This window comes from Haemaphysalis longicornis, unplaced genomic scaffold (assembly GCF_048455015.1).
Source record: "Haemaphysalis longicornis isolate Haplotype H1 unplaced genomic scaffold, Haemaphysalis longicornis Haplotype H1 scaffold_10, whole genome shotgun sequence".
NCBI lineage: Eukaryota > Metazoa > Arthropoda > Arachnida > Ixodida > Ixodidae > Haemaphysalis > Haemaphysalis longicornis.
In genome coordinates, this window is record NW_027526204.1 from 105751287 (window position 1) to 106039644 (window position 288358).

Consider the following 288358-nt stretch of genomic DNA (forward strand, 5'->3'; position numbering starts at 1 on the left):
AACCCTCCCTTTAAGGAAATCAGTTTTTTCGAAGCGATTCGTGTTGTTGAATTAAGGTGTACACAACACGTAGCGGCTCCGTTTAGTCAGGAATGTTCGTTGCGATGAATCGGTCATTTGCCTAGTTGCAAATTGCGCAGGGTCTAGAGTGCCGCCGACGACACGCGAATACGTAGGACTAGGGTAGCCCCACCCTAAGGGCCCGTCGTTGTGCTGTAAACGTTCCATCATAGCTACTGTTTCCCAAGGATGGTTGTTCGAGACCGGCTGTTGCCTAATTTTTTCACCTTTAAACTAACTCATAATATTCATAGTATAGGTTAATTTCTGGCGTTTTAAATGATTGCTTTATGATCGTTAGGTCATATTATGTGATGTTAAGCTGGTTTAGGTGGCGTTACTTTACTTTACGTTAGGTAGAATGATGTAGTTCCACACAAGACAATTTTTTACAAAATGCTGGTGGACCTCGATAGAGTAGAGTGCTTATAGAACCGTCGGACGGCATTCTAAACAGTCTTTCATCAAGGGTTCTTTTCCGGCACCACTGGCAGTGGTTTACCTAAATGAGCTTTCCCTGCGCCACCTGGTGGGCATGGAAATTCTAGGAGAAAAAGGAGCCTTCACCAACGCTGGGCGAGTGAATACAATGTTTATATATACAGATCCTTAGCAGATATTGTTGACTGCAAGCCCAGACGTTAACCGTCTCCTCTAAGGCTGCACGCGATTGCCCCAGAAGGGTCTTCGATTTGTTGGATTTAACGCGCAGACGCTCCGTAGGCGATGAGGCGCACCCTAGTGGGAGGCTCCAAATTAATTTTGACCACCTGTGGATCTTTAACGTGTGCCGAAATCTCGTAAACACGGGTATTTTCGCTTTTCGCCTCCATCTTGCCCCAGAACGGGCACTCATTACTGAGGTTGTTCGACGCAAGCCACCCGACAAGCGAACACACTAGCGGTCGAATCACCATAAACGCGAATAATCAGTTTGGTGAAAAACCCAACACGCCTTGTCTCAAGAGGCACTTGGGGAAACGCGTTCACCAATCTAATCAAACGGTCCCTTATCTTGACCAGATGGAGAAAGAACTGCATGGCGAAAGCAAAAAAAAAATAAAAAATTGGCTCCAGTCCTCGCTTTGAGGGTGGTTGGAAAGCAAAGCTTTCAACGACGCCCGCAACAATTGCCCATGGGACGTCACTTGAATTCACACACGTGGCTCTACAAAAAATGAAACCAGAAATTATGGCAGCCTTTATTTGGAATTCGCGGGGGCAGCGTCCCGAACGCAGCAGCAACGGGGCTCTTCGATTTACACTCTCGGACTCACCGCGGATAGTCCGCGGGTAGTCCGAGGATTCCCCGAAGCCATAGGGATACATGGAAAAATCAAATGCCGGACTGCTTCTCGGGGAGTCCGCGGTGAGTCCGAGACTGTAAATCGAAGAGCCCCAACGTCGGCCACGGCCGGGCTAGAGCGGCGGACGCCGCCGCTTTTGTCCGGCCTTGAGTCGGGAGAAAGAAAACGGACAGGAGCGTCTTTCGAAGGGTGAGACAGCGGAACCTAGCCATCCTGATGTGCTAGCTTGGGGCTACACCACCGCGCAACGCAAGTGCAGACACCGAAACAATTCGGCATGTGTACTTATTGATACCCATTTATACTGATTTAAACTATTTAGTTCAGTAAGTTGTAGAATTGCGAGAAAGTCGAGGGAACTTTTATAATCGCCATTTATCAGAACTAGTTCCTACTTTCACCTTTTGTAATACCCCTTCAAACACAACTGAGTTGGTATTTACCAATTTAGAAACGGAGTCCCATTCCTGGCAACCAATGCTCAGAAGGTAGAGTTTCTCCGCGGCTCGCGATATAATACACCGAGCCATTGCCGACGTTGGCCAATGTTTACCCCCTCACGATCAACTCCACCCACTCAGTGGCTACACGGAGATTCTCGCGCATTACCGGCAAACTCGCCGTCATCTCCCACCACCACACTGGCGCCTCTCCAGAGAGGACGCTACAACTTGGCGGCGGCTCCAAACGAATACGTATCCACATCCCACCCGCCTCCACCTCATCTTCCCCACCCAACAACCTTCCCTCTGCGCTTAGTGTCCCCAGCCTGGCACCCTCTACCACATCATATGGGAGTGCCAACGAACTCCAGACTTGCCCCCCCTTTCCAACCCAACCTTCGAGCAGTGGAGGGCTTCCCTGGCCAGCCCGGACCCGGATATCCAGCTTAAGTTGGTGACCCGAGCACGGACGGCCAGCCGAAGTCAAGGCATCCCGGACTAGGGACGCCTTCCACGGGGCGACGCCCACACATCAGCCTCTGCTGGAGAAATAAAATTTTTTTCTCTCTCTCTCTCTCTCTAGCGGACAGATTTCTGTATATGGTCTCTACGTTTTGTTTCGCCGCCCTGCGAACCAATCCTTAACGTATGTTCGCCGTACGACCACTTAATTCCGTCGGGTGCTGGTTACCCTGGAGGTGCTGTGGAACAAGTCCATCAAGCCGTGCGAAGGCAGCGCGCAATGGACGCGAGGCTGCACCAAAACAGGCCCAAAACAACCATCGCTAAAGCAGACGACAAAGCCGTACCGCCGCCGCCGTCGCCGTCGCCGCCGCCAAAGACCACGCACTTCCACGCGGGGAACGCTGGGTTAAGGCCCATAAAATAGCTAAGGTAGCGCCATCTTATGGTCTCGCCGCCTTTCACCCTCAACCGAGCTCCTTCCCTCCTTCGTATCTTTCCATTTTATTTTTCGCCGGCGAACCTAGCGCGCAATTGGCCAGCGGTCAAATCGCCCCGCCTCCGCCGCCTGCTCCCGCGTTTTTTTTTTTTCTTTTCGCATCTTTCACGACCGGGTACATAGTTATTTCGCCATTTCTGACCGGGCTGATGAGGCTGCCTCGGAACACTTATTATCGGAGTCGCAAGCGTATAACAACCGAAAAGTTAGCTGCTCGTTTCGAAGGCTTCGCGATGCCGATGTGTTGTGCCTTCGACTGCCCGAATGCGGCCAGGGATGGCAAAGGACTTCGCTCGTGTTTGCGTCCACGAAACGCCACACGGAAAGTAGAGAAGTTTGGCTGCTTAGATTTGGACGGGTGACTTCAACCCGACGCTGTTATCACGCCTTTGCGGGGTAAGTTCTCTCTGTGTTAAATTCTGCACGCGTTATAGCGTTCGCGTACGAAGAAATGCGTATACGCTGCTAAACGGTCACTCATCCTTTGTTCTGAGTAGGCATTACGCGCAGCGGAGAGTGCGTCACGTCGTGAGCTTTGCTTTGGACCGGAGGCCGTGTATTCGTTGTGTGCGCGCTTACTTCCCAGCGTAATTATCAGCGGCGTAACATGTCCAGTCGGTTGTAAGGTTGCCGTGCCTCAAGCACCTGAACTCACGCTTGTTTTGGTCGGCGGAAGCTTGCGTGTGACCGTGTAGCGGGTCGAGGGCGTGTAAGCTCTTTGTTGGGCGAAGTCATGTTTTGCGTCTACGCCAAGCCACCCGGGTAGTAATACAAGCCCGTTGTTATGTCAGTGGAACGATTTTCAGCGTAATATGAGCTCGATCGGCCCGGCGCACATTGCGGCTATAGAGAGAATGCAAAATTTGCCGCAGGTAAAAATTTGAGGGCGAGCTAATTTAGTTTCCTCGCCGTTGACGTATGTACATTTGATTCGCAGTTTATGTTGTCGCATTTTTGAATTCGCGCACGTTTGAGTGGGCACTTGAAATGCATGGTCGCCCCTCAATGGCTCAACGCCCTTTCTTCCGTGTATCCGTTTTACACGAGAAACCGTTTATTTGCAGTGTGCACGCTTACTTCAGCCTAATTGCACCGGCGTAGCCTATCGGGTCATTGCGACGTGAACCAGAACAGACTGGACGAATACATTTCAGCAGAGCTATTTTTGTCCGGCAAAGCGCTTTTTAAACACATTTATTGTAAGTTACTGTCCGGCAAAGCGCTTTTTAAACACATTTATCGGAAGTTAGTTAAGCGTGGATTCGGCACTGAGCCGATATGCGCGAACACAAATTTGACCAGGCTGCGGTTGAACGGTCGCTAACTCTCCTGTGAAATGCATTATTGTTATACTTGCGGAGTGTTTGTGGCGCAACTCAGACTCGGTGGTCACAGTTTTTTTTCTCTTCACAATAGGATCATTTCATGAAGGACCAATTTGAGCAACGGTTATTGGAGAAGGTTGGCGTATTAATACTTAGCCTAAATGCCACCAAAAGCGTTTTTTTTTTCTCACAGAGAGCCACTTCAGCAGCACAAGCCACCTGCATCACGTCATTACGGCCCTTTTTTCCAATAAAATCTTTATTTGGTGGCATCAGTCCATTTTTGTGACGACGTGTCCGGTTTCGCGACCGCTTCAGTTGTCTGGCAACAACTGTAGATCTCAGACATACATGTTTGTAGGGTTTGTAGCCAGTTTCCTTGTTGCAGTTCATGTTGCTCTGCCTAACTCTCTTCGGAATCTTACCTTTTTTGTACCAAATGGCACAAAACCGCTCAAGCAAAAAAAAAAAAAGAAAAGAACTTGCTGCCGCCGGGGCAGCCCAACATTTTTGTCAGCCTGCATTGAAGTTAGACACTTTACTCACTACACAATCGACGTGAGAAGCGCAGGCGCTGCAGAAAACTACGGCATAAAAGCCAATTCGCATTTGCAGCCCGGCATTCTGGTGTGTTTTAAAAAATTCCAATCAACCCAGAGCTTTAACCGCCAACTTACTGTTCAACGCTTCTGCAGTAAGCAAAAGGGGCCCGGAAACAACTTTAACAGCAGTTTTTTGGAGGAAACAGGAACGCAATCGAATTGCCTGATGGTGGGAATCGGCGACTAGGCGCTGGATCACTGCTTCTCGCTAGTTATTTTGGAGCTTGATGAGTAATACCCCTGTCAAACGTGCCTATTTAAGTGCACTTACACGGAGTGCACTTGGCTAAAATGTCATTCGGGAGCAGCTAAACGGCAAACGCGAATGACACTTTACAAGGAACGCACTTTAAGCTGAGTGTGCTCCCCAAACACACTTTACCGGGGCCAGCTCGCCAAGTGAGTAATCTCGTGAACAGAAGTCCGAAAATCGGAAAAATTAACATAAAACCGCGAGCGTTTAGATGATAATCAGTAACGTTAAAAGTTATTTATAGATATATTGCTTATTTACTTTTACAAAAATTGAAGCAGCGACGAAAAATAAAAAAATAATCTCTCTCTCAACAACGTGCCAGCGCCGCCTGGTGGGTGTTTTGCTCCATGGCAGCCGTTCTCTACGGCGTTCTCGTACTTTTCGTAGGTTGTTTCTTGTGGCCCTGTGATTGTGTTCCTACTTCAGCCTATTTCTGTTGTTTTCAACACTTTCAGATAGTTTTCTCCCAACAATAATGCTGATGTCATTCACTGCGCAGTGAATAAAAGTGAAGATATCAGCGCCGGTGTTCAGTCGCCGTCCCGACTCTGTTTTTTGTGGTCTTGTGCGAGGCACCGATTGCGATTTTAAAAACAATGAAAACACAACGAAATGTTTGCTTCATTCCTCACGTGATAAAGAGGGGGAATTTCAAGTAATTTTGCACGCCGGCTATCGTCACTGACATCACGGCCAAGGGCACTTTATTTCGTCGTTTAGCAGCGCGCAGCCTAAATGTCACTTGGGAATCCCGAGTGCACTCGGCGGAAGTGCACTTAAATAGGCACGTTTGACAGGGGTATAACTGACAGGTTGGCTTTAGGTTCCAACAACTCAAAGTTCCTTCGATAAACGTGTTTATGTAGAAAAATTCTCATTTTAGGCTTTCGGTCATTTACCATGTCAGGTCAGAAGTTTCATGTTCGCACAACTCGCATTACAGGCTACATGAGACAAGCGTCGGCAAGCTTGTGCAAGAATACCGCCTAGCAGAACAACAGTTTATTGATTGATTGTAGGGTTTAACGCGCCGACGCACCGCAGGCGATGAGGCGCGCCGTAGTGGAGGGCTCCGGATTAATTTTGACCACCTGGGGATCTTTAACGTGCGCCGAAATCTCGTACTCACGGGCGTTTTTGCTTTTCGCCTCCATCAGAAAAGCGGCCGCCGCAGCCGGTAATCGAACCCGCGACCTCGTGCTCAGCAGCGCAACGCCTTAGCCACTGAGCCACCGCGGTGAGTAGAACAACAGTTTAGACTCGTGCGAAACGGCGTAAACAGTCTACAAATAAATACCCAGTTTACTTTAAACGTGGTTACTTCTGCCTGCGCCCCTCGCCCACGTTGTTGAGAAACTTCGACCACGTTGATCAGTCGTATCAGAGATGAGACGTCCACCGTTCAGTTGCAGGGCGAGTTTCATAAAGGCGCCGTTGTTGTAGCCTTATCTGACCCTTTGTGAACCTGCTCTATGCCGACATATTGTGCAGAGGAGGGGGCTTAATTCTTACCAAGAAGTTCCTTCACAAGTTGAGGAGGAAAGCCCCAGTGAAGCCGTAACAGCATTTGGTATCCCATTCGCTGATATCGGGCAACGAAGTGGGTATGCATTGTTTGTTTATCAAGGTTCCACAGTTAGAAGTACCAACACAAGACAACGTTTTTAAGACCTCTTCACGACCCCTTTAATGAGGCTAAGCTGAAGGTGTCTGCTCTAGTAACCAATGCCAGTAATCTCGTCGGACCGCTCCATTTCACAGACAGAGTTCGGCAGTTTTTATAAAAGTTACATGGACAATAAGCCATCTGACACAGTCCCCAAAGAACGCGAAAGCAATGGGCTTGAATCAGACGCTCCAATCTGCAATAGTTTTGCGTGCGACAAAAAGAACAGCACTGACACACGCACATTTGAAAACCACATACGCGTCGCTTTTAATTGCACCCGGAGAAGTACAAATAGAGAGATAGAGCGATGAGAGACAAGGAAAGAACATTTTTTCCATCGGCTTATGTCACAGTCCAATCAAGTTTCACAAACGGAAGATACGTCCATGCGCCATTCAAAAACTGCTGCCAGGATGCAAAATTGTACAATATCAATACAATGGAAACGAACAAGAAAAAGATTCCGTGATTTAGTCATATTGAGGGAACATGCACAAAGTGTGTAAACAGACTTGCCTTTTGTACAAAAACAGCCTAGTCCCCTTGTATGTACAGCAATTCCGCGGTGTGTTCGTTTTCCACGTCGGGATCTAAACACGGAAGTGGAAACCCAGAGGGGCCAAAGAGGCGAAGCTGAGCCGCCTTTCGTCTGCTTCTAGTTGCAGTCTTAATCTCATTCGCTACGGTAAAAAATGAAATGCGTATTACGAGTGTCGACAATTCAATGTTCGAGGTTCAATGTAGAGCTGGATACTTTTGTGAACAGGTGAGGCAAAAAAGGTAGGAGTCATCAAAGATTTCTCGTGGTCACCGTCTCATCAGGTAATTGTTTGCGTATTCCGTCTGGTATTTTTCTATGAGTACCTTATCGGAAGAAATTCGTGCAACCGTTTAATTAAACCATGCATCCTGCAATGGCTGAAAATGCAGAGGGCTTAATCTAGGGGAGTGCCTATACAGCGGGCTTAGATTAACAAAACACTGCTTACTTGTTTCTTTTTTCAATTGGCGGTGCAACCCTCCTTGGCCACAAAACATTAGAATTATTTGCTACTTCATAGCCAAATAAAATTGTGAAGTTGCAATCACTAAGCCAAAGCCAACTACTAATAGTTGCTGCTACCCCTGTGTTTGCTTAGTTCTCTTAAATTCAACGCATTTACCAAGCAACTTTCAGAAATTAGAATTTGGGTATACATGAATAGAGCTAGGATGTACTCTAAATTAGCGTTTGCTTTCAAAGCTACACGAGTAGAGTTCACCATTTCCTTTGTCGCGGACTTCAAGAATACCGTCCCCGCAATTTCTTTTTTTCATCACACAACGTTGCCATACGTTACCACCTCAGAGATGTCATGGAGAAATCCCATGGTGTCCCCCACTGTACCATGCTCAAGGCATGGGTATCCCAATGACACCAATTGCAACCATGAAGATGTCATGAGATAATTAAATGCCGTTCTGCTCCCACCTAGCCTACACTACGGCATTACAAACAGCCCCGCATTCTTTACTGGTGGTGTTTTCAAATGAAGCTTTGGTGCATTTACACCCTGCAAGTCAGCGGGAATTGTGGGTGTTCTGACTGCCTCGCCTGCCGTCACCACATCGACATGGCCATCATTAGCCATGTCTTTGCCGCAACATGCGATTGTAACGCTACATGATACGGGTGTTTTTCCTCTCCCAATCATGCGCTTCCCACCCAAACTCATTTTGCTGAGTGCGTGCTTACATATCGTCTTTCCGGTTTCTGTTTTCTACATTTTTTTGTAGAAACTGGGCACATACCCAATTGCTGAGTGGAGCGTTTGGATCCATAAAAACGTGCCTCTCTTTGTGCGAGTCAAATATCGAAAACAGAATGACACGTGAGCGTGTTGAGAAGACATCAGTGCAAAGGGCACTATCAAGGGCTCTGGCGAAGGACACGTGAACGCCACAGGAGTCCATCAGGATGATAAGGGAGGGAACAAACAACCAGAACAAATTTCATGAAATCAAAACACAACATATCATCAAGTTCAACTATGTGAGCAGCTTGCAGCAACTGTTCAAAAACTTTGTGGATGCCAGACAGCGAAAACCATCTTGCTTTGGCAAATTGCATGGTGCAGAAACAGCTGTGATTTTCGAGGATACGACAGCAAATGAAAAATTTGACCAAGAACGTATGGCCAAAGCCTCCCCAGCATGGCTTAGAACCATTGTGTTTAGTTCCTCTAGCAAACAACATACTGGCAATTAGAAACGTCCCTTCTTGGCCGTGGCACGTGTCATCCGTTTAAACATAGTGTGCCCAAAATTTTAAACTGCAGTATTCGAGCATAATACAGTCTATGTGCAAAGACTGAAATGTTAGCTTCCAATCAAGACATGGCTTTTAAAGAGTTGCACCATCTACCCGCAAGTCATGATATAACCTTTAGTGACTTGTTTTGGTTGCAAATTATAAGTAATGGGTCAACAAACAAGGTTTGATGATCTGAACGCACTGCAAACTTTTACCGAGCAGTCGCTTCCTGCAGGACATTTTTTTAGGGGATCAGGTGCCAATGCGTTCCAATTGAATGACAAGTGTACATTACAGCAAAGGAAGATTACATAAAGAAATCATTTTTATGCCCCAGAAGTATTCTTTATACGCAAGCCAAAGAATTTTGTGACCGCCACTCATGTGAACTTAACAGACATGCTCACTACACGGCGTACACAAGAGCTTACACCGGTGACGTCACAGTTATGCGCTGCCGAATTTTAGACACCAGCCATCCACCACTTTTTCCCCATTTATAGCCACCGACTCTTGCCGCGAGCTAACCTATACGTCAGCTCGCATTACTAGGTAGAACAAACTACTGCAAAGATGACATTAGAGTGCCTAAGAGCATACCAGCAGTCATGAAATTAGCAATGACACGGCTATGCACCAACATAGTGCTTTCTTTTCATTAACAGATCTCCATACAGCCGTGAGGAATACACAAGGCATACCAAATGAAAAGGAAAGCAACAGCCCACGGCAAGGAAACAGCTACATCAAAGCACCACAGAATTGATTTGGCATTTTCTTGCCCCTTTTTTTCCTAAATGGTTAGCTTTGAAGGAGAAACTGCGAACCAACGTCGTTACTCCATTCGATTCACCATTATTTATAGTTAGCGAGAGCCCAGAAGTACGTCGCTATACAAACAACTTTACAAACACCGAAAATGGTAAAGTGCAAGAAAAGGTTAAGCGCTAACGAAAAACGTTCGGTCTGTACAGAAGCAACCATTTCAGTGACCACGTGACGTCTCTGCCCAGGTTTCTTGGACCAGTCCCCGGTCTTCCCTCTTCAATGTTTATCTAACTGGGACGAGGATGGGGTGTAAAGTGGCTAGCCAACAGCGCAAAAGAGAGAAGTTCACAATGCTGTACAGCTCAATGTCAGTACCACGCAGCCGCGACCGCACACATACATACTGCATAAAAACAAAGCGAAAACAAGTATGCTATCACGACGTGCGCACGCATTTGAGCAACAACTGTTCCAACCGCCCCTGACACGGCGCTAAGAGCTAGAAGGTTAGGAGGGTTGGGGTGACGGGCAGATGTGGAGCGGTTTGAAGACGGTGGACACAGCAAAGCATACCTCGATCCCTGAATTCTCAACAATCAACTAGTACAGCTTAAAGGTTGTTACGGAAAATTGGGGGGGACGTATCGGCAGAAGTGGTTCACTGGTGGCTTTAAAAGAAACAATGTCCTGTGCCGATGCCCAAAGTTGCAAAAACGTTTCTTTTTTTACCACATCTCTGGTTGCTTTCCTGACGCAATTTTTACAAAGGTGTTTCATTGAGTGTGCTCATTTCATTTCATAGCAGGAGACAGTGAAATATAGTTGTTTTAAGTTGTAGCAGTTAAGAATTTTTGTCGGGTTTATCGTGTTTACCTTGAAGGCTGGTGTTTACGCCGAGATAAGGAGGTCCTGCTTTACACCAACACTTGCCGAAAATTCCATTATCTGCTGATAGCACCCCCCCTTCCCCCCTCCCCAAACAAGACGTGGTTTCAATCTGTAATTAACTGGTTCAACTACTGCGACTAAAAGGTTCCCAACGGCAATAAATTCACTCTCCAGTAATCCGTGGGTGATAGTTTCGGCCGAGGCTAAATTGACTAAAGATTGCCGTCCACGGACGGCAACCCTTAAGATTAAAAAAATCAAGTTGCCATGGACTCACTGGAAGTTTGACGTGTAGCGAATTGATGTTCTACATTGCGATTGAAAATGTGAGATAAAACGAGGAGTTTATTAAATTTCTACACAAAGGGTAACAATGTCCACTCCGATAAATACTTTTAAGTGCCAGCTTTTACTGATAAGTTTCACAGGGGAATTACCAAACACAATAACGGCGTGCGCTTCCGTAATTTTGTAGAAAATGCCCAAAGCGTCGATTACTTGTTTCAAGTGTGAACGGAAAATGTTTTGCTGAGAATTATAACGTGGGAAATACAATTCGTCTCCTAATTTTATGCCCCTGATTCATTGGGCATCCTTTTATCTGTCCTGGCGACACTAACAACTGGCCGTCACCTTGTCCAACGTATGGAAGTCAGGCTCAAGTTATCACCGTGCTTAGAACAGCAGGGTGCATGCGTCACTAACGCATAAACACGGTCACGGAACCTTGCAATACCAATACAGCAGCAAGCAGCAGCAGCAACGTGATGACGATCATCAGGCCAGCCGAGAAAACTTAATGACGCCATCACGTTGCTGCTGCCGTCTCAGGGACACGAGCGATCGCCACTTTGAGTAATTCTATGAGCAACGTGATGATGGCATTTCTGATAACGTCATCATATTGAAAAATCTGTGTTGTATGTGGGATGATGTCCTCAAAATAGCAGCATCAGACCGACGACGTGACCTGACCAGTGTTTTGATGACAGCTTTGGCTTGTGGTTGACGCACAGTTGAGTGTCATGCAATGTAATTGCTGCAATTTCACCAAATTATTCTTTAATGATCATTTTTTCGCGCTTACTGAAGCCTCAGTCAAAGTGTAGATTACGAGTATTGAGACAAAGATCCTGTTTTACTGACGTATGGGTCCAAGCATTGGACGCGAATTATAATTCAACACTTAACTTAGAGAACAATACCCCAGTCAGTTCAGACCTACGTCAATGCCTGACTGGCGTTCTTGACACTCCCTACCCTTCTGAACTACGCGTATCCCTCTTTTCCACAGTTGGCAATGCCGCTCTTGAAAGAAGTTGGAGAAGAAATACAGAAAATAACTATGAAATAAACGCCCCAAGTCACATCACGGTAACACGAGGTTGGAGGACCTGGTGACTAATTCGTTCACGTCCTCTTCATGAGCCGTCAACAGGATCAGAAGCACTACACATACGCACATACACAGTCATAATGAAAGAGTCAACCTAGGCACAGTCACATCCATACACACGGGAATCCACATTGCGGTTGTTGAGAGGTTGGGCGCACAGGACATCGTAGATGGCATTGACACTCGTTTTGCACAGTACTGGGCATCTCAGGGATGAAGGGATTCCCAGAAGTCCACAGAGTAAAGAACAAACTCGTTGACTGTAGCACGTCCTCTGAACCCATGCCGATTTTGAACGGTCGCACTCGGCAATACCATGGCAAGGCAGTTTTGATTTTCTAGAAACGAACAGGGAGTTTTCGGGACGACGCTTTCCCGTTCAAGCTGAAAAGCTGCTGCTGATATGCTACGTAGAGTTGCAGACGATCGTTCGCGTGTGTCTTTGAAGTCTGTGTGTGGTTGCGTCATCGTCGCTCCTTTGTTTACGCGGAAATGACTCAAGTAAAGGCGGCATAGGACAACTCCCTCCGGTATTCATTCGCAACGTTACATGTCTCTTCGCACAACAGCGATCCGGGACCAGCAAACATTCATTGCGTACGCTTTGTCTCGCTTTCTCGGCCGGCTCGATTCAAACTCAATCGGCTTTAGGTTGCAGCAGGAGCGGTCACACTAAAATGACTGGTTGGCGCTGTTTTCATTTCTGTCAGTGTCCCTGATATATACGAAAGGAAGGAGGAAGAAAGTATCATGGTTACACTGCAAGCAAGCTGTGCAGGAAAATGCTTTGCTGTAGCATTTTCTGCCCTACTTGTGACTTGAATGACGTGCCGAACGCATGTTCGAACCCGTTTCAGTGTGTTTCACGATGCGAATGGGGGTTGCTCTAACAAGAGGCACGTGACGCAAGAGTTACAAAACGCCGATGTGGTGGCACACAATCTGAGTATTGGGTGCACAGGAGTGGTTTATCCCACTGTTCGACAACACGCGCACACACCGACAACGTCACGAACCCCATGTTCGCTGCTGAACCGTGCAACGTAGTGGGAGGCCTTAGTTCGCCGGTGACTCAGCTTGCACGGGAGCGTAGCATGCTTGCCCTGCCCAGAAATGGAGGCATGTTTGTCGTTGTTGGCTCCATCACACCCAGAAGCAGGCCGAGGCTTTCGCGAGGAGTGAGACGGCAAGCAGAAGAGCAAGTGAACCGGAGTGCAACGCACTGGCACGGCCGCAGTGCTTTTTCAGTTCCGCCTCCTGCAGCAGAGAAATAAATGAAACGTGTGAAAGAAGGGGACAGCATCCTGTAAATGAAAAGAATTGGGAGGACACCTAAGCACTCCTTTATCTTTGCGTCTCTTCGTTATCTCCATTGCTTTGACTCAACACATACCACCATTCGCACCGCAAGCAAGGAAGCCGTCTATCAGGTTCATTCGAACTCACTACCCACCTAATTGCTGCTTCTGTAATTAGCATGCTCAGCTTACTCAAGTAGGCCAAATTACACATCCAGAAGACACGGTTTTAAGTCAATGGCCACAACGCGTTCACTAGGTGACGACCTTCAGCCAGCTAATCGCCAAAATGTGGTGGGACTGATGATTCATGCCTGCTTGCCTCGCCTTCTTGAGACACATTGCTTGAATCACATTTAAACCCAAATTTAATGAATTTGTTTTTCTTCTTATTACATTGCATTGTTTAAAGAAGCCCCCATTAAAAATTTTGTGTCGACCCGAGCATTTTATTCATGCATTTCTTATGTTTTGAGCCATCCGGCACTTCGCGTGCGACCCTTCACCTACGTAATTTGTGTATGCTTATGTGGCAGGGACATCATATTTTCAACCAACTAATGCTTTCACAAACACATGCCCTTTACTTCGCTTTCCCGCCATCCTATGTGTGTGCTGAAAAAACTCTTGTGGAGGCCTATAGAGAGCTTTGGTGTAAGGAGTAGTTTTACGCCCAACTGGCTCCCATGGGTTGTGGCATCAATTTGATCCATTGCTGACTAGCCTTCTTTGATGTTGACTTTTCCTTCAGTTGTTCTAAGTTTAGGGCATCCCTAATCTGACAGTCTATTCCCTTGGCAGACAAATTGTAAAGACATAGTTGACTGATGGGTGTATAATCCTTAACTAGGCTTTTTGGTATCACCTTTTTTGTGATTTATATCCCAGTTTTTCAGTACAGTGGTAGCTTTAATGTCCTGAGATTTTCTGAGAATAGTTTTCTTGTCACAATTTAACTAAATCAATGCCGAAAGGGGGCCTAGCTTTTACCCATTGGAAAGTGAAAAGTGCACCTGGACAGGGGACGAAAGGTAAAAACACAAACAAGTGTTTTTGTGTTCCTTCATTTTTTGTGTTCCTTCATTTCAGCCTCTATTACTGTGCGTTTCTCACTTTCCAGTGCGATTTTACTGCCATCATTTTGTAGACGTGTGTTTATTGCATCATCACGTGTGGTTCTACCTAGCGTCACAAATGAAGCTTTTATTTAGTGATGCTAGTTTTACTTCCTCATACTTTTGACCACATTTTCCACCTCATCTTTAGCTAGTGCTGCCGATAGGCGAAAGTAGCAGTAGGGGAAGGCTGATAACTCGTTGGAAGTATGCGAGAAACCCAGTTGGCGGCAAATAATGAATTTGGGCAGTGCAGGAGAAGAGAAGCCGGAAATGCGCGGGAGAGATCTTGGTCCTGCCCTGCATGTATTGTCTTCTTCACTTTCCTGTTTAGTGCAGTTCTGGGTTCCTGGGCAGTCCAACATGGCTCCCGCATATACATATCTACGCGCAAATAAAATATGCAGCTGCTCCGGGGCAACTGTGAGCCATCTGAAATGACGACTAAATTGATTGATTTTGGGGTTTAACACGCCGAAGCTACACCACGGCTTCAAAGATGCACCGCATTGGAGGGCCCCGAGTTATAATTTCGACCAACTGGGAATCTCCAACGTGCGGCCGAAATATCAACACATGGGCATTTTGCTGTTCAATTTTGTGAAGAAAGGGGCCACTGTGGCCAGGACTAAGCCTGCGTCCTTTCGTTCAGCAGCACAACGCCTCATCCACTCCAACGGGTCCAAGTGACAAATAGGCATAAAGGAGACGATTATGGTATAGTATAACCTAATTAAGAGATAGCGATAAAAGAGAGAGACGTGCCCCAGAGTGGTAGTTGACGCAGTCAAAATGACAAAAGGGCATAAATAGAACGATGATGACATATACCCTAATTAAAAGAGTGACAAAAGAAAGAGATGGGCCTCAGCGTGGTAGTTGATGCGGTCAAAATGACAAATAGGCATAAAGAGAACGATCATGACACATACCCTAATTAAGAGAGAGCGACAAAAGACTGAGACGTGCCTCAGCGTGGTATCTTTGATGCAGCCAAAATGACAAATAGGCGTCACGCAGACGATCATGACATATACCCTAATCAAAAGAGAGCGACAAAACAGAGGGAGACGTGCCTCAGCGTGGTAGTTGATGCAGATGTCTGGCCTCTGGCGGGGCAGGCTGCTCTGGTTGCAGAAGACGGCCTCGTCGGGCACCACCTCCCGTGGCGCCAGCGGTGCGGGCGTGCTGGTGCAGTTGCAGTCGGTGAACACGGCCAGCATGACGAGGTTGCTGGAGGGCACGGCCTGGACGATGAACTGCTTGTCGCAGCTGCGGTCGCTGCACTTGGACAGCTTGCCCTTGATGGGCTCCGGCTCCATGGGCTGCATCTCGTACAGGTCGATCTCCATGTCGCACGGACGTGCCCTCGTCTTGCTGGGGATCGGCATGGCGTCGTCGGCCGCGTAGTCACCGTAGTCATAGTCGCCTGCACAATTAAGGAGGGGATACAAGTAACCAGCTGCTTTTGGGGACATAAGTAGTCGGGCGGAGTATAGGTGCCTTAAAATGGAACTAAGGCACGAGATCATGAAGTGAGTTGCTCTGGAAAGTCTCAGGCCCTGAAGGTGTTTGGAACCTCAAGCCCCTCCTTTGTCTGTAATTCCTGACAGGCGACATTTCGTTACAAAATAATTGTACGCGAGGCAATTTCTATTACACCTAGCGCCGTGTATACTGGTTAGTATGAACTGTGTCGCATTTTTTTATCAACTGCTAAAACGAGTGTGCTGTTCGGCCTCTGTGGGTAGGCAAGCAGCTTCTAAAGCTTGCCTCTGGGTTCGAACCCCAAGAATTGCACCTTTTTTCTTTTATTTCCAGTTGAAGCCCCAACAATTCCGCTTTTTCTTTTATTTCAAGGATTTCTTTATGGTAAAAATGCCCCCTTGAATGTTTTCTACACATTCTTCTTGTAAATAAGCGTTGCTTAATATCTTTCACTTTGCTTTAGTCACTGCGAAGAGCCTATTTGCATGTTTAATTCCTATCACCACGTTTAATTCAAGGCCTGCATTGCAGGGGAACTGCCCATGCTCTACTGACAAAGGAACAGAATGTCATGCCTGCCAGCCCACCACTCAATAGAAGAATAGTATTCAATTGGTGAAATAATGTCATTATTACTTTTGATCACACTTTTGTTCAATTAACTGGTAAGATTGAGGTTAACCACAGTAACTGCGAGTCTAAAAGCAGAAGTCGTCTCAGATGATGCACGTTTGCACTCTCTCTTCTGGAGCAAATCAACAGTGTAGTTGCTGAAAGTTCTAATATTTCGAAAGATTTTTAAATTTAGGAGATTTTATTTTCTGAATTGATACGCCTGGGCTTTGAGGCATGCCGTAGTGGACGCCTCGATGTTAATTTTGGCAACCTGGGGATTTTATACGTGTGCCAAAATTTTGACAAACAAGCGTCCTCGCTTTCGGCCTCCACCTGAAAAGTGGCCACCGTGGCCAGGATTGAATCCACGTCCTTGGGCTTAGCATTCAATTATTTTAAAGCATGGGTTTGCTATAGTTCGCAGCTCTACGATTCACATTTAAATTTTCTGGGCTTTTTCAGATACTTGAATGCTTTACTGCTTCTTCCCATTTAGTCCAGGGTTCAAGAGAAGTCTGCCTGGTCAGGTTGTAAGTTCATAACAAAGTTTCGGTCACTGACCAAGTCAAGTGAACAATTTTGACGTTTCGGATCCCATACAGGATACTTGATCACCATCTCCCGTATGGGATGGAAAGGATCCCGTATGGGATCCGAAAATACGGGATCCAGAATGTCAAAATTGTTCATTTGACTTGGTGAGTGACCATAACTTTGTTTTGAGCTCTTTCCCATTTGCCCGCACGAAAGCTACAATCCTATCTAACTCTAATTTCTGCCTTTTATGCCAGCTGCAAGCAAAATTACGAAGCACTGATAAGGTCATTGTTTGCTTACATCATACCAGTATATATATTCAATGCCTAAAATAAATAATTACGCCAACTGAATAAGCAGTTTGACTACAAAGCTGCTAACCTACCCTAGGCAAGGTGGCCAAGACTACTTACTATACTATGTTAGTGTGTCTACCTCCCACATGTGCTGATTTTTCAGCACATTCCGACATGCCCATTAGGCAGTGTCATACCACACTTGGTCGCAGCAGGCAACACTACAGAGCACGTGGTTATCGGTGGCACCGACACACACTAGAGTGCTGCTGCAAAAAGTACTCCCTCACAATCAATGGCTGTCTCCGCAGAAATTTTGAAGGTCTTAAAACATGTAAAACGTGGGACCTGGATCGAAACAAAGTGCGCGCAAAACATGCATGTCAAGCACATAATAACTTAATCGGTGATACAAAATTAACCACAAAACTATAAAGCCATTCGGCATCGAAAAGAAAGGGTGTAATGCATGAGTCACACGTAGGGTTCCTTCCTGCCTTACTTGATGTGACGATCCATTCCAAATTGAACACGTTGTAGACCTCGAAATGCATAATTATCCTGCAGAAAGGAGACATTAAAGGATCAGTCATTGCTGGTTGTGGGCCCATTTACTAAGTTCAAAACGAAAATGCATCAAGGCTACGTACACAACGAGTTTCTTCCACACCCAGCCTAGTACGTTCCACAACGCATGAAACGGCTAGAATAGAAAGAAAAGAAAGCATTGCAACACGGAGTCATGATTAGTTTATAGACTAGAAAAGTGTCTGTTACGGATATATGATTTTTTTTCCAAAATGTGGAATTTACGACCACTTGTAACATTTGTTGTGTTTTACTTTGTTTTGCTGAAGTGGAATTCGGACAATAAATGCACACATTCTGCAAAAGCACTTACACTTGTTCGGAAGTTTGCAGGTCCAGACGGGACTACCTTGTCCTTGCATATTGCCTGGTAGTCATATATTCTTACCCTAGAAGAATGAATGGACACACGTGAGTCGACAACGCATGAGCCTTCTAATGCCTGCCTTTGTGGGTTGATTAACGCAATGGTTGCAGACGAATAAGAATGCTCACTAGGTATTCACCTTTTATAAACGTTGTACTTGACCATTGAAATAAATAGTGTGTCGTCAATCTCCCCGAAAAACTTGCCTACCTGTTGAACAAGACAACAAGGAAAGAAAATGAGACTGACAACTTTCAAAATCAAGTGACCCCAAAAGGAATAAAACTGCGACTAAAACTTTCCTGAAAGCTTCGGAAGTTTTAGACCGCAGCTGGTGCTATCAGTGAACTATATGCAGGCACAAAAATAATGCGAAAAATAATTGTGACAGTAACGAAACTTCATTTCACTTTTTTAAAGATGCCACCAAGGCTAATTTTGGTTTGTGGAGCAGCCCGGCTTCATGTAGCTCCCCTGTTACTTTCAACCTTCACTGCAGCAAAACCGTATTTGTGGTAGAGCAACCTTTAAAGGCAAAATGAGTGTTCTGTTACAAGCTCTAACTGACCTGTCACTACAAAGGTTTTATAACTGCTTTAAGTGGCAACATGAATTGATCTGTGTTCCCACTTCCGCACACTAGGCAATTAATTCGAGCTTTCCACAAAATTAACAATTTCAGGTTTGGGACATTGTTTCGCTTTGTAAATTTTAGGCTTAAAATTTCTTGGAAACAAAGTCAATCAGGCTAGTTGAGAAAGGTATCCCAATACATTTTTTAGAATTTTGCACCAGACTTCATGAAATGCCTTTGCGCTCGCGCGTGGAAACGGAAAGTTGAAAACGTTCTCACTCACTTGTGTGCGATTGCTGGATACTATAACAAAGCCGTTGTTGTCCAAAAGAAAGCAGTCCAACGCCTGTCAACAGAAAGCTTGAAATTAACGCAAATGCAATGATAGAGAAGGTGCGCACACAAGTGAACTTGGCGCTAGAAGTACAGACTAGTAAACTGTCGGTACATGCATTCCACATTTGCCAGGAGCAGATCGCACTTGTATACGTACCTCATTTCCACAGGTGTACAAACATGGTTTTTGGTTCTCGCACTGCGAAAGGTTTTAGGGCAGGGGAGAAAAAATAAAGTGTTCAGTTCACTTCTTGTTTTAACAAAGCTGAAACTGAATGACAATGAATGAACCGTGTAATGAATTCATAACTAGCCCCAGGCAATTTCATTTCCCATATTAGCAGTAAGCCAGAAGGTTTTTTTGTGTCTTCGAATACACAAAATAGCATTTGCTTGGACGGGTGTTAGGGCGATCGCCTATACTTTGTGAACACTTCCATAACCCATAAATTTAAAACAGCTACGTCCAGGATACCCTGGTACATTTGCAACTTTGTGCTAATAAGGCCTTCTCTCCAATTTAAAGGTGAGAAGAGCCTGTGTTCCATTATTTCTTAACAAAGCCTTAAAAAATGCTTAAAAAAAGAAGCCAAAGTTGTGTGATTATGCTCGAATTCGTCCTATGACGCCAACAATGCAGTAGGTTCAAATACACACAAACATTCTTCTGTATCCTCTAAAAGGCAGTTTGCTGCTGTCGCAGCCATATGGAGCCAGATGCAGTTTTAGGAACTACACCAAGCCCTCGTCAAGAACTTTGGTCAGGAGTAGGTAAAGTGGACTCATTTGTTTGTGTAGGATTTTTATGGCACTCTCTGATATATTAGTAGTTATCATCGATTGTTTTAGCAATGATTAGAGTATTATCTTTTCACGAGTGTCTATGTCCGGTGACGTAACGGGGTATTTTTAGTCTATCTTTCAAACTAGCTCTTGCATGGGTTCTGTCTGCACAAAATTAAAAAAATCATTTGGCATTTTCACCGTGGTCGTCAGATAGAACAAGGTTCGCATTGTAGCAACCCCCATTCCAGTGAGCTTAATTTTTACCTATAACCACTGACTGAGAACCCTCTAAAGGGCTCAGACTTTAAGCGTGTGACAAGGCAGTGACAGCAGATTTCAGAAATGCGGCTAACAGCTTCTGAGTTCTACTGAATAAAATGACGAGCCATTCCCTTCACACCAAAAAATAGCAGCGCAGTTTTTGGTGCTGTTCACATTTCTGTATTAAGGTATTTGCTGAGGGACTACGACTAGGATTTCTTTTTTCCAGTGATCAATTTTTAAGTGGATGAACTTGTTTATTTAAAGTTGACCGCAAGCTTGTCAACAGCGTTTACTCGATGAAACTGGCGTTATAAAAATTACTCCAAAAGAATATACAATGCACCTCGTCTTGAGGGCTTACGACAGCAGTTGCAAATTACTAATGCAAGAAAAGCCACACTGAATATTGAGAAGAATTGAAGCCGTAAAATATTAAATCATGCGACATTCGTCATACATCAGCGGAAGTCTCTTGAACTATTCATAGTTAACACATAGACACACATGCACCACTAGTGTAGCAACTATAAAATTTGTGGGAAAACAATGTCCCAAAGTCGTCCTTAGTTTTTTGCTTTTTGTTTGGAGAGTAAGGCAAACTAACATTCTATCCTGGTTTTAGAGATGCCATATCAACAACAAATGTTGGTGAAGAGTTCCAGTGCCGTGGGGGCTTAAAACTGAAGCAAATCATTAGGGAAATAAGTGTTTGTTTGCTGCCGCTAGTGTCAAAGCTAAGAGCCACAGCGGCGCTAAAATTATTTTTCAAACGACCAAAAGGTGGGGCTATTCCTGATCCTATAAATACGCTCAACTGATGGTGGAGTGGCTGTATTATGGACAAGAAATCTAAGAATTGACCCAGGTTTGACAGCATGTGATCGTAACAATGCATGCGGTGTCTGCACTGTTCACTTCAATTAGTTTCAGCAGTCTCTGTTGCTCGCACATCACATGAGTCGTATCAAAAGCTATTTCTTCTTTCTGTTTTAAAAGAAGTTGCGGCCGAAGGCCTCAAGCTCAAGGCACTGAGCTTCAGTTTCTATCCTGATGGCACATCCTACTGGTTTTTAATTGGTCGTGTCCAACAGTGTTGCCCTACGGTGTGCGTTAGAATATTTGACTACGCGTGTTGTCTTCATTCCAAACTAGGCTTTAAAATACCAGAACCATAGTTGGGAGTTGATCCGGCAATGTCAGTCACAGCAGCAAAATGTCATTGCTCCTTTCGACACACTGAGCCGTCACTTAGTAAAATATTTTTATAAACAGAAAAGTATAGCAAGGCACACCTTGGACGAGATGTTGAGAAACTTCTCCTCAAAGACAGAATGCTTAATCTGGAGCCCCACAACGGCCGCTGGGGCTTTCTTCTCCGTGCCAAGGAATACTGCGCGGCTCCCGGTCACATAGATGGGACTGTTGTCGTTGGAAGCGTACCGGGCGCCTGCAGTGTGAACCGAAGTTATTGAATGACCTTATTTCTGCCCAAGTTAGAAAATACAGCACATTCTTGTCTTCTCCTGCGAGCGGTGCGCTCCTCTAGAGTGACTTATTGACATGTACATGAGAAATCACTTGTAGACAAAGAAATGCAACAAGGTGTTGAATTCCTCTTCGATATGTCACCGCGATGCACACCATTTCTCTGCTCATTTATTGGGAGAACATATTTCGGGAAGTAATGCTAGCAATTACTCGCTATCTATGAAATCCTAATCATTCTCGTTTGTTGGATTAGGAACTTTTGGGGGGAATTTCAAAACCACATATGCCTTGCGTGTTTACTATTGTGCAACATCTGAGCACTGTCTTTTTATGCTATGCAACAGTTATCAGTGTTTCTTCAAGTACCCCAGTAAAATACAGTAGCCGGCCGTTTTTTCGGACTTGCTGGGTATTGCGGACTTTTCTGAGGAACCACCATTTGTCTCATAGGAGTAATGACTCACAGATTTTTCGGACTCCTCTTTTATTCAGACTATTTTTCATTCCCCTCCAGGTCCGAAAAATCGGTCGGCTACTGTAGTTTACTCGCATGTATTTATTTAGACATAACAATACGTTGTATCGTAGTAACACGCTCGACCACTGCCGTTTAGTTGTCTACGGTAATCGTTGCCAACTAACATCTAAAGGAAGAACTGTAAAGTAGGTCGGGTTATTTAAAAACGAGTGACCCCAGCAGCAATACTTTTTGCACTTTTTTAGTGGCGTACTCACCGGCATCGAAGGGAACTGAATATATAAAGGAAGTGTTGCTGATTTGGTGAAAGTCGACTGCACGCCGATAGAACAGCTCGTCAATAGCCCGGGTGTGAAGTTCGTAGAAAGGCCTGTAGAAAAATGGATGGTGAATGCGAAGTGCCTAAGGTGCAGCAGTTCCCAATACCAGGTATTTCAAATATTTCCCTTAAATTGAGACCCATTCAATTTATCATTGAATGACACAAGTGTTACGCAACAGTGAATCGATATTGAGAACTCTCGAGGAATAAATTTGAACTTGCTGTTTGAGTGGTGCTGTCAAAATTATGCTAGCCACTTTACAGCAATGTGGCACACCCTAAAACAATGCTTTCGATTACAGGTGAAATAAGCTTGCAGGGTAGAGTTGTGTTAGCCCTTTTTTCCAACCTGTATCATTTTTTCTTAGTTTGGGCATGCCTTTGAAGCTTCCCCAATCCACGTAATCCACCCTTGTTACTGGCAATCGTAGAATCAAAGCAAGCCAGAACGCCACATATTGCTAGCTTCCAGCATGGCCACAACATCCCTAGAATCCGCAAAATATGCATACAACTAGTAAATGTAATGGGTCAGCCAAAGCAATAGTCGATCAAATTGCGAAGCATTCCTTTTTATAGCGGCATCACTCTCTGACTGGGGCACCTTGGTGCATATTCCGTGTCTAATTAAATGGCTGATTCAAAACACTCGGCAAAAACACTAATGGTGACCAACGAACCTGTTAGCACCGAGATAGGCAGTGATGGCTTGACTCACTATCGCAGTTTCACTCACTCACCCATTCACTAAACCACAAGCTTACACAACTCACTGAAACCCTCTTACTGAAAGGTTCCTTTGCTTCCTTATCTAAAACACTTTCTGTTTCAAACAAATTACTTCCAAACTTACTTAACCACTCTGCCACTCCATAACTCAATCACTAACTCACCAAACCAAACTCCTATACGCCTACTCAATCCTTCACTTCCTCAACCATTCCCTCACTTATACAACCACTCATACTTGTTCCCTTGCTATCACTTGAACCCTTTACTTGCCCAACTGTTCACCCATTCACTTAGTTGGTGAATGAGTGCACCCGAAACGGTGGACTCACCTTTCAGAGTTGCTGTTTTTCTCGTCTTCACTACGATGATCCGTGAACCGCAGCAAACCGCTCCTCGTAGCCACAAAAGTCATCACGATCCCGTTGCTCTTAAAAGTCGTGTCTCTGCGAAGGGGTCGCGCGACCCGCGGGGCAGCATGCTTTCACAGCAGTTTGGTACAGCACTCCGATTTGCCCCACTGATTAGCTGTGGGCCAACGCGTCACATTCCATGCATACTGCTATCGATGAGCATGTTGCTATCGCGCTTGTAGTGTAGCTAACAGATAAAAAGATAGAGCACACCGCACTTGACTAATGTAAAATGATCAATCGGCTAAGAAAGTCGTCATGAAATCATTTCACGCTAGCACAACTGGTTTTGTTTGACTCGCACCAATATGAAAGACATTGAATTTAGTGATGGAACCATACTATTTTGCAATAATGAACTGTGGTCCTGGTAGCTATGAGTGACTAGTCGCACTGAAAATTACTCTAATTGTGATCTATGGTGGAAAGAAGTGGTACCACTCGTATTGTTGATTGAAGACCCTGGGGTCAAGTGTGCAGGCTCCATAAGTTTTTCTGCAGTATTTGCATTCCCAACGCAAGAAATAGGCAAACAAAAACACTCTTGTTGCCTGGTATAATTGAAGTTGTGCTCTAGATACATGACAATTTCACATTCACAAGTCTAGATAAATAGAAAGGAAAAGCAGCAGATGTAGCGTAATCAAAACACAGTCATCTAAAAACTTCAGGCAGAGCAAGGCACACACAGTCTGGGACAAAGAGGAAGACATGGTAGAAAGAGCCACGTTACCTGGGCAACAAGGCCAGAAGCCTATGAAGGGGGCTAACACACCAAACACACAACGACAGGTTAGAAACGCCAGTGTTCAGCAAGAAAGTGGGTTTTGCCTTGGACCTCGGAGATGGAGACTACGACTTGAGTTGCGAGTGTAAGCGAGTATTAGGGCTGTGCGAAGGTGTGATATTTTCGATTCATGGATCAAACATTACGTTCAAAAAATAGTGAAATGTAATATTCATTACTCCGATGCAGAACAGCGGTGGCAAGATTTCTATAACCTGCCCTGCACACAAATCAAAAAGTCGTTTCCTCTTGATGGCAATTAAAAGTTATATTTGCAGTTAACTGTACCCAAGAAACAGCTGGTCTGATGTTCAAATATCCATTTCCTCGAAGCAAGCTGGATTTTGCAATCGAAGCTTTTATTTCTTCAAATAATGGAGTGATATATGACATTATGAGCTCTAAACACTACGCAAAATGGTAGAAATGTGGGCAAGATTCTTCCTGATTAAGATGAGTGTAATAAGCTTTCATTTTCTTCATTCACGTGATTTTCTTTACCATAAAAAGAACAATAGGTATTCAAACGCTTTAGGACACACTTCATTTTTCAAAAAACCGGTCCACATTCGCACAGCCCATGCCCAGATTTTTGAGCAGGTTCACTGACAGCCACAAAATATTGTGGCAGCGCAGTTTAAGTCTAAATACTGAGACACGGCCCAGTCGGTTGCGGACCGCACGGAGTGGGGGACAAAACACTGGTTAGCTCAGTGGCTCACCTGTGACTCCTGAGTGCATGGTATACTTACCCACCAGCCGCTTAGAAAGTTCAATTATTCAGGGAAGGGGAAGAAAAAGAGAGGCGCCAAGACACATTCCGACACACCCCCTTACAGTAGCACGAGACGACAAGACAAAAAGACGTTTGACGTTATTCTTTCCCAACGATGGTGCGAGATCAGCATTTCCTATTACTCTTGTATTCATCACATCACGTCCCAGCTAGGGAAAAAACAGAATATAGCAGGCTTTTGGATCTCTAATTGTGGAAGCTATTTCTCAAATCTGGACAATGTCACTTACATGACAATATCACTTACATGCTAGTGACTACCAAGCAACAGGACAATAGGAACGGAAACCGGTGATGTGATTTATGTGAAAGTTATCCAGAAGTTTTTTTCACATCTATACACTGGCACTTTGTCAAATCTTGTTGAACTGCATCGACTGAGTGGTGCCTTTTTCCTTCTATTGTTTTGACAAGTTAGCCACATATTCTGCAGTCTGACATGTTCTGCGGACTGCAGTCTAAATGGATTAAAAAACATAAATATCTCCCTCCCCATTTTATTTTCATTTATTTTTTTGTGTGTACATGTAAAACTGATGACAAAGAAAAGTTCCCCGAAAGGCTACCCACAAGTTTGGGTCCCGTCATAATATTTTTTTTTATTTGTTGCCTACGTTTTGTGCAATGAATTCAATGGCAACCGGATTGTGCCCTAATTTTTTTACTAGAAGTCATACATCCCTTGCCATAGAATAACAAATATAGGCCACATAGGAGACCTATAAAGATAGCAGCGCACAGAAATTAATGAAAAATACAAATGAAAAACACGCGGTAATAATGCGTATTTTTATAAGTGACGGTAGCACGTAATGACAATTGTACCTGTGGGCATACACATTGACACCTGTGTGAGTTATCAGACTTTTCAGATGTGGAAGAAAGCTAAAGTCAGCAACCCAAGCATTTGTTCAAGATAGACATTACAGGGATATTTTATAAGTTGGCATTTTAATGAAGGTATTTCTGAGCTATGACTTGGACAACTCTGTTGTTGTACTGTGTAAGTGAACTTTTAAAGCTAAAGGCGATGCATGAGTCCCTACTCTCATAAAAAAAATAAACCTATAGCCATAGCATAGAACAATGCGTAGTGCTTGCTACACTACTTCAGTGCATGCGATATTTATGCATCGGTCCACTGCAAACACTAAAGTGATGCTTTCCCCCATCATCTGACGTCTCTATATATGTATTTGTAAATTTTACTCAGAGAGAGGAGGGCACATAAAAAATGTGAGGAGCCCAGAGGACCCAGCCAAGCTTCAATGGGAGCACTTGAGAATACAATGGAGCACAATTTGGAACACAAAAAAGTTGCCACCTTCACATGTTACGTTTTGCTTTACTGATTACTACATCCAGGATAGAAATCACCGCTGCAACAGATGACCATAAAAATGGTAAATTCCAGACCTGCTGCCCAATGTCTACAAGCACTCAGCCACACACCGCAAAGATAATTAAAAAGAATAGAACTGGTCTGGTGCTGCATCATTATACTTGACAAACTAAAGATTTTGCTTAAAGTGATGCGGCTTACAAGCAGAATGCTGTTTAGAATTTTTCGCACAGAGATAATATTTTATCGTATGCTTTTGATTTGGACACTGTTGCGGCAGCAGTTTATTCTTCTTAACACGGAAAATCGATTTCACAGTGGCCATATACACTGCGGTGGGGCAGTTATTACAAGCACGCATAATCCACAGCTGGAATCTGGATTTAGCATTTTTTGTGCAATTTTTACGCATTAACTTCCAACGTGACACTACAAAAGCCGCCACTCAATATTTCAGTTCTTTTTGTGTACAGCAGGCAGTCAACTGCAGTGCTTTCAAAGCACACACTACTTTTTGCCAACAAGCAAAATCAACACAAAAAGTATTCACGTTTCTGTAATTGTTGTCAGGGTTGCGGGGCCACTACATCTAATCATGCAAGATAAAAAAATTTAGGTATGGGCCGTGTCTCAGTATGTCCAAGGCAAGTCCCTGATTTAAACAAAACACATTTGTTAACCTTTCTAATTTTTCGAGATGTGTAGATAAAATGGTTGTAGTTCACTGTATGCGAATTGCTAGAAGCATGATTCATCAACAAGAGAGAACACGGGATGTACCGTGTGTTCAATCACCTCTGATGGCTTGAATGAACACTTGAGTTTGAAAAATGACAATTACACTTGAAAAAGGTTTTACAATAGTATAACCATATGTATGGTATGCCAAATGTCATTATTATTTGTTTTACGAGATCTGAGAAGGTAGTTTTAGTCCACGCCATGTTTAAAACAGAACTTTGAAAGCAAGTGTTTCGAGAGAACAACGTACATTTACACACAATTGCCAGAGCACGGTACTAATTGAATGGAGAGTCAGAATAGCTTATCCCCGAATCAGTACTTTGGCTATACAGAGCTGTGTTAATTTTGCAGACTACGGGATATCTTATTCATTTTGACTGAAGAAAAACAACAGCACTTCATGACTCTCTCAAAGCAGTTGCATTCAAAGTTTTCTTCATCAAAAGATGGCTTAGAGAAGGTGGAGCACACATAAGCTTAATTTTTCTCATGACACAGTGGTATGCTCGAAATTATTAATAGCAAACCTTAGCTCTTATAATGAGAAAAAGAAAAATGACCCGGCTACCGTCAAGTTGATTTGAAGCAGTGCATTCCGTGCATGCCAGAAGCACAGCACAAATCAGCCCTCTAGTCCAGAACTTTGTTCCCATCTGTTAATAGTTAATGGTCAACAGCTGTTGGGACAACAAACGAACCGAAGTTCGCTTTCATCAAAAGAAACACGTGCTTTTAATTTGAGGACGATGCCGGTTACCAGTTAAATTTCCACTCGCTGAGGAATTTCGCTACCACACATACCTTAGCCATGCCTCTTCTTATAGTTCAGTGTTTTGGTACAGTGTCAGGGCTGTGATTTGTGTACACTGCTCTTCTCTAAGCCATCTTTCATGCCCTGGAGTGAAACTGATGGAGAAATATAGGGCTGCTCACTTTGAAACATGGGAGTAGAGCTGCTTGGAAGGTTGGCGGGCCATGATCTTCTCCGGACTAGTGACCTTGGCGTCGAACACCAGGCTCTGCACAAGCTCCTTGTCGCCTGCACATTCCCCCGTGTGACCGAGAAGAAAAGGAAAAGGAGCATAAACACAAGAGTCTTGTTTCGAAGTGAACGCTTTCTGAGTGGCACCGATGGCGTTCTGTTAGAAAGCTAATGCATTGCCCATAAACTGGTTGGCCAACTGAAAAGTTCTGGACATGCAGTACGTGCCGAGAGGTCTCTGGACACGTGGTGCGTGGGTGAAGCCGGGCTTCCATTGTGCCAAAATGGTTAGTCGAAAATCATAAAAAAGGAATGGTTTTAAATAAGATAACAATACACGCATCGATCATGAAAAAGTGCAAAAGTATACTTTATCTTATAAATCACATACAGGTATTTATGACACCGTTCATAAATGCATTTACAACTTACTGCGGGAAAATTGCACATGGGACCATTCTTCATTTGTGATTTGGGTCTTTGAAAGCTTGGCGATCGGTTCGATGCGCTTTCAGCGAAGGTTGGAAGCACTTTTAGCTTTAGCTTTTGTGCTTCTCTCAACTTTCTTTCGAAAAGGATGGTAAATTTTTACTACAAATTCACAGGTGCTACAGGGTTGCCCCTACTCCAGCTGCTTTGTGACCCCACTACAAATACCAAATGTTCTTTCTATGTGACAATTATTTTAATTTCAATTTTGACAATGTTACCACGATTTCCACAGTTGAAGGAGAATGTAAAGTATGAAGTTCCCCAGATTTGTTTTAGACGGTGAACCCAGTGTTAGTAGATGTGCACAGCGCAGTTGTGTACAAAGAAGATTTCAATGTTGTTCAGCCTTAAAAGAATGACTGCAGTGTCCTGGCCATGAAATCAACAACCCTTATTGAGAGAAACGCGCCGGCTAAGGTCATGGCATAGAGTGAACCAGAGAACGGTAGACCATTTGGCCTCAGGCGCGCATAGAAAAACAACTAACGAAGCAGTGCAGGGAGATATGAGCTGGGCGTCGTCTGAAGTTCGAGAAGCGAGAGGAGGTTGAGAGCAATGAATCAATGAAGGTGGGCAGCTAAGGTTTTTAGGTACCTGTACTTGAAAAGCGTGGACCCGCAGTGGTTAAGGAAGACTAAAAGGCTAACGATGAAATACGGAAAGAACAGTGAAGAATCCAGCCAAGATGACCAAAAAAGAGGCAAGGCAGATAGAAACGAATAAATGGAAAGACAAAATGGAAGCTGAAACCTCGTTAGAGATGCACAGGGCTGAGAAATGAGAAATTGGACATCACAAAGGAAAATTTCTACAATAATTCTTAGGGCAGTGCGTTGTTTTTTGAGGCAAGAGCAGGTTGCTTGCGAACTAAGAGCTTTGTGGGAAGTACTCACAAAATGATGGGGTATGCGTGGTCTGCACAAAAGAAACAAACTATGCGGCACACAGCGTTAGAATGCGAGGGTATCCATCCAAATCTACATGAGGGCTTGCAGAAGCCCTAGGATTTAAGGATAGCACAGAGGAAGTTAACTTCAAGGCTGTCCAGGCGACGAAAAGAACATTAGAATGCTGCGGGACGAAAAGCAGAGAGGGGAATATTGCCTTGGACAGTTACTACCTGTAACACGAAAAAAAGTATTTTGTGCCTAATAAGTTTTTGTGCCTGCCCTAAGCTGCGCTGGTATCACACCAAGAGTATAAAACATAGGTATATTAGTCCTTTTTGGTAAGATGACAAGTCATCACTATGCTACAAAGGGGAAACCAATAGCAATCATCATTATCATCATCATGAAAAATGTCGGAGTGTCATGAGAAATTTACAACTTCATGCATGCAAGCACAATGTGCGCCCAAAGAAATAAGACCCGCCCCTGGAAACAGAAATTTCGTAGCTGAACACCTTAACTGATACGTTGCAGCGACGGGATTTTCCAGACACATTATTAGCCCAAGTGTCCAAGAGCTTCTCTTGTCAAAGCGTCACAAATTGTAAAATGCTTGCTGTTCAATAAGGAGAGAAAGACAAGATGTTTTGTACTCACAGACCATGGTGTTGTAGAATTGCCGTTTCGAATCCGGCTTCCACTTGTAGAAATCAGAAGTTTTGGAGGGTTCTTTCATAACGCGTTCGAGGAAATCTTTAATGATCGTCTCTGGGGTGTCATACGTGCTGTGGATGTCCACGCAGTATTCCCTGAAATCAGACAAACAGCTTAGTGAAGCGAAAATGGATTGTGAATACTAGAAATCTAGTGGTCTTAAATATTGGACACAGTTTTGTAAAACTTGTTACCATGAATCAAAATCAGCACCTTCTTATTTACAATTAAAGGAATGGTTAGAAAAAGGTACCAGTCAGGGTGAACCCTCCAGTTCTCGCCTTCGAAGTACTTCCTCCCTGAAAAAGAAACACAACACAATGTTGCCTTCTGGTGTTCCTAAAATGCTGGTTTTTCAATATTCTGGCCACGAGTTTCATTACTTGAATTTCGGCTTATTGCTCTGGTAAGTGATCGAATGGTGAAGCTGTGGCCCACTGTATGCTCTATTTAACTTGTTAATTTTACTGCCACCATTATGTAATGCCTTCAGGCTTTTACGGTGAAAATAAATGAAATGAAATGAAATGAATAATGATCCAGTACTTACAGTCCTCTTCCCTTGATTGAACCTCCACTGCACCCAGAATTTCAGTAGAACCGTATGGCTGTGGAACAGCTATTCCGAACCTGCAATCCCCAAACATTTTGGTATAGTGTAAAAATGGCTGCCACACCAGCCACCAGCTGCCATACCTTGGGGCAAGCTGAGCACGTTTAAGCTCACAACAAAGGGTTTAGGTAGATGCAACAGACTTGCGGTATGAATGTACAGCATGTTTTAAACAGGGATGAGAGGTGGAGCAAATACTGCATACGCAGAGGCATTAGCGTCATTTATATATTGCACCAGATACGCATGCGCACAAATAAAAAGCCCTAGCAGGTTTCTAGCCATTTTTAATGAACACAAGATATCATAAAGGTACTCGAGCGTCTGCTGCAACTGTGTGCCACAAGCACTACACATTTGCCGTCTTGCATCACGTCTTTTCTCTGGCTAGTTGTGGCTCTCTGAGACAGCAACGCACTGTGTCCAGGCATTTGAGTGCTGGCCCGCATACCGAGGATAATCAATTTATTTTTCTTAATCTCTTTTAGAGCCTCAGCCGCGAAATAAGTAGCACAAATGGATTAGTGTGCACTGGGGCTCAGTATAATTTTACAGGAACTTTCAAAGCCATATCAAACATTTAACATATTACGAATGTAGACTTCACCAGGCATCTGCTCCTTCTTTTTGGCTACACCATTGCCATTGCTTGGAACACCTGCCACAAATCTACATGGCTCCACAATTGGGCGTTCGGCGTGCGAAGCCAGGGGACTTCATTTTTACTGCTGCTTCAGTAATAAAGTATACGCAGCCCAGGACCTTTGGCTGTGTATGGGCTGCTTTAATTACAAAGAAACGCTTCACAGTTTCGCCAAAATTAACATCACTCTTGTCTTGCTGTAACGTTTTATGCACCCGCATTTTTCGTGTCAAGCCAAACATTTCTTGTCAGGCTGTCATAATCTGAATCTTTATGTCACGCTCCCCTTTGTGGGCTATATACCACTTTCGCAGAATGATACATTTCTTCCTCAAACTTACGAGAATGAGCTGTTCGGCACGGCTCCATATTGGTAGTTGTGGCGTCTTGTCACAACTCGCCTCTGTAAATGACAAAAGCGTCCTGTAAAAAAAACTGCACCAGCGATTTCTGTACAGGGTTGCGAAATGGAACATGTTTTCTAGCGCTGGATGGAACAAATTTCCGTATTCTTCTCTACTATGTTCCCGTCTTTTTTGCTATCGAAATCATGTTCCAGTTATCCCAGTACCAATTTGCACAATCTTCCGCACTAATTAGGGTTGCTAAATTAAGATTAAAAGCTCTATCATGCTGTCATCACTATATCCGCTGTGAACGGCACTCACTGCTCATGCATGCTACAAGTCTTTTGACGGTTTTATTTTTTGTGTACGGAAAAAACTACGCATCGCCAGTATAATGAGCTAAATATTTGACCAATAGAAATAGGTGACCATACATAAATGCTGCTGAATAAACTTTCTATGACACTTTGAAAGAACTTGGCAGGACTTTGCCAGGGTTTCTTGCCACTTTCCATCGAGTCCTCCTAGGTGATAGAATGAGATCTTGAAAATTTTTAAGAACTTAAGCTTAGCAAATTATTGATTTTGGTACATCACAGCACTTCAATGGCCCTGACAAACGCCAGCATTTGTGTTACCTTGATATACTATTACGTGGCGCAAGCATGCCACTCACCATTTCATCTAGGTGCACACGCATGGGCAGAAACTCCATCCACCCTCTTCGGCCATCAATCATGTTTTTACGAATCTGCGCAAAGAAACGGTGAAACAATTCAACCAGATTGCATAGAGGATACGCCGAAAATAATGCATGGTTTCTGCACTGAATTGAACAGTAAGGTTTACAGTGCATACTACACTAAATTCTACAGTACGTTATACAATATACTGTACCATAAGTTCTACAGTACGGTTTACGGTAAGTTCTACAGAAAAGTTCAGTGACTTCTAGAGTAAATTCTATACTAAGGTCTGTGAAAGGAAAGAAACCTTCTTACCTCTGCGAATACGTGATTGAAGAGCTGTCAAAGTGAGAAAAAGAGGGAAGAAAAGTATCATCAGTCTAGGCTAAATTTATTCTCAAAACATTGCTCATTCCCAGAAAAAAGCACGTTTAGAACTAAAATAGTTTGTATTGTTGTTGCAGTCTTTCGTCCAATCTCGAGTTTTTATTTCTTTAATTGGCAACGCTTTAGGTTGCTTTGACAATGTAGACAATCCTGTGTTCTTTAAAATGGCTGAAATACTTGTCACATCCTTCGATCAAGTTCCTATGTTTTCGATATTTGTGGCAGGAAACGATCAAGTCTTTTGCCCATTTTGGATTTTCCTGATTGTGCTTGGTAGACAAACATGCTTCACCTATGGTTAGAACTACAACAGTTATCCTGCTGCCACAACTGCAGTATTGTCTGGTTAACATTCATCACCTCAATAAGGTCAGAGCATTTGTGAGCAATTTTTGTCATTATCTTTATGAGCAAATATAGACGTCACGTTTGCTCGAACAAAAAAAATTGTTGAGTATTTTCAAATAGAAACAGCTAGCTGTCACGAGTAATCTTATGGGGTTCTTGCACTCCCTGTGTACTCTACATATTGTGACCAGAAAGTGTGGAATAAACGATATCAACCATACTTACACGGTCCGCTGTCTCATTGTCTAGGAGTTCCACCTCCAGGAGGTCCACATTGCTGTAGTAAGGCTTCAGCATGTCCTTGTACTATGGAGAGGATGATGTAAACAAAAAAGCAGGCAGAAAATGAGGAGGTATTCCAGAATGTCTCAACTCAATCTGTAAGCATCCAGCCCGCCATGCTCAATTCAGTTGTTTATTCTAGAACTCGACATAGTCTATAGCCGGTCGTGGTGGTGCAGGAAGAATCTCTTTCTTTTGGATGAGGGGGGGGAGCGGAAGGAAACTGGAACAACAAAATGCGAAATGGTCAAGCTGATAATAAGAGAAAAGAATGTTGAAATATTGGCTTACGATTACGATACTTTCTAATGCAAAATTTAGGCGCAGCGCAAACTGCAGTATTTATGGTGACGGAACATAGTTGCCCCATCTCAGGAAGTACTTGCGCCATCAGCGAGTGCACAACAGCGTGCACTACTGTGGCATTATCTCACAGTGCATCGCCACTACCGCACGTCTTGTGCAGCCTTGGCATACCACCCTACCCTTCAAACTTTCACCATACTTTCGTACTTTGCTTTCCTGCTCTCTCTATCTTCAGTGTCTTCTTCATTCGCTCGCCAACAGCGACGCGAAACCACAGAAGCGGGCGCTTAAGAGCTGCGCTCTAAAAATAACACTAAAGAAAAACCTGAGTACGCAACTTTCAAAAAGTTTTCTCAATTATATATTTTTTTTCTGCAGGGGCACAGGAAGAGAGTTGATTGTCTCTTTTCACCCCTCCCAACCTGCCATCCTGCACTTCTCCTGCCCTTCCTTCTCCTGCAATGCTCCTCTACCTTGCCCTACACCTCTTCGCTCTCCCTTCTGAAGTACCTACCCTGTTTCCTCTTTTCTCTCCAACCCACTCACAGTGCTACCTTTAAGTTCCTCTCCTATCCCCTCTCCTCTACATTTTCTCCCCTCACGTCCTCCACCTCTTTTCCCTTTCTCCTCTGCTGCCCCTTTTCCATCTTCTCGTATTCCTTTTCACGTCAATCTCATTGGCGCCTCTGTTAATCATGCCTCCCTTTGCACAACCATTTTTTCCGTCCTCCTGCTCTCTACACCTCTGCCCATTTTCCTCGGTCTCCCTCCTTCTCTCCTCCTCCCCCTCATTATTTTACACCACACCTATATATACATCATCCATTACCCTCCAACTTCTTTCAGATTCCTTCCGCAACACTTTCTTCACTATCCCCTCCCTCATCACTTATCCCTCTATACCCTTCTTTCCTCTCCCGCTTTCCCATTCCTACACCCATCTTGGCCGCTTCCTCTCCTCATTCCGTTAACTATTGCCAGTTCTTCTTCCTCCTCCCTTTCCATCATCCTCCTCATACTCCCCCCCTTCAGTCTAATTCCCCCAAACCACACCTTCAAAGTCATATCCCATCCCCTTCCCACTACACTTTTCCCATCCCCTTCTCTCTCTCCTCTATTTCCCTCACTCTCTGTATCCTCTTTCGTCCTCCTCATTATTCACTACACTGCTCATTACCCAGGTAGTCATTGCGGCGTGCGTTTTGAAAGGACATTGCGCTTAATACATGGCATCGCCTGCTTTTTCTCACCTAATTTGTTTGTTTTTAGCTGCAGTAATTTGTCATCGCTGCCCTTTCACACGGCAAATATAAAACCAATTAAAGTGAATGACACTAGCTGTTAATGACATTCTGTTCAGCCATCTGGATCTACGCAGGAAAACAACTGTCATTTGATAGTCATAGAGTTGACAATTAGCAAGCTCGCAAAAATGCAGAATTATAGCTCACGTGTGTCTAGACCTTTTCATACATAATAGTTCTTTCAAAACAAAACAAACAATTCCTTTTTCAAAGTGAAGAAAAATCACCACTTTAGGTAACAAAAGTACACATCACAAGTCGAGATAAGTCCACAAGAAACCCGTATAAGGGGAGCGCACTCATTGGGAATGAGCATTATTTCCTAAATACTTGTTTGCCTTTTTTATTTTATAAACAATAGCAAGGAGAAAAGGTAAGTTTACTGACAGTTTTTAAAAACAGCTATTCTTTGGTTTATTACTGGACTTTGCTTAGCAACGCGATACTGCTGTCGAGGTTACTAATTTGGCCACTGAATGAAGCTCCCCAACATTATTCAGCCCCTTAATTCCATTCGCCTTGAATGTCATTCGGTATTATGGTGTAGCGCTGAACTAAAGACATATAGACCAAATGACATTTGCTCTAAATTACATTAGAGCTGCCGGGTTCTGCAAAATCACCGAGACGACTCATGTCACGTTCAAAATGCTTGCAGTAATGCGCGCTTCGTGCTGCGTGGACAAACAGTCGGCTGCAGTGATGATTGATTGATTGTAGGGTTTAACGCGCCGATGCAACGTAGGCGATGGGGCACGCGGCTGCAGTGATGAAACACAGTGGCAACTTTTATTGCCGTTACCTGTGCCATACATACAGAAAAAATGACATTAAGTGGTTAATGCCTTACGCTTTAATGCCATCAATTTGCTGCTACACACAAACGTCTAATGCCATTCACTCCATGTCATTTTTGGCTTAAGGAGCTTCGCACAACTCATTTGCCTTTGCGAATGCCTTAAATCTGCCTACTCTTGAACACGATAAGCACCAATGAAACCAACGAAACTCTCAGCACCAGAGTGTTGACGCTAAACGAAGTTGAACTTCAAAATAAGACAATTTTTTGCGCAATTTTGGTGACGAAGTTCATAAGAACACAAAGTTCACTGAAACAGCGGCAAAAGGCAAAACATCGTGTAACTAGTCATTTGTAATTTTTCGGATTTGGCTACCACTGTAGGCAACGGAAGCTGCTGAAGCCACTTTTAGAAACGCCTCACACCATTTTTAGAAAACACTATTATAACGTTTTCTTTCACAAAGAACATTTTTAACCTTTGTACGCCGCTTTTTACTACGTTAAAAACTTCCAAAACTTCAAAAATATGACTGCACTTCTCTTTTTGGCCATTATCACCATCATGCCTAACATATTCAATGCATCCGCGTTTTCATGTGTAGCAGGGCCCACCCAAATAATGTCATTTGGTATCTTAAGGCATTAAACACTTGATTTCATTTTTCGTGTACGTGTGCCACGGGTATTAAGTTGTACCCAACTAATGGCTGACCGACCAACCAACCGATGGTTGAATAGAAAGCAGGAGTGTGTACATGGAGCGCAAACTTACCAGCGGCCGATGGTCAGGATGGAAGAGGATGTGGCCATTCTTGTTTATCATAAATGAGTAGGCGTTCACACCAAGCTGAAAGGCAGGAGAGGCAGTGAAGTACCATGCCTTAAAGATATTAAAATGTGATGAGGCACTGAGCGCTCGGCACTTAACTGTTATTATGTGAAATCAATTTCAAAAGCTGTAAGTAGCCATGTTTTCTGCAGGATTGGCCAAACGCAGCGTACGTTTTCACACAGGCCCTCATTTCAGTCCTCGAAGTTGATCAAATAGCGAGCAGTACAAGTCACTATAAAGGGTCGCTACCAATCGGAAGCGAGCAGACGGAATTTGAGGCGTAGACTTGCCATGGTATCTCCTAACCGCTGGTTGACCTTGTGAGCCCAGGAAATAACACTTTGACTTATCATGGTTTCAATTTCGAAAGGACCACGAATAGGACCTGTATTATGATATATTTGAAATAGGTAACGTTTGATACACCGCTATAGCTTGTTCCAGTCCTGAAAGACAATGTTCTTACAGGGAAAAAAATTAGTAACATTAAAAAAACTTTCAAACTTCCCTCTTTGAATTGTAAACAATTTGTATTATTTCCACTAAAACAATCTTGTACTTTGTTTTTGTAGTCCTTTTAGGTGCCACCAGAAAACCTGACTACGTAGTTATTTTTCAAACGACTGCCAAAAGGCAACCCTGCGCAGATTTTTACCAAACATGGTTACGTCGCTCGGCATCGATTGTGCTGAAGCCCAATTTGAAGTTTAGCCCGTGCATAGAGTCCCAAAAACGCCTTCCATAACAGCACGCACCAAGACTGTTTCGACTCAGACTCTTTCGACTCAGACTTAGATCTTATTCATGGCCACCTTCCTTATTACTGGATTTCACCACGAAAAAAAGTAGGGTTCAGTTGTGAATCTATATTAGCCAGTTTTATAAATCTGCTAGCGTGCTTCACTCATCCATACGTTCAAAATTTGTTCTTTCAGTTGGTTCATTTCGGGGTGAATTGGAGTGGGGCTAGGGATGAAGACTTGATTTCCTGATAAGGGTTCCTCAAACATCATACGACGAATCTTGTTAGTGCAAAAATGGCAAATAAACAGCCGACTAATGTAGTGCTCTGGTACACATGTTCACATAGGCAGCGTTAAATTTATTGTTGTCTGCTGGGAAAAGGTATATAAACAACTCTCGTGCTTCCAACATTTCCCCTCGCAACCGAGAAGATAAATATTCTCAGCACATACGCACCTTGAAGGGGTGGGCGACTTTCTGGAATTCTCGAAGTGGGACGTCTATACCGACCACACCAAGAAGGTTGGCTGTGCCAGCCTGCAAGAAAGCAATCATTTATGTGAAAACTCCAAAGAACACCTATCGGGTCCCGAGAAGGCACCAGGTTAACACCAGGGTCCTCAGGTTACACATGTGAGTGGTAAGAATTTAATAACATTGTGAAATACCAGTGCCTGTTGAGCCGAGATGGGTCGCGTTCATTCAAACCCTTAGTGGGGATAAGAACTTGAGGACCGACAATTTGACTACGTAAGGTCAGGTACTTTGAATTTAAAATAGGCCACAAGAAAAACCTGGCAGTTAATGCGACCTATACCGTATTGGAACAGCTGGCATCCACTTTGCAGGCATCACTTTTTTTCCAGAATTCATTTCTATAGAACTGAATGCATAGCTTGAAATTCTATATAAATTTTATTAAGGTTAAAGCTCTTCTCAAACTTTGGTTTAAAATTCTTGCACCGCAATTAATTTTTCCCGTGGCTTCCACAAGAGTAGACACGAGTTTCAGCTGCTGTTACAAACTTAATATTATAAATAAATAGAAATTAATAACAGTACGAATAAACATAAGTAACCAATAAAGATGCGGTCTCAATACTTACGGTATCGTTGCTGGTGTTGTACACAGGCGCCGCCACAGTGGTGTACAGTTGTAGCACCTGCAGAATAGTTGTAGGCGAGGCAGGAAACGAACTATGCATCAGAATTTACACATCGAAAAAAATTGCCATTGTTATCATCATCAGAGGTCATACCCAAAAGAGTGTGGGTACACTGTGGGGACGTTTCCTAACAAGGGCATTGATTTAACAGTGTTAGGCCATCGCCAGCTCTTTCTACACTGAGAAAAAATGGCAGAGCTTTCAACGCTCCATTGAAGAATGATGAAACGGCGTTTTTTCAACTTGCTCTTGCCAACATGAACTATGTTTCTCTGCCTTAGCAAACATCACAGGTGAGCCTCCATGGTTACTGCCCCCACCCATCTCGTTTAACCTTCAATTTTACAAAATGAAAACAATTTTGTCAACATTCTTTCTGCTTTGCGAAGGCACATTGCTTGTGTGGTTCCCTGCATCATCTGTGCAATTTTGTTCACGACTATTGTCTTTGTTTTGTCGTGCATGGAACCAAGCAACGATTACGATGCAGGTCACCAAGCGCTTTACATGCCACAGGGACAATTCATGTCTGTAAGAGTACATGCTTCACTCAGGCAATATTCAAATGGGGATACCACAATGCTTTCTGCTACTATCAAAGGTTAGTACCTACAAGGTCAAGTTACTCTACTACCGCAGCTATTACCTGCTCTCTTGGTGTTTGTGGTCCACCAGCTCAAGGGCACGGTTCTTTCCATATAGCTCCGCGATTAGAGTGACGATAAGATTCCGTCAGTTGGGTTAAGGCCCAACGCTAGCAGCGAGCTTAGACGCAAAGTGCAGCAACGTCGCAGTGGTGGCAATGCAAGCTCCAAAAAAAGTGAAGTGAAGATAACGCGACTTGGCTGGCCTTTACTTTCTTCCGTGTCCTTTCAGCTTGGAGAGGCATCAACCCTATCTGTACTCTTCAGGGAACGTTCTCATATGCATTGGGATGTGGAGAAAGTGCAAAAGGAGGCAAAAGAGAGAGACATTAGCCAGTTCGATAGGCTGTGAAGTTCGGTGTTTTGGCACGCGAAGTAGGCGTGGTGTCAATAAATGTGGGATGCCCGCAAAAGTCAGTGTTCTTTTTCTGAGCTCACGCATGCGAATCTTCAGCGCTTGTCCAGCTAATGTGCGTCTTGTCAAGACATCGTGGCAGTTACAACTCAGTGGCGGGGTTCCTATGGCTGTCTCATTTATACCTAACCCGCCAAAATATTATTACGACTTTTTCTATGCGCAAGCACTTCTTGCCGAGATACACAGAGCCCCACCCGCGTAACACCCTTATCTCCGTGAAAATGCATAACTCATTTCGTCGTTACATTAGTGCAGATAGTGAAAATTACAGAAAACAACAGTAATAAAAATAAATAGATTATAAAAATGAAGCAACAATGATAAAACATTCATCTGAACACCGTCTTCCCACAAGCCTAACAAAAATAAAGAATACAAAAACTGAGAAAAAAACAAACCTAAAAAAGCCAGAAGGTTGCCTAATTTGGCTACTCATAGGGAATTCTGGATATACAAACCCAAAATGAAGAAAATCAGCATGGGAATGCCTATGCATTGAAACAAGTCTCAGAATTTCTTATTATATCTGGCAGAGGGGGAGTGTCTGTTTGCTGTGCTGTGATCAACATGTGTAATAATGTTTGACTTGCTTGTAGTTTGGCATGGTTGAGCCAAGTCAGTAAGCACTCACTTTCGTGAATGTCCTCGACCAGGTCCTGCATTATACACATCCTCCTTATCTCTAGACAACTACCAAGATGTAGGCCTCAATTGACAGCATTTTGTTTTTTTTTTTCGACTAGCCGTACCCTCCACAATGTCCTATACACCTGGCTGTACAAGAAAAAATGGCGGACAAGAGTACCAGGTTGGGCCCCCAACCCCAACACTCAGAAAAACGAGTGACAAGTTGCAAAACCTTCTTTTCACCCCAACGTTACACCAACAAAGTGATGAAGCAATTAGAAAAATAAAACAAGAAAAGAGCAACGCCAAGATATCTAGCAGGTAGCCCCAATTTAAAAATTTGTACTTATCTACTAAAGCATGTGGCTGTTGAGCTACGAGCCCACGTTTTTCGACAGCACTTATCTACTAAAACACGTGGCTGTTGAGCTACGATCCCGCGTTTTTCAAGAGCACTTATTTACTAAAACACGTGGCTGATAAGCCACGAGCCGGCGTTTTTCGACAACACTTATCTACTAAAAAACGTGGCTGGTAAGCTGCAAGCTCGCGTTTTTCGACAACATTTATCTACTAAAACACGTGGCTGTTAAGGTACGAGCCCGCGTTTTTCGACAGCATTTATCTACTAAAACACATGGCTGTTAAGCTACGAGCCCGCATTTTTAGACAGCACTTATCTACTAAAACTCCTGGCTGTTGAGCTACGAGCCCGCTTTTCTGACAGCCCTTATCTACTAAAACGCGTGGCTGCATGTTGAGCTACAAGCACCCGTTTTTCCATAGTACCTGTTCCTGGTTTCGTTAAAGCTATATTTCGTTACATTTTATCAGTTGCTGTCAATACACTGCAGTGCTGACAAGGAAACAATACTTCTAATAAAGCGAGACTTCGGGAAAAGAAAAGCCACTTGGTTATAACGCAGGTCTACTGTATACTAGAACACATGGCTGTTCAGCCCCCAACACGCACTTATCGGCGACCTGGCTTCGTTATGAGCGATATTTTGTTAAAAGCGATCATTCGCTCTTAGCACACTGCAGGGGTGACCAGGAAACAATACTGTGAGATTTCTGGGAAGAAAAGCGACTTCGTTATAACGGTGGTTTACTGTGTAGTAGAACACGAGGCTGTTGAGCCACGGGCAGGCACTTGGCCTGGCTCCTTAATAAGTGATACTTCGTTAAAAACGATAATTTGCTCTCAACACACTGGAATAGTAACCAGGAAAGAACACTTTGAATTAAGCGATATTTCGCTGAAAAAGCGACTTTCTTACCACGAGGGCCTACAGTACACTAGATCACGTGGCTGCGTAACCACAAACACGCATTTAAAGGCGACCAGGCTTCGTTATAAGCGAGATTTCGTTAAAAGCGATCATTCGCTCTCAACACACAGCAATGGTGACCAGGAAACAATTCTCCGAATACGGCGAGATTTTAGAAAAAAGAGACTTCGTTATAACGAGAGTACTAGAAGAACACGTGGCTGTCGAGCGTCCACGAGCACGCACTTTTTTCTTGGGCGGCCTGCGCAGCGCCTCGGCCTGGGCCGTGGACGAGCGCGCGGGTCGCCGCAAGGGGGCGTCGGGTTGGTCGGCAGCTGCGGCCATGTATTCGGCCGAGGAGTCGCCGGCGAGTGGCTCGCTGTCGCCGTAGTAGGCAGGCTCAGGCTCCTTCTTGGGCATTCGCCGCTGCTGAAGGATCAGGTTGCGGATCGTCATCTGCTCGCGCTCTTCCCACAGCCAGTCGGTCAGCTTGGGCTCCTGTTCGCCATCGAGAACGTCGAGAGACATTGTATCCGACTTTTGCTTACAAGACGCGCCATCCGTGCCTATTAGCATTACGTCGCTATAGCAGCGCTAAGGAGCGCACGACCCGTAGTGCATTGCGTAATGGCGTTTGTCATTACGAATTCTATGCGCACAACGAAATGTGCTTTTAACTGAAACGGCTAAATGCACGACGAAGTTGCGCAGCCTTCGGTTACACATATAGAATCGGTAGTATGAACTGCGCTCACAGCATCCTTAGTGTTTATCAGCTTTACGTTGCGTTACGCCCCGAAGTACATGATGGCGTATATGCTCACTACGAGGGCTATGCACGCAGCGGAGCGTGTCTTAGACGAAAACGGCTAAATGCACGAAACGCTGTGCAAGCGCAACAACACCACCACTGTTACAATAGAAGCCCGTGTTTGACGTGACATAGCCTACACAACCTACCGTGTAGTCGATACTTATTTAACAAAGGAGGCCTTCCCTGTGAGCATTTGATAGCTTAGCAGCCCTGCGTTGGGTATTTAGTGGGCTTCCTCAATTATCAGTCCCGGATCGTCCGCGGACTGCCCGAGATGCGATCTGGTGCTCGATTATCCCATGTATTCTATGGGACTTCCGGTCCGAATTTAGTCCTCGGACTGCCCGCCGATCGTCCAGGACTTTAAATCGAGGAGGCCCAGTAATTCTTGATCGAAGTACAGTGCTATCGAAGCGCACCACAGAGTGCACGTAGTAACACTACGTGCACTCTGGAGTGCGCTTCGATAGCACTGTCAAACCGCAGTCATATTTGCGATTTCATCGGCGCTGGACGTCAAATACGCATTTTAAATACCGTCAGTAGTATTACCTCTATACGGAAATAACACGCTATATGAAAATAGAATAAAATCTGGAGACTTCAGCATACTCAACGATTAAACATACAATCCCCAAGGCCAATTTGGGAGGTTGCCATCCTGTTCGACAAACAATTACAAAAAAACTGCGTCTGAAGTGATCGCAGTGTTTCAAAGGATCATTTACGCGACATTTTGGGAGGTCGTTATATGGCTGTTTGACATAAATAACAACTGCAGAAGTTTGAGTTTCAAGTGAACTCAGCGTTTTAAAGGAACATTTACCTGACTCTTCTTTCGTTTCCAATGAACAGAATGCACGTCGTGATCTCCAGAAGTTAGGAGTGCCCCATGCTACATCGGAGGACATTATTTTTCCTAGGGACCACTGGATTGTGCGAAGAGATGTGTCTCATCTCCTACTCGGATTCTTGCAGTCCACAGGACTAAGTGAGGTGTGGTGACATAGCGGGTCCCGGGCAGCACAGGACTGTTCGGCCTAAAACAGGCCGGTGTACTTTGGCCGGTGATTTTCGGTCCGGCCGTTTTCCGGCAGCCATGTTCGGCCCATGTCCAAATGTGGGCCTTTTGGCCGTATACGGCCGTACTCCCATGGCTGTCCAACGGCCAGTCTCCGTCGGCCAGTCGACCGGCTTACGGTCATACGGCCAGATTCCAGCCGTAGGGCTCCGGCCATTCCAAAGCCACCCGTGTACGGCCGAAGTACGTCCGCCGGAGGACAGCCGAGATGCGGTCGTCGGACTCCAGCCGGACTACAGCTACCGGAAATACGGCCGTGCTACGGGCATTGGAGTTCAGCCACAGTACGTTAGCTGTACTGAGGCCGGTCACTGCATGTCGCGCAAGCAGATGACTCATTCGCGCAGTGCAGAAGCAGCACAAACCCAGAATTTTGGGTCCAATGCAGCCACATCAAAGTGAGCTCGCGCGCAACCACCAGCCGTCAAGCTTTCAGCGCAGCCTTGCTTAATTACCAGCCTCAGTAGACAGCAAAATTCGTTTATTAAACAGTGCTCCCAAATTGTCGTTCCTTTAATTGCTGTGCCTCATTTACTGCCGAACACAGAAAATATTCAGTTAGCTTGAATAGATGTATTGTCCAGGTCCTGATATCTTCTGTGGGGCGGCTTACCTGTAATAAACGGGGAAAGAGGAGGGGGGGGGGGCGGAAGGCGCATACTTTAGTGGGTTGAATTTCAGAGAGATAAATTGCGCCGCTTTTAGCCAATTTCTTTTAGGGCAATATTCCGGAACACTTTCATGCTATGACTACATAAACTATTTTTATAACAGTTGCTTGACCAATTTTGATGTATATAAAACCGGCGTGAATGCCTTTACGAAGCGTTTTGGTTCTCAACAAAACACTCAGGAGCATTTAATATAACTCCTTCACAAAAAAGTATGTCCAGTTTTTGCCCATTTTTCTTGCAAAGACATTTTCGACTCGATCAACTTTTCTGATGATCTTGCGCAGGGCTGATCCTAAGAAGGAGCGAACAGGTACTTTCATTTTCAATCTATTTTAATGTTGTTTTCATGAGTATACGTCCACACCCCTTAATAGTCCAAAAGAGCTTAATTTTCTTCTAATGTCATACTACGTTCAAAAAATTCTAGACGCGTCGCGAATGACGCCCTGCTTCAGGTGGCTGCAGTTGTATCCCTTTGTGTTCACGCAAGGAAAGGCGTAAAATTAGAGTTACATAATTTGTTTCAAACCAATAACATAGCAATGGTAGCATGTATACAGGAAACCTTGCATACTGCAACGAATAGGGCAATAAATATTTTATTGGTCAAGGTTGAATGCGTAGGGTTCTCAACCCGTCGGAGGCAAACTTGCCCCTTTAGAATTTTATTTATTTATTTATTTATTTATTTATTTATTTTTATTGATTTATTTATTTATTGTTTTATTTATTTATTTATTTGTTTGTTTATTTATTTATTTTTATTCATTTATTTATTCATTGTTTTATTTATTTATTTATTTATTTATTTATTTATTTATTTATTTATTTATTTATTTATTTATTTGATGCCTGCTTGCCTTTGCATGCATTACAGAAGGGAGATACATAACACTAAGCATTAAATATGAGACAAAATAACAAAATAATTCTACAAAGCGCGCTGAAAATCGTCAATATAAACAGTTAATACAATCATACGTCGAAGATAATTACACTGCAGTATTGATGTAAAATAAAATGAATCGCGCAAGGCGTCACATTTAAAGGAAAGTTAATAATTTGCTTTAAGCTAGCGGTCCCACTTTGCGATATGTAGAATGGCGCTTGGACATACTTCTCCCCTTCTACAACAGTTTTCGAATGATAGATATTATGAAAAAGTTAAACCTGTGGTTTCGTCTGTGATCTTTCACGTCCTGCCATTTCAGTTTATTTTTACTTTCTCTCATGCTAAGTTGAGCGTGCCAATTACCTAATACGAATCGCACTGACATATTCTGTATTTTTTCGAGCGTATCAACGAGCTCTTTGGTGTAGGGATCCACGAAAACACATGCGTACTCCAAGATTGAGCGCACATGAGTTAAATACGGTTGTTCTTTTCAGTTAGATGGAGGTTCACTGAAATTTCGTCTCAGAAAGCCAAAAACATATGCAGCTGTAACTTTTACGGTGTACACCTGCCTATTTAACCTCTAACCACTCCCTAAATAAACTCTTAGGTATTTATATTCCTCGGCCGTTGTCACAGCAGCATAATTTACGGTATACGTATCCAATTGGAATGAAGGTTTTCTTGTAAAGGTGCCGTTAACGCACTGTTTAACATCCAAAAACTTTTCTGAATCAGCACACCAGGATGTTATAAATGCGAATAAAGCTGCAGGTATACGGAATCACGTTCATTCGCTATAGTCCGGTTAACTACACAGTACTTTTGAACAAAGCTATAGGACCAATAGTAATAACAATGCAAAAACCGATTCATTCAGTTCATAGGATGAAATGTACTACGCAGAGGGTGATATGCAACACCATCATTCGCTTTTCTGCAGTCCAAGAATATACAGTCAACCACTTTAAGCTAATCTATTTCAAGAGCCAAATCGTGCGTGAACTCAACAATCTGCGTTGAGCAAGAAAATCCTGACAAAATCCGTGTTTGCTAGGATGCTGGCGATTATGTTTACCCAAATGAGTCATATCCCAAGAGTAGCTAAGCTCACCTTCAAACATCGGAACTAAATTAACAGCTAGGCTTCGTCAGTGACAACGCTCTGTTGTTATCGCAAATTTAAAATAATTTTTTTTCTTAATAGGCAGTCATAAAATTCCCGGAAGTAACATAGTGCAGGGCATGAAGTTGATCCTACCAATGCACGAGCGAGTCTCTTCTACGTTTTTCACCAACAACATAGTGCAACATTGCTTGTCGCAGTTTAATTGTAAGCAGAATAACTTGCGCTTTTGCTCCCACTTGCCTTTCTTTGGTGGGGAGTCCTTGACATGGTGGCGGTTTAGCTCCTGCGTGGTTGCCGCTTGCTCGACGCCCTTGAAGGCCAGTTATTTTGGTGAACCATCTCCATCTCGGATCGGACATCTCTGGCGGATCGATGTCTCCAATGCTCTCCATTTCTTGAGCGGGCGAATAGCCTCGAGATGATGCGTCGACGAAGCCGGCGGCAGAAGCGTGGTAGCGGCGATGACTGGCGAGGCTTAGCTCACCCGTCGGTGTGGCACAGTCTTCTTGTGGCAATAAATGACATTTCGATGGCCTAAAAGGTTCCCTGCTAATGTCCAGTGAGTCCATGCACCTTGCCCGTTCACCGAGAACACTCATTACTGTTTGACAAACGATGTTCGTTCATTTAAAACGTAGAAACACGGAGCGGATGAAAAACGCGTCCCCGTCGTTCGGCTCCTTAACGACTTTTTGTCCCCCCAGGAAAAAAACCGGTCGGTCTCCTTCCAAACACGTCTGTGCATGAATTCTCGGCGCCCAGGCGCGAGCCGTTGTTCGGCTGTATGCCGTTTGCCGAAAAAAGGACGTATAACCAGATACCTTACGTAGGCCGGTCTCCTCTTGAACACCGGTTGCCAAATATTCTGTTGCCATTCGCTTGCCGTAATTCGGCCGAGGACAGCTAACCGAATGCAAAACGTATATTCTGGGGCCGTACGTCCGCCGGACGCGCGGTTCACCGTTGAAACAACGAATGCACGGCAGCCGCGCTCCGGCCGGTCTCCTTTCGAACACCAACTGCCGCAAGAATACGCATATTCTGTGGCCGGTCGCCTGCCGTGCTTCGGCCGATTACCGCTTCCCGAAGAAAAAACGGATGCCCTAAGGCCGTACTTCGGCCGTTCTCTTTCTCAACATCGGCAGCCGTAAGAGAACTGAATATCTGGCAGCCGGTTAGCTGCCGTTGTGCGTCCGGACACGGGCGGACGGAAAAATGCCGAAGCGCTGGTTGCCGAATGTTGGCCGTTCAATGCATGATCAGTGGCTGCCAGAACCTGGATGCTGGCCGGACATGCCAGAAAGCGGCCATAGACGGGCCGGTCTTGGGGCACACTTTCTGTGCCGCTAGGACTTAGTGATTTGTTATAACTTTGAGAGATTTGATATGGTATTGGGGACGATTAGGCGGAGCAATTGCCGGCAGCTATGCAAGGCTAAGTCCGCCTTATTCAACAATACTTACTACTACTACTACTACTACTACTACTCGTAGCAAAGGTTCACACGGGTAAAAGGTCGCACATCGGTATCTATTTCATCGGCGCCCAACAGATAATGGAAGAGAAATAAACCTTATTAGGACGACCCTTCGGTTCTCATGTCGGGGCACTCGCCTGGAGTGCGGTCTCCTTTAGTCCGGGATACCCTGTCCTGCGCTAGCCACCCGGGCCCTCTCTACCAGGTTACGCTGGGAGGAGAGGGCAGAGCTGGTCAGCTGTACACCCACTGCTCGTACGTAGGTTGGGGATTAGGAGTAAGGGAGGGGGTTTGTTAACACCCCCATACCAGATGGTACAGCTAGGGTGCCAGAGTGGGGGCAGTATTTCCAAGACGCGGGGTAGAGGGAGGGGTACAGTGCATGGAGAAGAATATAACAAAAAAAAATCAAACCCGTTCCCCTCAACGTGAAAACTGTCGGAAGTGCAGAGCAGTGATTGGGCATAATGGGCTGTGGCGCCGTTATCCACTCACTGCTACCACCCATCACGGTATTCCCCGCCCTGGCTCCATCCTCTCTTCATGAATGGAACAGAGCTTTGTCTAATGCAATTCAAATTTGCCGCCTTCGCGGTGCTCGCGCGCCCCCTGCCTATAACATCGCGCGCGGGAGTTCTGTCCTTTTTGTGCTTGCTCTCAACCCGCTCCTTACTGCGCAGCTTGGGGCGCACCGTCTTGGACAGCCACTTTTTTCGCTTATATATCCTAAAAACTAACCCAACGGGCGTTCTTAACTAAATAGACGCGGTGGCTGCCGGTTATACACACATCGCCTCAAATGTACCTGCAGTTTTCTTTGCGCTAAACGACTGGGAGATGTATGACAAGCGCCGGCGGTTCAGCAGTTTCTAACGGTCATAACTTTATACACTGCTTGGCTTTCGAAGCCTGTGTGGACGCCGTTACGGTACGCCGTAGGGCTCTACTTGGTTCCGTTATCTCATTGAGCCGCCTGATTCCGACAGTCGTTTGACATCGAAGTGTTACAGCGAGCCAGCTAAGACGACAAGGCGCGCCCCTAAAGTGCTCCGCACTTTAAAACATTTTTTGCAATAACAGTCTTAACTAACGTAAGTTTCTTGTCGCGTGGTTGACGCTTAGGCGGCTTTAAATGTACGGCAAAAATTTCCGAGCACACAAGCGTCACCCCACAAGCAGAGCTCCGAGTGGACCTCCAATAAAAGAGTAGCCGGAAAATGGTTACATTTGTTTGTTACTTCATTTTCAATGGCACCCAGCCACCTTCATAACGGCGCACGACATACAATGAAGCGTAGAAAACGGTAAGACACAAAGAAAATTCTAATCGAACTATTTTGCGGCCATTGGAACGCCAAGCTCTTTCACCGAAAGAATTGGAGGCGGGAAGTGCGCGCGAGAATCGGCCTGCCGCAAACGCCCAGAAAGAAAAATGATGTAAAGATCGCAACAGAAAAAACAAATAATAAAGCCATTCTTTTAGGGGAAAAATATAAGGCTATTTCTCGGCGCCTAATTTTTTTTTTCTTTTTATCTAAGAACACTTACAAAATAAAGAAACCCGAACACGCAAAAACGTCCTGCGCCGTGTCTTATTTTCTTAGTTTATTTCCGGCTTTTTGTGTGCCGTGCTGCGTGCCGAACGGACAATGAAAGCTGTACTACAAAGGCGGGAGCAGCAATGGCAGCGCCCGTTACGACGAGGTTACGACTCGGAACAGAGCAGGAACGAGAAAACAGAAATACAACCAACACGGCGAAAGAATGAAACCCAACAAGAAAAAAATTATTTAAAGGAATCATGTCTATAGCGCTGCGCTACCGACGAGAACGCGTGCGGTACTGCCCTTCTAGCCACCATAAAAATTAAAAAAAAAAAGGCTCGAACGCCTTCCGCATACACTGAACGCTAGTTTCGTAAACGCTGAACGTCAGTTTCGTAAACGCCGTACGGGAGCGTGCTGCGGAAGAGCAAAAGCAAAATGCCCGCTTCGACTCGCGTGTTTTCCCGAAACAGTCGATATACTGCCGAATCAAAAAATAAAAGAGCCAGAAAACGCCGGGCAAGAAGCGTAGAGTGAGTCGAAAGGAGCCTATAGACGCCAAATCTTACATTGAAATCCATTTTCTTCGGCGTTCCGCTTTTGAAGAGTCGCTGCAGCACCGCGGCGGCGCTCGAAGAATTCGAGAGACTGGCAACGCTCGCAGAATGCCGTATAGGCTGCTCCCGGGCGAAAGGAAATAATGTGTAGAAGCGCACCAGAGGCGACGTTTTCGTGCTTAAAGATGCCAAAGTAGACCTCCCGCAGTATACGAAAAAAACAAGACGAAGCGAACGCAGCGAACTGAATAATAACAAAAAAGTGTGGCTACACCTCCGTATTGGGTAACTGCCATGCAGTGCGTAGCATTCTTTGTAGGTTTCTGCAGCACTTTCTTTATAGCTTTCACTCGCCAGCCAATGTGATCGTCTGCGTTCTGAAGCCTCGTTTTCCGTAATGGCGCGACACATGGTGAGCTTCCATACTACACCCACACGAACGATTCGTGGAGAAACCGATGGAGTTATTAGCTCGAACCTTTACGGCATCCTTTTCTTTATTCTATTGCAACAACTAATTCAGTGCGTATTTCTAATTAAACGAACACTGACAGGCTTATGCGCTTGCATTTTGCATTAAATCTGCCCAAAGGTAGCTGTGCGCCAACCAATGTTGGCGTGTGTGAACCTTGTCACCAAAATTTAATAGGTTTGAAAGGCTTTTGCTTCCATACACGTTGTGTTCACGCGCTGTTGCCGAAGGCACACAATTGGCGACGGTGGGTTTTCGCACCACCAAACGATTTGTCAGGATTAACGCTAGCAAACCTAGTTATCAAGAGCGAGATGCGAGTCGCGCGCACTGACGGATCAGCCAGCGGGTCATTCATGGCGAGGCTGAGCGACCAAGCACCGGCGAAGCAGCCGCTAAACCCAAGTCTCCAAGCGAGCTCCAAACAAGCGCAGCTCCGTCGTCTCACCGCAGCGGATCACGCGGCGTGACGTCACACCTGCCACACTTGCGCCTCGGCGGTTCAACGTGATTGCGACGCGATGAACGACTTCGCGAGACATGGCGTGGTAGAGCTGTCGCTCTAAAACCTGGGGCCAAAATATTGGTTTATCCCAAGAAAACTGCCCCTTACTATCCAAAGAATACCACGCATTTAAAAATATAAGAGAAGGACATGTCGCGCCGCGTCGCCAGATGCGAACTAAGGGTGCACTGGTGTTCGCACCACGCAGCGGAATCGCGTCTTTCGAAGGCTCTTACTGGTTACACATGCAAAGGTTTCGGAGCTTTTAATTAGTCGAAGCTAGAAGGCACATCCCAAAGTAGTCAGGCAACGGCGTGGTAACGCTTCTTGAGGCGTCAGAGGAAATAAATTATCGCCAATATCACCGGTACCAGCGGACTGGTTACCGACCGAAGAGTAGACACATGGATCAATTTTGGCAGTGACCTGGTAGACCGGGCGACAGTGACTAGCGTCAATACCGGGCGACAGTGACTAGCGTCAATACCGGTACTTTGACCGGTACCAGCGGACTGGTTACCGACCGAAGAGTAGCCACATGAATCAATTTTGGCGAGCGACGCGACGCGGATGACTCTATGGAAACAGTGACCTAGTAGGCCGAGCGACAGCGACAAGCGTCAATGTCGGCACTTTGCCGCTGTCGCTTGCTTCTGGCCGGTCAGAAGCGAGCGACGCAACGAACCAATATTCAGAAGAAATACACACAGTGCACTTTTCACCCATGACCTCTCTTGTAACAAACAACTTCCTTCTATGAAAACCTCCGCTTAACGAAACAGGCGACACTCCCATAACGAAAGTCTTTGGTTAGTAAGGAAACTACATCTTTTTTTCTACCTACAAGAACATTCAAATGTACTCGTGTTAAAGATCGTGGGACGCTACGCGAGTACGCCAGATACTTCATTCGAGCATGCAGCATGCGTCGCCACACAGCAGCCCTACCGTCATGTCTCCATAGACGGGAGTCCAGATGATGGGATGCCTCCGGGATAGGACCATGGGTCGGCCCATTACGGGAACGTACTTCTGCCAGGGGCAGCCGCATCGAGAGAGTCGGAGGAGGAGAAGCCGGTTTACGACGACAAACCACGACGAGGGGCGTCACTGATATATCTTCTCACCACTTAAAAAAACTCGCGTCTTACCTGTACTTGCTCTCGAACTTCTGCTAAAGTCGTTACGTGAGTGTAGTAACCTGGAACAGGAAAAGAAAGGTCGTTTAAAACCGCCTTCTTCGGTAGTTGTGCTTGTCTTCGCTCGCGGTAAAGAGAAATAACATCTGCGCGTAAGGTCACCAAAGCGCTTTGACTGGTTAGAGCGTCGAGGCACATAGACCTCTTTATCCCTCAATCTTTGATAGGGATCTGTTGATCATGATAGGGATATAGATAGGGATATATTTGATAGGAAGTACTCTGATGTTGTTTGGATGTTTTGTCATCCAAATGTATACAAATGTATCTTTGTATTAACCACTCTGCTACAACCCCTTTCATTGGGGTTAGCAGTATTACTAAATAAATAAATAAATAAATAAATAAATAAATAAATAAATAGGGATATAGATAAGGATATATTGTGGGCTGTGTTGGGCACTGGCAGTTCGATCATCTCGTCAACTGTGCCAATTACACTGCCACTAGAACAGCCCACTGATTAAACAGCCGATTAATCCAGGAGGAAGACGCTAAAAAGGTGTATAGGGGGATTTAGAAGGGTGAGGGGATGAAAAAAGTTAAACCAGTTCCACTCAACGTGAAAGCTGGTACTTGCTGAGCAGCGATTCGCCAGAGGGGCTTTGGTGCTGTTCTCCTCTCTTGGCTACCACCCCTTACGCTCTTTCTCTCCTTGTGTCATTTTTCTCTTAATGAACTACAACACAGGTGTGTTCAATGCAATTCAATTTCCCCACCCCCGAAGTGTTCACGCGCCTTCTCTAGGGGCAGCTCGCACCAGGAACAGCACGAGCGGGAGTTCTGTTATTTTTAGGCTTGCTTTAATCTCGCACGTGCTGGAGTCTTTCTGCGCCATTTTGAACGCGCCGTTCTTTTTTCCCACGGTCACTTTTTTTCGCTTACTTCGTAAAAACCAACCCAACGAGCATTCCGAACTAAATGAACGCGGGGACTGCCCTTTAAGTACTTATATTTAGCCTCAAATGTATCTGCAGTTTTCATTGCGCCAAATAATTGGGACATGCACGACCGGAGCCAGCGGTTCCAGGAGTTTCAAACGGTTCTGCCTATATAAACCGCTTGTTCAAGTATCCTCTTAACTTTCGGCAGGAAGGCTGAATCGAGGGACAAGCGGGTATCATTCCCAAGCCTTTGTTTGTGTGCGTGACACCGCGTGATACCGTGACCGCGGACGAGCTACGACGACAAGCCGGGCACCTAAACTGCTCCGCACTTAAAAGAATGTTCAGTGAACCATCACCGCCGACCAGCTACGACGACAAGCCGGGCCCCTAAAGTGCTCCGCACTTAAAAGAATGTTCAGTGAACCATCGCCGACAAGCTACGACGACAAGCCGGGCCCCTAAAGTGCTCCGCACTTAAAAGAACATTCAGTGAACCGTCACCGCGGACGAGCTACAACGACAAGCCGGGCCCCTAAAGTGTTCCGCACTTAAAATAATGTTCAGTGAACCGTCGCCGCCGACGAGCTACGACAAGCAGGACCCCTAAAGTGCTCCGCACTTAAAAAAACGTTCAGTGAACCATTACCGCGGACGAGCTACGACGACAAGCCGGACCCCTAAAGTGCTCCGCACTTAAAAGAATGTTCAGTGAACCATCGCCGACAAGCTACGACGACAAGCCGGGCCCCTAAAGTGCTCCGCACTTAAAAGAACATTCAGTGAACCGTCACCGCGGACGAGCTACAACGACAAGCCGGGCCCCTAAAGTGTTCCGCACTTAAAATAATGTTCAGTGAACCGTCGCCGCCGACGACGAGCTACGACAAGCAGGACCCCTAAAGTGCTCCGCACTTAAAAAAACGTTCAGTGAACCATTACCGCGGACGAGCTACGACGACAAGCCGGGCCCCTAAAGTGCTCCGCACTTAAAAGAATGTTCAGTGAACCATCGCCGACAAGCTACGACGACAAGCCGGGCCCCTAAAGTGCTCCGCACTTAAAAGAACATTCAGTGAACCGTCACCGCGGACGAGCTACAACGACAAGCCGGGCCCCTAAAGTGTTCCGCACTTAAAATAATGTTCAGTGAACCGTCGCCGCCGACGAGCTACGACAAGCAGGACCCCTAAAGTGCTCCGCACTTAAAAAAACGTTCAGTGAACCATTACCGCGGACGAGCTACGACGACAAGCCGGACCCCTAAAGTGCTCCGCACTTAAAAGAATGTTCAGTGAACCATCACCGCCGACGAGCTACGACGACAAGCCGGACCCCTAAAGTGCTCCGCACTTAAGAGAACGTTCAGTGATGGTTTTTTACACAGCATCAAACTTAAAATGTCGAAAGATAGTGGACGGCTGCCCATAAACAAGGACCTCCTGGGGATATTTCTCGCCACGCAGGTGTTTTGGCTTTCTACTTCCGTTAAAAAAGCAGCCACCGCTCCAGCAGCCGCACGCGCGTACTCGTATCCCAAAGAGACCACATACCTCTATTGGCACATGCCATCCAGTTCACCTCCCTGGTGTCGGTGACCTCCCGACCAATCAGGTAAGTGAACACACGAACCTGCGAGAGCACAACATTTTTGTCAATAAAATTCCGCTGCTGTGGGGAAAAAAATCACTTCAGACGCGGGAGGGGAACAAGTGAGTAATTACGGTATCGAAATTTGGCTCAGGCAACATGGACCCAGTACAGTGAGCAAACACCAACACTCTCCCGTTGGCAGGCGTGATTTCAAACATTGCCGAGCCAATTCAATATTCATGTTCTCGGAAGCGGTTTGGCCCGAAAAAAAACCCTGCTGGTAGGGTGTTTAACTGACAGGAAACTGGTTCATTTCCGTCAGATTATAATTACGAGCTGCAATCGGAACAACTTCGTTGTCGCGAACTAATAACGGAGCTCGTTCTTGGGGCCCCATGGCAAAGCTTAAGCGGGGTTCAATGGGGCCCAGCCCCATTGAGAATGTGCTCAATGGGGCTCGTTACAATTTCCTGTGCCATACGTCCGGGTATTTGAAGCACAGTAATTTCCTCACAAGACGGATGCTCTACGATGAAAACTCTTTCAACAACCACCACACTATTGGCGATTGTGGGCGTCGCTAAGGGATCACATGCTTTGTTGCCTGATAAGGCGTCAACCCCTCCGCCCTCCAAAACAGCAATAATCGACACGTCGAGGCTATGGTGGCAGCTCGTTTTATTAGCGAGTTTTAGCTGACCGTTTTTGACGATCCGCTCCGCTCCGGCAGCCAGCTGGAGCGCCATTGCGCATCCGTGGCGCGCTTGGCGGTGAACGGCATTGGCTCCGGTTGCACTGAGCAAGCCGCCGGTACCGGAGCGGACCATCGAAAACGGCAGGCTAAAACTCTCTATTAAGCTGAGAATATTGTAACGCGGTGTCTATAATTACAGTGGCGGCGCGGTCAATCCCACTAGCGTTAGCGCGAGAGTGGACTGGACGAAGAGAGGAACGAAGCCCTCTTGTCGGTGCTTTTGCTGCAGCTGTGTCGCCATTTTAACTGTCCGTGTGCTCAGTAATTAAAGCTGCCCCCTAGTTTTATCCCCACGCTACAATATGTAATGTTATGTTCAGACTGCCAACGCAAAAGCCATATCGTGATCTATGGACGTAAAAAAACGGCGTGTCACGCTGTTCGGTTGGCTGAGACGTGAAATGACGTCATTCTTTAAAGTTACTACGGCAGTTGCGGCAATAGTCTGAACCCAACCTTAGCCTTGCGGCACCGCCGCACAGAGAGCACCGCACCAACCATGGGGAAAATGCATGTACACTGTAGCCCAGAATGCGGCGCATGCGCGGTAGCCACTTGTATAACCTCGTACGCAACAACAGCAACACAGCCTCGCACCGTTTTCACTTTTAACGTGCGCCATTTTGCAAAGCCCTGCAGTGATCGAGGATGTGCGGATGCCAGTGTAACGGAGCATGCGCAGTTGCTCCACGGCCGGTCGCGTTGCAGGCAAGGAGTACAGCGGTGCTGGAAAGAGAGAAGTCGCTCGCGGCAGGAACCGAGTCCTTGCACGCTGATTGGTGGGAACTCACTGGGATGTTTGGCCAATTATAGCGTCTGAAGATTTCCTCGTAGGTGTAGGGCGCCCCGTCGGTCACAAGCATGATCGCCTGGTTGCACTGGCTCCCGAGACGAGACTTGTTGTACTGCGCAGAGCAAGGGCAAGGACGGTGACATAAAACGTTCACTCTACTCTACAGCATATAAGGTGTTACCTGAATTGCAAAAACGTCTGCTCGAGCTACGTGGGAAAAATCGGACATACTATGTTTCAAACCAACAAAGGTATAAAAACTCCACTCACAATTATCACGCAGTATAGGAAACTCGGCCCGTTATATCCCCGGATAGTTATACTGTAAACCCCTTAGGAAAAAAAATGTTATCGCTACAAAGCAAAGCTAGCCTCGACTGGAACTGGCCTTAATCTCTTCCGTCAGGACATCGCCCCATAGGAAGTGGCAACTCACGTATTGCAGCATCTCGAACGCTTGCGTTAGCGCTGCGGTAAAGTTGGCGATGTTCTGAGTGTCTAGGTTGCTGAGGTTCTCCTTGAACTCCTGTGACGAGGCAGGCAGACGAGAGAGAAAGAGAGCGGAGAAAGAGAGAGGAAAGGGCGTGAGAGCTCAGTCGCTCAGGTGATAAGGAGACTCATTTAACTCGACAACATCTCCATGTTTATCACGCCAACCAAAAACCAAAACGCATATTTCCTATTCATTGCTCGAAAAGCCGTACCCCAGCGCACTCCAAGGGTATCCGTGCAACGTTTGAATTAAATACTGATTATTTCATAACCTGTCAACGCCTCACGGTCATTGTTTTCATACGTGCCAATTCAATTTCGCGCCTCCATTAGCTGCTGTTTTAACCCCGCACATAATGGTTATATAGAACATAGGACAGCCTTTTGACCTGTAGCAGGCAAGAACAAGCTGATGATGATGATTATGGATGCTTACGTCAACCTGTTCACTTCAGCTACTTTAATTCCCCGCGCACTGCAAACTGCAAACAGCCCTAAAATTTGACCCCGAAACTAACGTTTATTTCCTTCGGCGTTTAATCTCCCATTTTCATCGGAGCAGTTAATTATTTTCTCCAATTACCGCGTCTCCCTCCGCTTGTTCACCGCAGGCGATCGTAATCGCTAGCAGAAAAGCAAGCCCGAAAGAGAAAATTTAAGAAAACAGAAGTTTTCTGAAGATCGTAATGTTCCCAAGCCCTTACAGGGTATACATAGCGGCCGACGCAGGCCGACAAATGCCGTGCAGACACGCGACCTCGAAAGGGGACAAGGTTCACGTACCCTGATGTTCCTGGCGTTGGCTTGCACCAAGTTGTAATGGAAACAGGTCACCACGGGTTCGATAATGTTGGAGAACTGTGTTCCGTCGGTGAGAAAACACGAGATATTAGAGGAAAAAAAGAGAGAGGGGAAGGAAACAAGGAAGGCAGTGAAAAAAAATGAAGGCAATGAAACGATCGCGGTCGTTAGCGGTGGGCAGACATGAGGTAGAGGTTATTATTGGCTCTAGTCACGTAACATGGTGTAGCTGTGCGGCCCAAGGGGAGGGGCGGGGAACTGTAGACTGAGACGTTTTCGGAAGGACACTGTACGGGCCCACTGGGAGAAACCATAACGGTTTTCTAAATGTCGACCCCTCGTTCCTTATTGCCCTTCTGCACCTGTAATGGATATGGCGAGAGGATACGTTTTAGGAGCAGTAGCGCCGCTTCGGCACGATACGTAGCCTGCTTTAGACCTGCAAATGATATTTTCCAGGCACTGAGGGTAGGGCCAATTTCGTCGGTCCGCAGGGTGGGTCTTTGCTTTTGAGCACATTTGATCTCTCGGCAGCGTCGCGTGACGGGTTATGAGATACTGGGTGTACTCAATTTGTGATCTGCGTTTGTCACGCAATTGGCCAGACGACATTCGCCCATTTTTGTCTGCATACCGAGCGCGCTCCCGTACGATCCTGCTCTAAAACTCGCTCCTTATCTACGCGGGAAACGCATTCACCATATCTCAGAACTCGCAAGTTTGATGAAATCGGCGGATACTACTGTAATGAGCGAATTTCAGAGACTTTCACCGAACATTACCCACAAAAAAAGGTTTTAATGGCGTACTGATACGAAACTTCAAAGCTGAGATGACTAGGTATCTAAAAAGCTTCCTATGTATATGGAGAACACTCCTGCGAAGTTTCGGCCGCTGCCGTTCAGTAGAGCGTATCTTAAATGAATCTTAAACTTTGCACGCCATGGAAAAATCAGAACGGATACCCTTCCGTCATCGGTATCAGCATGACACCATCTCTGACGCCCTCTGCCCCTCGCCCAAAATTGCCGACGTCAGGGCTTTTGTGATGTAGCCAAAGCACTGGGCGCCGTTGGGGCTCGCTGCTTCGCCTTGTGCATCACGTCACAGCGTCAGGACTGAGGTCATGCTGACCGGGCACCTACGACCACGGCCAGTCTGAACGCGCATGCGCGTCCAGACCGATTGTGGTGTGACGAGAACAGCGGCGTCAAGTGCGCCCTCCTGTCATGGCGGCCGCCTGTGTGTTTGTTTATTAATCCAAACCGAAACTGACACGAATAAGCGAGGCTGTAAACAATTATTTACGCTGCGATCGAGCATCTAATGTGCCATTCTATGATTAGTGGGCTGGTAGGCACCCATATCACCGAAAAAAAAACATAACACGAAAATTTCGTGTCAGTACTCCTTTAAGGTCCGCACGGCGGCGAAATCGTTCGAAAGAACGCTAACCGCAAATAATGTTCTGTCCCCTACTTTTGAACAAAGAAAATCTGCATTCAGGTATGGTGAAGACTCATCAACTGTCTTCTAGCTTTCGCGTGTCCGTCAGTGGAGATTCCCGTAGAACACGGCGGCATATTATATCGCCTCTATATCGTGTTTACATAAGGGGCACTAAATTTAGTGAAGCATGACTTTCAGTCCGTCACTCAAAACATCTTCGATGCTAACATAACGACAAATCGTATTTGTCGATCTCACATTTTTTGCTGCTTTGCGCACTTTAAGCGGTTTAATCACCGGACGTTTATAGCTCAAGTTTATATGTAATGTAGGGACGAATATTAAACGCCATGCGCCCCGAGCGGCTGCCTCGCGAACTTCCGCAGTGACGTCATAACGATCTACAATGCCTTGGGGCGATATCGCAGCCTTAAGAAAGAAGCCTTCTTCAGGGTAGCAATCGATATTCCGCTAGTTCACGCACTCGCTATACAGGTTAAAATGCTCCAGAAATAGGTTACATTTCATACTGCAGACTTGTGATGTGACGTCATAGCTTATGACAGCTCATTGGGGGGGGGGGGGGGGACTGCAAAGGTTAACAGCTCTTTTGTACACAATTTACCCAAGCCAAAATGCGCTTAAATCGATCTCGAGGCTTAAAACATCGCTTCATTACATTGCAGACAGTGATCTGGCAAAGCCGCTTAGGCGGCAGTGTTTTGTTTACGTCATCAGGAAGTGTTTACGTTGTGACGTCACGTATAAGGCGTGCACCGGCATGTCGCAGAATGCAAGCGAATAAAGTGGCGGGCGACGTACCCTGAGAATGCTGACGTAGTCGTTTTCTGTGAGCGTGTCGAGAATGTTGACGATGACGTTCCGCGCGATTTCTTTTCGCAGGCCCATCATGGAGCCGCTGCCATCGAGAAGAATGACCACGTCTTTGGCGGAGGCAGCCGCCTGGACGTACCTGCAAGAAGGCGTGGAGAAGCGCGTGCTACGTACACGTGCGTGCACACCTCGCCATTCCTTTCATTAAGTGCATTCCCGATGCGTAGAGCTAGCGCTTCGTTGTGGAGCAAAGAAGCAATCGACAGATTGGATTGCATTGGGTTGGATAGGATTGGATTGGATTGGATTGGGTTGGGTTGGGCTGGCCTAGAAAACGTTTCTTTTAGGTGCGACGCTCAGAGCATCTCTTGCCGGCGGCCCTGTCCTTCCTGCGTGCGTCCGTTGTTGTCCGCAGCCACTCTCCCCCTCTCCTCTCCGATAGCGAATACTCTCTCGCGAGGGGCATTGGATTCGATTGGCTTGGCTTGGGTTGGATTGGGTTGGATTGGATTGGATTAAAGTGGATTGTGTTGGAATGTGTTGCGTCATAGCCGCGGCACTCTCTCTCTCCGCGGTCTCCTCTCCTTCGGGCGCGCTGCGCGTATAACCGGTATGCCGCTCTCCGGCGGCCTTTCGGTCGACTATTGCTCTACGCTTGCGCTTGAACCCCCTCAGCGTCGCATCACACCAGGGTTCCCGCGAGGGGAGGTGGGCGTAATTTTTTTATTATTGCATTGAGTGCGACCGTAGGTCGTGGGGTGAATGAATTGAATGGGATAGTCAGCTGACGTTAAGGCGTAGAACTAAGGAGCCCGTGTGGCCGAAAAGCTGTCGTCGTCGGCGCCGTTGACCGTGAGCCAAGAATCGGCGTGACCGAGAAATCCCGTTGCGCTGCCACCCTGAGGTGCCCACGAGAACCTCTGGGATCGTAAGGCACTGCCCCAACAGATGTCGTGAGAACAGAAGCAGAAAGTTTTCATGCGATGTGAACGGGGCCCCATACGGCTATCGCGACTCACGCTTAAAGGCGAAGCTGAAGCTTGCTACACATTTTTAACCGACACTGGACAACGTGCAGTGACGCCCACACGTGATAAAGGATAGAACGTGGCAGGAAGCACGACAGATAATAGTTTTCATTACTCTGATATCACTCACGTCCCTGCCTCGCTCCCTGCTGTCTTAGTTTGGAACACGTTCGAGCAGCACTATCAGCTAGTCAGTGTTTGCATTTCTCTTTTATTACTGGGAATGCAAAAGGTGTATCGTAACTTGCGCGTATTGTCTAGTTCCTCGGCATTTTTATCGCAGTCGTAGAACACACCTATTCTCCACTCATTAAGAAGTGCGCAGCGATGAAGTGAACTTACCACGGTCTCGTACGGCACTCGTACATATCCGGGTTATCCTCCGGCCACTTCCGGGCTGAAAAAGAAAGTGTTTTGTGGCTAATTTGGGCAGTTATTGCTCAGTCCGTTTGTGAATTCAATTAGGTGGTACTTTTATTGCTGTGACTTTGTTTAAAAGTGGGGCTCGGCCCTCAGACTGACCAACAAAACTGCGTTCGAAGCCAACGTACCAGGATACAGTCTGATGAATCCCGTGCTGCTGCAGAAGAACTGCCAGGAAATGAAAGGATCGACGACGCGGTTGTTTTTGAATCGGGAGTTCATCCCTTCGGACCACTTGATTGCGTTCAGCACCGGCGCCGCTGCGAGAAAGAAGGACGACGAAAAGGGAGGAAGGGAGTAGCGGTTGAAACTTGGGCTATCAGCAACGCGTTCTGCAGAAACAGGGTAGAAAATAACCGAGTTGAGGCGTTTATCACATCGAGTTTCATACTAATATACACTAGAGGGAAATCTGGCGCCACTGTCTAGGGGAGCCGCGCGTCGGCGAGCGTTCCGGGCAGATACGTTCCACTTGTCCTTGGCATGGCTCATGAACAGGCTGAAAAGTTGGCTCTGGCCGCAAAAAAGCAACAACATTACTGTAGAAAGTTTATCAAATTTGTTTTGTTATTAAAATTGAACCTCCAAAAAGATTAATTTGTCAGCTGATTACAGAGAAGCTTCATGCACGACGAACAAGAAAAACATGCTACCCTTTCTTGTTGATTTTGCCTTCGAGACAAAAAAGAAGCCATATAGCTAGCTAAACCAAGTAGGCGAGGAACGTCGCTAGCGGCAAAGGCGCCACCCACGGCGGCCCGCGACTGCAGCGACAGATTTCCCTCTAGTATATATTAGTACGAAACTCAATGGTTTATCAGACACAGCAAGACTTTTCAGGCTGTAATTATTCCGCGCCGAATCGACAGCTCCGAACGTAGAAACGATGCGTAAATTCTGAGGTTGCGCGCAAGGCTACTTCCGGGTAGAAAGTGCGTCAAACCTTCGCAGAAGGTGCGTCCAATCGATCCTCAAGCCTTCAAAGACCCAAATCGCGAACAAAGAACGAACCAAAGCGACGATTTTTCGCGCACTAAGTAAACGCATTTACGAACGACCTAAATGTATATCGATACCTGGTTTATGAGGTAAGTGTTGTACTCCGTCTTCGTGATCGTTGCACGATATCTCTTATCTAGAGCCGTTCATTTTTAGCGATTTTCAGGTAACCGCTTTGACGCAATGGAAGAACTCCGGTTTCACGCACGCGCCGCGTGTCTGGAGATGTTATCAGAGCTTTTCGGTCGACCAACCGGTCTACGTGGAAATGCATTAGTTCATTGACAGAACACCATCGGTCCCACAAAAAAAAGCTTTCGCTTTATAAATACGCAATTAGGCAAACTTGTGAAATGATTCGAAACTAGTGGTAAAGACCCCGAATTGACTGTGGTGTTGGATCTCGTTAGCCACGCGCGTAGTGACGGTGTCTCATCTGACTTCCTGACACCGAACTGCCAACGTTCCTGTTCGTTTCTTTTTTGTTTGTTTGTTTGTTTGTTTGTTTGTTCGTTCGTTTCTTTGTTTCTTTGTTTGTTTGTTTGTTTGTTTGTTTGTTTGTTTGTTTGTTTGTTTGTTTACCGGACTGCCGTCATTCTGTTTCTGAGAAGCGAGCTAACCTAAATCTTGATGAACCTGTGGTTTCCATTCACTTTGTCTATCTAGTCAAAGTGGAAAAGTACGGCTACAACGACTTTCTTACGACGGGACGCTTCCGTACCTTCAAACGTATGAGTGTTCGCTTTCATGAGCAGCGTTGCGCCCCACAGATAAACTGTTTTCAACAAAGATAATACAAGCTCCGCTGTCGGTAGGCGTCTTTTTTGTATGCTGCAGGAAAATTTGATTGATTGATTGATTGATTGATTGATTGATTGATTGATTGATTGATTGAAGGATTGATTGATTGAAGGATTGATTGATTGATTGATTGATTGATTGATTGATTGATTGATTGATTGATTGATTGATTGATTGATTGATTGATTGATTGATTGATTGATTGATTGATTGATTGATTGATTGATTGATTGATTGATTGATTGATTGATTGATTGTAAGGCTTAACGCGCCGACGCAACACAGGCGATGAGGCGCGCCGTAGTGGAGGGCTCCGGATTAATTTTGGCCACCTGGGGACCTTTAACGTGCGCCGAAATGTCGTACACACGGGCGTTTTTGCTTTTCGCCTCCGCCGCGGCCGGAATCGAACGCTGTAGGAAAATCTGCGCGTGAGCTCGTATTGAGAGTATTTACGTTATTGTAGAATAGTAAATGATTATTCACATAGTCACCATGTTGTTGTCTAACGATGAGGTATAATTCCCCGCCCTGCCTTTGTCTAAGTAGGTGGTAATTAACAGAAATCGCCTAGTTCCAGCGTTTCCAAAGTTCAGTAAGTCGGCTTCTTCAAAATACACCCCACACTTACAGGAAAACATGCTTTACAAACAAGAAGCAGCGTTCCTTGAATTTAGTAAGTAGGCTCTGTAAACACTCCCCACGTGCTCACAGGGAACCCCGCTTTACAAGCACCATGTACCAAAATGTGTATTTATTATTCTTTAGAAAGACAGGAAGGTCCACCAGCAGGCGTAAATTGTCTCGCCTAGGGGCGGACACGGGAACGCCTATATAACAAATTGTTTAGTGGGCAATCACGACTGATGACGACTACGATAGATACCATTATCAGTTTCACCTAAACGATTCCCCTTGAACCGAAAAGCGAATTCAGGTCTCCCAAGCGTAAAAACAATCGTTTCTGTAAGCTCGTGCTCTCAAGATCCGTCTCTGTTACCAATACTCCGATAGAAGCGGCCCCTGTTTAAAAAAAAAACATCGTCTAAAAAAATACGACGCAGAAAAGCGTCCCCTCGTGAGTTACGATTGGTTATATCGAGCAGATAATCGGTGAGGGGAATTCGAAGTTCCACTTTAGAAGCGTTAAACCTGTACTCTGAAAGTTTTCCACGGCCTCATTTCGTCTACACGTCTCGCACTTTTTATGTGCTTAGCCGTAAACTTTCCCGCTTGATAAAAAATCAGGGGAATTATTGCAGCAGATGTCCGCTGGACGCATGCTGCTTTTTGGTAAGAATTAAAATACAGTTGCCTCAGTATAACGAAATTTGTTTTGGCTTTTCGATATTTTGGACCAGTTTGTCCAAGGCTGACGGCACAATTAATAAATGTGTTCGATACGTTTCCCCCTTCTCATTAATGAAACGAGATTACAGCGAGTTGCATTAACCTCAGAAGCAACAACAGACGACGAACAGGTAACATAAATTCGCCTGCTTAATAGTAATTAACGTGCCGAAGGGACACCTTGTCTACGAAGCACGACGGAGCACAGAGTCACGGATTAATTTGTACTACCTCCAATTCTCCCCCGTCAGTCAAAGTACGGTACACCCGGATGTGTGCTTTTATTACTTCGCTTCCATCAAAACTCGGCGTCTATTGCAGGGAATCTAACCCGTTACGTCGTCCTCCATGACACCCTAGGTCAGTCACTTGATTCCTAGAGACTGGTTCTAGGGGTGGGATTGGGTTGTGGCCAAACGTTTTCACTGCTGCGCTAACACATTTTCGTGTTACATAACATTTAACATTGAAGAAATTTGATATTCTGTGATAAATCTTAAGGAAACGACAGCAGGGCAGGAACAATAACGGCGTGCGGTGCTCACCTTTGCCGTAAATGTTGGTGGCAACGTGCAAGGCGCTGTAGGTGAAGTTGACCTCGGCGTCGTCGAAGCGCCGGTCCTGATGCGTCTCCATGGGCATCCAGTCATCTGGTTCGTCATCTTCTGGTGGCTTGAAATCCGTGTTAGGCGGGTACAGCTTCTTGGCGTTGAAGTAGCGAAACTGTGACCCCGACAAGGAGTGGAGCAACGATTTCCTCTCTATTCCCTTTTCATGGCTACCCCTAGCTGACAACTTCTAGCCAATTTAGCTGCTTCTGTGCTGCTTGTGAAATCCACCTGCCTCATGACGGTACAGCGCATGCGCTGCGCCTATCGCAACAGGAAATGGAGAGGGTAGCCAGGTCTCACTAAACTAAAGGGTAACTGGCTTCTTCAATCGTTCGATTTCGTATTCAAGCAAGAGCGTCGAATGGTTTTTTTTTAAACTCTCGGAACCACACAACACCCAAATGATACCTTAGAGCACACTCAACTAAGTTTAATGCAAACCACCAAGCCGCAGAGAAAATTTTCAATAAAAGACAAAAATACAATGATAGCTTGGTACAGTAAAAACAGCGGACACAGAAAAAAGCCGCTGTTTTCATTAGGTGACAGTCCACAGAGCAAGGAATTGACCCTTTTCAGAAGCTATAGACTGAGTGCTGGTTTGGACGCGGTATCAATGAAGTAAAAGAACGAAGGAGCCACATGAGATAGAAAGGCGGCTACATAGTGCAAAAATTGACGGCTTTGTTATTAAACAAAACATCATCAGAGTTGACGGCATATTTAATAGTGAGGTCTCGGGACACCTGCGTTGACACCTCTAAACATTTCCCAGTGTTCGTTCAAATTGTATTCCCGCGAGTTGTCTGTCGGCTTTGCTATCGGCTTTTACATTTTTGCGAACGGTGTCGCGTTTTAGCACCTCAAACAAAATGGAATATGCAGGTATTTTTGCGACAGTTTGCAAAGTTGATGACATTGCAGCCCTTCGCTTAATTTCTAACCAAGTAAACTGCTGCGAACATTGGTCAAGGTTTGCAAACCAAAACAAAGCCCAGTGTCTGGTAACAAATTCTCTTTTTTTACTTATAGCTCGCCAAACTCGAGCAGCGACAGCTATTAGAGAAAGCATACTTACGTCAATATCTGTGCTATATTTGTGGTCTTTGGCGTTTTTCTCCGCTTCTTGTATCAAAACCTGAAGAAGGCGACGAAAGAACGAAAAAAAAGAAAGAGAAAAGGATAAAGTTGGCGAACTGGGTAAGCATTTCCTATCCTAATAGGTGCTCATAAGTTTAGAGTGCAGCATTCTAGTCCCATGGCGAAAACTAAAAAATTAAAGCCGTTCTACTCAACGCGAAAGCTACCGGAAGTGCAGAGCAGTGATTTGCCATAATGGGCTGCAGCGCCGTTATCCACTCACTCCTACCACCCCATGCAATTCAAATTTCCCGCCTTCGCAGTGCTCGTACGCCCCCTGCCTGAAACAGCGCCAACTGGAGTTCTGTTCTTTTTGTGCTTTCTTTTCCTCTCGCACGTTCCAGCGTTGCACCGCCACTTTTTTTTTCGCTTACTGTCGTAAAAACCAACCCAACGAGCATTCCTAACTAAATGAACGCGGGCACTGCCGGTTAATTACGTATACTTTGCCTAAAATGTACCTACCGTTTCTTTGCGCTCAACAACGGGGAGATGTTTGACAAGCGCCAGCGGTTCACGAGTTTCAAACGTTTATGAGTATATAAACCTCTTGGCTTTCGAAGCCTCTGGGTTACACGTCGTGACGACAGCCGCTACGACGAAACGTCGTGTGGCTGCCCTTGGGTCCAGCGAGCGATCTACGACGACAAGGCGAGCCCCAAAAGTGTTCTGCCCTTAAAAAGCCGACAAAAGGAGTCCCCGTGACAGAACCACAAGCGTCAAAGGCATCTAGAGTCGCCATGCTTTGTTCCGTTTGCCGTTTCCTACCGTAGCCGTTTCCTACCGTAGCATTGGGACGTATGGCGGTAATTGGGACGTATGACGGCGAGAGGAGAAAACGGCGACAGGCTACGTCATAACCCACTTCGTACAGAGGAACCATACTTTTAGGGCCAGCGCTCCAGGGCTATACGTTTCCCTATGGAGGGCTAACGAGACCCAGTCTGGAGCATTAAAAGCAAAGTATAGTCACCTATTTCCAAGTAATGAACAGGGGCATGACAGGTTATGCAAAAAGGTTTCTTTGAAAACTGTGCAGAATGCTAGATTCTAGACTCTAGACTTCTAAAACAATTCTATAATCCTTGCTTTTTCTGAGTGACGGTTCAAATCACTTCGTTGGAAATAATCACCGCTGCCCGACTTGTGCCCAAGTTCAAAAAGTTTCCTCAGTTTCGAACTGTTTGCATCACTACTTTCCCTTATTGTTTTCCGATGCAATGTTACGTGCAACGTTTTTAGCCTGTCCAGCACTCACGCTTGGCGCCAGACTCGTGAGTGGCCCAAAAACGAAGCTACTTGTTATGTCACCGGCATGTTCACAAGCCCTATCCCGTAGGAGACCGGGCCTGTTTGAGGCACGTTTGACAGCCGAAACCTACCTAAAGAAGGTCAAAAGCATCCTAAATGAAATAATAACACTCAGTACCGACTCAAAACAGAGAAAACAATAAGATTTTAAAAAAAGCAATCATTCACATACGCTTACCGCGACAAGTCTTCGCTCAGCTAGCTACGGGACAGTTGAAACCGATGTAAAGCTGAACCACCCAAGTTAAAAAATATTCTCAACCAAAACTGACCTAAACACGGATAAAAATCACGCTTAAAGGACGCTTAAAGCACGCTAATGTACACAAATATTAAACAGCAGCAGCAGCAGCAGCAGCAGCAGAAAAAGAAGAAAAAGAAAAAGAGAAAGAAAAAGAAGAAGAAGAAGAAGAAGAAGAAGAAGAAGAAGAAGAAGAAGAAGAAGAAGAAGAAGAAACCGACATAAAGGAGATCAAACCACTGAAACCACAAAACAAAGTACAAAACAAGAGTCTGAACTGGCCTAAATGGAACAAAATTACACAAAATTTTGTATATAATGGAGAAATCCGCCATAAATAGATACCACGCGCGATAAGATAAATGTGTTTCGAGTAAAACAAACAAATAAAAAGAAAAAAATGGGTCTCGTGGAACGCGAACCTGATCCATTCGATTGATAGTAGAAACGTAACATCTATGCAATGAGTCCAGGCAGCCCGGGTTCGTTTAAACAGAGTACAAGAAGCACGCGGTTGTGTGCTCTAGCGAGCCCATAGATGGCGCCAGGCATCATGGCCCCCCTTCGAGATACGGTTTGTGAATGCGCCGCCCGGACAGGCCACGCTGCACGATATCACACCTAACAAAGCGGGGCAAGGGTTGGAGTACCGCTGTTTCTTGCTATCCAAACTAAGCATTCATGTTTGATAAGGTAACTGAGTGACACTTCTAGTAAAGCTCTACACATTTCGCATACATTACGCGCCAGCGAGAAGGCAGTTATTAAACTTCGCGCGCTCTGCCACACGATGAGAGCCAGTTGAAATCGTACGGTGAACATTAGGGCGTAATTGCGAAACGAAACAGCGCGTGTCATTAACGAGCGATCGGGCCGACCTTTGCAATCCCTAAGGCGATATAACGGTTGCCCTTTCACACATATTCCATGAACGAAGCTGCTACCGCGATCTCACTCCGCTCTTTCTTTCCTCGCATTATAATATCATTAGAGTGTTTCTCCTCCAAATTTACTGAGAGCGAGATAAAACAAGGTACGTTATTTTGTGACTTTCATTTTCATGTACCTCGGCTAAGCCTCTAGACTGCGCCGCATTCTGAAAAAAAATAATAATAAAGCTTCCAAGACGATACCAAAGGCTAGCTTAACATGAGCAAAATATTTTAAGAAATGTTTTAGAATACACACGCGTGTCAGCTAATTAACCACAACGAATACGCAGTACAGGAGAGAGAGAGAGAGAGAGAGAGAGAGAGAGAGAGAATAAACGTTCATTTGAGCCCAAAGGGTAAGTTAACGGTTGTATGCTCGACCATTGCGGCGGCCACACTCGGCGGCCATTGCCGTCGAGTGTGTGATCAGCTTCCTAAGCTCAGGAGACCACAAGTCCGCGCAGATGTCCGTGCCCGTTACACAATCCACCATTATCTTCCTTCGTTGTTCGAACGCACGCCTCCTCTGGTTTTTCCCCCTTACTATCATTTCCAATGTGTACGGCAGCCAATCTGACTCTTCTCTGGTTAACCTCCCTGCCATTCCTGTACTGCTTTCCGCCCTTCCTCCCTACCAACAAACAATAAACCATCTCAAAGCCCTCATCATACCGTCGTTCGCCCTACAAACGCGAGACCCTGGGCGAACGCATATCGAGAGACCGTCATTGCCCATATATAGCACGTCGTTCCAAGCAGCGCACAGCAGACCAGCGCGTCCTGCCCCCTGTCCCGGCCGTAATATGCTCGGGCTGGCACGCACCGGCCGGACGGCGATATCGCGCCCGGCCCGGCTCAGCGCAGCAGCCGTGTTTGCCCGGCAGTGATCGGAGAGCTCGCTCGTGCGCACCGCTGCGCAGGGCGCGTGTCCGGAGTACTGCCCGCGCGCTGCGCGTGTTCCCGGAGCCGAACGATTCGACCGGAAGGCTCTTCGTAGTCACCCCCGTTCCCTCCCTTGGGAGCACCTGTATACAGATGAGCGCTGAGGACAACTCGGAAAGCTGACAGAACGGGCGTGTGGAAAAAAAAAAATAAAGGAAAAACCGGACACGTGTCGTATAGATTGCCCTCGTTATTGAAAGTCGCGCGGTTAATAGCAAATCAGAATGCTTTGCTCGGACCATGGGGCAGTGCAGGAAAGTTAACCAGGCATGAACTTTAAGGAGACTACGAAGACAAAACACAGGTTTATACAGGCTGCTTTATGTCGATAACAGTTATACCGATTTTATCGCAACGAATATTCGTGATGCTGAGGAAAACAGATAAAGCGTTGGTTTTCCCCCCGGACATTTTTCCGGCAATTTCTCTGTGACGTCACGGAAACTCGTCTATTCTATTGGCGGCCTCCAACCGAAGGTGCTGCCAAGAAACCTTACTGAGCGACCGTAGTGGGGTGTCTAGTTGCGTTTGATCGCATCGCTTGAATGCTAACGCGAAGTTAACACACTGACAACCATGTCTTTAGTTCTGGCCGATATCACGTCACTGTAGCGCGAATTTCGAAATTGTTTTTTTTTCTGTTATTAAAAACCGGTGTGTCCAGAGTGCCACGGCTAGAGTGCCGTCCGGAGACATTTGAATATTCACGACAGCGCTGGCAAGCCCAGAACGTCTGCCGTTGTGGTATAAAGGTTCCGCCTTAGCTTGTTGTTACTAAGGGCATTGGTTCGAGTCCCGGATCTTTCCTCCTTTATTCTCTTTTAGATTTCTGGTGTGATTTTGAGATTGTCGGCAACGAAAGCGCGGACGCTGCCGCCCGGTTGGTGCATCTTTCCTCTTTGTTCTTCATCTTTCCTCTTTTATTCTTTTTAGTTTTTTGTTTGATTTTTAGATTGTCGGCAACGAAGGTAGCCGACATCCTTTTACTTCCTTCCTTTGGTTTTAATTTTAATCTTCATGGCTTACGTTAGTTGTAGTTGTTTTAAATGATCGTTTTGTTCGTTAGTTTGGTTATGTTAAGTTAGTCTAGTTTACCTTACGTTACGCTACGTCGCGTTAATTTAGGGCGTCACAGTGCCAGACGCGGCATTTTTCATCGTAACGCCGGTGGACGTCGCTATAGTGGAGTACTTATCGTACCGTCAGACGACACTCTAGACACAGCCATTAAAAAAACGTCTTGCGTGGCTAAGATGAAGCTGAGTGATTTGTCAAATGGTAGTCGTTTCCATCTTCCCGTTTGCTATACGACACGTGGGGAAAAGGAAAAATGGGTGGGAGGAGCAAAACAGCAGAAGAAAGAAGGTAGAAACAAAGCTCCGAGACCCACGGTTACGCAAATTGACATTCGTGTTCAGTGACTGTTCAGGTAGACGAGGTAGAAATAAGTGGGTAGTGATGAACAGGAGGGGAGAAAGTGCTCTTACCTTAAGAGACTCCGTCTTGGAGCTGACCAGGTTCCCCAGATCCCTAAGCATCTTCTCGGTCAGATGAGCGATGTCCTTGTGATGCGGCTTCGCCTTAAACTCCTCAAAGTTCTACGGAGAGAAGAAAGGAGTGCAGAGTCTGGAGATCCGGTCGTAATAACGAAATCATGTGTAACTAAGGCTTTCGCGATGATGAGGAAGGTGTCTTCACCTCTTTAATCTCGGTGAAATTCGACGCAAATAGACTCTGGTTGGAGATTTCTGTGCCGAAGCGCCACGCCCAGTTCCGCACACTGCAAAAGAAGGAGAAGGAAAGAGAGGAGAGAACCATTGAGAGATTTTTCAAGTATCGCGACAGCACGATGAAAATGCGCAGTGAAGTCTGATTCATTACAAGCCAAGAAAATGCTTCTCACATCTTTGTCTTAAACAAACGAAACGCCGCGCGTTTCACCTGTTTTACTGAGACCCCCCCTTTTTTTTTGTCGACACCTTCAGGTGACGCTCTTATCACCGTGGCTTTCACGGAACGCCACTTCGTTTGCTACGAAGAGATGAAGCTGCACGGTCGTAACATGTTAAGCTCCAGCGACAAGGGAGGTAACTAATTTGAGAGAAAAGTCGACGTAATTCATATAATCATCCACCATGCCCTGTGCACCGAGGCTTGGTTTTGCCGATTTACGCCTACGCCCTCTAATATGAAACCTCGGGCACATACGAGGCATTCTGTCAGGTGTAGAATGAGTGAGCGCCAGTACGAAGACCCGTTGCTTGTCCCTGGCCCACTAAAATTAGTCATTCTCATACCTATCATCATCATCATTACGATGACAATCATAATCATCACGAAAACAGCGCCCCCTTCCTGGCCAATTTCCCTCAGTAGGTACGGACCATTTGACTGACACTATTAGTAAGATCAACGAAAATCTAATCACGGTTAATAATAGGCGGCTAGTATTCACCTCGATGACGTAAAACGGTTCGCTTTACTGGTTACTTCGGTTTATATAACACTGCTAGTTCATTTCAGGGAACACTGGAGGCGGATTCAGATACGGGTAAAGGCAACCCAGCGATAACAGTGGCACACATTCGGGCTCGACACGACCATAATGGAGAGTGGCGCGCACTGTAGAAGCTGCCATTCGCTTTATCCGATCTTAGGAGTACTTTCTCCCTCACCTCTTCCCTTCTCCTCCTCCTCCTTTCCCCTTCGTCCGTACTCTCTCGACGCGTCCCGTTGTCGCTCAAGGTTACGAATAATTTCCGCCAATGGCTGGCATTCGGCGGTCGCCTTCCCGTGATGCGTCGCGCGCCAGCGCCGCACACGTGCACGGCGTGGTATACTTCCGCGCGGAACAGGAAGTAGCGCAGTGGTGTGCTGCCAGGGAATAGCCCAGCATGGGAGGCGCCATCATTTCCAGCGACGGCCCGCCGTTCTCGCCATTCATCGGGATGCGCAACTGAGGGCACAACCGGAAGGGACGTGCACCGGTATTTGTGAAGCCGACCCGGTGGTGTTTATAGACGCGTACAACGCCGTGGGAGAAAAGCAGGTGGTGATATTAAAAACGATCGACAATTTTGGCGACAACGGAACGAAAAAAAGAAGGCTGACATTTCGTCTCTGCCGCTAATCCGTTTTTTTTTTCTGACGTCTTCTGCCCTCCATGTTTATGTCTTTGGGTTCCGTCTGCTGTAACGCGGGTCCTTTAGATCGGCTTGTTCACACGACGTGACATGGGTGACTGATTCAGGCCTATCCTTACCGAATTACAGCCAGTTTCAGAAGTTGATTTTCGTATATAATTCTCACAAACAGACTACGACCGTTTATCTCCGACGCATGAGTCCGAAACAGACGGAATCTAAACAAGAACACTCTATATCCAGAAGAAACGTAGATCAGACGAATTCGGTTGTTGTTACGTAGCAGATCTCGGCAGGATTAGCTTTGCTGACCTTCGCTCTGTGGAAAACGTAATCACCAGTTCCTGCCTTCTTGCGCACTTCACGGGTCACAGTAATTCGCTCACAAAAGTAGGTAAAGAAGAAAGCAAACACAAAAATAAAGCAGAGGCTTTGGCTATCGGTCTAAATACTTGTATTAATTCTCAAAAGCATTCAATAAAGCTCCCTTGTAATAAAAAGAAGAAAGCAGAGAACATGAGGAAGAAGGGAAGCAGAAACAAACCAGATGGGAAAAAGTGGACGATGAAAAAAAAAAAAAGAAAACAGAGGCCGAAGAAAAGGGAATCGAAGAAGAAGCTGAAGGCGAAGTAGAAAAGGGAAAGCAAAGCACAGCTTATGGAAGTCCTTATTTTGTCTCTGACAATTCTTCCGAGTTCTTTATTCCTCCCCATCTGTAATTTTACGTTCCAATTTTTTTTTCTATTCGCTCTAAGTTACCTTTAAAATTCCCCCGGTAGTGAGGTAAGATCTTTATTTTTCCAACAACTGATGATTCGCCGAACCTTTCAGTGGGTCTGTGCATTCTTGTAAGGATTATCATCATCATCACATGTTTTATACCAAACGACTGGTAGTGACCCCTGTATAGCGATTATAAAAAAGGTGAGCAAGAAACGCAGCGTCTAGAGTGACGTCCGACGGCGCTGTAGCTCGGCGCTGCAGGCGTGGCTGGAGTGCCGTCCGACGACATTCCAATATTTAAAACTAGGCTAGCACCACCCCAGGCGTCCGTCGTTGTGGTGTACAAACAAATGCATCAACCCAACACCACCAGACAGCAAAGGAAGAAACAAATTATCCCTACGCATTGGCCCCCATTCAGATCCCCACACGTGTTCTTTGTCACGTCCGAATTTTTGTAAAATCTCCATGCATTAAAGAAAAAGAAGTCGCTGTGGTGTAAGGGTTCCGCCACAGCTTCTTGGTGCCATGGACGGTGGTCCGAGACCACCTCTCGCCTCTTTTTCATCTTCAAATTGATTTATAGTTTTCATGGCTTAGATTTGTTTTTAACGTTTTAAATTATTGCTTCGTGTTCGTTAGGTCAAGTTATTGTTAGGTTAGGTTGATTTGGACTAGGGTACCTTACGTTAGGTAGAGCGATGTAGTTCCAGGAGCGGCATTTTTTCCGAAACGCCGGTGGACGTCGTTATAGTGGAGTGCTTATAATGCCATCGGGCGACACTCCAGACGCAGCCAACAAGAAAAACCGCAATATAAGAGCGAGAGAAAAAAGGGAATAACTATGACGAGAAAAATAAAAAAGCCAAGGGGCGTGACGAAACAGAGAGGGGAAGAAATTTAAAAACACTTCGAGAAGGGAATGCAGCTGTACCCGTGTCGACAAACTGAAATCGATACAATCAATCAGAAACTGGGGCGTAACCAGTGGTTTCCAATACCATAAGTGCGTTTTCAACTCCCACTGGGCACGTTGCGTACAAAGAGTATATTGCTTGTACAATTACAGCAATCCAAATTTTCCCAGGTGCACGGCAGGGAGTTAAATTACTTTCACTATTTTTTTTTTCTTGCTGGTTACTGAACCAATGTAGACGCACTTGAGCGGGAACACAAATAACGTTGCAGACGCTCTCAGCACTTCGACATCGACAGACGAAATGTTTGATCGCTTCAGTTGCGTCTGCCCGCAACCCGGTATTCGTTGAAAAGCTTGGCTGTCAATTTCTGCACTTGACAACACTGGAAACGGCCACAGACAAGGCCGATGCGCCACGGACATGGCGCGGCTTGGGCTACTGTGCCCGCACCCCGAAGACAAAAAAAAAAGACAAAAAAAAAACGCTCGCGTACGTCGTCTGCTCCGTTTCAACCAGATTCTCAACGGTCTTGTCAATAGATATGTTATAATTCGCCCTTAAATTGGACCCGTGGCATTACTTTGCCTTCGCTGAGGTACAGTTTGTAACGTGCAACACAGTCATGTGCACGGACAAGTACCGCCATCCCGCGGAGCTCGCCGTAACCAGTGACGGCGCACTCACACGGTTGCCTGAAGGCTCGCCTCGCCTGTGAATACAAGCTATACACTGATTACGCATGCTACAGGTTGTATTTCCTCTCTCCTTCCGCGAAGCAAAAAAAAAGGAAATCATAAGCCATTCCACTCTAAAGGAGGACGAACGCCGAAGCTTTTTGGAGGACGATATAAACGTCACCAAGAATTTAGGCGGATGGTATGAACAAATATTATCCCTCTTGACCATTGGCAGCTTTCAAGCCTAAAAAAGACATTTCGATTTCGAGTATAGTGAACTTGAAAATGGTGTTTATTGGTAACTGATCTGCCCATAAAGCAGGGCCCGGTGATGAGACTATAAGCTTGAGGTCTAAGTCAAGATTTGATCTTTAAAAAAAGTGCACATTAAGAGAGTTTAATAATCGCGCATCACAGCGCAGTGGCCAGTGAGCGCAGCGCTCCGTTAATAATGGGGCTATCTCCGATCGGCCATAAGTATTTCGGGCAATCAAAACACTACCAACCTAAAGTGAGGGGGGGGGGGGGCAAGCATTAGCAAGGAAAGTTGCCCGTTATCAACTATTCCGCTCAAAATGCATACCCGAACGATGAAACGTATAATTCCGAGGTCTAAATCTTGTGCTGAACAGCGTTACAGTATACTAGAAGAGAGAGGTGTGTCGTTCGGGGCCGATTAGGGGGGTCCCTATTGCGATGAAAATTTCTGCCGAGGAACTCCTGTTGTAAGGAGCGCCCCTGGCGGTCGCTGCGTACCAGTTCGTTTCAGAAGCTTTGTTTGCTAAATTAATCCTATTTTAATGCCCTTAATCATCTTATTTCTTTGTTTGATGATATAAAGTTTTATAAAAAACCCGTCAAATAACTGTTTAGTTTGATTTAAACACTATAGGTGGCGCTGGGTACAAGAGGAGTTCCCTGGGGAACGCGTGCCCTCCTAACAATTTTTTCAACGCAAAAGCGACCCCACGCTCTGCATTGGTTTTTCCCCCGCACGACACACCTTATCTTCTAGTACACTGCAACGGCGTGCTGTTTTGGTGGCGACTGCGTGCTAATAGCACACGCACACCGGGTCGTCCGTTTTCCAACACTACCTTTCAACAGAACGCTTCGCGCTTCAGAGACACGTGGAAACCCAGAAGACGTTTTTTTTTTTTACTTTGTACATGAAAAATAAATAATGCCCCAATTATACAAACTTCGCTTAAAAAACGATTCCCCCAAAAAATGGTTCCGTAAAAGGTCATACATAAGTCGGATTACTACTCTCTTCCGCATAACCGATTTTTAGGAGTCTGGAACTCCTTCTAATGTGCCTGTTTTCAACGCACCGGGAGACAAGAAACGACCCTTGTGAGGCTCGCAACTTCAGATGAATTGTCTCCTCCCGGTTAATGCGGGGCGCGAGCCCTCCACAAGTGAAAAGCAGAAGCCGGCCGCTCCGCTTCCGTGTGTAGCTCCTTGGCGCCGTCTCGTTACGAGAACGGGTCACCGGGGGAAGAACCTGCCAGGGACTCGTAAAAAGGACCGGCGACGAACCGTATGGCTTCCGTCGGCGGGATGAGAGGGGCACGACGGCGCCCCGCCGCAGACGACTGCACGAGTCCGTCGCGACAGCGCATTGCAAAACACATCGATTCGTTCCGATTTCGCTTCGTCTCTCTGGATTCCGCTAAACGGTTTGGCAAAGAGCCCAACCCCGTCTCGATGTTCGCAGCCAGCAAAATGAAGCGTTCCGGCTGGCCGCGTGCATACATTTCAGTCGAGCAGATTTTAATACGAGACGACGAATCGTTCTTAGAACGAGTGCTGACGGCCGTAGTCGACGACCAGGGTGCTATTACACAGCGATTAGTCACAGCTGACTCCATCATAATGTGAGTTATGGTAGCTAAAACACGAAATGATCGCTGAATGGAAGCGAAAACTGAAACTAGGAGTTACTTTGTTCTGAACATTTAAACTCTGAGTACGTTTATACGACGCGTTTGCAGCGGCGCTTCCACTGAAGGTCGGCTTCCTAGACACACAGGAGTCCTGAAAGTCACTCCCGCACAAAGCGCCATAAAGCCATTTAGGCGGAGGGAGCGGTGGATCGAAAAAGTCATTCAAAAGTCAGGGCCTCGTGCAAACTTTGAAATGACCTCCAAACGCCCTTGTGTAATGAGCCCGCAAAAGCAGCATGCATCCAGTGTTCGCCACGCGTTTACCTAGTTAACAGGCCGTAACACGCATTCCGGGAAACACGGCAGAATATTATAACAGCATGCCGACGGTGGAGCTCTTTCCGTGTCTCTAATTGATTGAGTGATTGATTGCTAGTGATGTGTCATCTTACCAAAACAAAAACTAATATATCTATGTTTTATCCTCTTCGTTTTATACTAGTGCTCCTCTGGGGCAAGCCCAAAATAATTTTTTTTTCGGTTGCAGGTGGTAGCTGTCCTACGCATTATTCCCCTCTCTGCTTTTCGTCCACCAGCATTCTAATGTTCTCTTAGTCGCCTCGACAACCTTGAAGTTAACTCCCTCCGTTCTACCCTTAAATCCCAGGGCTTCTGGAAGCCGGATATTTCCCTCTTGAAGATTTGGATGGATACACTCACATTCTAAAACTATGTGCCGCATGATTTCCGCTTCTTATCCGCAGACCACGCATACCCCATTATTTTGTGTATACTTCCCCGCGAAGCTCTTAGTTCTCAAGCAACCTGCTCTAGTATCAAAAAGAAAAGCACTGCCCTGGGACTTATTGTAGGTATTTTCTTTTCTAATGTCACTTTTCTATGTCATGTACACCACTAACGACGTTTTAGTTGCCATTCTTTCTGCCCATTTATTCGTTTCTATCTTCTGTGCTACTTTTCTGGTTACCTTGGCTGTCTTTGTTTCTCCACTGTTATTTCCGTATTTCATCGTTAGCCTTCTAGTTTTCCTTAACCACCGCGTGTCCATGCTTTTCATGGTACGTACCTAGAAACTTTATGCTTTACACCTACGTTGATCCACCTACGCTCTCAACGTCCTCTCAAAACATATTTTACGCTGAGACTCTCTCTCTCTCTCTCTCTCTCTCTCTCTCTCTCTCTCTCTCTCTCTCTCTCTCTCTCTCTCTCTCTCTCTCTCTCTCTCTCTCTCTCTCTCTCTCTCTCTCTCGGTGGCTGAGGATGAAGAACAAAGCAACAAAACGCCCTTCTGCTTTACCATCTTCCTTATCCGTAATCCTATACAGTCACCGGAAGTCCCGGATAGGGAGAGCTCCCAGACTGTGCGGAAAACAGCAGCGCGTCATTGACTTCGGAAAGCTTTAGCCAACAAAAAAAACCGCTAAGCATTTTTAATCGAATCGGGACATTCTCAACCGATTATAAAAAGGTCCAAATGGCTCGCTTATTGATTCAGCTCGCAGTCTCGCTAATGATTTTTCTCAGCATGTTACGGCATAAATTCGTAAATATGACAGCTAGGAGGAGCATCGTCTGATGGAGTTTTTAAGCGATCGTTTGTGCACTTGCTGCGCACGCACCCACGCACATACAGATAGAGGGAGTATCACAAATCTTCGTAGACAACATAATCATACGTGCGTTGCTACAACGCTGATTAAAAGCGTAATATCTACCCAACTCCTCCCTAAGTCAATACACTTGGCATACAGTAAATTACTTTGTCCTCCCGTCAGTGCATTGTTCTCAGTTTTATAAACCAAGGAACGGAGGGTCACCCAAGCCGAACTCCCACCCTTTAACGTTTACCTAAAAAGAAAGAAAGGAGCAAGAAAAGAAGGAAGCAAGAAAGGAAGCAAGGAAGGAAGCGAAAAGGACGCAAGAAAGGAAGCAAGCAAGGAAGCACAGAAGGAAGCGAGTAAGAAGGTAAGAAAGGATTTCAAAAGGATTTCAAAGGATTGCTGGATTTCAAAGAGGCTTTTGATTCCATAAAACACAACATACTTTTCGATAAGCTGGATCGGCATGGCATGCGCGGTATAGGGCTTGATATAATAAAAAGTTACCCGTATAATCGCATTCAGTTAGTCCGGTTCAATAATGCTGAATCGAGTTTAAAAAAAACAATAGGGTGTGCCACAAGGCCATACATTAGCCCCGCTACTGTTTCTCCTGCACATCGACGATATTGTACTAATACCGGGAACCCAAGACATAGTGCTCTACGCTGATGACACTAACGTATTCTTTCATGGTGCTGCTCTTTCTAAGGTAATGAACCGAGCAGATAAGTGGAGGAAGAGGCGTGCTCTGGTTGTCTATAAAAAAAGTAACCCTCAACATAGATAAAACAAGTTATATCGTATTTAGAGCAAAAACCAAAGTGAGCGATAGTAGGACTGCACTAACATTTGAAGGGAGAACAGTAATGCAAGTTACATTAAAGATATTTTTGGGTGTTTTATTTGCAGTAATACTTAAACTGGTTAGAACACGTTAATTACTTGAGTGTGGAAATTTCGAAAACCACCGGAATTGCTGAACAAATTTAGGTCAATCCTACCAACATGATTCAAACGACAGCTGTATTATGCAATGGTTTATTCTGACTTACTTTACTGTAATCTACTGTGGGGCACTATGGCAAAAGGTAATCGTGAATGGATTCTGCTTTCACAGAAGAGATGTCCCAGATTTGTCGAAAACCATTTCGCCTGGTTAACATACACTGCCATTAAAAAAAAAACACGAAATCCCAATGGCTGAACGCATCTATCTTCACCGTTTAGCTCTGCGAATTTACAATGACTTAAAATATGATAACACGCCATTCCTAACGAATTACAAACGGCCTGAATGCGGTTACAAATTCCGACAGGATCCATATATTAAAAAACAAGAGTGCGAACGTCCTATAAAACTGAATCACTAGAATTCGGTATACTTGATCTTCTAAATAAATGTCCCCCCCAATAGCATGAAATAGCACTTGAGTCAAAAATAACTGCTACGTTTAAAAAAAATGTAAAAGCCCTTTTGCTAAGCCTTTATCAATTTCCATGTATTTGTATATCCTGCTGTGTTTTCAGTTTCTTATTTTTCTTATTCTATTTGCTTTAATTTCTTTAGTGTTCAAAAGCGCATCCCCTTTTTGAAGTGTGCTCTCATGTGGCTGGGCACTTTTGATCGTGTATACTGCAACAATGTATTTTCTTTAGATGCTGCACAGGAATGCAAAACATTGTGGAAGCGAGGCCCGGACCGGCGTCAAGTTACCAGCTTACCTTGGCAGCACTGTGTATTTCGTTGTTGTATTTTGAATGTACTATGACTTCAAACATTGTGTTTCAGAAATAACTAAACAATGAAAATTGAAATTGAAAGGCAGCAAGGAAGAGAGTAAGAAAGCAATAAGGAAGCAAGGAACAAAGCAAGAAAGCAAAAAGGAAGCAAGGAACAAAGCAAGAAAGGAAGAAGGAACAAAGCAAAAAAGGTAGAAGGAACAAAGCAAGAAAGGAAAAAGGAATAAAGCAAGAAGGAACAAAGCAAGAAAGGAAGAAGGAACAAAGCAAGAAAGCAAGAAGGAACAAAGCAAGAAAGCAAGAAGGAACAAAGCAAGGAAGGAAGGAAGGAAAGAAGGAAGGAAGGAAGGAAGGAATGAAGGAAGGAAGGAAGGATGCCCATGTGCGTTATGTTAGGTTGGGCTTTGCAACCATTCGATAGGACTTTGCGAAAAGGTCATCACCCCGGAAAACAATGAGAAAAACCAAAACAAAAAGTCAGGGAACCACAGCATCAGTGCTGAAGAACCGATATACATTTAGCGCACTGCTTTGTTCGCGATTAGCTTCCAGCGCCTGAGGTTAATAACGCCAACGCGCTCCGGGACGGCCCCGAGTAATGGCAGGTGCGTGTAGGAACACAGTTTGGAAAATGAACTGCGCCCAGCCCTGCGCGGGTCGTAAAGAGCAAAATTACGAGGACGATGAAAGGAGCAAACAGCACGGCGGAAAGCGCAGCCTCCATTTCGATTGAACGATCGACGAGGCGAACATGCGAAAGTTTAATTAAGCGTCATCGGCAGAAAATAAAACGAGGTCCCACGCCCGTAAAGCATAGAAGGCCGAAGCAGGGGGTAAATGTTGAGAGAAAGAGAGGCGCGGATACAGCGAAGACCGCGGGATGAAATCGAACCGCGCGATCCTGCAAGCTTCATTAAGCACCGCTGCCGATCTGAATTGGACTTTGAATCGGAAAGGCCGGCGCTGGGCGGCGCTGGAGGGGCGAGCGGAAGATGAAATAGAGCGGACATGGCCTTTCAGAAAGAGCAAGAAATCAATCTTTCTGCCTTTCTGGGGGCAACGGCGACGGCGGGAGGGAAAAAGGGAGTCGAAGACCGAGTCGATAGGAAACACTTTTTCGTCGCCTCTTGTCGAGAGGCCTGGTGAGGTTGCGCGGTTTTGAAGTTTGCAAGGATGAAAGAAGAAGACCCGTTCGCTGATGGGGGCAAGTCGGCACTCCTTGGAGGCTAGGAAGGCGCGCGCAGTCTTGTTGTTTAACTGGACTATGTAATGGTCGCTGGCCAAAGTGAGATGCGCAACTCCATTACACGATTTTTATTCAGTGTATAAATTATAAGTCCGGCGAAGTGTCTTTTTGTGCGCTTTAATAAATTCTTGCGGAGATAGACGGAGCGGACTCAATCGTGAGCTGTTGGGTCTGCGCCAGCTCCCATAGGAGGCGACCTTATGTTGTAATTCTACTGAAGCCTCACACCGTGTGGGGAACCTCAAAGTCGGCCAAAATGGCCATAGAGTGCGGACTCGCTGTCTGTATCGTTAGATTAATGAGCACAGAAAAATCTACGTTTCACACATAGCGTTTAACGCAGGGGAATATACGCAAGTAGTCCACAGCAAAAAATAAACAAATTGCATCACTTCGCCTCCTGTCGTGGCTGAGGTTCGCGCGGCGGGGAATATATAGCACATGTCCGGAGGAGCAAGGCTCGAAACGCAGCCTGGGACATATTTTCAGAAAGATATTTTAACAGGAATGTGTTCGATGCCGGGATCCACCAAGATCTGACTGACGTCATATCCGTCACGGAATTGACATCACCAGAAAAACGCGGATGCATCAGGATTCGAGCCGGATGCTCCGTCGCTGCCACGGGAGGTGCCAGGGGCTTTACCGACGCCGCTACGAACTGAAGCGCAGACAGTCACCTGAACGCGCCATATATCTTTCCTATAAGCTCTTCTATTTTGATGGGGCTGCCGTCTAAGAGAAGTGAAGCGAAGTAGTGTATCACGGTGCTAATGAGCGCCGACAGTTGGCGCCAGCTGAGCTCGTCGCAACGCAACCGTCTGCCGTACCCTCCACGGAGCAGGGGCGCAGTGGTCGCACATTTGCGAGAGCGACGCGCCAGCAGGTCGTCGCTCGCCAAGCACACCCACAAGACATCCCCGCAAATCGTGCTCTTTCGCTACAGCGGACCGTGAGTTCACCAAACGATTCGCTGGCAGCCCGTTCGGTTTCGTTCGCATGGTTTGCGAGCGCGTGTGGTTTCATTCGGATTTACGCAGTGCTCCGGAACCTGCACTTCGGCGTCTAATGTTGATAACTCTGACGATGCCATACCTAGGAAATATAAATAGCGATGTGCAAGTTCTTATCGATGCAGAATAAACATTCCACTGGTCCCATGTAGGCACATCTCACTTTCGCGTTTTACCGATTCCTATGCAAGAGGGATCAACCACATTTTTTTCAAATTTAGTGGACGACACAATTGTAGAACGAATGCAACGTTGCACACGTTGTCCCGTACTCTCCTTCTTGTACCTTTTTTTTTCCTCTGATAAAATGTTTGTGACGCAAATAAATGCTCCCGAGCCAAAAATAAAAAATTGCATTACTTTGCCTATTCGCCCCTACCGGTGTGAGCAGATTTTGTTTTGTAAAAACTGCGTGGCTAGCTGAATTACATCCCCAATTCCTTTTTAAATTCCTTCCGGATTGCTGGAAACATTTTTTCCCAACCGGATACTGTAAGAAAAGCATCTCAAACAAAAAGCACAAAAACAGAAGCAAAACAGGAAGCGGAAATCTCTTCCGCGCGCTGTTTTAATTGCTTTACAAAAGGCTCTAATTTCAGCAGCGCAATGCGAAGACGAGAGTCGGTGCAGCTGAAGGCGTATTCGAAACGAAGAAGAATACCGGAGTATGAATAATTAACCGAGGCACTGAAGTTCAGCCGGGATTAAAATCTCGTACGGCCGTACCGCGGCCGTCCTAGCCTACAGGACGTAAAAAGAAGAAAAGGGACAACGAAAAGGCCGGAACGGGTGCGGGACGAGGAAACAGAAGCCGTCTTAATTATTTTTTAATATCGCGGCGTGCCTTGCCCAGAAGCTGGGCCCTGTTCATTAGGAATCGCCGCCGAGTCGTGTTCTCTCTCTCCACTGGCACTGCGGCGGAAGTAGCGCGGCGCCAGTTTCATCTCGTGTCCATTCGCAGAAGGAAAATGAAAGATAACCTCACTAAACAGGGCTCGCCCGAGAACAAAAAAAAAACAAAGGACGAAAGGAAGACTCGTGACGGAACGAATGTATCTGTTTCTAGCACCCTAATGAACTCGTAATTAATTCCGTTGGCTCATTTCCCCACTTTCAGTGCCAGGACCCACCGGCGTCGCTTTTTGGTTTTACGGTTGTAAGCCCGGACGTGATACGAACACAAAGCGTGCCTCGAAGCGGCGCTGTCTTTTTACGAGGTGTGAAAGCTAGCCGAGAAAAGGAGAGAGAAGAAGAGGAAAACGGGACGGGAATTGTCCCGAAAGCGCATGCGCCAAACGTCCCGAACAAAGCGCCAAAAGATCATCATCTTCAGCGTGATGGATTGCGGTTCCCGACCCACAGAGCACGGCACTACGATACGACCGGTTAAAGGGCAGCGCTGTTCGACGGGGCGATTCGTAACACAAGAGGGCAGCATAGAGGCGATGTGGTTCGACAAATACGAAAATTAGCATAATGAGGAATCCAAGCGGGGGAGAGTTTAAATTTGATTCCGCCTGTCCGACGAGTCGACGCATGCCCGGAGAAATCTTGCTCCCGCGCCTTCGTTTGCTCCCTTTTCTTTCTTGCGCCCGCGCGAAGCTTGCAATTCCGCCCCCACAGGCGGCTTTGCCTCATTAAGAGTTTGCCCGCAGTGAAGCCAGCTTTACAGGCGCGCCTTTCGTGAACGAAGGGTTAGTGGGGCCGAGAGGATTTGCTTGCTTCGAAAAGCCATGATATAACTGCTGCTAAATTATGCACAGAACGTTGCCGGAATTTGATTCCAGGTATCCCGTTTTAACGAAAATATTAAAGGTAGGTTCAATGTGCAAATTGCAAATTTTCTTGCGGTGAGATGACAGAAGAGCGCCATCATTGTTCGCTTTTGACTTCATTCAAGAAACCAGATTTTTTTTCATGTTCATCTGATCATCTTTCCTCATCATTATAATCTGTACGTCCCCATAGATGCATGCCTTTCACTAAAATAAATAATTTAAAAGTTTCGCCGGTACTCTAAGGTTAGGGGAACTTTTGAAAACTGAGGACTGCAATAACACTGCAGCCCTAAAAAGTAGTATCAAACATTCAGAACCAATAATATTTATTTCAGGAGTTGCAGTCAACTACAGCAGATGCTGCCGAATCAGATGTCCTTAAAAAATAAAGAGCAGCACAGACATTCCTGTTCATCTGCATGAGCCAGAATAGCAATTCCGTGCATGTATACGTGATATTATCTTATCTACTTATCTTATCTTTTATCATATTTTCTTCAATTTATCGCACCTTTCGCACACCTTGTACACGTGTGCACCAACGAAGCAAAAGTGCACTCAGGTATCAGAGGTATTTCCCACATACGGAGTTACATTTCAAAACGGAACCACATTCTCAAGAAACATCACGCTACGCTTTACGCCGATCTACAAATGGGATTTCCGAATATTCACTGATAATTTTTCCATTGCTTCTTTTCAGGTGAAGTGATCCCCAACTACACAGAAATATCAAGTGTGACGTACAGAAATGCCCTTAATGAAACAAAATAAACGCGCTGATAAGACCTGTTGCTGGGCGTCTTCGTACAGATAACTGCAGCGAAGCCCAACTTGCATGATGGGGCAGAACATGGCTATGGTAAACGCTGACAGGTAACACCGAAACGCGATGTTTTTTTAAGGGTAACCATGCACAGGTATGCGCCAAAACTTTACGCGAGCTTTTTTTACTTCTCAATTTTCCCTGATTGGGCGCGTTTGGCTAAGCCACCTGCCTCTTATTTATTGCTTTTCTTCGGCATAGCGGGGGGTGAGCTTTCTTCGGTACATTATTTCCTACTTCAGCATATTGATCATTCGCTTTTGCTTGTTTGAAGCAATAACGCTATTACGCCGGGGATTTGGCTAATCCCCCACCCCACCCGCTTCTGTTTTTTTTTTTCTTTTTGCTCCTGAGGAAAGCTATCTGGTGGCGTCAGTAGGTTCTTCCACGGCGAATAAAAAAAAAGAATCTGAAAGTGAGAACAGTTACACATCATACATAGTGGTTTGCATCCATAATCACTGCTTATGATGAACATAGAGGCGATCGCACGAGGCCCACCTTGAATAGCCATGCTGTGGACTTCGCTGAGCCCGTTCGGAAGGGGTACAGCAAAGTTGCCTCCGATCTCGTAAGTCACTTTGTGATGCAAGGCTGATGATAGGGATCTCCCAAGGACTTGAAATGTGCGGATACTGTTCGCCTGAAGTCGTTCCAGTGATAGGCGGAAACTTGAACAGTCGGTATGTGTCGAACGGACTGCAATGCTCTCAGCGGTTCGAAAGTTGGCCGCCCCACACAACACTCTGGACCACATTGTCTTCCCAAGGGGACATCTGATGTTGAGCAGAGACGTGTCGCGCCTTCTACTAAACTTCCTTAACCTTTTGATGCCCAAACATTATTTTTTGCTTAGGACTGTGAAAACATTTTTGGTCTAAAACAACTTCCGACATAACAAATATGAAGAACGAAAAAAAAATGGCTCATTAGTGCGGACACTGGGACCCACTAGGCACTGGGAAACCCTGGGCCACTAGGCACTGGGAAACCCTGGGCACTGGCTGCCCATATATCAGTTAAACACGAAAGCTACGTTGGTCAGCATGATTTATGGTTCAAGTGAAGACTATAACATAAAGTGTGTTCTGCTATCATTTGTAATAACAACAAAATCGCACGATTTGGCTTACCTGTGACTGGCCCATTGATCCCCCGGGCTGTATGCGGATTGACACGAATAAACAACTTTCTTTTAGCAAACAGAAGTACGTGCTGCCCTCTTTTATTGATTTTTGAAGGTCCGGGAACCTTTGTCTGTCAACAGATGGTGTTAAATATCAAGAAAATAAAAACACGAAGTGTCGAAGAAAAAATTATTCTTTGAGTTGTTGCTGCTGAGAAACATTGGGCATGAAAGGGCTAAGGAGACGGAACTGTCAGACTCGTGGTGAAAGGACTCTAAGATTGAATAATTAGGATGAGCTCGGACGGAGCAGTTGCCTGCACATCCAGCCAGGCTAACACAGCCTGATCCCACTTAACAACAACCACCATCACCAGGTACACATCCTAGCCATTTGCAGGAGCTTCATGCAAACGAACAGCAATGCTGTGCGTGCATGTATACCTCGTATTAGAGCTGGCAAGTTCACTCTCCCACTGCTCGTATGTAGGACTGCAGCTTTGGCTCGCTGAAAGGACGAAGACGCCAGGCCGCACCAACGGAGTCCTGGACTGAGGACCCCGCCCACTTACAAGTTCCATCGCAGTGTTCAATAAAGTTTCCTCCTCCTCCTCCTCCTCCTCCTCCTCCTCCTCCTCCTCTATCTCCTCTCGTATTAGAAACAAGAAAGGCAAGAATTGCGCCTAGCTACCCCGTCCACATTTTATTTTCCTTTTTGCAATCACAGGAAATTACCTACAGCAACAGTTTTTAGGCAGAAAAAGAAGATTGGGGGCTCAATTTGGGAGGACGGATAATAACGAAAGGCGGATGATGATAAACAGGGAAACGTTTTCACTTGAAGGTAGTTATTTAAAGGAACTGTGAAGAGGATTTTCCTTTTTAAAATTTCGACGTAGTACCGAGTGATCCAGTGTCGATCCGGATTTCACAGTACTCGTGCTGGACCGCAATAAGGTGAATAAATGGCTATTTTATGATGTATGCCTGGATTCATTTGATACGTGTCTATAAGGGAGTGAATTCCCCATCGCCAGATATCCCGCCTAAAAAGCCGCCTGCTCAGCAACCTAGTATAATAACAATAAAAACGTGACATTTCACACAGAGCAAGGATACAACTTGGATATAAACATTGTGCGAACTATTGCTAACTATAAAATTTTTGTGCTACCCATTGTCCAATGTTACTGCCCATACATTTCAATGAGATAGTTTTCATCGTCCTAGAACCTTGTCAAAAACGATGACGTTGTCTTGAAAGTATTCCCACAGAAAGCTATCGCGTCCAATATTAGCTACGCAAAAATTCAAAGTATAAGGCTGAATAATTAACTGCAGAGTAAACACTTCTGAAAGAACTGCAATGAGCCGCAAAGCTGCACCTGCACCTAAATTTTCCTTTGCTGCGTAACAGCGCTCCTTTTCCGCCCATGAAAGCGTCAAAAAGCTGCATTTATTCTTGCGGGTACGAATGTTTCTTTCCGAACACGTGCTGCGCGGATTGGGATTGTCACTTGTCGCGACGTAAACCTCTTGCGGGATCGCTTGCTTCCCGTTTTACATTTTTCCCGCCTCAGGTTGTCGGCGCACGTGGGCCGAGATTCGAGGCAGCAAGCCTTCCAAAGCAAAACGGATAAGGTGACAGCCCTCCCCGCAGAACAGACTACGAAGAACCGTACGCACACAGCAACCAGCCCACGATTACGACTGGCGAAGAACTTAAAGTGAAGGTTTTCGTCAACTGGAGTAGAACCAGAGGAGGTAAGCAGGGAATCGTCGTGTAAGGGATTGATTGATTGAAGGGTTTAACGCGCCGACGCAACGCAGGCGACGAGGCGCGCAATAGTGGAGGGCTCCGGATTAATTTTGACCACCCGGAGATCTTTAACGTGCGCCGAAATCTCGAACACACGGGCGTTTTTGCTTTTCGCCTCCCTCAGAAAAGAGGCCGCCGCGGATGGGAATCGAACCCGCGACCTCGTCGTGTAAGGGACTCTTGAGAAATGAAACCGCTACTCCGCGCGATGACGGATCAGGGCAGAAATATCAAAAAAAGCGGGTGGGAGGGGGGGAGTGGCGTAAGGCCCTTTCTCCCCTCTTCCCCTCAGAAACAAACAAGAAGGGGCACGATCCTAAACAAAGGAACCGCAGCTGGAAGACAGGCTCTGACGAAAATAAAGAATGGGACTAGGGAAGAAAAAGCACACAAGCGCGAGAGGCACACTTATAGAAGCCGAAGGCTTGACAGAGAAGGATCTCCTGTTGACGTTTTCCGGCAAATCGCTTCTCTCTTCTTAGCGTTCATCGGAAACATTACTTCGCCCTCCCCCATCCCGTTTTTTTTCCTTCCCAAACGGTCCGTTTCCATTCCTGCCGGCGTTGCCTGTCTCCCTACGGCCCCCTCAGACGTAGCTTCGTCGTGCTCCCCGGAAAAAAAGATGGCAGCCAGACCGTTGGGCGAGCGCTGCGCGATAGTGTCTCGAGACGACGGTGCGCGGTGGCCGTATACCTTGCGTGCTGTGCGTGCGCGGCTCCCAACAAAACAGCGCGCCTAGTCTCGTTTTTCTGCACTTCGACGTCGTCTCCACCTCCTCCATTTTTTCCCCAGCTCGTTCCTTCTTCGCTCTCACTCGCGCCCCGCTTATGACGGCACGCTTTTTTTCCGTCACCTCTCCTTCACCGCTCGCACGCGTTGTCGGAGCGTGTATGTAAGCATGCGTGGTTGTTGCGTGCCTCCGCCATTTTTTATTTGTCGTCCTCGACAGGTTTATTCTTGCATCTGTAGTTCAACGCCCCACCCTTTTTTTCCCTTTTCTCCCGGTCTCTTACTTTCTTTGCCATCTTCTGCGTTCCCATTCCCCCCCTTCCCTCTAGCACTCCCTTGCCGGGTCTTTCATGGCCCAGAGCTTTTCGCTATCTCCACGATTCAGACGCCAGGCGGCGCTGCCTACACCCCCTCCTCCTTCGCCTCCCGAGGGTCCACTGCGCACCCTCTAGTCGGCCCGTCGTCATCTCCTCTTTTGCATCTCTTTGCGCGACCATAACTGGACGTTCCTGGACCTTTCCTACTTTCTTTTCACTTTCCTAGGCCGTTCCTTCTTCCCTCAGCCTGTATGCACGCTTCGGCATGTTTTTTTTCTTGGTCGTCTGCTTGCCCGCCGGTGTCGTCTGCCAGCTTCTTGGTTCGCTTTGTCGTCTGCAGAGACTGCTTGTTTTTTGCCAGCGTGCATTTTGCTCTTTTCCACCCCGTCTACGCGACGAGAAGGACTGAACCAAGCTAGGAAGATTTTATTTCAGCAGCATGCCGTTCACGTTCCTTTTCTTTTTGTTTGTGTGAGTGTTGTTCCTATTTATGAAAAGAAGGGAGAAAAAGCTGCCCAGTTTGTTCCTTTCGCCTTTTATTAGCGGTTCTCATGTTCAGCGTACCTTCAGTCGTTTCCTTCCCCAGCGATCGCATTTTTCTCCTCGCTACTTTTCGGTAGTGGTCGCCCTGCGTCCCTCTTTCCTGCACGATAAACGCGTCGTTCGCGCAGATATATATATATATATATATATATATATATATAGAGAGAGAGAGAGAGAGAGAGATATATATATATATATATATATATATATATATATATATATATATATATATATATATATATAGAGAGAGAGAGAGAGAGAGAGCCTTCATCGAGTATGCTGCGCTTTGGTCTGACTCGCAGGCAGTTATGAGCAACCCGGTGATATCGCAAATATCACATGAACCGTTTTCGTTTCTTCCGGCAAGCGTAGATACGAACAAACAAAACGGAAATTGGAAAAAGAACACGAGGAAAGAAAATGCCCGAGAGTGTGGAAATGAAAACGATTAAAAAATCGGGGATTCCCGTGGCTACAACGCAATCTCCGACGGACGAGCCAGAAAAGGGTTTCTCGTCGAAGACGTGACAACGCGAGATGACTCGGGAGCGCTTCGCATCCCGATCGCCACAAGGGAAGGTGAAAAAGGTCGCGGGAGACTAGTCAACCAATCCGCAGGTTTGCGAACAAGGGGCCAACCCGATGAGTAATGGGAAAGTGCCTCTAGTTGACTAATTTATTTCTAAGACGCTGTCTGGAAGTTGCCGGTTTGTTATACCCGCTTAAGGAGCTCCGTTAGGTAAAGCGCCCCACCACGAATTGAATTTTCCGACTATTAGGGCGCCGTTTGTGCGCGAGAATGTGTTGACGACGTTTCTAGAAAGTTGGGGAGCCTAAAGACGTCTTTATTATTCGGGCACTCACGGGAACAGCGCGACACGTAAACAAATTTTTGCTCTGATGTACGAAACGGCAAACTCGAATTAATACGGCGTGAAAAATAGATGGGGCATGCAGGCAAAGTTTTCGAGTCGACTGCGTCGTTCTCTAAAGGAGTGAGCGATAGAAAACATCCAGCAAAAGAGAGAGAGAGAGAGAGAGAGAGAGAGAGAGAGAGAGAGAGAGAGGCTGAGCGTCACATATAGAGAGAGAGAGTTGAGAGAGCAGCATTAAAGAGTGGAGAGAGCGATATTGGCAAGGAGACGTCAAGTAGAACCGTGATTCCGCACCTTCCTCCTCCGAAGCGCCTGTTTGGTCACACGGCGCCTCGACGGGTCACTTGAATCTCGCCGCCGCCGCTTGTACGTGCTCTAGCAGTAACTCCGCAGTCCGTGCGAGCGGCGAAAAAGAAAGGAATCGGAATGACGCCCACGAAACGCCGATACTGGTGAAAAACCAAAGTAGCGGCATCAAGCCAATGCCGCTGCTAACGCGAGCAAATGAGACCTCTGAGACTGTTCGAGCGCTAAGCACGGTTGGCAAGATGTGCGAGCGGTGTGAGAGAAACGTCGCGTTGCGGATCGCCGAAACACCGACAAGGTGCGTATCGGTCCGAGCCTCAAATTCGCGAGGGAAAATTATGCTCACGCCATCTTACTGATCCCCCAATGGATCTTCAATTACTTTTCTTTCTTTATCTGCTTGTTCAACAGCTTAATAATTTGAAGGACAAGCACCTTAGCCTGCTTACGAAATAAATACGTGCTGAAATTGGCACCGAAGGAAAAGCCCCGTTACAAGCTGCAATTTCTCAGGACAGCGTTTTTGTACCTAGTGTTCCTAGGTTTGTCAGCGGTAAGGCCTACTCCAACATTTGGCTGAAAAGCGAACGAACTATTGCCGCCCAACCACGTACACGAATAAAGAAAATATTCCCATAAAGAAAACTCACCCCACCGAAAACAATTTCAACCCTAATTTACCTTAACACAGACGTCCTATACCAAAGCGGCTGATCACATATTACGATCATTTTTTTCTTTGCACTTAGTTATGCCTTGATCATGTCACAGCGGCTGCCAGAAAGCGAATTAAATCACACCACGGGGAATTTATGACAACAGTTTATGCACTCACCAACATACCAATCCACAAAGGTAACCATGCTAAGGAATAAAATTAAATTTACTAAAGTACTAAAAAAGGTTTGAACGATACTAACATGTGCATATACAGTGCAGTAACATTTATATGCCGGATCAGAACTAGTATGAAATGTCGTATACACTTTATAACGTAATGTGTAACGTCTCATTACAACAGAACGACATTCTAGCTGCAAAAGTTCTTTTTTTTTAATAGGGAGTTGGTTATTGTCCCGATTTCTTAAAACGCCAGGAAATAATCACGTGACGATTACTATAGTACTCGCTATGCGAAATTGGTGCGCAGCGCGAACTGCAGTCTTCTCGGTCACAGCGCATAGCTGCAGCTTCTCAGGAAGTGATCACGTGATCACCGAAATAACGCTGCCCTTATTTCGCAGCGCGTCGCCGCAGCCGAGCATCTGAACCTCCCGCGCTGATGTCACGTGGTTCGGATGAGCCACGAACTGAGCAGCAGCGCCTAGCGAAAGTGCACCGGGAAGGGCATCCTCCGCGGCTACTCATGGCGAAAGTGCGAGGGGGAGAGCAGTGAGACATACTGAGCTGCGGCGACGCACTGGGAGATGGCGCGCCTCCCTCTCGCATTTTCGCCAGCCGCTTCTCCCTCGTATCTTTCTGCGTTGGGTGTCTCGTTCGTTCGCTCCGGTAAGCGGAAATCTTCGCCGCCGCCACAGCCAAATCACTGTACCGGACCCCAAAGTGCTTTGCACTAAAAACAAAAATAAAAACAATAGTCACAAGAACTGAGCCATTTTTCTTCCTTCGTGAATATTCTAGGCTCTACCATCAAAGAGCGCAGAAAGACTTACACCGCTGGTGTTCTTTTTACGTATAACAGAAAGATAATTCAGCCTACATTCTTTTTTCATTGGCGCACCAGGCCATATTTCTAACGAAATCAAAACCTAACTGAGCGGACCAAGCCAAATATAGAAAACAAGATCACATAAAAAAGACCCACAGTAACTATCAAACCACACGTTGAAAGGCAGCCATTTTTCAACGTATAGGGCGTGCCGAGGTGGCGTTATCGGCTGTGTACAAACGTTCTTTCCGCTGGGTCGAAAAGGTTCGTAATTACCTTAAACTAAAGTGGACCATTTCTCACTCTGCTTAGTTCCGCATTCCACCGCGTGTAGCAAGCTTAACAGCTTGCATGTCTCGGAAACCAAAAAACAAAAAAAAAAAAAAAAGCTTCTGCGGTGACCTTTTCTTCGGTTTTTTCTAGAATCTTTTTTCTAATATTTTTTCGTACGGTGTGTCCTCGACAAGAACTCCTCCTTTTCCAAATAAGCGTAATTGAATTTTGACACCAAAACGAGTTACTCTCCTTTCGACCCAATACTTCCCCGATGTTTCTGAATTTAAACTCTTCTTTTTGCGGGACCTTCTTTAAGCGAACAAAAAAAGAACTGTGAAGGGGGAACGGGAGATGTGGCCGTTTATATGCGGGCAAAATTTATGCAGACCACAAGACACACACTTTTATATTCAAGCTAGCTAGTCGAGGCAGTAATTTTGCGCGATTCGCTATACACAAAGGCACTCACAAGAACAAAAAACGCGGTAGTCTGCAATGCTTCCAGTCTAGAAGTAGGGTGGTCGCCTAGAGGGAAATTTTCGCACCGCAGAATTACCGAAGTACAGAAGAAAATTCTATGTATAGACTGTACCAACTTTTTTTACCCAAACCTGTTTACCAATGGTCTGCACCAGTGCTGAGCTGTTGGTGCAGTCAACAGGATTATCTCACTGCGCATGCGCATCACGGTCCAGAACATGCCAAGATAATATCAACGTTAAAACAATAAAGTCTGCATAGATTTACAACAAAGTGCAACGCCAGAGTGGTTTGGCGGCACTGGCGTCGGTAGCCAGCGATGGCCGTCAAAATAATGGCAGTAGCAAAATTGCAGGCATTTCGGCGAAGACGTCAGTGCGGGTGTGGTCAAAATAAGCACGTCTAAAAACTGGTTACATCTCGGCAGCAGATGCCCTCAGTTTCTTCAATAATTCTTTTACATACCTAAAGTGAGTATATAGGTTGAATGAAGTGGCCTGCAAACGCCCAAAAGAGTACAACTGGCTATGTAAAGCGACACCTGCTATCCTTGCCGGGTACAGCTGTTTGGGCGCCAGGGCCCTTTTCTCGACTGCACAAATTCACAGTGAACTGTGAATCTGCCGGAAGTATTTTCTGGTTGGCTTTCAATTTTGGTCACGAGCTTCCGGTTGACAAAACGGCTGTGTGTGCTTTCCTCATTTTGACGTTTCATGACGTTTACACTTTTGACTGTTTCCAAGTCAGCTACCACGGAGCATACAAGAAACGTGGCGTAATTTGCTTTTATGTTTGGCAACAAAATAAGAATTATTTGTTTGGCGTAATCGCAACATAAGAGGGCAGTACAGGCCTCTCCATGACAAAAAGAACCCAATGCATGACATTTGTCCACACTCGTCCTAGTACGCTGCTGGGTCACACGATCGAACTCAAGAGAAAAATAACAAAGAAAAGTGACTGTTTTAATCATTACTGCACTGATTGAAGTCCAGCTTGACGAATGAGTGAGTCAGTGATATCGGTACGCTCCCCGGTTATCAGGCGTAGCGCTTCGCTGCCCTTATGCGTCATACAAGCGATGGTCGCGACCGACTTTTTCTGTGATCACGCCTTAAACTTGTAACATGGTAGCAGACGATAGTGTGGCGGCGGTGGCTGCCGGAAAGATGACAACGCAGCAAAGCTTGCATTGAAGCAGAGAGCTCCACTATTTTACTAAATGCGAGTGAAAGAAATAAATAGATACGGTAAAAAAGATTGTGTGATGTTCTTTAGCTCAACCTCCCCCTTTCGCTCGCTTTTAGATCAACATTACTCGATCGACATGTGGTGCTGGCACCAATTTTGACCTGCAGAAATGCGTTTCCCTCGCCAGCTTCAGCGACCGTGTTAATTTTTGTAATACACGCCAAGGGTTTTTTTGTATCTTTTATGCCCAATATTTGATACCTTGGTTGGGATCTTTTCGAGTGAAGCGTCAAATTACACTGGATGTCGTGGTAGCTATAGCTGCATCACGTCACTGATTGCTTACGTTGTGCTTACGCAAAAAACATGGCGAATTCACGGTGAGTTTGTGCAGTCGAGAATAGGGCCCCCAAACAAAGATTAGAAAAATCAAACCGCATTTTACATGCTTCAGCATCCAATCCAATCCAAAATCGTGGCAGACGTTCGTCCCAACTTTGGCTGTTTACGTCGCCGGGACTCGTTTACAATGCGAACAGACGACCGTATAAGTTATAAACACTAAAATAGCCTTTATTTGTCCGCACGCATTTCGTGCTACCTTGCGTTAGTGACTTCCATTTCGAACCGTACAAATCACACATAACCGGGAAGTAAACAAAAAAAAAAACAGCGCACAAGGTAATAAAAGAAAATCAAACACATCCAACGAAGCAGCCCGTTTTCAAGAAAGGCATTTAACAAAGAACTGCACGGTTGGACGCGACAAGAAAAAAACATCATCGTGCCATCTCCGGCGAATACTTCAATGCCATGCCTTTCGTGTGACGAAGCGCATCGGGGGTAGGCCTAAGAGCGATATGTTTGCGTCTCCCTCTCCGGTTTCGCTGGGCAGTTTTTACGTTTCGCTCGCGGGCCTAGCTGGACACCTTCCAGATAAGCCGAAGCCTACGAACAATCCTTGACGCATTCCCACCTCGTTCCTCCGAACGTCACTCACAGGTTTGATCTCGATGTAGTGACCCGTTTCTAATCTCTAAATATACTGACAGATTTTCGTTAATACGACAATAATGGACACACCGAGGGAGCTTACTCGTCTTGGAGGCGTTGCCAAGGTGCATTAAAAACGCGAACGGGATGCTCGCCTGCAATGCCCCTTCTTCCCCCAACGTATCGACCCCGCTATGAACCGGAAGGCTTCCGGCAACGGGCAGCACGCGTCGCCCGGAATCGCTCCTAGGGGAATGCGAACTACTTCGGCAGCCATAAGACGCGCCGGTCCCTATATGGAGGAATGGAATGCGCCCGGCCCAAGGGGCCTCGGTGCGCGGGAACATATGAAAAGAGCATGCGTGCCTTTGTGTGCCTTCGTTTGCGAGTGTATGCGTAAAGATGGAGCAGCCCGTGAAAACAGAAACACGTACGCGAACTCTTTTTAACATGCGGAACGCGTGTTCTCGGTCCCTTCCACCAGGGGCGGTATTCTCGTAACTGTCCCTTTTGCGTCCCTTTCACCGTGACGTACTTCCGGTTAAGCAGTGGGCGTTGGCAGTAGGTTTGCCGCGCTTGCGCTACGTCCCTTCCGGTTGTTTGCTTTTGGCCAATCAGGGCTCGCCAAAAGGGACACTTTTGAAAGGGACGCAAAAGGGACAAAACTCGAGAATACCGCCCCAGGTGTCGCTTCATGTCGTGGAAATATTCGCCTTCCCGAAGCCTAAGGGTTTGTAGGTGGCACAGGTGCGGTAAATTTGCCGGGAGGCTGTAGAGGTAACTGGAACAAGATGGGAATGCTGGTGGCGGAACACCGGAGAGGGGAAATAGATTAGGGCAGCTACTTCATGTAACAGGAAAATTTGAATTTCAGCATGCCACAAATAGTGGCGATAAAAGTATGTCGCACGTTCGTGGCACGAGCAACACCAATAACTACGATTGGGTTCGGACAGTGAGCCAAGCAGTTGCGCCGTACGTAGGAAAACAAGAGTTCCACTAGCCAAACTCTCTTCCTGATCCGAAGAGTCTTTTTTTTTTTCACACAAAAAAACGCTGCAATACCAAAACGCAGGAATGAGTTCGTTAATTTGCGCTGACTATAGGACGGTGCCGTCAAACAGAAACACCGGACGCTCTGCACACACAGAACGATTTACCCCAGTAATATTATCACGAAACCAAAGACGACGCAATTGTCTTCACGGAAAACAAGTTTATTGGAGCGAACTTGTGCTCCCCTAACAACTCAAAGAATGCACAGGCGGCGAAGCAGCAGTCAACAAAGTGACGTGCGCAGGCGAGCGCCGGCGGGTCGAATGCGGCGGCGTCTGCTCTACGGCCATTTATCTCTCGGCGCGAGGGTTTCTCGAACAGTCCAATTGCATCCAGAACACTGTATATCAAAGAAGATTACCCTAGGCTGACGGTAGTTCGAAACACTCTCCCCATGAAAGGAGATAACAAGTGCGGCATAAAGGATGGAACATGCGCTTCACCTGACCCACGGATAACACAGATAACATAGCCCCGCGCAGCCGGTCGGCAAAAACAAAACGTAAACAGCCACACCCAAAACATGGTGCGTGGCAATATGAAAAAATGGCCGGTGAGAGGTCATAAGAGGAGCGCGAAAAAAATGGCTGACCGCTGGCCCAACGTGCATAGGTGTTTATATATCTAGCTGGTTTATTCCAGGACTGCTTTATTGTTATTACATCATTATTGTTGTTTATTAAAGCGAAGCTTTCTACGCCTCACTTCTAGCGTCGTTTGTCGCGAACTACGCATCGCAGGAAAGCCAAATTTGCACAAAGGGTTTCACGAAACGATGATAATAATAAGCGAAATGAGTTTCCACAAAGAAACAACAACAGCCTTAAGAGAAAAACCCTTCCCGTTGTAGTAATAAAACCTGTGTTATTCCGCGGGGCTCATCTACAAGACCTGCAGGAACCACCTTTTGCAAATGACGAGCCTGAGGGAGCTATCCCACGAAGAAGTGTACGCGTGGGCTGAGGTCAAAGAAAAGCCAACCGAAGTGTCCATCGCCGTTAAGAACGCCGTCTACAAGGACTGTCGTGCCAGTGATATTTTCCAGAACGAAGACGCTCGGCGTATGAAAAGTTTCTTCAAAGGCATGGCTCTTCTTTTCGCCAGAGAGGGCACCAAGTTTGCGACTCCCATTCCAAAACCGCGCGGGCATTTCACCGTCAACCTACTGCGCGCGCGCGCCCATAATGCGTTCCGCACAAGGGCTGTCGGGGCCCGCGGGAAAGTCGTATCCCGAGGATATTTCGAAGACCACAACCCCGTTTAAATTCATCGCGTATTTCTATAAGAACGCCGTTCCTGGCCAGTCTTTCCGGTCGGATCGAGTAAACCTGGCTGTAGTGGGACGTTCGATGGCGGAACAGCTCTGGTACTTGGCGCTTCAAGAATTACCATGGGGATCGAAGATAGTGACCAACATCAAACGCCTAGCACGACGCTTTGATGCAACATACACATTAAGTGACGAGGACTTGACTAACAACGCCATCTCGGAGGAAGGGCTTCGCACGGCTGTATACGCACTCGGCTTGGCTTCCACTCCCAAAACCTTCTACCGACGAAACTGCTACAACGTATAATTTGCGTGGAGCGTATGAGACTTGTCCCACGCGCAGCTCTTTTATATTTTCTCTACTTTTTACCGCTGCCACGACGAATGGTCAGAGGAGAAGGTGAAGAAAATTAACACTGCGCTCAGGCAGATCGAATATTTTGCGCAGGCTTTTCGTTGCAAGCGGGATACACCAAACCCTCGCCTCTTGGGAGGCTGCTCTATCCAGCATTGCATCGCAAGACCAGCAACGGCTGATCGAGCGGGCCCGCCGGATAGCGTCCGCCATTGGAGTCCTGGACTGAGGACCCCACTCATCGAAGCTGCCCTTCGGCTAACAAATTAGTTAAACAAATGTTTTCACCACCACCACCGATGGGGAGCAGAAGTCGAGGCATGCTTTCAGGCATTGCCACCGCATGAAAGCGCCATTTGTGTAGTTTTATCTCCTGACTGGGGAAAATATATCTCCTACGCCTTCGCTCAGTTGCAGTTTGTGAAAATATTGCCACTTAACTTATACAGAACACACGTATGCAAAACTACTTTGGAATGTCCGAGAATTGACCGCCTCCTCGTTACGACTGACAGAAGAGGAGCACTGGGAGGCCCTCCTCCAAAACATTGAAGCAGTTCTTGGGGGCGACTGGTAACAGCGGCCCCTTCCCCCAGAAACGCAGAAGCCTTTATAGAAGGGCAAATAAAGACGTTTTTTTCTCTCTCTCTCTCCGAGATGTTGCTACGGCTGTGTGATACAGGAGATCATGATGTTGGGTGCCCGAAGATATTGTGCACAATCCCAGGACAAACCTTTTGTATTTCGTGCCATCTCCGGTTGTAGCGCATTAAGTACTCTTTCTGGTACGTTTTTGGTTGACCTGGATAAAGGCTACAAATCCTAAAACAGCGTATGTTCACGGCATAGACGCCACACATTATGTACGCATATTACCGCGGCATACTCGTCAAGCAAAAAGCCCACACTGATGTATCGGCCTAAATGAAACCTGCTACCGTTACGTTTACAAATATGCAGCATAGAGTTAAAAGAACTAATGCATAACGCTTCATTGCAGCCCTCATAGCACCTAGATAAAACCAAGAATCCACTGTGTCATCAGCATTCCCCAACTTCCACAAGTGCACAGACATTTTGGGAGAACACCTCAATACAGAAATAAACACTTTATATCTGCGTTAGAGCAATTTAAGCACAGTTTTCAGTAGTTATGGCCATTTTTCCTCGTACCGATGTGCATCTCCATCATTCAAAACGTCTGCATTTGGTCGCAACGAAGACGACGAAGAAGCAGGGTATGGCTGACAGCGGACGTTCGCCTCGCCAGCGTCTTGAGAATTCAGAAGCACCGGGACTTCAGAATGCCCGTGCCACAAGAAGACCGCAACCTGTAGTCATCTTCGCGATCGCCGCCTTCCTGACTGCGGTGTTGTTCGCGGCCATCCGTGGTTACGCCGTCTACGCGGCCGAGAACCGGCATCCCCGGAGCGACACCACTGCACCGTTCTGCTGCCCACAAGAGGCCGAAGACATGGCCCGAATCGTCAACTTCAGCATGAAACCGTGCACCGACTTCCGTGCGTACGTCTGCCAGAGCCAGGCTCGTGGAAGCTCGATTATCACATCGATGGACGAAGATGCAAAACGCGTGGTTACCACGGCAGCGAAATCGGAAGGCGCAACCAGGGGAAAGGCCGGACAGTTCCTCACCGCCTACTTCAAGTCATGCCTGGAGACTGTCTCTCGCCGAGAACACTTCTTCTCTGATGTGGCCTTTGGTCTGCTCGGGGCTGTGAAGGAGCTGGTCTCAAAGCCGGACACCAGAAATGCCATGACCTTCATGCTCACGGTGTCGCTAAAATACGACCTTGAGTCTTGGATTACGGCATATGCTGATACGCCATATGAAATTAAGCCATACGAGATTTCGCCATACGAGATTTTGCTGGAGGTCGATTTGGGGTGTCTCTTAAAGTCGTACTCCATGGAAGCCCTCGATGCGTTGAACAGCGCCCTTCAAAAAATGATAAACGTAACGGCAGCCACACAGGAAGCAGTTGGAATTAGAAACAAGCTTTGCAGTACCCGGTTTCCAGACCTTTCGTCGTCCTTCCCAAGCCCGTATCTGCTCGACGACATTGTCAACAAAGGTGTTTGGGGCGTCCAAGAAGTGAAAGCAGGCCTCGATATGCTGGGGTACTCTGTGACCACCGTTAGGGTCACGAATGCAAGCGCCATGAGGGCAATTTACAATATTTTCGCTGCGCCAGCACGAGGAACGGCAGACGGACTGAAAGCGGCATATCTTATGTGGAGAACTGTCGAAAAGGTTCTGGCGCTGTACCTTGTGTCCGATAGGATGTCTACAGTAGTTGTCTTCAAGACCTGCAAAGACAGCCTGAAAGATATGTGGGAGATTCGGGAAAAGCTTCATGAGGAACTGTACGCGCAAACTGAGTACCAAGGAATGGCCACCTCCGTGTTCGCTGCGGTTAAAGAAGCCGTCTACAGAGACTGCCGTGCCAGCCAACTTTTCCAATCTGAAGATCCGCAGCGTCTGGAGAACTTCAGAAACATTTCTCTGCTTCTGTCGTTACAGGACAGCGCCTTTTCGGTTCCTTTTCCGACACCGGACCAGCATTTCACCGCTATCCTCTTGCAAGGGCGCGCATATTCCACTGAGTGGAGGAGAAAGGTTTACAATACCCGCGGTGAAGTCCTGGAATACGAGAATCTGCATTATTACATAGACCAAAACCTAATTTATTTCACCCCTAATCTCTATAGGTACGCTTTTCCCCACCAGTCATTCAGCTCGGACCTTTTAAGCATGGCGGTACTGGGCCGTGAGATGGCAGAAGGTCTCTGGTCCATCGTACTTAGTGATCTCAAGTGGGGTTCGACGAAGACAGCAGACAACATCAGACGTCTTTCATATTGCTTCGATGTTACGTCGGGAAACGACTCGTACGAATACGTCTCCCAGGCAGGAATTCGCACGGCTGCGGATGCACTTGGCTTGGCTTCGACTCTGAAAACCTTCAACCGACCGGACTGGTACAACGTAAAACCTGCGTGGAGCCTATGGAAATTGTCTCACGCGCAGCTTTTTTACATTTTCTCTACTTTCCCCCGCTGCCTACGCGACATGACAGATGCGAACGTGGTGCTTAAGCACCTCCGAGATTTCGCGAAGGCTTTTCGTTGCTCAGTCAATGCACCAACACGGAACGGAAGCAGTTGTATACCTTCAGGCATACGCACCGAATGAAAGCGCTGTTTTATAGTTTGGTCATATTCTCAGTGGAGAAAATATATGTTCTATAAACGTTCACAATGTGATTTGTAAAAATTGCGGTACATATAAGAGCAGTTTACGGCGCATACGTATTCAAAGCTGGTTTCCGTTATCTATGACGTTGAAACGCTGGTGTGATACCGCCACACAAAAAATTGTACCGCAGTGAAGAGGGAAGCAAGGTTCTTCTGTTAATAAAACGTTTATTGGACCAAACTTGTGCTCCGCGATAAATTTAAAGAAACCGCAAAAAATGCACTAACTGACGCGCACAAACGACTCTCAGTGTGCGCTTTATCGTGTGTTTACAACTTCGTCTGTGTAGAGATTTATCGCCGGAATATTCGCAGTCTGGTACGCGTGCACTCTTGGCCAAAGTTATTGCCTCGGGGCACAGTGTAGACAGACACTTTCATTCCGGGGACGGTAAACATTCAAACGCGGGACTCGCAGGTCATCTCGGGAGTAGTCAGCCCGGCCATACGGCCCCGACTGCAGCTGGTAGCTCTCATAGCACCTAGACAAAACCAAGAATCCACTCTGTCATCAACATTCCTCCAATTTCCATATGCGCACAGACATTTTGGGCGAACACCTCAATATCGAAATAAAAATACGTTTTATCTGCGTTAGAGCAATTTAAGCTCAGCTCTGATTAGTTTTGACCATTTTGCCTTGTGCCGATGTGCATCTCCATAATACAAAACGTCTGCATTTGGATGCAACGAAGACGACGAAGAAGGAGAGTATGGCTGACAGAGCACGTTCGCCTCGCCAGCGTCTTGAAGAATCAGAAGTACCGGGACTTTAGAATGCCCGTGTCACAAGAAGACCGCAAACTGTAGACATCCTCGCGACCGCCGCCTACTATTGTTCGCGGACATCCGTGGTTACGCCGTCAACGCAGCCGAGAACCGGCATCCCCGGAGCGACACCACTGCACCGTTCTGCTGCCCGCAAGAGGCCGAAGACATGGCCCGAATCGTCAACTTCAGCATCAAACCGTGCACCGACTTCTATGCGTACGTCTGCCAGAGCCGGGATCGTCGAAGCTCGATTATCACATCGATGGACGAAGATGCAAAACGCGTGGTTACCGCGGCAGCGAAATGGGAAGGCGGAACCAGGGGCAAGGCCGGACAGTTCCTCACCGCCTACTTCAAGTCATGCCTGGAGACTGTCTCTCGCCGAGAACACTTCCTCTCTGATCTGGCGTTTGGTCTGATCGGGACTGTGAAGGAGCTGGTCTCAAAGCCGGACACTAGAAATACCATGACCTTCATGCTCACGGTGTCGTTAAAATGCGAACTTCCCTCTTCGATTATTGCACTTCCTGATAATGTTTATGATGCTGATTAGTCAGATTCGATTACCATTAAGTTAGAGGCCGAATTGGGGTGTCCTGTAAAGCATTTCTCCTTTGAAACACTGCAATCTCCAAAGGTTGCCCTTCAAGAAGTAATGAACCTAACGGCTGCAACATCTGAAGCAGTGCGAATAAAACAGCGCCTTTGCAACCCCTTCCCTTGAGCAGATTTCAGCAGAAAGCAGCTACTTGCTTGACGACCGCTTCGACAAAGACCTTTGGAGCGTTCAAAAACTGAAAGCCGACATGAGTATGGTCGGGTACTCGGTAACCAGAGCGAGCGTCCAAGGTCGAAGCGTCGTGAAGGCAATTTACGATATTGTACCGTAAGCTACACTGGCTGAGGTTGAGCAGTTTCACGTGGACACTGAAGGGCCGTGCTGCGCAAGCGCGAGGAGCATTGGATTGGATTGAATTGAATGCATTGGATTGAATTAAATTGGACTGTACTGAATTGAAATCCAATTCCATTGGAGTACGGGTGTGTAGAGAACTCGGTCTGCACGTTCGCCGGTCTGCACATTCCAGAGAGTGACGTCATAGCCGCGGCAGACGCACCGGCGCCGGTGTGTGCCCAGCTAGGAGCAGTGACTGGACTGGATTGGACTACTGAACTGTACTGGATTGGATTGGATTGCTGAACCTTAGCTCACGCTACGTATATCCTGGCATAGCGGAGCTAAGCGACTGCTATTTTTTTTCGCCGCGCCAGCGAGGGAAGTGGGAGGCGGATTGAAAGCCGCATTCCTCATGTGGAGAACTCTAGAAAACGTTCTAGCGGACTTCAACATGACCAACTAAGCGTGTACAGGGCTTGCCTTCAAGACGTGAGAGAACAGCCTTGTGGGAATGAGGGACCTCTGGAACATATTTTTGGTAAAACGGTACGCTCGTGCTGAAAACACAGGAAAGGTCACCGCCCTGTTCGCTGCCGTTAAAGACACCGTCTACGCGGACTGCCGTTCAAGCCAACTTTTCCAGCCTGAAGGTACGCAGCGTGCGGAAAATTTCTTTGGAAACATTCCTCTCCTCTTTTCTATAGAGGGCATTGACTTTTTTGCTGCTGTTTTGATACCGGACCAGTGTTTCACAGCCATCCTCTTAAAAGGGCACGCATATACTCCCGATATGTAAAGAAAGGCTTACAAAGCCCGTGGTGTAGTGAAGGACTACGAACCTCTGCAGTTTTACAAAGAACACAACATAATTTTTTTTTTCGTATGTCTATTAGAGCGCTGTCCTTGGCCAGTCATTCCTTTCGGACATTTTAGGCATGGCGGTAGTGGGCCGTACGATGGCGGAGAGTCTCTGGTAATGTCGCACTGCGTGATGTCGAGTGGCGATCAAAGTCAGAAGGTAACATTAAACGTCTCGCACGATGATTCGATCTAAGTCGCCCGTCCAGGCACGACTAGGACGAAGGCATCTCAGAGGAAGGACGTCTCGCAGCTATACGCACTTGGCTTGGCTTCGACTAAAAAAAAACCATCTACCGCTGGGACTGGTACAACTTGCAACCTGCGTGGAGCCTATGGAGTTTGTATCACGCGCAGTTTTTTTTTATATTTTCTCTAGTTTCCACCGCTGCCCAGACAAATGGTCAGAGGAGACAGTCAAGCAAACCAACATGGTGCATAAGCAGGTCCAAGATTTTGCGAGAAGTTTCGTTGCTCAGACGATACGCCAATGGGCAATGCAAGGTGATGCATACCTTCAGGCATTGCCGCTGCATGTATCTTGTATCTGGTTGCTTGTGAGAAAAATATAACATATATTCTTTGTTTCAGTTGTGATCAGTGAAAATGATGCCGCTTACTAGAGTAGTGTACAGCAGATACGGTATGAAAAATTTCCCCGCATTTCCCCGAGGGGAAGAATGTGAAAGTGCGAATGCACGAGTTGAATTTGCGCGGTTCGGTAATGTTCGCGAAAGAGAGATCACACACACACACACACAACTACAAAGAAAGAAAGATGCATTTATTCACAGACACCTATTTGTGTTGTCGTTGTACTTGATTGCTAGAGCGGATCTCAGCTTTGAAATTTCGTGTCAGTACTTCTTTAAGCGGGTGCATTAGCCCTTCTCACGCCCGATTCCTGGCCAATCCCCCACGTGGGTATGTGCCATGTCAGCGGCCAGGCAGCGCGCGCCCATCTCCCCCCGTTGCCAAGGAAGACGAGGAGATTCCTGGCCAATCCCCCACGTGGGTATGTGCCATGTCAGCGGCCAGGCAGCGCGCGCCCATCTCCCCCCGTTGCCAAGGAAGACGAGGAGCGCGCGCACCCGCAGCTGTTGCTATGTGGACGGACGGCGGTCGCCGGAATTCAGGGTCGCTTATAAAGTGCATTCGCACTTAAAAAGTGGTTTCCGAGGCAGTATGCGTTTAAGTGCTTGTGTGATACAGCTCAACAAAATAGTGACGTTGGCTGCCGAATGAGCGCACACACAGTTCGGAAACAATTTTGTATTTCGTGCATCCTCCGAAAATATTTCTTAATACAGCACTTTTTATGGTATGCCCTTTCCTACGAATCAGGATATAGCTTATGTCCACCACATACACCCAACAGCCCGTTAAGCGGGTGAGGTTACGTTCTCGACGACCACTGCCACCGAGCAGGAAACACGGAGCTCTGAGTCTTGAGATCTAACGTAGAGCCCAATTTTCCATTGGTCCAACCAGAGATGGATAATTATTTCCATTGATTCAATAGAAACCCTCAAAACCCTCGGCTCGCGCGAAGCTGTTATCCGCACTGTACACAAAATAAAAAAATTGCGCCCACCTCCCCGCGAGGGGAACCCTGTGTAGATGCGACGCATCGTGGGGTTCACTTGGTGTTTCCGTTGGATTGATTCTGAAATCGCGTGAAACGTGTCGGGAACGCGTATGATTATTATGTTTTATGATTGTTATTATGTTTTATTGGCCACTCTTGGTCAATCTCTCTAAGTGGTATTCTTGGGGCTTTGCTGTCGCAACGACCTTTACTCCATCATTGTTGCTGTAAGTGGGAGCTTCTTTTCTTTTATTGCAAGTGTTAGTCATTGCCCCATCATGCGTTGTATCAGTAGCTTCTTGACGTAGTTTGAATGAGTCAAGGATATAAGGCGCGTTCGTAGCACTTCATTCTGTCTCGGTTTTGTGTTGCAGTGGGAAGAGCACCATGTACCTCGCGTTCCGCCCACAGGGTCGTGGGATCGAAACCGGGCGCCGCTAACAATTATTTTTTTGTATAGTGTAGGGGGAGGGGTGTGGACGGACAACGCCGTATGGAGGGACAAGGCGAGGGAATGAGATGCAGTCGCATCTAAAACTCACGGCCGTAGAAAAGTGATGATCATGATGATGATGATGATGACCCTTGGTGAATGGCACATACTCAAACAGGGTATCGACTGAACATCAGTGCTAGGAAAAATATTTTATTTAGCTACAGGCTCCTATAAAAAGGAAATTTAGAGTTAAAAATTCGCTTTGAATGTAAGTCTCCAAATCTCAAGGGAACAAGTATGTCTTGAGCATCAGCAAGCCTATTATTCACAGATGCAAACCCGAAGCGCGACCTCGGCGAATGGGGCGGCCCTGCCGTGGCTAAGATCCAGCGAACGACTGTTCTGCGAAACGATGTGCCAGACGACCAGGACCCGTTCTGCTTTAGATCCAGCCAACGGCTCATATTGCGGCTCAGGCTCATAGGAACGGGCCCGGCCCTTGACGCTCAGTACTCCCGAAGCACTCAGACCTGACAAAAATACGGCACCGGGGTACTGTGTTGCGCAAGGCGTCTACTGTGGGACTCCTCAAAGCCCGATGTTCTCCGGGAGCACTGCCCGAGGACGCCTGACAGAGTGTGGATTGCGGGTCAATCCACTTAAAGCTACATCTTGAAAGAATCACGTGCTCTACCTCTTAAGGGAAGCGGACTATTATTTGTCTTTGGAAGCGGACTATTATTATTTACAGACTATTATTTGTCTTTTAGGGGCAAATCCCCTTAGAGTCTCAAGCTGTCGGCTTCTCATGTCGTCGTCGTCGTAACCGCCGCCTCATGTAGTCACGGTACTAAAACACCGGGACACTCGTTTACGACTCGCTCTAGAACGTAACGCGTACTAAAATAACACCGGGACACTCGTCGTTTTTGCCTCGCGCTAGAACGCTTCGTCCTTCAAAGACACGACACTTTTACAGCAAAAGCTGTATACCTCTACTTCCCCGACGGTTTCAGCTCCGTTGGCAAAAACGCGAAGGCGCCAAGAATACACTTATACATTGCATGCTTCACCTCTCCGCAGGATTCACGTTAGTGGCGATGGGCCGGGATTTCTTTCACCCCCGCGAGTTCCCTGCAGCCCCCCCCCCCCCCCCCTTTCCGATTCCTGCTCGAGGCTTTCGGCCATGGCAAGATGACTCCCCAAAGAATATTTTTTGTCGCCGAATGAACGTGTGTAAACTTCGCAATGAACGACGCCCAGCATGCCAAATCCAAGTCTGTATTCCCGGCCAACATTACGCCACAAGGGGAAAAACATGGGTGGCCTTCACGCGTATATGGACGAAGCCTACACGGATATATGCGTTCAACTCCCTACAGTTCCAGACTTTTGTAACGACGAGGTACTAGACGGCGGGGCTATAGCACGTTCTCTATGAAATAAGTGTTCGTATTAAACTGACACTTAAGGAGTTCTTTTTTTCTTTTTTTTTTCTCGAAATGAGGCAAATGCAGAAACCGAAACTAAATCAGACTAAACTACAGTGCAACAAAAACTCGGGAACTTTCCCCGAGAATACAGGTCTCAACCAAATAGGCCAGATACCGCCCTGCGAACGTGTGAGCAGATCGTATTACGGATCGAAAATAAGCCAGGTCCTGCGCTGGCACACATCAAAATGAGCTAAATCCATTTTCCCGATGGGAGTGTGCTTTTGGTTTGACGTCATTTAACCAACATGGCAGCGTGCTTATTACCACAAGTTCCCGTTTGACATCTCGGACTGTTAGGAAGGATGAGTTAATTATTTAGGATATTAACAGCTAATTATTCCAAAAACAGGAATAATTAACAACCAAAGTGATTTTTAATTTCTTGTGGCCGTAAACGTCCTCAAGCTGACATGAAAACAACACATAATAGCTTCGGCATCATTGGATTTAGGTCGCGTGACAAAGTTTCTCGGTTTTCACAAATTCTGTTTGGGTGGATTTGGGCCATTGAGAAAAAAAAAACTTTTCACTTGCCCCTGCGCGCGTATTTTTTACCGTTTAAAACAACAGGAACGCAAATACTCCCGCCCTTTCTGCCACCGACGGCGCCAGTGCAAGGAAAGGGGTTAAAAATAAGCCAGCTCGTTCGCTGTTATCTCAGCCAGGATGCCGTGGTATTGCGAACGAAATGCGTAAACGAGCCAACAATAATCTGAACGACCGGCCGTATGTAACGGCTTGTTAAACCGCAATCGTGACGCGAAAGCGGGTTCGCTGTTGCGTGTACGCTAGCGAAATTAGGGAAATTGCTTGCGGAGCGTCCGCAGCACGTATTTCACCTGCGCTATCTTCACTTCTTTGATATTGCAAAGAACCGATTCTGGTTAAGGGAAGGCGAAGCGCAGTTCAGGACGGTGATGGTGGCACTACATTTGGGTTGCCGAATTATCCGCTGATAAGCCTAAAGACGCTTGCTTAGCATTACATGTTAGTATACAAAGAGGAAATAGAAAAAGAAAAACTACTAATCCACTTTACGAGGCTTGACGAGCCCAGTTAAGTCCAGCTGAACCTTTGCATCAGCTGTATGAAATAAAAAAAATGTAGAATTGCTGGGTCTCGAACAAAAGCCGTAAGGGTTAGAAGACCCAACGCTACCCGCACGGCGACAGAGCCCTAACAGCCTTTTATGCCCATTCTAACCTCAATGCCGTGTATCTGCCAAGTGCCCTGGGTACAACTTTTCAACGTTCATTCTTTAGCTTCGCTGCACATGAATAGAACAATCCTCCCGCCAACATTGCCACTACCACCAGTAATGTCAACTCAACAGTGCCATTGAAAATGCTTGTCTTCGTTAATTCTCCTCCTTCTTTTTTGCTGCCACGCTGCTGTTGCGTTCGCCCACCCCTCCCCGGATGTAATACCCCTCCGGGGGCCCTTCAAGTAGTAATAAATAAATAAACTCATTTCAGCAGCTGATAAAGAAGATTACGGCCGTGTTCAAAGGTAACCACTACACGGCGCTAGGTGTGACAGGAAGTGTAGCACCGCTGCACTGTAGCACCGCTGTGCCAGTCTGTGACTGTTCAAGGATGCTAAAGTTGGGAAGGTCTGTTACAGTCACACTCACTTGGAACAAATTCAGGTTTGTTGAAAAACGTAGCATGTGCTCGTTGTCTGTGCTGGTCTGCTTAATCGTTTGCATGTCTCGTTAAATGTCAGAGACGCACAATCCTTCACTTCTGTACCAGCCTGTGCGGTAGGTGCTCCCACGGATGTGCGTGAGCCTGGTCTTGCCATTATTCAAATTTGCATCCTCCTAGATAGAACCATCGTTTTATTATCACATCACTATGTTCATAAAATAGGCCTTCAATGAAAGTGATTTCATGTTGAAAATTCACTGCTTCTGTGAGCAGCCAGTCATTCGCTACACTTTCAAATTCAGGACGAAAGAGGAAAGAAGGATAGATCATGCCAGGCGTTTCCCTGTACTTTCCTGGTTGTGGAAAGAAAATAAAAGCAGGATACTGTCATCCTGACGCAACCTTCTTCCCTGAAAGGATAACATCTCAAAACACAGACAAGCGAGATTCCCCTTTTATCTATAGGTCCATCCTGCTTTGCGTAAAGTTGCCTTGCACATCTCGACATTTACAGAACAGGGCGCTCCCCGCTGTCAGGTTTTCGTGCATCACCAGACCAAACCCGACAGAACGGGCGCGGCAATCAAGATGACAAAGCGTATGGACGTCCGAAAAATGACTATCCCTACCTCAGCGTCCCCACTTTCCCGCCAAAAAAAAGGGGAAATGAAAGTGGAAAGAAATAAAGCAGCCCGATGGAATGGATGAATAAGACTTTCATTCGGGAAGGAAATGCACAAAACAAAAAAGTGGGACGCGGTGGAACAAACGATTCCAGCGGCATCATGACGGCGAAGAACCACACGGTGGAAATGTATCTCTCCGTGTTTGGGTTTCCCGCCCATAGACTGGGAAGTTGAACAGTAGAAGGGAGAGAACGGCTCCCGGGGTCCGCTCATGTGCGGGAAGGGCAATCAATCGCTCCCTCCGCTCCCTCCTTTCGTCCCAACGACGAGACCAGGGCACGTATGCACGCGATGCGGCAGGGAGGAGGCGACCGTCCTCGGCGGAAGTCGGGAAGCGCAGGGGGAAGCAGGGACGGCCAGTCGCGGCGCAGCGTCACCCCCCACAGCGGTAGGGAAGGCGTTGCGAAGCGCCATTACCCGAAAGAAGATATTACCAGTTCACGTCCTTGTCAGTGGTCATAACAGCCCAACGATCGCAGCGCAGAGGTGTCCACGGTCAATGGACTACAGAACAAGAAAAGGATGTCGCGCCACAAAAGCGCTAACTTGCGACGCCTGTATTTGTCGTGGTGGCGACGCTGGCAGAACTGTCATCACCGGCAAGAAGCAGTTGCCCGCCGCAGCCTCTTTTCTTCTTTTTCTTTGCCCCTTGTTTCGTTCCCTACCGCAGAACTATCCCAAACCCCTGTCACTCGCCCGGACGCCGCTCTGGAACGCATCTTCTAAGCCCTTTGTCATCACGGTCGTCTGCCCTAAACTTGTGTTTATTCGATTCCGTAGGTGTGTGTTTTATTCGTTTTGTTATGCTTTCCAGTTTGCGTTCCGCCCCCTATAGTTGAAAGCAGCCGCATTTGGACGCAACGTACCGTATTTTTACGCGTCTAAGAACTGCACTTTCAACAGCATATTTTCAGGTGACTGGCAGCACTACCTGTGTTCTTCCATAGCTGCGATTAGGCTTAGCGGCCTACACGTGTTTTAGGTAGTTGGTAGGCACATATTGACGTACTCACTTATTAAAGGGGTCATGAAGTCAAAACGCAACTTTGTTCTATTTAAAAAAAACAAGACTTTGGTAGCTCATTCAGCTCCATGCTAGCCAAGAAATGTGTTTTACCAACCGAAACAATGCAAAAAATATTGAACAAATTTCAAATTTCGCGCCATAGTGACGTAATATAGGCAGGAGTGACGTCTTATGGGCCGGCATAGGCATGTTAACTGAACGATAGCATCCAAGGCATGCGATCAAACAGAGCCAGAGGCCCCACATACAATCTCCTAGACAGATTCGCGTGGACCTTGAAGGGCCGTGCTGCGCAAGCGCAAGGAGCATTGGATTGGATTAGATTGGATTGGATTGGATTGAAAATCCAATCCAATTGGAGGATGGGTGTGTAGAGGATTGGATCTGCACATTCGCCGGTCTGCGCATTCCAGAGGACTGACGTCATAGCCGCGGCAGACGCACTGGCGCCGGCGCGTGCCCAGCTGTGCGCCGCCGTTGCGCAGTAGCCAAGTCTGACGCTGCGCCGGAGCCGCTTGATAGCAGTTTAGCGTGGCTTCTGGAGAGCCGTGCTGCGCATGCGCGAGGAGCAGTGACTGGACTGGACTGGATTGTATTGTATTCCAAGTCGTTTTAGCAGCAGTAAGAAAGTTAATAAGCTAATCCTAGGCAACCAGGAAACCTAAGAATAGCCTGCTGAACCTTAGCTCACGCTACGTGTATACTGGCATAGCCGAGCTAAGCCACTGCTAATTTTTTGGCCGTGGCTTAGATCGGAGGCCACGAATCGCACAAACAAGATTTTGTGACGTTATGCTAAAATTGCCGGAAATTTACTGGGAAGTCGCCATTGTTAAATTTTTCTTTACTATCTCGTATATTTGATGGAAGTTTGAGTTATAATTGGTACTGTTGTTTTCGAGACAACAGTCTTTTTAATGAACTTGTACTTTGTTTTCATGGCCCCTTTAAAGCAACTATCTTGCGCCCTTCTTTATGCGACGACTGCAGAATCACACTCGGACTAGACATGCCACTTTCATCACGACGAAGGACATACTAATGACTACGTGATCACTGAGGTGAACGCAATCGCTCGTGAGTACGCACTTGTAAACAGGCCCTCAAAGCTGAGTGCTGATCCGTTTTCTGGGCCCTGAAAGCGGCCGACAGGTAGCTAGCGCTGCGGCTGCCATCGAAAAAGTTCTCTGCCACCAAAATTATGCGTGGTGCCTGGAACGGCTTCCTCAACTGCGCTGAGCAGGCACAAAACAGGGGGCGTGTTCTTCTACATTCCCCCAAGTGTGGTTCCGGGGGCCGCCGCAAGAGTGCTACGCTACTGGAAAAAAAGGTCCATTGCACAAAGAAGTCAATGTGACGGCATACAAATGGTTGGGCAAGACACTGCCTAGTACGCCAGCTTTGCTTCATCTGTATTTGTATATCTAGATGATTTGTTTGAAGTTTCCGTCAAAAGTGACATCTTTGTCAGAAAATGAAGCAGTGCTTTCTTTTAACTACACTCGTATTTTGCCTCCACGGTCCTAATAAATACCATACAATAAAACAGCGGAATGATCGAGACGACACTGCCACCACTCCACCACGTTGTCGCTCACGTTCCAGGGTTACCGTAGGTCTAGCGTTGTCGCTTCCCGCTAACAAACGGTGCACATTTATCGGTGATTGAACGACAGTCGATTGATTGATTGTGGGGGTTTAACGCGCCGACGCAACGCAGGCGATGAGGCGCGCCGTAGTGGAGGGCTCCGGATTAATTTTGACCACCTGGGTATCTTTAACGTGCGCCGAAATTTCGTAGACACGGGCGTTTTTGTTTTCGCCTCCATCAGAAAAGCGGCTGCCGCGGCAGGGAATCGAACTCACGACCTCGTGCTCAGCAGCACAACGCCTTAGGATTGAACGACAGTCAGGCAAAGCTGACCATAATGTTATCGCGTAATCTGAGCAGTTCAAATATCAAACTAGAGTGATAGCAATCTAGCCCCTCAATACCGTTTCCCGCCTCTACCCTCGAGGTGATGAACAACAACCATTCTCCTCCAAAAATCACTAGAAGCCGCTACCCGATATACGATTTTTCTAATAAATTCTCTATTCACCGATTCAGCTTGATGACTTATATCAGAGATTTTCAACCACGAGTGTGCCGGGGACCCCTTTTGGCCTTGCAAAAGATGTGGCCCGGGCCCCTCCATGAACTATATCATTAATGTAAGTCATAATATCAAGCAATTACACATGCAGCTAAAGTCGCCCGCTCATATTCAATGCCCGCCCCTTGCGTCTGCCTCTTGACATTTTTGCTCATGCAAGTCATGTCGGCAGGAGATTGGCCCAAACACTTATATGCTGCCTTTTGTTTGTCGGGCTTTTTTGCATGGCTGGCGTGTTGTGCAAAAAACTCCCCCCACCTCCCCGAAGGGGATCGTGCGGAAATGCGAATGCATTGGGTGCACCGATGAGTGCGCTGCGGCAAGCAGTCACGGAGAGAGGCGCGCGCTCCACTGCATTTATATATATTTTTCCGAGCGCAGCGAGCGGAGAGAGGGTACGCGGAGAGGAGAGAGAGACCCGCGCAACACGCCCGCCCCGCGCGCGAGCTCTCTCCGCCGAGCTCCGCTATGCGAGCGCCCTCACACGCCCGAGCGCGCTCCTCCTCTTCACTCACTCTCCGCTACTCCGCCCGAGCTCCGCGATGCGAGCGCCCTCACACGCCGAGCGCGCTCCTCCTCTCCCCTTGCCCTCCGCTACTCCCGCCCGAGCTACCACACGCTCCGGTTGCTAGGCGCGCCACAGCTGTTGCTAGGCACACGCCGGCCAACGCACGACAACCCCCGACTAAGAATAGCATTCGCATTTAAAAGCCTACCTTAAAAGATGCGCTGCGCGGAGAAAAAATAAACGTAGGTGCCATGCAGCGAAGCTACATTTTTGCATTGGCAGCAATTATCATCATCAATCATCAGCAAGGTTTGTCAAAAAGGTGACATGAATGAGAGAGAGAGAGGGGGGGGGAGAAGGGGAGTGAGAGGGAGGCTTCGCGTACTCCTGAAATGGCCTCGCAGACCCCCCATTTCCGAACCACTGCCTGAGGTGCTGGCGCTTTCGTGATCGTTACACGCGAGGAAACGCGGCACACACGGCCTTTTTCGCTTTCCCTCCCTGAACGGCAACGTCCCGAAGATGAACGCACAGAGGTCTTCCCCGCGGGAGACGCCGATTCATCAAGCGACGCTGCTGCCGCCGTTTGCCCTCGTCTCGCTCCCCTTTAATCTCGACGTTGCTGCCGCTGCGCGCCGGGGGAGGAGTCGCTGCATTTCTGGGGCCTTCATTCCTGCGTTGCTCCCTCCGTTCAGAGTCGTATTCTCCCGCCCATTCGCTGCTGCTGCGAGACAAGTCCCGTTCGCCCATTTCTTTGTTTGCCCTCCCCCCGCAAACAACTTCTTGGAAATCGACTCTGCTTACGCCAAGATTCTACGACAACCCCAGAGACACTCGAAATCCGCCGTGCCTCCTGCCGACGGCACACGGACCGGTGACATAATGTTCGAGACTCTTCGTTTTCATATCTGTATACATGTACTGTTCATGCGTAATGACCAAAACGTATAATTTTAAAGAAAGAGCGCTTAAAGGCGTCTCCCCGGGAACGTTATATCATCAACATCAGGACGTTATATCATCAACATCAGGACTATCAGGACACCGCAAGATGTAGGAAGCCCCTGCAAAATTAAAACATTTCCCATGACTTCCAACCGGTCCTCACCTGCGCGGCCGGGATGCATTCCTTATCCCTGCATATTCTTCTCTTATCAGTAGAGAGAGAGAGAAGGCTCTTTATTAGAGGAGAAAGCCGAGATGTTTGCCGGAATTTGGGCACCGACATGCTACTCGGCGGGGGAAGGGGGAAAGGGAGAAAGAAAAGGCCCGATAGAGTACAGGGCAGAAGAAAGATCAGTAGAACGAGTTCTAACCCTATCTCTCGGTCGGTTAAACAAGACGAAAGATCCACAGAGGCAGAACATTCAATAGGTCACGTGTGATAGGCAACAATAAATGATCTTCGAAACAAAAATTTTATTCGGACATGAATATCCAACGAGATGAGAGATTTGCAGGGAGGACGATCCAATTGAGCCCGAACGTCTATCGAGACGGAATTTCCGTCGAGACAGGAGCTCCACTTTTGGGTCTTTCGCTTCGTTGGAACTATCGCCTCTTTAGACCTTCAAGCACGTAGATATGAGTTGCACCGGTTGTCCACGTACCTGTTGTCAGGTCTCCGCATTGCACTCCGAGCCCAAACGTATTTCTTTTTATTAATCTGATTGATTGATTGATTGATTGATTGATTGATTGATTGATTGATTGATTGATTGATTGATTGATTGATTGATTGATTGATTGATTGATTGATTGATTGATTGATTGATTGATTGATTGACTGATTGGTGTTTAACGCGCCGAAGCTACACTTGTCTATCAGGCGCGCCGTAGTTGAGGGCTACGGTTTAATTTTGAACACTTCCCTCAATTTGAGTTTGGATGCCTTCCACGCCGGTTTGTTGCCAAACCCGCAACTCTCGTTTCATACCCCAGGGCGTCAAGCTCACCATTCAACTTTCCATGGCTTTGTAAGCAAGCTAAGGGTTTCTTTAAAGGTGCTCAGTAAGCATAGACAAAGCTTATCTCGAAAGTCGTCGCCCGAAGCGAGCATTCAGTGCACAGCGGCGTTTTTTAGTAACAAAAGTGACTGAACCAATCATTACTTGAAAGTGATCTATGAAGCAACCCAGCCCTTGCTACAGTTGAACGGATGTACCATTAAAGTAACGTACCCTTAAAGTTACAGTAACGTTAAAGTAACGTTAAAGTAACGTGCTGCTGCGGTAACGCAGAAGGTGCGGGAACAGGAACGTCAAAGCTTAAAAGAGTGGCGGCACAGAATGTCAGCGCGTTAGCCGGCGATGACGTCACGGAGAACGTTAACGCTTTACATGGGAGTCGGTGCAGGCACACACTGTGTCCGCGCGTTGTCATGCGATGACGTCGCGAAGCAGAATTCAAAGCGCGGGAACAACACCACAAATTTTGCCAACCCCCCACCCCCCCGAAAAAAAACAAAAAACAACGCCGTTTGGAAACCACGCGAAAGCTGCAATGGGCATTTCACCAGCCGCCCGACGGAAAAAGAAATTGCTGACGTTTCGTTACGACGTTCCTGCGGACGCAATAGAAGCAATTTTGACTGAGTCAGTTAGTTTGTACAAAAACTGCGAGGAAGTCGGGGATAAAAACCACCCGAGTCTTTGCATCCGTTTCACTAAATTTCTGCTTTAGATTTCGTGTGCTTAAAAAAGAGCAGGCGAGTCGTTCTTTCAGTTTCTTCATTTTGCCAGCCGGGTCATATTCACCGAGGAAAGCGGGGTCAGCACTCTGCATATCTCGACGTGGCATCGGAGTCTCGGCGGCCTGTGCAAAACACGCGCCGCCCTCAGAGCGGCAGCCCCGCCGCACGCACATGGCAACAAAGGCGACACCTCCCTCGTCGCGAACGAGACGGCAGGCCCAAGGGAAGAAAAATGGCGGCAAACAAGCCCAGGGGCAAAACAAAAAATGGCGGGAAAAGCGGCAAGCAAGCCCGAGGGCTAAAAAATGGCGGGAACATGAGCCGTAATCTACCCGCCACCGCGGGAGGAGTGAGTTTTTGCATATACGCACAACACCCCGCCGCCGAGCGGCGGCGTTAACGCTCTTAAAATCGCCAAGATCTCCTCTAAACCTACCCTCCTTTCTCTCTTTTCAACATTGTTTTTTTCTTTGCGCTTCCCGAGGTTAAAAAGAACAAAGCTAAACGTCGCTGCTCGAAGAAAGACTCACAAACTGAAACCTTCTGACTGAAGAAGTAGGAACGAAAAAAAAGCTAACGGCGAATCTGGCCCGGAAGTAAGCTAGGCCTGAAACACTGAAAGAAGCAGAAGAAAGCATCAGCGCCGCTTCTTCCGCTCCGGCTTCTTCATCTGCCTTTTGTGTTCCCTCTAGCAAATGTAGACAGCTCGACGGGATTTTCCGCGCCCAATCCCCCAGGCCCCGTGTATATATACCCTTCCCCTATCGCGAGCTTGCGTATTCTCTTCTCATTCCTCGGGGTACTCAAGGTTCTCGCGTTTCTTCGCGAGCACGCTCTCCGTCTGCACCCCGGTATTATTTTTGCAGCGGAGCTTTTTAAGAAAACCCGGCGCAACCTTAGAAGCGAAAAAAAGACAGGAAAGAAGTGGAGGAACATAGATTTCCACCGAGACCTCGGCCGCCTCGAAGAAAGTCTAAAATCTTAACGAACCCTCCGCCGAACACGGCTCTCGCATAATGTAGCGGCTCGGGGAGTAATTTCTCATTTCTCCACACCAGGTGGCTCCTCCGCGGGAAGCACACCGTGTCGAGCCGTAGCCGCTCAACGAGACGCAGCTGAGGTCGTGGTTAGTAAGCTGCTCTGGTTAGGAAGCAGGTCGTTTCGCAATAAACAACGAGGCTTGTTATAACGACGGGGTCTTGTTATGCGTTGTTCAGTCGCCGCTCGCGCGTGAAATAACGAAGGCGCCGTCGCGGCCGGGTCAGACGGTCTGCGGGAAAGGCTCGGCTTCGTAACGAATTAAGCCGCGAAGATGTTTTCCTTGCACGAGCGCTCGATGATACTGCTGCTGCTTGTTCTGCATACTTCGCCGTGAGAGCGCGCTGGGGTTGAATTGGAGGGGGATGAGAATGGCAAGGCGGCGGAGGAACAGCGGGAAGTGCAGAAGCCAGATAATAAAGATGAAGATGACGACCCCGACAACGATGGTGATTGTGATGACTACCATTATTATAGTGGTTATAATCATTATGACGACGACGATGATGATGATGATGATGATGAGTTTGTGGCGAAGTAGGAAGAGGGGAAGAGTAAGGGAATGATAACGGCGGTGAGAATGGCGACCCCGACAAGGATGCTAATTATGACGACTACCATCATCATGGTGCTTATGATCAATGCGGGTGAGAATAACAGTCTAACGATAACAGAGGTACAGGTCGAAAAGCATCGCTTAGCGATCTTAGGGACAATGAAGAAGCAATCTGACTATCAGCAAAGACTGGGATCATCAGAAAGCGAAACTCGGAACACAGGTCACGGCGGTGCGCAAGTTCTTAATCCATTCCATTGGCCGGTATAGCTATTCCGACTTGCATTAGATTGCCAATACCCAGTGCACTGACAGGATTTTTATTTTCCTGTAGTTATGACGCTACCAAGCAGCCCGCAGCGGGACGGGCTTCAACAGCATCAACAGCAAGAATCGTACAATTCCCCCCTCGCTATGGCGCCTTCGAGGCACTGAGGCCTCACGTACGAAGCCAGCCCTTCCCAAGACGGCGAGAACGTCGATCAGAACCGCTTCGCGAGATCTGAGGATGCCGCCGTTAATAATCCAGCGAGAAAAGCGCCGGACAGCCAGCTCCGTGGTAGGTGTCGAAACGGTCAGAAGACAGCGCCTTTGCCCAGGGAGTAATCTAGACAACTAAAGCCGACCGGGGCATCAACTCCCAGAGCCGAATTGGGCAACTCGGGGGACGACGTGGAGGGGAGGCTCAGCCGTATACGCTGATCGATGACACGGTCTCTTTGCTATTGTTGCTCTGTATTTTTCCCGCGTATTCGGTTCGTAGATACGCCTCTTTCGAAACAGAAGATGGCACGAACTGATAGCACTGCTCACCGGTGCTCACATCCTTCTTTTATTTGCTAATTTTGTACCTGTCCCCAGCGGTGTTGGTCCTACGCAGCAGCGTTATGTTACTGCAGGATGTCGTTGCAGTCTAATGCGACCTGCCTGTTTTGCGTGTCTTTATAGGCATGCTTATTTATATGTCAGTCTGTTTGACGAAACGTTGGCGTGGACTGAGGCCGCTACCTTGTGCAAAATTGTTTTGTCTCACCATCTACCAAGCTTCATCTCTCTCTCTCTCTCTTTCTCTCTCTCTCTCTCTCTCTCTCTCTCTCTCTCTCTCTCTCTCTCTCTCTCTCTGGTTACCACCACAAGCGTAGGAAGCAATTGCCTTAACATAAATACCCTAGAAAGTGGAGGGAGCACAGACTCGGCGGTAGCGTAGTTGGTATCGGACCAGACCCTTATTCTGGACGTCGTGGGTTCGGGTCCCAACAGGCTGACATGTTTTTCTCCACTTTATTGCTATCTTTCAAAAAATTCAAAAACTGTTGCAAAAAGAATAAATGACTTGCCACGTTTCCCCCTTTGCCTTCCTTGGCTGTCTTGACTGGTGGTCCTTATTTCTGTCTCTCCCTCACCCTCTTTCGACCTGTGTGTATGTATGTATGTATGTATGTATGTATGTATGTATGTATGTATGTATGTATGTATGTATGTATGTATGTATGTGTGTGTGTGTATGTACGTGTGTGGTGTGTGTGTACCCGCCGCGGTGGCAACGGCGTTGTGCTGCTGAGCCCAAGGATGTGGGTTCGATTCCCGGCCGCAGCCGGGAATAACCTCTGGTGGAGGCGAAAAGCGAGAACGCCAGTGTGTTCGAGATTTCGGCGCACGTTAAAATAATCCGGATCCAGCCACTACGGCGCGCCTCATCGCCTACGGCACGTTAAAAGCCACAATCAATCAAAGCACACAAATACACACACGCACGAGTACACTGCCCGCGCGCGGAGACGAAATGTGCTGACAAGCCTATAGCTTTCCGCATTCCCTATTTCGCCCTGCAGATAAATCCATCTAAGAAGATGGGTCTGCGCGGCTACGGCACAGGAGAAAAAACACGAAGATCAGCGGTGGCTGCGGCGAGAGGCTCCACAAATGGCGTCGTTAATAATAGAGCGTAAGAAGTGAGAGAAAGAGAGACAGGGAGCGAAATAGAGAGAGAGAGAGAGAGAGAGAGAGAGAGAGAGATTGGGGAAAAGCTATAGGTGTGGACAAAGTGCGAACTGCCAGTGGCCGTGGCAAATAATTGAGAAAAGTGAAGCAGCCGACCGGGTCCGCCGAGAGGAAACGGCACTGGGTTGATCGATGGCACAGGAGGGGGAAGAGGGCGATAGGGAACAAGGACGAGCGGAACGAAAATGGGGGAGAGAGAGGGAAAGGTAGGGAACAGAAAAAGGTGGGGAAAGAGGGAGATAATGAGGTTTGCACTGGGAAGAGAGGGTGGACGCCTAGGTGAGTAAAATGCGCTCTCTCTGCCAGGAGAAGCCCGCTATTGTCCATTTGCCGAGTTTGGAGGAACGCACTGCATTTCCGTTCGGTGCGCACGCGCGCGCCCCGAGTTAGATCCGACGCTAATTGGGAACCGGCTTCCGCTGGAAAAGCGACTGCCGAGGGAATTCGCAGAGGCGGCAGCGTGCGGCGACTTGCCGACGCTTCGCGCGAACAACGCCACTGTGTGCGCTGACTTCGTCTCGCCGGTAAATGGTGGGGGGAAGGGGCGTGGCAATGCTTTGGTGGCACTTCGAGCACCTCATGCGCCTCTCTCGAATCTACGCGCGGCTTGCAGACAACCCAAGCGGTCTCTCAATGGCGTTCTCGGGCGCTTTTCGGTACAACGACATCTGAAAAGTGACGCTTCGTTGGGGAAACAAACGCCTTTGGAATTCCGACATGCTACAGAATTCCGTTTACAAGATCATTTCGCAAGAAGAGTAAGCGGCGCCTACAAGACAGACGCGCCATACACAGAGAAATAGCCTACGTAACAACACGATGGTTTCCAACTAAGAGTATTGTGGATCCGTCTTATGGTGTCAACCAGTTTACACGACGAACTAGTGTCACCCATACGCCTATAGAATACGCGCGCTTTGTGTCTGAATGTTATGCTAACTTGTGTGGTATTGTTAAACAATTCCGTCTAAAAACTAAATGTCGCCGAATCCATAACCTACTTACTATATGCCAGCCTTTTGTGTGTCTGGCTTTTCAGTACAGCTGCCCAGCTGTGAAAAAAGCCAACGTTAAGATGTGGGCCACGCAGGGAATTTAAAAGAACAGTGTAGCACAAATGAAATATGTGAACACGAAAATATGAACCAGAAGACTAAAAATTCCAAAATTCTGTTCCTGGAGAATGGAGCGCTATTGGTATGAGCCACATTAGGCAACTTTATTAATGCAGTTAAGCAACGCCTCAATTTGGCTTGCATGCAAAGATATCGCGCTATTTGTGTGTTCTGGTTCATATTTTCGTGATCCGAGTTCTATTTCACCATGACTGTACGTGTCCCGCGACGAAGCTACCTTTTTGCGTTTACGGCAAGATTGACGAAAAAAAGAGGAAATAATGGCGAGTGAGAGAGCCTTTGCGAGCGCCAAATTTATGGTAAAGATGCAGAGGATTTCCTTATGTTATTCGGCTGATACTGAACAAACTCGTGGACAAGGGACGTGCTCGGTTGAGCGGGACAACGCGGATCGATGCTACGGGAAAGGCCTTCGCCTCGCAATTGACTTGAGGTAACTTGGGGATGGGATGGTGATGATGATGATGAATATGCTTAGTCAAATCGCATCCTCTGTTTCGTTGCACGCGCACTAGGATATGCACTCCGCTTCGAGTCTCGGTCCGCTCGTACCCTTACAAACAGTTTTGTATAGACGTCCTACTACCCGTCTTGGCGAGTGAAAATATAGACGAAATTAGGTCATCACAGCATCAGCTTATCACTGTGATTTGGGAGGGTACATAGCTTCGCACGTACACGCAGCGCTCTTATTGTCGCTTTTCATTGAACTGCGCGCAACAGATCTCTCTATATCTCCCTCTCTCTCATTCACTCTCTCACACACCGACACGCAGAGACAGAGACAGACAGACAGACAGACAGACAGACAGACAGACAGACAGACAGACAGACAGACAGACAGACAGACAGACAGACGGGCGAGCGGACGGGCGAGCGGGCGGGCGGGCGGGCGGGCGGGCGGGCGAGGGGGCGGGCGGGCGGGCGTTTCTGATGCAACCGTTGGCGGCTTTGGACGTGACAGCAGAATGGCCGACCATCTATTTTTGAAGTCCCTGTGACAGGGCCGTAATTCATGTGGCCCAATAAGCAAGGTTGTGCAATATGATACGCGGGAGACAAATCGATGGAACAAAGCCACGGGAGACGAAGTAGTGAGAGACGGGAGAAATGAAAACAAGCCGAAAGAAGTCGAAGGCAACATGCTCATTTAAAACCGCCTCCATGTCTTTTACAGCTGTCCTCGCATTGGCTATAGCGTAACCCCCTCACGTACTACATTTTTACCCGCGTTGAGCCAGAACGACATCGCAAACATTTGCCTGACCAAAGAAGGAAGAGTGACCATCCGAACTAGTCGACCCGTTTCTAATGATAATCTTCTGCTTCTGCTTTCTAATGGTACATTAGACATGTCTGTGGTGCAAACTGAAGCGCAACAGCGGCTACGCAAATATCGTCCAAAACTGCCAGCGCGAGCCGAGGGAGCGGGACCGCCACCTTAAGTTAGAAAAAAACAAACAAGACCAGTTGAACAAATCAACCAGTAGTGTTTTGAAGATCAAAAACTACCGCGTAGGTTACCACTTCAGGTAGGATATAGTTTAAAGCCCGCGTTAACCTTGACGATGCGGAAACGGCCGAGTAGTAGCAACAAACGCACGAGCATACCGCGACGTACTGCGCGAATAACCCATTTCATACTTCAGAACTTCAAATGAACGACGGCTGGGAAACGGCACTCTTTGAGGCTGTACCCTCTACGAGCCAAAACTCATGAGAACGTTGTAAAGGCCGCTAAGACGGTGCAGCTGCGTTTATGCCCCCTTACAGTGGATCCTGCTTTTTTGTTTTTTTTGTTTTTCGGCAGTACGAGGCGACTGCTGTCTGGACAACCCCGGTCAGCACTTGGAACTTTAGAACAAAGATCGCGCGATGGAAGAACACGAACGAAAGACACGAAGACGTTAAAGGAGAAGAGGAAAAAAAACAAACAAAATGCACAGAGCGAACAGAAGAACACTTCCTTCGAGCCGGATCTTAGAGAGCGAAGAAATGATTCGCGAAAGAAAGGGCAGAGCAATATCAACTCGTGCGGAGCGCACTGTGCGAACACGCACATACAAGTACGACCAAGAAATTGCTCCCGCGGAGGGTTAGTCGACGAGGGAGCGTTGTACAAGACTTGTATAAGGCGAGCCGGACGTCGACGCCATCAAGGCCGTTATACGAACGGAGTTTCGGGCTGAGAAATAGCGTCGTACCGGTGTTATAGTCCCTACACCACTCCCGCCCGGCTTTATTATTTTTTTTTCTGCTTCCTCTCACTTCCAATACCACCGCAACGCCATTTCGTACTTTTCCTCCCTTAAGATTCGCTAAGCGCAGCTCAGGACGGCTTCGCGCTCATCTCACGGTTTTGCGCATTTGTGTCTGCGCTGTACGCTTATTTCCTGTGTAAAAATTCCTTTTTTCACCATTACCTCTTTTTTGCCCTTCCGTCTACAATCGCCTTCTGTGTATTTTCGCTGGTTTCAACCCTCACATTTTCTTTATTATACCCTTTATACAGATTACGAAACTGCGGCCGCTGCAAACGGGAATTCCCCCTTTATGCCCCGGCTCCTCCCGGTTTTATTATTTTGTCGTCTGCTACCTCAATTTTTGTTCGTCTGCTGCTGCTCGGCGCCCGATATTTCTGGCGCCAGAACATGATCTCACCCGCCCGTCAGGGCGGCCGGCGTGACGGGGAAAGAGAAAAAGGAAACACAATGAGTCGACATCGCCAGCGACTGTGCGCGAGCGACGGAAATGAGGCGGCAAGAGGGCACGACGCCAGCGCCTCCACTTAATGTTTGTTAGGCTAGCGAAGCACGCAGGCGGTTCAAATGCGGCCCTGCAGCTCCGGCTACAGTCTGCAAACAATTGCAGAACTCTGAGCGCTGCACTTGCCGTGCGGTTTCAGCCGTGCGTTTACGACGTTAAATAACTAGGAAAATTTGGCAAAGAATGGATTTACCGTTTGTGTGTATAGATCTTCGTACTTGGCTGGTTGGTGAATGGAAATCGCGGTGGTTTGCGTAGGAGTGTTTTAGTCATCGCCTTAGAACGCAATGAGCCGTCGTTTTGAGTCACTGACGGAGAACACGCCATGAAATCACCCCCGCTAGCATTGGCACTGTTCATTATTTTTTGGCGAGATGACGTTCCACAGTTGCGCTGTATGTACAAGGGCTGGATTGATTCACCCTACCATAAGCAAATAACTACTGAAATATTAACTTAGTTCCTTCATATATAAACAAAGCTTTCACAATTTCGATGTCTACGGTAGGGGTAATTTTTTCCCCGCGCTGTATACACTGTACAGTTCCTCTGTAATCGCAAATTCTACCCCAATGTCGCGCGCCGACGTCTTGGATATTTGTAACGCGAGAGACAGCAATACATTGTAGTGGGAGGAGGAGGAGAGATAAACGTTCAATCGAGCAGTCAATGTTGGGTTGAGCGCCGGGCGGGGGGCCTCCTTAGACCAGTAAGGCGGCCTGTCTCGCGCGGTCTACGAGATGATGTTCGTGATCCGGGTTGGAGCTGGTCAACCGACCCTCCTACTGCTCAAATGAGGGATTGGGATTTGGGGCAAGGGACGGCACTCCCATACCATGTGGTAGAGAGTACATGGCTCTATGCAGAATTTACAAGTGTATTTTTACAATGTCGGATGCATTGAGTGTAGTAATGTACCATGTGGAAATGTGTTAGTTTGTAACTGTCTGTAGATTACCGTGCCTTCGCGAGACATGTTGAGATGTGGAGGCGGAAAAGTTCTTCGTCCCAAGCGGTAGTGGTCCTGGATGTCACTGTACCTTCTGGGGATTATTTCTCGTGATGTGCTTATGGAAGGACTAGCTGACATCCCAGAAGGAGGCGCCCGGTGTGTATGAGCTCGGGCTGCGCCATGAGCCGCCTCATTCCCTTCCAGTGATGAATGAGCCGGTATCCATATGATGTAAATGTCGTATGTAGTATACATCAGGGTAAAAAACTAGTTCTTTCGGTATTACTAAGACCTTGCCAAAAATTCGCGTCTGCGATAGGAAAAGACTACCGCATTGAAAGAAGATGTTCACAAAAAGGAAAACGAAATAGCACCCACCGCGGTGCCTCAGTGGCTAAGACGTTGTGTTGCTGAGCCCAAAGACGCGGCCTCGATTCCCAGCCGCGGCGGGCGCTTTTCTGATGGAGGCGAAAAGCGAAAACGCCCATGTGTTCGAGATCTCGGCGCACGTTAGAGATCCCCAGGAGGTCAGGATTCATCCTGAGCCCTTCACTACGGTGCGTCTCAACGCCTGTGAAGCGTCGATGCTTTAAACCTCCCAATCAATCAATCAATCAATCAATCAATCAATCAATCAATCAATCAATCAATCAAATGTAATAGCGGCACGGATTCATGAATTGACAACCTCGAGGCCACAGCCCCCCAGAAACGCCTCGCCTTGGCTATCCACTACGACGGCACAAACACAAATACAGGAAGTTATATCGCGCAGAAGTAGAACAGGATATTTACGCTGAAAGTGCGGAAGAACCGTAGGCTCCATTAAACGTATTATGTTCTTCTCGGGCGCTTCTAAATGTGTGGCGCTCGCTTCCGAAAATTACCCCGGCAGGCATCGATCGGAATCCACAGCGGAAGCCGGAGCCGCTGGCGAAGTGTCTCTCCTCTTCTTTTTTTTTTTTTTTCTTTTTTTAAGCTTATCGCGCAAAACTGTGCACGAAAGCCTGCTGCGGTTGAAAGGACTGGGTAAAAACAATATTGGGCGGCGCGAAAGGGCGACCTGCTGTGCGCCTACTGCAATGCATCTTGCACTTATGGCAGCCCTAACTCTATGCAAATGTAATGGAGTTCTTGAACGCGCCCCAGGGAGCGCTTAGAAGAATACGCGAAGTGGGAATGCGGAGAGCCGGACTTCGCAAGAATGGGCAATATCGGTAGGCGTAGGTCGATTCGGCTGACTGCGCGTGCGCAATTATTAGCATTTGTCGGCTGACTGCCCATGCGCAATGATCACCGTTGGTTTCGTTTTACTGCGAAGCAGTACACAAGGACATTTTCGTGTCCGCGTCAGCAGAAGACACCCAGGCTACTTTTGGCTACACAAAGAAACATCCCAGGCTTCTACTGGCTACTGGCTACACCCAGGCTACACAAACAATCCACTGGCACCGTCAGGGGTCGAACCTGGGCCCGAAGAGGAGTGAAGCGAGAGCCCGTCGTCTTGCCGACTAAGCTACGCCCACACGTGGAGAGGGGAGACAGACGGTGGTTTAGATACAACGTCTAGGGAGGGGGAGGGCGCCTTTTGGAGGCTACACGTGAAACAAGAGTGAGGGGGGGGGGGGGGCGGCAGCGAGAGAGGCGACGCCATAGCCGCGCGTGCCGCCCTCCTCCTCACCCTTCGAAAAACACTCCTCTCCGTTTTACGCTTCAGCGTTCGGGACGCCGCCCCGGCGAATACCAGGTTATGGCTGACAGGACCTGTGTTTTCACTCTTTGTAGAGCCACGTGTGTGAGTTTAATTGACGCCGCATGGGCAATCGTTGTGGGTGTCGTTTACAGCTTTGCATTCCAACCACCTTCACAGCGTAGACTGGAGCTATTTTTTCGTTTTGTTTTGTTTTTTCGCACGGGGTTTTCTGCGTGTTAATATAAGACGCGCGCTTCTCCTCCAAGGAGTGAGAACTCAACTCCTGATGGTGCCTGGGCAGCAGTTCCAAATCAAGCGTTAGTCAGAAATACGTGTATAGTCGACTCTCGATAATTTGAAGTCGCTCCATTGGAAGTCTCGGTTAATGGGAAGTGGTGTTCTGATCCAGGCAATTTTACGCGCAATTCATTTGGAGAATTCGCTGGATAACTCGAAGCTAAAATCATTATATCGGTAAATTGGAAGTTATTTCGAACAAAACAGCGTCAGGGTGACTGTCATTTCTCGATAAAATTCAGACGTTTAGCTCTCAAACACCGACGTGCTCGCCACTATGTCGGCGTCACTGCAACTGAGACAGCGCGCAGTCGATAAAGCGGCAGAGACTCGGGCCCGCGTACTCACCGCTCTCTTTTCAGGCCATCAACCTTCTCTGTTGCGCACGACACCATGTGAGCAGTTTTACAAAATCAAGAAGGGTTACGTTTTGCGCACTAATAACCACGCTTCCCTTGTGCTTTTTGTTTAATTGGGAATTCAGTTAATTGGAAATGTTTTTCGGTCCCCGTGGACTTCGTATTAACGGGAATCGAGTGCATTTCAGTCGATCGTGCCTTGCTGCAATCAGTGTTTTTCTTCCAACTTACCAACAGCCTTGTAAAAAGAAAATGATGAGGAAGATGCCAGTGATGAGCAGGAAGGCAAGGAAGAAGCGAAATAGCGAAACGATGAGGAGGATGATGCGGAGGAGAATGTAAAAGCAGTGGAGAAGTCCTCTTCTCCGTTTTAGTTTGCGATTCACGGCGGTTCTGGAGAGTCTATGACAGCTACCCATAAACAGTTTAAACGAAAATGCGCAATATGAGGGAATAGGAAAGAGAACATCGGCTTTCTTTTTTGGCGGTCCCCATATTTTTTTCTGGCGGACCATAGAGGTGATTACATCGCCGACACACCTCGCAAAGTCTTGTCGCAGTCGCTTAGGATTGCGTGAGCCGGCGTCCTCGACAGGACAGCGCGAACAGCCCAGAACGCACGAAAGAACCAAGAAAAGGAAAGAATATGCTCCCGCGCGTGCACTCTTCTGTGGAGTCATAATATTAGCAGAGTATGAACTACGTATCTGCGCCACGTTCCCGTTAGGTCGAACATTACGCGCGCGTACACGTAGGCAAGGAAAATTAACAAGAACGAAAAAAAAAAAAAAGCCGCAAGGTTCTGCGGCCGCGAGCGGAGTGTACGCGGTTTACCGCAAATGGGCGCCGATTTCTCGGCGCGACGAAAACCCTCCGAATAACAAAAACAGATGATGCGTCCGTGTTTCCTCTCGCCCGCGGGGACATATTGAAGGAATGCCTCGTCGTGGAGAAGCTAGGGACATCCTCTTTTTATTGTCTTCATATTTCCCGCCTCAACCCATGATGGGGCGAAGAAGCGCCCGAAGCGCGTCGTCAGCAGCGCTATACACGACCGCTGTTTATAACGGTCACCTCCTCCATCCCAACAAGACCCCGTGACACCCTTTCCTCCCCCCTACTTCTCCCGTCCGCTTAAAACAAGGACTTTTCCAACGGTTTCCTCGCCTAAGCCTAACAACCGTCACACGGCAATCGCGCGATCCAACTGTCGACGCCCGCGAGGGCTCAGCGGTCTGCGACGTACTTCAGAGGTGAGTACATAACGGCGATCTCGCGGGCAGAATTTGAGGCTCGTTTCCCCCATCCTTGACTTCTTGCCAGCAAACGCCGCGAGCTCTCTCATTACTCTTTCGCTCGAGCCATTAAGTTTCTTCGCAGCGCACGCAACGGCTCCGCCGCAGTGGCTCAAGCGCCGCCTCGTGGATAGAAGCAAGAAGGCGTGGCCGGGCGGGTATTAAAAGAACGCAACGTCGACGAGAACAACAAGACAACAACAGAAGGGAGGCTAGTTGTTGCAACGCTGCTCGCTGGGAGAACGGAGGAAGGAGAGAGAGAGAGAGAGAGAGAGAGAGAGAGAGAGAGAGAGAGAGAGAGAGAGAGGCCAGACGTCGTCACACTCACAGCGGCGATAGGCTAGAGTGAAGGAAACAGGAATAAAAAGGGAAAACTTGGGTCGAGAGGGGAAAACAACGGGGAGGAGGGGAAGAAAAGGGTTGCTGGTGGGGGGAAAAGGCGCGACGTAATTTATCCGTCGCGGCGGCTGCGCACGACACACTGCAGCAAGCGCGCACACGCCGTCGGGGCAGCGGACAAAGTTCGCGCTCCTTACAGAGATTGCGAACGCTCTCCGGTGTGCGCTTTTTTTTTTTTCTGTTATCATTATCTCTTCTTCGGCAGTTTTGTTCCCTCACGTTTACCTTTTTTGTGTTGCGCATAACCTCCGCCTTTCCTGCGCGCTCGTTCCGCTTCGATTTTTGTTTCGCACCACCAGAAAGGAACTCACGTTTTCACCCCTGATGTTGCCTATGGCGCCTTAAATATACGCCCGTTCGAAAATTTCGCGAAAATTTTATAACCGATAAAACAAAATGGCGTCCGGAACAGGTGAGTAGATATGGAAGAGATGTGGGGAAGTAAAGCGATGGAAACAAAAGACAAAAAGTTGTCCTGGAGCCGGGTTCCCATGAAGCAAGGTTACGGATATCCCAGCTTAGATAGGGTACGAAAAACAATACCGACTGCGTGAGCAAAATTTAATGAGCAATATTTATTTATTTATTTATTTATTTATTTATTTATTTATTTATTTATTTATTTATTTATTTCAAAATACTGCAGACCAGACCATCGCCGAAGCAAGACAGAAAATTTGCGATCTTCCACTTCATATTTTCACGAAGCCAGAGACGACGCAGTTGCCTTGAAGGAAAACACGTTTATTGAAGCGAACTTGTGCTCCCCTAACAACTCAAAGAATACACAGGCGGCGAAGCAGCAGTCACAAAGTGACGTGTGCGGGCGAGCGTCGACGAGCGGAATGCCGTGGCGTCTGCACTGCAGGCTTTTATCTTTAGGCGCGAGTGTTTCTGGAAACGTCGATTTACACCCAGAACATTGTAGATCAGAGAAGATTATTAAGTGCGAATGCACTTCTTAAGCGACCCAGAATCACGCGTCCACCGCCGTCCGTCCGTCCGCACCACATATCCACTTAGGGCGATTGGCCAAGAAGAGTTCCTAATTTCTTTAGCACATACCCACTTAGGGCGATTGGCCAAGTAATCTGAATCACGCGTCCACCGCCATCCGTCCGTCCGCACCACATACCCACTTAGGGCGATTGGCCAAGAAGAGTTCCTAATTTCTTTAGCACATACCCACTTAGGGCGATTGGCCAAGAATCGGGCGTGAGAAGGGCTAATGCACCCGCTTAAAGGAGTACTGACACGAAATTTCAAAGCTGAGATCCGCTCTAGCAATCAAGTACAACGACAACACAAATAGGTGTCTGTGCATGGCACATACCCACGTGGGGGATTGGCCAGGAATCGGGCGTGAGAAGGGCTAATGCACCCGCTTAAAGGAGTACTGACACGAAATTTCAAAGCTGAGATCCGCTCTAGCAATCAAGTACAACGACAACACAAATAGGTGTCTGTGAATAAATGCATCTTTCTTTCTTTGTAGTTGTGTGTGCGTGTGTGATCTCTCTTTCGCGAACATTACCGAACCGCGCAAATTCAACTCCTGCATTCGCACTTTCACATTCTTCCCCTCGGGGAAATGCGGGGAAATTTTCTGGGCTAGTGACGTTATGACGAAAGAGTCTGCTTATCTGAATGAAATAACAGGTGCGGCATAAAAATAAAGAATGCAAGACGCGCTTCGCTTGACACAGATAACAGAGCCGGGCGTGGCCGGGCAGTAAAAAACAAACAAACGCCTACATGGTTCGCGGCAATATAATACAAAAACAACGGAGATAAAAATCGACGCGAACGAAAAAGACAGCAATCGAAACATCTAACATGTGCCGTATACAGTCGGAACTCCAAGCCACCAAAATCAAACGCGCGACACAGCCAAGTCGCATAACCAAGGTCAGAGTGTAGCAAGCTAATTAAGTGGATGTATCCGATGTTACAAATTAAGCAGAAGTAACAAATGCAGTTGAGCAAGCTAATTAAGTCGGCCTACACTGTTATCCAGGCATGTGTAGCATATGCTACAGCTAGTCTTGATTGCTGCTTTTGCCTCCCTCTGTTGTAACACAGGGTAATGCGTTGAGCCTTGAGGTTGTACCAGGTCAGTGCCCTACTTTTTGCAAGCAACGCCACCTCACGGTAGAGACCGTTATAGTCTCGGCCACCGAACGCGGTTCTGGCGCCATACGAGCCGCGCTCCACGAGTTGCTGCATTACTACTTTACATCGATTCGGCTACCGCCGAGTGAAGGACACGCAGAGGCATGTGATAACTGGGGTCGTGATCGGCGAGTGAGACGTGGCGCGTCTCTGCCTCTACGCAAACATATTTCTGTGACTGCCCGTGCAGCGAATGACACGTGACCGAAAAATCTTTGCAGCGTTCAGCTCAGACATCGCATTCCTATAGCTTCGAGCCCTTTTTATGCAAATAACAGCAGGAAAAAGGAGTCGTACTTGTCAAGCTGTGACAATACTTGCTACATCTGTTCAAGGCTCAACCTCTGCCGACATCGGCACATGGATACAAAAGTGGCTGGCATGCCCTGAAACGTCCCCCTGCCCTTGTATAACGGCGGGAGAAGTGCAGTATTATTTATGCATAGTGCAATGCGGTTTATTTGGAAGTCAAAACGGCCGACGGTCAGACAGTATGGAGGCGGTCCTTGCTCGAGCACTGGAAGAAGCGGGGCAGCCAAGCAGATCGTGATCACGGTGAGCATGCTGTGCGCTTGCTGCGTGTCCGGGTTCTGCTTGGGTTTTTGCCTCGGCTTGAATCCTTTGACCTGAAGGTCTTGCTTTCGTTACAATACATATATATATATATATATATATATATATATATATATGTATATATATGTATATATATATATATATATATATATATATGTATATATATATATATATATATATATATATATATACATATATATACATATATATATATATATATATATATATATATATGTATTGTAACGAAAGCAAGACCTTCAGGTCTTGCTTTATTTCAGTCTTTATTTCAGTCTTATATATATATATATATATATATATATATATATATATATATATATATATATATATATATATATATATATATAAGACTGAAATAAAGTTTGGCAGCCAACAAGAAAACCTCGGAAAGCAAAGGGGAAGATATGGTGGGTTATTGAAACAGACAAAGAATTTGGAAAGTGGAGAAAAAATGCCCGCCAGGTGGGATTCGAACCCACAACCTCCAGAATACCGGTCTGGTGCGATAACCACTACGCTACCGGCGGGGCGATTTTTCCCCTCCACTTTCTGGGGTATTTATGTCAATGTAATTTTTTCCCGTGCTTGGGGGTGGTAGCCAGCGCCACTCTGACTTCTCGGGGTGAAGGGGACCTTCTTTTCAATCCCCGCGCCGTGCCTCGAGTGTCTACGACATGTCGAGAGTGGTCGACCAGCGTTGAACCCTCTTAGGCTTCCTATGCCACCAAGACTGCCAGAACAGAGGCCCTCGCTATGCATTAGCGAATCAGAATAGGAAATGAGGGGCTCGTTGAAAATAAGGCAGAAATAAAGTTTGGCAGTCAAGAAAACCTCGGAAAGCAAAGGGGAGGATATGGTAGGTCTTTGAAACAGATAAATAATTTGGAAAGAAAGTGGAGAAAACCTCCCCTTTGATTTCCGAGGTTTTCTTGACTGCCAAACATTATTTCTGTCTTATTTTCAACGAGCCCCTCATTTCCTATTCTGATTCGCTTATATTATATATATATATATATATATATATATATAGTTGAGAAAATGGAACTAGATGAAGACTGCTCCTCTAGTCGAAACGTCAGTGAACCACTGTTTTTGTTTGTAATCGTGAGTCAACCATTTTCGCAACTATTTCTTTTGGCTCCTCTAGAAGTTTCTTCTACTGCATGCATATATATATATATATATATATATATATATATATATATATATATATATATATATATATATATATATATATATATATATATATATATATATATATATATCATACACGCACGCCAAGGTGCACTGATTACGTTCGGTCGCACTGCATCTCGCACGGTCTGGACGGCCCCACCGCTGTTCCCGAAAATCGCTCAAGCCTCGAATCACTATTTGGCCCAACGCAGTGTTGACGGTTGTCGCAGCCCATAAAGCGCCTTCCCGGCTCTCCCGGAGCGAACGGTTGCAATTATGCAATATTGCTTAACGGGCCATTGCAGTGCGCACAACGCCGCGGTGCACGCCAGGCAATAAACGCGGCTCGTGCGTCCGCCGCATTAGATGATTCCCTTTCGGGCCCTGTTTCGGAGCCGCGCACGGCGCGAGCAATCGAAGCAAAAAATCAGTGGCACAACAAAGAGCAGAAAAGGAGATTTCGCGCTCGCATACGATGTTCAGCCTGAAATTTGGATAACGTGCATATGTGAGTATGTGCATATGTGAATATGTGAAATGCGAATATGGGGAAGTCTCAACACGGATAAATGCGAATATGGGGATTTGTGATTGTGGAGAATTAGAAAATGTAGTTATGGGGAAAGTGAATATGGAAAATTTTAATATGGTGAATAAGATTATGGGAAATATGAGAATGGGAGAAAGATGCTGTACGTAAAATGCAAAGTAAGTCGCTATAAACCACTGGCCGGAATCGTTTTCCAGGGAAAGCTGGTCTTTCCGGTTGTAATGCTGAAAGCTGCGATGCGGTATGCATGTCAAATTTCGCGCCGCGAGCAAGGCAAAGCTGGGGTTAAAGGAACTTAATTCTCCCCTATTAAAAGCATGGATGCGCATAAGGCAGTTATAACTGTGTTACTCAGGACTTCGCTCCAGATGGTCTTCGATGGTCCCTCCAGGTGGACTTCGCTCCATATTTTCGCTCCGGATGGTTGACGAGGTGGGTCGCAAAATATGATATTTTGCGCAGCAACTAAATTTATACTATCAAACTTCACAGACATGCTGCAACCGGTATTCTACGAGGCAGTGTTCTGATACCAATCTTGTTGATTTTAATGGTGGTCAAGCCACGGCAACACCGTTCGCGACGTACACAATGTTCAGTTCATGTTTTACCTTGCAGTTTTAGATGCAACGCATTTCATTCACTCGCCTTGTCCCTCCATCCATCCGGCGTTGTCGGCGTCCGACACGCGAAAAGATGATGATAATGAAGAAGATTATGATGATGATGATGATGTGGGCAAGCACCCACAAGGGGGGATTGGCCAGGGCTAAATTAAATCTTATGCTCTTGCTTCTGTCATTCCTGCGTGGCGGCGTCGGCGTCCGCACAGCTGCGCCTCTCCTCCTCTCCTCTCTCCGATAGCGAACTGAGCATATAAGCGGAGTTCCGCGCTCCGGCGCGCTCAGTCGACGGTCGTCTGTGCTTGCGCTTGCTCTCTCTCGCAGTACTCGGCGACGTCTTCATGCGACAGTCCCTTTAGTGAATGGCATGCCGCGACCCACTACTAGCAACATGCCAAACAACGTACCTAAACCCACAAATGCATAGTCTCTCATTAGCATGTGCATGTGCATTGCATGAATTGCATGGTGAAAATTTAAAATTACGCCCACCTGCCCATCGCGTGAGAACCCTTGCCATACACGCAATCAACACAACGGAAACGCCAATGAAACCCCCTTGAAGCGTTGCATCACACCAGGGTTCCCGCGAGGGGAGGTGGGCGTAATTTTCTTATTTTACATTTCTTTCACGCTGCCCGCTTCCTAGCAGAACACGTTAATCAACGCGAAAGCGAATGCTCTTGACAGCTCGCACTTACACGAAGGTGGATGCGTATTATCTTGCGAAGAAAAGCGGTCAGGCAATACAAGCGCCGTCACGTACTCAATGGACGCTGCTTATCCTGCTATGTTAGTAAGACTATTACGTAATGCATCTTTACGTACCCAATTATGCCAATGAAAGAACTAAAGAAAAGGTAAGCCAGCCACACGCACCCGTCTTCCATCCGCACCCCTTCGCAATTTCGCTTGGAATAACTGCTCCAAAAGCATTGACGCAACACTTTGTCTTGTCACTGTTTAGCCAAGTTTTTTTATTTGTAGACGTTACAATAACGTGATACCCTAGCCATATTAGCTTCGCTTAAAACATGGAAACCAAAAAATACCGGGCCATCTCCACTAACGTGAAACCTAGGGAGGAGCGAAGCATGCAGTGTATCAATGCTTTCAAATATTGTGAGTCTCCCTCTCTCGCCACAGGGCGCGCGCCGATCGGGCCCGGAAGAAGCGCCGGTGGGAGGAGCGATCGCGCGCTTGCTGAGGCGGTGGTGCCCTCTCTTGCGTTGAACTGGATTTGAGCAATTTGCGTTCCCCATCTGCCCCTGTCTGGGGTAGTGGCAGGGGTCAACGCGAGCGCAGTGCAATGCCCGCGCCTCGCCCTGGAGGCTCGTCCTCGAAAGGAAACTTTCATAATAACCGATACAAAGACCAGCTGTAGCTAAATACTACACGGGTCACCGAAAAACAACAATAGTTCCAAAGATTTAAATGGAAAAAATACGAAAAGGTTTTTCGAACAGGGAACCATGCATACTACATGATGTATCACCTTCACCACCCTACCACACCACTCACTACAGCTCTCCAGAGTTCACTAGTACACACACTACTATAACCACCGTTACAATGAGAGATCACTATAGATCACAACACCGACAGTTCACGACAAAACGTCACCATCAGTATAACAATCAATAGGGCAGAGTAAACACTTCTATTTGCTTGTTTACCACACGGATGAACCGAGTGGACCACCGCTGGAGGAACTGCTCTTCCTCCAGCGCGGGGAGCTCAGCCTCCAGAATACTGAATAGACGACAGCGCATCTTTCCTAGCACTGGAAACGCGAACTTTTGCGGCCGCGCTCTGAGCGCTGCAAAGCCGCACCTTTTCCAGATGATCAGGACACCAACGCACAGCACAAATAGAACAAACGCGTCGCGAGGTAGTGAGTGCGCCGAGTTTGTGTCCAAACCTCCGTGTAAACAACTTCCAGTAGGTCTTTGCAAACCGGCAATCGAAGATCACATCCTTCAGGGTTTCTCGCAGCCCGCACTGTGGGCACCTGTCAGAGGGTGCCACGCCCCATGCTGCGATGCGGTAGTCTCGTTTATTGGGGCCATGGAGTCGTCGTGCCTGCTGCTGCACGAGAACAGATGCTGGAACTGCTCCACGAGACGCACCAAGGGGCCTCTACAATGAAGGCGGTGGCTCGGGCGAGTTTCTGGTGGCCAGGACTGGATGGGGACATCAAATAAATGGCGAATAATTGTCCCACGTGTGTACAATCTAGGCCTATGCCCCGGCGAAGCCACCTCGTAACTGGCCGATGACTCAGGAGATCTGGTCACGGGTGCATGTTGATTTGCAGGGCCACTGAATGTCGAGACGCTTTTGTTGGTGGTGGATTCGCACACTAGGTGGATAGAGGCAGTCGCCATGCCGTACGCCGCGGCCGAGGCTACTATCACAGCGCTGCGCGAGCGCTTCAGCCAGTTAGGTATAGCCAGAATGGTGGTGAGCGACAATGGAACACTGTTTACTTCCGACGCGTTTGCCAAGTTTCTGGCTGGAAACGCCGTCAAACATTTGCGTACGGCACCTTACCACCCGCAATCAAACGGTCTAGTAGAAAGGACCATTCGGACAATCAAGGATGGTTTGAAGAAGATTCGGGTGGCCAGTCGACGTACGTGTTTAGCGAGGCTTCTTTTTAACTAAGAACACCTCAGGAAGACGGGCACTCCCCGTCCTAGCGGCTCTTGGAATACCGAATTCGGTCGCGCATCGACACCTGCCTTCCCCCGCCTGTGTCTCTTCCTTTCTGTACGCAGGGGGACACCGAAAGTACGCCTGGCCACGGTGACTGTCTGAGCACGCAATGTCCGCGAAGGAGCATGCTTGCTCCCAGGAACTGCAAAAGGAGCAACGGGCTCTCGCATGGTCACAATCCAGACGGATGAAGGTGAGCTGCAGCGACACTTGGATAAAGTTCCCACACGTCAGAGCCCAGCCCAAGTGACGAAGGCCTCTTCGAAACGGGCACCGTCGGTGCAAGAAACAGCGTTGGTGCCTCCTGAGGAAGAAGCGGTGCTTGCGCATCCAGTTCCTGGTGAAGACAACCTGGTTCCACGACTACTATGATCTCGCCGTAACAAGAAACCAATAGACCGTTATGGATGATTGTTGAAGGCTGACATAGCAAACTTGGAAGTTTGTTATCGTGACGTCAGTACATCACGTGGTTTTTCCTTTCCCTGATCCACCGCTGTAAAAAGGCCAGGTTCGCAAAATAAAGCGTTTAGTATCACGGCGACCTGCGTCCTGTTGTTATCGTCCGGCCGCCCTCAGTCCTCGGCGGGTGCAGGCCGGATAACACGATATGAAACGCCGACAGCACCAGCCCCGAAAGGGCTTCGCGCCTAAAATAAATAGGCCCATAAAAGTCAAACACACGGATGTTCGTTTGTTGACATCTAATGTGGGTGCGGGCGTTCTCTCCATCTAATGCAGCATCCCGATCTTTCCGCATCCTTTTTCTATCCCTACCGGCATCCTTTCCACCCCACTGTTTTCGCCGCCATTCAAACGAGCTACTACGAGGCCAGCACCTCCTTTAAGCGCTCCCTGCACACCGCAAACTTCGTTTCACTCCCACGCTTCCTAATTACGAACTTCCGAGGGCCCGTCGTCTTCGCTGGAGCTAATCTAGGTGAGAAGACAGTTTTTTTTTTTTTTACCTTCTTGCTCCGCCGTGTGCCTTTTCGCGGCCATCGCTTGTGAAATTTTTTCCAAGATTCTCCCTGAGGCAGCCTCAGCAAATTCGCACGCAAAGTAGTAGAGTGGAAATGCACCGTTGTTATCTGGGCCCCAGTCGGCGTTCATTTAAAACCCCCGCAAAAAAAAAAATCGTGCTGCACGTAGATATTCTCTCGCGTTCCTGCTATCCGCAGAAAAAAAGGCTTCCTTCGCAGCCTCCAAGATGATAATGGCCACCAGTGGAGTGAGTACTGCTCAACGTGCTTGCTGCACGGAAGCCGACGTGTGTAGCGTCGCAGAACAAATGAACTTGTTTGTACAATGGGCGCGGTGAGTCGCGCTTTCGAAAAGGCGAGTGGTGTTTTATTACGGGGCCAAGCACGCCGTGTTCGTGCTTCCTTTGCTTCGTCCTATGCATTAGCGCTGTTCCTCTATTCAGCGTTGTATAACTCCGCGTCCTGTGCCACAATGGGTTGCCCTTTGTTATCTATATAGGGATAGCCCTGGATTTCCTTTTTTGCGTCGAAATCTCACCAAGCTCCATCTGAATTACGCACCCACGTACGAACGTGCGTACGTACGCACACACGAACGAACAAACGAACTAACGATCGATCGATGGAACGAACGCACATAAGCACGCACGCATATCCTTTTTTAGAAAAAAAAAGGTTATCAGTTTAGTAATCTCGGCCTATGCAGGTCTTCGACTACGAATGACAACACGCATATATCCATGATTACCCCTCGTTTCTGCATCCGTGAGGATTACAAACAATCTTAGGCTTAACGGAAACTAGCTTTACCTCTATCTCGCACTTTATCTCGCCCTTTATTTATCTATTTATATCGAACAGTTTTGTTTTTTGTTTGTTTTGCTACTGCCAGGCAAGCACGGGGAAAACTAAGCCCAGACTAAAATAGAATGGTTACTGCTGCAAACACTTTTTTCAGCCGTCTTCTTGCAGTTTTAAATCACCCGTTGTTAGCTTTACTTTGCCGCTTTGTTTAAACCGGAACGATGGGACGACGCCGACGCCCGTAGGCATTCGAGCGGATTATTCGCAAGCGCGAAGTAGGTCGATACTCCGGTCACCACACGCCCTATCACCCGCGGAGGCACTAACCCTGTTCCACTTATGTTGTGCGACATGAAACTGCTACCAGCGAAACCAATAAACAACCCGCGCGAAAACAAAACGAAGAAACGGAAAAGAGAAAACGGTCTCTCAGACGCCAGCGTCGACATTTTTTTGTTGACGTCTTCGGGGGGCCGTTTTTCTTAGTCGAATATTCGATTTTTCACCCTCGAACGGGCGTCGTTCCCGAGCTTATCGGCGCTCGCAGCGTTCGACAGAAATTCGTCCATGCCAGCGGTCGTAGCGGAAAGTCTACAAGGGCCCACGTCAACCGCTGGCGGAGGATATGGCGCGAGTTTCAAAAAGTTGCGTTTTAAAAACTTCTAGTGGGCTTTCGCGTTTTTTCGTTGTCCACCAGTTTTTAGTTTTTTTATTTCGTCTCTTTTTTTTTTGCCTATGCGTTATGTTGTGCTTTCCTGAACGCTTTCCCCGAGCTCTGGAAAGAAAAATGATTACTCAGACAACATGCGCTTCAAAATTGTCAACTTTTTGTTTATTTGTGTTTGTTTGTTTATTGCTTTGCTTATTTGCTTGCTTATTTTTTTTCAGTTGCTTTCCCGTGTTTCTTTGTCGGCAGATCCGTCCCACCTCCTGGGGAAATCCGAGCACTGCTTTATGCTTTTTGGATTGCAATATGAAAAATGACAATAATAACAAACACAGAAAGGACTGCACGCGCCCCACAATACTCCGGGTCACTCGCAAACGAAAAGAACGGTAAAATAACAGCGGTTAGCCAGAGGGAGAAAGATAACATCAAAAAATATATTAATGCCGTAAATAAGAATTCTCACGAAATCACACGTCACTTTTACGTCCAATTCCCGTTACTTTATTCCCTTTCCTACGGTTCTTGCATGCTTCCCGTTCAAGACAAGCTGAAACATCGCGAAATTCAACCAATCGCACTCCGGAATGCCATGGCTCTCTTCCCCGCTTTTATTGAATACTCGCTTCCTTTTTTTCCCTCCACCGAACAGCTTGAGTTCCCTCCTTTTAACCCTCTTTCCCCACTCATTTTTTTCACATTCCTCCTCCCTCTCCTCCCCCTACCTCCGTGCCCGGCATACATTCACTGAAATCGAGAAGGGCCACAAAGAACGCAACGATTGTCCACCAGCGCGACGACGGCGTTTAAGAGCCGCAGAAACGCACGAAGCCGCCGCCGCCGCCGCCGCCTCAAAGAAACAAGTCAAGCAAAGCCAAGCCAAGTCAAGGAAGGAGAATCCTTCAAGGGACGCGCGGGAAACACAAGCAAACAGCGACCGGCAAACGTGGCCGCCGCGACGTTCCGTCGTCGCCGTCGACGTGGTTCCCTGAAAGTGCAGCGCGGGCGACCATAAAAAGGATGAGGAAGAGGAGAAGGAGGGTGGGATGAGGGAAGAGCTAGAGCGAAGAATAGAACGCAAAAGAGGGAACAGTTGGGGAAAAAAGTTGCGGCTTATGCCTGGCTTTCCATTCGGCCGACTCGAAAGCGTTCACAGCCTATAGCTGCGGCACACTGCAACCTCGAGGTCTTGGCCCAGCGTCGCCGCGCCAGGCTTCGCCCTCAAGCGCAACCCCCGTATTTTTTTTTTTTTTCGCTTTGCGCGACTTCTCTCTTTACAGTTCGCGGTGGCGGCGACACTTTCTTACGGCTTTCTGCAGGGCTCCTCTACTCTTCCCTTCTTGCTAGCGTCCTTTGTTGCGAGAACAGAAGTGGCACAGGGATTTCTTCTGGCTTCTTGTGTGACGCCTTTTCTTCCCCAGTAGTGTGCGCCTCTGCGCTTGATGTTTCCACCCTTGAAAGAGGCGGCGGTGCGCGAATCGGACCCAGAAAGGAGCTGACCGCGACAGAAAAGGATTAAAAAGCCGCTGCGGGTGAAAAATTCGTCCTTGAAGTAGACGTGCATTACGTCGTTGGTATTTTTGCTAAACGTTTGCGGTTTTGTTTTGTTTTGCAAAGACGATAGCGCCACTCTGACTACACGGGGAGAAGGGGACCTTCTTTTTAACCCCCGGGGCGTTACGCGAACGTCTACAGCCTGTCATAAGCGGGCAACTGGCGGGAAACCCTCTTATGTTACCTTGGCATCAAAGCTGCCAGAACCGAGGCCCTCGCTAAGCTTTCGCACGATAATAGGGTTTGGAAATGAGGGGCTCGTTAGGAAATACAGAAAGAAATGCCGGCAGTCTACAACGCCAAAGAAGGCATAGGGGAATGGTTAGACTATTTTTTTTACCGTCAGTGACGTTACATTATTTTTTTTAATTAATTACGTGAGAAAGAAAGAAAGAAAAACACGCGCCCAGAGTGGGGACCGAACCCACGCCTTTCGATTAGATCTCGAATGCCTTACCAATTCGGCAATCTGGGCAACTGTGTTCTCCTTAACTTTCTGGGGTATTTATATTTACTACAACTGTATCTGACGCTTGAGGGTGGTAGCCAGCGCCACTCTGACTACACGGGGAGAAGGGGACCTTCTTTTTAACCCCCGGGGCGTGACGCGAACGTCTACAGCCTGTCATAAGCGGGCAACTGGCGGGAAACCCTCTTATGTTACCTTGGCATCAAGGCTGCCAGAACCGAGGCCCTCGCTAAGCTTTCGCACGATAATAGGGTTTGGAAATGAGGGGCTCGTTAGGAAATACAGAAAGAAATGCCGGCAGTCTACAACGCCAAAGAAGGCATAGGGGAATGGTTAGACTATTTTTTTTACCGTCAGTGACGTTACATTATTTTTTTTAATTAATTACGTGAGAAAGAAAGAAAGAAAAACACGCGCCCAGAGTGGGGACCGAACCCACGCCTTTCGATTAGATCTCGAATGCCTTACCAATTCGGCAATCTGGGCAACTGTGTTCTCCTTAACTTTCTGGGGTATTTATATTTACTACAACTGTATCTGACGCTTGAGGGTGGTAGCCAGCGCCACTCTGACTACACGGGGAGAAGGGGACCTTCTTTTTAACCCCCGGGGCGTGACGCGAACGTCTACAGCCTGTCATAAGCGGGCAACTGGCGGGAAACCCTCTTATGTTACCTTGGCATCAAGGCTGCCAGAACCGAGGCCCTCGCTAAGCTTTCGCACGATAATAGGGTTTGGAAATGAGGGGCTCGTTAGGAAATACAGAAAGAAATGCCGGCAGTCTACAACGCCAAAGAAGGCATAGGGGAATGGTTAGACTATTTTTTTTACCGTCAGTGACGTTACATTATTTTTTTAATTAATTACGTGAGAAAGAAAGAAAGAAAAACACGCGCCCAGAGTGGGGACCGAACCCACGCCTTTCGATTAGATCTCGAATGCCTTACCAATTCGGCAATTTGGGCTTTAACTTTCTGGGAGACCCTCAAGCGTCAGATACAGTTGTAGTAAATATAAATACCCCAGAAAGTTAAGGAGAACACAGTCGCCCAGATTGCCGAATTGGTAAGGCATTCGAGATCTAATCGAAAGGCGTGGGTTCGGTCCCCACTCTGGGCGCGTGTTTTTCTTTCTTTCTCACGTAATTAATTAAAAAATATAATGTAACGTCACTAACGGTAAAAAAATAGTCTAACCATTCCCCTATGCCTTCTTTGGCGTTGTAGACTGCCGGCATTTCTTTCTGTATTTCCTAACGAGCCCCTCATTTCCAAACCATATATATATATACATATATATATATATATATATATATATATATATATATATATATATATATATATATATACCTGGAAGTGCCGACCCAAACCACGGGGAGGACATGAGGCGTGCAAATATTGTGCGCTGGGGAGCATTAGGTACTCAGATGTAATAAACAATAGCCCACCCCTATCTTCAAAGATAAAGGCACACGAATGCGCGCCCCAATAGATGATTTCTGACACATAAATTTGGGGATTTCCTAAGCCGCTTGACAGAAAACTTAAGCCGGCACGACGGGCCAAGGAAAAAAAAGATAGGCCAAAGCTTAAAGACACGAACCGGTGGTACTCGGGTGGAAGTCATGCTAGCTCAAATTAGGAGAAGAAAATGGAGTTGTACGGACATGCAATGCGGAGACCGCACAACCGGTGGACAACAGCGGCAACACACTGGCTATCAAGAGATGGTACTAATGGCAGGAGAAGGCCGATAGGTCGATTAAGGGACGAGATATTGGTTGCAAGCAATCGATTCCGACAGCGCAGGGTAGGAGCATTCGGAAAAAGAGGCCTTTATTCTGGTATCGACCCGAGATGATGCAGATGACTACGATTATGACTATGATAATGATGATGGTGATGATTATGATGATGGCGAGCACCATGATTATGATGATAATTACAATGACCGTGATGATGATAATTATAATGAGTATAATGATGATTATAATTGCGATGGTGGTATTATAGACGCAAAGCACAGCCATTTGTGACTAGCAAGGCAAAGCCTGCAAGGTTGACCTCTTCAGCTCTTTAAAACGTTATTTCTCGGTTCAACAAGCTCTCTCTCTCTCCCTCTCCATCCTGCTCTCCCTCCCTCTCTCTCTCTCTCTCTCTCACTCCCACACGCGCACGTACAACGCAAAGCATCCTTCCGCTCCTCCTTGTCTCTTCGGTCCTCCTCCTCCTCCATTCGACCCCCGAAACTAATTCCCGCTAATTTTCCGCGCTGCTAATTCTATCGCGATTCAGCCGCCGACTTGGCCCTTCTCGTCTTTCTCAAACAGAGAATGGCCATTTCTCTGCCGGCCTTCGCCGGGCCCGTTTTAGGCGAACAACTGACGCCTTCGCGCAAACTGCGTACACACACGCTCTCAGCTTTCAGCGCAAATACACATTCAACGCTCGGCGGTCGCGGCGAGGGAGCCCTCCACGCTGCCGCCCCGGGGATTTAACTTCGGCCGCGACTTTAAATCCGCCCTCGCAACTCCGACTCTCCACTGTCTCCCCTCATGTCCGGTGAAAAACGCGCTGCCCAGCCCTTCGCTGAACTCCTTCGTACAGCGCGGCTTATACATCATCCCCCGCAGCATGGAGCAACCAACACCCACACCACCACACTTCCAATAGGCCTGGAAGACGGCAAAATCATCCATACTTGTTAGTTAACCCTTAGGAACTGCAAGACACTCTTAAGAACGACGCTGCCGTGTTAGCCAAACAGTGGAAGCCGTTCTGGTTGAAATGTTTGCACTCACAGCGGCGTCGCCAGGCATTGTCATCTGGGTGGCGTTTCCGCGGCACTAAAGGAGAGCGGCAAGTGGTGAGCGGAGGAGGAGAGCGATGGAGATGGGGAGAGGAGGAGAGAAAGGTGGCGGTTGCGTTGCCATGGCAACGACGCCTTTGGGGCTGCCTCGTCCCTTTTAATGCTTCTCGTCGTCGTCCGATCGAAATCGCAAGAGACCAGCCGTGTAAGAGGGGCCCGCCGGAGCCACTGTGGTGGTGGCCACCATCGCCGGCAAAGAAACGACGACCGAGATGACGGAGAGACTATAGATCAGGTAGCGAAAGCGAAGACAAAAAAAAATACAGGCGAAAGCGACTTAGAGGAGAGCCGGCCCGAAGATTGAAGCAGCTGTATAAACAACACGTCTTGAGTGAAAACGTCGGAGCCAACCCCGAGCGCTTGTGAAGAAGCGAAACAAAAACCATATCGGGTGGGAAAATGGGATATAAAAATTGCGTTCACTTTCGGCAGCTACATCATATCGGCTAAGAGCGAGCATATACACTTCACGGTGGGGGAAGTTTAGGAGTTTATCTTCATCAAGAGTGTGCGGACAATCGCCTCAGGGCACCTCTAAGAGGTTTAGAGCTATGTAAGTGAGTGCGGGAAGGCGGTAAGCGGCTTGTCGGTAATTTACCTTCCGTATTTATAGTGCCTACTTATTTCGCCAGCGCGGACGGCGCGAATGTTGTCAGTCACGCGGCGGAAATTTTGACGGCAACTTTAAGGCGGAAATAAACACGTTAGCAAAAAAAAAAAAAAAAAAAAAAAGGCCATTACCCTTCAACCCGTCTTACGCACCTTCCCAAGTGAAAGGTGAAAAAAAAAAAAAAAAGAATAATGCCCAAATGACGTGCCTTCAGTAAACTTGCTGCCACAACGATTCCCCCGCACTTAATAACGTGTGTCCAGAAACCACGTTTGTGTTTGCCCCATGAGGCCAGTTTCTTTGACGCCTCTATTTTTTTAGAAAGAGGGTGTTGCAGTAGGTTTACGCTTAAAGAGACTCTGCGACACTACCGACAAACGCTTTCACTCTTTCCTTCGCGTCTACAAGCACTGCGAAAGCTTTAGTTATTGCCAGCCCGGAGTAGCACTGCGTGATTTCCTCGTCGCAGCAGATGCCCCTGCCGTTTTGGACATGCTTCTGTGCTTCAAGAACGCTATCATTACGAAAGAGATACAATCCTTTTGAGCGGGTTTCCAAGGGATCCGAGGGGCGTATAGCAGTAATTTTCGGCCGAGGTACTTTGTAACCCCTTATTCTAAGCACTGATTGTGTTCGTTGACTACGTTCTGAAAGCATTTTGGATAAAACAAAAGTCAATGAAAGTGTTACAGGGTCCCTTATTTCACCATAGTCATCATCGCTATTACGCTCATCGTGCCCAGGTTCCACTTCAAGACGAAGGCCTCTCCAAGAAGAAAAGGCGCATTTATTGCGAGGTTATTCTGTGAAGCGTGTGCGAGGGAACAACATAATTAAAATAAGAGCTACACATTTAGAATTAATAAGGTGCAACCACCAGTGGAATGCCAGCGAGGTCACTTAAGTTCCAACGTATATTGTCTTTAACAACAGGTAGGAATTTGATGAGAACTTTCTTTTTCGGACCAATGGGCAAGAGCTCATAGCATCATGGCGTCTTCCTGGCACATCCGCCCCCACCTGTCAAGAGAGCCACGTACTCTTATAGGGCCACGTTAGCTTATCCTGAACGTAGGCTCGGTGTGACCAAACATTCCATCACATTTTACGGAAATGCCTTGTGCGACAAAGCAGAATACGACGACAAAAGCCAATATTCATATTACCTCCCGCCCTTCCCACCTCCACCCCTCATTACGTGCGTGTACATTCCACGCGCAGCAACTTCGATGTGTGTTCACCAAACCCTCGTTATAACAAAGTCCTCGACTGACTTCGCTATAATTTTTTTCGCTATAAGCGATTTTTTTTTGTTATCACCGGTTTGGCGGTATAATGAGCTTTTAATTATATGCTGTTCATGTTATAAGCAATTCTTGTAAAGAGCACTTCTCGTTATAAGCGACTTTTTCTTAAAGCAGTTTTTTGTTATAACAGTTTTTTCGTTTTAAGCGGGTTTTAATTATACCCGGGTTTTTATCGCCAGTTTTTGTTATAAAAAGATTCTCTCATACGCAGTTTTCGCTAGAAGCTATTTATCGTTAAAAGCGGTTTTTCCCAATAAGGAATTTTTCGCTATAAGCTTCAAGAACGCGCAGCCATTGCCAGGTAAGGTCCCTCCAACGGCGGCCTGCCTCACCGCCCGCGCTCACTGCTTAGTGCGTGGCGGTGCCGGCAGTGGTGGCGGCAAGCTTTGACGATAAGGAAGGTCAGTGGCCAGCGGGGGTAGGGAAGCAAGGTAGGGGTATTTCAGTCCGTAGGTAAGCCCTTCGTTGAAAGCTGGAATAAGGGCGTTGTTCGCGACGTAGACCACGCCTAAATGGCTCGTACTAGGCCGATTTTGGGGGCATAAAGAGTTGTAAGACAGTGCTTGTATCGTCCTCTTTCTTGTCTCGTTCTCTCGCTCTGCTTTTTTACTAGTAAGAAACCGAACAGGATCAGTTAAAGGGACCCTGCAACACTTTTTTCGATTTTTGTTCTCAATCTCAAATGCTGTGAGAACATAGTCGACAAACACTTCCAGTACTTAGAATAGGGGGACACGAACTACCGGAGCCAAAAATTACTGCTATATGCCCATAAGATAACTTGGAATCCTGCTCAAAATGTTTTTCTCTCTTTACCGAGTCTTGCTGTTCCTTGAGCGCTCCAATCACGCGATTGCAGCAGTCTAGCTGCTATTGGCCTCTTCATTTCTGTTGCAGCAACAAACGCATTTGATAGTCACTTCAGAAAAAAATCCACAAAGCAAAGCAGAAACGGAAGGCGGGTAGTTCTACAGAGACGAGCAAGTCACGCAGTGCGGCTCCGTGCTGTTGACAACTATAGTTTTTACAGCGCTTCCAGATTCTAAGGAAAGAGTGAAAGTGTTTATCCGAAGTGTTGCAGGGCCTCTTTCAAATCCACCTCGAACAAGAAACAGCACATCTCTGCTTCACGGGATCTAACAGCGACCGGACTGCTTGTGATAACCCAGCGTCCAGGCCTTCCTTTGACCCTCGGCTGTGCCTGCGGGTTCGTAGCCTTTCCCTTTCCCTTCCACTCTTCTCATTGTTCTTCCCGAGGAGCAAGACGAACCACCCGCGGCGCTAAAGGGCTCGCCCCGAATTACGATGTTGTCCCACCCTCTCCCTTCCCTTGCGGTTTCATCTTGCCAGAAGTTCGCGTTCACCCACTGTCTTTTTTTTATTTTTTTGGCTGCCGGGACCCGCAAATCGCGTAGTAGGCATATCACGTAGCGGCCAAATCGAATTCCCCCGGAGCTGTAAGCACAGCAAGCGGGCAACACCGCACGGCACAGAAGAGACGGGGGGGGAGGAAGCATTGCAGGGTGGCCGCACTTCCAGGGGCGAGTGTTCTTTCCTGATATTTTCTTTTCGTCGAACCCTTATCGGATAGATTCTGTTTTTTTTTCGGCTAGATTCGTTGGCGGTGGTCGAGTACGAACGCAGTCGGCAAGAACTAAGATATCGCGACGCCGATAGCAACAGCGGCACGCAAGTTGAGTCTGCCCGGTGGCCAGGAAGCGACAACTTCCGGTGGCTTGTATCGGAAGGAAGTGGACTGGAAACGGACGACGACATCTCAAGCGGCTGCCTAACAATGTGCGACACTTTCCGCCCTACGAGAGGTGTTTTTCGGGTGGCAGTGTTCGTCAATAGGGAATGCCTGAAAGGGGCCTTGAAGACAAAATACAAGTTTAGTTCACTAAAAAAGACTTCTTTGTAACTATGACACCAATTTTATTGCAAACTTCAAACGAATCATTAAGATATAAAAGACAGCCTATGAAGCCCCTTTCCGTCGATTTCTCTATGACATCAGAGAATGTATGTGCCATTGGCATCCACCGACCTAAGCCATCCCCAAGAAACATTGATTGATTGATTGATTGATTGATTGATTGATTGATTGATTGATTGATTGATTGATTGATTGATTGATTGATTGATTGATTGATTGATTGATTGACTGATTGATTGTGGGGTTTCACGCGCCGCCGCAACGCAGGCGATGAGGCGTGCCGTAGTGGAGGGCTCCGGATTAATTTTGATTTTTGACCACCTGGGTATCTTTACCGTGCGCCGAAATCACGTACACACGTACATTTTTGCTTTTCGCTTTCAACAGAAAAGCGGGAATCGAACTCGCGTCCTCGTGCTCAGCAGCACAACGCCTTAGGCACTGAGCCACCGCGGCGGGTTCTCGAAGAAACGTAACTGTGCGATTGTAGTGGGGGCCTCTAGTCCTGTTTGATCGTAGAACTAGGACGCCACCGTACTGTTAAAGTCATTACTATATTTCTGGCTCTGGACAATATTAGTTCACTCCTGCCCTTCTTTGGTGGGGCGCAAGGGTATCTAAGGCCAAGAGCGCCATTGCTATGATGAGGTAAAAATGTGTTGATGAAATGGGTGCGAATAGTGCATAAAATTAGTTCGGTGTAAAGGGCCGGATCCGAAAGATGAGTGAGGAGCGTAATGAGGCATGGAGCGAGCTAACGGTGTATAGAAAAAGGCAATGAGGTGGACAAGAATGCTAGTTTCTAAAACAAAGCTGCTTTAAAAAACCGATATCCTCAAGGTATTGTAAAACTCTGCTGAAATTGAACACAGGACAATCTGATAAAAACATGGCAGTGTGCCGTGGCATACTCTCCCTATACATTTCCTGGAAATAGCGTCTCCTATGCAGTTTCATGGCCCAGCACTCAACCAAAACATGGAGGACTGAAAGACCCTCGCTACATCTGGCGCAGTTCGGCGTCTAGTCACCACTCAGGAGGTAGGAATGGGTGCCATGTGTGTGTCCTATTCGGAGTCTGCATCGCCAGACCTCAAAGGTCCTGCTTTTTTCCCTGGCAGCTGATCGGCCAATTAAAGGCTGTACCAAGTGAAGCTTGTTTATTTCTCCGTCCAGTTCACTCCTGCCCATAGCACGTCACTGTAGCGCGAAATTTGGAGGTTTCTCAATAGTGGAAGTTGGAGTTGGAAGTTTCTCAAGTTTTCTTTTTTTTTTTTCGTTTACAAGAACGTCTGTCGTGGCTGGAATGGAGCGGAATTAGTTGCCGAATCAGTGCGTACGAGATCCCCGCGTTAAAGGTCCCCAGGTGGTCGAAATTAATCCGGAGCCCTCCACTACGGCGCGCCTCATCGGCTGCGTTGCGTCACGGCGTTAAATATAGTATACCGGCTGCGCGATCTGAAGCAAAGGCGAGATTTCAAGAAACGCTGTGTGCACAGTCTTTGCTTTCGGTCGTGACAACTACGTTTGGAAGTGTTAAAGGGACCCTGCGATACTTCGGATAAACGCTTTCACTCTTTTCTTCACGTCTGGAAGCACTGTCAAAGCTTTAGTTATTAAGAGCACGGAGCGGCACCGCGTGCTCCGATCGTAGGAGCAGTACCACCCGGCCTGCGTTTGTGCCTTGCTTTGTGACTTTTCCTCGGAAGTGCACGGCTGGTCGCGAGCCACTATTGGACCCCAATCGCAGATGAAGAAGCGCATTCGCAACACGCTCGAGCCGACGCCTCAGCGCTATAGAAAAAAAAATGGTTGCCATACCGCCCTGCGAACATGGCTGTCTAGAGAAGCTGTTGTAAGCCACTACAAATGGTGATGGGGAATGGTATGAAATGTTCCTTGTGTGCGCGGCGCGCTTGTCTCTTGCACTCGGCTTCTTTGGCGGCAAATGCTGGGCCCTGACGAATGCGCTACGCGTCTTGGACGAGAACTGCTCGATCCTGCGTAGCCTCACGTATGCGCTAGCCCTCGAATGACGTCAACCCCCTCTCCTTCCGAGATCAGCTGAAAACCTAACCTTTACCAGAACACAAGAGGGGGGGGGGGTCTCATTCTACACCAGCGCTTAATCATCCATCATGCTATTTCAACGCTTGTTTTGTAGTGTTTTATTCATACAAATACTCAGCTCTATGCTGCACGCCTGGTTAGCCTGACGCTTGCACTCGCCGTCTTGGGAGAGAACTGCTGAGTCCTGCCTGGGTTTTTTTGTTCACGACACGAAATTTTCCGACCAACGAGATCGAGGCTAACAGCTTGCTGTAATAACTGAATACTCACTAACCTGTGGTCTCTACAAGTTGGTGTGATAACCTCCTGGACCGACTCCTGTCATAAACCTAGCACCTATCTCGTCACGAAATCTCCTCACAGAACCATGGACGCTATCCACCAATGATATCCACTGCTACGCTATCCACAAATTCACCAATGCTGCCCACCAATTCTATGCTACCCTGTGCTATGCTACGCAATCCACCAATTTACCAATGAGATCCACCAATTCAAGTGATTGAACCCTGTACACTGATATCTTTTCGATTATTCCATGCCTCCCTTCCTCCGTGTCCCTCTCCTTCGCCACCAGGGCATTCAATCCCCTTCTGACAATAAAGCTGTTCCTCCTTCCTCCGCTTAAGTAGTTATCGAATGCGTTTTCTGCTGCAACAAGAAGGAAGCGTCAAATAGGCGCTACATTGCTACAGTGACGTAATTCGAGCCCTCAGAGAACGCCAAGACTCGGGAAAGAGAGAAAAATCTTTTAAAAAGGTTTCCATGTTATCTGACGCGCACAGAGCAGTAATGTTTGGCCGAAGTACTTTGTGGACCCCCTATTCTAAGTACTGGATGTGTTTGTTGCGTAGGCTCTGAAAGAATTTAAGATGTAAAACAAAGTTGAAAAAAGTGTAGGGAGGTCTCTTTAAACTTGAGCCATTTGTTCTTGTGGGCGACCGACCCAGTGCTCGTTCACTAGTGACGTCATTGATTGAACTTATTGACTGACTGAAATGATAGACTTTAATAGCCGTACTATAAAGCGTTCTCGATATCGTTGTGCCGGTTTGCGCTTCCCCGGCGGTATCCAAGGCTGTGTTGTGTTTCATTTCGAGCACAGGCTTCGAAGTACAAGCGCAGGCTTCATATTGCGCGATCTTTAGGAGGTTATACCACAAAAAAAATCTGTGGGTGCACTCTGAAGTCTGTGCTCGTACTCTGAGGCGCGCAGGGACTTCTCATAACCAGCCGCCCAGTGCTAGCCCAGTGAAACTGCTTTAAAAAAAATTACACCATCTTCCCGTAGGGGAACCCTGAGTAGTATGCGAAGCAGCCATGGGGTCGACTGAAGTTCCCATTAGTTTTCAGTTCGTCATTTCCGTTGACGTTCAGATTCGCGTGCCTTCGTTGTATCAGTAGCTTCTTGGCGTAGTTTGAATGAGTGAAGGACATAAGGCGCGTTTGTAGCACATGCTCCCGTCTCGGTTTGTAGCGCAATGGGAAGAGCGCCACGTACCTCTCGTTGCGGCCAGAGAGTCGTGGGATCGAAACCGGGCGCCGCCTATTTCATTTTATAGTCGACTGCGCTGACGTGAGCCCAAACGCTGACGGGGCTGAAGAGACGCGCATGCGCAGTAGAGTGCGGACGGCGGACCGCAAGGGAAGGAGGGACACAGCCCCGAACATGAGATGCTCCGCATCTAAAACTTGTTTGCACTAAATAGTTGCAATGAATATGCGCTGCCTTCAAGCGGGGATCGAAAAGAAAGCCTCCGAGCAACCGCACGGCCAGGCTGGCGAAAAACGGGGACCGTGCAAAGAGCAAGCCAGGATAATGAAAAAGTAAAAACAACACAAGAAAACAACAAGGGCATGGCATAGAAGCACGCGAAACTTAGGTGTGAGGAGAGGGAGGTCGAGCGGAGCACAGTGCCACCGACGGCGCCAGACAACGAACACCGCGAGAGCAAAATCGTTCGCACAGGAGAGGGTGAGCGCGAGGGGGTTCTAAAACGGGCCACGGCGTCCCAAAGCCGAAGCCGCTATGGTTCAGCGGGAGGCCATCGCCGGCAGATGTTACGGCGACGACAGAACTGCAGCTCAGCAGCCACGGTGGTGGATCGCTTCTTGGCTCCCCCCTAGCACCCGAGGCGGGGGTCCCCCGTTTGTTTTTACAACCGACGGCCTCGGCCAAACCGTGCTCTGCTGCTGGAGGCAGGCGCAGACCTCTCACGCACATATCGAAAGGTGGTGCCGCATGTCTGGCGCCATTCACGCTTGCCGTTACGCCGAGAGGAAACAGAAGAGAAAGTTCAACAGCTGCCGTGCCACAGCAGTTAAATCTAATTTGAGCTGGTTTGGGCGTCTGTAGGAATGCATATGCTTGAATGGTTTAGCTGATACCGGGTTTAGAACGGCGCGTAGATGTCGGTGAGCGGTTCGGCGCCATTCTCCGCCGGTAACTGAGGGGATAATTCTCGCACGTGTGTTTAAAGCGTCTAACGCATGCTCCGCATGCCCTCTACGCTCATCATCGTCGTAATCAGCCTACTCAGGTCCACTGAAGGACGAAGGCCTCTCCCGTTGACCTCCAACCACTCCTGTCGTGCGCTGCTCGAGTGCAGTTTACCCCCGACTTTCTCTAGCTCATCCCTCCATCGGGTTAATGCCCTTCCCCTTCTTCTATACCCATTTCTTGGTATCCACTCTGTTACCCTAATTGTCCCCCGGTTGTCGGTTCGGCTCACCACATGGCCAGCCCAAGCCAGGTTCTTTTTTCTTTTTTGAACTCTGATATCATCTACTCTAGTTTGTTCTCTGATCCAGGTTGCTCATTTCCTGTTCCTGAGTGTTACTCCTAGCATTATGCGTCCCATCGGCTGTTGAACCGACATAAGTTTGCTTTCTACGAAGTAAGAACAACGCTTTGAAAACAATGTTTAAACCTCGAAATCCAAACAGGGCTGGCGGCCGAACAAAGTCTCAAAGGCTCGAGAGCAAAGTCTCAACAGTGCCGAGATATGGTGGGCCAGCCATGTGAACGCGGCAAAAATTAGCAGTGACTCAGCTCGGCTATGCCAGGGTATACGTGCGTGAGCTAAGGTTCAGCTGGTTATTCTTAGCTTTCCTGGTTGTCTAGGAGTAGCTTGATTGTCATGCTTACTGCTGCTTCAGTGACATACATACGGTATACGCATTATGTGGCACGTGTATATTTATCAAGCAGGTCCGCCGCAGCGTCTCCAATCGCCCCAGAGCTAAGCTGGTTCCACAGGCGCACGCCGGTGTTGCTGCGACGCACGAGCCATCGGTTCCACACCCAGCCACCCCTCGCATGATCGTCAAGTGGACCGGGCCGTCACGTGCAGAACGGAGCTCGGCGAAGACGCTGGGCGTGTGGGGTGTGTGAGAGACGCCGGACAGCGAGCAACGTTCTGTGGACCGCGTGATCGTCCCTGCTCCTCGCGCAAGCGCAGCACGGCTCTCCAGGAGCCACGCGAAACTGCTCAACCTCGGCCAAGCGTAGCTCACTCTGCAAAATTGATCTCCGTCGGCCTCCAATGGGTGGACTGATACAGCAGGAGAGCAGTGTGAGAGGTGGGCGGATGAGACAGGAGAGAGAGTTTTACGTGGCACGAGCGACAGAAGACTTTCGTCTTTCGACGGCATTTGCAGCGACGCGAGCGGATACGCGCCCATTTGTTGTTCGGCTGTACCGAATCACGGAAAGAGTCGAGAAATGCCTTTGAACCCGGCGGTGAGCAGGTGCACCTGCCGGTTGCTCTGTCACTTTGCGCCCTCCGGAGGAATCCGTCCACCCAACAATTGAGAGTTTTAGCAGTGCGTCTGTTCCGTCGTGTACGTACGTAGTTACCGTATTGACCGGGACTCGACTGCGCATGTGCGCGCGGAAGGGCGTGGAGGAAGGGAAAGGAGGAGCACCCCACCGTGGCGAATGCACGGGCATGGCGAGGGGCGGCCCGCGGAAGTAATTCCCCTACCACGACGAATGCACAAGTGCCCAGACGAGTCCCGGTCAACACGGTGACTACGTGCATGACGGAATTGACGGACGGCTAAAACTCTAATGTTTCCCTCTTTCAGTGTCGAGTGACCGACACACGAAGCCTACGGCGCCTACGAATTCTGTGGAACACCCAGTCACTTGTTTGTTCCTCCTGAGTTGGGCGTGTAGCAGTCACCTTTACGCGAGGTGGCGCGCTACACGAGTTGCTGTGACGACAAAAATACAGCGATATTTGTACATCATAAGGCCATATTTTAAACGCTAGAACAATGCATCATCTGACTGAGAAACAACCTACCGAAACAGGCGCCTGCGAGGCAGAAATTCCCGTTACACATACGGTGGCTGCGGACGCCTGAACCGGTCTTCAATTAATGTGGCAGAAAGCGCAAGACAACGGGAAAGAGTTCCATGAATGCAGTGAGAACAGCCCGCTAGAAAAATTAACCCACAGTTTCCTACGAATAACGTGCACGCACGAGATCTCTTAAGAAACATAGATGGGAGATTTAAACAAAACCCAATACAGTTCCCGTGGCAGCAATTAAAGACGTCTGCTGCAGCGTACAGGCTACCCGTTTAAAATTGTCTCTGCACCGATGCTTAAAGTAATTTCCCGAGGGACAGATTCGGGCAGAAAGTTCCTCGTTTGTCCTCTTGTTCTCCGCAGAATTTAAAAATAGATTGAAGCGAGAAGATATATATAAAACATCAATCATGGGAGTGACTCGAAGGAAGTCGGAGGTATTAATAGTAAGGGTGCTTAAAGCTTACCAAATTACAGGAGGATAATTCTGAGCTTGGCAATAAGTTCTGACAGCCTAAAGGAAAATGTACAACGCTGACTTAAAAAAAATAGAAAGCCTCACACGTCGTGAACGTGATAGCTGCGAAGTCAGCACTAATTTCAGCCTGTTCGATTAGTTTCAAAAAGCGAAACGGGGGCTTAGGCATACTTTTTTTCGTTTTTTTTTCTTATGCCACAACGTAAATAAGTCGAGCAAAAGTTATGAGTCCGTGACTGTGGCTTAGCAATAATGTTATATGTTTCTTGCTGTCAATACTGTTAAAGGCCAAATTTAAAGAAACAAACAACTCGGGTTATCATACGACTCTGTGAACTCACATTTTTCCCGTTCCTAGTACTTTCCATGACCACAAGAAGCTCAATACCAACGCCAGAATTCCGTAAGCACCTTTCTGTTAACACCAGATTTGCGATTCAAACTCCTGAAGTACTATCCCAACCGGTTCGGCGTCTGCAGAAAGATTAGGAGTTTGCGTGCTTAACTTCTGAAGTGCAGTTTAAACTTAACATGACGAAGTGGTATTTCCCATCCAGTATTTCGTTAAATCCCGAATTACGCTAAACAAAGTTCGTTAGTGTCGATATTTCACTCAATTTCATCATGCTAGCATGCATTCCTGTCGAGCTATATATAACATCCGCTGAAACAAACAAGAAGGGCCTTCAAAGCGATATTTTCAGGCTTAAATCACGCGTTCGGGCCCCTCTAGTAAATAACAGCCGCTTCACTTATTTTGCCGCCCACAAACAAAAGCAACAAAACGCGAGCTCTAACGCTCACATTCTGGAAATTCTCGCTGCAACGCTAGATAAAATAATAACAATAGCTAAAGCTACTTAAACGAAAACATCTTTTTAGAAAGTGCTTCTAAGCCACACGCTATACCAAAAAAAAGTCCCACTTTATTCAACTGCTTAGAGGCGTTCCCGTATTTACACAGTTCTTATATGCTGTTTTTACTTGCCTTCACGAAGCGGTCGGCGTTTCGAAGATTTGACTTGCTTTTTTTGTAATACGCGCTTTCCAATCGACTTGCTAGTTTTTCTTTTCTTCGTGTTTTTTTTTTTTTGTCACGCCCTACTTTCATATGCGCATTAATTTGGCGCCTAATGACAACGCGGCAGCAGCAGGCGGATTTGTCGCCTTCCGCGCTACCTGGGCATGTTTGCAACGAGGTCCCGGCGGTGATTAAATTGACCGTCAGCTGCTCGGGCGAAAACTTTCGCGCCGGCCCAATTCTCCGCCGCTAGCATTTCAAAAATCAGCAGAACTGCTAAGTCTGTAAACACAACATTATTAACGTCGTTTCCAAAACAGATACCTGCTGAAGGTTTTGAGGGCCGTTGCGCTCGTATACAGGCAGTACTGAGCTCACAGTGCATAGCTCAAAAAAGATTCTAGCTTCCTGTTTCCCGCTCGGATATAACTTTCACCAGTGCAACTTCAAAAAAGGTGGGGAAGCTTGCGCTAAGTCGCGCAGGAGTAAACCACAGCAAAGCTGGAGAATTTTTTCCTACGTAAGCATTGAAGGACACACCGAAGTGAATCGTAAAAGTTTGCCTCGTGTCTAGAACTGGCGCGCCGCCGCCAGCGCGAGGGCTCTTCGACGAAACTTAGCGCATGCGCAGAAGCATTTGACGACTGATGGGGCACAGCGTCAAGGCTAAGGACAGCTGCGGCGCGGCGATTAACGACGCATGAGCAGCCTTCTCTGAGTCGTGTCGAGGTCCCGCGGAGCAGGTAATGCACACGCTGTCACGTCGCGGGTTGCCAAATTGGAGATAAACGGCGGGAGTAACTATGACGTAGTGTTTTCGCATTACGCGCTCCACATCCCGGCCAGCTACAACAGCTTCGCTGATAAAAAAATTTTGCGCGTTTTGAGCGCTAAGTCTACACGCGGACTATGAGGCGCCCCGAAGTTGGAGGGCTTCGGATTGATTGTGGCCACATCTGGAGATCTCTAACGTCCGCCGAAATCTCGACACGCGGGCGTTTTCGCTTTTTGCCTCCATCTAAAAAGAGGTCATCTTGGCGGGGTCGAACCCGGGTCCTTTGGCTGGGCACGATGCTTTAGCCGCTGAGCCACCACGGCGGGGTCACTAGCCCGTACTTCACTACCAGCGAAATGTTTTGGCGCATAATTTCAGGGTAGGAGATCAGCTGAGTAGTTTATTATTATTATTATTATTATTATTATTATTATTATTATTATTATTATTATTATTATTATTATAATCGTAGTCGCCGTCGTCGTCGTCATCATATTTATGCACCTCGCATAGACTTCCAACCACCCCTGTTTCGCGCCGTCGCAATTCATTCTTTCGCTAATTTTCTTATTTACTCCCGGGCATCGGGTTAACTGTCCCTTACTTCCAGTCCCGTCTCTTTTTATTTGCCGAATGGGAGACCACTCACAAGCATAACGTCAGTAGGAGGGCATGACATGGTCAAGTGTGCTAGGAAATACATCAAAATTAGGGCAAACCGAACACCAGAGCTGTAACTGCGGTCATTGTTTGGTGTAGCCCCACAAAGCTACTATTTAATGCTCCAATACTTAATTTATAAAGACGAAATTTTTCCTTGAAGACAATATATATCTTTGCTGAATTTGAAAGAACTGACCTTTGGTAAGTCGCCCAGCTCTGTTCCAGCTCAGAAAACGTTTTTTAAACAAAACGAAAGATGCTTGTGCTGAAGCAAGAAAATTGAAAAATTGTATGGCGATTACGATACCCCCTAAATCGAAATTTGGGCGCAGCTGTTTAGCTGTTTTGACTGTGCAAAATGTGCTGGCACAAAGGATTTCAGACGCACATAAATGTATGGTTACAGAAAACTTTTATTTGGAGCGGCTGACGAAGCCCAAGCCTCGCTCATTGTTCAGCCCTCACTCAGAGTTGTGGCGTCGGCGACGCTTAGCCTCCGCTCGGGCAGCTCGTTCAGCTGCAGCGGCTGACGAAGCATACGAACAGTTGCCTCACTCGCAGCTCAGCGCTCACTCCTGAATGCTGCAGTGCGCTGAGGCAGCACTCACTCGTGGGTCTTCTCGACGGCGGCGATAGTAAGCCGCTGCGTCGGCGGCGCGAAGTGATCCTCAGAAAGGGACCGCGAAGTGCGTCTTAGGAAGCGAACGCGCATCATCGTTACACGCACACTCCCCCTAACGTTTTCGCCAAGCGTCGCGCAGACGAGCGTCTCATGCGGGCTCAGCATACTGCCCCACCCCCCCTCCCCTCACCACAAACGTTCGGAGAAGCGTCTCCCTAAGCCACCACGGCGAACCACCCTCCCCTCACAATTTGGCGACAGTATGCTGCTTTGCTTTCTGTTACTCTTCGGTCTTGCCATCGTTCGCTCGGTTACAACGACGACGGCGATGCCGCTCAGCCCAGGAACGGGCGCCAAACTGCTGCGACCTAAAAATTTCTTATTTCGCGATACAGTGACGTGATATGGGCAGAAGAGACGTAATGAAGGCGAGCACTAAAAAGACAGTTGTCAGTGTATGAACTGCCGGTTAGCATTCGAGCGATACGATTAGACGGAACTACAGGTCCCACTATATACAACCACCCAGACATGTGTCTTGGCGATGGCTTAAAGGGGCCATGAAGAGAAAATGCAACTTCGTTTAATTTGAAAGAACTAGGATTCAGTATCTCACTCAGCTCCATTACAGCCCCAAAAGAGTTTTTTTTGACAAAAAAAAAGCAAGAAGTATTTAACAACTTTCAAATTTTGCGCCACAGTGACGTGTTATGAGCAAGAGTGACGTCATACGGGCCAACAATAAAACATAATTTTCAGTGCGTTAACTGCATGTTAGCATTCAAGTGATGCGGTCAAATGGAACTAGAGGCCCCATTACAGACGCCCAGTCATGTGTCGTCACGACAGGTAAGTTAGGCGGCTGCCAATCGCACAAACAAGGTTCCGTGACGTCATAGAAAAGTTGCGGGAAATTGGCTAGGGGGTCGCGACTGCTTCACGCGTTTTCTTTAATATCTCCGTTATTTGTTCGAAGATTGCGATGATATTGGTATCATTGTTATCGGGACTAAGCCGTCTTTTTAATAAACCCAACTTGTATTTTGTCTTCATGGCTCCTTTAAGTAGGTGGGCGCCAATCACACACACAAGGTTCTGTGACGTCATACAGAAACCGTCGGAAAGCGGCTGAGAGGTCGCCACTGCTGGATATATTTTCTTTATTATCTGGTATATTTGTTTGAAGTTTGCGATAAAATTGGCATCACTGATATCGGGACAAAGCAGGGGACTCACCTGACCACATTCCTACGGGAAGTACTAATTCATGACCCACTCGCAAAAAAAAAAACAAGAAAAGGCTTTACAAATTCGTAGAAATGTCCATAACGACCTGGTTCGCTTCCTTTAGAAATATATCCCTTCTTTACTGAGATAAAAAATAAACAAGAAAACATTTTTGCTTATCCAGTTCTCGCTAGACGGCGCTACCTGTCTAGCAAGCAATAGTTTTTTTATTAGTTCATTGCAGAAGTGACATCTCTCTAAAATAAGCGAACTAGGCCGTTGTGAATATCTATATGTATCTGTGAAGCTTTTTGTGTTGGTGGAGGATGGTTTTTAAGTCCGCGGGTTATGAAGTGGTCAGTCCCATAGGAATGTTAACAGGTCAGTCCCCCTTCATGGATCAAACTTGTATGTACCGTCAAGAGCAAAAGTTTGCGGACCATGAAAACAGCAATTTTGGGTTATTTCTCTGCCGCACGGCAGTGCGGGGTATTAGGTGCGGTATTTTTGCAATACTTTAGTAATTATACAACAGCTCACGTGCATATCACAGTTTCTGGGCAGCTACCAGAAGAGAAGCAACCTAAAATTGCCGTTTTCGTGGTCCGTAAACTTTTGCGCGAGGCTGTACTTTACTTCCTTTGTTACCTCCTCCTCATCCGTTCGGAGTGCCCTGTTTTCCCGATTCGAAGATCCCCCGGCGCTTCGAGAAACCGCCATTGTAGGCAAGAAGACCATAGGAAGGGCTACTGAATCTAGCAGCTGCAGAACCGGGTGATCGACCATAGCGTTTTTAAAGACGGCGCGTCGACGGCGCAGACAATCAAAATGGCCACAGGAAGAGAGAAAAGAAAAACAGGAAGAAAAGACGAAGAACGTCTCAAGGAGAGACGCCGCTTGAAACACGCTCGAGAACACGTCGCTGGGATTTTTCGATCAATCTTCGTCGAGAAGCACCCTTTGCCGCCGCCGCCGCCACCGCCTCACGCACGCCTGTAGTCCATCGATTCGGCGCTTCCTTTCTCCGTCTCCGAGGGTTTTCTGGTTGTTGTTTTGGTTGTTGCCAGAACAACAGCGCATCGCCTACTGAAGAGCACCTTGACTATAAATTACAACTTTCACTTCCAGGCATAGGAACATTGTGATGCGTATTTGGCGTGGCTCACCAGTTTAGGCGGAGGACCGGCAAATTAACTCTTTCGCCATACAAAGGACTTGCACAAATAACTAACACAAAATACTAGTAGCACTCCCTGCACCCAGAACTGACCTAACGCTTGAAATGCCTCCGTGCGCTCTATTCTTCTCTTCCGCTTCCCTGTTTTCTTTTTTTTTTCTTTTACATTTGCCCATTGTACCTTTTCTCTCGTGCAGGATATCAAATTTGAATAACATTACCGCCTTTCTCTTACTTTCTTCCATTCTTTAAATGTTGAGATCTAATCACAGGAGCCAAGTATAAATGTCTTATAAGGGCTAAACCTTACCCGCAGCAAGAATATGCCTTCAATACTAACTCACAAATTAACTCTGTAGAAATCTTGCAGATGTTTTGCAAGTACCAGTAAAAAGTTCCTTCCCATAGATTGACGTAACTCAAGACGTATCTCGATGGACGGCGTTCGCGTACATCTTATAGTTGATACAGGTCAGAAGCGCCAACTACGGGGGGGCAGTGGGGCTCGTGCCCCCCCCGGACGGCTTTACGGGGGGGCAGAGCCCCCTCCGGCCCCGGCTGAGGATTTTTTTTTAAGGGCTTGGCTCTGCTCTGCGCCCTTCGACATCGGACTGTTGGCCGTCTTGTCTGCCAACTATTGTTTGCAATAGGCGTTGGGATCTTGAAAGACAGTTCCGTCCTCCCGATGGGCAGGGGGAAACGCAGGGCCGTTTCGCTTTTCTTCACGGTGAGTTGGACGTGCTCAGAGTGCGGATTGCTGACAACAATGTAGCGCTGCGCTTGGCTATGGTGGCTAGAAGGGTGGCCCTTCTAGCCACCATAGCTTGGCTTCAGCAGCACGCCAGCAAAGCGACATTTTGTCGGGAGCATAGGTCGGCACACTCGCTCGTGAGTACACTCATTTGTACTCAAACTCACGAGTGAGTACGATGATGAGTGAGTAGTACACACCCAGATTAAAAAAGTGAGTATGATGACAAGTGAGCACAGGGGTAAGTCCATGCAGTACTCGTGAGTACAGAACTCATGAGTACGTACACTACTCATGAGTATGAGTGCTCATGAATACAATACTCATGAGTATGAGTACTCATGAGTATGAGTACTGGTGAGTATGGTACTCATGAGTACACAGTACTCATGATTACAATACTCATGAATACTGTATTTTCGAGTGCTTGCACTGGTGAGTACATCCACTCGTGAGTACAGCAGTGCAAACAAGTTCTATCACAAACTCAAGTCTGGATGCACGTGTACGAGTTTCAGACATTTAGCGATGGCGCTGCGCTGCTTAACTCTCAAGGATGGTAAAATCAGGCAACGAAAACTGCACCTCCCTTCTTTGCCTGTCCTTGTTGGGCGCTGTTATCGTTTTTCGGCGGTCGCTCGCTAAGGGGTCGCGATGAAAAGGGAAAAACGAGGGGGTTAGGTCCCGGTGGGAAGCGCGGCCACAGTTGCTCTGTTGCTACGGCACCTGTTGATTGGAGCAGTTATTTTAAAGACGATAGTCTTTCTTGGGGTACTTAAACCTAGAAATTTTGGTCTGCCTGTATGTCTGTCTGTCTGTCTGTCTGTCCGTCTGTCTGTCTGTGACTCGATTCAGCCATCCGGTCAAAGCAAAATTGATATTGCGGAATAGTCTTACATACTCACAGCCACATGTAAACGTCTAAGTCCAGTTTATATGTTCATACTTGTCAACTTTGTAGAACAAGAACAAGACATTACGCAAATACAAGACAGGAAATTAGTACACAAGGGATATGCACAGTGTTCCTTTATTAAAAATTAATGGATGCTAGGTTTTTCTATAGCAAATGATATTCTACATCTACTGCAAAAAGCCGCCGCCTCCTGGCGGCATATGAAAAATCACGCGGCAACAGCAGCGAAAGGTTCCACTAGCTAGGTTCCACGTTCTGCTTGGAAAGTACGTGGATCACGGCCACGCGGTTATATAAACATTGTAGTCGGCCGCCTCCATTCACGCGCGTCTTCGCCGTACTGCAGCGCTGGCATCGAGGAACCCGGCCTGTAGCTGGAACGCGGTAAATTCAAATCGCCTTGCGCAAACCTTTAGTGCGTTTACCTTGGAATGAGCGCGACGGTACAGGAACAGCATGAGATGTGAGCGGCAAAGCAAAGGGGGGCATTTCCTTGGCAAATGTCTACAAAGACTATTGTCTTTTGACGACATTTGCAACGAAAGGAGCAGATACGCGGCCAATTTTTTGTTTACAAATGCGCGGCCTGGGAACGCGTAGCTGCTTTGTTCCGCTTGCTTCTTTCAAATTGTTTTAGGGGAAGCGGTGGGGGCTGCTCACAATGCATGCACTACGCGCACCGAAGTCGCTCTTTTCCGGTCTTAAGCAGTTTCCATAGATGCATGTCATGCTCTGGAGTCGTTTCGTGAGCGGAACCGCTCATTTAAACAGTCGCAGTTGGTTTACGCGATTCGCGTCAAATTGACTGCATGGTTTGTGTCAACCACTTGGTTTTATTAGGCTCCCGTTTTGAAACTTTTTGCTCAGGTTTGGCAGGACTATGCCCTCGTGCTGTCCATTCACAAGTGAGCATATAGCCCCACCTTGCAGGTTGTGGGTTGTTAATCGGACATCATAATGCCCAGTCGAACGCGTGTGACGCCTTGTTTCGCCTCGCATAGTTTGTCGAACAGCGCTGGCATCTTGCTGCTGGAGGAGCGTTTTGCTTTCGAATGGAAACCCTATGCGCTGCTTCTCGTTTATGCCACCGTGTAATGATGAAGCTGATGACGATGGTGAATTTCGGTGGTTGTTCTTCCCCTACCTTCATCTGCTGTTTACTGGCGGGGCGACCACTCGTCGCTAGCAACTTGTGCCGTGTTTAAGCTCGCACTGTGGAAGGCCTCGTGAAAGGGCCGTTTTATATGATGAACGCCAATGCCAGACGTTGGGTTTTTACCTTTAGCTCGCGTCTTGGAACGTTTCGTAAAACATGTTGCTTGCCCATAACGACGCCACCGCACTTTTTTATGGGTAGCTCTCAGCTTCATCAGCGCTTCTCTAACCAAGAGCTGCAGATTTCCACTGTGCAACCAACGCACCAGCTCGGGAATACAGTGAAGTCAGTGCAAGCTATCATGCCTCCGAAAAGCCTGTCTGCAAACTTTGTTTTCGAGGTCACAAAGCACGCCAGAGCAGTTGGACAGTGCTGTAACGGCTGCCAAGTACCGGCAGCAACTAGGTGCACTGCGGCCGTCGACTGCGAGCGATACCCGCTCCAAGCCTCCAAAACACATACACATACACTGTTGGGACTGGGCCATCCAAGCTCAGTCACTACTGTTGCGTCGTTGCTCTGCCAAGTCCGCTATCGACGCGGCGCAGACCATAGCGACGAAGTAGCCGAGCTGACGGTTATTTGAAGCAGCATTTATATACAATATATGCAAAGGTAGCAAGAGCGTTACATGGCTAAAACAAGCGCGATAGCACTTCTCAGGGCCTTCGATGAGATGCCGCCGCACTACCGCTGCTTCAGGGCTGGTTTTATACCCCAAGGGTTCCGTTGCAGCCGCGTGCAGATCCAATGCCTCCAGCCGGAGCTATCACTGGCCGCATTATGAATCTGGCGAATGGAGGCGAAGCGATTGCGTCAGCCGAGCCGCCACGACCGGGAAAGGGAAGGCGACTCTGCGGCGGCGTCTCCAGGCGCTACTTGCGGCGTGTCTGCGGGGATTAGTTCGTCCCAGGCATGATTTGGTCCAGCCGTCGCGATGGGAAAGAGAGAGCATACTCGGCGGCGCCTTTCCTCTTAACGGAAAGGAACATAGCAGCGCGTAGCGCCCCTGTCGTGTCCCTTTCTCGTGTACCTTTCTTTTTACCCCCGAACTGCCCAATAAAAGAAAAACAAATCGACTGGTTTTTTGTGCTGATGGTTCAGTCATGCAATATTTTTGAATAAATGTGACCAGTAAAACCCGTATTCAAAGAAATTTCTACTGGATGCGTCAAACCGCTGAAGTTCACGGTTCATAGATTTGCGGGACGTCTTATTTGGGGACACCTCGTAGTTAGCCGACACAATGTAAAAGGCCCTCAATGCTGCAGGTGCCCCTTATGATGATGATGATGATGATGAGTGGTAGCCTCTTTGTAGCGGGGTGATGACGTGTCATCTCATAGGGATCGCCCCACCGCTTCCTCCCCCCTCCCTTCGCCGCTTCGAGGCGCACTCCAGGTCTGCCCCCCCCCCGGAAAAATAAGAAGTCTACGCCACTGATACAGGTCCTAGGTGGTTAATCCTGGAGTTTGGAGCTGACGGGCTTCATTTGTGGCAAATTCTACGCACCTATTTTTTTCTGTTTTACAGCCCAGCTGTTGTGCACTTCGAAAAACCACGGCCCCACGCCCGTTTATCCCATCATGCAACGCGACAGCGGATAATGCTACATACCCAGTCCGGAGGATTGGTCCACCATTCACCGTAGCCACGCGTTGACTCAACCTGGCAACGCAGCTTGTAAAAAGCGGCTGTAATCGCACTGCTAAATAAATAGCGAAGTAGTCTATGGCAACATCTTGCGCTGATAGAACGGGAAACACACACTTGCCGACATCGAGGCAAGCACAAAGTTCGAAGAGTCTGAGAGCAGCAACCAACGAACGACTGATATCGTCGCGCGTTGGGTTCATATAAATAAGGCTCATCAATATGAGGTTCTTTGAACATATCCCAAGACATGGGAAACAGAAGCCTGCCTACGCAGAGAGTGCTCTGAACAAGATTTTGCACATTCTTCTGAGTGGTGGTGGTGGTGGTGGTGGTGGTTGTGGGATTAGGCGGCGTTAGCCTGGCTGGATATGCCGGCAATCGCTCCGCCCAAGCTCCTCCTAATTAGCCAAAGGTAGTGTCGTTTTACCACACGTTTGCCAGCTCCGCCTCCTCAAGGAAGCTCAGGAGAAGGCGTGACACGTCTCTTCGCAGCATCCAATGTCCCCTTGGAAAGACGATGTGGTCCAGAGTGCTGTGTGGGGCTGCCAGCTTTCGAATCGCTGAGAGCATTGCAGTCCGCTGAGCATGCTGTATCGTATTCAAACTAGACGATCAGATGATGACCCATTGCGAGCTTGGGTAACATCAACATCGTCATCACCACCACGGTGATGATGATCATGGTGCTGTTGGAAGATTTTGGGCAGCGTAGTGATCTTGGGTGACATGGTTATCATTTTACCATGGGTACAATGGCAGTGCGACGGCGAGGGAAGGCATGCTTCTGTTAGGGACGTGTGCGAACCACTTATTCCTGTTTGACGATTCGACCGGTCAAACAAACAAACCAGTCCAACCAATCAATGACAATGAATAAACACGTCAATCAAACGGCACTAAAACTTTCAGCACTACGCTGTGGCTGTCGCAGAGAAATTTGTTCCCGCCTTTCTAGATCTCTTTCGGGTGCAATATGACTGAAGGCTTCCAACTATTTCTTTTTTTAAGACTTCTGAGAGCTCAAATGAAGCTCTAGTGAGCAAAAAAAGGCGCAACAACAATTGGAATGGCCAACCAAAATCGAGACATTTGCCAAAATGAGCAAAGAAACCAAAGAAAATGAACCAATCTATCCGCAGATTGCTCAAAGCGAAGCACATGTCGGCTTAATGACGCAAATATTGGTGTGTCTATAGCGATCCTGTAATATGCATACAGGCACAGTTAAATTACTCGAACCTCCCGTGCACCGCTGCTCCCGTAAGAGCACGCCCAGGAAAATTGCGTGCAGCTCCACTTCGAGTGGAGATGCGCCCTCTTAGTGCGCCCTCTTCCAAGCAACATGACAAAACGAGACCATAACGGCCGGCGTCTGGCGCCAGCGGAAGCAATGGCCCGCCAGTATGGATCGAAAACCGGCGTGTTCTTCGTGGACGCCTCCGGCCCACACCGCGGGGGATGGTATGCGGCTACTGCCGTCCGCGAGAACCAAACGGGCTCACTTTCCGAGCTCGGAACGTAACCCACGCGGAGGAAGTCGCCATAGCATTGGCAGCTTGTCTTCTCACATCGCAAACTACCATCTCCGACGCAAGGGGCCTGTCGGAATATCTAAACCGGCTGTGTGGCGCTGCCAGCATACAGATTATTGAAACATACCGAAACTTACTCCACATACAAACATACAGAAGCCTAGTCCACCTTGGGGATTTCCCATAAATCTGGTCGATTAACACCTCTCCATCACTGCGAGTTGTTCATCAATTCGCTCTCGCACTACAAACAGCTAGCCTCCAGCTTAGCTCAGTTGGTAAAGCGACTGCCTCGGTTAGGCCGTGGTCCCGTGTTCGCATCCTGGACCAGGACGAATTTACCTTTAACTGCGAGGTTTCTGAGAAAGCTGTACAGCTTTCACTTGTAGCCTTACGGCTGCACTGACGTGCATGTCGAAGGTTCCTACGCAGAAACTTAGTCCACCTTGGGGATTTCCCATAAATGTGGTCGATAAAACATAACGACTATCAGGGGTACCCCACAACCCGCCATAAAGTCTGGGCTCCTGCTCACAGGGGACTAGAAGGGGATGAGGCCGCGGACGACGCCGCGCTCTCTTAAATACCCCCAACAGGGAGACCTCGCAATCAATCCGGAATACTCTTTCCGCAACATCGTTCAGCATTATCCATCCGATCACAGCCTTTATCCACGCCCGTGTAAAGGCTCAAGTAAAGCGGCGGGCGCGGCTTCTACTCCGACTGTACACAAATTTACACGATGCTGTGCCCGGCAGCTTTTGATCACTTCGATCCCGCCCCTTCCGGCAGTTGCACGCACTGTGGGGAGAAGTCTTCGTACCTCTACCACATGGTGTGGGCCTGCCCCTTCCAACCTTGCTATACCCCCTATCCCTAACCCAACCCGGGAGGACTGGGAGGCGACCCTACTTGGCTGCTCTGACCTTCAGGCCCAACAGGCCCTGGTCGGACGTGCCCAGGCAGCGGCCGACGCCAATGGGGTCCCGTATTAGGGACCTTCACCTAGTATTTGTAAGAGTCGACCCTTTAGGGAGATGCCCCTGCATACATCCCGTGTATTCTCATTAAGATATATCCAATAAATGTTTTTACAACCACCACCAGAGAATGTGCAGAACCAAAAAATCGTTCAACAGGGAAATAAAAATAGCGGCGTTATAATGCGCGGCTGAAGGCCTTACTATAATTGAAGTGGAATTTGTTCATCCCGAAACATTGCTAACAGCAAAAATCTGCAGAAATTCAGAGATTTGTCAATTAACGCGTAGCATTCTTATGCCGCATGTATAGAGTGTGAGTTCTTTACAGCCAATTCTTTTCTTGTTTTTCGAAATTCTGTCCGATCAATAGGCTCTATTTACGCTATTATGACAATTAAAGGTGGAACTTCCGCGATATCTGCATTTCCGTGGAAATGCAGGACGTTACACGGTTCTGCTGTGGGGTACTCGACAAAGAATGCTACGCATTAAAAATCGATGTGATTCGTTTCAGAACCGCGCACAGGAAAGAGTGGCAACCACCTGAAAAGCACACAATCAAGTAGGCCGCTGTCCTAAGCTGTGTGCCGGCTAATTTACGAGTATTTCTTGCTTTCTGAAGCAGTCGCCTCAAGAAAAGATTGTTATCGTCTGTTAAAAAAAAATACAGGAAGGGACACTGCAGAGAGAGTTGGGAATTAGAGAACTTGCTTCCAGGCATAACTCAAGGTTTGAACGCAATTCTTCAAAAATTTGCTTGAAATCCTTAACCACAGATTCATAGCCCTACTGCATATAAATCAACCGTTCAATTTAGTATCCCGCTCGAGACTATTCAGTACGATGAACTTACATAGCACGTGAATCCCTTTGTGCTCATTACTGGTAGGAGAAAAAAAAAAAACGTGGCAGAGAAAATAATTCAGACGTGGAAGCACGCTTCACGTTCCTGCGCAAGAACAACATCGCTTTCATCGTTCGCGCTTCAGCCGGTGCCTAAGACAAATAAGCGAGCAGGGAGGGGGGTCGGAAGCCGCCGATATAGCTCGCGCGAAGCATAGCGTGAAGCGCGGGCGAACCCTGTAAAAAGCGGCGGAGTGAGAACACGGCCCTAGAGCACACCCGTTTTTAACCGGGAAACGACGATAGCAGCAGCGGCGGCGGCGGAGGAGCGCCTCGCGAAGCTTCGCGCTATGCGAAAGCGGCGTTGAAAACCAGCCGGCGAAGCTGGCCACGCGCATGGAGGCGAGAGGAGGCGCGGGGAAGACAGCTAACAGCAGCAGCGGCGGCAGCTGCCGACCTCCAATGCGCATGCGCCGTCGCGCGCGCGGACTCGGACGCGCAGGCGCAAAGGGGCCAGAGCCGCGGCCCTCGCCCCGCGTCGATGCAACGACGGGCTCCCCCGGTCTGGCAAGGTTCCGACCTCTCTCCTCCGCCGCCGCGGCCGGCAAAACCGGAATTGCAAAGCGACTGTTCTAAGACGGGGAACCCCGTTTTACGTGAAGGGTACTGACGACGGAAGTTAGTGCTTTTACACTATCGAATGCTGTTCACTTGGGAAACTGCTTTAACTACTGCAAGCTTCAACTGCATGCGAAACTCATAATTATTGCAAACGTCGACAATGAATGAATGAATTGAGAAAAATATACAAGAACAGGGGATCTTTTGAAGACGTTCAGCGTTTCAATCCTGTAGAACAAACCGACTTTCATTACTACATTCACGTGCAGCGTGCGCAATTGGGCTCAATGGTTGTTGCATGCGCAAAACGTACTTATGTAAGGTTTGTCTCTGACCCGAGGGAATAAAAAAAAGGCTGTTTGGAGGATTAAAAACGGCCGCAATATGCAAGCAGCGGTGATTAGCGGCCGAGTACCGCTGTAACATGAAAATCGAACTCCAAGCGCCGCGTGGTGTAATTTTTATTTGCGCCTTAAGCTCTAGTACTTCTTTGCTTTTTGTGTTCTCACTAAACCATGCATAAGTTAGACCGAAAGTGCATGTTTATCACACGGTCAACTTGCTTTGCAACGCTGCGTAATGGCTGGCTATCATATCAACTAAGTGCGACTTGAACCGCTGCTTTCAACTGTGCTTGCGGTGGGAAGCAGCCAGTCACCGTATGCATCATATACCACTGTAAATCATGCCGATATTTATCTTGTTCGCAATAAATCTACGGTTTCGACGTCCAATGCAATGTACTGTGCTTAGTGATCAATTGGGCAAACGACTTCAAACAACTATTTTAGGAAGGCACGGCGACATGTAAGACATCTTGAAAAGGCTGTGCTTCGCCAAAAATACCGCTAAACTTTAATGCACCAATACAAGTTAATGCACCAATACAAGTACTACTTTTCAGCAGGCAACTTCCAAGCCTTTAAATCCCGGCTGCACAGATACACCACGTCGTACACAGAGATCTGCACATTAAATGTCAATACTAAGCCGACATGCGCAAGACGTGCACTGAAGTGCAGCGCAGCGCAGGGCGGCTGTACGAAGTGCATCATGTGCTTTCTAACTATCGCCCTTCAAACCTTCTCCCCCGGGCGAGTAAATGTTTCCTGCTATTATTATGACATACAAGTAAAGGTGAATCCAAGGAACCAGCCTGCAATGCAAGTCTTGTTCCGCTCCTCCTACGACTGTCCAAGCGCGACTTGGAACGAGACTGCAAACAAGACCACGGATACCACTCACTCGTTGGCGATGGCCTCGGTGCCGTTTGCGTCGGATCCCGCGAGCAGGGGTAACGCTGAAGCCACCAAGAAAAGCAGCGCCGGCGACGAATGCCAGTTGCCGACGAGACAGTTGTGCGCTAGTCGGAGTCGCGGCGAGCAGCGGTTCGAGCCGCCGCGGCTGCGCCCCATGGGGGCCGGCTCACGTGGGAATCCCGGCGGCGCGCGGGTCCATGGACCGACGTCGATAGGTCCTATCCCAGCACTGGGAACGCATCACGCATGGCGGCTGGCCGGCCCACCGCCGCGGCGTTCGGTCGCCCGCAGTCGTGCACTCTTCGAAGGCATCATCCCCTCCCGGAGCAGCGCGCGCGAGGGCGACCAAACCGCGCACGAGCCGATCAAACTGCACTCACACACCGGGCTTGCAGCGGAGACCACGCACGCACGCACTCGGAAAAGCAGCACACCCACAGCCGCACCCGGCGGCGTTCCTTCGTCGGCGATGAAACGGCCGCAACCAGCGGTGAAAAAACAGAAGCTGGGATATCGGCGTGAGCGCCGTCGACCGCTGCGCACTTGCTGGCTCGCTTTCACCGGCGGCCGTAGCAAGCCGACACGAGCCGAGGACGAAGCAGGTGACGAGAAGGAGAGAAAACGGAATGGAGGAGAGCAAGGCTGGAACCGCTGTTCTGCCCGTTATTCCGGCACGCAGCCCCGCGCTTGTCTTCTCCCGCGCGTTGGGCTTGCCCGCACTCTACCGGCGTCGAGCGGAAAAGCCAGCGCTACGTAGCCGCCCACAGCGCCGCGCTGGAAGCGGCATTCGCGCCCGACCTCTACCCTCTCTCTCTCTTCTATGAACGATAAAAATGGACTGGTAAGTATTATAAACACTCAACATTTTTTGTCGCAATGGCAAAAGGAGCCTATTAATTCGCGCCCTTAACCGAATCTCTAAATCGCCCTTTCAGATTTCGCTGCGTGACTAAGGCCAGCTCGTGACGTTGCCGTTCAATAACGGGAGCGCTCGAGCTAAATAACGAAGGCGCCCGGCAGAATGGCGCGTTCGATTTTTTGTTGGGAGGTCTGCCGGCGACTGCGGAACGCTCGTAGCGCCGCCTCCCCCGGCGTTACTCCACCTACATTCCGTCTATTGTTGGTGATGGATTCACACCCCTAATAACACACCGCATTCAGGTTACATTTGGAGCTGTATGCTACCGGAGGTAAAACATTAATGTGCAGAGGCGGATTGCAGCAGTTCGAGAAATTGTTAAGGTTTTTCATTGCGGCAGGATAGCGCGGCTGCCTACTAGTAGCATACAAAAGTGGGAAACCTGGGTCAACATACTTCTCTGGTGATGGAGGGTGGGTCCCGAGTAACTGCTAACTCATGTGCGCAGTGTACGCGCTGCTAAAATGAATAGTTGTATGCTACCAGAGGCACACGGTGCTGCAAGAATCGATGATACTTTAAAAAGAATTGTTGCAGAACAGTTGTCCTGCATTTTGGAATCCAATCCAAAATGCGGAACGACTGAAACATTGCAGGAGCGTCGCATTTCGTTATATTTTTCCCCTTGAAAACGCTGGCAAAAGCGAGGTTCAAGTTTTTTTTCCTTAGTTTCTTGTATGGGTGCAACCAAACATATTGGGGTTTTCTACGTGTATCTGGGAATAGGAAGAGGAGGAATAAACATTGATCTGAGCAAGATGGAATTTGAACGTTTACACTCCTGCCAGAAGACGTACACCATGTTGCCAGAGTAAATGAGTGTCTCCATAGAAATATGTTGGTAGAACGGCTGACTTTATAAGCAGAAACATTGGACGAAGATTACATTTTCTTGTATTTTTTTCCTTGAAAGTACTGGTAACCGCAAGACTCGGGTGTGTTTGCATTGTTATTGCCTGCGCGTGCAGCCTAAGGCTTTGGGGTTCTTCACCTACGTCAGAGTAGGCGAGGGGGAGGAATGAACGTTTATTCGCGTTATAGGGTATTCGGGCATTTACACCCTGGTGAGAAAATGTCCAGGATGCTGCAAAAATAAATGAACGTCTTTAAAAATTATCTCTGCAAAGCGGCTGGCTTGATTGGCTCGAACTTGCCACAGACTTCGCATTTTGCACTACATCTTTTCCTTGAAAATGCTCCCGACCGCATATTACAGATTTTTGTTTTGCATTATAAAAAAAAACCTCGTTTCGTGTACGGCTGCAGAATGAGCTTTTATGTTTTTATTTACTTGTATTTTAGTAGGAAAGCTATTTTTCCGGTCAGCTTTTCGTTTTTAGTCAGAAACTGATTTTTAATAGATTGCTGAAAACCAACAGCACTGGTACCACCTAGGTTAACTTTCAGCAAAATAGACGATGAATTGAAACATTTCGGCAAAATTTTGTTGAGGGGTACTCAGACGTTTATATATTTATATTATCTAGAGTTATATGTTTCGCGGAGGCCGTTTCGAGATTGAGGTGTCGAGCAAAAACGCCCCTGTGTCGAGATTTCAGCGCGTGTTAAAGATCCCCAGGTTGTCAAAATTAATCCCGAGCCTTTCGCTACAACGCGCCTCATAACCTATTTGAATCTTGGTGCGTAAAATCCCCGAAATTGGAATTTGTATATGAAAGAACTGCGAGTGATCAAGCCCGAAACCTGGGGCTGCTACACTTTAGCCAAAACCCGTTGAGCTTTCTTGGCGATACAGTTCTGATGCCCTGATCTCTCCTAGTGATTATAAACCACAACTGGTGAAAAACAAAATGAAACTAACTCTTAAACAAACCTTTACGAAGGAGAACTTCTAACTGTGCGGCAAATCTGTAGGAACATGCTTTCAATGTATCAGAGGTTTCCATTCGACTCCAGTCTCTAAAACTCGTCGTCAACATATCTTCTTGCAACGATCGAATTGTGCGCAATACAAGAGAACAAATGTTAAGTGGAATTAACTGGCCATAGTTTGACCATCACCCAGTACTGACATCACCAAAATCCCTTACGCCGCCCAGACGCCAGTATCATTGATCGAGCCGCCCAAGAGGCTAAAGACCACATCATAGACCGTGCCCAACGTCACAATTCAAGACCAGGCACGTTGTCGCAATCCCACGCGTCCCGGCAAAACACTGTGGCCAAGCTTTCAAGGCAGAAACTTTGCCGACGGCGCGGCAGGGACAACCATCGTCGTGCGGCTTTCCCAGCAAAAGCATCGATCAGTTCGAACTGTCAGAAGAGAGGCCACTACGCTTGGGTATGCTTGTCATATCTGCAAACAAACAGCCTACTACAAGCACCAACGTCGACTTTATGGGTACAACTACAGCATAAGATCCCTCCAACAAGTGGAACATGGGCGTAACAGGTGGCGCCCCGTCACTGCGCTTGAAAATCGAAACGAGTGCGGACGAAGCAGTCACCTTTGATCATATGCATCGGAAATTGTTTCGGGAATATGATCTTTCTGAACCCCCAAAGAAGCTGCGCGGACCAGAAAGCACGCCCTTAAAGGCGAAAGGTACGATTTTGTCTACCTATGGCAGCTTGTGGCAAGCCCACAGCCCAAGGCGTTTTCGGGATCAAGGGAAAGAGCCTGTAAGGAAAGCCAGCTATCGAAGCTCTCGGACTTTTACCCCAGCACTGTGACTCAGAAGCGAAGCTGTCGTAGCCGCTGCAGCAGTACCCATGACTCTTCAAGACACTTGAACTTATTCATGGCATCCAATCACTCACAGTAGAACACTCACTTGCGCAGTTATCTGAGGCAAAGGTTTTGCCCAAGATAGACGCCAGCAGAGGGTTCTGGCAACAACAAGTTCATTACGCCTTTCGGAAGATACTGCTTTAGCAGGCTTCCATTCGGGATAGCCTGAGCTCCGAAACCCTTAGAACGCAGAATAGCTTTAGTAATAGAACCTGTCACCGGAGGGAGGGCGCGCCGCCCGAAGCGAGCGCGCGTGCCTGGCCTGGCGGATAAGCAGACACTTTAGGCCTCGACGTCGCTGGCTGCAGACGTGTCTTTCCTGCGCTCGGCTGGCCCGGCTGGCCGCCCGTGTATACTATAACCGAAGAACATAAAAGTGCCATCCACGTTGACGAAGTATAGCTACCCGACTCACAGTCGCAGAAATATTGAATGAATGATTAACCGTTATTACAAAAATAAATTACAGAGGATACTTAGAAGATTCTGTGCGTGTTAAGTTTACAGTCTAGCTGGACCTTATGTTAATAGACGCCGTTGAACTTTGTGCTGAACTTCGTGGCCGCACCCGTCATCACTTGACCAGCCTCCTGGACAGCCTAGCCTTGGTGGAACGAGCTGCCATCGTCGCCGCCGACCTCCAACCGGCGACCACCACGCTTCCCTAACCCCAGTCGCTCAATAAAAGTCTCTCTCTCTCTCTCTCTCTCTCTCTCTCTCTCTCTCTCTCTCTCTCTCTCTCTCTCTCTCTCTCTCTCTCTCTCTCTCTCTCTCTCTCTCTCTCTCTCTCTCTCTCTCTCTCTCTCTCTCTCTCTCTCTCTCTCTCTCTCCTGGACAGCCTCCTCCGAAGCTCGTTCCGCTCGCTAGCAGCCATCGCCAGGAGCCTCCTGTTCGTCCTCATCGGTACCTTCGAAGTTCACTCAAATAAGCTATAGAATTAGGGAAAACGGGAATGGTCATGCGACCCAGTAGCTCATTTACCGCACTGCAACTTATGGCGTATTATGGGCAGCTGTGCGATTGGATGCGGCGGTCAAAAGCAAACCCAAGTTAGACAGGGGTTACAAGCTTGCAGAGCGAGCTATTTATGCTTAAATTTAATGCATATTTTATATAGCAGTAAGAATGGCGGGGTAAACATAGGATGCTACGAACGCACGCGTAGACAAAGAGAAGCAGCAGTGCGTTCTCAGGTCACAATGCTAGTGACAGCTGCACAGCCGTCCGGCCTATCAAGCTTATACTGGCCAACTGGCATAAGCGACACTGTCTTCTGTGACTGTTTGTCGAGCATACCCAATGTTTCACGAAACGATTACTATCAAGCGCAACAAAAAGTAGCCAGGTACGAATCAGGTTCAAACCAAGCGAGTGGGGACAGCGGTCCTGGCCAGTATCGTGGCGCCATCTAGGAAGACGAACGGTAAACAAAACAACAAAAAATGTTTGGCCCTTCGCTGCAGCCGTAGACACTGTACCCGGGATACGGGATCACTGACGTGCGGAAACACACTATTTAGTGGAATAATTAAAATATTGCCTTAAATTGTTTCATTTCTCAGCGAATGAAGCATCGTCTTTGCAATAAATAAATCTTTGGAATAAATAAAAGTTGTGTTTTGTCTTCACGGCCACTTTAGGCCTAAGTTTTCGCCTTAAATATGGCCTGTTGCCTAACCGGGGGTAAGAAGGGGGGCTGGGTGTGCTACATGTAAAGGTCAGCGTTAACACCGATACTCCACGCGAGGTCCCACAAGCAGAGGATGAAGGCGCGAGTTCTTTCGTTTCACTCTTTGCGTGGTTAATACTGTCTTGGTGTTTGGCGGCTTGGCGTTTCTGGATCTCCTCGCAATACCACCGCGAGTGCCTGAAAAGTTACCTAACATTTTCCGTGTAGAAGAAGATTCCCTCCGGTGTATGTCTCCGCTGACTATCCTCTTCTGTGTTAGTGTTAGCCGTGATGCGATCGCCAGCGTGGACGAGAGTTGTTTGTGGCGCACGTCCCCAGCCAGCACAGCGGCGGACGTTGTCTTGCGAATGATGGATTGAGCCCCGCGGGGGAGATTTTTAAGCAGGGACCACTTTTAAGTGCAATGCACTTCTTAAGCGACCCTGAACCTGCGTCCACCGGCGATGTCCGCGCACGTGGAGATGGGCGCGCGCAGCCTGGCCGCTGACATGGCACATACCCACGTGGGGGATTGGCCAGGAATCTCCTCGTCTTCCTTGGCAACGGGGGGAGATGGGCGCGAGCTGCCTGGCCGCTGACATGGCACATACCCACGTGGGGGATTGGCCAAGAATCGGGCGTGAGAAGGGCTAATGCACCCGCTTAAAGGAGTACTGACACGAAATTTCAAAGCTGAGATCCGCTCTAGCAATCAAGTACAACGACAACACAAAGAGGTGTCTGTGAATAAATGCATCTTTCTTTCTTTGTAGTTGTGTGTGTGTGTGTGATCTCTCTTTCGCGAACATTACCGAACCGCGCAAATTCAACTCGTGCATTCGCACTTTCACATTCTTCCCCTCGGGGAAATGCGGGGAATTTTTATTGCGTATAGCAAGTAGAGGCGATTCGCGTGTACGCCTTTCTAGCATTTGGTGCACTCTCGTGGGTTGGTGTACATGAGTGTCGGTGCCGGATCCACAGGCAATGACCGGGATGAGGCGTCTGCGCCGTGTGCCGTCGCCTGAGCCAACTGGTTTCCGCACCTTCCTAGGGACGTATAATCAGGCCCTAATAAACCGAGGCATGTGGCATTCCTTCTAAAGGAGATGGTCTGAGGCAGTGGTAGGCAACCTGTAGCCGGCGGGGAAGTACTATAACGCAGCTCCCGACAAGACGTAAAAACCCCCCTCGCCTTGCGACTTTCTTTTGAAGGCTGACATTGTCATTTTAACCTCAAATAGGGTTAGAAAGGAACAAAGCGAGATCGCTTCCAGTTGGCATTGCCCCCCACCTTCACACTTCGGCAAAAAACTGTGGTTGAATCCTCTGCCTTAGGATTCAGTAAGACAGGAAAGTGAAATGTGCAGCAAAATCTGCAGCTGAGCATGATTTGGGCGTCGGCGGTTATCTTTAGGGTGTGTTTGTTGAGTGACGTCCTGCTGACGGCTCGCTTCGGCAAAGGTGTACTGGCGTAATTTCCGTGACGGATATGACGTCAGTGAAATATTGGGGTATCGCGGCGTAAAACACTTTCGTGTTAATAACGTCGTCACTTCCTTTCTTTGCACCCGTCTAAAAAAAGCCCCCGCCCCGTCCCGATTTGCCGTACGGCCCTTGCCGTGTCAGCTTCATGTAATTCGGCCCTTTACCTCAAAAGGTTGCCGAACCCTGGTCTAATGAGGAGAGAGAGAGAGGACGATCATTAACGAAATCTTCTGGCGATGTTAGCCCGGCTAAAATGACTAACTTGCTTGCCAGTTGATGACGTGATGAAGATGATGGCGATGATGGTCAAGAACTCGATGCGCACAGAAACGTTGAGTTATTTACAGAGACTAGTCTAGACTTGTGCGTTGCAGGTACTCTATCCCGCAAAGCACGTGTGGGACATGCCCACGGTCCCAAAACGTCCTTTAGCTGAATGTCCACGGGAAGCTCCAGTCCCAAATACACTGCGCGGGACACGCATGCGCACTAAATCGAGCACATTCACCGAGAAGATGCTGGAGGGGTTTTCGCACGTCACAATGTGGGCAGAGTGGCGACATAGATTGTTTCATCTTAAAGAGGAAGTTGCGCGTGTATGCTACATTCAACCACGTGCGATATAGAATTGCTTCTACCCGCTAGGAGAGTCCTGGTGGCATTTTGAATTTTCAGTTTGGACCAATGGAAGATAGAGGCGCGTAATGACCTGATACATCATCCCAGGTTGCACGCGGCATGTTCCATGCCCCGCAAGATGCAAGGACAGATGCATCTTTCCGGGAGGATGTTACGGATGTTGCCGATGCACGATGGTTAGGCGCAACGGATGCAGCCATTTCCGCCTTCACATTCCCAGTTATCCCACAATGGGCTGGAATCCACTGAACTGCTATGTGACGGTGCGCTTGTAGAGCTAGGAGATGTAGAGCGTGTATGCCATACACAAGCTGGTCTTTAGACTCAAGGGCTGCCCTTCAATGGTATAAGGAGGAGTTAACAGTCTTTGCACCTCGTAAGTGATTGATGGCTTATCTGCACTCTGTTAATGACTGTGGTCCTTTTAAGCCATAGCTTCCGTGCTGCTTGCTTGCGTACATGCAATTAGAGTGGCGAGTCGGATATCACTCTGTCTCGTCTGCCTAGGCTACTTCGTGGTTACAGTAGGATCGCTTAGCGCTGTGGTTACAGTGTAGGGTAATGACCGCGAGAGTGAACCATTTATTGCGAACACCCCTGGAAGCGTCCAGGTTTACAACATCAAGACACACAGGAGGCTGAATTCGCGTTAAAACCTTTGATAAGATGCAAGCTTAACGGGGGTGCATGAAGACAATACATAACTTAGTTTAATTTGACAGAACTAAGCTTCAGTACCTCATTCAGCTGAATTCTAGCCCCGAAAGACGCCTTTAACCTTAGTATTTAAAAACCTTCAAATTTCGCTCTACAGTGACGTGTCAAGGGCAGAGAGAGAGAGAAAACATCTTTATTTGTCCTGCAAACGCGACGCGGCCTCACGTCGTGTCAGACCTCCGGGCATATGTGTTTAGCTATTACTGGAGTCATCAGCGCACGTGTTTGCAGCTGCCTAAACACCACTGCTTCGCGTCGCGTCAGCTTAGGGTGGGGTGGGCAGGAGCCTTGTCACATGGGCCAGAACTAGGAATATTTTTATCAGTGTTTAAATGCGCGTTAACATTCAACTGATGCGATCAAACGGAACTAAAGACCCGACTACAATTGCCCAGTTAGCGGCAGTTTAGGTCAGCAGCGACCAATCGCACAAACGATATTCTGTGAAGCCATAGAAGAGTTGCCGGAATGGGGCTAGGGATTCGCCACTTCTTCCCATGTTTTCTTTGACATCTCCATTATTTCTGCGAAGTTTGGGACAAAATTAATATTATTATTACCAAAACCAAGGAGAGTTTCTAAATACCCACACTAGTATTTCCTCTTCATGGTCTCTTTAAGGGAGTTGGTACATCAGAAAATAAACAAGCGCAAGAACAGAACAAAAAAACAAGAACACAGACAACGCTGTGTCTGTGTTCTCCTAGTTACGTTCCATCCTTTTTTTTTTTACGGCGAAGCTCCTAAAGCCATGGGTCTGTCCATCCCTTGTGTCTCGTGGTACGTGACCGCCGCATGCTTTCGGAGATGTCACAAAGTGGGCCGCGTTGCACGCGCAAGAACCGGCTGCAACCGGCAGCGCAAACTCGGCACCGGGAGCGCGAGCTTGTCTGTGTTCGCCAACGGAGGCGCGAGCGCACGTGCACTGCGAGGGGGAGATCACGCAAGAGATCACGCCACGAACGCAGACAGTCGTTCTCGGAGATCGAACGAGACGCAAGGACCTTTGCTCGTTTCCTCTCGTCTTGTTCGGGCACAAGTTCGCCCTAAATAAAAGTTCTTTCTTTACCGTTGTGTCCCATCCTACGTGACAAATTGTGGTGGAGGTGCGGGGTAGTCCTCGATGGCGCGGGGTCTTTCACCAGGTCTGGGCATGGGAGCATTGACTCCGAAAATAAAAGTTGATTTGTACAATGTACGCACACAGTCTTACGTCTTTCTTAATGATGTAATGGGCGAACTTTCACGGGAGAGTTACGGTTACCGATGATCTCCCCCTCTCGAGCTTCGCCCCACTTATAATCATTCATTCCGTGGATATGGCGTGATTTTTTTAAGGGGGCGGGAGGCTGTTTTTTCTGTTTAAAGCGTTAGAGTTGCTAAAGGAAAATTTGTACCTTAGTTATTGAAAGCGGTGGCAAAGCTTGGCACTGTTTTTGTTTCCTTTGAGCTGCCTGACTCCATGTTTTTGCAACAGGATGCTACAACGGCGACAGGAGGCAGAGAGGCCTTCTTTGACATCCACTGCTCAACCTTGACGCCTCTACGATTCGTACATGACGACAAGCGTTTTTTTCTTTAAAATGCCCATAAAGACAAAGTAAATCTTGGTTCGAATTCAAATAACTATCCTCTAGTGACTCACCCAGCTCCATTCGAGCTACGAAAGGTGCTTGGTTAACAAAAAAAGGCAAAAAGTACAAAAAAAAAATTTCGAATTTCCCGCCCAGGCAGACGTAATGCGGGCAGAAGTGACGTAATATGGACCAGCGCTAATAATGTGGTTATCAATGCTTTAACTTCAGTTTGGAATTCAAGTGTACGATAAAACGGCACTAGAGGCGCCAATGCAGTGGATCAATCGTGTTTCTTGGCTGTGGTTCAGGTTGATTGATTGATCGTAGGGTTTAACGCGCCGACGCAACGCAGGTGATGAGGCGCGCCGTAGTGGAAGGCTCCGGATTAATTTTGACCACCTGGGGATCTTTAACGTGCGCCGAAATCTCGTACACACGGGCGTTTTTGCTTTTCGCCTCCTTCAGAAAAGGGGCGAAGGAGCCGTCACTCCCTCACGTGTTTCCCTTAATATCTCGATTATTTGCTTACATTTTGTGATAAAATTGGTTGCGTTGTTACCGGGGCGAAACAGCCTTTTAAATGGAGCAAAGTTGTATTTCGTTTTAATAGCGACTTATAACTCGACTGCTAGTGAATTCCACTAGGTCACACAGGCGATCAAAGACGCTTTCTACTCCGCCAACCTCGACCGACCATCTCGCAGGCACGGAAGAAAACTAATCCAGGAGAGTACTTCAGGCGCCAACCGCCGCAGACCGAACAAGCAAGACTTATTGCTTTTCCAACTGTGAGGTAGTGTCATGCCGGCGGTCCCGAGAAGAGACGGCTTCAGCCAGCTGCGGCAACTCATTTTTGAACCATAAGAGACTATTTGTCTTCCGAAGGACGGGCGCTGCGGACCAACGCGAACCGTTTTGCGGTGCAAAGTACGTTTTCTTCGCTCTCTGTCCCTTCCGGGCTGTCCGGCTTTCCATAACGCCATCCTGTTCCCAATGGATCGCTCTTCCGGCCTAATATTTGTCTCGCGTTTTCGCCAACACTTCGTCTCCACGTTTTGTTTTGTCCGATCCCCACCTCTTCCCTGTTTTGTAATCGTTCCACAAACAGAAAAGCAACTAGCCAACGTTCATCTCCTCGTTGTCAAAAACCCCGTTCCCAACGTACTCGCACTGGTTCCGTTCCATCGAATCGTCCCATGTTTCCGCCTTCGATGCCTCTTCTTTCGGCTCCGCCGGTATCACGCTTTCTCTAAAAGCAACCCCCTTCTTGCTGACGACGCCTCTGCGCATCTTTTTCGATGAATAATGTAGCGCGTTGCTTTTACGGGGAAAACAGAAAACGCTCGCTGAAAGACACGTCGACTGCACACACCTCGCTCACGCATTGAAAGCGCCGTAAAGTAATGTAGAAAGGATAGGGTACGTGGCGAAAGAAGATTCGGTGCCGACCAAAAGCGAGTGTGAGTCTCAGTTCTTTATACTTCGCGCAGGGAAAACCGCGAGGGAACCGACAAAAAAAAATGGAGAGTTGGCGCACGTCTGCGACCTGCGACGTGGCCGAGCTTCCAATGGCGCTTGTGGTTCAGCGTGGGTATTTGCGGGCGCGCCTGGCCTTCAGAGTGCCCGGATCACATCCGCCAGTGAAATAATCTGCGGAACAACTCGCTCACCCGACTTCGCGGACGAGAATGCAGCGCCGCGGTCGTCGCCAGCTTTATTGTTGCGGGACGCGGGCTCCTGGTAGTACGTGTTTCGCTTGCAAGACCGTCGTAGTTGCCTTCGTGCGCCTGTGTGCCAGTGCATTCATCCTGAACTTCTCGAAGTTTCTGGATTCTTGTTTGTCCCTCGCCATTTTTATTTCTTTCTTTGACACATGCAGTCGCGTATTATGATATGCTTCCAGCTTTTAAACTTCGCAACGCGAAGTCATGTAGATGCGGCGGCGTTGGCGCCTGCAGCTGGGTGCCACTGCTGTCAAAAAAGAGCCGCCAATATACCGCCGTCAAGGTAGCGCTTGCTTTAAAACCGTAGCGCTACCTTTACGGCAGTATTGCGCCAGATGTGAGCGCTATTTACGCGAGAGATGCGTAAAATTTCCCGCCAGTTGTTCCTAAGCCTAAAGTACGTCTGCGCGCAAGCCTGCGTCCATACGCATTCTGGAGCACTCGTGGCGAGCGCATGTGAAACGGAACACTTGCGAGCTGAACCTCTGGTGTCTGCTCTGGTGTGCCTCGCGATGATCGCGTCATCGCCTGTCCTTTATTCATAAAGTGCGGGTACCGTTTCGGGCTGCGTACAAACATACGGCGGTCAATATGGACACGCCGATCTTGAAGAACGAACGTAAACAATGTCCTCTTCTTCATGTCATTACATGTCGATTAAGTCTCTCGGGAGTGGGTATCCGAACAGCTGCTTGCACTACCTAGCAGTGGCACAATTAAACCTGACATCTTATTCGCAGTTGCACTGACGGTATTGATGATAATGTGGTTAGGAAGGCAAAATCCGAGCACCTCCCTGGGAGTGCCATTTCCGCGGGACTGTTATATACTGTTCAGGTGCGCCGCGAAGGCACAAATTTCTTCAGAGGCAATTACCCGAGTACATAATTCACGCAGTGTAAATATCCAAGGTTCGCTGTTCGATAAGTGTTTCGATAAGCCCGGAGACCAAGTTTGAGTGTACGCAGGGCACACCGAAAAATACGTTAAGCGCATCTGCCTTTTACAGAACCGAAGCGCTTTTCTTTTTTATTGCGAGACTGCTCAACAACGCGGGTAAAGGAAAAAGAAGAGCTAAGTTTTATGCCATTTGGCTTATAGCTCGTACTCCTGGATGAGATGTCAAAGACCACTAGCCTAAACACCTGCGAACGCGAATTTTTGTTTGGGCATCGCGTGTGATTCTTAATTAAGTGCCGGCGTGACTTCAAAAAAACACCCTGCCTATGGCCCAGGTTCGAAGTATCAACAAACAAATGGGCCCCACAGTAACCAGTGGTGATTTTGAGAGGCCACCTGGGGTCTAAACATATCATTCTTGGATGTTTCTGAGCCATTCGGAAGAAAAGACACCGGAAATTGCAAAGCAATATCGAAAGTAAAACAGCATCCCCCTCCTCTCCCTTTCTGTGGGTCGGTAGAAAACGACCTTTGAAATGTTGGCCATTATTTGGCAGAGCGAAGACTTCACGTTAACATTCTTTTTACAAATCTATCACCTAAGTCACGGGCACGCCCACACATGCCTTTATATAAATAATTTTATTAGCGGCCAAACCTGCATAATTTGCCCGGAAACTAAGTTGAAAAGCACGTCCACTCGGTGCAGAAATGACTGAAGAGCGAAGCTGGGGGATGCGTAAAATATCAAGACATCCCGCAATATTACCGGTCCCACAGACAACACTTTCCTCCCCCTCATCCTGAACTCTCCAAGGAAGAAGAATCGCTGCTCCGCAGACTACAAACCAATACCTTTCTTCACCCAGTTCGCCTACATCGTATGTTTCCAACTCAATACCCTGCTGAATGCCAGTTTTGTTCAAAACCCGGAACTCTACCTCCTATTATGGTAGAGCGTGGGTGCAATCCCGAACTTCCACCTCTACGAGCTTCTCTTCCCACCCATGAGCTGTGGGTGAACCTGGTTACCAGCGACCATCTGGATGTACAGGAGCTCCTGGAATCCAGAGCGAAGGCTCTCTGCTCACCTCATGGATTCCCGGACTAGGGAACCACTCCCACTTTCAAAAGCTCGAATAAACGTCTCTCTCTCATTCTCTCTCTCATTCTCTCTCTCTCTCTCTCTTTGCTTATAAGTCAACAAAAGAAGACGAGTAAGTCTAAAGTTGACAGCGTGTTATTAGGATATGTTTGGAACGGCGTTGTGATCGGTATAATATATAAATGTGGCTCGAGATAACTGGGATAAATCAGATTTTCAGCTTTGTGGGGTTTAACGCACCGTATCTATACTCCTGGATTACGAGGCGCGCCTGTAGGGCTCCGGATTTTGACCATTTGGGGTTCTTCAACACGCACCGAAATCTCGAAACACGGCCCGGCGTTTTCGCTTATCGCCTCCATGTGAAAAGCGGCCACCGCGCCCGGGATCGAGAACACGTACTTCGGCTCAGCAGAACAACACCTCAGCCAGTGAGCCACCTTGAGAAATCAGCCGACGGTACATTGTGTTGGGGGGTAGTAGGCCGGAGAGGTGCTGTAGACATTTAAATGGAAGGCGGTACTTTATGCTTCACGGACAATGTCTCGCAAGTGACGCGCAGTTTGAACTGGTTCGGGTTATCACGGCAAATTACGTTCAGAGTGCGTGCACTCTAAATTCAGTTGACATTGAAATGTGCAATGAACCCATATGCGATTGATGCAAAATTAACATTATTTTTTGAGGTGCTTTTCGAATCTGTCATTAGCCGGCCAAATGGATCCCTAGAGTTTCATACTTATATATATTAGAGGGAAATCTGGCGCCACTGTCTAGGGGAGCCCGCGCTTCTGCGAGCATTCCGTCATGTACCGGGCAGGCACGTTCCACTTGTCTTCGGCACGGCTCATGAACAGGCTGAAAAGTTGGCTCTGGCTGCAAAAAAGAAGCAATATCACTGCACAAGGTTCATCAAACTTGTTTTGTTATTATAAAATTGAACCTCTAAAAAGATTAATTTGTCAGTGATTAGTAGAAGCTTCATGCACGATGAACAATAAAAAAATTTTACCTTTTTTTGTTGGTCTTGGCTTTGAGACAAAAAGAAGCCATATGGCTAGCTAAGCCAAAGTAGGCGAGGAACGTCGCTAGCGGCAATGGCGCCGCCTACAGCCGTCCGCGACTGCGGCGACAGATTTCCCTCTAGTATGCATTGTCGCGTCTTGTTGCGAGTTGTAGCGACCGCAGTCTGCTGGTAGCGGTGCCGGTCGCCGTCGCTCCGTCGAGCCAGGACTAGGGGAGAGCTTAGAGCAAACTCAACGGGTTTATTTACATTTTTACAGTGAGTTGTCGAGATGAAGACAGAAGACAGATCTTGGCGGGCCGCAGCACGCCCTTTTTGTTGACCCCCGATCCCTAGTTCCCTTGGTTGGGGATCCCCATACAAAACAATGCGGACCAATGGTGAGGTGTAAGTTCCTCGCTGTGAAGCACCGCCCTCGGGTAGGGACACGCCTTTCAGGTATGTCGACAGATGCACGGCACACACACACACACACACCCTTGCCACTCGTCAGGAGCATCTAGTCGGTGTTGCTGTAGTAGAGGGGAAGAACGGAAGACGCGCGAGCGCCTCGTATCTTTTTGGTGTCCGCCGCGCGCTGCGTTCCCACGGTGGGGTTCTCACACATACTTCCCAGAGAGCTAACAAGGTTCGTGGAATCACTCGGAAGGGTTAATGGCTTGACCATTGCCACTGCCTTCTTCGCTGTGCTGCCGCCGCCACTGGGTCCCATTGTCCGGTCGTCGCCGTCTGGGCTTTCACGCGCACACGCGTTCAGTTGCTTAGGCCGGGGGACGAGCGGCGGCTCCTTAATCCCTTTTGGGCAACAACACTAAACACCGCTCAAAAGCCGCTGTCAATCAGTGGCCGCCGCCGCGGTGTCGGCTTCCTTTCGTTTCCGTCGACAAGCGGTGGGGAGGTCGACCGGCGGGTGACTGACCCGCGCAAACATGGCGCCGGTGAGTCATAACAGCTCCTCCGCCGACGGGAAGATCTCGGACGTCGTGTAGTATCAGCTGCTCGACGGGAGAGATCACAGTAGCAGCATTCTTTCAGCACCATTGAAACCACAAAGACCAACCTCCCGAACCAGCAAGAGCCGGCAATGAGTTTTCGGCAACCAGGCTGCTCTTTCAAAGGTGCTACAATGAACCTACGCTTTTCAATTTTTTTTTTCATATGGCAACCACACCAATACTCTTGCTCACAGCTAAAAGCTTAGACTGAGTTACTCACAACACTACTCAAAATCACTACAGACAAACGTTCCTCAACTGAAAACAAAATAAAGCAAAAGCGAAAAAGCTAAAAGGCTCTGCCTAATGTGTCAACATTGGCGTTGGCGGAACCCTTCTTATACTTCACAGTGAAGTTAAGCTCCTGAAGCGCAAGGCTCCAGCGTAGTAGTCGCGGATTCTTTCCCGACATTTGCGACAGCCACGTTAGTGGGCAGTGGTCAGTGACGAAGACAAAAGAAGTTCCGTAAAGGTAGCAGGCCAATTTTTGGGTGGCCCACCCAATGCAGGCACATTCTTTTTCTGACGCACTGTAGGCCTCCTCGCGAACTGAGAGTTTCCTGCTGGCGTACAGCACTGGGTGCTCGTTCCCGTTCTCTTCCTCCTGGCAGAGTATTACTCCTAAGCCTCTGTGGCGGGCATCGCATTGCACAGTCAAGGGAAGATCATAGTTCGGTGCATGCCGTACGGGCGAGTTTACAAGAGCCGTTTTGAGGCCTTGGAAAGCACCCTCCATTTCTGGTTGCGGGAATTCGCTAACCGCCTCTACTTTCAACTCGTCAGGTCGCCTCCTGCTCTGCCCTACCACGTGCCCTAGGTACCGTACTTCGGCGCGAGCTAGCTGGCAGTTAGCCGGCTTTGCTGTCAGTCCAGCGTGTGTCAAACGTCTAAGGACATCGCTAAGATGGTACAGGTGGTCTTCCCATGTATTGTAGTACATAGCAAGGTCGACTAAGTAGGGAACAGCGTATTCTTCAGCCCCCTGCAGAACTCGGCTCATCAGCCTTATCCCGCACTTATCCAGGAAGCCCGCGGTCAGTACGCTGGTGAACACTGAGCGCGGGTCGCACAGTATCTCCTGAGGAAAGGCCACTCTCGAAAAAACAGACAGCAGTGCGTTAACTACTTCTACTGAGCTTCGCTCCTTTATTGGGATTGCCTCTGGAAATTTGGTTGCTAGAAAATCAGCGGTAAGCAAATACCGGTAGCCTGATTTTGTCGCTGGGAGTGGTCCCACAACGTCTATTACCAGCCGGGGAAAGGGCCCTGAAATGAGCGGAAGAAGCTCAAGTGGCGCCTTTCCCTTCTCGTGCGGTTTTCCCGCTCTCTGACAGGTTTCACACGCTCTTACGTGGTTCTCAACCTCGGTGAAGCATCCTGGCCAATAAAACTCCGTTAGGAGCCTAACTTTGCTCTTCCGAGCTCCTAAATGCCCCAACCGACCAACTCCGTGACAGAGATCAACAATGTAATGCCGATACTTAGTCGGAACTACAATCTGGTCAAACGTGCGACCTTTTGCATCCTGGTAGTGGCGGTACAAGATGCCGTTTTTGACGGGAAAACTGACATTCTTCCTCGCCACCCCTTCCCTGACGGTGTTCCAAATCTCCTTAAAGGGCCCCTGAGATAGGGTTTTTGGGGGGGTCGATGGTATCGGAGCGCAACGGCTATTTCTTGAACTAATCGTGACGTGTTTGTGCGCTCTTGATTTAATCATTTTTTTACGAGCGTAAAAACATCAGAAAGCTACAAAAAACATCTTTTGTGTGTGGGTGCTTTTACACAGTCACACATATTTGTTTTATATCGGAGTGTAAAGCACTTACACACCGGGCCAAACCAGGCTTGACGCTCCTCCGTTCTCGGCGGAAGGATACAGTGAGCGCAGGAGCAACGACGCTTGCAGCCAGCGTGATCGCTCAGCGCTCCGTGTCTGGTGTTAGAGTATCATCAGTTTTCTTTGCATTTGCTTTCTTGGACGCTGTACCCGAAAGGATTCTTTGCACCATCTGTGTTTCTAGCGTAGCCTCGACGTTGTTTCAGAGGTGGTAACGAACGGCGCGCCAAGGGAGCGCCGCGCCGACGACGAAGGAGCAGCTCCGCACGCAGCGCTTGGACGACGCCGGGCACTGCTCGTGATCACGAGACGCACGCTCAAGTGCGCTCACGCGGGCTGAATAAATCAGTTCAAGCCCAAACGCTGTCGCAGCTGATTCCTGCGGCGGTCGCGACAAGGGCAAGAGCATGCTCATCCCGTAACGACAACTGCCAAAGAGTTTCATTTCATTGCTTCCCATCAAGTCATGATCGCAGAAAGTGTGGTTTGCTGCACCGGCCTTCTGAATGAACCTGTTGCCTAGTGTCCTTAGCGCGCTTTACCGTTTACCGTGTTAAATGAAGCAAGAGTAGCCGTTTGCCGCTGAAAACGTAAGGATAGCACTCTGCGGTTTCTGCATTCCGGCTTACCGGCGCTTACCGGCTCTAACCGGCTCTGCCGAGTAGCGACATCTGGCGAATTTGTCGCAAAGCAAATGACACAAACGTTTGTTGCCCAGAACTGTTCGCTTACGCTTGAAATGGCTTGAATCTTAGACGTCTTAGATTGAACTCTCACATAATAATTTTTTTTTAAAAGAGCCGTATACTTCTACTGTAGAGCTTAAAAAATCGAAAACATGACGTTGACGCCGCCATCTAGTGGGAATAATTAGGACCAAGTATTGTATTAACCATAATTCACGCCACCGCTAAATATTTCGATATAAAATGAGTAAGATATATTGTAATGATTCCGCAGTTACCTATATTACCTTGCCCAAGACGATTTTGAAAGCATAAAAGAGCTATGCTAGTTCATAAAGGCACCTGAACCATTGGAAGCGTGGGAAGCTGGAGTAGGGGCGGATATTTTGCTCGCTCATTCTAAAAAAAATTGTCATTTATCGTGCTCCTGATCATCATTTAGCAAGAATGTAGTGAAACACATCAACTAAGATTGCTTGCATGAAGCGCAGAGCACAGCGCATTTGCTGTGCCGTAAAGTTCCGGAAGAACGCCCACCCAAATGTAAGTACAGTGATATCAAGTGAAAAATACGAGATGGGCGAAATTTCGGGTCAAGCGCGGAAAGGACGAATAAGTGACCGCATCTACACATGAAGAGATGATTCGGGTTTGTTTTGTTCACTCATCGGCGCTAAAGCCATGGATTTTACGGGGTGGGCGCGCGTCTTTCAGTAAATTGAATATTTCACCCGTAAAAGGGGGTGGGCGATGTTTCGGGGGAGGGCGTTCACTCGGAACTTTCCGGTAATCTAATCAAAACGCGAGCGTACATTTCGCCGGCGCAGGGGGCTCGCTACTACAGTCGGTAGAAATTCTAGCCTCTGTATCGCTATGTAGCGACGGTAAAAATAAGTTACCGTTAACGGAAACTTTCGCGCATGCACGGTCGACTTCCGCAATCACCAGTATCTCCTGCTCAAAGTCCGCAAAGACTGAAAACGTAGCTTAAAAAAAAAAAAAGGACGTCGTCGTCTCACGTGCGACCCACTCGCTGAAGTAACCATGGTAACGACGACGCTCTAAACCAGACCGCCGCCGTCAAGAATCGCGGACATTCCGGCGGCCAACCATGAAATGAGTGCTTCGCCTCGGACGAGGTCGGACTATGTCGTCATCGCAAGCCACCGAGCCAACAAATAGTTCTGTCTCGTCGGGGTAATAACTTTTGTTAGCGTGAGCGAATATGCTTACTATTTTTGGACTTGTTTCTACAAGAACTATAGAGTAGATTTCTGACACAAACAAAAATACTTTGAAATCCATCTCAGGCCCCCTTTAAGGCTGGGATCGCTTTTCTGCTGCTCGATGAGCTCGTCTCCTGTCACTTTCCCCTGTACATTGCCTAGTGATTTGTATACAGGCAACACGAGCAGCCCCTCTTCCGATTCCCCTTCAGCTATATCAGCGCGAGTCTCCTCCTCTGACCCCTCTCTCTTTTTTTCAGTAGGCGACGGGATAGTAGACTCCGCTGTGCTGACTCCAGCTGGTGTTGCTGTACTTCCGGTGAAACTCGGTTCTTTCGCTCTAGTTCGGCCGCTAGCGCGCGTGCTTTAGCTCTTTTCAAGGCTTGGACTGTTCCCTCGTGAAAACTTTTCCCCTGTTCTCCAAGCAGACGGTCGGTCTGATTCGAGAACAAGTAGGAGTACTGCGAGGGCAGCTTGTCTGACACCGCCGCTTCCGTCTCCACTTCTCCGAACGGCCCAGTGATGACTACTCGAGCTACCGGGAGACAAATGCTTCCCTCCTGCAAAACCGGTTTAATCCATGCGCACTTGCCGTTGTAATCTGCTTGTGCCACATAGTCCGGGTGCACCAGATCAATGGTTGTCCCACTGTCTCGTAAGACGCGGCATGGCTTTCCGTTCACTGTTAGGTTAAAAAGGTACGGACTAAGTAGCTCCTCGCTAGTAGCAGAGTCACAAGTATACGAAAGGGCTGGCCTGGGCCTACGACAGCCTATGGCAATGTGACCGACCTCCTTGCATTTGTAGCAGGTAGGTGGTTGCCTAGCGTCAAACGGACTCTTTTTGGGAGAACTCTCCGAAGCCTTTCCCTCCTGTTTGTTTTGTGATCCTTGACTACTTGCAGCGAAGTCCGCCTTTTTCTGTGCCGTCATACCTGCGCCAGCCCCCTGCTTCGCCGTCCAAGGTTTTCCTTTATCTCCCGCTTTTGCGGGAGGAACCTCGTCCCTTTCTCCCCGGCGTGACGCGTACTCATCAGCCAAGTCGGCAGCTGCCTGCACTGTTACTACTCCGGCCCTATCTTGGATCCAGAGCTTCATTGGCTCTGAAAGCCTAGAAAAAAACTGTTCGAGAGCCACTACTTCAAGAGCCTTTTCGAAGTTCCCAAAAGCGCTGGCTCCCTTCATCCATTCTACCAAGTTGACCTTCAACTCGTAGGCAAACTCAGAATACGTGCTGCCCTGCTTCTTGCTGAGATTGCGAAACCGCTGCCGGAACGCATCTGACGAAAGTCGGAGCCTCTTTAGAAGGCTATCCTTCACTTTGTCATAATCGTCCGCATCCTCCATCGGAAGCCGCGCGATCACATCCGCTGCTTCACATGGCAGCAAACTTAGCAAGTTTCGAGCCCATGTGCTACGGTCAAGCTTCGCTTTTTCACAGGTTCTCTCGAAGTTCACAAGAAAGAGGCCCACATCTTGCCCTACTTTGAAGGGTTGCATTAGCTTAGATAAATCACAAAGATTTTGTCTTCCTGCTACCTCTACTCCTTGAACCTCAGCCATCTTCCTCACTTCCACCTCCAGGCGCAGCCGTTCTACTTCCAGTTCTTTTTGCTTTAGCTGGCACACCTGTTGCTCACGCCTGTTCTCACGCTCCTGTTCCTGTTGCTTTTGAATCTCGTTCCACGTTTCTGTAATATCTTCACTGCTCAGATTCAAGCCCTCGATAGCGTGAACAATTGCGTCTTTCTTCATCCCCGAATCTACTTCTGCTCCTAGCTCCTCCCCCAGAATCAGCAGCTGATTCTTCAACAAACGCTTCCAATCCATGACAGAGAACTAGTGTGGTGCGGCTCACTCTCTACCCAGAAGTTCCGGAAAAACTGCTTCTGTGGTAGCCCCTACCAGCGAAAAGATTGCACTTCTATCTTATCAGCCTGGCAACCAAAAAACCAAAGCCAGCACTCACCAGTTCACAGCTGTCAGTCTCCATGATCTCGGCGTGTTGTTCATTCTCCGTCCTCCAGGCTCAGATTCAACCGCTTGCCATCCAGTTGTTGCGTCTTGTAGCGAGTTGTAGCGACCGCAGTCTGCTGGTAGCGGGGCCGGTCGCCGTCGCTTCGTCGTGCCAGGACTAGGGGAGAGCTTAGAGCAAACTCAACGGGTTTATTTACATTTTTACAGTGAGTTGTCGAGATGAAGACAGAAGACAGATCTTGGCGGGCCGCAGCACGCCCTTTTTGTTGACCCCCGATCCCTAGTTCCCTAGGTTGGGGATCCCCATACAAAATAATGCGGACCAATGGTGATGTGTAAGTTCCTCGCTGTGAAGCACCGCCCTCGGGTTGGGACACGCCTTTCAGGTATGTCGACAGATGCACGGCACACACACACACACACACCCTTGCCACTCGTCAGGAGCATCTAGTCGGTGCTGCTGTAGTAGAGGGGAAGAACGGAAGACGCGCGAGCGCCTCGTATCTTTTTGGTGTCCGCCGCGCGCTGCGTTCCCACGGTGGGGTTCTCACACATACTTCCCAGGGAGCTAACAAGGTTCGTGGAATCACTCGGAAGGGTTAATGGCTTGACCATTGCCACTGCCTTCTTCGCTGTGCTGCCGCCGCCACTGGGTCCCATTGTCCGGTCGTCGCCGTCTGGGCTTTCACGCGCACACGCGTTCAGTTGCTTAGGCCGGGGGACGAGCGGCGGCTCCTTAATCCCTTTTGGGCAACAACACTAAACACCGCTCAAAAGCCGCTGTCAATCAGTGGCCGCCGCCGCGGTGTCGGCTTCCTTTCGTTTCCGTCGACAAGCGGTGGGGAGGTCGACCGGCGGGTGACTGACCCGCGCAAACATGGCACCGGTGAGTCATAACAGCATTAGTGTGAAAATCTAAGGGTAACCTATATTTGTGGTATGTGTGGGGCTTCGCTTGGCTTTCGGCTTCGCTTGGTTATCGGCATTCTTGTTTACATGCTACATCATGTTGGAAGCACAGTTGCTCAATATATACCAGTTGCAAAACTCCCATAGACCCCATGTATCAAAAACTGGTCCGCGATTACGCCTCCCCCTGCCCCTCTGCGCTGGGGGAAAAAAGGGGAAAGCATGCGCAAGTTAACTGACTAGCCTGCCATCTGTCGGCAGAAAGTTCAAGTAGAACTCAAGAGCCTGAAACTGTGGCCCTAAGTCACAAAAGAAAAACCGTAGAAACATATAAGTAAACAATACTGAATTGCACGTTTCTCAATTTGCAAATCAAGCTTTATTTTGTGAAGCTTTGTCATTAAGTAAAAGTTAAGCAAAGTTCGGTTTTTGTCTCCTAGGCGCCGCACTAATGCACTTGCTCCTGAGCTCGAACGAAGCAGGGGCGCTCGCGCCGCCAGGATCCTGAAGCGAAGTTTCAACTGGTGTCTATTGAAAAACACTGTTTCGAACGCCCTGAGCCCCGTTTCTGTGACTCGAACTGTAGGGTTTTGGCAAGCCTGGCGTCTGTCACCGGCTTCGAGGGCAAGTAGCACCAGGTCCAGGAAAATCACGCAAAGCGAACACTTCGAAACAAGATATCAAGCATACCTATTATGTCTGCTTTAAACAGAATGACTAGCTAACATATCGCGCCTGCGGCTCCTCCGCACCCATTGTCACTGTGACATTGAAGGGGTACCGATTGAGTTTCGACCACTGTGCAGCCTAGATACGGCTCTATGTCTAAAACAGAGACGAAGTCCAACCAGATTACTGCCCTCCCCATTGTTTTGCTGACCAAGAGATATCAGCCCCAGTACTATTCATTAGAGATTATACAAAATGCCCCGCACGTCCTCAGGAGGTGCGCGCATTTTGAGAGCACAGTAGACAGATTAGGCGTCATTCTAACTAGACGTCGAAATAGCCGCCAGGGTTGCAAAAAATTGAAATATTGCTGACAAAAATGGCGTAGCAGACATGCCGGCGAGTGCATACCGCGGTGCCGTAAATAAAGCATACATAATAATTAATACGAAGCGGTTATAAAGTTACCAAGAGTAGACACATGAAACATATATTCAATGAAACATTTCCCACGTATATAACAAGTGTTTTTAATGCAATATAATATTTAAGGTGTTTTAATTGTAACTATAACAAGTGTTTCTTTTTCGATCAGTAGTAAGCATAAAATGATTAGACAGCAAAAAAGGCTGTATCGCTGGGGGCTTCGCACGGTGTCTTCCTGACCTGTCTGCATAGGCGTCCCCGCCAACTGGAGTGTGGCTCAAGATGGCTGCTGTCTTACTTCGGTTTGGATTATGTAAACATCGCCTCTATCAATCAACCTCGATGAGAACAATACGCGCTGGCAACGGTTGCAGTAACTAGTCGCTAACATCTCTCTCTCTCTCTCTTTTTGACACCCAGCAATGTACTTCGAGCCTCTGTCGGCACCGTGCAACGTCACAGCACGATCTTGACGGACGCCTCGATACTTCCGTTCCGAAAAACGTGCCGGCGCCTGCGCCGCCTGTCGTAGAAGCTAGGCACGCAGTACTGTGCGCCCCTCACGTAGCAACACAGATACGGATACGGGCAGTCCTCGGGCAACGTGCAAACGTTGAAGAAGAAGCCCCCGCTGTTGTACGGCGGACAGAACCGAGGTTTCGCTGCAAACAAGAGAGAACATGGGTCATAAACTGACCGAACAGGAATAACCCGGTGTGACCCGGTGCGTGTGGTCGTGCGTCGGGATATAGTGGGAAGCAGACTAGGGAGCAAAAACGTTAATATCACTTGGCCTGCGAAACACGTCGGTCGACGTTGGCCCTGCGGGTGAGGCTGGGGAAAGGGTAACAGTGTAGGCAACAAAACGAGGCTTTGCGGTATACCCAAGCAAGTTAACCATTGCACACACATGAGTAGTAACCCAAGGAGCGCGACTGTTTATACAAGGAAACACTGGCCTCTCCTCCTACTCTTCACTTCAGCGTGAGAAGGAGAACAAGCAGCGGAATGGAGATTTCGGTATTCCTCCACTAGTCAGGAACGCCGCGTCCCCCCCCCCCGTACCCTCCTCCCCTACACCGTAAGGAACGGAAACAAGGGCGGAGTCATGGTTCCGAAGCCCATAAAATGAATTGTGACCTTATAAGTTTCTAGCTTAAATCAAAAGAAAGAACCTCAAGGATTCCCACTCGCACTGATCGTGAATTTCAAACCAAGAAAGTCGAAGAAGAGCTTGGGTTCGGTCTAGTTGGTATTTCATAATGCGCAGCTTCAGCGCACGAACGAAGAACACGGACAAAGAAGGCAAGAAAAACGTGGTATATGGATGACACTTGCGGGGCAGCACCAAGTTGATTAATCGTTTGTGTAATTCTAATTTTTGTGTACCTACTGACAGCTGTCCGTTTAGACGCATAGGTATTTCACCCTCGTTTAATAAAAGTGAGTTCGAAGTGAGCGTTTGTCCTTGTGTTCGCGCTCTTTTTTCGTGCGCTGAAGCTCCAAGTCAAGGGGTTGCGCTTTTATGTTTTCTTCTTCATATACCCATTGCAGTAAAGCCGTTGTTAAAATAAATTCCTCCGAACGAAAAATTCGGTTCATTATAAGCGACATTTAGTTAAAAGCGGTGATCATGTTCTCTCTCAGCATTGCAATCGGGGCCTTAAAAAGTTTGAATGAAGCACGGCTTCGCATGAATCGATTTCGTTATATCGACGGTTCTACGTGCTTTGAAGCGGGCGACACACTCGTCCTTACTTACGGCGCACGGGTTTCTTGATGATGGGACACGGTTTGGAGTGCTTGACACAACTGTCACCCCGGCTTAGGCCATAGATGCAACATTCATCCGGTGTACAGTCTTCGTGGGATGAGCACGGTCGGAACGTTCCACTGTACACCTTGGCGCGAAAGAGTTCGCGAAAGATAACACTTCACTCGATACGTTTAACAGATATATTAAAACGAAGTTGTTTTCGACGCCAAAGTTGCCATGGGACCATTATAACATCGCACTTGTACATGGCACAGAACAAATGAGTCTACGCCATTCACAATTGTGCTCCTACTACACACATAATTTCAATGATACCATCTTAATGTTCAGAACGGTAAGCTAATTCACTGTTCGGTCAACAACAATAGAGTATCTGTAGACAGTAGCTCCAAATTTTAAAGTAACTTTAATCGTGGTTTTATTTTACCAGAATAAAAATCGTCGACAAGAAATCAACTTCAACTATTTTCTTTGTAACTTTGCGACTCATCTGGTGACCGTAACAACCGCAGTATCTGGCGTCTCACACATGAGACTGTATTTTCGTTTACACTGAACGACTCTTTGGGCGCTGATTTATTGATTTATTGTGGGGTTTAACGCGCCGACGCTACACAGGGGATGAGGCGCGCCGTACTGGAGGGCTCCGGATTAAGTTTGACCACCTGGGGATCTTTAACGTGCGCCGAAATCTAGAACACACAGACGTTTTTGCTTTTCGCCTCCATCGGAAACGCAACTGTTTTTGGCGCTCTTTGGCCTAGTTGGCATGCCACCATAAAAATCTAATCATCATCATCACCCATAAGCGGCCGCCGCGGCCGGGAATCGAAATCGAACCGCGTCTTTGGGCCCAGAACCACAATGCCATGGCCACTGAGCCACCGCCGCGGGTTCTTTTAGCGATGCTTGTGCAGTTCTGATCCGCCAGGTGTTGGCGCAGTCGCGATTGCCGGGTTTACTGTGCGCATGCTGGTCCCTGAAGCTTGATACACCCGTCCTGCCAACACTCCATCGTCGAGGCTCCTCTAGCAGCTGCGATACTCACCGGTACTCTGTCTAACTTATGAGACTGGTACGCGGGCAGCTCCTGCGGAATTGATAAGACAAGTTGCAAACATTTAGTAGAGAAAGGCCAATAAACAGCAAAAACAAAATAAAACTGACGCTATAAATAAAGCCTGTAAAAATACTTGGGTAGTCGTCAACCATGGTGATGCCGGTTGGCGTTTTCGCCTGCGATGACAGGACGTCTGAGAGCCAACACACACACACGTACGCACGCACGCGCGCGCGCACGCACGCACGCACGCGCGCACACACACACACACACACACACACACACACACACACACACACACACACACACACACACACACACACACACACACACATGCACACACGCACACACGCACACACACGGATACTCACGAAACAATATAGAAATAGAGACACTGAACACGCTTGAGCTCGGCGTCACTTCCGAGACATAGAGCTACTTTGATGGTGACTACCTTACGGACTTGAAGTTCCGCTAATGGAGTCATTCCACTCTGTGAAAGTGGATTACTAGTGAAGCTGTATAAAATACCCATCACAGGCATGGGTTGAGAATGCATGGTATTTATCTTTTTCGTCAGTTGGTAATTCTAGAAACCATGGCTTAAAAATTACTAAATCAAGTTTCGAAAGACAAGAGTTCCATCCTAGCAGACAAACATGGGGCTGTCCGTTTTCCTTGCCTACAGAAAACCGTGTGTTCACAGCGGACAAAAATTCAGCAATCTTTACACTTTTACTGTGAACAAATTACGTTAAGTAGAAAAAAAATCTCGGGTTAACGATACAGCTGTCTTAGCTGCAAATCGTCATTAAATTTTTGTTTGGAAGGTTTCGAGGAGTAGAGAGTTGCAGCCGTTTTTTGCAACCATCCGCCTCCCGTAGATGCCCATGTAGAGAGAGAGAGAGAGAATAGTCTTTAATGATACTGTTGAGGTTAGCCTGGCCAAGGCGCCTAGCTTGCGACACCAGATGTATGAAAAAATGAAATCGATGAAGGGATGATGATAATGGCAGTGATGAAAATGATGCGCTCATTAATAGAGACCTGTCCAAAGAGTCTGATCAAGTCCTGTGCTTCGCAGGAAAGACAATAGAGCTTTTGTCACTCGACATGCTCGTTTAGAGTTCGACCAACGGCCTAGCACGTCACTTAGACTTAGTCCTCTAGAAAGCGGAAGACCCAAGGACACTAAAAGGGTCGTTCTAGCTGCTCTATACCGCGTACACTCACATATTAAGTGGTTCAAGTCCTTGCGCACGTCACAAAGAGTGCATAAGGGGGAAACGGCGTGTTTCATCTTGAATCGAAAATAACTTGTGTAAGCGACATTTAGCCGCACGCGGTGAAGAACCGCTTCGTCATGCTTGGAAAGTCCATCAGGCATCCTATAAATGAATGCATGCGGTAATTCTGTAACGTTTGTAACTTCACTGTGAATCAACGAATTGTGTCAACTAAATGAAACTCGTTGTGGTGATAGAGTCTTCTTTTGTAGGTTAGTTGTCATCATTTTTTTCTTGAAAAGTTTTAGAAAAAATGATAGTTTCTGCCGTTTTGTGTTGAAACTTTAAAAAAATCACGGTAAGTTCCTTCTGCCGCCAGGCTTTTTCAAATCCTCATGTTTGTTGACAAGCAAAAAAAAAAAAATGCACGATACCCTAGCCATAAACAGGTTATATTTGATGCACTCACCTCCTGAAATCATACAGAGTTCTGGCCAACGCCTTAAAAAGAGGTATCAATCCATTTTTTTTGCACCGTGTCAATGCATGCGGCACAGTAGTGCAAATATTAAACGATATAAACACCAAATTTGGTGTTATATCTAGCCGAAACTTCTGTTTGCGCGGCTGGCAGGCTGTGCTGTTGCGCTAGGATACCACCGCACGAGCAGGGCACTGACAATCAAGCGTTGAACTCACCGGCGCTGGGCTCTTTCCTTGTTGTTGACCCGAGGAGGGCAAGATGAGAGCGACAAAAAGCAGCGAAAGCACAGACGAACGCGCTCTCTCAACGAAAGCCATCCGAGTCGTAACACTCTTTACAAAGCGCAGAAAGTTTACCGTGCAACTAAGTATATTCGCTTTTCAAAATCCTATCGCCTAATCCTTGCGCGCGAATGCTCCCTCGCGCCCTTTCGGATGGCGTTCGAAGGACCAAGTGGAAATTTTCGCACGCTGTAACGAGCCGATAACGTGAGGCACGCGTGAGGCATGCCGGGATATACTGCCCTTTCTCATTGCCTGCTTAGAGAGGTGCTGATTTTTCCACGAATCTCTCTGAATAGGTCCTCTGCCTTTGCACTCAAAAACATCGAACGAGTGACTGCTTCCAGAGAGAACGCGGCGCTTTCTTTGCCCTCCAACGTACGTTTAACCGCGATTTTTAATTTTCCCGCGGTTCTTCCTTTTTTTTGAAGCTTTATCAGTTGTGAAAAGAAACCAGCGGAGCGGAACGCAGCTTTTACTGCATAGTAAGCACATTGCCCGCTCAGAACTTAGCGTACGAACGTCGGGGTGTTTACGAACTCGGCGGCGCCCTACTCGCCCCCTTTTTTTTTTCTTTTTCGTTGAAATATTTACCTCCAAGAACTGAACCGTTTGCTTTTCAGCATTCGTGTTGTCAGTGCGCAAAAAGAAACTGGCGCGCCTAACGTTTTTTTATGCGACGTCACGACTTTCTGGGCGCTCCGGCTTTCCGAGTTGGACCTTCCTCAGACGTGAACATAAATGCGAGTTCTCAACGTAGAATTTATATATCTCTGCCTGCATATTTTTATTTGCTGCTGTAGCCCTCAACCTCAGGGTATTAAGAAGCGACTTCAAGGAGACTCCTTCTTTTTCTTCTCTGTTTTTTTCGGTCTTCTTGAGATAATTAGATTACTCTTTCGGGATCGACGTCCTTCTGAAACGACGTATCAAAATTTCGCACTTTTGAGGGCGCTGCCGTAGCGATTTTCTGAGAAGGGAAAGATTGGCGCAGCTTGCACTGCTGGTGCAACACTGGAGGAACTCTGGCCGCCCCTCTCCTTTCGTCGGAGACCCGGCTGTTGCACTTTGCATGGATTTCTGAACTTGCCGCTGAAAGTTCTCCATGGCTGGCAGTCCTGGATCGTTTTGTCCACACGCTTTCGCATCTCTCCCAAAGTTGACCGCGTTAGCACGCTCTAGAACCGGCGGCAACCGGCTTCCCGAACTCGGCTTCTGTAGAGCGAACTCGGCGTCTGTGCTCTCCAATTCAGGCGCGAACGCACGTGAACTGGCGAGAAGAGTTGCACGCGAGAGGTCAAGACACCAAGGCTGCGCCGAGTGTTCCGGAACGTCGAGCTGGCCGACGCCGGGCACTGTTCACGAGGGGCACACTCCCGTGCGCCCGGTATTTTTTCTTGGTATTTTTTTTTTGGTAACGCTTGCCGGCGGAACTAAAAGCTTAAACAGCTCTGCTATTAAAAGTCGAACGCGGCTTTGGAGTCACGATGCCCTCGGGCTGTACTGCTTGCTTCTCCAACTTCGTCACTAGCTTCGTTGTGACGTCACTTCCGCGTGCTTCCGAGTCCCACGAAGCATCACACACAGGTCTACACAAAGAAGTCATGGGAACTGAGAATCGACACTGAAAAGTCACGAGTACAAGTACAAGTGCAGGTGCCGTCAGAAGTAATTGGAGCACGGTAGCTGTGGACGAGTCGCATAGGAGCGCCGTGTAGCTACACCAGCGGTAAACGTAAGGAGCAGAACACGCATGCGCGCCTGCCGACGGTGATAGCCCATCTATATTTCTCAAACCACGCCTAACGCGGCTTCGAGTATTATTCGCAACATACTGGTCTGAGCGATGGCGCTGATAGCACAGGCAGTATCTGGCAGCGCGCTCACACACTTCCAGAGCGCGAGCTGCTGGAGAAGCGTCGCAGACGCAGGGATCTGAAGGTCTGAAGTGACAATTTTTGTTTTCTAATATTTTTGGGTGGCTCTGCTATCAGCGCCATCACCGAGATCAGTATGCTGCGAACAACGCTCAAAACCGCGTTAAAAGAATTCGTGGGTTCAGAAGTATACATGGGCTATCAACGTCGGCAGGCGCGCATGCGTGTTCTCGTCCGTTCGTCTGCCGCCGGCTCAGCTACACGGCGCTCCTATGCGGTTCGGCCGCAGCTCCCGTGCTCCAATTACTTCTGACGGCACCTGTACAAGTACAAGTACAAGTACCAGTACAAGTACAAGTACAAGTACAAGTACAAGTACAAGTACAAGTACAAAGTACACGTTTGATTCCAAAGACGGCTGTCCCGATAACAATGGTGCCAATTACCGTATTTTAGAGATTCTAAGCACCCCCAGATTACAAGCACCCTCCCCTACTTTCGGACAAAAAAAATTGAAGAAAAGTTTGCATGCGAATCTAAGCACCCCCTTTTTACTAAGCAACCATCGCAAGGTACATTTTAGACAGACTGAAGCGGCCCGAGTTGACGCTGGGGCCAAGTCATTTACGAAGTTTTCAATTACAAGCCACTTTAACGGAACGGAAGACGACCTATTGGGGCTGCTGAGAGCGGCGGCCCAAGCGGCACGACGGACTCGAATGGTAGCGCGGATCAGACGTAAGCGGTCTTTTCACTGTCTTTTTCTTTTGAACGTTTGCCAAATAAAACTTTGTTCCTTGAGCCCGCCTCGTAGAGATACGGCCGCGAAAATAGTGGCGGGTGGGGGGTAATTTAGCATTTTCGAATCAAAGCACCCCCCCCCCCCACACACACACACTGGGGATCCCGACCATGGAAAAAAGGGAGTGCTTACAATTCGATGAAATACGGTATATTGCAAACTTCGAACTGATTGATTGATTGATAGGCTTTAATGAGAAAGAGGCAAGAAGCCCTGGTGGGGAAAAGGGAATAAGGGGTGGCGGTGGGGAGAGGGCTTACATATTATCAAAACGTGATAGTATTCAGTTCTTGTGTAGCGCTCTTGAGTAAAAAAAAAACACATTGAAGGGCAGTACTGTGAAGCTGCAGAAACTGGGCAACACGTTGCTCATCTTCCACGTTGCTGATCACCGAAGAAGGGACCGGCGTTCACGTAGACTATTGAGTTTGTAAGAGAAAAAAAAAACACACTGAAGGGCACTACTGTGAATGTGCACAAACTGGGCAAAAGTTCTTCCAAAGGGCACATTGAAGAAGGGATCGTCGTTCACGTATCAGACAACCTTATAGAGGCCACTGTGTAGTGAAAACCGCACAATTCCTTCAAGTAGGGTGGTGTCACTGCGAACTCTTAGTACGTGTTCTTGCACATCCTTTGGGAGGGCATGGGAGGCGAGGAGTTGTTCTCGACCCCGAGCAAAGTGAGGGCATATCCATATTAAATGAAAAAGGTTAGAGTCAGTGTGTGATTCACAAAATGGACATTTTGAGGGAGAGTCCCTATGTGGATGAGTCCATTTACGGATGATATCCGGAGTATAGGCAGAGTTCGCGTAGACCTTATTAGCAAAGATTTCTCCTTGCCTATTCGGGCAATTGAGAGTAGAAATGAATCCTGGTGGCGATGCATCAAGCAGCCGTTTCCTACTCATCATCTTGTACTGTCGGTATTGCTGGGGCCAAATAGGAAGGGATGCATGCGGTTGTGGAGGAGCAGGCTCGTTATGTGGTGGGACCGAAGAGGTAGCCATGGGAGGATTGAAGATACACTCCCGGGCAGCATTGTGTGCCATATGGTTACCTGTGGTCCCTAAGGTGTGAGCCGGGGTCCAGACCATGCGGATTTGAAGATTTTCGCAGCGTAACTCTTGAATAGTTCGAAGTATTGTAGTGGCCGTTGAATTTAATGAAAAGGGATGGTTTAGTTCCCGAAGTGCAACATGTGAGTCGGTGATAATGCGATATTTTCGAGACGGCAGGTTAGAAACACAATTTTGTAGGTGTTGTAAAGCTCCGAGGATGCCGAAGAGTTCAGCTTCTTCAACAAGACCGTATACATTGGTAATTTAGAACAAATCATCTAGATACTAAGGAAAACGCATGAATCAGTGGTGACTCCCCTGCCACTTTCGGCGATTTTTTATGACGTCACAGAACCGTCTTTGTTCGATTGGCCACTTACCCAAGAAACATGACCGGACCATTGCAGTGGGATCTAAGGCTGGTTCCGCTTGATCGTACCACTTGAGTGCTAACGTGCGGCTAGCACACCGTTTGTAGTGCTGGACCTTCTTACGTCCCTGTAGCGCGAAATTTGAAAGTTTCTCAATATTGTTTTTTTTTTTTTCGATTAAACACTCCTTTCGTAGCTGGAATCGTGATGAGCGAGTTAACAAGGGCTATTTAGAAGAACTGCGAGCTGGGCTTGTTGGTAAATTTTAATGGTGGGAAAAGTGCTACGACGACGAGGACCCGTGCACTTGCTTGTACTTGGTTGTCCTTGCTTGTCCTTGCGTGTACTTGCTTGTCCTCGTCGTCGTAGCGCTTTTCCCACCGTACCAAGGGCTAGTTCTTTCGAATTAATAAAGGTAAGGGATCGAGTGCCCCAGTTGGTGTTGCGTAATTTGAAAAGTAGAGTGCAAGATAGGACAGGGATGGTGAAGACAATACTCAAGTGCACTACTACAACTGAAGTTTTATTTTTTCGTGCCCACTACTCTTCAAGCACACTCAGAACAGACAAAACACAACAAAAATGCAAAAGAAAGTGTAAAAGTACAAAGGAAAGTTGACACGGGCCCAATTCGCGCGCTTCTTCCCGGCTGTCATCAAGCCGTGAACCATCACAACCAAGAAATTCAATGGGGAGTTTTAGAATAGGGGGCCCCAACGCTCTGGGGCCCCAACGCTCTGGGGTCCCCAATCGTCTTGGGGCGTCGCACTGCGCATGCGCAGAACCCAAGCCGTCCTTGGGTTTTTGGTTTGCGTCTAGCGCGCCCGCTATTTTGCTGAAATAGCGGGCGCCCCAAAGCTGGAGTTTGCGTTCTTGCGTCGCTCTCGCAGCCAGCGAGATTGCGCGTGACCATGGCTGAAGCGAAACCTGCGGCTCGTTCCTCGACTCACCCGATCAACTACGACGACCGCTGAGCGGAATTTGCAGATTTCGCGCGTCGTTGGCAAGGAATGGATAAAGCAGGCAATCGTGAAGTGTGTTCTGCCTTCCGAAACAGTCCGCGCACGCCCCGGCCGCGCCTGCCAGCTCGGCACACTCAGCGGCTCGAATAGGCGCAGACTACGGTAGCAACCGCTTGTCGCTGCTCTTCCGAATCAATCTGACCGCTAAGAAGAACTTCCACATGCGAGAAAGTAGGTATTAGTGTGGTGCAAAATTGTGCTAGGGATTGTTATCAGGGTTTATTTTAAAAGCGTCGATCAGATATCTGCGGCGATGCTAAGCCTACGCTGACCGGCCGCGGAGGTTCTGTGGCCCGCCCAGTCGCCGCGGTACACCGAGCGGCCGAGAGATGGCGCTACCCACGCGGAAGCATCGAACAGGCTACGCAGATGTCTTGATCACAGATCGCTCAAACGGCCGTTATAGCTTAAATAAAGTTCCACATGCCAGAAAGGGGGTGATAGTGTGGTGAAAAGTTGTATTACGGATTGTCATTTGCAGTTGCATAGGAGCGTAGAGAGCAGCGATCAAATATCCGCCAGGATGCTAAGCCTAAAGTTCCCATCAGCCGAGCTGACCGGAGAAACGCAAGCCGGCTGCGGGTTGTTGGGGGCGCCCTTCTAAAACTTGCCGCGCGCGAGCGCGTTGCGTTTGGGTTCCCCTAACTTCTTGGGGGCCACCAACGCCGGATTCCCCTATTCTAAAACTGCCTAATTTCTCTGGTCGCTAAGTGGGAAGATGGTACGCTGACACTACTGTCATGTGCACCCTGAATATATGCAGCTTCAACAAAAAATAACAGGCTTATTTCGAGACAACAAAACCAAAAATGACATGCACAGAAACAGTAGGTCGAAACACACAACGCTGATGCGAACAACGCGACACGGATGGTGCCTCAATTCACGCGCGTCCTCCGTACACGAAGGCGCTGGCATCGAGGCGCCAACTGTCGGCGCTCATTAGCGTCATGATGCGCTACTTCGCTACGCCTCTCCTAGGCAGCAGCACCATCCGAATAAGTCGTAGTGAAGGGCGTAAGGCGCGTTCGTAGAACTGCTCACGTCTGTATTCGTAGCGGAAAGGGATGGTTTGTGCGATGGGGTGTGCATTGTTTCCTGTGTCAAAAGCCAGTAACAATTGAGCATGTGTTCATGCATCAAACTGCATCAAATAGTCGATTTTCCTTTTCTCATGCAGCTGAAACAAATAGTCGATTTTCCTTTTCTCACCAGCCTGGCAAATGGGACCGAGGCGTCCACTTCAGACACGGGCGTAATCCCTAGCGCCATCTCGTGCGCTGTTGCTGTGCAACCCAATATTCCGTGCCGAGATGGATACGAGCCCGGCGCTTCCAGTTAGATGCATGCCATTAATTAAACGCGTTGGTAGGCCTCGCCCCAGCCCTAAGCCGGCGTAAAAAATACCAAGCCATCCTCATATACGGAACGAATGCGAAGAATTGCGCTAGGAAAACGTACAGAAAAGAAAAAAAATACCATTACAAATACTGGCGAAAACCTGTGCTTTGCTGGACCTCAAACCTAGGCCGTGAACATAATGAGGTGGGTTGATCCCAACCCGATGGTAAGGATGATAACCATGACGACGGTGATAAATCTTATAATGATGACACTGATTAAACCGCCTCAGCGATACTGATGGAGCTATTCTTTGGACAAAACTGCTTCATTTTCGAGGAAAGCGTCTAGTGCAAAGGCAAAACACCATTACAAGGACGTTTCATTCAGCAGAGTCCGGAACTGGGCCAGAACACAACAAAAGCCCTCAATAACAACTGTTAGTAGGTACTTAAGTCTAAAGCTTTCGGTAAGCACTGGTTCTGTTGTCTTCTATCGTTCCACCAAGTTTGCGCTGTGCAATCATTACGAATTTTTCATTCAAAAGCTTCTGACCGACGTTACACGGCCAGATATGTCAGGGTAATGTAGGAATTTGTTTTCGTAAAGCTACTCCCCACCCGCCTTTTTCTCCAGCCGTCTGAAATTAGGCTCATTCATCAATTGATTCTTTCATTAAATAAATCAATTGCTTTATCATTCTTCACAACAGTAATTTTTATCATTGCAAACCAAATCGATTTCCTTCCATGATCATCAACGAATCTCAAAGTCGATCGTCGCTTAGTCGCTCTAAAGCCGACACATGTGGAGGTCGGACGACAAAAAATGCTCTCTGAGAGTGAAACGAGAATTACGAAGGTGCATATAAAAATTAAATGACTATCCCGTAGGCTTACCTGCGGGAGAACGCTCTAACCAACAAAAACAAATCTCTAAAAAAGCAACTCTAGCGACTTGAGCGCTACAGCAGACCAAGCGGGAGACCGACGCAGTAGCCTTCAGAGAGGACGGTCGACGTGAGTGGTCAACTATGTTTGAAACTTGCGTGAGATGGAAGACGTGACGGACAGACGCATGATAAAAAAAACGTCCGGCGCGCTTTGTCACTTCTTTCTTCGGATCTCGCAATTCTAGATAAGCGATAAAGACTACAAGAGCGCTATGCGAATCACTTTATCGCTGTCAGAGCGCGTTTAAACAGTGTGTCATCCTCTTCTGATTGTGTGTTGTGCGTATCTGCTGCCGTAGAGTCTTGGCGTATGTTCCTTCCCATCATCCAAGCTGCCGACTCTTGCCGCATGCCTCCTTGCTAAATTTGTGTGACCATACTAAAAGCGTAAGTCCACTCTTTCAGTTGTCTTTTAGGTAAACTGCTTTAAAGTGCAAACGGTAAAGGTAAAGGCAGAGACCGTCAATGCTTCGTAAGGTTGTCGAATTTTGTCGTTGTAGACGTCGAATTCAGTTCCCGTTTACGGGATCCTGACTTCTAAATACCCGAATACTGCGAGACGTTAGGGACATATTAGAGTAGATACCTAGGCGCTCCAATGTTCCGAATCCCCATAAACGGCTTTTGTGCAGTGCTGGTTGCTGAGTTTATTGATTGAGATGGGATTTTGGCTGCTCGTAGGACGTTGTGTGTGCGGGTGCGGGCGTTTATACGAATTTATACGAAACATTATTTTCACGTACGCGTCTGAACATCGGTCACTTTCGAAACAGAGCGGGGCGCCGCCCGAAATCGCGCCTGCGAAGCTGCAAGCAGGAGCAGGAGAGACAGAATAAAGTAGTGTGTCAATCATGGTGTCAGGGAGCGTGCCGGACGTCGGCCGCTGAAATCGATCCGGCAGACGGCGCTGTGCTCTGAAGCGCGGTAATAAAACGGCGCGTGGTTTGAAAGGTTCCATCTCATAGGCGACCCCTGAAGGCGGTCGTCGTAGTGCTGGTCCATCAATATTCGCTGTGCGGTAGCATCATTAAGGCAAGGGAACTTTTGATTTTGTCGCAGGATACATTAGCGACTGCGTTAGAACGGTGGTTTGGGCTTGGTGGTGCATACTGAAATTCGAAACAGCGCAAAAAGACGGGACAAGGAAACGACAACACAAGGCGCTGACTAACAACTGTTGTGTTTATTGCGCGGGTTGCGAAATATACCCAGAAAAGAAGGCGAGAAGGAACACGATAAAAAAAGGAAGCACAAAAAGAGCACGAAAAAAAAAAAGAAGTGCATTGAACATTGCACACAAAATACAAGATTGGTGCAATACCATGATTCGTGCTCTTTTTGTGCTTCCCTCTTTTTTATCGTGTTCCTTCTCGCCTTCTTTTTTGGGTATATTTCGCAACCCGTGCAATAAACCAACCAGTTGTTAGTAAACCACTGGTTTACTAGTTAGTAAGTTGTTGTGAGTAGTAGAAGTTAGTAGTCTTTTGTGCTTCCTTGTCCCGTCTTTTTGCCCTGTTTCGAATTTCAGTATTAGAGACTGTGTCCAGAGGCTCCCAGAGTGCGTCTCGTCTCGGGCAAAATTTGTGGCGGAGTGCAGCGTCAGTGGCGCGTGGATAAATTTTGGCACGCGCTCGCGTGCCCCAGCTTACCTTGCCGACGGGTGTACGTGACCGGCATTTCTTGTCAGACCCGCCCCCGCGATCTCACCTCGAGGCAGCGCTAACCCTGCATGAATACGGTAAATAAATAGCGTTATGTTCCAAACGCGGTACTCAGTTTGCCCTGACACTAATAGTCAATGTTAACCGACCATAGTAAATGCGTGGCAGATGCATTCGGGTGCACCGATGAAACGCCAGACGTCCTGCCTGACAATAACAGATAGTTTTTCGCGCTTTTTGTGGTAAAAGAGTTTTATAAATACGAAGTGGCGATGGAAGTTGTGGGAACTTTATTTCCACACATTACTGAAACTACAAAACAGCGTGCAAGTGCGAAAGTTGACGTAGTCGTCATGTTTTTAGATTGTGTGTCAGGTGAACTTGAACGTTCAATGCGCAAACTACGCGAAGGCGAAGAAAAACAGACCAGACAGTGCGCATTGTCTCGTCTTATTTCTTCGACTTCGTGTAGCTGGCGCATTGAACGTTGAAGTTTGATATACAAACTCGCCCAAACCTATACCTTCTTGTGTTTTCCAGGTGTTTACACAGATGTATTTATTCTAAAAAACACGTTTTTTTTATTGTCATGTGGCCGAGTACGGCACTGATTGTTAGACGTGCTGACCAGTGCGAAACCGGCGTCTCCAAACTACATCAATTCAGTTACAGCCCTTCATTAACGGTACACCAGGCAGGCCCTTGTTATCAGTAGTCGCCGACTTAAACAACTTAAAAAATGTTTGAGGACGATAGTCTGTTGTGATGCTTAAACGCGATTTTGGTCTCTGACCCGCCGCGGTGGCTCAGTGGCTAAGGCGTAGCGCTGCTGAGCACAAGGTCGCGGGTTGGATTCCTGGCCGCGGCGGCCGCTTTTCTGATGGAGGCGAAAAGCAAAAACGCCCGTGTGTACGAGATTTCGGCGCACGTTAAAGATCCCCAGGTGGTCGAAATTAATCCGGAGCCCTCCACTACGGCGCGCCTCATCGTCTGCGCTGCGTCGGCGCGTTAAACCCCACAATCAATCAATCAATCACTCAATCAATCAATCAATCAATCAATCAATCAATCAATCAATCAATCAATCAATCAATCAATCAATCAATCAATCAATCAATCAAGCAATCAATCAATCGATCGATTTTGGGCTCTGTCTGTATCTCCCTCGGTTTAGCCGCCCCGGCAACTGTTAATTGAACCTGTAATTATTAAGGCTTCAATTGAAAAGGGTTCAATTGCTAAGGGTGTTAATTCAAGTGTTAATCTATATAGCAAAGCAATTTCCGAACTTCTGTATGTCGAAGAATACTCTACAGTTGTCAACATTATTCACCAGAAGAAAACAGGTATCTTTAGTAGTGCATAACTCATACTAGCACTGTTTTTTAGACAAGAATGGACGAGGGCGTAAATTTTGTGAAAAAATAAATAAATAAAAGTTACACGTTAGAACGATATTTTCAGCACAACATACGAAAAGGGCTGGTGCTGTAGTCTCGATCTCATGACTCGCAACAGTAACAAAAGGTCCCGACAGATGGCGCGACGGCACTGTGAACTTGGGAACATTGAATTGAATTCAGTGAATCATTGTGGCCATCACTGGATGACCGAGGCAGTACGGGAACAGCGTTTGAGGTGGGCGGGAGAGAGAGGACCGGAAGTTACTTGAAGCAGAAGACTTCCGGCCTTAGACAACTACAACGGAGCGAGCAGACACGCGGTCAATTTCTTTTTTCCAGCGTACATACATGCGCTTGTGAAAATCAGGAAACGCTTCATTCGAAAGCAGTAGAGCATCAGTATGAAACCATGAACCTGGTGCTCTTATCGATAACGGAGAGCTTTACGGGAAAGCTAGCGCGTCAAGAATAGAGTAAGCATACGTGGAAGATTGGGACCGAGATTCACTTCTTTCTCTGCTGCGCGCCGCCTGTGAAACTGTGGAACGAAATGGATGTACACAATAACTCCACGGAGCTCGTCGTGCTACTTTGAGCTTACTGTAGCCGGACTAGGCGTGCCAATGCTTGCGCTAAGCTGTGGAGATTCGTTTCCAGATCGCACCCCGTGCACTGGAGACTCACTTCTCCGACGTTCGCATTTGTGTTTGAATGTTATGTTCCGTGGCACTGACATGATTTATGTGGCATATTGTCATGAAATAATTACTAGTCACACGACCACGCTGCAATGTAAGATTACATTTATTCTAAGTGGAAATTCATGCGTACGAGAACGCCAATGTACTAAGGTACAAGGCGTCCTTTTTTTGCTATGATTGCTAATAAAGGCTGAACCTTAAAGCAATGCGCATAATTTCTCTGGAATCAATTAACAGTTGCAAATTTTCGATTCACCTTCCTCATGCAGGCAACCATGGCCCGGAAAGAGGAAACCGCTGAGAGTCTCGAGAGCTTCGACCCGTTTGTGGACCAACTACCGGAGAAGTTTAAGACGTCAAGGGCTTCTCTTAAGAAGCAATGGCTGTGCCTGGCTGAAGAAGCGGGTTTGGACATGACGCATCTTTGTACGGATGGGGACACCGGACCTTGCTGGCTGAACGACCACATACCCGCAGTGAATACTGTCCTGGGCAAGGCTGCCTTGCAGATTTCCCTTAGTGATTCTTCAGGACTCTCCATTGCTCCTGCTTTCGGGTGTTCTTATGGTGATGAGGAAGACGAACTGTTTGCCCGCCTCGTTGCGGACTGGATTGTGGCACACCACCGCTGCCTGCGGGAACTACGTCTGACATCCCCGGGCCCCGTGTGCTTGCGGATGCCTGGAGTTCGGCGGCTGGACGTTTCTCGCGTCCCCGGAGAGATCGTCGTGAATGCGGTCAGAAATGGACCGTTACTGGAGTCCGTCAAGATTCACGCAACGGAGAATCCGACGAACATTGCCGATGACTTGGCTGCTGCGCTAAGAGGTAACGATCGCTTAAAGTGTTTCGAGCTGAGCGATAACCATTTAGAACCGGGAAGTCACAAGATGCTGCTCGAAGCAGTTGCCGGCTGCGAGAAGCTGGAGACGCTCACCATTGAGTACGACGAACTACAATCAGAGGACGTGCAAGCGCTGAGGTGTCTCTTGCAGACGAGCACACATCTCAAAGAGCTCTCGTTGACAGGAATAGACAGCGAATCGATTATGGCTGCGATTAACGACTTGGAAGGGAGCTGCTCGTTGGAGGAATTGCACATATTCGGTATAGAGAATCTCGAAGGAAGATTCTCGTTAACCTTCACTGGCGTGCTGAAGAACCTGCGCGTGCTAAGCCTCGCCTGCTGCGACGTCAAAAGGGAGTGCGCCGTCGGCATTGCGAAACACTTGGTGGGTAACACAGCTCTTAAGGAGGTGTGTCTTTCGTCCAACGATATCGGCGAAGCGGGAGCATTGGCGCTCGCCGACGCATTGAGGGAGAACAGCAGCCTGGAGATGCTGGATATTTCCAGCAACGACCTGGCATCCGGTACACTTCTCGCCTTTGCCGACGCTTTGAACGTAAACACCACGCTCAAAACGCTGCGCTTGTTGGAGGTCGACCTTTCGGATGAACAAAGCGACAAACTTTTCGAAACAGACCGTTTTAAAGGCATCTTTAAGCGGGTTCACATCGTTTGGAGACTCGGACGTATGGAGGAACTTTGCAGGATCTTGCTCGCTGATGCGCATCAGCCAATGTTATCGCTTCAGCTCGACGGTGATGTGACTCCAGCAGCTATCGATGCTCTCTTCAGCGCTCTTTCTCTTAACAAGACTGTGACCAAGCTTCACTTTTATTCGGAGGATCCCCTTATTCCCGCTTTCGGTAAGCGGCTCGCGGATTTCCTGAAGACAAACGACTCAGTCCGATGGGTCCAAACCTTGATGCATGCTCGATCAGAGGAGCTCGTTGTCGATATCCTCGAAGCCCTTAAGCACAACAGGACCGTGTCATATTATCAGGGATACACGGACCTTATCACCCCTGACATCGCTTCCACTGTCCGGGAATTACTCATAGTCAACGACGTGTTGAACGAACTTATGCTGTGCGACCACTATGCGGTCGAACCGGATATCCTAGGCGTGATTCTTGAAGGTTTGCGTAGAAACAAGACCTTGGTCAACCTACACATCGCCTGGGAACCGGAAGTCGTTGAGGGTCTACCCGAAATGTGGGAGCTCTTGCGGAGGAACCAGGCCCTGGTCACCCTCAGTGCCCGTTATGTTACCGGTGCCGCCACGGGCGCAGATGCCGTGGAAGCTTTCAAAACGGTGCATCGGAGTTATTCCCTCGTCAAGAAAGTGGCCGAGATGACGGGAAAGTCCAAGGAACTTGCCAGGAAAGATATCGCTCTTGCGCTGACTGGTATGGCGGCCTCATGAAATACCCGAGCGTTGTGTAAGAAAGAACAAATGTGTAATCGAACCAATCTGCGCGTATACTTCAGCTAACAGAGGGACCTTAATCAAACACGGCTATTTTGATAGCTATTAGTATTTGCAATAAAATGATGTTAGCAGACCTGTGCCTTGTGGTGTGAAGAATTGGAGTGGACATGAAAACATAGCAAGAACGTATATATAGGCGAAAGGAATCAACGACACCGTCTTCGACGCGTGTCACTGTGGCCTCGACCGGGCCAGTCGCCTTTGGCCGGGGCGTGTTTCCAAACGCTTCGCTGCACAGAGCACCCACGCGACATGTGTGGTGTCACTGCGAGCGCTATTCTTTTGAGCGCCTGCTACAATAAGCCCACCGTTCGGTCTGTAGCCTCGAAGTAGAGTACTGAGTACCTGCGCTGACGGCCTGGGTTCGAGCCCCAGTAGGTCTATCTGTTACTTTTTTAATTGCGTAATTTCGTTTTCTAAATCGATTTTTTTCTAAACTCAAATGTGCGCGTTGTTTTTGTCTTAATTGTGATTTTGGTATGTTTTAGGTCGCTTTAGGTTTGGGGCGCTGCCAATGACCATTATAATTCTACGTGGTCATTATCACGTCTGTTCGCGCGATGGAGAACAGTATCACGCGAATAGACGTGCCACGTGGGTGCTCTTAGCAGCGAAGCGTTTGGAAATAAGTTGCCTGGGGGGGGGGGGGGGGGGTGATGGGGGTAGTGTCACGGGAGAGGTTGACAATGCCCCATGGCGCCGTAGCCCGGCGTCGGCGGCGACGAGGAAGCGGCGGGCGTGCGACTGAGCGGACTCTTCCATGGCCGCTTGCAAATAGTGTAAATAAACCGCTTCACCCCGTCACATCGTTTGTCTTATCTTTGTCCTTTCGCCACGTAATAATATCAAGGGAGCTGTGCCTTGTGGTGTGCGCAAAAAAGTGCAATGGGCATGAAAACCTTAGCCTCAAGGCATGAGACAGGCAAGCTCTTGTGAAGCTAGCTCACGTTGGTGTCTGCACGCACTTTGGGAAGTAGAGTTTGAAAGTGGAGCTTTTATGCTTCACTGATGGTGTCTCGGCGGCCGGCAAAACGCACTACAAGAGCCTCAAGGAAAAAAAATGCTTCCCGTGATCGAAATCGAACCTACGTCCCTCGCGTTATATAGCCAATGGCGCCATTTCGGCACGCTCGAAGCAATTTGAATTTTAAAGCGAAGCTTTCTTCGCCTCACTGATGGCGCCCCTACAGGAAAGCCACCTTCCTCCCACAATGATGTTAATCGTTGGGGATGTGAAAGATGGTTGAAACGCGAAGCCTTCGCCAGGCGAAAACCAGTATGCAGCCAGTTCAAAGTCCTAAATCCAAACCGTTAGGGCCAAAACTAACTGCGCGAAAGCCACCTTACACATTGGGTTTCCGTGAAGGCATATCAAACGCAGGCGCACAGTCAACAGCTTATACCTGGCCAATCTATCGGAGCACGTACGTGCTACACTTTTCAAGGACGTCATCACCGTCAAAGTCCAAACTCAGACGACAACGAAAGAATCCCTCAGAAGATTGGACTGTCACTTTACTCGGTTTGCAGGGGAAGAAAGCTCCACGTTTCAACCATCTTTGTCGTTAGACGAATGGGCTTTGATTTTTTAACACGTTCACGGCACTGTGCGCTATAAACCCATTCGTTCGTCAAAAATCAAATGAAAGACCCTTTCTTTAGGGAAAGGTCGTTAAAATGCAAATCTGCGTCGAACATGTCAGAATGGTGTAATCGGATAATCGTCGTAGTCGTCGTGTTTATATATATATATATATATATATATATATATATATATATATATATATATATATATATATATATATATATATATATATATATATATATATATATATATATATATATATATATATATAACGCGAGAGTCCCTGCTTCGATTGCAACCACGGGAAGCGTTTTTATATTGAGAATCTTGATGAGCCTCCGCCTATCGTTGTCATTTTGTGAAACCCATTTTGTAAACGTGGTTTCCCCGTAGTACGCGATGTAGCAACATCGAACACCATCGGCAAGGGCAAGAAAGCTTCGCTTTATTCTATTTCATTAAATTAATTCATCAACGTATGTACGTGTGCGGCAAGGCAAAGCCTTTTCACGATTTCGGAGGTTGTAAATGAATACTATCCCAGGGTGGGCAGATCCTGTCCAGAGAATTCGGTTGCTTTTACGCAGAGGGCCTTCTTACTATAGCTGCACCCATCTAGCCTAACATCACTAATATCAGAAGATGTTATTCCTGTTAATTAGCCAGCACTCCGGACGACGTGGGGTGGGGGTGAAACACTATATTTTTAATTTCTTGTTGATGTGTAATTGTCAGGTTAATAGGTAGCCACACAATGAAACGCGCGGGAGACCGAATCTCAGAGATGGCGTCCTTACAGAAAATGCGCGTGTTCAGAAAAATTAAGTTGTTGCTGTTTTTCTTGTGCATGTGCGAGTGTGTGTGTGCATGTGTGTGTGTGCGTGCGAGTGTGCGTGCGTGCGTGTATGCATGCGTGAGAGTGTAATAAGTTCGGATGGGCTTGGGTTTGAAGATAAACAGTTCATCGAACGTATTTCGTAACTTAAAATTAAATTTGAAATATTATTCTTTTTAAAGCTGAGTGCAAAATGTTCCCCTCGAGATAAGAATGTATTGGCAGGAGCATTAGTTTGCGCGTTACCCTTTCACACACTTACAAAGTGGCAGTAACAAGCAAATTTAAATTTGTTAGAACACAAGTCTTGAATTTTTCATTCGTTGCGTGTAATTTATGAAACGACGAAGGAACCTTGTTTGCTGAACAAACGACAACATTTTCTATTCGTTCTCTCGGAATTGCGTACAGAGCAAAATGACCTGCATTGAAGCTGGCAATGTACGAGTTTCTTCACGAGGCGTTCAGCAGCTTTCCCTGCTCGTTTCGGGCTGCCTCGTGCCGCAAGATTCACTGTTTTAGCGCCAGCTGCCGTTTCACCGGAGGACATCACCGGTTGTAGACGTGTTGTCGCAAATGTATTCATTTATTTATACAAACTGCCAATCCCAATCCACTGAGGATTATCGCAGAGGAGCGAAACAGTGAGATACATCTGTTTGTCAGCAAGAGGAAATTGCACTGAAATATTTTACAGATCATATTGGTGTTATTTTAACCAGAGCATGCAGAATGAGAACAGCAGGCGAACATGAACACATTGGTCATGGCTTAGCAGAGTTCAACAATGAAGATTTCATAGCAAGCGTATAAAAACGGGTTATGTAAAAAAGCGGAAAAACGTCCCTACGGTAAGCTAAAAAAATTGGCTCTGGCTCAACTCAGTTATGCATGGGTGCGCGTAGCGAGAGGTACGGTTAATGTTGTTTAGCTTGTTGTTAATGTTTAGCTTGTTGTTAATGTTTAGCTTGTTGTTAATGTTTAGCTTGTTGTAATTGTTTAGCTTGTTGTTAATGTTTAGCTTGTTGTTAATTGTTTAGCTTGTTGTTAATTGTTTAGCTTGTTGTTAATGTTATTGTTCTCTGTACGGTTACGACGCTTCTCGAGGCGTGTGCCTCGTTCTTCCTCCGTCTCCTCGGCTCGCTGCCTCATCTTGGCTTCGTTCCGCCGAAGCCTGGCTTCTTTCAGTCTCTCCGATTCACTTTCCATATCTCGCGACGAATCCGATGCAACGTACGCCGGCTCCTTTTCTGTTGTTGCAACGCAGTTGCACCACCTTCTCCTCTGACGTCATGTCAGATGTTGCGGTGAGCGGTGCTGCCACCTGCGGCGGCAAGGGAATCGTTAGGTTCCCTAGCCGCGGCAGGTTCCTTAGAAATCGCTGCCAGCTAGGGAACCGCTAAGCTCATGGTCCAGCAACCGCCCACAGCGGAACGGTGACAATACGGCCATTGTAGCTCTCGCTACAAAACACACTTTGAAACACACGCACCCAACTTTCGATGGCTGTGTAAGGTATTGATGTCAAACTCGTTCTGAGCATGGCAGTATTTAAGAATACGTGGACATTCTAAATGGCAAGATGAGTTGTCTAGACGCCGTGCTAGTCGCGTTCCCTTTGGTTTTACCGGGGAAGGAAGGAAGGAATACTGGAATACGTTTTTTTCGTCCATCGGGATCAGGTGTTGGGGGTGGAGGAGGCCCACAGGGCCACCGCGACCGCCAGGGCCCGGGAGGTGGTCAGGACTTGCCCGACTCCCCCGGGTCACGCAACATCTGCTCCCAGTGGTGAGGGGCGGGGGGGGGGGGGGGTACGGGTCTGCGGGGCATTCGCAGAGGGAATGACAGTGAGTGTCGAGTGCCTACATATGTGTCTAAGGCAAAGTGGAAACTGAGGATAAGTACCAGGTTGTTCCGGGGTATGGAACGGAAAGATTGGCTCAGATGTGCCTCCGCCCTGTTGGAGTGGGAATACTTAATCACGTGTAAACAATCGCAGGGCCATTGTCCCTGGGATAACTATTCACAATGTTTTACGTGTAAGCAAGGTACCGGGGTTTCTCCACACAGCCCAATGGGAATTGTCAAGCGAGAATACTGATTTATTTACTCTCCTACTGGTAGGTTTTGCTAGGCCGCTGTGGTCGGCGAAGGCCTCCTAGGTTCCCTAGCCACCGCAGGTTCCCTAGGAATCTCTGCCAGCTAGGGAACCGCTCATCTTTGCATTTGTGTTTATTTTTGTATTTATTTCTATTTAAGTGTTCATTCATTTATTTGTCTATTTCTAAATGCTGCCGGCCAGTTAGAGGCACAAAGTTGTGAACAGTGTGGATATATAACAGGCACACACGATCCATACTTCACAGTTGTGATGTCGCATGGACCAGTTTGCACGATTTGCGTCCGCGGACGAAAGCTACCGCCCACAAACGTACAAACGAATAATCGTGGTGCTTAATTTCAATTCAATTTCAATTCAATGCAGTTTATTGTTCTATCTGACGCTACAAAACATACCCAAAAACTGTTTGGACCCATAGCCAGCGGCTAGTAAGGGGTCCAATAAAAAAATGCAAGAATTGCAGACACACATGTCAGTACACATTGTCGACAGTAAATTTAAAAACGTTAAAAGACACTCTAAACACTTGTTAGAGCACACATTTCTTGAATGAACACAATTATAAAGGCCAGTGAAATAAACAAGAGCACGTTGAATTTTTACCAGCAATAACAACGGCAATTGCATTTGTCACTCAGGTTACAATGAATACATCATATTAATGCACCAGAATCACTTGAAATGCAGGATGTCATCACATTGTATAAGAATAATCACGTCATTCGATAATGGGGTATAAGTGGAGTATGATGGGGTATAAGTGTGAGAGAACGTACAAATAATAGTAACGTACAAATAGAACGTACAAATAATAACAAATGACAGGGAGTCCTTTTCTGAATCAGCATTCGGTGATGCCCAAATGCGGTGCACGTTTCGGCCGAAAAAATTGGTGCAGAAAGACTACGTGCGCGGTAAACTCAGTCGCGGAAACTTCAATAATCTTAGCCTAGTAAAGGTAATAGAAAGGACACCAGTAAATATTATCTTAACTTTCTTAATCCGACTGAATGAAAGCAAGCTAGCGTTGATTAAAAGGAAACTGACAACCATACCTTTCAATAACATTAAACGCTAGTTTCGCTAAAGCAAATATGAAAGCGAGGGCTGAAAGGCAGTACACAAAATCAATCAAAAGTAATTTGAACCAAATAAGTCACGTAAGCTAACAAAACGTATGCGAGAATACTCTAAGAAGAAGTTCGCACAAAGCTGGTGGACTTCAAACCTGAACTACCCAGCTACGCTCATCTAACCGAAGTAACGGCAAGACTAAAAACAACCGTTCAGAGACGAGTCGCAACGCGCGTGCTTCGAGCGAACTTCCAAGTTCACTTGAAAGTGCACTTTCGAACGGGGTTCATGGGCGATCCCTTTGGACACCCGTAGGCCTTGCCGAACTGGGCACTGTTCATGAGCGGCACATTGCAGCGCAGGTTCTTGGGCGAGTAGTGGGGCGAGTTGGCTTCCACCCTGGCCGAGCACCACTTGTGGCACGAGGCGAGGAAGAAGAGCTGGTCGTTGCCGAACTCGCCCACCCCGGACGCATCGGCGCCCCGAGCCACGGCTCGCCGGTAGGCGGTGAACGTGTGCTCGAGGCCGCTGTTGTCGGCGAAGTCCTCCGACAGCGTCAGCGAGGTGGGTTCCCGGTACTGGCTGGAGGCCTCGCTGTACTGGTGCACGAGGCACTCGAGCCGACTGATGAAGCGTACGCGGGATGTCTCGGAAAACCAGTTCACCTGGTGTATGCAGAGAAGGCGAGTGATAGCATTAAGGGCTGACGGTAACAATAAATACAATAATAGAGAAAAAATGGCGCAGCTTGCAGTAGTGGTGAAAGGCTGGGGAAGCAGTGGAGCTGGGGGTTGACCCAGCTTCTACCGGTTTCTTGCTAAGTTTTGGTTTTGGATGTTTTTGCTATGCTAGGCGAAGTGCTGAGGGGTAAGGCCAAGCTTATAAGGTTTTTCCGCTAGAAGAAGCTAGGCCGACTCGGGTTCCGTTGTTTTTCCAGACTTCAACCACTAGTACAAGGGGCGCCATTTTTTTGCTTTTCAGTAGCCTAGGAAAGACTATCACCTTTAAAATGGTATAGTAAAAGGTAAAAGTGCACATACGCATTTGCCCCCTCCTGCTTACTCTCGAGCATGCGCGAAAGCCGGCTTCAACGTTATAATACCCTATCTGCGCTGGTGCACTCTTTACAGGCGCCGCAGTTTTGTTCTTGGGTTTTTGTTTTGCAACGTCACCGGACAAAGATCAAGCTTATGCAGCTACCCTGTTAAAAATTCCTCTCCGCGGTGAAGTCTGCTTACGTTCGTTGAAGGCGAAGGGATATAACTTATATTACGGATACTTATAAACCCATCCCCTAGTGTTTGCGTCCGTTCTTAGCTTTCGTTTTGTCGTGTTTTGGTGCAAGTTGATTCAACAGGTACAACAGTGTTGCTTCACGCCACAACTTTCCCACGCACGCCGTCGCGTTCCCCTGTCACAGAGCATGCACTAAGGTAAGTCGTGTTCCCCCGCTGGAAACGTCTAGAGGTAGCGCAGCGCTAACATCATCATCATCATCACCACCACCACCACCAGCCTATCCACGCCCACTGCAGGGCAAAGGCCTCTCCAATTATTCTCCAATTATACCGGTCATGTGCTTACTGCGACCACTTTATCCCGGCAGACTTCTTGATCTCATCTGCCAATCTACCTTTCTGCCGCCCCCTGCCTTCTCTAGGGATCCACTATGTTACTCTTAATTACCAACGGTTATCTTGCCTTCGCATTACATGCCCTGCCCACGTCCATTTCTTCTTAATTTCTACTAATATGTCCTTAACACACGTTTTTTCCCGACCACTCCGCTCTCTTCTCGTTCCTTAATGCTACACCTATCAGCTTCCGTTCCATTACGCGCTGAATCGTCCTCAATTTAAGTTGAACCCTCTTAGTGAGCCTCCAAGTTTGCGCCCCGTAGATGAGTACCGGTAAGATGCAGCTGTCATACACTTCCTTCAGGGCAACGGTAGGCTGCCATTCATTATCTGAGAGGCGCTAACACACTCGACTCTTAATCTCGATCTTCTGGTTCTGTGCATACGAACTTGATGTGTTTATCTATACCTTTACATTGCGGGCAGCTTTCTTTACCGGAAAGCAATGGGTTCTCCTTACAAGGGGGGGCTAAGGTATAGCCTCAATAAAAATTATACCAATACAAAGACAAGTGCTATCAGTAATAAAAATTAAACCGTAATATCTATTTACTCAATTAGGATGAAGGAGAGAGAACAGCTCCCTCCTTTGTTCACACCACGCACGATGTGACGCTCCTACAAAGTTGAAATCACGTACAAGACTACGTTTACATTTTGTTTACGGAGCTCCTCTTTCAAGGGATAGGTTTTTTGTGTTACCTAAAGGCATCGTCTCGTTGAGGATGGAGATCCCACCGTTTAATTTCGAAACGGGCAACTCTATCCCCTACAGCCTTCACGGCTAATACCAATTAAATTTAAGGTAAATCCGTTTTCATTGTATTGGGGCGGTGTAGACGGGGGTCTAAGCGCGTCATCGCTGCCGTTGGAGTTTGCACACATTTCAGCCTAGCGGGCTGGAACATCATAGTGGTTCGTCTTAGCCGCCACTGTGTTCCCTCTGTTCGACCTTTCCGTTCCTGTTCCATCTAAGGACAGGAGCAACGCCAAGCAAGCAACAAACATCCGGTGCCGAATGTGGCGGTACCTTGACGCCCGTCTGGTCCATGTTGCCCATGAAGGGGTCGAAGACGTGAGTGATCTCGTGTCCGACCACGTGACCCAGGCCCCCGAAGCGCGCCGCGGCGGGCAGCGAGCGCGCAAAGTAGGGCGGGAACTGGATCGAGGGCATGATGAACATGACGTGGTAGACGAACATGTAGAACGCGTTCACCGGGATCGGCTGCGGGTGCATGTAAAGCTCGCGGTTGATGGAACGGTTGCTGCGGCCGCCCCGCAGGAGGGGCTTGGAGTGCGCCAGCGCCGCCCGCAGAGACTCGGTGTAGACGCGGAAGAAGGAGCCACTGTGAGCCGGTAGAACGGGAATTATTCAGGAGACATGAAACAGTAACTGAATAGAGGCGCCTCTTTAGCAGCATGGCTATTTGTTATAAATACTGATATCCCACGAAGTTGGAGCTATATATCGCTCTTTCAGGGTGATAGCGGTTAGCTTCTATCCCTTTGAATCACATGCGAAAATAAATGGTTGCGGCCTTCGGCCGTCGTCGACATGTACGCGAGGAATGGATTTACAATGCAATAGTGTGGTCAGTTCGGGGGGTCATCAGGTTCTGAATTGTTAACAGCGCAAGAAAATAATGCTGCCACTGCTCTAAACTGTCGCCTTGTTCTTGTCATTTATGTCGGTTACATACTGAGAACAAAGAGCAAGGCCCGGAGACACAGGTCTGGCTATTAACTCCAAAAGACCGGAGGGCTTAGAGCCTGCAGACATTGGTTGTTCTCAGACTGAGCGTTATACGGGCTTCTGCAAGGCCCCTTCCAAATATTTCTCAATGAAACCACACGCAATAACACAGTTCACGCTCCAAAAAGTAGCCGAAAATGCCCGTCTGAGTAGGAGTGTATCATAGTGCTCGCCTGAATTTGGGCAAGAAAGAGTAGTGGGCGTCGATGGCCTCGGCCGAGGCCAGCTCTTTGGGGAAGGCCACGATCTCATGCAGGGAGGACAGCTTGTGGATGGCCACGCGACGCGTCGGCTCCTCCATCCACGACAGGTTTCGGAAGGCCAGCAGCGACGACTCCCGGATCGCGCTCACCATGCTGTCCGCCGTCTTGAGCGAGCCGGCCGAGAGGAACTTGGAGAAGTAGAAGTGGGCCAGTGCGAAGGGCGCCATTTCCGAGACGCGGCCGACGCATAACTCTAGGTAGTTGACGGCCATCTGCGCCTCGCTTGACTCGGCCATGAGGGACTGGGTGAGCTCGTACGAGGCGAGCGGCAGCAGCGAGCGCACCACGTGCCAGGAGAGGAAAAAGCGCAGCCGGTCCGGCTGGCGGCCGTACTTGCCCAGGAAGCGGCCCGTGACGCCCAAATACGCGGTGCCGATGGCGTACAGCTCGCTCTGCGCGCTCACCCCGGCGTCCCTCGGCAGGTGGCGGTTGACGGCCTCGAGCCAGCGCTCGGACGGCACGCGGCCCGAGCACAGGTCTCCCAGCTCCTGGAAGGTTCCAGTTATGGCTTATAGAATCACAATGAGGGCAGTCGAAGAACAGTAATGCTTTACCAAGTTGTGACAACTACTAATAAACCTAGGGTAGGAAAGGTTTGGATTTTTTAATGCTCAAGTCAAATTGGAGCTTTTTTTCAAATAGCTTTAGATATGTGCGTCCGTCAAAGCTCTCCTAAAAGTAGCATCGTTTGTTAGCTGCATTTCACGTTCCCGAAATATGCGAAAAGTGGGATGGTCTTTTGCTGTCTCTTATCAGGAGTCATCATGACTTAAGTATGCAGGGAATGGTGATTGCGATAATGATGCTACCAAACATCATGCCACTGTGATCAGGCAAAGAACGTCTATCTAATTCGAGGCAGTCTGTAGATTTTCCTGCTAGATTTTTTATTTTTTTAGATACCCTAAAGGCCCTTGAGGGCATTACATAGGGGGGGGGGGATTACAACAAGATATTTAAGACATTTAAACACAATTCGCAGATAAAGGTAACCTACAACATATAACAGTTTACCAAACAATAAAAAAATAAAAATAAAATAGAAGAATGAGGAAAAAGAAATTGATGCAACTAAAAACACTCAATACGAAACCTGTAAATTCACTTCAGGTTGTGAAAAGCACACATGTCTGTTTTTACTAGACATGCGCGTTCAAATTGCTCTTCAGTTGTGCAACAAACGAGTCGTGATCACAAATAGCATCAATATTTTGGTAGCTTATTCCAGTGGCCAGAAAGAGCGGTGATTGTCGAAGGAGATTTGTACGTGCAAACATCGGGCGGACTTTGAGGGATGGTCGAGGCGAGGAAATAATTTGATGCGGCGGCTTGATATGGGATGCAGTGAAGGATGATGGGGTATGATACATTCAGTGGAAGTGAGAGTGCAGTGCCAGCAGACGTCGTTTTTCTAGGGAGGGTAATTGGAGGGAATCTTTGAAAGCCGTGATGCTGGATGTTCTGGAGTAGTTCTTGGTAATGAAACACGCTGCTTTATTTTGTAATGACTCGAGCTTGTTTATTAGGTACATCTGATTTGGATTCTACATTATAGAAGCATATTCCATCTTTGAACGAACTAAAGCTGTGTAAGCTAGTAGTTTAGTTGACTTATGTGCTAAATACAAATTACGCCTAATGAATCCCAGTGTGTTATGTGCTTTCGAAATTATTTCATCAATGTGATCATTCCATGTAAAGTTAGGACTTAAATGAACTCTTAAATATTTTAACGTAGTCAAATTTTCTATACACAAGTTATTCATAAAATGCAAAGTGGACTGAACGGTACTAGATCTGGTAAATGTCATTGCTTTTGTTTTAGAAGTATTAATTTTCATTTGCCATTTCTCGCACCGATGGGAGATTTTGTTTCCATCGGCGTGTAAAATATTATAGACTTCAGAGGTGTTTATTTGTCTATAGAGGACGCAATCATCCGCAAATAGTCGAAGTGTTGAAGAAATGTTTTTACTGATATCATTATTGTAAATTAGGAATAAAATTGGTCCAAGTACTGAGGCTTGAGGGACGCCAGGTGTAACTTTTCCTAAAGCAGAAGGCTTATCGCCTACTGAAACAAACTGGTAGCTATTGGTTAAAAAACTTGTAATCCAATTTATAATTGTACTGTGGATCTTAAGCCGGCTAAGCTTCGTCAATAGACGAGTATGGGGAACTTTATCAAATGCTTTCTTGAAGTCAATGAATATAGCCTCAATTTTAAGGGAATCGTGAACAGCTTGATGAAGATCCGTAATGAGTTCAAATAATTGTGTTTCACAACAGTGGCCTTGCTTAAAACCATGCTGAATAAAGAAAACGTTAAGTTTACTTAAATATTTCATAACTGCGGCAGATATTATATTTCAAGTAATTTACCTGGAATACTAGTCAAAAATATCGATCTATAATTTGAGGGCATTGAACGGTAACCTTATTTGTAAATGGGAGTGATACAACCGATCTTACAGTCATCTGGTACGATTCCTGTATCTAGGAATTGATGGAAAAGCGCGGCAAAAATCAGAGGTATTGTAGGCTTAGTCATTTTCAGTATCTTTGGGCAGATGCCGTCTGGACGAGGGGCTGAGTTATTGGAAAGACGATTTATGGCCGATTCTATTCCTTCAGGAGTGATTATGAGGTCATTCATAGATGCGTTAATTGAAGTAAATGTAAGATAAGGTGGTATTGGCTTTTCTTTCGTGAATAACGAGCTGAAAAAAGGAGTTTAATTCTGTTCCAGCTTCAGATGGCGACAGCAGCACGCCGTTATTTACGATTGGTAAAGTGGATTGAGAAGAGTGTTTGCGATTACTTTCCAAAACTTTTTGGGTTGTTAGTTATCATGCTGACAATGTCACCATTAAAAAACGTCTCTTTTGGCGCTTCAATTTCCGCTTTGCATTTATTTGATTTCTCACGATTGCGCTGCCAATCGCCATCCGAGTTCGACAACTTCTCTTTAGAATAAAGTCTTTTCTTTTTATTGATCGCTCATACGTGAACCATGCGCTGTGTTGATGAGACGATTTCAATTTTCGGAACGTGCTTTTGCTTCAGTTCAGTAAGCTTCCTTTGGATAGCGAGCCAGTTATCATTTGTATTACGATAAGCCATGGTTTGCAAGAACCATACAGAAAAAGGCGATAACTCTTTAAGAATCGCCTTGACATTTGCACGGGAGTAATCGAAAATAGTTTTTGTTGCTTTTTCAGGTTTACTTTTTTCAAGATATTCACAGTGTACTACATTGTGGTCGCTAATACATTCTAAAACGTGAACAAGCATATTTTCTGGTTCGGTTATCAGGACGAGGTCAAGAATAGAACTTCCTCGTGTTGGTTTGCAAACCATTTGACGCAGATAAAGTAACGAAGGAACATCAAGAAGTTCCCTGCATTCGCTTTTCCTTGTGCAGCCTTGGGGTGTGCACGTCTGCCAGTTTATTGCGGGGTAGTTGAAATCAGCGACAAGGATTATTGGTGACGTCGGATGCGCGTTTTGGATTAAAGTTAAAGAATCATTTAGGCTGTCAATTAATTCAGCAGGGGAATCTCGCGGACGGTAACACACTCCGACTGCGCAAGTCACAGAAGCACACAACTAAAGTGAAATCCACAAAACTTTCAATATTTGACTTTGTATCCATAGCGCGGGCACATAAATTAGATCATCTCCGCCGCATTGGAACAAGTCATTGTTAGTATATCCCGTTACATTACTGGACTGAGGACACCCTTAAATGGTCCGGAGTGAGCGCACTCAAAACGGATGGAGTAAATAAAGTTTTTTTTTCCTCCTCTAGGACAGTGTTTTTGAACGTGACCTTAAGATGAGATGGACAACGTGGTATTCCATTTGCATGACAAAAATTAATCTTGAAGTCACGTTTGAGGACAGGCATTTAGACAGGCATCTTGCAAGCCATCCCTGAATAATTCATGATTTTTAATTACCACAGGAAACGTTTAACCAAGCTTCCCCTTGCCTCAAACGTACAGCCACTCCTGTGGGTTGCTCCGCGTGTGATTTGTACCGACCTGTAACCTTTGTGTTCCGGAAGGATGTTACATCACTTTGCTTCGCTAGCGATGCCACAAGTGGCCCGTTGACACGCGGTTATGCACAAGTTACACCATATTAAAACATATTTGACACCAATCTCCCTCCAGCTTTGACCAGTTTTGGACACTATACATTGGGCGTCCTCGATTATCAGTCCCGGATCGTCCGCGGACTGCCCAAGACGCGATCCGGCGCTCGTTTTTCCCATGTATTCCAACGAGGCTTCCGGTCCGAGGGCAGTCCTCGGACTGCCCGCGGACCGTCCAGGATTGGTAAATCGAGGAGACCCATTGAATGATGTTGCTGCAGGAGGGTAACACATCGTATTAATGTTCCAAAATCCCTGTTTCTAGCTTTACACAGATCTTGGTTTGTGAGATGGGATGGTGGTACACTGAACACGTGCGTCTTTTTGTAGGCTATTGAAAGAGTATGGAATGTGTTTTCGTAGTTCATTGATAAGGCAACGGCATATGCTAAACCATTAGGCTAAAATAAAGTGAAATTCGAAGTCAGTTTCACTGTTACAAAGTTTTGGTCAGTTTGGAACTGAGTTACACATAGCGCGAGTTTTGAAATTCGCGCTAAAACAAAAGTACTTTCTCCTGCTGGCTTAAAAGCAAGGACAGCAGGCAACCGGTAATGTAGCGTAAGTATATACGTGCTTCGCGTACATGTATGCCATGACGATTAACTTTCTTGCCTTAAAAGGAATGTAGTTTGAATTGAAAGGGTTGAACGGCATGAGTACATTTATGCAAGTCTGTATGCTACCGCCCTTTGAAATTTCGTTCGCGCGTGTGTGTGCGCGAGGGGGGGGGGGTGCGCATGCAAAAACCAAAGAGTCTGCCTGAACACTATTCTTCACTACAAGTTTGTTCGGACAAACACTTTTGCGCTGTACTTGCCACGTGTCAAAATATTTCTGTCTTTATAGGTCAATTAGGGCGTAAAGCGTTTACTGTGTAAACTACGTATACTCAACACAGCCCAGGAAGTACGTAGAGCGAAATTTTAGCAAGTACGTAGACCAAAAAAATTTGCACCTGCAACTGTGCGTAGCCGATGAGGTCCTTCTCCTTATACTCAAAGTACATGGACATGAGGTCTGTGTCCATCCGGATCACGTCTTCGACCACGGGCGCGTAGTCCGCCCTCGTGTCGCCAAGGGCCCGGGCGATGTGCAGCAGCGTTCTCCCCAGAGCTCTTCCGGGCAGGTGTAGCACCCGGTGTTGGAACCAGAACATGAGCCCCGCGTTCTGGCTCAGCGACAGGATGAGCCGGTCGTCCTTCTTGAAGTTGGGAACCAGCTTCATCTGGAAGAGCAGGTGCACGTCGGCGTCCAGGCTGAGGCCCACCATGGCGTCCAGGGGCTCGAACACGGCGCCGGAGTCGGCAGGCGCGTCCGGCCAGCCCAGCCGGTGCTCGGCCAGGAAGGCCCCCAGGTCGTCCAGGTTCTCCTGGCGGTGGACGAAGATGTCTTCGCACATGCGCAGGGCCTGCGCTGACTTCTCGCCCGCGCGACTCTGGGGGAGCGACGGCTGGCGTCGGATGTCGCTATACAGGCTGAAGAAGATCTTGCGCTGCAGGCTGGCGAACTGGTTCGCGTCCATCGGGTGCACCTGGAGACGCGCGGATTCTTTAGAGCAAGGTACCCAAGGTTGGCCCATACTCGGCCACTTTGGAGACAGGATAATAAAGTGGCGGCGTAGCGCGCGAAACGAAGTGATGCTTGTACAGAACGTTTGTCCACCAAGCCCCCGACAACGCGAAAGGTTGATTGAACAAGGTCAGCGGCAGCGGCTTCAGCTAACAGCGTGCACCTCCCAAGTTCACGACCAGCACATGGGCGGCCAATACAGCTGTGCAGCGAGCAAGGCCGCAGGCCAACCAGGAGAAGCAGCCAGAGCTCGATGACGCCTACATGCGTGACATTTGCACAAGCATTTCGTGGTTGGCCTCAGTTTTATTTCTTGAGAGGCGTTCTTTCGCTAGTAACCGTTCGTTTTGGCTATCCACAGCAAGGCTTTGTTCTCGTTTTTTTCATGCCGCAAGGGTTTTCTCTGCGTAAAAAATCTGCTAGAACCATGATGTCTGTGCCGTTTATTACAGCAAGCCTGAATACACAAGACAAGACATTTCCAAATATACCCACTAGTAACAATGTTCATACATGTCAACACTGAAAGGGAACTAGTAGCCTTGGCATAATAGAATTAACTAAAAGTGCAGCGACCGTTTGATTCTCCTGCGTATTATCTCACGGCAGCCGTAAGAATTGCCGCCGGGAAATTCTCATTTTAAGTTGCTAAAAAATCTCGCTTGCCTAAAATTACCTACCAATGTAACCTAACATAACCTAGCCTCACAAAACCTATGCTAAAGTAGCTTGATCGAACGTATCATCATAATAACCCAACTTCAAGGAAAGTACCCTAACCCAGCCCAACGAGAGAGAACAACCTATATTAGGTGCGAAGCCCCTTAGCGGCTCGGTTTGTCGGCTTCTGTTATATGGTCGTTTCATGTAGTAACGGTACTAAAAATCCGGAACTCTCGACACCTCGAGCTAGAACGTTTAGTCTCCGTGGGAAAAAACGCGTACTAAAAGAACGCACCAAGACACTCGTTTTCCAACGCCTCTGGCTAGAACGTGTCGTGCTTCAAAGACACGAAACTTTTACAGCAACGCTGTATACCTCCAACCCCCAATGGTTTCATCTCTGTGTGGGAAAAAACGCCAAGGCGCCAAGAAAACCCTTATACACTGCATTCTTAGGTACTCCCCAGGTTTCGCGTTAGGGGACATGGCCCAGTTTTTTAACGTAATCTAACCCCTTCTATTAGTCCTGTGCGTCGATCTCTTAATACAGGAATAACCAAAATGAAAAAAAAAAGCCGTAAGAAAATCCGGATGGGCGAAAACAAAACTTTACGAAAGCTAAATAATTCCCCCTGCAGGACTCGAACCTGAGACTTCTCCGGGCGCGTCTCCCTCCGCATGATCAGCCGCATCGTCCACTGCTCTTTTCAGAGATGTAGGCGTCCGACAGCATTCCGATAACGGGAATATCGGCCTCGTGCTGCGTAAATTTGCCGTTCACTGCCGCATTTTGCGCGTAGTGGGTAGTTTAAAACCAAGTGCTACACCACAGCGCCAGAGGCACCAGTGTAGGGAGGAGTCTGGGTGTCGTGCCTAGCCAGTGGGAGGCGACCAACGTGAGAAATGTTTGACGGCAATTCTCATGGTTTCCAGGATAATAGACAATATACATTGATACTTAACTGACGTTTTGGTTTGTACGAGGAAATCTGGGGTTACTAAACGGGCCGAAGACAGGCGAGTTAGCTGAACAAAAGCAAAGGACAAAGAAAGACTTCCTCCGGTTGTTACCCTAAGTGTTAGCTTATATAACTGTGCCGTCATATCCACCCATGCTTGCGGCGATCACTTATATCGTAACACGTGAAGCTCATGAGATTAGTTTGCATAAGGAAATGCAACCATTCTCATAGCCACCTATCATCCCCAAACCTGAAGTTTCCTGAGCTCCCCCTTTGAACCTGTCTTCAGCGATCAAGCCTTAGCTACGCTGCGGTCTCCGTGAACGTCTACGGCGTCGCGGTAAGCTTGCTACTCGCGCGTCTGGCAACTGTTCGCGTTTTTTGAGGCGTGATTCCGAAGTTAGGGTTAGCGTCACCGGTCGCCATCGTGGCTCCTTCCTGTTTGGCTGCTAGGAGGCTGATATGACTCGCGGCTCGGAGGATAATCTTAGGAAATTACACTGTCTTTTTAAAAGCGGATTGCACCAAAAGTCACGGAGAGCTGCCCCCTCACCGTGCTCCATCGGCCGCAGGCAAACTGGTAGAAGTCGCTGCAGGGGTCTGCCTCTGCGTCCATTGCCATGGCGAGCTCGTTGGGGAAGTCGTAGCAGTCGGGCGAGAAGCAGCGCGGGGCCACCACGGTGCTCACCAGGTGCGGCACGAGCACGTACAGGCCGGCATACGCCAGGCTAGCCACCAGCGTCGCCGCGCACGTGCCGACGGTGGCCGCGCACCAGGACAGCGGGCCTCCCCGGCTGGTCGCTACGTCATCCATCGCCGGACGCCCCCGTTCGACCCAGGCCGTGTCGGGTCCAGCTCCCGGTTGTGGGTGTTGAGTGGCCGGGGAACCGGCCAGGGCCTGCTTCGATCGGTGGGACCAGGCGGAGGAGTTCGCGGTGGTCGGCTTCTTCCAACCTAGTAGACCGGCGGTGGGCCGGAGGTTGGAGTGAGCGCCTGCGTGGACGCCGATTGCTTGTTATCGTTGGGAAAATTAGCAGTAGCCCGCTAAGGAGGATTATTTGCGGGGAGTCCAAGTGAGCATGGGTCAGTGAGCGAGGAAGAGGAGCGAGGCTGGTTGGTTGGTTGGTTGGTTCCCTATGATATGGCGCGTACCCACGCGGGGGATTGGCCAAGAAGCTGCTAGTAATAATTAGGCTGTGACCCGGTTTATTTTAGAGAAAAAAAAAAAAAGAGTACGAGAAAAAACATTGAGAGTAGAAAAAAAAAATCTTTGGATTGAACAGGATTGTCAGGAAAAAAAAATCTTGCGAATGAAGGCATAGCTATCTAGCAGGGCATCCGGCCTGTCGCCGCAACAAAGGAATGAAAGGCGATCACGACATCTCTGTGGCAATATCCTACGACGGAAGCACCCAGGGAAAGAAGAACGGTTAAAGATAAAGGGAGATTCAGCCGATTAAACGTGTATTCAAGGTGCGTGCGTCGCATCGAGGAAAAGCTGCGGCAATTTAAAAGAAAGTGTTCTATTGTTTCAGGGGCATTGCAGAAAGGGCATTGAGGAGATAACGCCTGACCAGCTTTGTATAGATAAAAATTTAAAGGGGGGATTCTGCAACATGCCCGCTCGCGAATTTCTCTGCTTCAACTTCGTCGGCTCGTGCGTCTCCCGCGCATCCTGACCACGAGCCCTTTGGATTCGTGATTTGCGCGACGAGTAAAGGTGAATTGGGCAGCCCAATGCTGTTTTCTAGTTTCTCGATAGTCATGTAGGGGTGCTGCCGAGGTTGAAATACTAAAAGAGGAGTTCTGGCGTGGGCAAGCCTGTAGGAGAAAATCGGACCAGAATTTCCTGCAAAACTATCATCATCGTCACTGGCGAGTGCGCATGGTTCAATATGTTCGAAATTACACTGTATGGTTGAACCACGGAGGCGGTGGCGATGTTAAGGATGATGGAGATGATAATCCAACAAGTTTCAGACGTAAATGCTTTGGAGGAGCTTAGGACTGCGGGGAATTGTGAAATAACAAGAAGGTACCCCATGTTTTTCTTAATTATAGGCTCCAATAAACGTTTTTTTTTTCTCTGCTTCTCCTCATGGTACCACGTACCGCCTTGGCCGACCCCTTGTATACGTATGGGCGAATTGAGGGTACTTGGTCACATTTGGTATGGGGCCATAAATGCTATGGAGCAGGTGCGTAACAATTACCGGTCATCTCCATTGGAAGAATTCTTTCAGCGGGTGTGCGTGGATTGTGGCGGATGGATTTAACAGTGTGCACAACCTGCGCTCTCGAGACGGAGTTTATTTTACACGTAAGAGGGAATGCGAAGGCATCAAATACAGGCTACACAATCATACAATGTGAGGAGATAATTATGATGATGGTGATGATGATGATAATAATCAATAAACTTTATTTGTCTGAGTCGAAGTGCTGATGTAAGGGCACCCGCCTGGTATGCTGGCCATTCATGCCCTCACCACCAATCGTCGCTGGTCTGGGAGGTGGGAACTCGTCAGAAGCTTTACCCACTGCTCATACGTAAAGTTCGGGTTAAGGGCGAGATTTGGGGATTGCTGCCACGCTCTAGCCACGTGGTACAGGATGCCTGGTTGGAGACAGAATTAGCATGTGGCGGGGTATAGGGTGGGTACATGCCATGTAGAAGGGTGTTAGGTAGGAGTTAGTCTATAGTCATCGCAAGGTGGTTGCTTCGACACAAGAGAGGTGTGGGTGGGGGAATGGATACTTGCGACGCTCGTTCCTGTAGTGGGCGAGTACTTCGGCTTACTTTTTCTGTGGGGTGGACTTAAGGGTTGCTACAGATGGTGGTTCCTGACCCTCGCGGGAAGCGGCCCGGTGTGAATGAGCGTGGCCAGCTGATTGTGCCGCATCATTACCCTCGAGAGATTCGTGGCTTGGAGACCAAATTATTTGCAGCTCTGGGAGTGTTTTTTTTTCTTGTTGTAGAATTGATAAGACGGGTTGCGATATGCGTCCATTTAGGTAGTTTCTGCCAACGGCGTGACAGTTCGTAATAAGGGTTAAAATTCTTTGACTGTTGTGGCGTCAAGGGCGCTGGTAACCTTTTCAGCTGTTTTGCTGGAGTTGTTGAAAGCATTCACTACAGTGAGCTCAATTACTTTGGCATTGAGTACGCGGGCGGCTTGTGTAGATTTGTGGGGTTATGGCGGTGCGTCCGTACATTGGGTGCATGGGAGGTGGTGGTATTGTTTATGAATGTTGCGGGATCTTGCTGCTTGGCGTACCCTGTTGTAAGTGGGGTGCATATTCCTTGGGATGGGACCAACGCGAATGTTTTGCGTATAGCCAGGGGCATGCGAATTTTCTGGTCGTGGTTGGGTGGTATAGAGTATTGTAGTTTCAGGAGCCCTTCACTACCCTTGGGAGTTAGTTTAAGACGTTGTATTAGAGAGGTGTGGTGTGCTGCTTCGATTTGTTCCCATGAATTGAGGATTCCAAGCTGCAAGGGTTTTGTAATTGCTGTCGTTGGGGGAAACCCAGGGCTGTCTTGTATGCTTGCCGGATCGCTGAGTCCAGTGTAAGGACCTCGGATGATTTGAGGGCTGGGTAGGGAGCACCATACGCTATGCGGCTGGTGAGGATGGCTCGTACGAAGGAAAGTGTTTTCGTTTCTTTAGGGTCGAAGCTCAATTAGAGACGCGATGTGTGAGGTGCATGAGTTGTGTGAGGGTTGCCTTTAGGGGGAATCGTTTGGGCACCTGAGCCATCCTTTGGAATGCTTAGTCCCACTATGCGGAGGGAGGGGATGTTGGGAGCCTGCTGGTAGTTGTTCTTGAGTTCAGGGTTGGGTATATCTTGAGCGTTTTTCTTGTTTTTTTTTTGATGAGTATTAACAGGGACAACTTTTCTGGAGCACATTGAAGACGCGTGCTTGGAAGTATTGCTATGACACTTATATTGCAGTTTGGAGGACACCTTGCTAGGCACTGAAGGATTCTGTAGGGCTCTATATTGTAAGATCATCCGCGCACATTCCATGCCTGTAGGTTGGGGATCGCCTCGAGCAGTGGTGGGAAATACTTCATTGCGATATTGAAGAGCAGTGATGAAATAACGGAGCCTTGTGGGGTTCCCTGCGGTATGGGTTTGAAGGTGTCTGAGCAGAGGCGCACAATGCCCACTGTGGTGGTACGGTTGGTGAGGACTGTGGTGATATAGTTGCAAGACGCCAATCAGAAACTTCCTGTCGGTAGGAATATCCTCGCCAGCGGCCGAAATCCTTTCAACGTTTATTGGCGACAGATGCAAGCTTGTTCGCCTGAGGAGGCAGCCCGAGATTTCGGCAACCGGGCTGACCTTGACGGGGACATCAGACCTACATTCACGAGGAGCAGAGAGAGGCTGGTCACGTGCTCGAGCCGCCTCAAGTGCCCTGCACCATACTCATCCCTCATCAGATGGCTGCGTGGAGGCGAATACAGTCAAACACCTTCCACAACCCCCTTTTCTACAACCGATATTTCCTAGACACGTATTCCCAAAGATGCAAGTGGTGTGCAGGCAAAGCCACCCTACCACACGTCATACGGGCATGCCCAGAGAAACCTCATCAACGTAATAGATAAATAAATATCAGGACTCAAGAGCAACGGGAGGCCGCTTTGCTCAGCTTTCCCCCGCACAGCATCTACTTGTCCAACAGGCGGAAGGTGCCGCTAGGGCCCACGGGTTCACGACCGTCATCTAACGGGGAAGGCCACGTGACTTCCTCCAGGTCGCCCCTTCCTTCTACCAGATTGCGCTTAAAAGAACTTCGTTGTAAGCCCTCATTCACACAGCCGTCACGGCACCGTCACGTCAAAAACCGCGACGGAGACGTAAACGGAGTAGCGTTCGTACTGGAGCTCTCCGTCAGAGTACAGGGTCCTCTTCCTGGTGATCAGTTTGGCCTAGAATTGAGCGGGCTTAATCTGAAAAGGTAAGGAAATGGGTTAAATTTTGACGTGTGCTCACTTTTCGCTAAATTTAGCCGTAAAAATTTGTTTTCTGATTGGCTGGTTTACCACGGGGCGTGGTAGTGGCGGAACGGAAACGTAGAGCTGGGCTTCCCGTCACCGTACAAGTGTTTTCATCGAGAAATCGGCCGAGAAACCGTCGGCCATGACTGAATACGGTGACGTGACGGGGTGAAAAACGGCTGTGTGAATGAGGGCTAACTCGGTCTTTCTCTTGCTTTCCACTCGTGAGTCCGAGAGCATAACCCATGCAGGTGCGGAGTGCTGCCTGTTCCTGAAGGAACAATCATCCCGAACGCCTAAGAGACTAAACTCGATAGGTGTAACCAAGGAGGACACATACAGGACTCCCTCACCAGAGAAGGATCTGGCCACGTCGGTATAGTAGTTGTACCCCTCCAATGATTGACCAACCTAACTCGGCCCTGAGCCCCAGCAACTGTAGAACAGACTACAGCGGCGTTCAGGACAACGATACAGCAGGGGTTTCTAAGAATCTCTGGGTTGGGACAAGCCGCCTTTGGAACTTGAACCTGGCAACGTTCAACGCCCGAATAGTGCCCAGCGAGGAGTTCTTAGCGGTACAACTTAAAGACCCAAGCAGCAGAAATTACCAAGCCGAAGCGTGGCAAATCATCGGTGGCCAGTGTGTCAGCGCTTGGCAATACCTCCACCACCATTATTGGCTGGTGTTTGGGAAAGATGACAAGCCCACATTTGACCAATCTCTGGAAGGCCAATATTGGACAATGCTAGGCAATGCATATGTTATGCCATGATAATGCCTATGCATAGACATTTCGGGCTTTCCGGCCAGTCCTTATGGCCAATTCCTATTCTGAGAGTTGCCTTGTGGCCCGAATTCTACTTTATACATGTTACTATACAGAAAATCATTTACTGCGCTCGCATAAAGTAATTTTCTGTACAGTGGCGTGCATAAAACATAAATCACGCGGCAAGGCACAATAAATGAACTGCATCAACTTTGGGAAGTAATTACGTGACTTCCCAGAAACAATTCAGGACCTTAACACAACAGATTTCTTTGCTTACGTTTTTCATTATGCACATCACATTTACAACGAAAAACCTGACTTCGCAGTACAAGAATACGAAATAAGTTCCTCCAAAACTTAAACACGACAGCAAAGCACATACACAATAGTAGACAAAAAATGAAAACCCTTGTGTGTGTTACATAGATTGTAATGTCAACCATCTCCCCTATCCTCCTATTCCTATGTATCCTTTCCTCCCTATCCCCCCCTACACCAGCAGGCGTTCCGGTGTCCGCCCCCTAGGCGAGACAATTTACGCCTGTTGGTGGATCTTCCTTTTCCAAAGAACAATAAATACATACATACATTGAGCGCGAACCGATCCATGCTTCGTTTAGCTGCTTGAGATGCCTACAAAGCAGAAGCATTGAGGTAAATGAAAACAAAACCCTTTTCTCAGGTAATTCGCCGATCAGCCAAAATGAGAAGATGCAATTCAACAGCACTATTACAGAATTGTCCAGCTGGAAGACTCGTTCTGTCTGCTGGGGTAGAACAAGGGTTTGGGAGCAGTCCTTAGAGAAGGCAAAATTGCCTTTTGTAGCAGCCTCGGCGCAGCCAGAAAGGCCTTTCGGAGCAGGTTTGGAGCAGCCAGAAAGGCTGTTTGGCAAGGGGGCTGGCACAGACTGCTATGCCAGCCCCCTGTCAGTTAAGTTCAGTCTATTTATCTACTATGTTAGGCGTTCTACCGTGCACTAGAACCTATTCCGAACGAAGAATGCAGTTCTTGTACTACATCTGAAAACTTACAATATGCGAAGTTATCGACCTTCGGCGACCAGTGATTGCACTGCGTCATCACCGTTCGAAGGGTAACCTCACGAGCGGAGTCAAAAGGGATTAGATAACAGGCGTCGCTTCGTGTGCGGTAGACGGCAATGTTAACCGAACTCATGGCGGCATTGTGTCAAACAAAACGTTTGCTTGCGTTTTTCCTATCGAACACCGATTACAGTGCCCGCAAAGCAGAACATAGCTTTGTCTTCGCTTGTCACGGGGTTGCGAGATTCCACGAACGTACACCTTAGACTACGTAACGAGAGGGTTTTTAGGAGGCATACTTAGCGCTGGACCATCCAGCCACAAGACTTTTCGAAACAATGAAAGTTTTACTCATCTTCCTCCTCCACGTAAGTAGAGCTAACCCCTAAGTTCACCAGCGACAGTGAGTAACTCACAACAAAGGCCAACTGAACTAACAAGCGAGGGCAAAGCGTCCAAGACCCTCTTTGTTGAATACACGCAGCTATACTCGTCAAAAATGGTCGACTAAATTGATGGTCACCTCCAATAAAAAGCATTCTTTCTTGTTAATGTTATTCTATTTTTTATTTGTCCGCGGTGACACACAAACCCCTTTTCACTAACTTTTGGCATTTTTCATCGATTGTGGCGCAGCGGCCGGCACTGGCAAACAAAACCATGCAAATGCGACACACAAATCCGTAGCGAGGGCGGAGAAGGCCCTGTATATGACCGGGCTGCGGACCCGGCGCACCCAAGCAGAGACCTCGGCGCTAATTCGCTCGTTGGTCGGCATCGACTCGTGCCACGTGTCAATCCGCATTTAATACAGCAGTTCATCAACCCTGCGTAAACCACGCCCCTTCAACTCAGTGACTTCAGCGGAAACGAGCAGGCGAGACGGGGCACGCGCCGCCCTGAGCCATCCTCGCCCGGGCGCTTCTGATGGAATGACAAGAAACGACTTCGGAAGCGCAGGCCATGAAATCGGTAATCGGCGAGCATCGTGAGTCAAGCCACCCAGGCGCGCCTCGTACTTGGGAAAAAGGGTCTCCTCGTACCGGCAGCGCCATCGTCTCATTTTCCTCCTGATCACCAGGTCAAGAAACCAGAATGGCTTCGCACGACGTCGGTGCCGATGTGCGTGAGATTGTGGGTCTGTGATCGGACTAGACATGTTTGCCTAGGTGGACTCTAACCCCTTTTCCTTGAACAAAAAGGGGGTATTGCGAGCCGCCGAGGGTCGCTCTCGGAGTTGCTCTGTTGCTCTTGCAGTTGCCGTTGCTGGCACAGCAGCCAAACTTGTACTCATCATGTAAATACGAGTATAAAGTTTTTTCTCCTTCGTCAGGAAGCATCGGTTTCTTGATGAACGTCTCTGGTCACCAGTCACGCTACCAAGATGGATTCCCGATCCCCGCAATCGCAACAGCGCTTAGTGCCTGCGGCCTTGCGGCTGAGCAATCGCCAACTTCTATAGCCGCTCATATCCTTAAAGAGAACGGAAGCATGACCGCACTGAATCCTAAAACACGATGTCTCAGGCAAGTTTTTGAGGCACACACTCTCAACAGGGCTAGTAAAAAGGTAGTAACGGGTTGTATTTACAAACTCATTAGGAGCGTTACTACCCCGAAGAACGGTACGTAGGCTCTGCCATTAAATATGGACCCTCAATGCTATTGTTTTTATTATAGACCATCCAATTAGTAACTGCCGCTTGTATGATACAAGCATTCATTAATAGTAACAAAATTATGCGCTATTGAACATAATACCTACAGCTATGTTCCCACTCCGCCTCACGAATAAATATTTTTTTTGCAAATCCACATGCTGATTTGTATGTGCTCACATCAAAATGCATTATTAAAAATTTTTGCGGAAATATTTGGCTCTTGCGACAAGCCCACCAACTCTATCAGATGCTTTTCCGCTGCTGGGTATAAATGCAAAAGGACCGATGTATTTCTAAGGTAACTAAGTTATACACGCTCTCCCCGTGCATACTGTTGTTTCTCTTGCTCAATTTGTTGGTTGTCGAAGTATGATATGCGCGTCTTGAATGTGTATCTATGTCGTGCTTCGAGCTCAGCCAATTCACAATGTCGCGCGTGGCTTTTTGCTAGATTATGCATGACCAGATAGTAGAAGCACTAAGTAATTAGTTTATACTGTGACAAGTAACTGGCTAGTGTTCTGTTAGTAAATGCACCACATTTTTTAAGTGTGCAGGACATTACAACGGTCCTATTTCGAGGGTCAATTGAGGCTCTGCGGTGCAGGACGGTGCTCATAAACGAGTTTGGCGCAATAGGAGCGGTTAGGCGCAGGATACAAATTTGGCACTCAATGGCGCAGCTGTTCCACCGCTGTCTCTGCTGCATTCGAGACTTGTCCACAGGAAACACACTTAAGTAGTAGCGCCTGTAATAAGTAGAAAAAATCGTTCATTACAATAGTAAATGAACGCTGTTTACTAAATACAACACCTAGCACCATCTTTAACGCATCCACGTGGGAAAATGTTCAGCCTAAACTTTTAGCTTAACACTCACGCTCAAACATGAAACGTACTGCACTTACTGCTATTTATTTTACAATACTGTGCTTTAGGATAGAAGTTACTTTGAACGTTCTTGACGAAACAGTCCGGAATATCCCCGTAAATATGCTGCACACTATGGCAGTCGCAGAAGGAAATATGAAAAAAAGTTCCGTAGACAAAGCAACACGCCAGCGGTTGCGTGAAATTTTGGGCCTATGGTAGTCACACAAACAATCAATTACAGGAAACACAAATGTCGCGCCGTCAACGTTTTATTAGCGTAAGTTTTGTTTTCTAACAATGCGGGATGATGATTGATTGATTGTGGGGTTTAACGCGCCGACGCAACGCAGGCGATGAGGCGCGCCGTAGTGGAGGGCTCCGGATTAATTTTGACCACCTGTGGATCTTTGTCGTGCGCCGAAATCTCGTACACACGGGCGTTTTTGCTTTTCGCCTCCATCAGAAAAGCGACCGCCGCGGCCGGGAATCGAACCCGCGACCTCGTGCTCAGCAGCGCAACGCCTTAGCCACTGAGCCACCGCGGCGGGTAGCAATGCGGGATGAGAGGCAGCACACTACACAATGGGTTTGGTACGTGCGAACTTTCACATGTTTTTCGCAAGAAATCTTTGTCAGCCTGGAGCTAGGTGAAGTGCTCTGGGACCTTTTCATGCATTGTTTTTAAGGGGGAACCAAATAAAGCAACCATTCCGAGTGGCGCTACAAACCTTACTGATTGGGTATTCATCTGGTTACGGTGTTGCTGTCGCCGTCGCCCACTTCTGCCTCGTCCGACGCGCCAGGAGCGAACGAACCGACCCAGGAGCCCGAAGTGGCAGCCTAATTACATTGCCGCTCGGCAAAATCTATTTGTATGATGATGATGGTTGCATTTTAATGGCGCAAGGCCAACTGGGGCAAAGAGCGCCAAAAAAAAAGATGGTTAGCTACCCCATATTAAAGTCAATACTAGAAGTGAATAGCACCAGAAGTAAAAACAAATAAAGACAATGAGGATGGCTGGTGTAGAGGGCCAGGTTGTGATTATGCATGATACGATATGAGATTCAGAAATTTAACTTCTGACAGATAATTAAAAACACGTTTGATAGTAAACATTGGTTCATCGCCTAAGAAGTGCGATGGGTGGAGTGGGATTTGTGGTCTGTAGATTTCTGGAAAGTGTTTGCGTCGTGTGGTGTGAAGTGCCTTGCATGTTATTAGTATGTGCACTACGGATAGGGCCTCTCCGCACCTGCCGCACTGGGGTCTAGGAGATCCCGTCAGCAGATACGAGTGAGTTGCATGCGTGTGCCCCATCCGTAGCCTAGCCAAGGCGACTTCTGTGTTTATGTTGTGTGAGTCAGCTGTGTACCGTCCCAAGTGGGGCTTTATTACATGTAGTTTGTTGTCTGTCTGTTCGTCCCAGTGTGTTTGCCATGTTCTGCGCAGGTGTTGTCTTATGTGTGGCTTGAGGTCTGTATATGGTACGCTTGTTATGTCTGCAGTGTTCCTGAGTGCAGCAGCACCGGCCTTCTCGTCTGCCAACTCGTTCCCAGCGATTCCAGCGTGTCCTGGGACCCAGCAGAGGAGCAGCCGATGCTTGTCCGCATACACCGACATGATAGTGTTGAATACAAGATTAACTATGTGGTTTTTGGGGGGTGTATGCGATGACAATGCGCGAACAACACTCAAAGAATCTGTGTAGATGATAGAATTGGGAATTTGATTTTCAAGGATATGTCGTACAATCAGTAAAATTCCGTACGCTTCTGCTGAAAAAATTGTTGTGTGCACGCTCATGGTTCTGGCTGCATTGAAATTCGGACCATGAGCAGCGCACGACACCATAGTGGAGGTTTTAGAAGCATCACTGTAGAATTCAGCACGTGGGTATTTGAACTGCAAAGAAAGAAAGTGCTGCAGTATTGCAGCTCGCGGTACCCGATTTTTGTCAAGCTTTATAAAAGAAAGGTCACAGGACACAGGGCGAACTTGCCAAGGCGGTAAAATGTTTAAATAGGATGACCTGTACACGTCTAAAAACGAAGCACTCAGATCCGAGGCTTGCTCTCTCGCTCGAAGTGAAAAAGGCGGAGTAACGGACGGGCGATTTACAAACAGCACAGATGTGGATGTATCGTTAAGGACAGGATAAAAAGGGTGGTTATTCTGAGATGAAATTTTAAAAGCATAAAGTAAGTCCATGTACGTTCGCTGGTTCTCAAGGCTCCACTTATTACATTCAACATATAGACTCTCGACAGGGCTAGTGCGAAAAGCACCCGACGCAAGCCGTAGCCCCAAGTGTAGTACTGGGTCAAGCATTCGCAATGCTGTTTTCTCGCCGACCCATATACCACACTGCCATAGTCCAAACGAGACCCAACCAAAACAGTATAGAGCCGTAGTAGGAGTTCTTTGTCGGAACCATACGAATTGTGGGAGAGAACCTTCAGGATATTCATTGTTTTAAGACATTTATGTTTAAGTTTCTTGATGTGTGGAATGAATGTGAGTTTCTGGTCAAACACAACACCTAAAAACTTGTGCTCTTTGTTCGCAGGAAGCGACACGCCATTAAGGGTAATGTCTGGGTCTGGAAGGATCCCGCACTTCCTAGAGAACACAACGCAGGAGCTTTTTGCAGGATTCAATTTAAAACCATTTTTGTCTGCCCAGCTGGCAAGTTTCTTGACGCCGAGCTGGACTTGACGTTCGCATATTGACATATTACAAGATTTAAACGATATCTGCACGTCATCTACATACATAGAGTAAGAAATTGTAGGCGGCAGTGCCTTCCCAAGGGAGTTCATCTTTACTATGAAGAGAGTGCAGCTTAGAACTCCACCTTGCGGCACGCCATTTTCCTGCACGTGTACCTTTGACAGTGCAGAACCAACTCTGACGCGAAAGGTTCTCTCTGACAAATAACTAATAACGGTATTTAACATGTTACCAGAGACACCGAACGACTTAAGGTCAGTAAGTATGCCATAACGCCATGCGGTGTCATAGGCCTTCTCTATGTCAAAAAACACCGTAAGACAGAATTGTTTGTGAATGAAGGCATCCTTAATGTATGACTCTAGTGCCACAAGTTGATCGTTTGTGGATCTCCCTACCCTGAAGCCTGCCTGGCAGCTCTCCAGAAGACCGTTGTACTCCAAAAAGTACACAAGCCTCCGGTTTATCATCTTCTCGAGAAGCTTGCACAGGCAGCTCGTCAGGGCAATGGGTCGATAGCTAGCGGGAGAAGAAGGGTCCTTCCCTTCTTTCAAAAATGCTACAACTATGGCATCCCTCCAAGACTTTGGAATGTGCCCCGAAAGCCATATCTTGTTGAAAAGGTGAAGAAGTGTTACAAGAGTGTCTGTGTGTAAGTTCTGTATAATTGTATATGTAATGTTGTCTGGGCCTGGAGCTGAGGGTTTACACGTGCTCAGAGCAGCCCTCACCTCATGTAGTGAAAACAGGGAGTTGTAAGAAGTCTGTGATTTGTTGTTGTCGTGTAGGGACTTCTTTTCACAAGAGGCTTTATACTTCAGGAAAGTGTTCGTGTAGTGTGCTGAACTGGACACGTGTTGGAAGTGTTGTGCGAGTGTGTCAGCCTGGTCTTCCAGTGTGTCCCCTGTGTTACTGACCAGGGGCAGGCTGTGTGTATGTTGTCCTTTGAGTTTGCGTATTTGTGTCCATACTTTCCGTGTGTCTGTGTATGAGTTTATAGATGTTATGAATGAGCGCCAACTCTCTCGTTTTGCCTCACGGCGCACACGTTTTCCTAACGCCTTGGCCCGTTTGAACAAAATGAGGTTACCCGACGTGGGGTACCGACGAAGGACACCCCACGCCTTGTTCTGGGCCTCTCGCGCCCGCCTACAGTCCTCATTCCGCCACGGCCTCCGCTGGTTGCGCGGGGCACCAGAGGCTTGGGGAATGGACTTTTCGGCGGCGTCGAGGATGTGCGCCGTGAGGAGTTGTGCGGCTTCATCTACGTGTAGGTGTGCTATGGATGTGTGGTGTAGTTTCGATGACTCTGTAAATGTGTTCCAGTTAGCTCGTGCTTCATTGAACCTATTATGGGAAGATGAACTGCTTGGGCCTTTACCTATATATCTAAGTGAGGTGGGGAAGTGGTCACTACCATATGGGTCAGTTCCCACACCCCACTCGAGAAGAGGAAAGAGAACTGCGGAGCCAATAGCCAAGTCAAGACATGAGTATGTGTTGTGTCCTATGTTATGATATGTAGGCTGTTTATAGTTGAAAAGGCATGCTCCAGAAGATGTCAGGAATTTCTCTATCAGGCGACCTCGGGCATCCGTTCTGGAAGAGCCCCAAAGAGAGTTGTGAGCATTAAGGTCGCCTGTAAGGATGTATGGTTCGGGCAGCTGGTCAACCAGCGCCTCGAAGTCGGAGCTCGTAAGTGCAACATCAGGAGGAATGTATATGGAGCATACCGTTATCAACCTATTAAATATTATTAAGCGTATTGCTACAGCCTCAAGAACGGTGTTCAAGGTGACAGGGTGGCATGCTAAGGATTTGCGGGTGATTATGGCAACACCGCCAGAAGAGTGTGTGCAGCCATCCCTGTCTTTCCTGTATACCATGTAACTATTCAAGAAATTTGTGTGTTTGGAATTCAGATGTGTTTCCTGGACACACATTATACTTGGCTGATTGGCATGCAGAATCTCATAAACGTCGTCAAGATTATTCAGAAGGCCTCTGCAGTTCCATTGAACAATATTTTCTCTTCCCATTATTATGTGTTCAGAGCTACTGGAGTGTGACTATTTATGTAGGGTCTTTCGGGGCTTGGACTCTTGGAAGGGGTTTTCTGGCCTTCTCTACTGACCTGGACGTCGCAGCCCGTTCCTTCCGCTGCGATGAAAGCCGGAAGGGCTCGACGTCCATGTCATCATCTGAAGGCAAGGGGGTGCCCAGCGGACTGGGCCCCCTTGACGTGGTACCCTTTCGGGTGTTCTTTGCCTGTGCTGCCAGTGCCGAAGGCGTGGGGAGCACCACAGATGGCACAGGCAGTGAGGCGGGGGAGGGGGTCGCTGCGACTGCCTCCGTCTCCATCTCGTCCGGGCCCTCGCGTGTGCTTCGGGCCGGTAGAGAGGGGGAAACGGTGGGTGCAGCAGCATCCCCACCGGACGTGGATGCCACCACAGCCGCTGCTGGCTCAGCGAGCGGTGCGGAGGCGGGTTGGGCTGCCAGAGGCAACCCAGGGGGGGCGGGGGCGGGACCAAGTCCGACTCACGGTACTGGGTCCCCGCCGAAACCAGACGCCGCTCCGCCCCCCGGCGAGCTGCGTCGGCGTACCTCCCCAGAGGGAAGGAGGCGAACCTCTTCCGCGCCTCTGGGAAAGTGATGTTTTCAGTGACCTTGATGTTAATGATTTTCTTTTCTAATTGAAACTTTTCGCATTTTCTGGAATAGGCCGCATGTGGACCCTGGCAGTTTACACAAAGAAGTTGTTGCACGTTGCAGTTTTCGGCCGGGTGATCGTGCTGGGCACATTTTGCGCAGGTAAGTCGGCCGCGACAGGTGTTTGTGCCGTGCCCGAACCGTTGGCACTTGAAGCAGCGCCGTGGGTTCGGGATGTAAGGCCGGACTGAACAACGAATGTAACCTGCGTTGATGAATTCAGGAAGGGTCGCCTTGTCGAAGGTTAGGATGAGGTGCTTTGTCGGTATTTGTTTATCGTCTCTGCGGATGGTTATGCGCCTGACCGCTGTTACGCCCTGACTACGAAGGCCCTCCAGCAGGTCAGCTTCAGATTCATTGATTAGGTCATATTCGGAAATCACGCCCTGGGAGCTGTTTAGGCTGCGGTGGGGCGTGACTCGGATGGCCAGATCGGCGATGCGGGTTTGTGCAAGTAGTTTATCAGCCTGATCTTGGCTGCTGACTTCAACAAGGATTTCACCGGTTCTTTGTTTTTTGGCTTTATATGATTCGCCGATGACACCTTCAAGAAATTTGGAGACGAGAAATACTGACTTTGAAGCAAGAGGGTTCAACTGGTCAACTGATTCTATTACTAAGAAGCGAGGGTAGTTGTTCGGTTTCGAAATACTCAAGTTGGGAAGTGGTGGGAACGAAGCTTCGGTGCGGCCCCTTTTCGGGGGCCGATCACGTTTGGGGGGGGGGTTTGGAAAATGCCATATGATACATTGGAAAGCAGGGAGACGGGGGTACTTTCTTCTTTGACCTTACCCTGGTAGCCAAAGAGGTCCCGGAGCTCCCTGCCTGGTGAACAGACAGGGAGCCCATCCGCCGGAGCTTGACCTGGGCTCCGACGGCCACCGTTCGTGGTTTCTAACCCTCCACCTATAAACACATAGCCACGGTTGGATCCAGCTTATGTTTGGGGGCTCGGGGTCCGCGGTATCGCCAGTACCGTCACCAAGATTGCTCAAGGTGCCCCGTGCGGGGAAAATCTATTTGTAGCTCACGAAAATAGGATAGCTAGAACTGGCGTTCCAGAAATGGAAGCACATGCATGTGACCGCTTAATTCTACGCAAGGACGAACAGCACTAAGCAGCACACAAACGCGTCAACCGCTATAAACGACATCTGAAGTTTAGGCGGGAACGAGCGCGAGCTCTCGCGTACAGCGCACTGAAAAATGAAATGGTGACTCACGTTTTCAGCTGCCGGCCGCAGTAGGAAGACGGCGTTATTCCATCAGGCAGATATACTTCAAGCACACTCACTGACACCAAAACACACCTCACAGACATCTACACGAGTACTACGGCGTTTTTAATGCCTCTAAACCGACGCAACCGGACCTGACCGACGCAGCGACACCTCCGTCCGGTCCGAAGCGGAAGTGGCGGAGACAAAGAAAGCGCGGAAGCCAAAGCGCTCATCGAAGTAGTCCGCCGGAACTCGTTGTGTTAGGACGCACAATTGACCCAGTTCTACAGAACGTGTAACTCTATCTCGCACACTATTTTGGATAAGCTGCATTTTTGTTTTAGTAGGCGTTGTTTTGTGACATGGATCTGTGGCTTTTTAGGTAACTACTTTTTGCTGCGTTGTTGCCTGTTCACCACGCTAACCGTCATGTTTGCACCTGCCACGCCCACGGCGTGCACTTGGTCACTTTGTGCGCTTGGCCATGAGCGCTTTTATAGGTCTGTTAAAACTTCGCCTCCGATGACATTTCCGTGTGACGCTCCTCCCCGTTTTCCGTTTGCTTGGCGCTCAATCAGTCTTTCATTCGAGAGACCCATGGGTGGCCGATAGCTCGGAAGCAAATGGGGACCCATGTGGTTTCCAAACTTTGGCAATCGGCCACTGCCCCTTGGGGAGCTCTCAGACATTAGTTGGAATATTATAAAGTTAAGTGAAGGTAGAACCGAAGAAAGCTTCATGGATCTCACTAACCGGAACAATGTGTGCTGCGAAGGACTTCAATAAAACAAAGAGCACGGGGTGGGATTCTTAATCCACAGAGGAATACCGGGGAACGTGGAGAAATTCCTCAGCATTAACGAAAGAGTCGGAGTCGTTGTGATCAAGCTAAACAAGTGATACAGGTTAAAGATAGTACAGGCCTATGAGCCAAGAGCTAACTACGATGATGATTCCATAAAACGTTTCTACGAGAACGTCGAAACAGCAATAAATAGGACAATTACACAATTCCCAATGGGGATGGGAGACTTCAACACTAGAGTAGGTAAAAAAAGAGCAGGCTAAAAGTAAGTGGGAAACTTTGGAACAGGCACTCGCAATTAGTCGAGGAGATACAGTGTTTGGATTTGACTGGAGAAATAGCCTAAGGTTAATGAACACAACCTTCTAGAAATGATTGAATAAAAGGTGTACAAGGAAAAGTACCGGCGGTATAACAAACAATAATATTGACTTCATTTTAAGTAACCACACAGGTATTGTGCAGGATGTGGAGGTATTAGGCAAGATTCGGAGCAGTGCTCATAGGATGGTTCGGTGCAAAGTAAGGATGAAGTTTAAAAGAGACCGAAGGGAACTTGTGAAAAGTAGGAAGGAAATACTTAAGTCAGTCAGGGACAGGGCGCAGGAATTTAAAATAGCCTTTCAAAACAAATTGGCGCGTGTAAACGACGAGATAGAGGATAGTGTAGACAGGCTAAATGACAAACTAACAACGGTCATAACAGAATCAGCAGCAGCTGTAGCAGAAGCAGCATTTATAAAACCAACTGAAAAACTAACCCAGAAAACGAAGGATGTAATTACGAAACGCAAGAACATAAAAGTGTCGAGTAATGAGGATTGAAATAAATTAGCAAATCTCTCAAAATCGATCGACAGATGTAAAACAGACGACATTCGTGCGTACAACATGGCAGTGGTCGAGGAAACGCTGGAAAGAAGAGGAAGCCTAAAAACAACTAAGAGAAAGCTAGATATAGGCAAAGACAGAATGTACGCCCTCAGAGACGACCACGGTAGCATCACGTTTAGCATGAACGAGATAATAAATGCAGCTGCACGATTCTACAGCAGGCTATACGCCAGTTACGTAGAACAAGGGCAACAGCCGAACGATTCTAGACCAAGCTATTGCTTGTATTCACTGGCGAGGCGCGCATGCAGGCAACAGTGTGAGTGCGCCGTCACTGGTTACGTCTGGCTCCGCGGGATGGCGGTACTTGTCCGTGCTACGCACATGTCTGTGTTGCACTCTACCTCGCCTAACGCAAAGTATTGCCTCGAGTCCAATGTGAATGTGACAGGGGGGTAAAGCGAGCTCCGAGGGCCCTATTCTCAACTGCACAAATTGCCGGCACTTCGCCCACGTTTTTTTTTTTTTCCGTAAGCACGACGTAAGCAATCAGTGAAGTGCTGCACCTATAGCTATGACGACATGCAGTGTAATTTGACGAGTCACTCATAAAGATCGCTACCAAGGTATCAGATATTGTGCAAGAAAGATATAAAAACACTTGGCATGTACTATAAAAATTAAGACGGTAGCTGAGGCTGACAAGAAAAACACATTTCTGGAGGTCAAACTTGGCGCCAACACCACAAGGCGATCGAGTAACGTTGATCCAAAAGCGAGCGAAAGGCGGATGTCGGGCAAAAGAATATCACACAATTTTTTACCGTATGCATTTATTTCTTTCAATCGCTTTTATTAACATAGCTGGGCTTTCTGCTTCAATGCAAGCTTTGTTGCGTTATCACTTTCCCTGCCGCCACCGCCGCCAAGCCATCGTCTGCTGCTATGTTACGAGTTTATGGCGTGATCACAGAAAAAGACGGCCGCGACCATCGCTTCTATGACACATAAGGGCGCCGATTCACTCATTCGTCAAGCTCGACTGCAATCAGCGCTGTAATGAACTAAATAGTCACTTTTCTTTGTTATTTTTCTCTTGAGTTCGATCATGTGACCCAACAGCTTACTAGGACAAGTATGGACAAATGCCATGCATTGGGTTCTCTTTGTCATGGAGAGGCTTGTACTGCCCTCTTATGTTGGGGTTACGCCAAAGAAATAGTTTTTATTTCATTGCCAAACATAAAAGCAAAATACTGCACGTTATTTGGTATGTTCCATGATCGCTGACCTGGAAGCAGTTGAAACTATAATTTGTTTCGGTAGGAAACATGCTTTAAACAGCGCGCATGCAAAACTGCGCCTGCAGCAAATTGCTGCACATTTCGCGGCGCCGTAAGCCGGGGCAATTTTTTGCCCTATTTTGCTTGTATTTTGCGACAAAAACAGCCGCCATTTTCAAGCTGTTGCGTAGTATTACGTCACTTTTACGCAGGCTGAAGTTGCCAATGCATGACGTAATCGTTCCCGCCAACTGTTTAAATTACGTCACGCCTTCTCAGCCAATCACAGAGGGGGTGTGTATTACAAGCAGTATTGTTGTTGAATAGCAAAGACAGGCTTACGTTGTCATGTCCGCTGCATTTAGTCTGGTTTTTCATTGCCAGCCAAGAATTATGCGCCGTTAGTAACGAGAAATAAGGCAAACTTTAGAACTGGTGTCCGTAAACGACATGAAACGTCAAAATGACGACAGCACACACAACCGCTTTGCCAATCGGAAGCACGTCACCAAAATTGAAAGCCAATCAGAAAAGACTTCCCGAAAATTGCCTAAATTGCCGGCAATTTGTGCAGTCGAGAACAGGGCCCCGAGACCGTACGAATCATGGGCACTGACATGATACAATTCCCATGGTTGCCAGAGCAATTGTATTCAGCCTTCTAAAACGTTGTTCCCGTAATTATTAACTAAAACAAAGAACTAAAGCAAAATGGTTACACATAATTGCCTCAGTAATTAAAACTGTCTCTATAAAAACTTTTAGTGTAATGACGCTCTAATTAGCGAACAAATAGTAAGTGTGTAGCGCATTTTCGGTTGCGATTTTTCTTCAAGTGTGCTAGCAAGTCTTGCGGCGCGTGCGCGCGTGCGCGCGCGTGTGTGTGTGTGTGCGTGTGCCTGTGGGTGTGCGCGTGCGCGTGTGCGTGTGCGTGTGCGCGCGCGCGTGCGTGCGTGCGCGTGCGCGTGTGTGTGTGTGTGTGTGTGTGTGTGTGTGTGTGTGTGTGTGTGTGTGTGTGTGTGTGTGTGTGTGTGTGTGTGTGTGTGTGTGTGTGTGTGTGTGTGTGTGTGTGTGTGTGTGTGTGTGTGTGTGTGTGTGTGTGTGTGTGTGTGTGTGTGTGTGTGTGTGTGTGTGTGTGTGTGTGTGTGTGTGTGTGTGTGTGTGTGTGTGTGTGTGTGTGTGTGTGTGTGTGTGTGTGTGTGTGTGTGTGTGTGTGTGTGTGTGTGTGTGTGTGTGTGTGTGTGTGTGTGTGTGTGTGTGTGTGTGTGTGTGTGTGTGTGTGTGTGTGTGTGTGTGTGTGTGTGTGTGTGTGTGTGTGTGTGTGTGTGTGTGTGTGTGTGTGTGTGTGTGTGTGTGTGTGTGTGTGTGTGTGTGTGTGTGTGTGTGTGTGTGTGTGTGTGTGTGTGTGTGTGTGTGTGTGTGTGTGTGTGTGTGTGTGTGTGTGTGTGTGTGTGTGTGTGTGTGTGTGTGTGTGTGTGTGTGTGTGTGTGTGTGTGTGTGTGTGTGTGTGTGTGTGTGTGTGTGTGTGTGTGTGTGTGTGTGTGTGTGTGTGTGTGTGTGTGTGTGTGTGTGTGTGTGTGTGTGTGTGTGTGTGTGTGTGTGTGTGTGTGTGTGTGTGTGTGTGTGTGTGTGTGTGTGTGTGTGTGTGTGTGTGTGTGTGTGTGTGTGTGTGTGTGTGTGTGTGTGTGTGTGTGTGTGTGTGTGTGTGTGTGTGTGTGTGTGTGTGTGTGTGTGTGTGTGTGTGTGTGTGTGTGTGTGTGTGTGTGTGTGTGTGTGTGTGTGTGTGTGTGTGTGTGTGTGTGTGTGTGTGTGTGTGTGTGTGTGTGTGTGTGTGTGTGTGTGTGTGTGTGTGTGTGTGTGTGTGTGTGTGTGTGTGTGTGTGTGTGTGTGTGTGTGTGTGTGTGTGTGTGTGTGTGTGTGTGTGTGTGTGTGTGTGTGTGTGTGTGTGTGTGTGTGTGTGTGTGTGTGTGTGTGTGTGTGTGTGTGTGTGTGTGTGTGTGTGTGTGTGTGTGTGTGTGTGTGTGTGTGTGTGTGTGTGTGTGTGTGTGTGTGTGTGTGTGTGTGTGTGTGTGTGTGTGTGTGTGTGTGTGTGTGTGTGTGTGTGTGTGTGTGTGTGTGTGTGTGTGTGTGTGTGTGTGTGTGTGTGTGTGTGTGTGTGTGTGTGTGTGTGTGTGTGTGTGTGTGTGTGTGTGTGTGTGTGTGTGTGTGTGTGTGTGTGTGTGTGTGTGTGTGTGTGTGTGTGTGTGTGTGTGTGTGTGTGTGTGTGTGTGTGTGTGTGTGTGTGTGTGTGTGTGTGTGTGTGTGTGTGTGTGTGTGTGTGTGTGTGTGTGTGTGTGTGTGTGTGTGTGTGTGTGTGTGTGTGTGTGTGTGTGTGTGTGTGTGTGTGTGTGTGTGTGTGTGTGTGTGTGTGTGTGTGTGTGTGTGTGTGTGTGTGTGTGTGTGTGTGTGTGTGTGTGTGTGTGTGTGTGTGTGTGTGTGTGTGTTGTGTGTGTGTGTGTGTGTGTGTGTGTGTGTGTGTGTGTGTGTGTGTGTGTGTGTGTGTGTGTGTGTGTGTGTGTGTGTGTGTGTGTGTGTGTGTGTGTGTGTGTGTGTGTGTGTGTGTGTGTGTGTGTGTGTGTGTGTGTGTGTGTGTGTGTGTGTGTGTGTGTGTGTGTGTGTGTGTGTGTGTGTGTGTGTGTGTGTGTGTGTGTGTGTGTGTGTGTGTGTGTGTGTGTGTGTGTGTGTGTGTGTGTGTGTGTGTGTGTGTGTGTGTGTGTGTGTGTGTGTGTGTGTGTGTGTGTGTGTGTGTGTGTGTGTGTGTGTGTGTGTGTGTGTGTGTGTGTGTGTGTGTGTGTGTGTGTGTGTGTGTGTGTGTGTGTGTGTGTGTGTGTGTGTGTGTGTGTGTGTGTGTGTGTGTGTGTGTGTGTGTGTGTGTGTGTGTGTGTGTGTGTGTGTGTGTGTGTGTGTGTGTGTGTGTGTGTGTGTGTGTGTGTGTGTGTGTGTGTGTGTGTGTGTGTGTGTGTGTGTGTGTGTGTGTGTGTGTGTGTGTGTGTGTGTGTGTGTGTGTGTGTGTGTGTGTGTGTGTGTGTGTGTGTGTGTGTGTGTGTGTGTGTGTGTGTGTGTGTGTGTGTGTGTGTGTGTGTGTGTGTGTGTGTGTGTGTGTGTGTGTGTGTGTGTGTGTGTGTGTGTGTGTGTGTGTGTGTGTGTGTGTGTGTGTGTGTGTGTGTGTGTGTGTGTGTGTGTGTGTGTGTGTGTGTGTGTGTGTGTGTGTGTGTGTGTGTGTGTGTGTGTGTGTGTGTGTGTGTGTGTGTGTGTGTGTGTGTGTGTGTGTGTGTGTGTGTGTGTGTGTGTGTGTGTGTGTGTGTGTGTGTGTGTGTGTGTGTGTGTGTGTGTGTGTGTGTGTGTGTGTGTGTGTGTGTGTGTGTGTGTGTGTGTGTGTGTGTGTGTGTGTGTGTGTGTGTGTGTGTGTGTGTGTGTGTGTGTGTGTGTGTGTGTGTGTGTGTGTGTGTGTGTGTGTGTGTGTGTGTGTGTGTGTGTGTGTGTGTGTGTGTGTGTGTGTGTGTGTGTGTGTGTGTGTGTGTGTGTGTGTGTGTGTGTGTGTGTGTGTGTGTGTGTGTGTGTGTGTGTGTGTGTGTGTGTGTGTGTGTGTGTGTGTGTGTGTGTGTGTGTGTGTGTGTGTGTGTGTGTGTGTGTGTGTGTGTGTGTGTGTGTGTGTGTGTGTGTGTGTGTGTGTGTGTGTGTGTGTGTGTGTGTGTGTGTGTGTGTGTGTGTGTGTGTGTGTGTGTGTGTGTGTGTGTGTGTGTGTGTGTGTGTGTGTGTGTGTGTGTGTGTGTGTGTGTGTGTGTGTGTGTGTGTGTGTGTGTGTGTGTGTGTGTGTGTGTGTGTGTGTGTGTGTGTGTGTGTGTGTGTGTGTGTGTGTGTGTGTGTGTGTGTGTGTGTGTGTGTGTGTGTGTGTGTGTGTGTGTGTGTGTGTGTGTGTGTGTGTGTGTGTGTGTGTGTGTGTGTGTGTGTGTGTGTGTGTGTGTGTGTGTGTGTGTGTGTGTGTGTGTGTGTGTGTGTGTGTGTGTGTGTGTGTGTGTGTGTGTGTGTGTGTGTGTGTGTGTGTGTGTGTGTGTGTGTGTGTGTGTGTGTGTGTGTGTGTGTGTGTGTGTGTGTGTGTGTGTGTGTGTGTGTGTGTGTGTGTGTGTGTGTGTGTGTGTGTGTGTGTGTGTGTGTGTGTGTGTGTGTGTGTGTGTGTGTGTGTGTGTGTGTGTGTGTGTGTGTGTGTGTGTGTGTGTGTGTGTGTGTGTGTGTGTGTGTGTGTGTGTGTGTGTGTGTGTGTGTGTGTGTGTGTGTGTGTGTGTGTGTGTGTGTGTGTGTGTGTGTGTGTGTGTGTGTGTGTGTGTGTGTGTGTGTGTGTGTGTGTGTGTGTGTGTGTGTGTGTGTGTGTGTGTGTGTGTGTGTGTGTGTGTGTGTGTGTGTGTGTGTGTGTGTGTGTGTGTGTGTGTGTGTGTGTGTGTGTGTGTGTGTGTGTGTGTGTGTGTGTGTGTGTGTGTGTGTGTGTGTGTGTGTGTGTGTGTGTGTGTGTGTGTGTGTGTGTGTGTGTGTGTGTGTGTGTGTGTGTGTGTGTGTGTGTGTGTGTGTGTGTGTGTGTGTGTGTGTGTGTGTGTGTGTGTGTGTGTGTGTGTGTGTGTGTGTGTGTGTGTGTGTGTGTGTGTGTGTGTGTGTGTGTGTGTGTGTGTGTGTGTGTGTGTGTGTGTGTGTGTGTGTGTGTGTGTGTGTGTGTGTGTGTGTGTGTGTGTGTGTGTGTGTGTGTGTGTGTGTGTGTGTGTGTGTGTGTGTGTGTGTGTGTGTGTGTGTGTGTGTGTGTGTGTGTGTGTGTGTGTGTGTGTGTGTGTGTGTGTGTGTGTGTGTGTGTGTGTGTGTGTGTGTGTGTGTGTGTGTGTGTGTGTGTGTGTGTGTGTGTGTGTGTGTGTGTGTGTGTGTGTGTGTGTGTGTGTGTGTGTGTGTGTGTGTGTGTGTGTGTGTGTGTGTGTGTGTGTGTGTGTGTGTGTGTGTGTGTGTGTGTGTGTGTGTGTGTGTGTGTGTGTGTGTGTGTCCAGCTCAGATCTGCTTGCGTGCAAAACGTGTATAACTGGAACAACTCGGATGGGCGCTCTGAGCAACTGCTTCCCCGGGCGCTTGCGAGGTCGTCATTCGTTTCTTATAATAGGGGCAACAGATAAGCACCTTATCTGTTGCCCCTGAACTGACGCCGGAACAGCGATTTCGATCTGAACTTGACTACCGCAGGTTCACTACAGGCTACGGAGTGGCAGCCAGTGATTGTCCCCATTGGAAAAGAAATAAAAGGAGCGTTTATCGTCGTTCCGTTTCAGTTCTGTTACTCATAGAACTTCATACAGCTCTGCGTGCTTCGAAATTTCGCGCAAACGTTCGTGAAGGTAGAACGAAACAGGTAACGAAATGCGGTTTCGTTTTTTAATCAGTCACAATAAGTCAATGTTCTCTCCTCGCGCGCTCTGTGCGGCAAATTGCCGCCTCCATTCCGTCCCGCAAGCTTTTCCTTTGAAGTGGTGAAAAGCAGCTAAAACTTGACGAATACAGACAGAAAGGAAATCGGGACATGCCGCTTGACTGTATTTCGCATACTCCCTTGGCATGCATTCAGCTGCCACTCCGTAGGCCTGCGATCGACCGCGCTCTTTCGTTCCTGTACTTCAAAGGGATCGCGACTCACCGGCAATATCAGCGTCGGCCCATGCGATAACGTTCTTTTGGTGTCAATAAATATTTCACATTCAGCTAAAGCCACAGTTCACTTCACTTCATTTGAAAAGCATTGAGCGCCTCGCAAAATGTCACAGAATGGCAAATAAAGCGGCACAGCGCAAAAAGTCACGGAGATCATGACGGAGATTCATTTTTCTGTGCGTCTCAGTACGGATCAGCTGATTCCTTGGCGTCCTCGCGCATGCGATCAGTCGCATTCGAGCTTGCGCGCAAGTGTTGTGTGAGCGTTGCCACATCTTGCTAAAATAGTCTCAGCACATAAGTCGCACGCTAAACCGAAAACACGTTGGTTACCTACCCACAGGAGATAAACTACGCAATGCTGTCGTCGCCGCATACATGAAATCCACCTGGCCAGCACGGGCCGGCATGTTACAATTTCTCCCGGAATGCTTCGCTAGCCGGACGCGGAAACGCCAGAGCAGCACGTTGCCAGATTAATACCCATCGCTTTCGCCGTTTATAGTAAGCAAAATCTCAGCTGGCAACCTTAAAATTGTTGTATCATGTGTGCCACTGTGTGTCGTACGATTCCAATGCATTGGCTCAGCGGCGCGCTTTCCCTCTAGAGTCAGTATATTATCTCTATGGAGTGCGATTAAGAACATCTCCGTTGACCTCACCGTTGAGAATCGGGTTGAAACGGAGCAGAGGACACACGCCGGTGTTTTTTTTTTTTTTCAGCGTACGGGCCCGGTGGCCCAAGCCGCGCCATGTCTGTGGCGTATCGGCCATGTCTATGGCCGTTTCCACTGTTGAGAAGCGAAGAAATTGACCCATAAACTTTTCAACGAATACCACCTATATGCCAGTGACGTTAGAACCGGGGCCACATCTGAGTATACAAGCTTAAATCGCGAAGTCCCACTAATAACCAAAGACGAAGTTGAAAATGCTCTCAAGGGCACGAAAAGGGGAAAAGGTGCAGGTGACGACGGCATAACCGCAAGTATTCTAAATGATAAGCAGATATCGTACTGGGACAGCTTGGTCCACCATTCTCGGAATGCTCAAGGGGCTTTAAAGATGCCGATAGCCTGGAAGAACGCCAACATATTTCTAGTTCATAAAAAGGGATTTAACAAAAAAGTTTACAATTACCAGCTTTTCATCCTACTATCAAATGCATACAACCGCTTTACCAAGTAATACTAAACCGCATAAATAGGCTGGTTTTAGGAAATGATACTCAGCAATAGGTCACATTATTGTGGTCAATCGAGTGATAGAAAAATCCGCAGAGTACACCAAACCCTTTTACATGGTGTTTATAGACTACGAAAAGGCGTTCTATTTAGTACACACCGCAGCAATGATGGAAGCATTAAAAGAGCAGTGAATAAAGGACACCTATATAAGTAGGGCATAGAACGGTGCAACCACAATGCCGTGGCAGGCTGCCTCTCTGTGTTTTCAGGGCAATGGAAAGGCCGATAAGCAATAAGGGCTTGAAAAACACTCTCCGTAACGAACGAGCGGTGTGCCCTTCCGTTCTTGTTGCTATGCGCCGGTCGATAAAAGATAAGGTCTCTAAGTGCTCTCCCGATAAAGTCCCCGTATCTCTAAGCCTGCTTTAGCGACTGCGTCATCCCTTCTGATTGTGTGCCAGGTATCCGCCGCCATCGCGCAGTCTCCCCAGCATCGTCCAAGCTGACGGAACTCAAGCCACCTGCCCGCTTGGCAATCTTGTGGAGCCATACCAAACGAGTAAGTTTAGTTTGCTGCGCCTATTTCTAACGAAGTTGCCTTCGCACAACACCTGTTCAACGAGCTGTTGCTTGCTACGTGACAAACCGTGTTTTAGCGATTGCAATTTAATGGACTGCGCTCGCTTAAAATCTCTTAAGCTACCTGTTAACTTCAGTGAGTATTTATTAAATTATGGGGGTAAATACGAGAAAATGTTGCGAGACATGATGACCTTGCCCATTACCCGTTTACTGCCCGTAAACGGCTTGTATGCGTCACGGGCTAGCTGGAGTCACTATCTGGGCATATGATTAGGCCTGTCGTAGCTTTTTTGTGTGGGTAGATGTGAGTTGGGAAAGTTTGTTTTACATATGTGTCTCCAATATAAGCCAATTTCGGAATACAACGTCGCACCGACAAAGAGATTCACCGAAAGGCCACAATCGGCTTGCCCGTGTTAAGGTTAGCTGGAGTCACCATCTAGACATAAGTTTAGACGACTAGTAGCGTTTTCTTGTAGTTCCGTATGTGTGTACCGAAGTTGATTTCACGAAGGAGTCTGAACATAAACAAGTGGCCGCTTATCTGCTGACTTCGCTGCAAATATCCCCGAAAGACGATGCCGTCTTTGCACGAATGCCACCTATACGCCAGTGACGTTAGAACCGGGGCCACATCAGAGTATACAAGCCTAAATCGCGAAGTCCCATGAATAACCAAAGATGAAGTTGAAAATGCTCTCAAGGGCACGAAAAGGGGAAAAGGTACAGGTGACGATGGCATAACCGCAAGTATTCTAAAGGATAAGGAGATATCGTACTGAGACAGCTTGGTGCACCATTCTCGGAATGCTTAAGGGGCTTTAAAGGTGTCGATAGCCTGGAAGAACGCCAACATATTTCTAGTTTATAAAAAGGGACTTAACAAAGAAGTTTAAAATTACCAGCCTTTCATCCTACTATCAAATGCAAACAACCGCTTTACCAAGTAATACTAAACCGGATAGATAGGGTGGTTTTAGGAAATGATACTCAGCAATAGGTCACATTATTGTGGTCAATCGAGTGATAGAAAAATCTGCACAGTACACCAAACCCCTTTATATGGCATTTATAGACTACGAAAAGCCGTTCTATTTAGTACACATTGCAGCAATGATGGAAGCATTAAAAGAGCAGTGAATAAAGGACACCTATATAAGTAGGGCATAGAACGGTGCAACCACAATGCCGTGGCAGGCTGCCTCTCTGTGTTTTCAGGGCCATGGAAAGGCCGATAAGCAATAAGGGCTTGAAAAACACTCTCCGTAACGCACGAGCGGTGTGTCCTTCCGTTCTTGTTGCTATGCGCCGGTCGATAAAAGATAAGGTCTCTAAGTGCTCTCCCAATAAAGTCCCCGTATCTCTAAGCCCGCTTTAGCGACTGCGTCGTCCCTTCTGATTGTGTGCCAGGTATCCGCCGCCATCGCGGAATCTCCCCAGCATCGTCCGAGCTGACGTAACTCAAGCCACCTGCCCGCTTGGCAATCTTGTGGAACCATACCAAACGAGTAAGTTTAGTTTGCTGCGCCTATTGCTAACGAAGTTGCCTTCGCACAACACCTGTTCAACGAGCTGTTGCTTGCTACGTGACCCAACCGTGTTTTAGCGATTGCAATTTAATGGACTGCGCTCGCTTAAAATCTCTTAAGCTACCTGTTAACTTCAGTGAGTATTTATTAAATTATGGGGGTAAATACGAGAAAATGTTGCGAGACATGATGACCTTGCCCATTACCCGTTTACTGCCCGTAAACGGCTTGTATGCGTAACGGGCTAGCTGGAGTCACTATCTGGGCATATGATTAGGCCTGTCGTAGCTTTTTTGTGTGGGTAGATGTGAGTTGGGAAAGTTTGTTTTACATATGTGTCTCCAATATAAGCCAATTTCGGAATACAACGTCGCACAGACAAAGAGATTCACCGAAAGGCCACAATCGGCTTGCCCGTGTTAAGGTTAGCTGGAGTCACCATCTAGACATAAGTTTAGACGACTAGTAGCGTTTTCTTGTAGTTCCGTATGTGTGTACCGAAGTTGATTTCACGAAGGAGTCTGAACATAAACAAGTGGCCGCTTATCTGCTGACTTCGCTGCAAATATCCCCGAAAGACGATGCCGTCTTTGCACGAATGCCACCTATACGCCAGTGACGTTAGAACCGGGGCCACATCAGAGTATACAAGCCTAAATCGCGAAGTCCCATGAATAACCAAAGACGAAGTTGAAAATGCTCTCAAGGGCACGAAAAGGGGAAAAGGTACAGGTGACGACGGCATAACCGCAAGTATTCTAAAGGATAAGGAGATATCGTACTGAGACAGCCTGGTGCACCATTCTCGGAATGCTTAAGGGGCTTTAAACGTGTCGATAGCCTGGAAGAACGCCAACATATTTCTAGTTTATAAAAAGGGACTTAACAAAGAAGTTTAAAATTACCAGCCTTTCATCCTACTATCAAATGCAAACAACCGCTTTACCAAGTAATACTAAACAGGATAGATAGGGTGGTTTTAGGAAATGATACTCAGCAATAGGTCACATTATTGTGGTCAATCGAGTGATAGAAAAATCTGCAGAGTACACCAAACCCCTTTATATGGCATTTATAGACTACGAAAAGCCGTTCTATTTAGTACACATTGCAGCAATGATGGAAGCATTAAAAGAGCAGTGAATAAAGGACACCTATATAAGTAGGGCATAGAACGGTGCAACCACAATGCCGTGGCAGGCTGCCTCTCTGTGTTTTCAGGGCCATGGAAAGGCCGATAAGCAATAAGGGCTTGAAAAACACTCTCCGTAACGCACGAGCGGTGTGCCCTTCCGTTCTTGTTGCTATGCGCCGGTCGATAAAAGATAAGGTCTCTAAGTGCTCTCCCAATAAAGTCCCCGTATCTCTAAGCCCGCTTTAGCGACTGCGTCGTCCCTTCTGATTGTGTGCCAGGTATCCGCCGCCATCGCGCAATCTCCCCAGCATCGTCCAAGCTGACGGAACTCAAGCCACCTGCCCGCTTGGCAATCTTGTGGAACCATACCAAACGAGTAAGTTTAGTTTGCTGCGCCTATTGCTAACGAAGTTGCCTTCGCACAACACCTGTTCAACGAGCTGTTGCTTGCTACGTGACAAACCGTGTTTTAGCGATTACAATTTAATAGACTGCGTTCGTTTAAAATCGCTTAAGCTACCTGTTAACTTCAGTGAGTATTTATTAAATAATGGCGGTAAATACGAGAAAATGTTGCGAGACATGATGACCTTGCCCATTACCCGTTTACGAATGCCCGTAACGGCTTGTATGCGTCACGGGCTAGCTGGAGTCACTATCTGGGCATATGATTAGGCCTGTCGTAGCTTTTTTGTGTGGGTAGATGTGAGTTGGGAAAGTTTGTTTTACGTATGTGTCTCCAATATAAGCCAATTTCGGAGTACAACGTCGCACCGACAATGAGATTCACCGAAAGGCCACAATCGGCTTGCCCGTGTTAAGGTTAGCTGGAGTCATTATCTAGACATAAGTTTAGACGCCTAGTAGCGTTTTCTTGTAGTTCCATATGTGTGTACGGAAGTTTATTTCACGAAGAAGTCTGAACATAAACAAGTGGCCGCTTATCTGCTGACTTCGCTGCAAATATCCCCGAAAGACGATGCCATCTTTGCACAAGTTTGGACCACTCATATCCTTTATTGTAGGTGCGGGTGTGGAGAAAAAAATTTATTTCACAACGGTGCTTAAACAATTCATTTCCAAAACTCAACAGGGCGCAGCCCCAAAGCGTTCTGGTGGTGCAGTTAGCCGCGGAAGAAGCTTCACCGAAAGCTAAGGATCAGCTTGGATGCACATGGGCTAGGTGGAGTCGCTAATAAACTGATGATGGTTGCGGCCGAATTGTTCAACGGAAAGTTCTAGGGTAAGGCGGAAGAAAACGCGACAAAAGTTTGAGAGTAGTGAACATTTTTAATTTCACTCTATACCATAAAATGTGACTACAAGAACTTTCTTTTGGGTACAAGGGATGTGTGTTGCGGAATCCGCTCGGCACCCGCGCGCATTCCTTTCTCCCCGGTCTGCCGCCGGCTCGACGACAGTGCGCGCCTTTGTTAAAGACGCGTATTGGCGACGCCACCGCCGGCTTAGGGTCCTTCCCGCGCGCTCTTCAATGGTCGCCTTTCGGGGAAGTGCTTAACTTGTAGTCCGGCCGAGTCCTGGCATTAGTCCTGGCACCCTTGTCGTCTGCTCGCTCGGGGGGCCTTTTACCTCTCTCTTTTGAAGGACGCGGGGGTTCCCCTTCTTTCCCTCGTCGGGGAAAGCCATCGGCGCACGCATCTCTGGAAAATAAACAGACCTGACTCGAAACGGCAAACCAGCTCCAGGTCTGCTTTCTCGCCTCCTTCAGCAGCCGACATTCCGGGCTGCTACGTGTGCAACATAAATATAGCCATGTGGCCATTGTTCAAAAGTTTATTTTAAAAGAGAAATAAAGAACGAGCCAAATGCCTCATTTCGCCCCGACTTGCAGAGCAAAACGAGACGCTGTGTGGAACAAAACGGGACAGTGAGAAAAAATTTCAGCTCTTTACTTCTTGCAATATAAGCACTTGAAATTCACTCTGTGGGCCCTCAAGCAGCCTCCATGAGCCCAGTCTTTGCACTCCACGCACTAAATCCAAACAGAACTCGGCGCTGTGCTGCTCCGAAACTCCTTGCAGATCAAACACTGCCAGTCTTTCTCCGTGTTGTTGTTGTTCCTTGTTGAATGATTTCACTTCATTGGCTTGGTCAGTTGGTTGGACTCTTTCAACGAGGGCTCCGTCATCTTGCGTGCGGAGCGTCGTCTGGTAGCTGGCCGATTAGCTGGCTTGGGCGTTTGCTCCGCGGCGTATGGGCGCCAACTGCGTCTAGGGGAATTTTTCCTTGTAGCGCGTTGTACGCTCTTTTCCGTAATGTACTCTAAAGGGGAAGTTGTTGCATAGGACCAGTTTAAGCGATCTGGCTTAAATTGGAGGCTTTTCTGGCCGCGGTGGAGATGAAATTCGACTCGAGGTTGCGTGGTCCACAGTGCGTAAATGATGCCGTGCCGAATATATGTTTGCAATATTTCGTATAGCGGGTATTTTGACGTTTTACTGCAAAAACTGAAGTTTGTTAAAACGATCTAACCATGATACGCTCAGCGCCCGTGGGTAACAAGCAGAAGTGCGTGTAATTTGTAACAGACTTCTGGCTTCATATTCCTGTAGGGTGTAATACAGGTAGTTTTGGGTCAACTTAGTAATTATATGGCATATTGTATAGTTTGTATTAAATCTTATCGACACATCAACAGAATCGCCATGGCCAGCCCACGTAATACTTAGAGCTGGGTATACCGCTATGTGACCGCTGCAATGGTGGAGATGGTACTAATAACACCTGCGGCACAGGCAAGTTTCAGTGGCCCATTTCAGTTTGGAAAGAAAGCACGTATAAGGGAGATAAACCGCCGTTATTTCCTATTCACGGGCGACTAGGTGCCAACCGCTACAAGCTTTCGGGCACAGCTACTGAGTGGTGGCTCTTATCTGAAGAGATATTAGACATGTATAGTTTTATGAGCGCCGCTTATTCCTCTAGGCCGAAGAGGCATTCGAACCAACGTTTATTGAGCCAAGGTCAGTTTTAAAACTCTTCGCCGCCGCCATACCAGCAATATGGTGCCCAAGCGACACACAGCGCCAGGTCGCGTCGCCGTCGCAACCGGCTCTCTGCAGCCGCTGGGGAAGCACGAACGAAAACAGCGCGTGCCGCATCTGTACGTACTGCCTTTGCGAGACAATCGCGAAATATGCCGAACAACATGTTTATAAACTTTTAAATGCAAAGCATTTCAGTAACTCACGATGTCACCCACGTTGACGCCCGTAGTCCGCACCGCACCCCTCCCTACTATATAAAAAAATACTATCCGGCGCCCGGTTTCGATCCCTCGATCCTGCGGGTGGAACGCAATGTACATGGTGCTCTACCCACTGCGACACAAAGCCGACACAGAATGGGACGCTACGAACGCGCCTTATATCGTTGATTCATTCAAATTACTGCTGACGAGCGCTCTCTCGTCAGCAGTTGCCACAAGTGCAACAACATTAACGTAACGCAAACTACTTAATGTCGTGCGCCCCTGGAAATGCTCTGCATTTGATCGTGCCCCTTGCGAGGGGGATGTTTCACTGCGTCTCCCTCCCCTTTCCCCCTTCTCCCCCTTCCGGCCCCTGGGCCCTCCTTGTGTTAATAAAAGACCTTCACTCACTCACTGCGTCTTCTCTCGGTTGCGGGACCCGTGGCGCCATCTGGAGGAGGCGCGGCACAACTCGTAGCACTTTCTTTGAAAAAGCGCCTAGAAAGCGCGGTAAATATGAAATAGGGATTACGCGCTTTCGAGGCAATCCACCGACGCGGCTGCTTTGTGTACAGACTCGGCGGCGAGCGTCCCGGGATTCTGGTGCGGACCGAACCCCATTTTCTTTTTTTTTTTAATCGTAATGCTACTGTGTGATTCCCTAATTCGACTCCTATATTAGATTTCCTACCCGAGCACCCGTGGCTACTACACTGCCTTCACGAGTAGCCGCGGGGCCGGCCTTGTCGTCGGGTGCTCTGTGCTTCATACGCGAAGCGACGGGCTCAGGAGGTACCCCAAGTTCCTGATCCATTATTATAAGTGAATTAGAAAATTTTTGGGACCACAGCGCTCTGGGCTTCCCGAACTTCTTGCTCGTTTTCCCGATCAACGTTGTTGGCTGTGACGACAGCTTAGCTGAATAGCTAGATTTTAAGAAGTCAAGCAAGCTGAAAACATGAAGCGTTTTTTGCGCGCGGAAGCGCTCCGCTCACTCGCCTTCCGTGCGCCGTACGGGCACGCACGACCGGCGTGCATGCCCGTACAGCGCACGAAACGGCTCGCACCACACATGCTGCGGCAGCGACCGCTCTTCGCTGCCGTCCAGGATCAAGGCCGTTGCGAAAAGCAAGGTAAAAGTGCAAGAGAGGATGATAGTGTGGTGAAAATTGTGTTAGGGATTGTCATCCAAGGTGATTTCGAAAGAGGTGATCGAATTTGTATCGCGATGCGGAGCGCCGAACGGTCACGGAGGCTCGTGGACGGCCGCAAACGAACCTGCCGGAGCACAAGTTGCGGCAAGAGGCCGATGGATGGCGTTACCAGCGTGCAAGAATGACCACAGCGCCGATCGCTAGAATGACTATTAACGTAGGAATAAGGTTCCACATGCGAGAAAGGGGATGATGGTGTGGTGAAAAACTATGTTAAGGATAGTCGTTCGCAATTGTAGAGATAGCAGCGACCAACTATCTCCCTTGGTGCTAAGCCTAAAGTTCCCAACATCAGCGGCGACTCCGTGCAACCTGAGCCGGCTGGAGCTGTTGGGGAAGGCGTTCTAAAGCTCGTCGGGACCAGCGTGGTGCACTTGGGTTCCTCTACCTTTTGGGGGGCGACCAACGTTCGGCTCCCCTATTCTAAAACATGCGTATGTGCAGCAATGCCACGTTCCGCTGACTGTCCGAGCAGCGACCCGGCACCCGCACCTCTGCGCGACGCAGCGACCGGCGGCGGCCGCACTGCCTGTGCGCATCGCAGGCCGCTGCACAAAGCTTGTTGCCGCCTGTCGAACTATAAAGTTCCACATTCGAGGATGGGGATGATGGTGGGTTGAAAAATTGTGCCAGGAATTGTGACTAGCGCTGGTAGTGAAAGCGGCGAACCAATATCTGCGCAACTTTTCTGCACCCGAGAAACAAGTCGGCCATGAGTCGTCGGGGGAGAACCCGTTTCTAAAGCTCGCCGCGAGCGAACCTGTTTTGTTTATGCTTCCCTCAGGCTCTCCTATTGTAAGGAAAGATTTTGTGAGCCCTCCATTCACCAGAGGACCTTCTAGCCCATATCTGAACGGGAACAGAATGATATCTTCAGGCCGTGCGGTCGCCGCAGCGCCGGCACTTCCGAATATGACGTCATCTGCCACCAGCCAATCGCGAAAGGCAGCCAGGGCTCTCACCGTGTCCGCGGGCAGGGGTCGTTCGTTCTGGCGAAAAAAGATGGTTTGGGTGTATTTACACATAAAATAAACGTTTTTCGAATTCAGCGTCAGGAAAACCATAATGTAATGTCCCCAACAAAATTTGTTTGAAAAGCTCTTCACCAGCCCTTTAAATGTGGGTATGATACGTACCACCCCAGGAAGAAATGCAGTAATTTAGGTGACTGTAGACAAAGCGTAATTCAAAGTTAGAAGAGTTTGCAAGATGAGATATGGTCTAGCTCTAATCAAAACTCTGATACTAAACGTAACTTTCTTTGAAATGAAGATTCCGTGCTTATGAAATTTAAAGGGGCACTGACACAAAAATTTTGCATCTTGTTTTTTTTTTTGTTGCGATAAGTAGCTAGTGACCTACTTATAACCTGTTGAAACCTCTTTTGCTTCAGCGTGCGACGGTTGTTTAACTAGAGGCATTTTCAATGCGGCCAGTCGCAGTTTCTGTTTCAGCGAGTGCCGCAAAACGATGGATTTTGTGGATTTTGTGTGAACAAATCTGACCACGTGACCGTCGGAGGGATATCACAGAGCAGAGCCGCCGTAGCACTGTTGAATCCGCATAGACGGCAGTTTCTGCGAATGCCCCCGCGTACTGATCTCGTGAGGCGCTTAATTAAAAAGCGACCTTGGATGTGACGCAGGCGCTGCGAGTGCAAATGCTACCGCGGCTAAAGAACGACACGCGACGCTCGAGACGGTGGGTGGCAAGACGCGCGCTGGGAGCAGCCGGCCGGTCTGCCTACAGGTCCGCCTACAGATGTGTTCGGCTTAGCACTGCAGAGGATATTCGAGTGCCGCTCTCGTAAGCGGTGCAGATGACAATTTTTAATGCAACCCGCCATTGCATCATTAACTCCTTTCTCATGTAAGCCACCATGGTCTGGACTTGGGGACAATTTCGTGCAGCGGTAACAAGCTATCACTCGAGCTACCTGCGCCGGCCTGGGTCACTTCGTGGCCGTGGCCGCCGCCTGCACAGCGACCGTGCGGCTAGCTCAGTGGGCTTTTCGTGCCTCCGGCGCGTTTTCGCATTCAATGGTAATAAACAGTAAAAGAAACAGAGTGCCTGGAATCGCTGTAGAACTTTGGTCGCGGCCAGCTGCCCGATTAGCTGACGAAATCACGGCGCCTCCGCCGCCAACGATCGGGTCGGGTCCTTCGTTCTCGAGAGCAGAAGCTCCGCCCTCCGGCCCTCCGATTGGAGCGGCTATCCCGGGCGAGCCGGCGAAAAACGCCGGCAGTGCGGATGCGGCAAACACAAACTCGTGACGTGTTTAGATGTTGTTTATTTACACCATATCCTCGGGATGTCGATTGCGCGTGGTCCTCTGCTGGCTGCTCGGTTGCGTTTCGCACACTTTAAAATTGATTTTAAATATGTTCTAGGCTGTATTCGCCGCTGATATTTTGCAGATGATGTATATGTGTTCCCACCAATCTATCTCCGAAGTTATCTCGCCTTCAAAATTTTGTGTCAGTGCCCCTTTAAGCTGAGAATCGACTATTACCCCAGAAAATTAGTGCTACGACGAAGTTCAATTTTGTCACCGGAAATATAGGAGAAGGGATGGCGTAAAGTTTTCTTTGAGGGGAGCTGAGCAGCAGAAAGTAAATTTTAAGTACGTTAACAAATAATTTGTTGAGGAGACACCATCGTTCGAGGGAAAGCAGGTCAGCTTGGAGCATTTGGGTTAAGGTGCACATGTTTTGATGGGAGTTAAAGATGGTGGTGTCGTCAGCATACAGTATGCATTAGGAAGAGGTTAAACAGCGAGGAAGATCATTAATGTAAATTAAAAAGAGCAATGGACCCAAGATCGAGCCTTCCGGAACGCCTCTGTTAACTGTGACCGGGGGTGATGTTGTTGTGGAAACTGAAACTATTTGTTGCCTATTATTTACGCTTGACAGCGGTAAGTCTAGCCACATGTCACCGGAGCTACGGCACTCAATCGGCAGTCTTGCATTTGCAAGGCCGCGGCTTTGTGGCTACACGTCCGCGTTCGTTCAGAGCATCGCCTGCCGTTTCACATTACATAATTTACGTTTCTTGCTGAGGCGGCTGCATCTTCTAACCGCCTAGGCAGAAAATGGGGCTGGTGCGTTACGCAGAGACATAAATGAAGGCTGGCAAACATTGTCATCATTTTGTTAAAAAAAGCTTTATATGTTGAATAATATAACCAAAAAGTGGATATTTTGTTTATTTACAAGGTAAGGAGATATTGTCACGGGATATCCCTCTTGGCGAAGAACAGGCTGTCAAGCATCAGCTTCGCCTGGTGATGGGGCCGAGAAGGGAATAAAAACGAAGACTACGATCACAGTGCGCCCGGGCACAAACAGTATCTCTGTGTCTCCGCTGCAGTTCCTAGTAGCTCTGCAAATAGTGCAGATACCGCTATTATAATCTCATCTACTTTGTGTCATTCACTCGTGTCGGTAAATGAGATTAGGGTACCTGTATTTACGCTATTGACAGAGCTTCTAAGTACTGCAGCGGAGACAGCAGTTGAACGAAATAGGTACATCTTCCCCGATTGGCACACTTTTAAACGAAAAGAAACTATACCTCTATTTGCTGAACAACACCAACAGCAAAAAAAAAAAAAAACCCCAGCATAACTTCTATTGTAATCTCTGCCAACACCCTTTCGCCAGCTCGCCAATGGAAAACGAACTCCTTCCATGTCTCTCAACGAAGGTTTACTGTTCTAAATTTGCGTCTAAAGGTTACGTCTAAGGTTACGTATATATGTGCGTCTAAAAGGTTACGTCTAAATTTGCAGCACTTTAGTCGGCTGCACCGCTAGCGCTTGTTTTGGCTGTCTGTGCAGACGAGGTGTGTGCAACAATCTGAATGTCTGGGCGTGGCAATTTCTTTCTTTTTGCCGGTGGTTTTGATAGGTAGGAAGCAGGTTTGGGAATATTATCGGGATGGCTCCTTCGACGAGGCTCTACTTTCCTCACTCAGTTTCTAATTTTTCGCTGTTAATAAAGTGCGTGTAGCTCTTTGCTATGTCCTCAGGGTAAACATTCACGTCGCACACGCGCGATTTAGCTGAGATGTTTCGGTCGAGACACGCATAGGCACGGTACCATGCTACACGAAGGCCGGGATAACTTGGAGTGCGAGAAATGCGCCTTTGGGTTTGGTTTCCCCTGTAACCGCCCTTACAAGCGGGGACACAACACGCCGGCATGGTGCTCGCCGAACCATCTACAGCTGGAGTGCACACGCACACACGCGCACGCACGCACGCACGCACGCATGCACGGAGACGCTGGCCGCACAACCACGGGTGTATCCCTCAGAACGTACTGACCTCAGCCGCTCGATGCTCCGCGCGCGGGAGCCGGGTGCGACTCCAGCGCCATCATTGTGGCTTGGTGCGGCGACGACGGGAAACACTTCGAAGTTTTACAACTGACCTTGGTTCTATAAACGTTGACTTCGAGCGGCGATAACTCGAGCTAGAATGAAGCATGATTGAGGAAATTGCGTCCGCTACCGTGAAAACAGGACTCGGTATCGAGGCATCGGTATCGGGGCCCCCTAACACACGGGTGCCCAGACATCAGCACGCAAGCCTTGCCTTAAAAGTTTACTCTTCACCCTCTTCCTGCCTCATTGTGACCTCAACCTGTAGCAAATAAATCTGTGGTCCCAGGCACCGAGACAATTACATTTTGCCCAATGTTCTGCCACTACTCCGAAGTAGGTGTACACAGAATGAGCTCAGCAGAACAAAATTGCGAGAAAAATCTTGTGTGTTTGAAAGTGCGCAAATCACAAGCTGCCAGTCTGGCTCCCTTATTAGCAACATTTCATTAATATAGTGCGAATATTAGTGGCAAACCCGCCCGCGCGATGCCTAGAAAGCGCAGTGAAGGCAAAGGAGTGGCCGCGCAGGGCTCTCCGTGATCGGCGCATACACTACAGACAGGGGGAAAGGAGGCCCGTGCAGCGCGAGCGCTCAGTACGAGGGTACGTTTCCCCCTCGCCCGACGGAAGGGTCATAGCTCCTGACGGCATATTCAGAAATCAAACCGCAACAGCAACGAAAGGTTCCACTAGATAGGTTCCACGCTCCGCTTGGGACGCACGTGGAGTAGGACAACGGGGTTCCATAAAGACGCGAGTAGGGTGCCTCGATTCACACGCGTCTCCGCCGTATGGCAGCACTGACATCGAGGCATCCGGCCTCGAGCAGTGGAACGCCGTAAATAAATTGACTTGAGCAAACCTCTAGCGTGACTACCTTGGACGGAGTGAGACGGGACAGGAACAGTATGAGAGGTGAGCGGAAAAGCGAAGGGAGGCATATAATGGCAGGGGCGCCAGACGACTATCGTCTTCTTCGACATTTGCAACGAAAGGAGCATATTCGCGGAATTTTTTTTTCTGTTCGGATTTATAAGTGGCATATTTTGCGTATATTATTAACAAATCCAAAACAAAACTTTTGGTTGAACGGTGGAACTACCATACCAAGCATCAGTGCATCCTTATGTCACTGGCACGATTTGTTCAGGTTTAAACTCGGGCTTTGTGCATAGGAAAAGACAATTGTGCTTTCAGAGTAAGAAATACAGATTTATTTATTATGCAAAATTGTTATGCCTTTATAAAGAGTAAACATAGTTTCCTTCTATCCGCTTAAACAATGCACAAGGTGGCTTTATGGGGGCTGGGGGGAGCCGAAGGAGAATTATATATTGTTGCGACGGGCAACGAAACCCTCAACAGATCGCAACTGGCAGCACTGAACACGTAGAAAACGAACGAACAGCCTTTATAGAGGGCAGTGGGCCTCCAGGCCAGAAGGCGAAAAAGCGCGGGTGAAATTTATTCTTGGGCAATCATATACATGGTCAAACAGAGGAGTGTCATTACTGCCTGTGTACGCGCGAGCACGGCGTCACCACAACACGACAATGCTCGGCATTGGCGCAAACGAGTCGCCAATTAAGTAGTATATATATGTAGACGTCGGTTCGGAACGAATGTACGTGGTCGCCCAAAGAAATCTTGAGAGGATTTTGTAGTCAGTCGCTCACATATTTTAGACCCCCATATGTCCCACGACATGTCGCCGCGTACGTGCAGTGACAGAGTCGTTCTGTTTTCGGGCGATCTTCTGGTATGGTGTGCAAGCGTAAACGTCCGGTCCCATTCCTTCCGCCAGCTTTTCAAGCCGTGAGCGCAGTGCGGGATGAATAAGCAGAGTAAAAACAGAACGGCGGAAACTAAACGCAGAAAGTCAGACGGCCCCATCCCAAAGCGATGCTGCAGCGCAGAATATCGCAGTAGCAGACCACGCCTGCAACCGGATATTCGTGGAGACGTCATCGAGAAGTGAGGCATCATTGGCAGTCACGCTTCCCAGGTGCGAAGAAATGGACGAAACGAGGGAGAATCACGGCGCGGGCGAAAATGCGATGTTTTGATTGGCAGTAACTCCATGCACTAATACTCATCTCTTTAACAAAATTCTTTGAGGAGGTGATTACTAGAACGTTAATTTACCTGAAAATTTGAACACACATGTATCATCAGAGCTTCTTTCAGGGTCCTTTGAAGTGTCCGGCAGAACTATTTTTGCGTTTCTAGTAAACTGCTGCTTTTATCAACAGCAGTTCCTGCCTAAGAAAGTGGCAGAGTACGAAAGTGCAAGTCGTTTTTTTTTTTCGCTGTGATTGTTCATATCGAAGCCAGCCTTACAAGAAGCCACATTAGTTCTCTGGAATCGCTTAACGGTTGCGCATTTTGTGTTTCTTTGTTTCTTATACAGGACCCCATTGAAACAAAATGGCCGGAAAAGATGGAACTTGTGACTCTCTAGCCACCTTCGAGTCTTTTGTGGACCAGCTACCGGAAGATTTTCAAACAAGAAGGGAGCTTCTGAAAGACCAATGGCTGGACCTGGCTAAAGAAGGCCTGGACTTGTCGCATCCTTGTACGGGTGGGGACGTTGAACCATGCTGGCTCAACGACCATATCTACACGCTGAATGATGCTGTACTGCGCAAAGCCGCCTTACATATTTCAATGAATGGGACTTCAGCCCTCTCCATTGCTGCGGATTCTTTTTCTTTTGCGTCGTATACTTTGTGGCACGAAGTGCTGTTTGTACATATCGTCGTGAACTGGATCGTTGCACACCACAGATGCTTGCGAGAACTGAGTCTCTCCTCTCCTGACCCGAAGTACTTGCGGCTGCTTGGAGTTCGGCGGCTTGAGGCCTCTAACGTCCCCGACGCGGTAATTGTGAATGCGATCGAGAACGGATCGCTGTTGGAGTCCATCAAGATCTGCCAGAGGTCGGATTCCAAGTACGGCGTTGATCACTTGGCTGCTGCTTTGCAAGGATGCAATCGCTTAAAGCGTTTAGAGTTGAAAGATAGCGACTTTCAACATGGGATTCTCGGGAAGCTGCTGGAGGCAGTTTCCGGATGCAGGAAGCTCGAAACACTCGTGGTTAATACCGGAAAGGTGTCACCAGAGGACGTGCAAGCGCTACGGAGTTTCTTGAATGCGAGCAGGCGCCTCAAAAAGCTCTCGTGGACACAAGAGGACGGTGAATCGATTACAGCGGCCATCAACGACTTGGAAAAGAACCGCTCTTTCGAGGAACTACACGTATCTGTATTGACGCGTCCCAACGAAGCATTCTCGCTAAGCTTTACAGGTGGGTTTGAGAACCTGCGCGTGCTAAGCCTCCCCCACTGCGGCGTGAAAAGTGAATGTGCCGTAGGAATAGCGAAACACTTGGTGGGAAACACGTGTCTTAAGAAGGTGGATCTTTCGGCGAACGATATCGGCGAAGAGGGAGCATTGGCACTCGCCGAAGCTTTGAGACAGAACAGAAGCCTGGAGAAGCTGGACATTTCCGGCAACGGCCTGGGATCATCTGCACTTCTGGCTTTCGCCGAAGCGTTGAACCAAAACACCACGTTGAAAAAACTGCGCTTTGACAAGATATACCTCTCCGATGAAAAAGGCGATCAGGTTTTCGAAGGAGACCGTTTTGAAGGCCTCTTTAAGCGGGTCTACATCGTTTGGAGTGAGCGACGACTGGGAGAACTTTGCAAGATCTTGCTCGCTGATCAACATCAGCCAAAGCTGTCGCTTGAGTTCTACGCTGATCTGACCCCGGAAGCTATCGACGCCCTCTTTGGCGCGCTTTCTTCAAACAGTACCGTGACAAAGCTGTGCTTGTGTTTTAGGGTTTCCCTTACTCCTGCTTTTGCTGAGCGGCTCGCGGATTTCCTCAGGAGAAATGAGTCAGTACGGTGCCTTGACTTGACGTGCACATGGTTACTACCGGAGGAGTTCACTCTAGTCATCTTAGAAGCGCTTAGGCATAACAAAACCGTGTCATATTATCGGGGCTACACAGACGTCAACGCCCCTAAAATCGCTGCCGCTGTTCGAGACCTTCTGCTTGTCAACGACGCATTAAACTCACTATGTGTGTGCGATTTTGCCAGGGATAATGGGAACATGCTATACGTGATTCTCGACGGCTTGTTTGATAATCACACCTTGCTCAATCTACAGACTATCAGGGAAACGGTAGAGATGCAGGGTATGCCGTACATTCGAGACCTCCTCCGGAGGAACAAGGCCCTGGTCACCCTCGCTGCCCGGTATGTTAGCGGAGCCGCGGCGGGTGCAGATGCCGCGAGAGCATTCAAAACGGTGCACCGGAGTTATGCCCTCGTCAAGGAACTGGTCGAGATGACGGGAGAGTCCAAGGAATATGCCATGGAGGATATCGACATTGCACTGGCTGGTTTGACAGCTTCTTGAATTACGTGGGCGTTGCTTACGAAAGAACGAATGTAGAATCGAATCAGCGTGCGGACGGGATGGAAACGAGAGGCGATAGAGAAATTAGGTTGACGTAGGGAAGAAGAAGAAATGAGAATAGAAGAAGGTGGAGAGAAGATAGAGAAGATGGACGAGAAGGCGGTTAGGACACGAGGGGAAGGGGAAGGGAGCAGAAAAGCACGAGGGGAGCGGAAGGTAGGGAGAGACTGGGGGGCTGGGCAAAGGGGATGTGAGAGAGGACGTGATTGGGAGGGGCGGTAGTATGAGGTGTAGACGTCAGTGGGAGTTTTCATGGTGGAGTGTGGGCATAACAAGAATCGGAGGGGATGGCGAGAGCAGGACGGCAAAGCTAGAATCGAGTAAAGACACGAGAGGAGAGGAACTTCAGCGCCGGTGGATGAGGTAGGCAAAGTGCGCGCTTGATATGCCGGTGTACACCCCCCTAACAGCACGAGCTTGTATCCCAGCAACAGGGCCCTTCGCGCGTCTTTGTATTCAATTCCAAGGCTTAAGCCATCGAACGTTTCGCAGTCACGTGGTAGCCATTGTTTTCTTCCAACCCCGCGGGGGCCTTATTTACTTAAAAGACGATATAATTCCTTCTCTGGGTATCCTCATCGCAACCGTTGAAGCCATTCCTTGCACAAATTCATTAAATCAGCAAAAACATCTGCCAGTGTCACGCGTCCTGACCGGCAAAGAAGAAGGACATGGGAAGCCCGGACACGTTTGGGAAAAGATATTTATCACACGCCAAACTTCCGTCGGAAGGAAACCAGAGAAAAGAAACCCACACGTATTGACAAACTATCACACTCTCGCCAACGCAATATATACAATGTCCTTAGATGACTCTCCTTTACGTCGTCATTTAGTCCTAGGAAGATGTTCTACAAAATGCAATGCTTACTTAAGTCATGGGTTACGACGGGATGGAAGTCGCCGCATGGCCATGCTGATGTACGCGTTCTGTCACCACGATGCTGGGTACTGGTGTAGTGCGACTCAGTTCGATAGCGTCTCCGTTATGGGGGCCGTCGTAGCACAGGACGACGATACGATGTCGCTGACCGCAGACGCGCGCCCGTCGCCGCTGGAGCCGCCAAGACGTGGGTTGGCAGAACGTCGGGAGACCGGAGCCGAAGCGTCGTCGGCCCGCTCCCGCCCAGGCTTGTGTGGCGACGTCGGTGTGTTGGGTCGCGTCAACCCAGGCTTCGCTCTTCGTGAGCCGGGTCTCTTCTTCCGCCCCTGCCTCGATCTCTCTTCTTCCTTCTCTTCTTCCTTCGTCGTCCTTGCGGGGATTTCCCTTGACTCATGACAGCCAGTTCCAAGAAAAAATATGCAGATATTTATTTGTTCAGAAGCTATTTAACGTACTTGCACGTGCCGAAGTACCAGGGAAGCTAAGGATTGCGGGTGTCTAGAGCTTATTTAAGGTTTGGGGCTGTTTGTATATATAGGAGTTGTTTGACTATGCCATTTATCCGAAGAGACTGTGGTACACAATAGTCACGGTACCATATTGCCGACTCTTTTGATACGTAGCTTACTATTGCACAATTATTGCCACAAACCTCGCCGCGGCTAGTGCTAAAGGGATAACTTAAAAATTATATTCCTTTATTGAGTCGGAAAGCGGAACGGTATGTAGTTTGTAGTTCCGTAGTTTCTCTGCACTGTTGTGAATACTGTGTCTATTTCCTCATAAAAAACTAGGATTTTGTGTCTCCTGCATGGACATTGTATAAAAAGGTTGAGTGTTTTGTACTTTTTGTACTTTTTGTACTTTTCTTTGCGTTTGTACTTTACTTTTTGTAGTTTTCTTTGCCGCCGTTGCTGCACAATGTTGCATATGCGGGGCAGGATGCCATCATGGATGACTCTCTAACCTATAAATAGTTTGTCGTAACAATTAATAAATAAATATGAAATAAAAATAAAACCATGATGCGTGAGTCTTTTTCTGCATTTTATGTATCAATATAAGATCTATTGGTCCAATATATAAATGAATCCTTTGCCAATAAATTCTTCATTGAAGCAATTATTATCAGTCCAAACGTTTCCGTCTCCGATGGTTAGCAAATCGCAAAGTCACTGACCACCTCGCTTCATCCCAAAGCGGACACACGTATTGCTTTTCACCTACCAGCGCGGGTATTCCTTGAGCTCAGGAAAAGAAATTCACCTTCTGACACTGTAACGAGAATTTCGCAGATGCATGTCGAAATAAACCGACTATCCCTGACGGGTTTGACCGTGAAAAAAAAACACGGAATGCCATTATGAACAAATGTCTAAATCTTGACAGAAGCAGCGCTAGCGTAGCGAGAGTTACGTCGTCGAAAGCAGCTGGAGTACGAAGCACAGTCCACACAGAAGTTCGACGCGAAGGTTGTGAGTATACGCTTGATAACCCGCGGTCGTGTAACTGGCTGTGCAACTCCTTTCACCAGGTTTCGCAATGCTCGGTAAGCGATACAGGCCTGAAATACTGTAAGCGGCTTACCTTAGTTGTGTAAGTGTTCGCTTTCACAGTGTGTCATACGGTCCTGATTGTGAGTGGGTAGTACATTCCCACTGTCATTGCGTCGTGTTCCCTCCTATTGTCCAAGCTTCGGACCCTGCTGCCGCATGCCTCCTTCCTAAATTTAGGGGGACCATAGTAATTGCGTAATTGCATGGTAAAAGCATAGTGGTAATAACATAGTAATGGCATAGTTGCATAGTAGTAGTAGTAGCGGTATGCCTAATGTTTGCATAGCAATAGCATAGCATAGCCTAGAGTAATGGCATAGTAACTGCATAGTAATAGTAATTAAGGTACTAAACTTCACTCTTTCAGTTAAGCAGCCGAAAAAATCTGGGACGTGGGATCCTTGATGAACTATATCCGTACACGCTCTGAACACCCAAATGTATACCATGTGCTAGCCCGAGTCAATATTCAGGGATAAGTTTACATCACCTGTGGCTTTTCGAGTGCATGTGCGGGAATGCGTACAAAAAACTTATTTCATGGACGCATCTGCATAACGGCAGAAGGAAATCAGAATAGTGTGTCAATGCACGCACATGATGTAGACTGCTTAAAAAGATACGCAAGACGGCGCTGCGCACCGAATCGCGATAATAAAAGGGCGCTTAGTTTGAAAGGTCTCACCTTTTATATGGGCCATGAAGACAAAATGCAAGTTTCGTTCATTAGAAACACTGCTCTGTCCCCATCCCAATGGTAATAATTTCATCGCAAACTTCATAGAAATGAGGGAGATATGCAGGAAAACACGTGAAGCAGTGGCGACGACGGCGGAAGAAGTCTACTCTTCCACCGTGGTGGCCACTCCCCAGCCAATTTCGGGCAACTTTTCTCTGACGTCACAGAATCTTGCTCTCTGCGATTGGCTGCTGTCGACCTAAGCCGTCGCTAAGGCACATGATTGGGCAATTGCATGGGGCCCCTTGTTCCCTTTAATCGCCTTACTTGAATGCTAACGAGCAGTTAACACATGGTAAAAAGGGTTTAACTGCTGGCCGATATGGCGTCACTCCTGTCCATAACACGTCACTGTGGCGATAAAAAAATTTGAAAGTTTTAAATAGCTCTGGCATGTTTTGTCTTTAAAATGTCTTCCCTGGATGAAATGGAGTTTAGTCAGGGGCTGAAGCCTAGCTCTTTCAAATTAAGTTTTACTTCGCATTCATGGCCCCTTTAAGGGCTCGCTGGGAAGGGTATTGTCTCACTCAATCTGCATTCAGCATTCGCATACAATAACTGGGAGAATGAACATTTTTAACGATTTCGAATATAAGAAGACAGCCGGTGCCCAGAGGCCCCCAGAATGCTTCATGCTTCTGGCAAAATTACGTGCCTCATTTTTCATGGAAAGATGACTCTGTGTAATGCAGAAACCACTGCAAAGTACGTTGCTAAGAAACCCACGCGGCCGCATTCGTTTGACAAGCCTCCCCCGACCCCCACCCCCACCCCCACACACACATCGAGCGAGCGTTCACTCCGCAGGTGGTAACTAAATTCGGGGTGCAGCGAATGCTCTGTTCAGTATGCGCTGGCACTAATAGACAATGTCAACTGAGTATGCTGGTGGGTGAGCTGCTTGTTAAGCCGGGACCTTGGGACTCAGCGCATCTGGTGAAAAGCCTGGTCTAATCTGCCAGCCACGGCAAGCGCATCCCGCAAAGGGGGCGGCCCGAATGGCGAGTACCTTAAAGGAGCCATGAAGACAAAATACAAGTTGGGTTTATTAGAAAGACTGCTTAGTCCCGATAACAATCATACCAATATCATCGCAACCTTCGAACAAATAACGGAGATATTAAAGAAAACGTGTGAAGCAGTCGCGACCCCCTAGCCACTTTCCCGCAACTTTTCTGTGACGTCACAGAACCTTGTTTGTGCGATTGGCGGCTGCCTAACTGACCTGGCGCGACGACACATGACTGGACGTCTGTAATGGGGCCTCTAGTTCCATTTGACCGCATCACTTGAATGCTAACGTGCAGTTAACGCACTGAAAATTATGTTTTATTGTTGGCCCGTATGACGTCATTCTTGCTCATAACACGTCACTGTGGCGCAAAATTTGAAAGTTTTTAAACACTTCTTGCTTTTTCTCGTTAAAAAAAAACATCTTTTGTGGCTGTAATGGAACTGAGTGAGATACTGAATCGTAGTTCTTTCAAATTAAACGAAGTTGCATTTTCTCTTCATGGCTCCTTTAAGAGCAGTCCTAACGCTCATTGTCTAAACCCTTTTTCCTCCTCCAGCCAGGCCGTTTTTGGCGATATTTGGTAATATTACGCTAGGAATAACTGTGTCCACAATGGTACATTGATCAGGAAACTTTCCTGCAGCTGTCATTGTAATCGGCCAGAACGTCTCGGTGTGTGCAAAAAAATTTCCCCCTCCGAGATAGGCCTGGTACTTTCGGTGCAATGTAATGTTGTGCAAACGTTCTACTGTGCCCCGTCTCGCGTGTTTCCAGACGCTTCGCTGCACAGAGCACACAGGCGGCATGTGTGATGTCACTTCACGGGCTATTCTTTCGATCGCCTGCTGAAACGAGCCCATCGTTCTGGCTTGGTGTCCTCGATGTGGAGTACCGAGTACGGGCGCTGACGGCTTGGGTTCGAGCCCCAGCAGGTTTATCTTTTTTTTTGTAGCGTAAGCTACACTGGCCGAGGTTGAGCAGTTTCGCGTGGACCTTGAAAGGCCGTGCTGCGCAATCGCGAGGAGCATTGGATTAGATTGGATTAGAAAAGACTGGATTGGATTTAGATTGGACTAGATTTGATTTAATTGGATTGGATTAGAAATCCCATCCGAATTGGAGTACGAGTGTGTAGAGGTCTGCACATTCGCCGGTCTGCGCATTCCAGAGGGGTGACGTGATGGCTGCGGCAGACGCACTGGCGCCAGCGCGATGTCCACCTGTGCGCCTCCGTTGCGCAGTAGCCAAGTCTGACGCTGCGCCGGAGCCGCTTGATAGCAGTTTCGCGGGGCTCCTGGAGAGCCATGCTGAGCATGCGCGAGGATCAGTGACTGGACTGGACTGGATTGGATTGGAAATCGTTTTAGCAGCAGTAAGTATGATAATTAGCTAATCCTAGACAACCAGGCAACCTAAGAATAACCAGCTGAACCTTAGCTCACGCTCCGTATATCCTGGTATAACCGAGCTAAGCCGCTGCTAATTTTTTTTATTGCTTACCTTTTCTCTGAATTTATTTTTTAAACTTAAATCTACGTGTAGTTATTGTTAATAATAGAGATTTCATATGTTTTAGGTCGTCTTAGGTGAGTGGCGCAGCCAATTACATTTAATTACCGTTCTGCATCGGGCGAACCGACGTGTCACGTGGATGGTCTGTGCAGCGAAACGTTTGGAAATACGCCCCCGTGTCACGTCTAAGCCAAGTCAGAAGATACCGAACCGCCCTTACTTCGAAAAAGAACGCTTTTAATTAGGCTGAGGAAATACGTTTCGGCAACAGATAACAAGGTTTTGAAAAAAGTTTCTGATTGCTGCAACTTCGACCGAGGCCGTAGGAACAGTATCTTATCATCAAAATGACCAGATGAACTGTGTACACTGCGAGATTTGCTAATTTTCGGCAGTAAATGTTTTCTGCAAGGAGTGCCAATTTTACTAAAAGTGGTATAGGTATGCTGGCTGTGCAGCAACTATATAGTTATCTAATATACATACATTGCCCCGGCTTCATTCGTGGGTACCAGATCGTTCTTGGCGAACCCATTTTTTCGTTTCCGCGTTTGTAAGGCCAAATTTGAATTCTGGAAAGAAATGTCGGTGACGCTGTCCTACTACATAACATGCTGCAGAGCTTGATGACTTTCTTTTGGCCCTGAGTTTCTCAGCCTGAGTAACAGTTCCTCAGACCTAACCTAAAAGAGGTTAGGACTTTCTTACAGCCAAGAGCCATTTTTCACAGAAAATATGCAAGCAGCGCTTTTAATGGTGTTCTGCTATCTCACACTTTAAAAACTAAAAAATTATTAAAACTTGCCGTAATGCACCATATTACGTTTAGGTGGATTCTTGGCCACTACAATCAACCCTCCAATGCAGCAGCAGACGTGGCAGCCTGCCGAGCACATCAGATTGCGATTACAGAAAACCTGCTATTTTTCCCGCCAAACTTGTGACACCTACTGAAACAACTTTTGTTCATTGTTGTCACACTACGCGGCTGGCTAAAAGTGCACCAAGCATTCTGCCTTTTGCCAGCGGCCCGTTGTGATTGTTTACAGTTGTGATAACAATAGACAGATGACCAGAGGCGTCTCACACCATGAAAACTTTGTTCCCGCTTGATGTGCAAGGAGATAAAAATACTCGGGTCTACATAAGGCCAGCTGGGGGTTCCTATCTGGGTGCCATCTTTGTTGCTTATTTAACCCCTCTGACACCGAGTTGCCCACTCCTCCCTAATTGGGCGGCGGATGGCCCGCTCACCAACGTAGAATCGATGACCTAGCATTTGCGATAGCCGTTCACGATTGTTACAATGCAGAAATCTTGTTTTTCAAGGTAACTTCATTATCGTGTAAAGGAATACTGGTAGCTTAAGGTATGTTTTCTTACATTAAATGGCGTAACAGCTTCAAAGTCGCAAATACCTAATCTGGGCCACGTAAAATACATAAGGATTAGTGCCCTCGAAATAATCAACGTCGTTCAAAGTCACCAAGACTTGCAGCTGGCTTGAGGCGTGAAACATGCCAGGTCTCACACTGTAATTCTTCAGTAACCTGCCCTCGTGTTCAGCGGTGCTTTAAGCAAATAGTGAGGGAACCCAGCCCCACGGTTCCACACGCAAGAATGTGCCAGAGTGCAACGACGCTGGCGGAAGTTAAGACCTTCCAGCATAGCAACCGCAGAGTCACACACCGGCCCCGCGTCGTTAACGCCACGCTTATAAATACAGTCGATCCCGTTTATAACGAAGACATTGCGAAACGAAATCAGTTCGTTATATCCGCATTTCGCTATATCTGGACACAAAATCTATGTATACTAATGGTAACGGGAAACGAAGGTTTCTTCGTTATAGCCGCTATTTCGTTAAAACCGGGTTCGGTATAAGTGGTCTATACTGTACAAGTGTAGCGAACCAGCAGTTGTAGCACAGCTTCCTCCCGAACGGTAAACGAAAACCAGGAAGTCGCAACGAAAACCAGGAAGTCGCAAATCACCACGCAAGCTATTCCCAAGCTCTGGTTTTAATAACGGATGCATTGCGATCACACGTACCTTATCAACCAGGAAAACAACACAGGGGACAGAAACGAACCCGCCCGGCAGTCTTTTTTTGTTTTTCATCGGGACCGGAGTTTTTAAATGGCGATGTTCGTGTATTCCAGGTTCATTACGCAGAGGTGAGATTTCTGGCAGACAACCTTTTTTCACTCCTCAGTATGCAAATAGCTTAATCTATTGCCGTTGTTGGAAAGCCATGTTGTGCCGCAGGCGGTGGCCGACGACAAGGACTCGGCGCGGGTGCGACGCATGGCGGTACACCAGACCCTGGCACCAGCAAGGAGTGCGAAACCGATCCGCTTGAGGCCAAAAATCGACCAGCGCCGGCTTGGATGCACTGTCCAGGGCTGAGACAGCAAGGTCGTCCCATGGTCTCCTGGACCGAGGAGCCACTCCCACATCACCAGGCTCACAATAAAGTTTTTCCTCCTCCTCCTCGCAGTGACCCACGACGACACACCTACAAACGTGATTGGCTAACTCCAATCGCATGTGTTGTTCACCTACGACATCTATTACACACGGTCCGACACAGCGGCGCACCTACTGCACATACGCTCCGAAAGAGGGCACCACTGAACTAGACCACAAGCCACAACTTTATTCTTTTTTTTTTGCAACTGATAATATATTTTTCGTCGCTGGTAAAGTGGTGCAAATTATTGCCTGCAATTCTCCCTGGTGAAATATTTTTGGCCAATCTACCTTGATATTGATGAACATGGAGGTAAGTCGACATTAAAAGCAAAATACAGGGGTGGGTTTGCAGAATTACAGTGCTCTACAGTTCCGAACAAAACACTGAACATAATTTGTTGGACGACAGATGGGGCCTTACTTGAATGGAAATAAATAATAAAGAAGGCGTAACTTTATTTTTAAGATATACATTTTTCTCAGGCGTAATATAAGGCGTGAAAAACCGAGGCAAAAGATCGCTGAAAATGCAGTTCTAGCCTAAAATACACGCATAAATGGCCCCAATCGTGACCAGTTCACCTGACGACTAGAAAAATCAGTTTCTGAATGCCCGCGATGCTCTTGCTCTAATTAATGAAAACTATGCAGCGATTCATGGCCATTTAAGCCTATTTCACTTCTTACACCCTTAGAGAAAATTCTTCATGATAAGACATAAATTATGTGTCGTTCAAAATGTGATGCGGCAGAGTATTACCTACCTATAAACGGTTCAGTCGATGTCTGTCAACATACCCTTTTGGGTGTTAAGCGTAGCTGGTGAAAGCTTGTGAAGTGAAACAACGCAGCGGTTATACAACTGCGGTATGTAATGTAAAATTTCCATCAGCTGGCGTTGAACGCCACAACGGTATGTTCGATGGATGCATGAACGCTGTTCTGGACACAAATACGTATCCCTGCGGGAGAGTAACCCACATTTCAAGCCATAAATTGGAGCATGAACAGCTTAAAAAACGGGAAGCCTGCAGTTTGTAGTGATGCTTCAAGCTGCAGTTTTCGGGTAACACAGAAAAGAGTGACAAATGGAGAAGTAATCAACGTTGTGATTTTAACCTCCTGAATGATAATCAGTTTGGCCGTTGGGGCTTTACGCTTAGTTCCCACGATTTTGTAGAAATTCGTTATTCGACATGCGTATGTAATGAGTCATTTTCTTCTGGTAAAATGTCATATAGTAAGTGTCAGCTGCCTAGAAGCTGCGGAAACACACCGTGGAAGTTACGAAGGTGAGACGAAGACAGGGAAGAAGCAGTCGGCCGGTTCCATGCCCCTGCGCGAGAACTCGCTCCTATTCGTCCCTATTCTAGACACTAGCCGCACGCCAAGAGACGACAAGCAACGTCGAAGGAGATCTCACGGGCCCTCCTAAGCCAACCGCTCCGAAACCTCGACGGCCAGGGTGTTATTAGCGGTATTAGCGGGCCACCCGCTCGCGCACTGCCTCGGCGTCGACCATGTCGGAAGACCCGCGAAGGCACCAATGGGAAAGGCCCTGGGAGTTCGCCTTTTGTGTGACCAGCGCAGCCATTGGGTTCAGCAACATCGCCGTATTTCCCCACATGGTCTACGAAAATGGAGGCCGTGAGTACACTCTAGTCTGCTTCTCCGGCGAGCAGTGCAGAAGTACCATTCGAAGCTTTTGCTACACACTACTCTTTCTACCCTTTTACGCAGCTTGTTATAGGGCGCGATGCAGTGCTGGATTAATGGTGCAAACTTTCCGAACCTTGAAATTATTTCTTGTTGTCAATAGGCCGGGCTTCAGCTTGGCATCACTTCTTTCCTTGTGGTGCTTGAATGGTTATCAACAGCAGAACAAGGAGTTCGGTCATAGTTGGAGTACATAAAAGTACCTTGATCAGAAGTAATAATTTAGTTTCTTAGGAGAACTGCCAGTTAGGCTTGTTGGTACAGATCCATGATTGCAAAAGCGCTACTTGAAAAGGACGACGAAGGAATGAAATAAGAAACACAACAAGCGCTTCGTGTTGTGTTTCTTCGTTCGTCGTCATTTTCAAGTAGCGCTTTTGCAATCATGAATTTAGTTTCTACCTCACAGCCTTGGTTAACCACAACGAGTCAAGCTAACTGTCCCGGCTACACGTTTCCGGCTCTATCTTGTCACTTCGCATTTGTCAAAGCTTACGAAAGCTGATTGAAAGCAAAATCTTGCGTAATGTTACAATGTCGTCCTGTCAAAAATCTAATGCATTTCCCCAAAGACCAGTTGGGCGACCGAAAAACTGATTCGGCAAAGTTGGCGAAATATTCAGGGACAGCTTTGCTTCTTTCAATATGCTGCCACTTCACAGTAACAAAAATGCCACTAGCCACGGAAACTGCTTTTTGTGAACCTAATGTAATCAGTATACTGAACTTCACTTGAGCTCGAAGGCAAAGGAGAGAGCACGACACAAAGCACATCGGAATGAACAAAGACGCCCTATACTCTGCGTCTGCATAGTGCTTTGTTCCAAACCGCTTTTTGCAGCTCCCAGGCGTCCTGGGTGGCATTTTTCATATTTGCGTTCAGCACTTCCCATCCTCTGGCCATACGAGTGCTCGCTACTCACGTGAGCACGCATTGTTCTTCTTTGACATACCCTGGTATTTTTCACGCTGTTACTCGGGTGACGCGGTAGCTCATTCGGGCGGAGGTCACCTCATGACATGGGTCTGCCACAGACCTGATACTTCGGCTCCGTCGATGCTTTTTCCAGTGGTGTTCGTGTTCGTCTACGCGTTGCTCGTGGCCACCGTGGGCATCCCCCTGGTGTACCTGGAGACCTTCCTGGGACAGTTCCCCGGATGCTCCATGCCCGATGCCTTCGGGGGATTCCCCATGGCCAAAGGTGAGGTACAATTGAGTGCCCTCGTCGTCATCATCATCATCATCATAATCTATTTTTTATTTATTTTACTTCAAAGACCACTGTAGAGGGTTTCTACAAGAGGGGTGGGCATACGCAAATGAAACCGTGGGTGAAAGTCACTACAGAATTTCTTCGGTTACTTCATGAAAATGGATGTGACTGAAGTGGACCACAGCGTCGGCGGGAAGACCGTTCGTTCGTCTTTTGCTGTTTTGATAAAAAAAACAATGCTGATGGTCAAAGGTACGCGTCTTTCATGGGTAAACAGCCATTGGGTGGTGACAATGTACTATCGCGCTTACTTTGACCTACACTGCTCATTTGTATTCATCGCTTTATACAAGCCTTCGCTGGGACGCGGGGTTAAAGGCCAAGTACGCATTAGGGGCACAATGTCCTAATGAATCAATGCTTCTGCTAAAGTATATGTCATAGTCATTGTTTTGACGATATAATAGTTTGAATACTAAAGAGCAGTGCAGGTCATATAGACGTTATAGATTTCTGAATAGTACTTCTGTAATGACGTTAGAAGCTGTTCGTGAATGGTAGAACGTAAGAAACAAGCAAAGCCGCCTAACTTTCCGCCTTGTTTCGAGTGGAGGAAGGTTAGCATGTCTTTTTAGTTTAGTGACGCCAGTGGGATGGTAGTAGAATGAAAAAATAAATGTTGTGCCGCGCGATTTTGCACAGATTCAGGTGTATTGGATAAGCTACAAAGGTGGGGATCCAAGATTGCGGATGCGTGTTCTAGCTTTCGCCCTACAAGTCTGAAAAATCAGCAATTCGGGGGACGGAGAACAAAAACGTGAATTTCAGTGCTAATGTACCAGTCAGATCCTCGGATAAAGCGACGCCTAGATACTTATAGGTTCTTACAGATGAAACGTTAGAATTACCGATTTCATTGCGATGCGAAATGTAGGCCGGCCTGTGGTGGAATGACAACACTGAGGTTTACGTCAGATTTAATGATATAAACTATGTATCCCCGTAATTGTTAATAATACTAAGGTTACCCTGGAGAATCATATTACCGTTGCCATTGTAGATGGGACGATATAGGACGCAATCATCAGCCAATATCAGCGAATATCAATCATCAGATTGGGTATTAGTTGGCAAGTCGTTGATGTAAATTAAGAATAGCAACGCTCCTAAAGCTGTTCCTTGAAGCCGTCCTGAGTTAACGGAAGATAGGCTAGAAGAGTGTGGTCTGGCGAATACAAACTGCTTGCGGTTAGTTAAAAAAATTTGTAGCCAACCAAGTACACCGGGATCGAGGTTTAGGCGAGATAGCCTTAGAAATAACTTGTTATGTAGAAGTTTATAAAAAGCCTTCTCCAAATCTAGAAATATGGAGCCTATATGTACATGCATGTCCAGGCTATTACTTATGTCATTATTAATAAAGCTAACCGGCCGTCGCATAATAGTCCTTTCAGAAAGCCTTGTTGATTGGGGTGAAAAAATGAAGGGGCGTTAAGAATTTTGTAATATGGGAATAAATAGTCTGTTCCTTATTTGCAAGATATACGAATGAGGGAAATAGTACGGTAGGAATTTTGGGACGATGGATTTCCCTTTTTGGTGCTAGAATGATCTCGCCAACTTTCCATTCCTTCGGGACCACTCCAGGTGATCGCTACTGCTGGAAAATAAGTGAAAGTATCATACTGGATATGTGTTTAGTATTTTTAAAGTAATTTGGAATCCCAAAAACGTACTTAGGTATTTTCTTAATCATCATCATGATAATCATCAGCCTGGTTGTGTCCGCGGCCCGACGAAAACCTCTCCCAAAGATTTCCAGTGACGCCTACAGTGTGCCAGGTGAGTCCACCCTAGGTAAATTCATGGGGAAGGTTTTGTGCAAATGTGCTTAAAAGAATTGCCAAATCCTTGTCGGTTTGCGTCCCATAGAGCATCACCTAGTGTAGTTGCACCTGATTAGGACAGCCTCCCGCGATATTCGGCGATATTGTGGACCCGACCAGGCTGCATTCCAAAACCTGGTGAGGTTTTGAAGGGCGCTCCCGAAACATCATTCAAGGCTGCTCACAATGTGGGGCGTGCTCTATTGATGCGGACAGTCTGGGACATCTAGAAAGAATTTTTTTCGTGAACTTGAGGGAGAATGTGCCAAATGGAGTGCCAGTCTTTGCCCCCAAGCTCACATGCAGGTGCCCAGCATGACTCGTGCGTGCAATGATTGAGCGGCGCGGCATAGCTGGTCCATCACTGTCGCGATGTATAGAGCTTGCCGCAGCGAAAGCCCGTAATCATATGAGGTTACGATTAGTGGGAGTTTTGCAGCCTAAGAACTGTATGACATGGAGCTTGTGCAGGAGATGCTTTTACAAGGGGGGAGTTATACAGCACTGAATTTATAGAAGAGCTATAGATAGGGTTCTGCGTTTTCGGGGATTATTTTTGAGCAAACTCGGAGGGCGTTTTTTCGAGTTTATTTATTTTTGCAAATTCGGAGTTTTTCGGAGGGTCCTTTCAGAGTACGCAAAATTCGGAGTTTTTCGGATGATTATGGTCGTAGAGTAAAGTATTGATCTTTACGAAATGCCGTATACAACAATAAAAGAAATCAAACAGCACAGACATTTCTATTGAAGAGTCTATATTTGCAACATTCGTGGTGATGTACATTTACAAGTTATAGTATATGCAAGCATATTTTACAATATTAGTGTTTGTCACCGCAGCACGCTTCTCTTCTACTCTACGTTCTGTCCTTTGCGCTGTTTCTTACATTTTAAACGTGCACAAACGAGCCCACTTGATCCCAGTTCTGAGAATCGCTGGTGTATTACAAGTCGTCCGCAATATTTCGTTGGACGGTCTGGCTTCACTTCTCCGCTACAGCACCGTAGTACTCATGGAAGCTGTTAACAGTGTACAAGCGCTTCTCCTTGTGAACAATGACGCCAAACAATGACTTCGCCGCCAAAAGACACTGAGGCTTGACATTGTCCATTGGCTTGACAGTGCCAAAATAGAATAGGAAAAGTTGTTCAAGGATGCCAGAGAAAGATAAAGGATATCTGGTTATCGCAGGCGGCGGTTCCTGAATTCGGAGTTTTTAAGAAAAATCCGATTTCGCAAAATGTTTACCGGCGAGTGGTTTTCGGAATTTGTCGGATTTATCTGTAAACGCAGAACCCTAGCTATAAACGATCATTCGACACAACTATGTAGTTACCGTGTATGGAGCAGCGGCTTCTTGTAACGCTGGCTTGTTGGCATCGGTGATGAGAATTGTAGTTGAAGCACAACCGATTTTAGTGGCTTCTGGGGAATATTTCAGAGTCACACTGAGATAAAACTGGGACGCCGAGAAACTTTCTCTGACTACGAGAACGCGAAAGTCAAGAGACGTGTTGTTGTGTGTGATGTGACTGGCGCGCCCAGATTTTAACTTGGTCCCAATAACTAGCTACAGATAAGTAACCGTATATAAAACAATCGTATACTTACGGAAATTCTCCTTTAGTGCTGGATGTTCGCAGCTTAACTGTTCGAAAGCGATTCGTAACTACGCCCTTAGAGGCGAGCCTGGAAGCCAACCTTATAATTATGATGCGTAGTTCTGGAGCGTCGAAAAAATGCTGGGCCATCTCCACTAACCCGAAACGTGGGGAGGGGAGAAGCATGCAGTTGATAAGTGTATTCAAAGAGCGTAAGTCTCTCTTTCCACATGGCCCACGGAGGTGAAACCGTTGGAGGGTAGAGGTACACAGCTCTGCTAAAAGGTCTCGTGTCTTCGAAGCACGCGGCGTTCTAGCTCGATGCGTCAGAAAACGAGTTTCCGGCGTGCTCTGTTATTACATGTTACGTTTTGGCGCGAGGGGTTAGAAAACGAGCGTCGCGGTGTTTAGGTACCATGACTATATGTGATTTCGACAACATGAGACGCCGAGAGCCGGAGCCCCTGAGATGCTTTGCTCCTAAAAAAATACGCGCATCATGGCATGTCAGCTACATGCAGCCTTACATGTCGCGATGTCTTACGTGGAAATACAACTTTACTTTGAAAAAGCGGAAAAAGGAAAAAATAACGTTTAAGATTTAGGCGCGAAATTAAAGCTTGTGCAAGCGTCTCTCCTGACTTAGAGTATAAATGATGTGCTGCTTCGGATGTATGCCTACACTCAGCAGCCAAGCGCAGTTATTGGTTAAGTCATTCGGCCCGTGTGTCATTGCATGGTGAATAAAAGTCGATGGAACGCCATGGGGTTTGTTAATTCGTTAACAGATAACGGCCACAGATTCGTACATAAGTATTCATTCGAGGAGTAGAAAATTTGTGTTATGAATTTTGCCTGCAGTGGGTGCCCGCCAGCCAGTGACCATAAAACTGCACAAAAGATGGTCTATCGCGGCGTTACTATTTATTTGCAGCCTAGTGTATTCGTGACAGTTTTGGTTTCGACGAAATGAACATCGATTGATTGATTGATTGTAGGGTTTAACGCGCCGACGCAACGCAGGCGATGAGGCGCGCCGTAGTGGAGGGCTCCGGATTAATTTTGACCACCTGGGGATCTTTAACGTGCGCCGAAATCTCGAACACACGGGCATTTTTGCTTTTCGCCTCCATCAGAAAAGCGGCCGCCGCGGCCGGGAATCGAACCCGCGACCTCGTGCTCAGCAGCGCAACGCCTTAGTCACTGAGCCACCGCGGCGGGTGAAATGAACATCGAGGTGGCCGAATTGACAGGGAGCCGCTCATGAAATCACTTTTGTAGTTGCACTACGCTTGTACTGGACATGCACGAATGGAAACGCGAGCGTGTACAGACCAGCAGTGATCTCACACATCCTTGAAGTATTACTGAAGTCACAAGCCTGTGACCCGTCACACAAGACCGAGGAGCACGCGCCAACTGTACCGAGAACTTTGGGAAAGTTAAGGGAGCCTGGATGTGGGGAGTCTGAGGCGAGGCACTCAAGGCGTCATGCCGGTGGCGATGTCAAAAGGGTATTAGTTGTGAGCGTTCTGGTAAAGCCAGAGATTAAAATTTATTTTAAATATATTATACCGAACGGTATTTGCTGGTGCCTCCTGGAAGATGCCTCCATAGGAAAGAAAGCTTTTGTATACTTATTTCAGTCTTGCGGTTTGTGGCAGTAGTCCTGTCAGGAAGGAATGGTGTCCTTTGTTTCGAGGATAGAGTAGCTCTACACGTTCATGTCAGGCGTGATGGCAAATTGATGTACTGCACGGAAGCGGACCGGAACTAAATCTCACGGGATTGAGACTGCTCATCTGCGGATACCCGACATCCCTTGCAGGCGTCGGGTGGACGATGGTGTACACGTCGGTGCTGATCAGCATCTACCGCACGCCCTTGCTGTTCTACAACCTCGTCTACCTGGCCGCAAGCGTATCGTCCGAGCTGCCCTGGGAATCCTGCCTGACGAGTATTGAACGAGGTGCCGCTACCGGTCCCCCGACGGGCAACATAAGCACCGTTGCTGGTAGCACGGGCACCGGCCCCGCCGACGAGTGCTACGAGTTGGGAGACGGGCGCCTGGTCAGTACGGGTGTGTGCTCGTGAACGGAGTGTCCTATCAATCGAAAACATGCAAGCGAGCTGATTAACCAGCTCTTTAGCAGCACGTGTTTCTGTATGTGCGTGCGTGCTTGGGCCTTGCACGTGTGCATATACGGTATGCAAATGTAGCTGGTAGTGTAAATGTGACCAGTCGAGAAACGGAGGACGAAAGATACTATACAGAAAGGGGATTACACAGTTTTGAGAAAGGGCGCGTGACAAGGGTGCCGAGAGAAAAAATGGCCGCGTATCTGCTCCTTTCGTCAAATGACGATAGTCATTGTAGACATTTGCCAAGAAAATGCCCCCCTTTGCTTTCCCACTTATCTCTCATGCCGTTCGTGTACCGTCGCGCTCAGTCCAAGGTAAACATAGTAAAGGTTTGCGGAAGGCGATTTAAATTTACCGCGTTCCACCGCTACTGGCCGCGTTCTTCGATGCCATGCTGCAGTACGGCGGAGACGCGCGTGAATGGAGGCGGCCGACTAGAAGATTTATAGAGCCACTTGGCCGTGCTCCACGTGCGCTCCTAGCAGAACGTGGAACCTAGTTAGTGGAACCTTTCGTTGCTGTTGCCGCGTGATTTTTCATATGCCGCCAGTAGGCGGCGGTTGTCTGCAGTAGATGTCAATTATCATTTGCTATCGAAAAACCAAGCATCCATGAATTTTTTAATAAAGGAACACTGTAAATATCCCTGGTGTACTAATTTCCTGTCATATTTGCGTAATGTCTTGTTCTTGTTCAACAAAGTTGACAAGTATGAACATAAAAACTGGGCTTAGACGTTTACATATTGCTGTGAGTATATAAGACTATTGCGCAGTATGCATTTTACTTTGGCCGGGTGGCTGAATCGTGTCACAGACAGACAGACGGACAGAGAGACAGACATGCTGATGTTGATGTTGATGTTGATGCGAGAGCATTGGGCGATTTGTTGAAGTTATTAGGTTCCACCTGGAACTACCTGATTGGCTGCCGCAAATAGAGCAACTAATCAATATGAGGGCATTTGAAACGGACAAAGTCAGCCCTGTAGTGGCTGGCAACTGCACCTTTTGTATGTGTACATATTTGCAATGTTGAGATGTAATCTGCTGTGAATTGTCAAAAACAGGCAATAAATAAAAAAAACTCCCACCTCCCCTCGCGGGAACCCCTGTGTAGATGCGACGCATAGGCGGAGCGGCGAAGGGACCGTGTTTTATAGCGCGCATAACGTTGAGGGGACTGCGTAAGCCGGTCCCAGTCGATGACGACGTTGACGTACTTGTAAG

General features: G+C 47.7%; 5 protein-coding genes and 1 non-coding gene across 11 annotated transcripts in view; 2 read left to right on the forward strand and 4 right to left on the reverse strand.

The window, feature by feature from the left end:
* Window positions 1-6865: 6865 nt before the first annotated feature.
* Window positions 6866-170457, reverse strand: LOC144159045 (voltage-dependent calcium channel subunit alpha-2/delta-3-like). 2 transcript variants are annotated; one of them, XM_077690289.1, is made up of 37 exons: window positions 169754-170457; window positions 71254-71335; window positions 71043-71153; window positions 66068-66127; window positions 64924-65101; window positions 61357-61488; window positions 61148-61202; window positions 59766-59916; window positions 57477-57551; window positions 56638-56727; window positions 56200-56313; window positions 54615-54693; window positions 52130-52179; window positions 51927-52010; window positions 42076-42327; window positions 38810-38866; window positions 38160-38240; window positions 36900-36974; window positions 33659-33739; window positions 33014-33037; window positions 32689-32763; window positions 32007-32068; window positions 30960-31039; window positions 30663-30708; window positions 30353-30504; window positions 28265-28370; window positions 23582-23695; window positions 22456-22568; window positions 21525-21679; window positions 19340-19381; window positions 19130-19192; window positions 18412-18482; window positions 18219-18294; window positions 17968-18020; window positions 17820-17878; window positions 15458-15810; window positions 6866-13225 (listed from the first exon to the last, which is right to left on the reverse strand). In XM_077690289.1, the coding sequence occupies exons 1-37, from the start codon at window positions 169921-169923 to the stop codon at window positions 13112-13114; spliced, it is 3735 nt and encodes a 1244-aa protein (XP_077546415.1). In that variant the 5' UTR covers window positions 169924-170457; the 3' UTR covers window positions 6866-13111. The 2 variants fall into 2 exon arrangements, with proteins under 2 accessions (XP_077546415.1, XP_077546416.1); XM_077690290.1 differs by lacking the exon at window positions 42076-42327.
* Trnat-ggu (transfer RNA threonine (anticodon GGU)) lies at window positions 131888-131960 on the reverse strand. The gene has a single exon. It is a non-coding gene; the product is annotated as a tRNA-Thr (tRNA).
* Window positions 170458-193167: 22710 nt separating the features above from the next.
* On the reverse strand, window positions 193168-198088 carry LOC144157892 (uncharacterized). Its single transcript, XM_077688609.1, has 4 exons — window positions 197771-198088; window positions 195834-195875; window positions 194771-194909; window positions 193168-193670 (listed from the first exon to the last, which is right to left on the reverse strand). Exons 1-4 carry the CDS (start codon window positions 197870-197872, stop codon window positions 193465-193467), a joined length of 489 nt encoding a protein of 162 aa, XP_077544735.1. The 5' UTR covers window positions 197873-198088; the 3' UTR covers window positions 193168-193464.
* Window positions 198089-205361: 7273 nt separating this feature from the next.
* On the forward strand, window positions 205362-211858 carry LOC144159046 (uncharacterized). The gene is made up of 2 exons (XM_077690291.1): window positions 205362-205651; window positions 209299-211858. Exon 2 carries the CDS (start codon window positions 209305-209307, stop codon window positions 211297-211299), a length of 1995 nt encoding a protein of 664 aa, XP_077546417.1. The 5' UTR covers window positions 205362-205651; window positions 209299-209304; the 3' UTR covers window positions 211300-211858.
* Window positions 211859-217238: 5380 nt separating this feature from the next.
* Window positions 217239-228804, reverse strand: LOC144160002 (neprilysin-1-like). The gene is made up of 5 exons (XM_077691628.1): window positions 228544-228804; window positions 225752-226327; window positions 220545-221122; window positions 219649-219964; window positions 217239-217646 (listed from the first exon to the last, which is right to left on the reverse strand). The coding sequence occupies exons 1-5, from the start codon at window positions 228802-228804 to the stop codon at window positions 217239-217241; spliced, it is 2139 nt and encodes a 712-aa protein (XP_077547754.1).
* Window positions 228805-233296: 4492 nt separating this feature from the next.
* The window catches only part of LOC144159048 (sodium- and chloride-dependent glycine transporter 1-like), a 77409-nt gene continuing 22347 nt past the window's right edge, over window positions 233297-288358 (forward strand). Inside the window, exons 1-8 of one of the 5 annotated variants that reach the window (XM_077690293.1) lie at window positions 233297-233378; window positions 254300-254397; window positions 255831-255928; window positions 257363-257460; window positions 275751-275954; window positions 278363-280216; window positions 281356-281487; window positions 286816-287057. In XM_077690293.1, the coding sequence (XP_077546419.1) occupies window positions 280090-280216; window positions 281356-281487; window positions 286816-287057 (501 nt within the window). In that variant the 5' untranslated portion in view covers window positions 233297-233378; window positions 254300-254397; window positions 255831-255928; ... (1 more) ...; window positions 275751-275954; window positions 278363-280089. Of the gene's footprint in view, window positions 233379-253636; window positions 254398-255830; window positions 255929-257362; window positions 257461-258177; window positions 258328-268308; window positions 272399-275750; window positions 275955-278362; window positions 280217-281355; window positions 281488-286815; window positions 287058-288358 lie in introns of those variants that run through there. The other 4 variants (XM_077690292.1, XM_077690295.1, XM_077690294.1 and 1 more) reach the window with 4 other exon arrangements.

Coding starts and splice junctions, on each gene's coding strand:
- LOC144159045 (XM_077690289.1), bottom strand. CDS start 169,923: ATGGGGCGCAGCCGCGGCGGCTCGAACCGCTGCTCGCCGCGACTCCGA. Junction 71,336..169,753: donor ACCGAGGCCATCGCCAACGA/GTGAGTGGTATC, acceptor CTTCTTTTGCAG/TGTGCGGAACTGGGCGTGGC. Junction 33,740..36,899: donor ATCCTGACCATCGGCCGCTG/GTAAGTTTGCGC, acceptor TCCTCTCCATAG/TACAAGGACATGCTGAAGCC.
- LOC144157892 (XM_077688609.1), bottom strand. CDS start 197,872: ATGGCTTTCGTTGAGAGAGCGCGTTCGTCTGTGCTTTCGCTGCTTTTT. Junction 194,910..195,833: donor ATAAGTTAGACAGAGTACCG/GTGAGTATCGCA, acceptor TTTCGCGCCAAG/GTGTACAGTGGAACGTTCCG. Junction 193,671..194,770: donor CATCAAGAAACCCGTGCGCC/GTAAGTAAGGAC, acceptor TCTTGTTTGCAG/CGAAACCTCGGTTCTGTCCG.
- LOC144159046 (XM_077690291.1), top strand. CDS start 209,305: ATGGCCCGGAAAGAGGAAACCGCTGAGAGTCTCGAGAGCTTCGACCCG.
- LOC144160002 (XM_077691628.1), bottom strand. CDS start 228,804: ATGGATGACGTAGCGACCAGCCGGGGAGGCCCGCTGTCCTGGTGCGCG. Junction 221,123..225,751: donor TCGGCTACGCACAGTTGCAG/GTGCAAATTTTT, acceptor GGAACCTTCCAG/GAGCTGGGAGACCTGTGCTC. Junction 217,647..219,648: donor TGGACCAGACGGGCGTCAAG/GTACCGCCACAT, acceptor TGCATACACCAG/GTGAACTGGTTTTCCGAGAC.